The sequence below is a fragment of the Simochromis diagramma genome, unplaced genomic scaffold, assembly GCF_900408965.1.
Source record: "Simochromis diagramma unplaced genomic scaffold, fSimDia1.1 OVJJ01000753.1, whole genome shotgun sequence".
NCBI lineage: Eukaryota > Metazoa > Chordata > Actinopteri > Cichliformes > Cichlidae > Simochromis > Simochromis diagramma.
In genome coordinates, this window is record NW_024387523.1 from 7270594 (window position 1) to 7541831 (window position 271238).

General features: G+C 40.6%; 14 protein-coding genes, 3 long non-coding RNA genes and 1 other non-coding gene across 33 annotated transcripts; 11 read left to right on the top strand and 7 right to left on the bottom strand.

Annotated features, from left to right (window-relative positions):
- Positions 1–1836: 1836 nt before the first annotated feature.
- On the top strand, positions 1837–4104 carry hax1 (HCLS1 associated protein X-1). Of its 2 annotated transcripts, none has more exons than XM_040019955.1 (7): positions 1837–2034; positions 2311–2561; positions 2830–3029; positions 3121–3175; positions 3272–3405; positions 3500–3635; positions 3710–4104. In XM_040019955.1, the coding sequence occupies exons 1-7, from the start codon at positions 1970–1972 to the stop codon at positions 3781–3783; spliced, it is 915 nt and encodes a 304-aa protein (XP_039875889.1). In that variant the 5' UTR covers positions 1837–1969; the 3' UTR covers positions 3784–4104. The 2 variants fall into 2 exon arrangements, with proteins under 2 accessions (XP_039875889.1, XP_039875890.1); XM_040019956.1 differs by having other exon boundaries at positions 1839–2034; positions 3500–3620.
- A 1733-nt stretch (positions 4105–5837) lies between these two features.
- Positions 5838–10198, top strand: aqp10b (aquaporin 10b). The gene is given in 7 exon segments (XM_040019959.1): positions 5838–5905; positions 5907–6075; positions 6744–6870; positions 8396–8533; positions 8749–8867; positions 9126–9343; positions 9438–10198. Coding segments are annotated over 7 exon segments (1014 nt in total). The 5' UTR covers positions 5838–5864; the 3' UTR covers positions 9640–10198.
- Positions 10199–11084: 886 nt separating this feature from the next.
- Positions 11085–24789, bottom strand: znf687b (zinc finger protein 687b). Of its 4 annotated transcripts, none has more exons than XM_040019927.1 (10): positions 24666–24789; positions 21679–24030; positions 20579–20844; positions 20295–20479; positions 16438–16614; positions 16168–16330; positions 15500–15853; positions 15161–15261; positions 13136–13223; positions 11085–13055 (listed from the first exon to the last, which is right to left on the bottom strand). In XM_040019927.1, the coding sequence occupies exons 2-10, from the start codon at positions 24014–24016 to the stop codon at positions 12453–12455; spliced, it is 4275 nt and encodes a 1424-aa protein (XP_039875861.1). In that variant the 5' UTR covers positions 24017–24030; positions 24666–24789; the 3' UTR covers positions 11085–12452. The 4 variants fall into 4 exon arrangements, with proteins under 4 accessions (XP_039875861.1, XP_039875857.1, XP_039875858.1 ...); XM_040019923.1 differs by having other exon boundaries at positions 20579–20877; positions 24666–24788; XM_040019924.1 differs by lacking the exon at positions 24666–24789 and adding an exon at positions 24164–24637 and having other exon boundaries at positions 20579–20877.
- Positions 15989–16123, bottom strand: LOC120727299. Its single transcript, XR_005694484.1, has one exon. It is a non-coding gene; the product is annotated as a small nucleolar RNA SNORA13 (small nucleolar RNA).
- An 86-nt stretch (positions 24790–24875) lies between the features above and the next one.
- Positions 24876–30583, bottom strand: LOC120726399 (26S proteasome non-ATPase regulatory subunit 4). Its single transcript, XM_040019951.1, has 10 exons — positions 30451–30583; positions 29735–29875; positions 28545–28659; positions 28363–28449; positions 28161–28229; positions 27787–28002; positions 26915–27023; positions 26689–26820; positions 26552–26604; positions 24876–25467 (listed from the first exon to the last, which is right to left on the bottom strand). Exons 1-10 carry the CDS (start codon positions 30474–30476, stop codon positions 25297–25299), a joined length of 1119 nt encoding a protein of 372 aa, XP_039875885.1. The 5' UTR covers positions 30477–30583; the 3' UTR covers positions 24876–25296.
- A 786-nt stretch (positions 30584–31369) lies between these two features.
- Positions 31370–47049, bottom strand: LOC120726396 (phosphatidylinositol 4-phosphate 5-kinase type-1 alpha-like). The gene is made up of 16 exons (XM_040019944.1): positions 46893–47049; positions 46358–46512; positions 42970–43004; positions 42664–42747; positions 40570–40700; positions 40304–40421; positions 39393–39545; positions 38248–38547; positions 37923–38119; positions 37741–37824; positions 37054–37102; positions 36885–36969; positions 36628–36798; positions 36278–36464; positions 35301–35385; positions 31370–35206 (listed from the first exon to the last, which is right to left on the bottom strand). Exons 2-16 carry the CDS (start codon positions 46404–46406, stop codon positions 35201–35203), a joined length of 1734 nt encoding a protein of 577 aa, XP_039875878.1. The 5' UTR covers positions 46407–46512; positions 46893–47049; the 3' UTR covers positions 31370–35200.
- A 2432-nt stretch (positions 47050–49481) lies between these two features.
- LOC120726403 (extracellular matrix protein 1-like) lies at positions 49482–67131 on the bottom strand. The gene is made up of 4 exons (XM_040019958.1): positions 67064–67131; positions 51645–51851; positions 51276–51529; positions 49482–50050 (listed from the first exon to the last, which is right to left on the bottom strand). Exons 2-4 carry the CDS (start codon positions 51715–51717, stop codon positions 49862–49864), a joined length of 516 nt encoding a protein of 171 aa, XP_039875892.1. The 5' UTR covers positions 51718–51851; positions 67064–67131; the 3' UTR covers positions 49482–49861.
- hcn3 (hyperpolarization activated cyclic nucleotide-gated potassium channel 3) lies at positions 56442–75129 on the top strand. 2 transcript variants are annotated; one of them, XM_040019939.1, is made up of 12 exons: positions 56442–56623; positions 59905–60070; positions 60157–60464; positions 61051–61105; positions 61215–61326; positions 61433–63222; positions 68793–69222; positions 69315–69476; positions 70678–70896; positions 71355–71501; positions 72687–72927; positions 73111–75129. In XM_040019939.1, the coding sequence occupies exons 6-12, from the start codon at positions 62771–62773 to the stop codon at positions 73311–73313; spliced, it is 1854 nt and encodes a 617-aa protein (XP_039875873.1). In that variant the 5' UTR covers positions 56442–56623; positions 59905–60070; positions 60157–60464; positions 61051–61105; positions 61215–61326; positions 61433–62770; the 3' UTR covers positions 73314–75129. The 2 variants fall into 2 exon arrangements, with proteins under 2 accessions (XP_039875873.1, XP_039875874.1); XM_040019940.1 differs by lacking the exon at positions 56442–56623 and having other exon boundaries at positions 59293–60070; positions 60157–60321.
- ndufv1 (NADH:ubiquinone oxidoreductase core subunit V1) lies at positions 70892–81435 on the top strand. Of its 2 annotated transcripts, none has more exons than XM_040019947.1 (11): positions 70892–70896; positions 77228–77337; positions 77429–77511; positions 77605–77775; positions 78156–78339; positions 79489–79678; positions 79836–80048; positions 80260–80426; positions 80515–80596; positions 80697–80842; positions 81184–81435. In XM_040019947.1, the coding sequence occupies exons 2-11, from the start codon at positions 77233–77235 to the stop codon at positions 81259–81261; spliced, it is 1419 nt and encodes a 472-aa protein (XP_039875881.1). In that variant the 5' UTR covers positions 70892–70896; positions 77228–77232; the 3' UTR covers positions 81262–81435. The 2 variants fall into 2 exon arrangements, with proteins under 2 accessions (XP_039875881.1, XP_039875880.1); XM_040019946.1 differs by lacking the exon at positions 70892–70896 and adding an exon at positions 76021–76100.
- A 564-nt stretch (positions 81436–81999) lies between these two features.
- LOC120726400 (gastrula zinc finger protein XlCGF52.1-like) lies at positions 82000–86844 on the top strand. Of its 2 annotated transcripts, none has more exons than XM_040019952.1 (5): positions 82000–82084; positions 82478–82597; positions 82724–82839; positions 84756–84899; positions 84985–86492. In XM_040019952.1, exons 2-5 carry the CDS (start codon positions 82507–82509, stop codon positions 85639–85641), a joined length of 1008 nt encoding a protein of 335 aa, XP_039875886.1. In that variant the 5' UTR covers positions 82000–82084; positions 82478–82506; the 3' UTR covers positions 85642–86492. The 2 variants fall into 2 exon arrangements, with proteins under 2 accessions (XP_039875886.1, XP_039875887.1); XM_040019953.1 differs by lacking the exon at positions 82000–82084 and adding an exon at positions 82190–82294 and having other exon boundaries at positions 84985–86844.
- Positions 86845–89307: 2463 nt separating this feature from the next.
- LOC120726390 (histone-lysine N-methyltransferase 2B-like) lies at positions 89308–122484 on the top strand. 2 transcript variants are annotated; one of them, XM_040019921.1, is made up of 36 exons: positions 89308–89705; positions 93798–95340; positions 95564–95730; positions 97038–97124; positions 97239–97395; positions 101892–102162; positions 102882–102943; positions 103060–103308; positions 104243–104346; positions 106223–107062; positions 108073–108186; positions 108363–108509; positions 108708–108800; positions 108905–109022; positions 109111–109224; positions 109725–109915; positions 110065–110166; positions 110265–110375; positions 110781–110848; positions 111023–111180; positions 111294–111361; positions 111683–111817; positions 112741–112899; positions 113021–113138; positions 113266–113344; positions 114448–114608; positions 114750–114911; positions 114987–117288; positions 117588–117716; positions 118697–118815; positions 118986–119114; positions 119440–119692; positions 119803–119913; positions 120003–120086; positions 120183–120312; positions 120768–122484. In XM_040019921.1, the coding sequence occupies exons 1-36, from the start codon at positions 89403–89405 to the stop codon at positions 121041–121043; spliced, it is 9414 nt and encodes a 3137-aa protein (XP_039875855.1). In that variant the 5' UTR covers positions 89308–89402; the 3' UTR covers positions 121044–122484. The 2 variants fall into 2 exon arrangements, with proteins under 2 accessions (XP_039875855.1, XP_039875856.1); XM_040019922.1 differs by having other exon boundaries at positions 89309–89705; positions 106958–107062.
- Positions 122485–126472: 3988 nt separating this feature from the next.
- On the bottom strand, positions 126473–135984 carry LOC120726894 (40S ribosomal protein S19). 2 transcript variants are annotated; one of them, XM_040020916.1, is made up of 6 exons: positions 135879–135984; positions 133297–133367; positions 130623–130723; positions 129228–129411; positions 129079–129133; positions 126473–127463 (listed from the first exon to the last, which is right to left on the bottom strand). In XM_040020916.1, exons 2-6 carry the CDS (start codon positions 133365–133367, stop codon positions 127416–127418), a joined length of 459 nt encoding a protein of 152 aa, XP_039876850.1. In that variant the 5' UTR covers positions 135879–135984; the 3' UTR covers positions 126473–127415. The 2 variants fall into 2 exon arrangements, with proteins under 2 accessions (XP_039876850.1, XP_039876849.1); XM_040020915.1 differs by lacking the exon at positions 135879–135984 and adding an exon at positions 133582–133876 and having other exon boundaries at positions 126474–127463.
- A 244-nt stretch (positions 135985–136228) lies between these two features.
- LOC120726895 lies at positions 136229–149610 on the top strand. Its single transcript, XR_005694397.1, has 2 exons — positions 136229–137898; positions 140545–149610. It is a non-coding gene; the product is annotated as an uncharacterized LOC120726895 (long non-coding RNA).
- Positions 149611–163977: 14367 nt separating this feature from the next.
- LOC120727027 (origin recognition complex subunit 4-like) lies at positions 163978–171598 on the top strand. Its single transcript, XM_040021151.1, has 2 exons — positions 163978–164119; positions 167501–171598. The coding sequence occupies exon 2, from the start codon at positions 167541–167543 to the stop codon at positions 168945–168947; it is 1407 nt and encodes a 468-aa protein (XP_039877085.1). The 5' UTR covers positions 163978–164119; positions 167501–167540; the 3' UTR covers positions 168948–171598.
- A 4572-nt stretch (positions 171599–176170) lies between these two features.
- On the top strand, positions 176171–185668 carry LOC120727282 (transmembrane protein 79-like). The gene is made up of 5 exons (XM_040021538.1): positions 176171–176348; positions 179070–179843; positions 180724–180918; positions 181019–181241; positions 184450–185668. Exons 2-5 carry the CDS (start codon positions 179162–179164, stop codon positions 184640–184642), a joined length of 1293 nt encoding a protein of 430 aa, XP_039877472.1. The 5' UTR covers positions 176171–176348; positions 179070–179161; the 3' UTR covers positions 184643–185668.
- Positions 185535–228368, bottom strand: LOC120727281 (myocyte-specific enhancer factor 2D homolog). Of its 7 annotated transcripts, none has more exons than XM_040021533.1 (13): positions 228353–228368; positions 211368–211484; positions 207704–207907; positions 206924–207061; positions 204038–204254; positions 203048–203104; positions 202316–202497; positions 200607–200636; positions 197305–197425; positions 196979–197150; positions 194429–194497; positions 192973–193023; positions 185535–192460 (listed from the first exon to the last, which is right to left on the bottom strand). In XM_040021533.1, exons 2-13 carry the CDS (start codon positions 211419–211421, stop codon positions 191983–191985), a joined length of 1773 nt encoding a protein of 590 aa, XP_039877467.1. In that variant the 5' UTR covers positions 211422–211484; positions 228353–228368; the 3' UTR covers positions 185535–191982. The 7 variants fall into 7 exon arrangements, with proteins under 7 accessions (XP_039877467.1, XP_039877465.1, XP_039877464.1 ...); XM_040021531.1 differs by lacking the exon at positions 228353–228368 and adding an exon at positions 225391–225413 and having other exon boundaries at positions 211368–211718; XM_040021530.1 differs by lacking the exon at positions 228353–228368 and adding an exon at positions 219295–219949 and having other exon boundaries at positions 211368–211718.
- On the top strand, positions 217999–228368 carry LOC120727283. Its single transcript, XR_005694475.1, has 3 exons — positions 217999–218255; positions 223932–223941; positions 228355–228368. It is a non-coding gene; the product is annotated as an uncharacterized LOC120727283 (long non-coding RNA).
- A 5785-nt stretch (positions 228369–234153) lies between these two features.
- On the top strand, positions 234154–251737 carry LOC120727167. The gene is made up of 4 exons (XR_005694445.1): positions 234154–234163; positions 234194–234206; positions 244983–245094; positions 250676–251737. It is a non-coding gene; the product is annotated as an uncharacterized LOC120727167 (long non-coding RNA).
- The last annotated feature ends 19501 nt before the right edge of the window (positions 251738–271238 follow it).

The window sequence follows — 271238 nt, forward strand, 5'->3', positions numbered from 1 at the left end:
TTTTTTTTTTTTTTCTTTTTTTGTCAGTGATTTTTTTTTTTCTTTTTGTACTGTGCGTTTTAAAAAAAAAAAAAAAAAGTTTAAATGGATAAACTTGTCTTGTACATATATAAAAAAAAAACACAAGTACTGTAGTCCCTGTTTGTTCGATGGCTTTCTTCTTTTCCTTCTTAAATCCTTGCAGACTTGTTAGCTTTTTTGTTTTTGTTTTTTTTATTTTGTAAAAATATATAAATATTAAGTAAATAAACAAGAAAAAGACATTTTCATCATTTTGGATGTGAATGTCTTTTTAAGAAACTACATTTCTCATGTGGCATTTAAATACTGCAGCATCTCTTCACTGTCATTCAGTACAAGCAGTTCATGGATGAAGTGCTTTCCAGTTGGTTTCTGTTAGTGGGCTCAGTCACAACAATATCCAGGATGTCAAGAGTACCAAATGAAACTCCAAACTTATAACTACATCACACATTTTTTGGCCATGTAATGTGCGGTATTGGTTGGTATTGGTTCGGGGGTTTTCTTTTTGTACATTTTACCCTCCATCTGTCTTGGATACACTTTAGCATTTTATGTTTCTCCATGATATATTTTCTACCCCCTCTAGATATGCATCTTGGCACCTTTCTAGCAGGCACATCAGAGACAGAACTGTACTTTTAAATGCATCCCAAAGGTGCTCTGTTGAATTAAGGTCTTTTACTGTATTAAACGCAGCTAAATTTTACTTTACTGGCTCAGGCTTCAGACTGCTCTAAACACTTGGTCTCTATTAGGTTTCTTGTGCCAAGCTCATGTCAGCTTAGTATGATTTTTTTTTTTTTTTTTTTTTTTTTTTTTTTTCTTCCCAATATGTGATTACACCTTGCAAGCACTAGCTTATGTTTTTAGAAGCCAAGTCAGTTGCAGCCAGTCAGAAGACATTGGGCTCTCAATGAGTGGGCTTGAAAAGGGTCATTTCCGCCACTGGATGAAGTGAGACGTAGCAGAAATTGGATTTCTTAAACTCTGAATCATGCAAAGCTTCTGTATTGGAGCATCAGAAATAAAAATAAAAAAAAAAAACAAATACTAAAAGCTGTAAATGTTCTCTCTAAATGAGCTCTGATCCAATTTGGCATAATTGTATTATACTCTGATTTCATGAGATATATATGACCCATATACACTTACCAGTTACGCCTTGCTAGCAGCAGATTGTACTGTTATGAAGGGGGGCTTCATAACTGCTTAATTTTTTTTTCATGGCACTGGAAACATTCCTCAGAGATTTTGGTCCCCTTTGACATGATAGCATCACACAGCTGCAGAAGATATCCATGCTGCACCTCCATGATGTTCCACTGGATCCCAAAGGTGCTCCATCGGATTGAGATCTGGCGACCGTGGAGGCTGATTTTAAAAACTCATTGTCATGTTCAAGAAGCCAGTTTAAGGTGCATGAGCTGTGTGACTTGGCCTGTTATCCGGTTGGAAGCAGCAATACTCAAGAAGGCTGTGTTTAAATTGTACTAAGGGGACCAAAGTGTGCCAACCACCAGCAGCAGCCTGAACCACTGATATAAAATGGTTCCAAGCTTTCTGTTGTCAATACCAAATTCTCACCCTACCATCCAAATATGCAGTTGAAATGGAGACTTATCAGAAAGGCAACTTTTATACAATCTTCTGTTGTCCATTTTTGTTGACTCCATGCAAACTGTAGTGGTCTAATTCTGGTGTACCGTTCAAGGTGGTTGGTCGTACTGTTACCTGAATCTCAACAGTGCGCTTTTATTTCGAGTGCCCGTTTTATCTATTATTTACGGTAAAGTAACATCACGACAGATTGCGTCATGATAAATCGTCTAGAACGCTTTACGACACTGTTGACAGCTGTAGTACTTCTTGGCTAGTTTCTCTAGTTGGTGTCCGTTGCTTGCACATTTTAAGTTATGGTTTAAGTGTCCACCAAAGCTGCAGTTAAATGAGTGTTTTTGATTTATTTCGCGGGTTCTTCGGGGTACCCGGAGGCCATTATCGTGGCCGGAGGTGAGTTTATGGCGTCGGAGTACGTAGCTGTACACTTGGCTACGCTAGCTGAACTTAGTACACTTTCTCTGCGTGCAGCTATGTCAGGGACAAGATTAGTGTTTTCTGCCAGGAAAACCACAGGGGTCCTTCAGCTAGATTTTGGTGCTATTTATGCTCACGGAGTTAATACGATTGAGTACTTTGAGGTCTGTTTGCTGGTGGCATGTTGTAACGCAGTTTCTAAACCAAAGGGAGATTTCAAAGTTTGTACATTTGTGTTATTTCGTCTATCAGGGACCCTTTCTTCGATGCCATGACTCATGACGACGATGAAGATGAAGATGATGAAGATGGATTCCACTATGATGGGTTCAGTGGGGAGCAGCAGGACCCATTTGACAGCGCCTGGAGGTTTGGCTTCAGTTTTGGCCCGGACGGGATGCGGATTCAGGACCCCCCGATGTTTGGCCACGTCCTCAGGGAGATGGAGGAGATATTCTCCCAGCTGGGTCGTTGGGAGGGACATCCAGAGTCTGGACGCTTTGGTATGAAAACAGACCCACGAGCCCCGTTTTCATGTTGCTTGTTTTTAACGAAATGTAACAAAACAAACAAACAAACAAACAAAAGTATAAAAAGTGTCAGTAAAGATGTATGGTGTACAATTCTTTCACCCTGGAAAAAGAAATAATTAAAATCGCAAAGTTAACCATAACATCCATGCCCATGAAGACTCAAATTCTTACCACAACTCGACATGTTCCTCTCCTCTGTGTTTAACCTGTTTGCTCTTTTGCCCTCTTTGTGTTTTAGATGTTCCCCACATCATGCCACCACCACCGTCTCAGGACAGAGCAGAGAGAGGACGAGGAAGCTCCAGTGGAAACCCTCTGAGAGACTTTATGCTCAAATATCCTGACAGCGACACACAACAACGATCCAGAGAGCCCCGAGGTGATCACAGACCTTCTTATGAGTCACCTGAATTTCATGGCCGGACCCCTTTTTCCAGGGTAAAGGAGATATTCACTCCTCCTTCTTTGTTTCTGTTGCGACACAAGCGGTTGTATATTAACTGAGATTTTTGTATTGTGTGTTTAAAAGTTTAATGATATTTGGAGACACAAAACTCCACAGGAGGAGCACAAAGGTGACAGAGGTGGGTGGTGATATTTACATTTTATTTGATAATTTAGTGGAAGCTCTTTTAGATTGTGTCAAATTTATTTTCTATTCCCATCCTGATCCTCCCAAGATCTGGACTCGGCTGTGTCCTCTGATGGCTTGGATCAGCTTCTGACGCCACCTGCTGGTCAGGCACCCAACCAGCCCAGAACTCGGTCTTTCTTTCAGTCTGTCACTGTCACTAAGGTGGTGAAGCCTGATGGGGTGAGTGTTTCTTGATTCTGTAATAATACGTTCATAGTGATTCTTTTAATAGTTTTGTCTCCGTTTTGATGAGCATTTCGTTTGCGTGTGTCAGAGTGTAGAGGAGAGGCGTACGGTAAGAGACGGCCAAGGCAACGAGGAGACCACGGTGACTCGCTCGGGAGGTTCTGGGATTTCTGGGGGACCAGATCATTCGAATGGACCCGTGCTGCAAGGTCAGCCTGTCTCCAGTGTGTGTTCTTTGAATTGTTTATCTGACACACACACAAAAAAAATCATGTATTTATTTTTGCTTTTCTTCCAGGTGATCCCCACCGCTTCTCAGACTTGCGGGATGATGGCTCATTATTCTCCAGGTTCTTTGGAGGCTTTAAATAAAATGTGAAGGAGTTATTAGAGATGTGAGCTGGCATATTTATATTACATACCAATGTATGGACAAATAGTTTCACGGTCTTCCTTTGCCAAAACGAATATGTTGGATAAATTCTCGCTGGCTCATTTAAGATGAAACTGGAAGTCCAAATTGATCATGCAGGATCGAAGCTGCAGATCCTGAAAGCTATTGATGGTGACACACTGAGACGCATGAGACGCTGAACAATTCACGTTTCCATATTTTATTTTTGTATTGTCCTGTAGACAAGCCTGTGTGGATGTGAGTGAGTGAAGAATTAAATAAAGACTCTTAATATATGTGCAAAGTTGTTTGGCTCATATTTTTGTTAGTAACAGTCTTCAGATTTTACATGATCAAAAAACAAAACTGCACAATATACTTTTAAGCAGAACTTAAAAAAATGCTGGATGTATCAAATATGATACAATTTAAAATTCATATAATTTTTTAAAATTTGACACCAAGTTCCATAAATGCTTCATTTTCTGGCAAATATTTCATGGTTCAGGCTCTACAGGGTCACAATTTTAATCAAGAGGAAAAATGGACTGGCAAAACAAATGACAATAGTTTGTCTTTTTTCTAATCACACAGAATAAAACAACACATAAAGCAACTAACTTTATATTGAAAATTGATGCATATGTAAACAAATGAAATAAATGATTTTCTTTCAAACACACATTGTATACGAGGGTTAAATCACAGTGACAGTGGGCAAAGAATTAAGAAAACCAGTGAAAGAATAGAAGTTGAAACACTGATAAGCTGGGGTTTTTTCTACTTTAAGAAATAATTTGGGGATTGGTTGCGACATTTTGTGAAGAGCGGTGTAAAAGTCAGTATTTTGTGCTGCATAGAAAATACCTCGAGCGGAATGATGGGAAACCAAACATTTAGTTAGTTTTTAGCTCTGCATAGTTTTAGTTCCAATAACCTTGGAAGAGACACATGAACAAACAAATGTTCATTTTTGAGTCTAAAAGGGTTTTGACATGAATTCAAATTCTTCCAAGCCGATCAAGTCGTCCTCTGTTTAACTGTGTTTACGAGGGTTTATAAAACCTTTTCTCATTGGTCCATCCTAATCAGCTGATTCCACATAAAACTTTTCCTTCTGCTCTGCAAATGAATGTGTCAGGTTTTCAGTTTCTATGTTTACAGGATATTAATTTACGTTTAATCAACATTAAAAGGTGCTGGATACTCTTTGATGTGCGAGGTCTTGCTGCTGTGCTCAGTTATTAAGAGGAGCGAGGATAACGGGATCTTTCCTGTGGAAGTTGGCTTCATATATATCATAATCAAACTATTGTGATGCAGATGCAGAATTTATGTGATCTGATACTACATGGATGTTTGCATTCACTTAAATATAAGTTGTACTCTTTTTATTTTATGTGTTATATTTGTCAGAAAAAGAGATTTTAACCTCAATGAGTCTTTTTCCTGGATAAATAGAGGATATATATTGCGCGACAACAACTTTTATGAGGTAGTCATTTTTAATGGGTTAAAATGAAGTTTAAATTTTGGCTTAACCAAGCAGAGCTTCATCTTGTATCATGTTATCAATGATGTGAGGTCCTTTTGCTGCCCTTTGTCCACAGATCCCCTGTGATCTGTGAACCGTATCTGGAAACCACTACAAAAACCAGAGCCCCTCTCACAAATGTCCTTTGTTGGGTGGGGTGAGAACACAATCCAGTCTGTTTATATAGAAGTGCATTTCAATCTGATCATCTTTTGACATGTTTAATTGTTTTTATGTTTTGTAATGGTTTTCATCCTGTGGGAATACTAATGATCCATGTTGAGAAATACAGCAGTGGACGTAACACAACAGAGTTAATATCTTAAATTTCTTTTCCGATCAAACGGGAACAATCAGATCCAGTGCCAATCAAATGAGGAAACCCTCCACTGAGCCACTATCGAGCTTTTGGTGCACGGACTGTTTTTCATCGCGCATGCTGTGATTAAGATGTCCTGAGTCCACACACACTCATAATCACGTCAGCAATTCCATAAAGTGTGTGACGTAGCCTCCACCTCCAGCATGAAAGAGCAAACTCTGCTCAGCCAGGCAGACGGTGCAGTTCTGCGGGTCAGATCCACCCGATGACACCTGCCCGGCTCTGAAAACACACCTGCTCCCAGAGTGTGCAGAGGAAAGCTCGGGGATGGAGAGGCTGCTGAAGAAATGTCAGATCAGAAACCAGCTGATCAGGGAGTGCATGGCCGAATGTCTCGGCGTCTACGTCCTGATTGTAAGTGTCCTTTTCTTCTTCTTTTTTCATACATTTAAGATATAGTTAGCTGTGTAGGAACTTAGTAGAACTAAAAAAAACAAATAAAGTTCCCTCAGTTCAGCCAGTAAACTCAACATGAAGTGTGTCAGTCAGTGAGTTTCCTGTAAAATGCCCTGCTGGTTTGTTTAGAGCACCTCATAAATCTGCACGGTGTATAACTAAGGACTTTGGCCTGAATGAAACGGACAGAGGGTGACAGGGACTGCAGGGGAGGGGGGGTAAAATTGGACTCTCTTGTTAGTGATTTCCAAAGGTGATATTCCTTTGACTGCAGTGCTGTTGTTTTATCTCTAATGACTATCTGGGGCAATGAACATTTACAGCACAAATCATAAAGCAGCTCTTTAGTTAAATAATAAAAAAGGATATTGCACCAAGTGTGTCAGAACATGATGTCTCTACTGTACTGCATGGTGAAAACATTCAAACTGGACGTATGTTGAATGAATATAAGCAAGATAAAATGCTGCTATTGTGGATTAATCAGAAAATTAATTTGGGGAGGTTCTGAAGTTGGATGTGCCAGAAAGATTTTGAGAGTTTGGATCATTATCCACTGTTTTGATTGGGTACACTCGTGTATATATTCGACTGCTAATACTTCTCTTCATTTCATGTAATTGCAGCTGTTTGGATGTGGCTCTGTTGCCCAAGTGGTCACAACTGAAGACAAAAAGGGCCAGTACCTCTCAATTAATCTGGGTTTTGCTCTGGGAGTAACATTTGGGGTCTTCATGTCTCGTGGAGTATCGGGTAAGGGACTGAACGAAGTTACTGGGTATGCAGAACTGTGATTAGAAGTTTACATACACTAATCTTTGCCATTAATGTCATGGTAATTTGGGGAATTATTTCTTTGCACTGTTCTTTTTCCAGGGTGGAATGATTGTACAGCATACATCTTTACTGATTTTCTTTAATCCACACAGGTTCAAATATATACACACACTGACTTAAATCTTTTAATAAGCAGTGCTGAGGGGTTTTTAACTTGACAAGGCCAGAACCTTTTAACTTCTTGCTAGTGATCATGAATCAATACAGTTTGGTAGTTTTTCATTACCAGCATGAAGGAGATTTAATTGACAGCACTCAGTGGACTGAACAATGGGAAAGTCCAAGGAATTCAGTGAAAATCTAAGAAGGAAAATTGTAGATTTACAATGGGAACATCTCTTGAGACATTTCTAAACAAGTAGAAATTATTAAGAAGTGAGTTTCAAGTCGCAATGGACAGAGAGAATGCTGACAAAGAAATAAGGCCCTGCTCCAAAACCAAAACCAAATACCATCTGGAGAAAAGTTTGATGGTAACACAAGACAAGATTGAGCTATACGGCCACAATGACAAAGAGTATATTTGAAGGAGTAAACGCGAGCCTTTCAAACTTAAGAACTTTGTGCCAACTGTCAAACATGGTGGTGGTAGCATCATGGTCTGAGGTTGTTGTGCTGCTAACATCTAGCTGCTAAATCATTGGCTAGATGAACAAGCTAACATTACACTTCTGGAATGGCGTTCCCAAAGCTCTGACCTCAATCCTATTGAAAATTTGTGGATTGTGCTTAAAATCCAGGTCGGTGCCACTGACTGTGTATGTAAACTGTTAGTGTGAGTTAATGAACTTTACTTTTCACTGTGACGAGCACTGACGGAGCCAGACAATCTGTTCTTAATCTGAAGTCAGAGTTGTGTTTTTATACAGTAAACCACCAGTTTACAACAGTCACATCACTTTAATGGTGTAAGATAAAGACCCTGCAATATGAGAGAGAATTTCCAACGATTAGACAGCCCCCGATGAGGAAGCACTTGGTGATGTTTTTAGGAAGAAACTTCCTGTAACACCAGGCTTAGGGTAGGCTGGGAGGGGGTATCTTTTTTTTTAGGTAACTCTTATTTAATTATAAGAAACTAGAACATTCCTTTTTAATTGCTGATAAACCTCATAAGACTGTTAACATGTCTGTAAAGGAACATCAGCCACTGAGAAACTGAAAAAGAAGTGGTTAAATTAATATGTATGCAGATCTCTAACAAGAACAAGCGTGTTGATTGTTGTGTTGGCCACACTTGACTCCACACCTGGTGACAAGTCTTACCCTGATCAACAGTTTTGTCTGAATCCCAGTTTAGATCATAATACCTGGAAATGAACTCTTTGATGTGTTGTTTGGAACCGCCATTAATATTATACTAACCAAAAATGCAGAAAAAAACACCTTACATAATAGTTATAAACCGATTTGCATGTCATAACTGTGATTTCTTTTTAAGGTGCTCATTTAAACCCCGCTGTGTCTCTGAGCTTGTGTGTTTTGGGCCGCCACTCATGGGTGAAACTGCCTTTCTACATCTTCTTCCAAGTGTTGGGAGCCTTTCTGGCTGCGGCTACAGTTGCTCTGCAGTACTACGGTGAGTGTTTAACAGTGAGCCCAGGTACAGCAAGGGAGTTGATAATCATCAATTGAGGCTTTTCAAATCAAATAAATCATGTCGTTTGATAAGCTCTCGCTCTATATGTCATCTCATGTTGTAACATCATTTGTGTTCTGGAAACGTCGCGGCTCTGAACAATAAACTGTGTTTTGTGTCTGTTTGATGATGCGTGCGCGATGAGATGTTTGCAGACGCCATCCAGGCGTACAGTGGAGGCGATCTGACGGTGACGGGTCCCACAGCCACAGCAGGCATATTCTCCACTTACCCCGCTGACTACCTGAGTGTGTGGGGAGGTATCGTGGACCAGGTCAGCCCTTGTTGTTCTTATTAGTTAAGGATCATTAATCGTTATCAGGCTGACAGATAAAGATGGTATAACTGCTCAATAGTCGTGTGAACCTGTATAGTTATATCACCAAAATATACCAGGCTATTTCCTGAAACTTAGCTCCACATTGATAAATGGAGTAACTTGCCTTGACCCAGCCAGGAAACGCTGTTTTTCCATCAGATAAAATCATACTGTTCCTTCCTGCATATCTCTAACTACTTCCATGGCATCCAGGTGATCGGCACGGCCGCTCTGCTGCTGTGCGTCCTGGCTCTCGGGGACCAGAGGAACAGCTCCATCCCTCATTATCTTCAGCCTGTCTTAGTGGGAGCAGCAGTGCTGGTCATTGGCATCTCAATGGGCTCAAACAGCGGATATGCACTCAACCCGGCAAGAGATTTTGGACCTCGGTTGTTCACCTACATTGCCGGTTGGGGGGCGGATGTTTTCAAGTTAGTGGTTTCACTCCGGATGCTCTGCTAATTCCCATCTTATTTCCTCACATTGTTGACTGTCTTAAAGCAAACATGCTGTCTATTTTTGCAGGGCCGGAAGTAGCTGGTGGTGGGTGCCCATAGTGGCTCCTTGTGTTGGAGCGCTTCTGGGAACACTGATCTACGAGCTGATGGTTGAAGTCCACCATCCTTCAGAGCAGTCCCAATCCCAGGCCTCGTGTCCGGAGGATAGAAGTGACAAGATGGGTGTTGAGCTGGAGGGGGTGGAAGCGGACCTTGAAAAGCCAACTTAATGATTAAATCGTGTAAAAGAGAAACAACACTGTCTGTGTGTGGTAAATGCTTTTTAAGCTGTGATAGTAACTGAAATTATCTATGTAGAGATAAATGATTGATCCAAACAGGCAGCTTCTGATTGCCTCCAACTTATTTTGAGGCATAATTGCACCAACACCTACAAGTAAACTTTAGTTTCCTGGTTATAGTTTCTTCCACAAATTAGACAGACTGCCATAAGACAGTTGCTTTAGTTCAAACGGCCTTTGAGTTATTCAGAAAATATCTTAATATCTATTGTTACAGATGTTTTTACAAACATTGACATTTCGCCAGATACTCAGGTTATTGGTTCACTTTTCATTTAGCGTTACTGTCAAGTCAAATGAGTGAAAGCCAACCTCCTGCAAAAAAAAAATGATATCCCCATTAGCCTCATGTTTGCCTTTGTATTTAGTGCCAACTGGCAAATGTTTGCATAATACTGAGTAAACATCACAAAATGAGCATGATGTCCAGTCACTTAGTGCCTTAATGATTTGCTAATATTGACCAATGGAATATACGAGTCTATCTATATGTAGTCCTATATGCAACCTTTTTAATAGAACATGTGTAGCAAATCTATGCTGGACAAACTCTCCAGTGTTTCCAGTATTCTGAGCGCTCCCTGCAGCACATGAACAGACGCACGAAAAAGCTCCAAAGCTCTCACCACAGTATTTCATTCACGCTAAGCTCTGGAGTTTTGGGCATGGCAAAGCTTTAGCTGTTGGACTCACACATGACTGTACTTTGGTATCAGGAGTTCATGGTCAGCTCAATGACCGCAATATGACCAAATCGTCACCCCTCCACCACCGTGCTTCATAGTTGACATAAAGTGTTTTTGTCCAAAGGAACAAGTCCTGTGGTTTGTTCAGATGCAGCTTCAGTCTTTTTCTAATTTTGCCATCTTGAACCTTAATATGCTAACTGAGGCCTTTACAGTCTGAGATGTAGCTTACAGGGTTTTTTGCAGCTTCTGTGAGCATTGCACAGTCTGACCTTAGTGTGAATTTCCCGAGACGTTCCCTCCTGGGAAGAAATCCGCATTGTGTTTATAGAGGTGCTCGCACTTCCACACCAATTCCTATGGAAGTAGTAAAGTTGGACCCAGGTTTGCAGTCTTGTGAAAACTTGCTTTTTTATGACTGACTGTAGCTGCAAGGGATAAGATTAATTATTATATAACAACATTTGGCTGATTGTTTCTCGTGAAAATTACCTGGTCTGCTTCTAAACTACATAATCAGTCACCAAATCTTTCCAAATGTCAGCTCATCTGACCAGCTGAACACTAAGATTTGCTTTTCTCAGGGAATTTTTAGAGGATTCAAACCAACCAAGTGTGCAAACAGAAAAGCATCGCACTGAGCCCGATGCTGACCTCTGCAGATGAATCCGCGACACGAGCCGGTCGTCTCTTTTACACATTTATTTTGAAACAGCACAAAAGTGTATGGCATTTCAGCAAGCAGACCACGACCATGGAAAAGAAAATGACATGAAAGTTTCCACTACTGAGCTATATAAATATGATATGACATATAAAAAGATACAAACAGAAAACCAAAGAAATCCACTCATAGGCCTCCAATAAAGTGACAGTGAAGGCTGTTTTTTAAACATATAAAAGAAATGTGAGTACAGCAAGCACTGTTGATTTAAAAAAAAAAAAAAAAAAAGAGAAAAAAAAGATAAACATTTGTTTTCAAACACATTAAGACAACACGACCCCCACGTTCTCCCTCTGCTTTGTAATTACAATGTATAGCTAACTCTGAGAGGGGATTCTTGTTTTCTTTTGGACTTCAAATTGTTTTGAAAAAAAGGGAACAGTACAAGTACAAATACTATACGTATTCACATTATCATAGCAAGTTACTAAAACCAGAACCATTTCTTTTAGTGTAATTATATGTATTTACATGGCAAAACTCGTACACGTATACTACTGACAGGAAGCCTTACCTCTCTTCTTCTAGCTTAACGAGTAACAACATCACACATTAGTCACACTACACGGGTTACCACCTCCAGTAACCTCGCCTCCTAATGAAATGCCTCCAGAGATTCTCATCTCATGTCTCTGTTGCAGGTAAATCACACCATGTCTTGTAACATTTGATGCAATCGACTCACATACACCAACAGCAGTAATGTGTTTCATATAAATAAATATTATAGCAACATAAAACTCAGTGTCAAATTCCCCGTGCCCACAAACGATCCCCTTCATGCTTCAGGATGTCTCGGCACGATGAGTTTTTCCAGCTCCCACAGGCTGGTAAAACTGATCTAATTGCCAGAAAAACAAAAACAAACAAACAAACAAAAAAAACGAGGACATGAAAAACGATGTGAAGTACAAAATATCTGCAGTACAGCTGTGAGGAGTACAGTGGGAGGTGCTATGTATCTACGTATGTGCTACAGTAACAAACAGGCAGGTGGCTACAGTCGGTGAAGAGTGAGTGCTCGAAATGGACACAGTATGGCTGATATACAGTATAAATGCTTTACTCTGGGGGGGAATGGTCCACACAAGAGTCCATCACAGGTGACGAGTTCATTTTAAGTGATCAAACATGCAGATACAATCGCACAGAAGAGGTGCCACAGAGGGAAACTGTTTGTGGTGGCTTAAAAAAGAAAAGAAAAGAAGAATACGACGACTGCACAGGAGCAGCTGTGTTTCATCAACATTCATATTCTACAGTATCGCCCTCCTCAGCCGTGACCCCTCGGGAGATTATCCGTCAGCTTCAGTCGACCCCGCCCCCCTCTTCTACTGGGGCTTGTCCGTCTTGTGTGCCGTGAGGAAGGCCATGCCGTGGGTCCTGAAGTGGGTGTTGAGGTCCGTGGCCTTGTCGAATCGCCGGCCGCACACCTTGCAGCCCAGGTTTCCGTCTCCGTCCTCGCCCTGTGCCTGAGGAGAACCGGCGGCGGGAGAGCCATCTGGAGAGCCTTGGGCGCGGGGGGTGCCGCGGTCCGCGTCGCTCTGGGTGTCCCGCACTCGGTGAGTGATGAAACGGTGTCTGCTGAGAGAGCCGGCCGATGCAAAGCAGACTCCGCACTGCAGGCACTGGAAGGAGGCGGTGTCGCCCCGATGCTGGGGGATGTGGCGCTGAAACTCGGCCCCGTCTTCTGTAGTGAACCCGCAGGGGACACAGCGGAAAACGTTATCTTCCTCCTCTGCCTCACTGGGTCCCACTGATGTTGACGCCATGGACGCCCTGGTTCTCTTTGCGGGACCGCCGCCATCCTCTGTGTTGGTTTCGTCCTCGTCTCCCGCTCTGGCCGCAGGAGGACCGACCTCACCGTCTTGCTCCGAGGAGCTCCCCGGTCCTTCTCCCCCTGTGGCTGCACGCTTCCTGGTCATAGGGGGACCCTGAGAACAAGGGAGAGCAGAGGCTAAGCAGCTGTGGAGACGATACACAAACAGAGCCTGCCCCAAGAACCTTTACTCACCTGTCCATCTGTGTTTCTGTGATGGAGTCGAATGTGTTTGTCCATTAAGAACCGGCTGCCAAATGTACGTTTGCCTTCTGTACAATATCTGAGGAGTAATAATAAAGCAGCTCTATTAGTGACTGATAACAGATAAAGAAAAAAAAAAGACCATGATCTACACTGAAGACATTTTAAAAAGGCATCAAGTGTTCAGTGCCCTCTGCTGCACAAGCAGTGTAATGGTGCCATTCTTTTTTTAAACTTCTGCCAAGTTGATGTCAGCTTGGTATGGATTTCCATCTATGGTCACACCTTACAAGCACTGGCTTCAATCAGAAGACTTTAAATTACACACCTTTAACTGGGTTGTTTCAGACAGCGGATGAATTGAAAATAAGGATATTCCTAAACTTTGAATCATACAAAGCTACTCTATTGGTGCTCCAGGATAAAAACTATTGACTGACCATGGAGGTCATCTGTGTACAATGAACTCATTGTCATGTTCAAGAAACCAGTTCGAGTTAGTTAATTCCACATCCCTATGTGCCCGCCACTGTCTTTTACAATTTAAGGTTGTGCATAGGTTCCATCTCTCCAAAGTCAAGCTATCTCGCATGTATCCGAATGTGGACCCCTCTTATGATAAGTGTGGGAGTGCAGAGGCTTCCCTTATCCATATGTTCTGGACGTGCCCTAGCCTTGAAGGATTCTGGAGAGATATATTTCAAACCGTGTCCCTATTTCTTGGATACCACATGAATCTTAATCCATTAGTTGCGCTTTTTGGCACCACTGGGGAGGCTGATGCACGGCTGACCTCGTCACAGCATTGCACGCTCCCTTGTAGCTAGACGTGCGATCCTACTAAGATGGACGGGCGCCCCTTTGCCCAACCATGCTCAATGGCTGAGGGACCTTGTGTACTATCTGAACCTTGAAAAGAACCGTTATGCGATTAGTAATAACAACAGTAAATTTTACAAGGTGTGGGGGCAATTCCTGAAATACTTTTCCAGCCTTCAGGTTGTGAACCAGACTTCCAGCATTACTCAGTAAATCCTCCCCCCTGTTTTTTTTTTTTTAGTTATTTGTGTGTTTGTTTTATTTTCTTCTGCTTTGTCCTGTTGTATTTGTGATGGGTTTTTTTGTTTGTTTGTTTTTGGGGTTTTTTTCCTACCTGGCCAGAGGGATGGGGCTACTAAGTGGTATGGGTAGGGGGTAAACTGATAAAAGCAATTACAAGATAGGTGAGTGTGTCATTAATCTGCATTCTATTATTTCAGTTCAATCAATCATTGTTAAAGCTACTTGTTGTTTAACAATTCTGTGTGTATCTGTTTTTCTTTGTTGCTTCAATTTAATAAAAATATCTTTGAGAAAAAAGAAACCAGTTTGAGACGATTTGAGTTTTATGACATGGCACATGAATCCTGCTGGAAGCAGCCATCAGAAGACAATGCGGTCATAAAGGGATGGATATGGTCAGCAACAACACTCAGGTAGGCTGTGATGTTTAAATGATGCTCAGTTGGTACCAAGAGGTCCAAGTGTGTCACACCCTCACGCCATTAGCAGCCAGAACCACCGATCCAAAGGCATGTAGGATCAATACTTTTATGCCGACAATCAGGCAACAATTTTCTAATCTTTAACTGTCTAATTTTGGTGAGGATTTGGTGGGAACTGTAGTGTCAGTTGCCAGTTCTTAGCTGACAGGTGTGGTTTTCTGCTGCTGTAGATCATCTGCTTCAAGTTTTGACATGCTGCATGTTCAGACATGCTCTTCTGAATACCTTGATTGTAGAAGATGCTCAGGTCATCTTTACCATGTCTGCATTTTAAATGCAATGAGTTGCCATCATGACATTGGCTAATTAGCATTACCAAGCACTTGAACGGCTGTACCTAATAAAGTGGCCAGTGAGTGTGTATTACATTTAATCATACAAATTATAATTGCTGTAGGTTTATATTTGAGATTTACTCGTGTCTATATGCTACCCATAAACAGTGTCTGTACTGAAAGTGTAAGTTACTCACTGGCAATGGAAGACTCTTTTGTTGCCCTCATGAATGACACGCTCGTGACGTCTCAGGCTGGAGGATGTGCTGAATGTGCCTCCACAGATACGACAGGGAAACTTTGGAGATAACATCACACATAAAGACATTGAGAGAAGATTTAAAAAAAAAAAAAAAAAAAAAAAAAAAAAAAAAAAAAAAAAAAATACTGAAACTTGGTCTTCCTACCAAAAGGAGTGGCTCTTTCCCTACTTCACTATCCACAATATGCTAAGCTAACAGAAACTAGATTTCGTGCACTTCTGTGTTAATAACATCTCTTCCTTTCCTTCCTGTGATCAACATTATCTGTCACACCTTGCCGTGCTCCATCTTCACGTGACTCAGATAGTCTTCGTTGTCCGTGAATGTGTTCTGACACTGAGGGCAGGTCCACTCGGTTGGAGCGCTTGGATGACTGCTGCCTCCTGTGGTAGTGGAGTGACTCCCTGGAGCCTCGTAGTCCTCATCGGCATCATCGTCATCGTCCTCTTCTTCCTCTTCTTCCTCCTCCTCCTGCTCCCGACCCCAGTCCTCTCCATCAGAGTTATCAGGCTTTCCAGAGGATTTTGACTTGAGGCCAGAGGGACCAGATGCGTTGGCTGGAGCTGAGGTGGGGTTAGCGCCATCGGTCTGAGACTCCTGTTTGGCGGACGGGCCTCTGTGAGCGGTCTGAGCGGGATGACAGGAAATTGTATGAGAAGAGAACAGAAAGGCAAACAGAGAAAATCGCCATCTTGAATCTGTTCTTTGAATAAATACGATTATTTCAACTACAAACAAGTTCTAATGTCTCTATTGCTAAACTTTTGTACTTGGTATAGAACTTAGGACGAGGTCACCGGAGGGGTACCTCGCTAAGGCCGATCCAAGAATTACTGTCTGCCTTATTTGACGCCGCATTCATTGTAGAAAGCAACGAATGGGCAACACATAAAGGCAAAGGACTAACACATCATGTGCTGGGACATTCTGTATGTACCCACCTTAATATGCTCCATCATGGAGCCTTTTTGGGCGTAGAGCTTGGTGCAGTCAGGACACTTGAACACATGCACTTTTTGCTTAGCTAAATGAGTATCAAAATGCATGTACAGCAAAGGTTTTTGGGTAAAAACTGTATCACACATCACACATTTGTAGATCATTCTGCAAAAGGAGAAGAAGAATTCAATGGTTAGGGATCTACTTAGAGAATTTTCCTAAACAGTCTGAAAATATTTCTCTGTGGAAACGTTGAAAAGCAGCACACGTACTTGGCCTGTCCTCCGGTGAGCGTTGGGTGCTGGGTGCTGATGTGGCTCTGGGCGCTGGGGGAAGACTTGAAGGCCATGGGGCAGCTCGGGCACTTGTGGAAGACCTCGCAGTGAGCAGTCTGAATGTGGGACTTGATGGAGTTTAACCCTCCGAACACGACCTGGCAGCTCGAGCACCTTGGTTAAGAATAATGAGAATAATCAATAACAGGGATAAAATTAAAAAATAAATAAATAAATATTCCAAATGTTTATGCAAATTGTGTTTAAGTGTCATAAAGATTAAATACGTTGTTTTTCAATTAAACCCATGAATGGAATTGTGTCTCAGGACTCTTTGGATGATTGAAATCAATCTGGGACACCTATGATCATTAGTTTGCCAGGTGAGCCCAATTAAAGGAAAAACTACTAAAGAAGGATGTTCCACATTATTAAGCTGACCACCATTTTCAAGCAATATAGGAAGGAAAAATTATCTCTGTTGCTGAAAAACGTGAAATAGTTGAATGCCTTGGACACGTAATGAAAACCTTCGATATTTCACAAAAACTTAAGCGTGATCACCATAATGTTAAGAGATTTGTGGGTGAGTCAGAGCACACATGGGTCCGTGCAGATAAAAGCACAATGATGAAGGTTTCTGCCAGACAAATACATCAGATTAGGAGAACAGCTGCGAAAAGGCCATTACAAAGCAGCAAACAGATAATTGAAGCTGCTGGTGCCTCTGGAGCCCTGCGAACATCGAGGTGTAGGATCCTCCAGAGACTTGCAGTTGTGCATAAACCTTATATTTGGCCACCCCTAACCAATACTCACAAGCAGAAACGGCTGCAGTGGGACCAGAACTACAAGAAGACTAATTTTCAAACAGTCCTGTTCACTGATGAGTGCAACCCTGGATGGTCCAGATGGATGCAGTGGTGGATGGTTCTTGGACAGCCACCATGTTCCAACAAGGCTGCAACATCAGCAAGGACGTGGTGGAGTCATGTTTTGAGCCGGAATCACGGGGAGAGAGCTCGTTGGCCTCTTTAGGGTCCCTGAAAGTGTGAAAATGACCTCTGCAAAGTATGTTGAATTTCTGACTGACCACTTTCTTCCATGGTAGAAAGAGAAGAACTGTGCCTTCTGCTAGGGCTGCTCAATTAATCGAATTTTAATCTAAATTACGATCTGGGCTTTCAACGATCATTAAAAATGACTGAGCCGATTATTAGCACCTTCCTCGTGCTTTACTCTCGCGCTGCTCCGTGTGGTAAAACGAGCGCACCTCTCTGCGATTCAAACACGCGTCACAACAATTAAGAGGACCCGAGGGAAGCTCGGAAAGCTAAGCAGAAGTTATTTGGAGAGGATAATGGCTGCTGAAGAAAGAATGCCGTTGGTTGAAAAGAGAGCTAAAACGACTTCAGTGGTGTGGAAACATTATGGGTTCGCGGAGTCAGACGTGGATCAAGTAGACATAGTGTGTAAACCTTGCTACGGTGTCGTAGCTGCACCACAGAGCAACACTACAAATTTATTCAATCATCTGAAGACCGATCACAAAGTGACATACAATCAAACAATGAAGGAGCGGCAACTTTAGTTGACTTACCTCACTGTCAGTCTGATGCAATTGTGCATTGTGTGGCTACACAGCTTGCCTTGATATTTGGTTATTTGTATGCATAAATATTATGCAGTATTTTGAAGTTCACTAAACATTAATGTTTACATTTTTCATTTATTTTTTATATTGCAAACATTTGCAATGTTATCAGTATTTGCACACTATTTTATATTATTTTTTGACAATCTTTAAAGCCATTATTCAATACATTGTTACTGTTAAATAAATAATCGAGATCTCAATTTCAGTGAAAATAATCGTGATTATCATTTTTGCCATAATCGAGCAGCCCTACCTTCTGCAACAAAATCATCTTCATGCAAGGCAATGCACCATCTCATGCTACAAGGACTACCTCTGCATCATTGGCTGCTATAGCCATAAAAGGAGAGAAACTCATGGTGTGGCCCCCATTCTTCCCTGACCTCAATCCTATTGAGAACCTTTGGAGCATCCTCAAGCAAAAAAAAAATATCAGGGTGGGAGGCAGTTCACATCCAAACAGCAGCTCTGAGAGGCTATTCTGACATCCTGCGAAGACATTCAAGTAGAAACTTTCCAAAAACTCACAAGTTCCATGGATGCAAGAATTGTAAAACTGCTATCAAATAAAGGGTCCTATGCTAATATGTAACTTGACCTGTTAAGATGTTTTTGATTGAAATAGCTTTGATTTCAGTAAAATTAATCGACTAATGCTGCAAAATTAAACAAATTACCATTTTCAATTCTCTACAACCTATAAAATGTTTTGAAACTGTGTGTGTAATAATTTGGAACAGTGCATTTTAAGTTTTATATTTTTGAAAAACATACTGTTTTCATTGGGAGTTTTGTTGAGTAACATTTGAATTATACTGACTGTCATTTGAATCGACTATTTAGGAAAATCAGAGAAAAATATCATTTGCATAATAATTTGGTGTGCGGTGTATATATATCAAAATACGTTTCCTTTGTTTGCAGCAGTATGCGACTTAGCTAAAAGACAATAACCAAAAAGCTTCTTCACTTTCAACTTTCTGTTTTGTGTTGCTTTGCACATTGACTTCTAAAGCTTTTATTGCACTATAGTAACATCACAGCTTGAAATCAAACTGATTCAAAATATCTGCGCTTCACCTTTAATCATCTGCTCCACTCTGTGTGCACGCAGAGTGAAAATGAGAGCAGAGCAAGACGAGAAATGAGTGAAGCTATATATGATAGCAAAGACATCAAAGAGTACAATACAGTTGAGCTGTAATGAAACGCGTGCAATAAAACACAGTACATAAAATATAAATATTTTAATTTTTTGTCTCATTAATTTGTCTGTCTGCAATTTACCCTTAAATAAAAAAAAAACAAAACTGGCATGAAGGTGTCTATTTCGGCCTGAAGGTTCTTATCTATATCACATATTATGTTGCCTAGCAACCACTAAAATGCCCACTTGCAGTGTTTTGCTTCTGTAACACCTTAGAAAATCCTGGTTATAATTTTAATTTACAACAATACCATCCAATTTATATCAATAAAAGCTTAACTATACGTGCAATATTATGACACCTTTACAACACCTGGCAACCACCTAGCAACCGCTTGAAATAGCCTGTTTTTTTCTTGTCCTTTTGCACTTATAAAAGCTTATGAAAGCATGCTGTTGTTTTTCTTTCACAACAATAATAGCTCATTTAGATCCAAAATAGTTGGATTATACACAACATATTGTCATCGTGTTATCTATCTATAACATGCATCTGTAATGCACCTTATAAAAGCATCAGGCCTAACAATATTGTAGCCTGTGCTTAAAAAGCCAGGTAAAAGACAGTAAAAATAAATTATAGAACTGTATGAATCTTTTCTTTTTGCAACTCCTCACAGTGAGAAATATATCTTATTAATTTAACACTGGGATCGGATTGGCAGATCCGCAAAGTTTCAATATAGGGAGTGAGAAGTTGGAAAGTGCTGTCACTTCATTGCAAGACGTTCTTAGACTCCTGTTGTAGCTTCAGAAGCTTTTTCCGCTAGTCACTGCTCCAAACATCTGCTTTGAATCAGACAGACTGATTACGGGACTGATTTTACAGTTTATATTATTTTATTTTAATAATTCTTAGCTACATTTAAGCTGCCCATTATCAAAAGCCTCCCACAGAAGAAGTGGACATGATTTTCAAATACCTTTTGAACTGCCAGTTACTCTATTGGTCATGTCATATGTTAACCATGTTCGACAGCGTGTCCACACCTGTAGCCAATGCGTCTGGCAAAGTGCAAACAGGCCTCGTCCAGGTGGGTCTGGAAGCTGGCCTGCCGTGCGATTCCACCGCACTCGGGACAGACATGAGGCGCTCTGTGTTTATGGATCCTCTGGTGGGCGGACACGGCACACGAGTTAGGGAGCATCATGGGAGGCGAGCACTGTGTACATGTCTGAAAATGGGGAGAAAAAAGGAAAATGAAACAAAACAAAGTCATCAACTTCATAACCAGCAGCACGAAACATACTGTTCACTCATCCCCAAGACTCACTGAGTTAGGCGCAGCTCTGATCTGCTGGAAGTGGGTGACCAGCTCCGCTTTGCCAGAGAATTGTGTTTGGCACTCCGGACATTTGAAGTTATTGTACTGCAGCCCTTCAGCCTTCTTGCACGGCAGAGGCATCAGCGCTTGCGGGCCCTGAGGTGCTCGGCGGACGGATCGAGGCTGAGCTGCTGCTGCTGGAGATGAAGTGTCCTTCATTGGGCTGGAATTGGCAGAGATGTTGGGGCCTCCGGGTGTGGAGGAAGGAGAGGAGACTGGAGGAGAGGAGGACGAAGAGGAGAGCAGGCCTGGTCAGCCAAAAGGTGAAAAACAAGAGGAGATAAATGAAAAACGGTCAATGAGGATGAGTTACACATGAATGACATAGTTTTTAGTTCAAAATACATTTGCTTCTTTATTTTTTCTTTATTTTTTTTTTAAATAAAGAGATTAATATTTCAATGAGTGAATCATGGTTAGGTAACAAACAGCTCCTTTTTCTTTAATATTTGTTGTTTATTCATTTTTTAAAAATCAACAAATGAAAAATACCTCTGGACTTCCAGTGGACCTACTACGAGTTTTCTTACTTTCTGCCTGTTTCAGTGGTGGTGCTGGTTACACACGGCAAAAGGCTTCAAATAATGGAGGTCAGTGTATATGCGAGTAATCTATCAGCCAAAAGGTTCAGACTGCTCTAAACACTTTGCTTCAGATGCTTTTTTTCCTACTCGTGGCTCTGTATGATGTCAAAGAGAGAAGATATCCCTAATATGGTCATTTAAGGTACCCAGCTGTGGATGTGACATGCCTGCTTTTCAAACCTGTTTACGAGGGAGAGCATGAGCAGAAAGTAGGCTTACGGGGAGGAGAACTAAAAGAGCTCCTTCTAGACAGAAGATTAACTGATTGGCTGCAGGCTCAGCATGAGATAAGTAAGGATTGTTTCAAAATGTTAATCATGAAAAGCGACTCTCATAGATCTAGAAGATGAGTCTGATTGGTCCCCATTAATTTGAACAATTTTCTTTGAGATGATATCAACTAAATGATAAATAAAATATGATTAACTGATGATTAAAGTAAGTGTTGGCTGCACTTCTGCTTACCACCAATTGGTGTTATGTCTTGTTGTCCAATCATCTGCTCCACAGTGACAGGCCTCATGACCAGGTGCGAGCACTGCATGACCAGCCCTCGCTCCTTGTGCTCTCTGGCATGCAGCAGCAGGCTGCACTTATTGAAGAAGGCCAGCCTCTTTGCACAATGGTTGCAGGTCACTTCGATGCGGAGTGATCGTCTGTCATAGTGTCGTGCCAGGCTGCGCTCCAGCGCAAACGCGTCTCCGCACTCCAGGCAGCGGTAACCTGTTGCAGGGAGGGGAAGGCCCCACTCGGGCGGCGGCAGAGCAGAGAGGTCGGGCTTGTAGCTCGGCAAAAGGTTTTTACTGTTCAGAATTTTGTTAAAAGCCTCCACCAGGCTCGACTGGCTCCGGGAGATGACGGCCCCCGTGCTGTTGACGATGGAGGCGGGTTTGTTCGGCTGGAGGCCGCTGCCTATGATGGTGCCGCTTCCTCCATTTGCCGTTTTGTTAGTGGTCGTACGTACGCTGATCCCACTCGCAGCAACTGAGAACTTCGGGGAGGAGGCTGCAACGGGGGTGACAGGCAAGGCGGCCGATTTAGTGATGCTTACAGCGGTGGCAGAAACCTTGGCCTTGTCAGACGCAGCCATTTTGTTTTGGACCTTTGTGGCGGCAGCTAGCATGACGCTGCTGGCTGCGAGTGTAGACACAGGCAGAGCATTTAGAGCACTTACTTTCTGCGAAGGTGCTGTCATGTGACCAGGGGAAGACTCAGGTTTTTGGGCCTTGTTTCCTAAAACCTTACGTTCCCCAGCTTGAGCTTTAGGGTCCACACCTTTCCCTGCAGCACCACCTTTAGGCGCCACCCGTGTCACGGTTCTGGTGATTCCACCTGTGGAGGTTTTAATAGTTTTGATTCTGACTTTGAGGGGTCTGGATGGTGTTCCAGAAGCAGCAGGTGTTGCATCACCTGTGTCCCCCGCGTCAGTGGACACGGGTTTAGTTTTACCATCGTCCACCTCCATATTTTCCTCACCCGTTTTCGTGTTTTCTCCCTTGTCAGCTTTACCATCAACAACCCTGTCTATGCCGTTTCCCACCTCCATCTCTTCCTCCTCCTCTTTAGGTTCCCGCAGTTCAGAAGGAGGTGGGGTGGAGGCCACTGCAGGGCTGGAGCACCTTTTAGTTGTGACTTGAGCCGTTGATTTTGGCATCTCAGGTTCAGGACTCTCTGGTGAGTCTCTCTCTTCGATCACGTGTTCTGGATGCCTGTCCTCCACCTGGGGACTCTCTGTTGAGCCTGACGGGGGAGCTGATGAAGTCAAAGATGCCCCTGAAGGAGTGTCCCCAGGTTTGGGCTGAGATGCAGTAGAGGATGAGGGCTGTGCCGAGACTGAGTCAGACTTATAACGTCGGCTCAGCTGAGTGCAAGTCGGAGAGTCCGGGCTCTCCTGGATTACCAGGGGGCTTCCCAAATCGGGGTCAGAATCTTCCTCCTCCACCTGCTGGTGTTGAAATTCAGCAGGACCACCCTTGGGAGCTCCGTTAAAAGGCTGCGATGAGCGTAGAGGGTGTGATGAGGGTGCAGAAGGTGGAGTTGAAAGCAGGGGCTTGGAAGGTGGAAAGAAAGGCGAGGCTAGTCCCACGGGCCCACCAGCACCCAGAGGAGGGGACCCAGCTGACAGAGACGAAGATGAAGGTAATGAAGCTTTCACGCCGTCTGCTCTCTCTTGGCCCGTATCCTGCTGCTGCTGCTGCTGGTGCTGCTGCTGTAGCAGCTGCATCTTTCGGGCTCGACCCACAGGATCTCCAGACCCCTGTGCCACAAGTGGTTTAAGTCTGTTGAAAATGTTACCACCCTGCTTGTGAGACTTGGCCGTACTAGCTCCTGCTGATTCTGAAGACACTTTGGGTGTATTTACCGACCATGGTGCACCATTAGGCTGAGCCTGGCTGAGTGGAAGCGGCGTGGAGACGCCAGAAGTCCCAAAACCATTGTGGTTGAGAGCTTCAGATTCAGCCAATCCAGGAGCGCACGCGCCAAGTCTAGGGCCCACATCCACCCCTGTGATCACATCAATAGTGTCCTGGTCTGCATCTACCTCCCCTCCATCCACCGTCTCGATACGCACTTTATTCTTCACAATCACACTCACGATTGAGGTGTCTGCCTGGGGGTCCGCGGGGCTTGGCGCTCTCATGGATGACCCAACGCTTTCTGGCTTCCCCAGAGGTGCACCTGCAGCTCCGTGCGGTCCCTCTGCCTCATCTGGGGCAGACTGGATGGCCTCTTTGGCATCTATGTCAGGAATGTCAAACGCTGCCAACAGGTCATCAAAATCTGGGGTCTTCATGTCCCCCATACCGGGATTACCTCCTGTAAAAACAAGACACAAAGCATGACTCTACATCCTACTACATAACCCTACATGCAAAAACTTTACTATAAAATGACAGTTATATTGTGTTTATATTTCCATGATAACCTGAAACAACAGACATGCACCTCCCTGTGATACACAAACAGGCTCCACTCGCTAGCTAGCTCGGATGCTGCATTAGCCAGCTAGCACGCTAGCGGCGGCGCTTCTGCTCCCCAAACCGCTCTCTCCGGTGGCAGGTTCAAAAATATTCCACTATGAATGGGAAACACTCGTCACTCCATCGTGCTTTTACCGCATGCAGGGGCTTGCAATAGTGACCATTGAAGAGGCGGTACCACCGAGAGAGCGTTTTTGTAGCAGCGACCACGGTTATTTTTGAGCTACTACACTTGAGGCTGGCTAGCTGGCCGCTGAGCTCCAGCCAAGACGGAGAGAGACAGATAGAGAGAGAGGGGTCATTTAGCTAACGAGCTAGCGTTCGCCATTTAAAAGGCAACAGAGCGCTTCGCTGAGGTTTGGTGTGACAGCAGCGGCCACCAGGTGACAGCAGGCTCGACGAAATCACAGAAAACGGTGGCCGGGATGGGGATTTTCCTTTAATATTTCATGTATTTTTTGATTTGTTTACCTGGATGTGCGATTCCCGACTATCCTAGCTCGCTTTCAGCTGAAAATGCTGCGCTTCCCGTCACATGACCCAGCACATCCTATCAGCCTGTGATAGCGCTGGAAAAATGCACGGGAGGATGCTGCGAGCGACACGTATGTTTATTTCTGCTGGGAATTACCGCTTTTTAAATGCTGATGGGGCTGCAGGAGTGTCACCACACCACAAACACATGTTTAGACAGTTTTTATTGCAAAAGAAACCCACAAAGACATGACAGGAGTGTGGCTAACTGTTTGGTTTCAAAGCCTGCCACCACAAAAAAAAGAAAAAGAAAATCTGTGGCGAGAATTATCATTAATTGTTATAACCATGTAGAGAAATGTAGAGTGAAGGGTGCACAAGGCAATTTGAGAATGGACCATTATTATATTTTAATAGCATCAGTTTCTTTGTGGGCATATTAAACACTACATAGTTATTCAGTACTGCAGTATTTTCTTCTATATTGGTGCCTCTGAGTGTCTCGACAGAGAAGGATAGTAATAAATGTCTGAGTGCTGTCATGCAGGGCGATGCATCAGCAATCTTGTCATATATGTAGGAAATCCTGCATTAGTCTGCAATTGTTCATGTTTCTCTATTTCATTCCTCATTTCTTCTTCTCTTCATCCTTTTTGCCGTCTGGCTTGTTTCCCGTCTGGGAGGCCAGGGAGCCCATGGCGTTGCGGATGGCCTCGTTGTTTGGGTCGACACCCGGCAGGTTCTCCAAGACGCTCTGAAGGAACTCTGGGTCTTGCATCACGTCATAGTCATCTTCCTCCTGTTCAGTTAAGATACAGCATATATTATACACAGCTGCTATATGGAAGTTTGATTCTGCCACTAAAATTAAAAATGCACTGTCAATGTGATGTTTTGCAGGGAAACCACGGGTCCTGACATATATTCAGATGCTACTTTTACACATTCCACTTAAACACCTGAATGATGTCACAGGACCAAAAAGGACCCAAAAGGATTAATTACAAGCCCCACAGAATATCTACAGGGGTCCTGTGTTGTTTTGGTGGGATGAGAATGATTGGGCGTTGGTCCTTGGCAGAGCTTTGCAGACAGTTATCTACATGTTGTAGCTGTGCACTCTCACCAGGGGGCAGTGTCAATGATATGTATGACAGCTAGTCTGTGGGCCACTGTTTCACTATCTATTTCATAGCGTCATCACCACCAGGCTGCCCGCTGCTGGTTATTTGAAGCACTTTTGTGCAGTCACAGATCTACAGAAACTGACAGAAGCACAGGCATTTCACTTCACACACTGTCAGGATGTGGTTTTAATGTTGTGGCTCATCGGTGACCACTGTATGTATGATTTTAGCCCCATTTTGTCACCTAGAACTTTGCCAGCTCATCTAGTTTGCATGTTGTCTTATCATCTGAAGAATAGTTTGCCACGATGACACCATGCTCATACAAATGAACACAATTTAAAATAGCAAACTATTCAAAAAGACACAGGAAATACAATTTGATGCTTAAAGATGCTGAGTACATTCAGGTCCATCTCACTATTGTTAAACTTGATAGATGGATATTTATTACTGAAAGGCAAGTGCCTCCTTATATTTAATGTCTGCTAGATTGAACCCCGACTATTCAGAAACAAGCTACTTTCTTATGAAATCATTCCTCCTTCAGGTTATTAATTTAATAAGTTTTATTCGTATCGAGTCTTTGAAAGGGCTCCAGCTGTTACGTCAGTTCACATTATGTGCTGGAATAACTCGAAATATTTCCTTCCTTTATTACTTTATGAAAAGTCCCCAAAGCATGATGATTTCACATCCAACACTCAAAAATAACAGTTGCCTTAAAGCTCAATTTAAATCATTACGATGACTCACCTTGGCTGATTCAGCTGTGTCCATGGGGGCTCCTGTGTCCATTTCACCATACTCTGTTCACAAATAAGAGGATAGTTGTGCTTTATGTTCAAAAAATAAGAGTTAAAACAAATACACTGATCATAAGTGGAAGTTACCTCCTCCAGCAAGAGACATCTGCATGGCGTAGGCTATCTGCTCCTCCTCCGTCATGCTGCTGAAGTCAGGAAGCACTGCTGCACCACTCTCAGGCTGAGATACTGACATCTTCAGTAAAGCCTCCTCTGATTCTGTGTTTAAAAATAACACTTGGTTAAATCCTAATGTACTGTAATCATTTTTATCTCATAGGTAAAAATAACGATCTGTGAATCCTGCAGTCACCATCTGCGCTGGGTGTGGGCACGCCTGCCTCGGCCGCAGAAGCGGCAGCAGCTCTGCGGGCCTCTTCCTCCTGCCTCTGTCGCTGCTCCTCCATTGATACACGCAGGGCCTAAAGCAGGGGCAGCACGGTGAGATAAAAAGGCAAAGGATGGACTCAGTCCACAGGACAGGAACAAGAAAGTCACTTTTTTAAATTTGTGGCAAAGCCACAGAGTACTTGAAATATGACTGAAGTCGTGTAAAAGAATGAGTACTCTGTTTCATGTATCTGGCACAAGGGCAAGATATAGATATAAGAAAGGAAACTGTGGAGATAGTCGTCAAGTTGTCATGCAGGAAATAGTTTAAAACATCCTGCTTTTATTAACCTTAGACACGCAAGTTTCCAAAAGAGGCAGCATCGAAAATAACACCATTAATAATTTATTTCCTAAATAAACAAATGAACTAGTGTAGAAGAGCTGTCCTTTACATTTTTGGCCTCATGATTATCAGCTTTTATAAAGACGATGTCATTGATATTAAAAGTCACACATTCCTTTACTGCCATTTTAAAGACTGCTTTGGAGCGTCACACCCATTCTCTACACGTCCATCAGTTGTGCCAATAGCCACATCTGTTCTCTAGTTATGGAAGACCAAATATGAATAAGGTTCTCCTGCTGGTGTGTGTTATGGTCTTTGTCTTTACAGTGGTAGTGGGAAATAAACTCCCCAGTGTTGCTCACAAGCAGCAGTAGCTCTGTCAGCATAGGCAGGCTTTCAGTTGAGTATCTGAAAGGATTTTTAATTTTCTCCTTTTCCATGCAACTATTTTGGCACATAATATACCACCTTATCAGCTTCTCAACCCACCTCCCTATATTGCTTACCAAGGCTAGCTCTGGATCAGCACTGGGATCCACCCCAAACTCAAAGTCGCTTGCACCGAGACCCATCATAGAGCCTCCTTCCCCAGCCAGGATGGGAGAGGACAGCAGAGCATCCGCCAGACTGGGTCCTGGAGGGACTGTGACCAGGTGGGAGCCCGTCCCCTCCTTCCCATTTAGGGTATTTATAAAAGCAGTCAGCTTCTCTGTGTTCGCCTCCTGAACAAATAGTTGGAGACAGTTTGTTTAGATATAGAAGCACCAGATATGGAAATGAAAACAAAACAATACAAAAAAAAAAAAAGAAAAATGTTGGTAGGCTTTAATGCATCTCGTTTTATAGCTCTGATATGGAAGATTACCCAACAATGTCTCACCTCCTCTCCAAAGTTAATAATATCCACATTCACTTTCTCCTTTTTCAAGCGCTTTGCCATCTTCACAAGCTGAAGAATCGGTAGGTTAGGACAACAGCAGGCAGAGAAATATGCACAAACACATGAGTGCGCAGACAGCAGGAGACATTACACCTTTTGCATATAATGTGTAGTTAAAGAACACTTAACAAAAGGTCCTCACATCTTTTTCATTATCCTCCACAGGACTCCCAACAAAGGCAATGATCCTCATCTTGTGGTTTTTTCCTTGTCTGTGCTTTAGGGCCAGCTAAAGAGGGAAAGGATAAAATTATGGATCAAAAACTGCCATAAACTGGGTTTTTTTTGTTTTGAACCAGTTACTGCAGTTTACAGGTTACACACATGAGCGACTCGGATGCCTGTGCAGAAGCAAATCTTTCCTCTGGGCTGGACAGCGTGGAGTTTGGACAGGATACGGCCAGTATCCGGAGTCAGTGTGGTCAGGACTTCACAGTTACTGCAAGAAAACATACAAAAACCCAGGAGTCAACACCTTCAGTTGTTACCTTAACAGGTAATTAAATCTGACACACAATTTAATACACAACACTGTCAAATGAGTTTGTGCCAATTCCAAATAATCCCAGTAAAGTACACATTTAACAAATTAGCAGTTGGTTAATATTAATATTAAAATACTAAATATGAATTAGAATTAGCTCTGTCAAAGCAGTGTGGTGTACTAAAGAGCAGCTTTCATAAATGGCAGGTCAGACTGGTGGTTAAAGGAAGTGCTCCTCATTTAGAAACCATATGGTTTGATCGTTTTGATGTTGTGCAAATGTCTGTTTACATTAACCACGGGTTGGAAAAGAGCTAACACAGCTCACGTAACACCTGCTTATGTTTTGTATGGTTAACCAGCAAACAGTATTAAACCTCAAACCCAGCAGCAACAGGCCAGAGGTCTGAGCTATGAAGTAGGATTTTGTGTTATCCAGGTAACATCAGGGTTTTCAGTACTACAAAGACGGACCACTTACTTACTGGGTAACTTATACTGCAAATCTAACCTGCTCCGGACTAGGTCGGGTTCAAGATTAAAGAACAACAAGTATAAATCATCACCAGTACTCCAGAAAATAGCATCAGCATTCCTGGAAGATCGTTGGACTTCTTTACACAGATTGTATAAGGGCCTTAAGTTTTTTTTTTTAAATAGCATCTAAAGTCTAAATCAGCCAGTCTGTTGCCAGTACACTTATCAATAACTGTGATTGGTCAGACGCTGCCAAAAACCACTCTTGCGTTAACTTAGGGAGAGAATAACACTCTTCGTGTGACCTCTTATCCTGACTGTTAGGATAAGTGAATCCAGATAACGGAAATCTACCCTGGGTATGTTCAACTTGTTTTGTACAGGCCTTAGCTGTCACAGCCTCTACACAAAGACAACAAATGCACTTCTTTATTTAGAAGGAAGTCATTGCACTGCATCCTCTGAAGACAGCCATCATCAGTAACCATGTACGACTTAATGAAGTGTTAAGACTTTAGCCACATAATTGTTTAATGAAGAGAGAACGGCTTACTTTGCCATAGTGATGAGGCCCACGTTGTTTTCTGGATTGCTGCGTGTTTTGGAGTGGCAGACAATGTTGACAGCATCCTGCTGAGCCTGTAGCCTCGTTGGCAGGAAGTCTCCATTTCTCATGTACTCGCTGTTGTCCACACTGAAGAGGAAACATCACTTTAATGTGTACTCCATCACAAAGCTTAAGAGTTAGTAAGCGTTCACGTAATTCATTATCAGCCATAACCTACATTGGCCGAATGGGTAATATAATATATTCACCGGGAGAAGCAATAAACAAAAGTTTAGCCGCTATAAAGCGTAACAGGGTAAAAACAATCACAGCTAGCACGGCTTGCTAACGTTAGCGAGAGGTGACCCTACATATGCCGCTGGAAAACAATCAAGTAACCGCTGGTGTCAGTTAATAATTTAGGCAGAAAACACCAAACTGTAACCAGCGACATTCTGGAAATTAAGTCTCGTGGCTTGCAGGTAAATAAATACTTTAATAAGACCTCAAATCTAGGCTAACTTTAGCTACAATGACTCAGCCGGTCGATATTGCGTTAGCCGGCCCACAATCAACTGTGCATTATCAGCCTGGCTGGCAGCGACATTTACCCCATATTCAGCTCGGTGAGCCCCCTTATAAAGTAACTTACTGGTACACCTCCATATGAACCGCTAACGGGTTTATAAACACACATAAAAATACATTTGTAGAGTTCTTACCAGACCATAGTACTTTCAAGCACCATTTTGGAAACTTCTTGTTGCTTTCTGTCGTAATCCAACAAGCTCACAGATTATTGGACGACGGTTGAACAAAGCGAAATATGATTGGGCAAGTCTTGTCTCCTTCAGGTTGTAGAGAGCTAGAGAGTATAATTAGAGCTGGTCTTTACTATTTAGAAGTTCTTTGGGGAGGGGGAACTGGTTTAATAAGAATTAAACTAGTTCATACAGGCTTACCCCCGAAACATTTTCTTCGTCAAACCATTTATAGGCTTTGTCTTCAGTAATAACCTATAGATTAACTCATTTATCACCCCTGAATCATCTTTTCTTTTCGGCTGGTGCCTTTAGGGGTCGCCATCATCTATTCCTTGCATCCTCCTCTGTCACACCAGTCTTCTGCATGTCCTCATTCACTACATTTATGAATCTCTTCTGAGGTCTTCCTCTTTTCCTCCAAATTCAGCATCTTTTGTCCAGTATATCCGCTGTCCCTCCTCTACACATATCCGAAATATCACAGCCTTGCCTCTCTAACCTTGTCTCCAAATCGCTCGATCCAGCTGTCCCGCATATGTATTCATTTTTAATCTTGTCCCTTCTGGTCACTGCTAATGAAATTTTTAACATCTTTAGATATGTCAGCTCTAGTTTCAGCTCAATCTTTGCCAGCAACTCCAAATCATACATCATAGCAGGTCCCAGTACAATCTTGCAAACCTTCAAGTTCTTGCTGCTCTCCTTCTTTCACAAATCAGCCTTTATACTCAGTTCTACCCACGACACTCTGCCTGCACTCTCTTCATCTCTCTTGTGCACTCACTCATCTACCTTCACTGTAGCGTCCCTCTCATTCACAGTCACGTTTAATAATCTGAACGAATACAATTATTTCCCAACTGGCCACCACAGCAGATGAATCCAAATGTTTATTCTAAACAGTTCAGAGTAGGAAAAAAAATACAGGATGATTTAAAACAGTTACAGCAGGAGGCTTTAAAAAAAAAAAAACTGTTTCATGTCTTCAATTCAGGTTTGCCATGCTGGAGCAAGCAATTTTCAATCCACCACAATTACAAATAAACATTAGAGAGACCAGAGTAATACATACATTATATAACGCTGTAATAAATAGGGCTACGTGTGCATCTGTTTGGAACCATTAAGACTTTTATTGTCGGGACAGGGCATCACCTCAGAGTTTGGTTTAACAGTCAAGTGAATTAAATAATCTACAAATGCGGTTTGCCTTTATATAATTCCTCCTGGTGGGAAAATTGTCAACTGGTTTAAATTATTGCACAGTTTTTTCACTGAAATATGCGGTGTAAACAAAAAAGCATCCCTTAAGTTACAGTTTTCTTATATCCTTATATGCAGCTCAGCATTTTTAGACATCAAATACTTGGGAAGTATTTGCAGTTTAACATGAGCCAAACATAACGCCAAGTTAAGACATTGTACATGAGAGTAAAAACATTTTGTTTTGTGTTTTACAGTAAATATAAAGTCTACACATCCCTGTTAATATGCCAGATATTTGTGATATATAAAAATAAATAAATTAAAAAAAAATTAGATTGTTTTTCCATCTTCAGTACGACCTATAACTACACAGTTTAACTAAAACATAAACTGAAAACATAAGTGTTGACAACCTCGGATAACTGCAATCAAATTTATGTTAAGTAGTCTGCACACACCTGCCATCTTTTGATCAAAACCACATATAATTCAGATGTTCTAGTGAGATGTTCCTGATATTTACATAGCTGCATCTTAAAGTCATAGCCATTATTGTCAAATGAATGACATTGAAAGGTATCAATCAGGAGAGGGCATTAAATGTACCACAAAACACAGTGAAGACAGTCATGAACACGTGGAGAATATTTGGCAGTGGGACTGCAAAGACTGGACATCACTCTAAAATTTATGAAAAGACCAGAAGAAATGTGGTCATCTGGCAAGTAGTCTTCATGTGTCTGGGCTATGTGGTAGGGTAGGGTGGTAAAACAGAAGCCTTTTCTCACTTCCAAACATCCAAGCCTGGCTACATTTTTCAGCATTTTTCTACAGGTTGACCTAAAGGGGGCTGTGCAGAGGAGACACCCTCACAGTCTGTCAGATTTGGAGTGCTTTTTGCAAAGAAGAAAGTTGAGATGTACCCCCCCTAAAAGACTTCTGTATGCTCCAACAAACTATAAGTTTTAGTTCCACTGTACAGGTTATAGATCGCATTAAAGGTGGAAAAAAACCTGCAAATATCTTGGTATAATTTTACGTTAACATCAGCAAATCCTGGCATTTTAACAGAGGTGTGTAAGCTCTTTATCTCCACTGTAGCTTATGAAAAGGTAGGCTAGCGTCCACCTTGACACATCAGGCAGCCATCACCATTTAACTAATGAAAAAATAGCAGTTAAACCATAATAGGTACCCCTCAGTTTTCAGTCTCACTACTCTTAGCTTTACCTAACAAAATCAACACCACCGGCTCTGTTAACCCTGGATTTACAGGTCCTGCTGAGAGGTTTACAATCATAAGACAACATCAACAGATCAATATCAGAATTTAATAAGAGGTCGAGGGAAATGCTAAAGCCTGTGGGAAATTGCACCAACAAGTTATATTAAGATTGTAATAAATATAGACAAAAAATATTAGTAGCAATTAGGAAATGCTGAATGCATGAGTAAAAAGCGAATGGACAGGAATGCATAATGATAAAATAACCAAAGACAGCACATCATAAATCAGTTAGAAAGTTTATAGAAGTCGTCATATATAGTTGCAGTTTTATTTAGTTTGCTTCTGGCAGCAAATAAATGTAAATAGTGGAAAAGAAAATGCAGTACCACCAATGATTATAGTTCAGATATTCAGCAGCCAAAGCTCCTACCAACTCTATATTACTCACTTTCTTTTTTTTTGCACATCCTGCCCTTGTTTTCAGTGGCCACAAAGACCGAAAACAACAATAACACTTAAGTAGGTCCAACTATTCCACCACACATTTTGAAACGTTCATTTAGAAAAGTTTCCTGTGCTGTTAGATGTGAAAAATAAAATCACTTAAAAACTAACACAATCAATTAAAAACAAACACAAAAATCCCACACAAAGTACAGGTGACAGTCATGTCTGAATGTAGAAGTAGATGCTTTCTTTGCGCACGATGCACATCAGCAACTCGTAAACTGCTGCAGCTCCGCAACTCCATGACAACGAGGGTTCGTTTCAGGTGTTACGCTGCTCAGTGATGCTGTTCTTGTCACAAAAGCGCAACAGCATTATACCAACAGTGCACACTGTGCTGGTGTGCACTGTGTCCTGTGAAGCAGCACAAACACCCTCCAAACATATCACAAAGTTAAACACACACCTCTCTTAACACAGGATTTTCACAAAAGTTGAACTATATTGAGAGCTACTATTATAATCTAAATTGGAAAGGTCAGACTTACTGCAGGACAGTTAAAGGCCACATTAGCTTCAGCTAGGCGTAAACCACAGTGTTGAGAAAAAAAAAAGAAAAGAAAAATAGGAGTCTATTATTCTGGAGAAAAACAAAACAAGGCAAATTACATGCAACAGTAATTTTTCCATTTGTGCTGGCAGTATATATGTATATATATTAAAAAAAAACTAGTACAATATTAATTTCAATGTCCCAACTTATTACAAAAACATAGTGATTGTACCAGTTTGTACTAATGCCACAACATGCTCTTTGGTTACCTAAAGTGGTTAGGTTTAGTGTGATTCTCCTATTTCTGTTTTTCTTGCATATATAACACAAGCTTCTCTTTGCAGGTTTGGTCCGTGACACCGAAGCTGACTAACTCATTAGTTTTGCTACCGAGTACCAGTATCGGTCTCATTTGAATACAAGCCAGTCTATAGTCCACGAGCAAATACAAGTATAAAAAGAAAACATTTAAAATAACCTTCTGGCCTGAATATCACAGGTGATATTTAAGATTCACAGTCTGTAAAAGCACTCCAGGTCCACGGGAATACTTGGGTAAATAAAAAGCACAAGCTGAAGGTCTTTCGTCCAGCATGATTTGCATTCAGAGTAAGCTTTTAAAAATCAGAAGCTTACAATGCATGAATACAGTAATTTCTTTAAAAACTAAGACTTTATTTAAAACTGTGTTCTCAATCCTCATCATAAGGCTTTCCGTCAAAGCAGGTAGCACAAACACTACTCTAGACTTGGACCTTTGGGTGGGCGGCAGGCACACAGAAAAATCTGCATGAAGACGTGCTACAGCCATTTGGTCAAAAAAAAAAAAAAAAAGAAGAAGAAAGAAGCAATAAAAATAAAATAAAATAATAATAATCCCAAAAAGGACAATGACGTATATAGCCAGGCCTGAATGAAGAATCTCAGTTCTTCAATAAGGCAACATTTCCACACTAAATGCTTAACTGAGCCAAAAATGATCATTGGTTGTGACTACAGGCACTTCTCCTATGGGTTTAATAATAGTGTTCAATAACTACAGCATTACCGTGTCTGCAGTTACTAGTGTTGCGACACAACCGCCCAGTTACATTATCATATTGTGCAAAAAAAACAAAGACAACAAACAAACATTTCATATCCCTCTTGGTCCAGGAGATGCACTGCGTAATTTTTTTTTTTTTGTAAGTTCTGGTACCTCAAATCATACCAAGGGAGTTATAAGATTTCAGGAAGGCTCAGAACATCCTTCAAGTCATTCTTTTTCCTCATATCTACACCTGCAAACCAAGTGAAAGAGTATTAGTTTAAAAAAAAAGTTCAAATACGAGTAAATATTTTGATAGCAGAACCTGAGGTTTGAAATCAACTTACTGAGCAGTTGCTTGCACACGGGACTATGTCGCTGAGTGAGATTGCTTCCTCAGCACCACTTTCTTCAAGAGTCCTAGACTGAGCCCTGAAAACAACAGGAGAGTCATGAGGATGCATTTGAACCTTAACACAGTACGAGGCACTGGTTGTGGAGGTGAAAATATTAACAGAATATACACTGCATTTTTTTACAGAAAGCTTTATGAGCTAATTCGACGCTTTTTTCCATGCCTAGAATCCTGTGCTGCTTTGGGAAAATGTTGACTTTCCTGAAGTTCTGGTTAAGCCACATTTTTGTCTTCTGAGAAGGCCTCACTTCCAATCTGTGCATCAATGGGTCATTCATTTATTCCTAAGTTGATTTGCATTCCACTTTTCAAAGTGTTTCACAACTTGAACAAAAGCCACACATTAACCAAAGGATCACACGTTCATTCCAACATACACACTTCCATACACGCAAAAACAAAATACTGAAGAACACATCATGTGAAAGCTGACCTATCTAAAAAGGAGTTTAAAAATGTAGGCCTCTAATACAGCCTGAAAGAAGCACTGCATTTTGGATCACTTTAAATGGGAGAAGTAGAAGATTTCTTACTTCAGAGAAGGATATATAAAGTTCTGTTTTAGGTGAAACTAAGTGTTTCATCTTTAAAGACATTTTTGTTTGAATATGTTATTACTGTGTTGTTGAACTTTGTTTTGTTTCTGGTATTTTGTCCAGCTCTTGTGTATAAAGGTGATTCAAATACACCAGCAGGTGTGTGCACTTTATATCCAAAGCAGAACATTTAGTAGATGATTACAAGTTACTTCTGGTACTACCATATTCAGTTAGTGTAATTAGACATTAATCAATGCATTCAGATAACACTGGTGTGTTGTAGGAAAATGTGTGTGTCTGTGTGTACTGTCATAAAAGTGACAGGTGGATCGTTAATACACAAACTATTACACTATATGTCCCCTCTTACCCCTTGGGGGTGTTGTCTTCCTCGTTTTGCTTGTTCAAAGATTCTCCCCGAGTGTTAGACTGAAGACGACTTGATGGTAAAAATCTGGGGCTTCCCAAGGAGGAGATGGCAGTTTCAACAGCGCTAGCAACAGGGTTGCGTGGAGGAATGGTATCTGGGAGGAGGTCAGGACGACCTGCGAGCATAACTGGCGAGAGGGGACAAAAACGGTTTATTGCTGTGTTGAAAAAGAAGCATCTCCCATAGTGGTACATGTAAGAAGACTAAATGTTTGCAGCTGTCATGAAAAATATGAAACATAAATAGTTCCCCATAGAGAAGTTAAAGCTTCTGTGCTCTTTCATCCTCACTTTTGTCTGCTTCGCTGTCCTCTCTGGTGTCTGAACTGGCTTGATGTTGGAGCAAAGGACTCTGGGCGGTGCTGCTGCTGCTGGCTTGGGTCATCAGAGAAGGTCCAGAGCCAGCCGCTCTTTTCACAGGACCAGCTCCTGCACGGCGCTTCTTAGACGGGGAGGTCTTCACTAGATACGAGACAGAGAAACTTTGAGTCTGTGCAGTAACACTGGTGTGACAGAGTCATGTTCAGACGGAGACAACATAAACTTACATGCATTCTTTCTAAACACTGTGTTGCACATAAACTTCTGAAATCGCTCGGCATAGAAACTCGGTCTGTGCACTGATACAGTGTCCTGAAAAAAAGAAATAAAACAAGTTAAAATCTGTATTGTTAAATCATTGCAACCAAACTAGCTAGTACTAGTAAGGGTCCTTACCCCATCATGAACCAGAGCCTTCCAGGAGTGTTCAAGCTTCTTTGCCAATCTGAAAAAACACACACACACTCTGACTTGATGGTAAATGGTAACTAGACTGGTTCTTATATAGAACTTTTTCTACTCTAACTGCTCAATGCAGCTTGCCTCATTTACCCATTCGTCCAAGCACTACTTTTTCCCCCCTCTATGCTTTTCATAAAATTTAGATCCTCAAACAGAAGTATTTTCTTATCACACGCTCACTGTAGAAACATTTGAAAGTGCCCTTGTAGTTTTATCTGGATGCTGAGATCCTGTTTACTCATGTCATGTGAACTCTATTTTGGATGTTGGCCACACGCGTACACAGTGGAACAAAGAAGATCATATTTTAGTCACCACAGGTGGCGTCATGGTTACATGTTGGCAGAGATTTTCCGGTATAGATAACGTTTATTTGCACAGTTTCTAAATAAAGTAACAAAGATTCATTGCCTCACTGACCGACCGTAGTCATTCTCTACTGTCCGCTCTGACCTTTAGTGTAAAACGTCAGGTTAGCTAACGAGACAGTGTACCGGGGTTTAACACTTGATACGGTCCCTGAACGCATTCTGAACAGACAAAGACGGAAGCTGCTGCTTTCCTGTTCATGTGCTTCTTTTGTTACGTGAGCTCAATGAGGACAATAAAGTGAATTATTACCTATAAGACTGAAGAATGTCAATAATACCGATGTACACCAGCAGCCTCTCGCCTTTCAAGTTTCGTGCAGGGATTCCTCCCGTTCTGCAAACAAAAACACCTTTAGTCTTCTGTAATTCTTCTCAGACAGAAACTGGTGGGACAAGCCTGCTCGATACGATCACAGACACTCCGTCACTCACCTGTCCTCGGTTTCCATGGATCCCATGCGTCCCACCTCTGCTTGAATGGCCTCTATAGCCGTGCTGTACAGAGCCTTTTGAACTTGACCCTTTGCCCCAGCCCCCTCGTCCTCGTTGGCCTGCTCCTGACAGGCCTGATCTACGTTATGAATTCCCACCAGAAGGCTGTAATCCATAATCTTGAAACTCTGCAGGAGCTGGATGGAAATTAAGGAACATGAGTACTATAAGACCAGGAGGACATTTAGAGGGAAGACATTTTACTGATTCTATCTAAACCAACACTGTTATTATTCTGGTAGCCTCATGTTTTCACAGTTCTCACCAAGCAGTCTCTCTGGAGGGTCTTGCAAAGAGCATTGTACTTATCAGCGTCCAACGAGAGCCCTTCAGGCATGTCCTGGATGAAATCCAGGTCCTTATATGTGGGTACAGCCTTTTCTCTTTCTTTAGCCGAGGCTCGTCGCTTATAGGTAGAGCCCTTTAGATCATACTTGAGGTGCATTCGTACTGCACTAGGAAGCAGATTATTCATGACTGCAATGCGGATGTTTTTACCAGCTGATTGGACGCAATACAGCCCATAAAACTTTGGTAATAAGGTCCGCTTGTTCTGGTTCAGGTTCTAAGGCAGAAAGAAAAAGAGTAGGAGGAAGAAATATAGACAAAATGAAAAGAAACATCAGTATCAGCGTCACCAAAAGTTAAATGAATGGTTGACTTAAGTAAACTGATAAAAAAAGAAGGCAAAAGTAAACTCAGTCAGTAACAAGCATGTCGAGTGCTTTAAATGAAAACCAGACTAACTAGTTGAGAGAGACTTTAAAGACAAACAAAGCATTTTAGCAGCTCAAGAAAACAATGTAGGAACAATATTTGACTACAGAGTGTTACTTCAGTAACTGTAAATACGGCCTCATAGTTCCCGTCTTGCACCAACCCGTTTGGCTGCATTTTACATCCATGGCTATCCAGATGTGACCTTTGATATTTTGCCTCAAGACAAAATGACAGCTTCTGATTTTATTGTGTTAGTTGACATGTTTTGTAAAGTCACAGTACCAAATCTAATCATGTCGTCCTTCAATCCAAAGAAACATATCTGCAAAATTTCTCAGGACACTCCTATTGTGAAATTTTACTAGAATGCAACAATTAACACACGTGAGGTGAAAGCTGATCTTTGGCCGTTAAATTCTAATCAGTTCCTTGAGTTAAAGTTGATAATGAATAAAATTCCCAGAAGGAGTACCAAGGGATATCATGATAATAATCGTAGGTGGAGTACATGAGGACAACATAAAAACATAATGCCCACAGCTATGGCAGTTGCAGACTAACAAAACAACTGCAGATTAGTTTTAAGGGTAGCAAAGCGTCGCTGTAAAAGCGCCACTGATATCCAAGACCTTGCATTTGATAGTGATAACAGGATGATGATTAGGACATTTTGTGACCATCAAATCATACCATGAAGTATCCAGGCAGCAGTTTCTGCAGAAATTCTGCCTCTTTGTGCTGCACCGTCTTGATGATATACTCATCATCTCTAGAGACGTAGAACAAAGATCCACTCGCCCCGGAGTTGGACAGCTCGATCAGCGACTCGTTACACAGAGAATACTATAAACACAACATAAAAAACGGTCTTTACACATGTGATTAAAAGCAAAAAAAACACAGTCTTATTGCTACATTTTACACATGAATGCTGACTGAAGCCATGTTCTCACTACAAAGCATACAGAGTTTGGTTTGGGCGAGAGGCAGGACCTGGAGGGAGCATGCAGGAGGCAGAAAACATGAAATATCCAAATATCTCCAATATCTGTCAGTCTAAAAAAGTTTAAATATACATTTAATCAATGTGATATCTTAATAGAGGCCAAAGAAGTGCAATTTCAACAGCAGGTCTCCGTTTTTCTACATGATAATGAAATACTGCTGTAGTAAATTAAAGAAATCTGTCAGCATGCTTCTTTAGGCTTAAACTGTAAGAAGTAAATGTGTAAAATTACAGATATCTATAATTGAATTTTCTTTAGTGTAGTATGAATGATGATGGGAGAGGTCTTGATCAGTAGGAAAAGCTGTAAAACTTCTAAATATACAGTTGAAAATTATGCCCTCTTTCACATTTTTTCCAAAATCGGTGGTCCAAATTGGAATTGTCACCAGTCCAATTCTGGCCCCCAGCCTTACATTTGACACCCCTACTTTAAAACCGTAAGAACAGCATCTCCACTCCTCTCCTGTGTCAATACTCCATTATTCACACTTCCCTAGTCACAGTTACTCAAACACTCCTTTTTCCCCAAAAGTGAACTGCTCTCTTTCCTCAGAAATATTTTGGACAACAATTGCTGATTATACAAGAATACCATGTAGTCATCGGGCCGGATGCCAAACATCTCTCTGAAGTAACGGAAGGCCATCGGGGCGTATGTTTTGAACCTGAAGTCTCCATAGTGGTGTGCCGGTGTCAGGTTACTACCCTCACTGCAGGTCACAAACAGAGGAGCACAAGATTATTTTCCACACAGCTTCAAAGTAGGCTTGCAGAAGTAAAATATCCTGATCCTGTCTGCACACAGGGCAGACACACATTTCATTTCCTTTACAAACTAATTCATCGTTACAAACTGACCAGGGGAAGAAGATGCTCTCCACCACCTCAAAGTCCTGCAGCAGCACATCTCTTTCAGGTTTTTGACTTAAGCTGCCTATCGTGTGCGTGATGCCTAACTGGATAGCACCTTTCAGAGCTGATGACGTTGTCTGGAAGAAAGGAAACTTACATGTATCAAATGCAACAAATGCATTTCAAAGTGAATACTTCAAGAAATTAAGTGGCATAGGGACTTGCAAGCTTTGGCAGGTGGGAGACACTTTTTATTTCAGACATTTCACTAAAGATTAATAGATAGGTTAACTCAAAAGGTTCACCAAACAGAGCCCATGTTTACTGTTAGGTGGGGTGGTGGTGATGGTACAAACACACTCAACATTCAACATTCAGCTGAGAGGCAAATCTCTACTGGGACCAATGTTCAGTTTGCTTTCATTTTCACTTGCTATGTGGTCAGGTATAAATGTAAAGCCTACAATGGTTTAAAAAGGAGGAAAATATTCAGGTTTGGTTCAAATGTACTCTAAACAGTGTGAAGTACCACCACATCAAAAAGTGCCAGCACAAGTGCACATTTTACAAGTGCTTGTTCGCATGGCCATTAGTGGCTGCATTTTCAAGTCCACCATTTATGCTTTCTCATATGCATGGTTACAGTGGTTGTTACTTCTATTAAACATGTACAAAGCTTCAGCTTCCTTTAACCTGACATCCCTAATATGTTCATATCAAGCTTGTCTGTGAGCACAGTAGCCCACCCACCTGCCGTTCAAGCATGCTGTTTAGGAGAGGAGGCCAATAAGAAGGGAGTCGGCTAAAGGAAGAAAGAAGGAAGTTTAGGCATTAGTCACACAGGCCTTGACTGGTTAATGACCCATCTGGAAACCTCTAGTCACTTGGAAAACTGTGTATACCCCGACAGGTTGAAAAGCGGTTGCTGAATGTCGCATGGTGAACTCACTTGCAAAGAAGATGCTGCACCAAAAACCTCTTTGTGACTGCTTTGCTCACCTGGAGTTGGCACAGAGGAAACCAGCTTGTCTGCAAATACTCGCTATTTAGTTGAAAGAAGTGCAACACAAGCTGGAAACGGAGACCATTTGTCTTAAAAGTAAAAGTCGTCCAAACAAAGCAAGTCACGAATGGTCTCCGTTTCCATTTTGCACTTTTCGCAGTTTCACTCCCACTTAGCGAGCAGTTTGTAAGGGTTTGCGCACAAGATGGTGCCGTCCATGCAAAAATGACCAAAGCAATCTGAAAGATGCTTGTGTTGCAGCCCTGCATACATTTTTGCAACCAAAGTGACTTCAAGCAAATTCCAGCAACCGCCCACAGATTACACACACTTTCCTTGTGACCGGTAGTTGCCAGGGGTCACTGACCAGTGTCTTGGCCTATGCGAATTGGGAAACTTCACCTTCACACCAACTTCCCAGCAGCTGGCAGCAGCCTCCAGTAAACCGGTTGGGGAATACTCACAAACAGGTACTTCATTACCTTTTCTATTGGTCTAGGCCTGTCTGACTGGGGCCTTAAACAGTGTGTTTCAAACAGTGAATGAACAAACGGCTGTTCCAAGGTCCATTATAGGATAAAATAGGGTTATCTTAAAATATGGAACACTGTTTTGGTGGACTTCACAAATTGTAGGAAATGTAACTATAGCTCCCAACAGCCTGTAGAAACACCCTGTGGGTGTCAAGTTCAACTGAATAATCACAAAGAAGTCCCACAATGAGGTTTGAAGAGAGGGAAAAGACACAGAGCACTTGCGTTATAAGGATTTCCGCTTCTAGCAGTAAGCGGAGAGCACTTATTCAAGAAGGCAGGACAGATTAGATCATATGTGTGGGTGATGAAGGGTTAAGCTAATGGCAATAAAAAGAGAGTGCTGTGCGTTTCACAGGCCAGAATAGTGAGCGGCAGACAAACCAAGGCACAGATTTATAAATTTTGAGATTACACTACTATCACTATTTTACAAGCCAAATAATTCATTAACTCATCAAGAGAACAATTGGAAGAGGAAAAGATAATGAAAGTTTTTGTAAGATGCAGCTCTACAGAGAGAGTGAAAAAATGTGCATAAGTCTGCAGTGGCTGATCCCCAACCTTCTTGTACGTCGTCTCCCCAGTGGGATCGATTCCACGATGCCCGATTTTTTTCAAAGCCTGAGATGTGCTAGCACTTGGACCCTGTCAGTATAAACATGGCACAAAACAGAATTACAAGAGGAAAAGAACTCATTGTAAGTGCAGGAACATGTAATATTCTCACGATTCAAACAGGAAGGCACAAATGACCTGTCAGCAGAATACGGGCTAATCCCAAACTGCTTATGGGGAAAGAAATGTGCAATTGCTAACTGACCGAGACAGATTTTCAGTTTCTTCCCCACAAATTCCCTCATTTCTCACCTCAGCTGAAGCATTTTTTCGAGACCCATTCAAGTCTGGAATCAGAAAGAAAGACATAATGTTACACAGGAAATTACACACACACACACACACACACACACACGCACGCACAGGACAGGAAATGAGCAGATAAGGCAAACAGTTATTACAGTGGATGCAGTAATGTCAAACAACACAGACGGAAACAGCTTCTACCATTCCCTAACGCTGAAAATAGAGAGTGCAGCTGAACATGCAGACACACCTCAAACATTACCTCTGAAAGAAGACAGTTTCCTCCAGAACTGACTCTGCAGGTCTTTGTGTGCAATGGAAGGAATTAGATAAGGATGCTATTAAAGTGAGTTCATACAAAGCCGGTGAATTTCCTGATGTGTATTACACTGTAATATTACTGGTGTTTGAACTTAATGACACTTAGCTTCCGTTCATCTTTAAGGAAACACACTTGTGAAAGTGACACAACATCATGATGTCTGCAATTCACTTTCCTTAAAACATTTATTATGTATATTACAGCACCATTTCCAAAACAGCTGGGACACTGTGTTGACACAAAAATTTTTTGTTTTTTTTAACAAATATGTTTATTCTGAATTTGATTAACGCAACAAATATCAACAAGGTTCAGACAACATCACCAGACGACTGTAATAAGGAAGATGACTGGCCATTAATTTGCAGAACTAAAGCTGGGGAGGGGTTTGCCAATATTTCTAATCTACACAAGAAGCGATATTAAATGCCTGTCATCTTCAATGCTCAGACAGCAATGCAATAAAGGCAAGCACAATCCTGTTGTGAACAACCCTCATAAAATTCATTATCAGTGTACACAACTGCTGTATCCACAAATAAAACTAAGACAACAAACACATTTATTTTAAATCCAGAAAGGCTTTTGCTTGCTCTAGGCCTGAGCTCAAAACTGACTATTGAGAGTTTCTCCAGCATGTCAAACATTTTGGAGCTTTTTGGCTTTCAGTTAAAGGAAATTTGCCAGGACTGTGATAATAGAACCAATAAAAATAATAATAATGATGATGATTATGTCAAAGGTATGAAATCTATAATAAAACACACAAGATTGGAGACTTAAGCACCAACAAAACCAGACGGAGTTCCTCATGCAAGTCACTCCACCATCAAGAACCCCGAACAGCAAACACTCGATGACCTTTCATGTTTAAGCATGAGGTGGGGCCAGTTAACAGGCTTCTATACAGGGACAGCAGTTGCAGTATGTTTAAATGTAATGCACGTGACCTTGGTTATTAAAATGCATTTAAATACACTAACTTCGCTTGGGTTTATAAGTCTGGCTGCTGCATTTTGAACAATCTAAAGACTGTACAATGATTTGTGATTGATACCTGCTAAAATAATTACAATAATCCAAATGAGAGGAAATAAAAGCAAGAATGATAGTCTTAGTGCCACTAAAACTGAGTATCGATCTTGTGATATTTCAAAAATGGTAGAAGCACTGGGAGACACTTCTCAAAACTGAGGCTAGAATCAACTAAGAAAAGAGCTGATGCTTGGATCCACCTTATTTGACCAATAATAAACAACTTCTATTTTGTTTAATCTCAGCTTCATTTTTTTTTAATAGCACACATCTATTTTTGATTTCAGTTAAACAATTTGTAAGAATGGCAAAGTTTGTGGGTACTTTTTATAAGATTTAATTTACTCTAACTTTGTTTGTGAAATGGCCAAAACCAACAGGAAAATACTCAGACCTCTGTTGACAAAGATAACAAAGACTTTTTGCCTTCACTATATATGGACCGGTTATGTTTAGGTTCATAGCCCCATCCCCAAAGCCCATTGTAAGCCTCCTGCTGCCTGTGGTCTGGCAAATCAAAATGCGAAATCCTTTTTGGATAGCATGAATGCCTCATCCTCTGAGTTCAGGGAGGGAAAGACCATTCAGACTGCTATCAGTTCAAAAAGCCAAAATCGGTACTGGTATGGGAGGGCATTAGCTCACAAGGCAGGGTTAACTCACACATGTGTGAAAGCATCATTAATATACCAATTTTTCTCGCTACATACGCAGCTAGAAAGACAGCTAGTTTTGAAAGAGGTCCTTGTTTAATCCAGTAAGGACTTATTATTATTATTACTGCAGTTCCAACACCCACTAACAAAAATGTGGCATTAGAAAATGTAAAACTAGTCAAAGGAGGCCAAAATCTCTTGTTTCAACACTTTATTATTCACACTTCCCTAATTTCAGTTCCGGTTACTCATCGCTCCTTTCTTCTTACAGTCAACAACTGGTTTCCTTTCTTCAGAGTCTATGCTGTTCTTGTACATTTCCATAGAACGGATGCTGAGTAACAACATTTTTCTGGAGTAGTGACAGCAGTGACAGGGTGTATATAAAAGTGTTCAGAGGGATAGAAATAGTGTGAAACTGTTGTGCAGCTGAATTCCTGTGTTAAGCAATAAGGAGAAAACAGTATGTTTTCATAACTAGAGCAGTCAGTGTTAAACATCCTCCTGTCCCAAATGAGTTGATGGCATCAAATTCAAAATGATTATATATTTCTACGTTTACATTTAACACAATGGCACAAAACTTCTGGAAAAGCGCTCGTTTTAATCTTTAATAAAGTGAGGCAAGTACGTAAACTTTCTGTGAAGCATGAGATCCATGTACTTTGTCCTGCAAACCACTTTTTTTTTAAAGATCAAATCAAGGACAGCCAGAAACATCTGATTTAGGATGTAATTATGTACTCGGGCCAAGAAAAGTGGCCTTTGTACTCAGTTAAAGTTTTGTTTTGTTTTTTTTACCTCAGATGCTCTGATGAAAACTTTGTGTCATAAATCTACTGTGATGTGAGGTAAATAAACATATTTTTTCCATTTTCTTTCCTTTTTAGTACACATTAAAGGAACAGTTAAGACATTCTGGGAAGTACTTTTATTTGCTTTCTTCTTCTTTTATTTGAGATGCCCCAAATTTACTGAAGACAAAAAAAAAGGTTGTCTTTTAACCTATTAAGGACTCTGTTAAATGGCTTCAATTATACATCTATATTGATTGTAATGATTGAAGTATTTAAAATATGCCTGTGTACAACATGCATAAGTCAACATAATTAAGCATAGTTTACATGCGTGATGTCAGGTAAGCATTTTTGGCTACTCCTCTATTATCCCCAGGTGGTCCCATATGAATGGACCCCCACCTCTTTATCTTGAGTACACTACCATGTGAGACCTAACCGTGGGTCATGTCTCAGAAATAAGTCATTGCTTATTTCTGAGACATGCCTTGAGAAGTGAATCTGTATGAAGCAATTAAAGTTATTTCAGGCTATATGTTGTATGCACTGGCACGAAAGGTGGTGTATTACAACACAGTACTTACTGCCAGTCTGGCCCTGTAGCCCTGGAGGCTCTTCTGCAGCTGTGGCCATTCAGACAAGAAACTACACTCTGGACTTGCTTTGGAGGAAACTGGGGGTCTTTATTCACCCCTTAGCTTCAAATGTATCGGTGACGTCAGTTCAGCAAGGCGTGGACCTGTGTGGAAAAAATGCCCAGCTCAAGAACAGTAAACACTCTACATGATTTCATGCTAGAAATACCAACAACAGCCACGTTGAACAGCTCTGCTGATGGAGACAAAGGTGACATAAACAGGCGGCAGCTTCCTACCAAAAGCGACTAAGCATCGAGTAGGCTATTAAGTAAATTAACTTTTTTTTAAAAACACACACACACACACAACAACACAGAGAGGCTAATGCGTGTTGTGACATGTTAATGTGGGAGATACCGAAACGTCTGAGCAGCGCTATTCAACTGAACATAGGCGACAACGCTAGCTGCCGCTGCTTTAACTTTTCTAACTTTAACCACACAGATAAGTCTCGACAATACACACAAAACATTAAACTTACCAGAAAATCGTGTTTAGACGTTCTTATAGCTTCTAATTAAATTAAAAAAATACTTTTTATTCTTTTATAAAGGCGGTGTTTTCCTCAAAACAAATAAACAAGGAAGCAATGCGGAAGCGGCAGTTTTGTTTGGGCTGCTAGTCTGGGCAAGAACAGCATTTCCGGTGGGGAAATATTTCAGAATAACATAGGCACTTTCAAAATAAAATAACACCACCCCATGATTTAGGAACCTCCTAAAATTAATGTAAAAAAGGTGGGGAAAACAAGAAAAATAACTTAATCTAAAGAATTAGTTAAGAAACTTTGTAGTGGGAATAATAAGAAATGCAAAAGTAGCTATTTTTAAAAACGTAGAAGAGAGAAATAACTTATTTGTACTGCTAAACAGCATTTTAAAAAGGTAGAAGTAGCAATATTATCATGTAGTAAAATTGTTTTGTTCAAAATGTTATACATTAGGAATAAAATGTAGTTGAAGTATCAAAATTTAAGTTGAATGACGTATTAATGAAGGCTAATGACTTGATTTAGTGTTTCATGATCACACATACAGTGACATTTACTTTTGTGGTTAGTCATGCAGAAACCTTTGTCTCTGTTCTTTTATTGTGGAAAAAGTTCAATTTCATTGGTAGTTGAATTAAGATCTTAAAAAGGAACACAGCATGTCACAATCTATAGAAACAGCTATGAGACAAAGTCATTGACGTCTATGAGTCTGGAAAAGGTTACAAAGCAATTTCTAATTTCTTGGGACTCCAGCAAAATGCAGTGAGAGCCATTATCCACAAATCAGGAAAACTTAGAAAAGCAGGGAACTGTTCCAGGAGTGGCCGTCCCACCAAAATTACTCCAAGTACAGTGGTATGCACCTCAAGTTTGGGCACCCCTGAATTTTCATGTTTTTCCTTCATAAATCATTGGTTGTTTGGATCAGCAATTTAATTTAAGTATATCATATAGCAGACAAACACAATGATATTTGAGAAGTGAAATGAAGTTTATAGGATTTACAGAAAGTGTGCAATAGTGACTTAAACTAAATTAGGCACGTGCATAAATTTAGGCACCCCAACAGAAAAATTACATCAATATTTAGTAGATCCTCCTTTTGCAGAAATAACATCTCCAAACACTCCTTATAGCTACCAATGAGAGTCTGGATTCTGGTTGAAGGCATTTTGGACCTTTCGTCTTTACAAAACATCTCCAGTTCAGTCAGGTTTAATGGTTTCCCAGCATGGACAGCCCGCTTTAAGTCACACCATAGATTTTCAATAATATTCAGGTCTGGGGACTGAGATGGCCGTTCCAGAGCATCGTACTTGTTCCTCTGCATGAATGCCTTAGATTTTGAGCAGTGTTTTGGGTCATTGTCTTGTTGAAATATCCAGCCCTGGCGCAACTTCAACTTTGTCACCGATTCTTGAACATTGTTCTCAAGAATCTGCTGATATTGACTGGAATCCATGTGACCCTCAATATTAACAAGATTCCCAGTACGTCCACTGGCCACACAGCATGATGGAATCGCCACCACATTTTACTGTGGCTAGCAAGCGTTTCTCTTGGAATACTGTGTACTGTTTCCACCGTGCATACCTCCTCTTGTTATGCCCAAATAACTCAATTTTAGTTTCATCAGTCCACAGCACCTTATTCCAAAATGAAGCTGGCTTGTCCAAATATGCTTTAGAATACCTCAAGTGACTGTTTGTGGCATGTGCGCAGAAAAGGCTTCTTCTGCATTACTCTCCCATACAGCATCTCCTTGTGCAAAGTGCGCTGAATAGTTGAATGATGCACAGTGACACCATCTGCAGCAAGATGATGTTGCAGGTCTTTGGAGCTGGTGTGTGGGTTGACTATGACTGTTCTCACCATCATTTGCCTCTGCTTATCTAAGATTTTCCTTGACCTGTCACTTCCGGCCTAAATTAAAACTGTCCCTGTGGTCTTCCATTCTTTGGGATTTCTTTAAGTAAAATCAGTTTGGCTCCTTTTTAAAAGTTAATAACAGATGAAAAAAAAAAAAATCAGATTTGTGATTGTTTTGATCTTGCAAATTACTAAAAAACTGTTCCGAGTGATCACCTTGATCTGTGTCTTTTCAAGGATGACAACACCCCCATCCATATGAAACGGGGGTCACTGAATGGTTTGCTGAATCTCAAAATGTCAGTCAAATCATATGGGAGCTGGAGTCACCAGATTTTAACTCCTGTAATGCTTTCACCTTTTACTTTGGAGTCACACAGATGACCATTCCAGTGATTGTGGTCTGGATTATATTAGTGAAGATAACTCAATCAATGGTGGTTGTAAAGTTTTGATTTGAGATTTTTTTTTTTTTTACTGCACAAAGATGCTACACCACACTGAAACCTTTATTACCCATCAACAACATGTTACAGCCACACACGCTGATAATCCAGCCAACTGTGACCCCTGGTGGAGACCTTTACGTCATATGTATTTTTTCAAAAATAATTCTACAGATTTGTGACTGGATGTTAAAAAGATTGATTTTTGAAGGCGATATATCAACCTTATAACAGACCTTCATGGTAACAAAAACCACATCAGTCTCTTTGCGGAGTGCGTTTATTTTTCTCTCTAAAAACACTACATGTCAGAAATTACAACATTTAAGCCAGACACATTCTGTGAGCCTTATAAAATTAAGCACCGAGTTGCATTTTAAAAATGTGTTTCCTATTAATATGGCAAAGCTTGGTTAAAATGCTGAGCTGATAACAAGGCTAGATGGGACTCTAATTGTCCTTAGATAGTGTAATCCAAACCAGTATGTCCTGTCCGCATCAGGAAGCAGCTGTACGTGACAAAGACAAGATTCAGATAGCATTGTCTGATAGAGGTTTGCAAGTGTTTCTTCAATACCATCTCCCTATAGGAATGTGAAAGAGTGGAAAGTTATTATTTTCGATCTCTAGCAGGTATTTGGATCAAACGTGAATCCAGGACTCCTCGGGAATTTCAGGGGCATTGTAGCCTGGTTTTGAGGTGTAGTTTGGGTTTGGCAGCTCGCTGTCGAAGCATGACCAGCGGGCTTCTCCAGTGTTCTCACAGCACTCGTACGGGAGGGTCATGGTGGAGTACTCTTCTACACAGAACAGAGACAGGGCGTTTTTCCACTGTAAGAAAGAAGAGTCATGTCACACAGCATCGTCACATTAGCCAGATTTGGGGGGGGGAGGGGAGTATTTAGAACCACAAATTTATGTTAGGGGAATCAGATTTGTAAGTAGGTGCAGCTCACGGCGATTCACTCAGCATCAGTCAATATTTTCTTTTTATCTTCCATCTGCATATTTTGGAAAACTTTAAAAGTAAAAGTCAAGTAAAATTTTATTTGTATAGCACATTTCAAGATAAAAATAAGGTGCTTCACTCTAAAATGCTTGAACATAAAAGGTTTTAAAGCTTGTATTATAACTGAAAATCATCTTGTCATTTTTATTTTTGATCAAATTCATTTACATTATTGAGTTTACATTGATAAATAAAATGCAATTTGTCTTTATTTTCTGTTGTAGCTGTCGAAGCTGGATGCTTCTAACAATTACGGCCAAAGTTTAAAAGAAGTTGGCGAGGGAGGTTGTTGTACGTTTCTACTCCTGTCAGCAGCTTCACACACCCACTACTGAAGACATCCATTTGTGATGAGCTGCCAGCTTAGAAGAAGGCTGATCTAAAACACAGGTGGGCAATTCATTTTTCCAAGGGGCAAGATTAGAAACTCGCTCTCTTGAGGGTGCCCACATCAATAAGCTGAACTCAGTTCTGTTAAAAATAATTTTATGCTTTATTAGCCTGGCCCCACACAACAGTCCCTGCTTGTTTAAGTCAAAGGAGTAAATGAGAATTAAACTGGAAGTACAGATCGCTGAACACATTGCTGAAGTACCTGAAGCAGCCAAAGCTTTTTCAGGAGTGTAAACCCACTGCAGCTTCCAGATTAGCTTGCATGTCATCTGACCAAGTATTTCTTCAATAGTTTTGAAGTTAGATGAAGTATTTTCACACAGGACACACAACCAACTGTCACTCACCAATTTACATAAAAGTGATTGGAAACTGCTGGCTTCAGCAGTGAAGGGGACAAAAATACAGGTATAAAATGCTTTACTGTGTCGTGTTCTTTAAAATTATACTAATTTGTATGAATTTATAGTTTTGAAAACCAAAGCCTCTTGGACAGTCCATAAATTTTAAGACAATGAAGCTAAAAAAAAAATAAAAATATTATTAAATTCCCTACTAACTGTATAAATAGTAAATAATAGCAGAACTCTCCCTGATGATATGCTAAGTGTTTTCAGGTTTACTTCGGTCCCACACACTCAGTCAGAGACTCACCGCTTGTTGGGCGCAGCAGAGGATCTGGCTGCTCTGCTCGTCTAGGTGTCCACTGCAGCACACTCTGAACCACGACTCTAGGCGGTTCATGGCATGTCCACGGCGTCGGAAGTGGCTGGACCCGGATTTGGGGAAGAAACTGGGAGGGTACCTGGGGCGACCTCTACCCTGATGACAAATGGCAGCCAGATTGTGAGTGGTGGGACGGGCAGGGGGGAACGGGACGTCGGGCTCTTTGTGAGAGTTCTTGGTCTCTGAGGAAATCCAACAAGAAGAAATGGAAAGGTTCAAAGCACTACAGTTTGAAGAATGCATAATGTATATATTCTTTAAAAAAAAATAAAAAAATAAAAAAATAAATCTATTTACCTCCCAAATGTGCACCATAAAACAGCACAAGAGCAATTATGCAAAGTCCTGCAAGGCGCCCAGGTGAAGTCATGGCTGGATGGCGGTGTGATGGGAATCGAATACTGAAGAGGCTTCTGTGAATGTATTGAGAGAGGATGCTCAGCCAGCTTATATGGGAGAGCCAGGATTTGTGGGCGTGAAATGCTTGGAAGTGACCGGTGCACACTGGGGGGGGAGACGATATGAGGGAATGAGGTGGTGTAATAATACTGGAGGCTGCTGAGATAAAAACAAAATGAGTTTGAACTTTAGGGATATCTGCTGATGCGTGCAAGGTCGGGCTACACAGTCGGCATTCACTTAGGATGAAATCAGTCCAAACTGAGACATAATACCATCATTAGCAATAACAGAGTTTGGGGGGGGGGGGGGTTGTTTTTTTACGAGCAGATCCTTTGACCTTCAGACTTTCCTCCAAACATCAGCAATGGCTCTGTTCTATAAACAGAGCAGAACAGCATAAGAGACTGAAGAGGCTTTAAGGAATCGAGTTTGTATTCATATTACTTACAACTTTTATTTGTCTGCTATGACATGTCAAAAACAGATAAAGTGCTGTGCAGAGTCTTGAGCTACCCCTTATTTCTTTATATTTTGGTAGGAAAATGGGACATGGGTGCAGTGATTTATTGAAAGGTGCAAACATAAATGGAAATACAGAAATTTGTACAATTTTAGCAAGCATGAAAGTCAGTACTTGGAAAGGACATCTTTATTATTTAATGCAGCCAGGCACAATAGATGAAAGGGGGTACCAAGTCAGGTTTTTAACAAATAAGTTATTATAATAAGTAATTTTAACCAGTGTACAATTTCATGGTAAATACAGACTTTTATCATAAATACGCTGTACTTTTTGGTGCACAGATTAACTTTGTCTTTTTACACCTTTACTTAATATTTATAATGTTGATGTCATGACGTATGCTTTATTATTCAACTGTCCTTTTATTTTACCATAAATGTGACGAGGACTGTTCTCCTTTTACAGCTTAAAGAAAAAAATATCAATCCAATAAAACTCTGCAGGCTTTATGGAGCCAAGCCTAACCTTTTCCTTCTTTCGTAATCATTGTTCAAACACTACTTCTTGAAAGGAGTGTACAGAAAAGGAGTGTCTCCTTTACCTATAATTATGCCATTTTTTAAATTACTCTCACACTGCCAAAAATAACTTTCACATTAGGAAAAATGGATTTACTGCCATTTAAATAAACTTGCAGTACAAACAGTCTGCCTTGTTGTCGCCTTATTCTACTATATGTGCAGCTCAACAAAATAACAGTCCTGTGAAAATGATCAGGCACAAACACTGGACTGAAAACGGGTGAAAAAAGGAGTTAACGTCCAATAAAGAACATTTGGATCTTTAGAACCACAACAAAGAAATGAGGGCTGGCACATCTGTGATCCAACATAACTCTTTACTTTATTATTATTTAGCAGACGTACCCTCCCCTGTGTTTGTGGTATGCCTCCCTCTGTCTCAGACTCTGATTCCTCATCTCATGCGTGTTGTTTAGTTTTGGTACTCATGTCTCCCACAGGTTGTTGTTTTGGAGAAAGAGTCCTGTGTCAGTTTTGTTTCCTGCCCTCCTCTCCCTGATCAGCCCGCTTTGTATAAATAGTCGTCCCGTCTCTGTGTTTGACCTTGTTAGATTGTTTGTTGATGGTCTCCATTGGTGCTACTTATGTGCTTTATGTGGACTTATTTAACTTTATCCACCGTATTGTTCTGCATTTGGATCCTCGTCTGTACACCGCACGTCATAACATTTAGCATTAGTTATGGTGTTTTGTTTCATATGGGAAGTGGTGGTCAGATTTAAGAAGTGTGGAATAGATACTGCAACTTTGTGAAGGCAGTTCACTCATTGTTTTTTCCCCCCCCACACATACCATAGTTGTAATTTAGTTTCAGTAAACTGTAATAAACAGAGAAGAATGTAAACATTAAAAATGAGTGCTTAGTTTTCATGTCACCGAGCCACTTTTTAATTAACCATAAAGTAGAAAATGATATTTTTCCTCGCTTATCTTTGCTGACTGGTCAAAGCTGGGGAGTAACGTGGTTTATCAAAAGTTTTTCCAGACTGCACACGGCTTACGGTAAACTCCCCCAAACCTGTTTTCAAATACTGTTATCTGTCCCGGAGAATGCTGAACATTGTGTCCCACTTTTATTCACAGACTGCGGATAAAATTTAACTGTAGTGCATTCATTTGTTGTCTGCTGTTGACTGACAGCTAATGGGTGGTGGTTTCTTTCAACCAAATCAATAAGTGTCTGTCAGCATTTTATCGGTCTGTTCTGTGATCCTTAAACACTCTTAAAAATTAGTGTTTTTATGATTAATTTAGTGGATTTTTATATAATGTACTGTAAAAGAATTAATGTCATTTTAGTGTTTGTTTGGTACTCATATATTTTAAGCTTTTTTGAGAAACTCAAATTCTCTTAATGCTCTTGTCCTATGACAGCTGGGATAGGTTAATAATGCAAATGCCAAACAGCTTATTCTGTAACTGACGCTTGTTTGGTGTCATTTAACCATACACAGCCACAAGATGTCACGATCCTTGGTCGCTTTACCAAGCGTTTTGAGTTTTCATATATTTTGATGGTGTATGTTTAAGTTCATTTAGTTATCTTGAGCTCCAAGGTTGCCCAGTTGTATTAGATTAGAGACATTTAGAGGCATTTAGCTTTCAAAGTTAAGATTACCTGATTTCCTGAGTGGTACGCAGTACTTTCCTGGCTCCTGTGTCAGCCTCTGACATGAGGGCACAGTGAGGGCAGTGCTACTAAAGCTCATCACAAATTTACACCCAAAAGACAGACATCAAATTATGTGCTGTGTACAGAGAGAACTACGGAGAGAGCTTGACTTATGCTTCCTGATACAAAAAGTCTGCTCATTACGGTGTAGCGTTTTCAGTGGGAGAAACATTTCATCACTCATCCCAGTGACTCCCTCAGTCTCAGCTGAATACAGGTTTCCCCAATGATTGAGCATATATCAAGAAATGCTTCCTGATACTTTCTTTTTTAAAATCATATTTAGAGTCCACAAAAATATTCTGAAGTTGTATTCAGTCATCACCTGATCCGTTTGAGTCAGAAAAATTCAAATTAAAACCAGAGGTTTTGGTGAAGGATGCCAGTCTATCACTCTTGCCTCTTACACCACTCATCACCAGGGCAACCAAGAGCAGTGCAACAGCCATTGTTGAGCGCATTTCCAGCACGTGTGCCATGAACAGATGCAAGCAGTGCTTGTCTCAGGTCTTGTGGTGTTATGTCTACATTTTCAAATCTCCCACATGCTCAGCATATCACGTAGGCTACTTCTTCACGGACACTCATGGTCAGCTTATTCATTTATTTTTAACCGAAGGATAACTAGAAGAGCCGTTGATCATGAGTTCATCACAGAAACATTTCTGTTTATATTACAGTCTTCTCAGCAATTGCCTTTCCATCTATGTAAGAGCAAGTATGAAGTCAGTTTTAGAGAAGATTAAGGGTATTGTCATATTTTACTCACTCTGGTGTCATCACTCTTATCTACTTTGATCATCCACTGAGCACTGCTGAGTGTTAGAGACAGGATGTTTGTAATTTTAGTGACCTTGTGTAAATGCAAGAAAGCAGTCTGTCACATTGAAGGACATATCCTGGTCAAAAACAAGATTCCTCAAAGTGTTACTGGAGGCCAACATAATGCTTTCCAGATTAAGTATCTGATTAGACGCCATGTTTCTAGGATTTTTAGGACAGTACAATAACCTCTGTTACATGTGAATTTCGAATCAGAAAATTAGAGGCCATCCAGGTCTTTATATCTTTAAGATATTCCTGCAGTTTAACTAATTGGTGTGTGTGTGTTATCTGGTGAGCAGCTGGGTGTCATCTGCATAGCAGTGAAAACGTATACTATCCCTTCTAATGATGCTGCCTAATGGATTGTATAATGTAGACAGAAGTTGTCCCATCACACAACCCTGCGGAACTCCATAATTTATCTTAGTGTGTGAGGACAACTCTGCATTTACATGAGCAAGTTGGAGTTTGATATGTAGATACGATTCAAACCACTGCACTGCAGTACCTATAATTCCTACAGCATATTGCAATCTCTGTGATCTAACGAACACAGAAATGAGTCATCATATGTAACCTTTAGTGCTGTTTCCATACTTTTCCTGCCACCCAAAAGGTACCCAAATTTCATGCTAAAAAAGATGTTCCACTATTTTTTGGTACCATCCTATACCCAGAGTACAAATACTTTGTTACTGTACTTAAGTACAATTTTCAGGTATCTACTTTACTTGAGTATCTGTACTTTCTACTCTACATTTTTAAAACAGGCTTGTTACTTTCAGTTTAACAGCTTTGGGGAGAGGATGTTTCTATATTTCTAAAAATAGAAACATCCAAAGAGCTCCAAAGAGCTACTTTTCACTTTCTTACTTTGAGTAAATTTCAGAGCCTGCAATTTCTTTTACCTTTACATGAGTAAAGAAGTTGAATCAGTACTTCAACTTTTAATAGGATTTTTTTTAATAGTAGTTTTTATACTTCTACAGAATGTCTGTACTTTTGCCAACTCTCACTAAACCATACTGTTTGGTAAATTTTGTCTCTGCTGTCACTGTCACGGTTCGCGAGGCAAGCCGTATGGAATTGTGAAAGGATCCAAGATGCAGCACAACTGAAGTGAGGAAGCTTTATTGAGGGACCGTGCTTCATACAACAAAGGCAAGGGTGGTGAAAAACAGAACTGGGAGTAACCTAAACTGGGAAAAGCTAAATAAAAACAGACCTGAAACCTTGAGACATGAAACAGATGCAGGGAGACGTAGAAAGACACAGGGAAACCACTCTGGACGACGAAGGGGAAAAACGCAGACGAACCAGCAACGAGGACGAGGTAACACACACACTATAAATACACACACCAGGAGTCAGGGAATGGGAAACAGGAGGGGAACACACCTGGGAGACATCACCGCTGACGAGGCAGGGGAAACGTAAACAAAACGCACTGACATCAGACAGGGGCTTTCAAAGTAAAACAGGAACACAGACGCAAAGACAGACTAAGAAACGTGGACTTGACACAGGAATACACAGGCAGAAAAGACTAAACTGAGGGGAAACAGAACCAAAACCCAAAGAAATAGAAAACCAGGACCAAAATACATCACAACGATAGAAAACACAAAACGCTGGGTCAAAAGACCCAGGATCACAACACTGTCAGACAAACAAAGTTGACATTTCTTTCCATGTCAGTTTAACCAGAAACTCTGGTCAGACTGGAGCTGACAAGGGCAGGTTTAATGAAATATGTGGGCTGCAAACTGTAGGCTTCAAACTAACCTTGGTTCCCGACTATATGAAATATAAGCACAAAAAGGAGATTCGTGTTTAACATTTAATTTATATTTAAATAGCATTGGAGCCTGATTATTGCTACTCAAATGTTGCAGCAGTTTATGTGGGTCGTGATCATGGAAAACCAAATCTTCTCTACCAGCAGAGATGGGCAGTAACGCGTTACTTGTAACGCGTTACTGTAATCTGATTACTTTTTTCAAGTAACGAGTAAAGTAAGGGATTACTATTGCAAAAACGGTAATTAGATTACAGTTACTTTCCCGTAGTAACGCTGCGTTACTAAAACCGTGATTTTTTTGCGAGAATGTCTCACGACAGTGACATAAGCGAATGCGCCATTAGTGACAACAGCTGTGTGCAGATCAACAATGGATCACATATCGATTGTGGGAGAGAGTATGAGCATGCAGCGTTTAAAGTGTGGAAGTACTGACCTTACTTTGAGTTTGATTCCATAAAAAGTGACAAAAACATTAGCGTCCATCGTGCGTGAGAAGAAAACTTCTTTTTACAGCGAAAAAAACCCCTAAACTTCCAAGCAAGCACTGAGTGCGCTACGATGTAATGGGAAATTTACAGAGAAACTCGCGGATTCTTCAACTGACCACGGCACACCTGCACCAGGGTAAACCTCCGCCTACCCTGCTCCTGCTTTACAGGTGAAAATAGAGCAACAGGACCGCTGAGTCTTTGACTTTATTTATTTTCTGCTGTGTTTTACTTGCATCTATTTGAAAGAGTGAGTGTAAACACAAAAAATATTTTATTTTATGTGCTGGAATGTGTAGAAAATAGGTTTAAATGTTAAACTAATTTATTCAAGTCAGAGAATGTTGCATATAATTAAATTTTTGCTTGATGCATAAAGTTAAAAGATTAAAACTGATAAAACAAGTTAAAAAAAAAAGAGACTTTTCCATTTGATTACATTTTGTATGATTGATTATGTAGAAAAAGTAGAATTGGGCTGACAGATCTATCGCTTTATCACCTATTCAGGTTGTAAATCGTGTTTTTAAAAAGTAACTAAGTAATTAATTACTTTTGAAAATAAGTAATCAGTAAAGTAACGGGATTACTTTTTTGGGGACGTAATCAGTAATTAGTTACTGATTACTTTTTTCAAGTAACTTGACCAACACTGCTGGTGATGGCAAGCTACAGTGTAGCCACAGCCGCCCTGGGGCGCACTGACAGAGGCGAGGCTGCTGGACGCTGGTGCCACCGGGCCCTCTGACCCATTGTATGGTGAATACTTTCTGTGCTACCAGTTTGACTATTACACAAGCTGTTAGCAGAGATGGGCAGTAACGCGTTACTGTAATCAGATTACTTTTTTCAAGTAACGAGTAAAGTAAGGGATTACTATTGCAAAAACAGTAATTAGATTACCGTTACTTTCCCGCAGGAACGCTGTGTTACTAAAACCGTGATTTTTTGCGAGAATGTCTCATGACAGTGACGTAAGCAAGTGCAACGTTGGTGACAACAGCTGTGTGCAGATCAACAATGGATAATATATGGAGTGCGGGAGAGAATGTGAGCGTGCAGCGTTTAAAGTGTGGAAGTACTGACCTTAGTTTAATTCCATAAAAAGGTGACAAAAACATTAGTGTCCGTTGTGCGTGGGAAGAAGACTTCTTTTTACAGCGAAAAAAACCCCTAAACTTCCAAGCAAGCACCAAGTGCACTATGACCTAATGGGAAATTCACAGAGAAACTCACGGATTCTTCCACTGACCGCTGCGGCACACCTGCACCAGGGTAAACCTCCGCCTACCCTGCTCCTGCTTTACAGGTGAAAATAGAGCAAAAAGACCGCTAGTCTTTGACTTTATTTATTTTCTGCTGTGTTTTACTTGCACCTATTTGAAAGAGTGAGTGTTAACACAAAAAAAAAATATTTTATGTGCTGGAAGGTGCAGAAAATAGGTTTAAATATTAAACAAATTTCTTCCAGTCAGAGAATGTTGCATGTAATTAAATTTTTTGCTTGATGCATAAAGTTAAAAGATTAAAACTAATAAAACAAGTTTTAAAAAGAGACTTTTCCATTTGATTACATTTTGTATGATGGATTATGTAGAAAAAGTAGAATTGGGCTGAAAGATCTATCGCTTTATCACCTATTCAGGTTGTAAATCGTGTTTTTAAAAATTAACTAAGTAACTTATTTTCAAAAGTAATTAATTATTTAGTTACTAAGTAATCAGTAAACTGGATTACTTTTTTGGGGAAGTAATCAGTAATTAGTTACGGATTACTTTTTTCAAGTAACTTTACCAACACTGGCTGTTAGACAACCAAACAAAACAAGACAATCAGACGCATACAAAGCAGGCCTTTCTGTCTTTCCACCTCCCTAAAACCTGAAATACCAGTCTAACTGGAGCTGACAGTAGGAGAGTGACCCAGATCGAATTTGAGACGTTCACACTGTCATACCATGATCGGATATGGATCGCATAGGGTAAAAAAAAAAATCGGATTTGATTCGCTTTCGCCTGTAGTGTGAACGTAGCCTATATGAAAAAAAAAAAATATGTGGCCACTTTGCAAACCATATATGCTTGAAGTTAAGCTTAGATCCAAACCAGGAAGACGGGATGATCCATGACTAAGTGAATTACACATAGCATGCTAAAAGTACATACAAAAAAACCTCCAGTTCCTGAGATTCAAATAAAATGACATGTCTGACATTTTCCTGTCTCTTCTGTAGTAGTTTAACAGCAGCTGTTTAAACTCCTCACAAGCAAAGTTGAGCTTTGATTCATCAGCACACTGGCCCCCACCCTCTTTATCGCTCAGGTGAGAGCAAACGAGGAAGTGAAAATTAACACCATAAGTTCTTTCCGCCGTGAAGTAGCAGCGTGCGCTTTCTGTGCTGTGGTCTCCATTCAGGCAAGGTTTGTGTGGCAGGTTAGTGAGCAGAAGAGAACTGGAACTAAAGTTTAATATACTGGCTAAAAATAAGGTAAGAAGCAATAATAGGAAATGAAATGCCTTTTAATTGCACTGCTAATGTCTAAAGCATGACTATAGAAACCTGTCCTTCCCCAGAAGCAGCATCAATGCAGACTAATTGGATTGTGATTATTTTATCCGTCTTGTTGACCATGGGACTGCTGATGGTGGTCCAGAGCCAGTATCAATTGAAGAGCATTCTGGACAGCAAGATTGAAACAATGGAAGTGGCGTTAGAGAAATCTTCTGATGATTATCAAAGTAAGGTCCTCTTTAAAACCGCTGTGGAAAAACTGGTGGCTCAGGGACAGAAACATGTGGATGATATGGAAGCTGCACTCAATAAACTCAGTTCAGAAACTGAGCAGAAGAAAGCAGAAAACGATGCATGCCAAGAAAAAATGGTAACAAGTCTTCCTGTTTTCTTCTGGTTTTATATTAACTATGCAAACGCTAAACGTCAATAGAGACACATCTCTTATCAGCGCCAACGTTACTGCCTGCATAGGGAAACGCTACTTTCCCTTTGTGCTACCTCATATTTGTGCCGAACTACATCTGAGAGGGAAACAATTTATTTACTTTACATATGCTTAAGATTGAACCGCTTGTTTTCTACTCACCCTGTAATTAAAATCCTGAAATTTCCAGATATTTCAAATTATCCACTGTTTAAAAAAACAAACAAAAAAAACAAACATCTGGCCAGACTTTTTTGTTCATCCATTTACACCTGATTTCAGCACATTTTGATTTCAATACGAGCTTTTCACTTAAGATTGAGTATTTTTGCATTGTTGTGTTGGTACAAAAATGTCAAAATGATTGGTTAAAAATGAATACACTGTTGTATCGCTGGGCTTCCATACCGTTTCTGTTTATCTGAAATAGTTTTAGAGTATTACAAGTTTTGTTTTTTTTTTTGGTTTTTTTAAATGCGTAACATAAATCCAGCCAAACCTTAAAAACATTTCTGCAACATTTCCACAGAAAAACGCACAAGAAGAGCTGGAAAGTATCCAAAAGACACAAAGTGAAACTAAAGGTGAGGCACGCTTATCACACAGGTAATCCGCGCCCTGTTGCCCCCATGTGGTCAAACACTACCAAAACTCTTGAGGTCCAGCATGTTAATCCCTTTCTCTCTTATCCAGCTTCCTTGGATGCAGAGGTTGAGTCCTGGACTCAGGAGATTAACACTCTAAAAGAAAAACTGATACAACAGAGTCCAGTATGTGCGTATGTGAAGAGGAGCCAGTTAACTGAGTATGACCACATTTTTCTGTTCTTCTAGTTCCAAAACATACAAAACCTTTGCAAAAAGTAGGAGTTATAAGCGCTGGATTAATAATGATGCATCTATGTCTTTCAGCAACATATGTGGCATAAACCTCAACAAGGATACAGCTTAGCCGAATAAGACCAAAGAGCATAAAGTTAATGAATAAAATAAAATAATAAAATCAACTTAAAATCATTAAAAATGTGTAGTTCCTTTCTTCCTTGTTCTTTACAGAGATGATGTACCCTTCTTCTCATATGGTCTTTGTGTACCCCTTCATCTGCTTTTATAGTTGATGTACAAAGTTTTCCTTCTGTGAGTTTCCATATAAGCAGCTCAGCATGTGGTCGCAGGTGTGGGACTGCCTGGGTGCAGGCGTAGGACTAATGTAAAGAAACTCCAGAGGAAAGCAGTGAAGTGTGTGAAACTGATAGTTACGGGTAAATGGCTGTTTAATGAGTCACTTATTTTATCGGGGAAGAACTTGTTGTTTGGAAAATATAATTTTAGTTACTAATAAATTGAGGGCATTAGGTTTTACGGAAGAGGATTAGGGCCACTGGGAGGGGGGGGATTCTGAGAAAAAAGTCAGAATTCTGACTTCAATCTCAGAATTCTGAGATAATATGAGCATTGCGTAAAAGCAGTGATGTGTGTGGAAAACCTAGCCGGGTTTACCATGACTTCAGTAGCTGCTGGTGTTACCTCTGACACCGGTTGACCACGAATGAGTAATTCATTAAGTTTCGGTTTCTGCTGCCCCGCGCAACACGACCTGCAGCAGCCGCATCACCGCTCCGGGACTCGCCTCAGAGGGGGGGAGGGAGGGGAGGGCGGTGGAGGAGAGCGGAGAGAGGTGAGCGGAGTGGACTCAGTTATTACAACAAGCCGATTACTGAAGGCTACTGAGCCTTCTCTGTCAATATGCGTCTGTCCTCTCTCGGTCAGACGGGAGGAGGACACAGCAGCCCACAGCCGGACTTTCCTTTTTCCCTTTTTCCACATGAAAAAACTTTTTTTTCAAGGGAACTTTTTAATGGACCTACTCCACGAGAACGCACGTGAAGAAAGCCTGGATGTTTTATTTGATAAGATCTGATTTATTCTGTAAGATTTGTGTGTGTGTGTGTGGGGCACTCTGCGGAGCAAACTGTGACCTCCAGGTACTTAAAAGGTTGGAGTTTGTTTTTTTTTGTTTGTTTGTTTTAGCAGCTGCATTATACATTTTTTTTTAAAATATAATAGCGAATGCTGTTCATAATTTGATCTTTACGCATTTAATTTATGTAAAGGATGTTACATTTGGAAGCCAAATGAAATGCTTTGCGCACTAAACTTTATTAGTAAGTGAACTCCAAGAAGCCAAGTGAAGGGGGAAAGTAAAACCCCTCTCTGCTTCGCTCACCTGCACGTGCAAAGTGTAAAAAAATGAGCAGCCCCTCCAGGAGTTTAGACGGACAGAAAGGTGACGGCTCAGGCACCAAACCAGAGACGCCCAGGTACCGCAGCTGGAGCAGTCTCCGCTTCTCCAAATGGAGAAATGCGTCCCAGAGGGCAACCCCGCCTGCCACCCCTTCCCCGAAGACAGACAAGAGGAGCGACGTGAGCAACACGCTCTTCTCTCTGGTCAAGACTCACAATGACGACTACACAGCGGATCCGGATGGCCTCCTGGAGACCAACGGAGAGGGCGAAGGAGACAGCGCTAGCCAGTCTCAGGACCAGGCCACCTACTTCCAGAAGCAGTTTGGCTCCATGCTGCAGCCCGGGGTCAACAAGTTCTCCCTGCGCATGTTCGGCAGTCACAAAGGTGTTGCTGCTGAGCAGGAGAGGGTTAAAAGCTTTGGAGTGTGGATCATACACCCCTACAGTGACTTCAGGTAATTAGTAGAAAGCCCTTAAACTAATTTGCTCTCATTTTATTGCAATTTGTGTAACTTAACGCATTATAACCGTAAAAATTGGACAGAAATCTGACCAGTGACATTTTTCATTTCAAGGTGCTTCCAGTCGCTCAATATTGTTTAGAGTTCCCTTGAAAGCATTTACCCTTTATCCCACTAAGCACCCTGTGATTGAGGACTCGCATCCAGTTTTTCAAGGACAGACTGCAGGATAGCAGCTGATGTCATGGTTCCCAGCACATGATAAGGCGATGAAGGGATTTGATTAGTGATACAGTATATAGGACAAGATCATCTGGATTAATGATATCATTCCCGTGTGACTCCTTTTTTTAACCCCAGGAGGAGAGAGAAGTGCATTCATCAATACTCATGATTTAACCAATCTGACTGAAAATCATCCAAATAGTTTCCTAATCTAGTTTGGCCTCACTTTGGGGGGGGATCTGTCCAATAATTCAACTTTCAGGGTTAAACAACGACTCAGGAGTGATGCCCAAGCAATCTGTCGGTGAGGTCACTAATAGCCCAGCGAATTTAAAGAATTTTTAACATCAGGCCGATGCCAGACAGAGGGGATAAACCCATGCATGGGGATTATTACCCATAAGAATCCGTATAATTCCAATCTTACTCTATTATGCAATAATACACAGGCAGCTGAGGGAGGGATTAGCGCAGGCCTGCTCTTCTTAAACCTTATGCTCCCACTTCCTCTTAAAAATTAATGAATTGGGACAGTAGAGTTTTGGTCAGATTTCCTGTTTAGAGTTTAAGGTCACACAGTTGGTTGGTGCCTTTCTCTGTAAAATCTGCTTGTCCTCAATACGTCTCTGGATTTCTTTCTAGTGCTTCGTCCTCCTTGTTCCAAAGATGTCCATGTTTAGCTAATTATCAATTCTACATTGATTGTAATCTGTATGCGAGTGGTTTGTCTGTATCTCTATGTTGGAGCTGTGATTAGACTTAGTGACACTTCCGGGTGTATCCCACCTCTAACCCAATGTCCCTTGAGATAGCCTCCAGCTCCACTATGACCCTGAAAGGTGGAATTAGTTGTACTCTGGGTAAAAGTGACTGATTACCATAAGACCAACATCCCCAATCTTTATAAGTATATACATCTTTATATGAATATGCATCTGTGGTCTGCTTGTAGTCCGAATGCTGCTGACTTATGTTTGGATAAACTTTTGTTGCATGCAGATAAAAGATCTGTATGGAGAAAAGAGTAATTTCATTTCCAAAAATTATAAACTGTATACAAAAGATGGACATGGCCACAGTGACATCACTGATTGGTTTAAACTCTGCAGGCTTGAAGCCTCCACACTAGCACTTTGCTTTATTCAAATTCAACCTGAAATCCTATCAGAATACGCTCATGTTCCTGTCCTGCACTCACTGCTATTAAAGCTTGTCTAAAGGTTTTAGATACAGCAGATTTTATTCTGCTCCTCTCTCCCTCTCACTCAGACTCAATCTATAATGTCAACAGCTATAATGCCTTCCAGATTGGTGGCGTTAATAGCAGCAAGCAGCCACTAATCTGCTGCAACATGAGAAATAATGGTAAGCACTCATGTAAAGCAGAGAGTGGACAGAGAGGGCACGGACACGAGTGAAGAACACATCAATCACTTCTGTGTCTCTGCTCAGCTTTGTCACGGGTTCACGTTGCAATCACTGAAGGGTGACTGTAATCAAAATTTGTCTGCATCAAGTTCTCTTTCTCTGCCTTTGTAATCAAAGAGTCACTGAGAGCGAGAGAGACCCAGTGTGATTGACAGCTGATGGAAACAATCTGTAAGAAAATCCAAACCATGTCTTCCGACAGTGTACGAGACATTTGAGAGCTATAGGGAAATGGGACATGTATGACTTGAAGGAGACAGTGTATTTGTACAGCACGTGCAATCAAGATATCCAATCTGGATCTGGAACAATGAATGCAAGCTCTAACGCACACAGGTTGGACCGTTACCGGATCATCACATGGGGAGATTGATCAGATTGGGCCTGGATTTCAGCTGGGTATAAATGCTGTGCACACATGATCACATCCTTAAGAGAAACTTTACCCAGCAGGTTAAAAAGTCAATCTCCTCTCGATAGCATAAGCTGCCAGGGAACAGGAACAAGCAGCATTAGTAGCTAGCAACTCCTCCGTTATCGTGCTGTTTGACAACCATACTTCATGGGGCCAATTTGCTGACACTCTTGGACCCCTTGCCACCTCTCTTTCTGGCACTGTTAGCAACTTAGGTGTTCTCTTTGACAGCTCCTTTAAGTTTGACAAACAAGTATCCTCTGTAGTTAAATCTAGTTTCTACCAATTGCATCAAGTCTCCAAGGCCAAGCACTACATACCGCACAGGGACCTTGAGAAACTAATCCATGCTTTTGTGACCTCTAGATTAGACTACTGTAATTCCCTTTACTTTGGTCTCCACTCCACCCTTCTTCATAGATTGCAGGTTGTCCAGAATGCTGCAGCACGCCTTCTGACCAGAACCGCAAGGTTTGCCTCTATCATGATCTAAGATCATCAGGACAAATATTCTTAGGCTACATTCACACTGCACGCGAAAGCGCATCAAATCCAACTTTTTAGACCTTATGCGACCCATATCCAATCATGGTATGACAGTGTGAGCAGCACAAATCTGATATTTTTCAAATCCGACCTGGGTCACTTTCGTATGTGGTACTGAATCTGATACATATCTGATGTTTTAGAAAGCGACTGCTGTTTGAACGGTCATGTCGCATTAAATCCGTCTTTTACGTCACTGACACAAGACAGACGCCAATTATCAGTTCCGGAGAAGCGCCCGAGAAGACACTGAACGCTTCCTGGCCATCCAGTGAAACTGTTGGGAAGACAATGTTGGAGAAACGTGAATATTTTATTTGTACTGTATAATCTGCAGATTCTGACAGAAATCTGCAACTATCCTTTGAAGCACCGCTCCTCTCTAAAACAGCAATAAGGATCATTATTAGGCCATATGTAAATAACAAAATAACTTTATAACTTAAAGCAAAATTGGGAAACGTAAAGTCCCAATCAAGTCTTTATATTAAGGGCCAGTCAAACAATACTGTTTGCTCTGGGTCTAAACAGGAGCGTGTTTGCTGTCACATTTTATATGTAGTGTGAACAAGCAGACCAAAAAAAAAAAAAAAAAAAATCAGAATTGATCAAAAAATTGGAATTGAGCATTAACACCTGCAGTGTGAACGTAGCCTTAGTGCAGCCTAGATCCCGGCTAAAGACCAGAGGTGACCGTGCTTTTGCCCTGGCAGCCCCGAGCCTCTGGAAAAATCTTCCCTGTGACTCCATCTATTCATTTAAATCTCAGTTAAAAACGTACCTGTTTGACCGAGCATTTTCAGTTAGTTAGTGCACTTCCCCCTATATTTTACCCTTATGTTACTTATCTTCCTACTAATGTCCCACTGCATAAATACCCCCACCTTATATTTATGTGTTGCGGCTCCTCCAACCTATGGCCGCGGCAGGCTAAACATGAGGACACAGATGACGCGCAACAATATACACATAAAATACGCTTCTGTACCATTTGCTCCTTTTATTCCACATCCAATATACAAATCAGCACATGGGATTAACTATTAAACAAATGCACAGACTGCACAAACAAATAACTGCACTAATTACAATGCCAACTTACAACTTGGCCTATGGCATCAATTAGTGCATAAATATACATAAACCATGAAGTTACAGTCAAATACATGAAAATAACTCAAGCTGCAGTCAACAGAAAGTTTTGCCTCATGCTCACCCTACCTTTCTGCTCATCAACATCAGGTGCCGTGAACAGGTGAGTGCAACCACATTTATCATCTACCACACCCATGAGACACGACCCACACCCATGCACCAATACAGCGAGTCCATTTAAACCAACCCACTTAATCAAAAAAGGAACAACTCATATGGCTCCTACATTATGAATACCTTGTAATTGTATCTTCTAAACCATGCTATAATGTTTTACTTCTTATTCTGTCTGTACCTTTGGGGGGTTTGTTATAGCCTTTTATCTTTTATCTTATGTTTTAACCTTGTTGTGAAGCACTTTGGTGTACCTTTGGTTTTAAATGTGCTATATAAATAAAGTTGTACTGTATTGTATTGTACAGAAAGTGACTTAAAAACAAAAAGCTCGATTACGTGATATCTTTGCTACTAGGTGTCCAGTCTGCATACTCTGTGTATGATGGCATTAAAGTGGTATTGGGCAGGTGGGGGCACCCTAATGTGCATCAGAGCGTGGGGCAAAAACAATCACTTAGAAACAAGATTGTTTTTTTTTTAAATTGTATTGTGAGCTCCAGTAGATGTGTTTTCTTTGCATACTGGCTGTGATCCGCAAACACGTGTTGCTGCTGCTCTAAAGTTTACTACTCTTTGCGGATTTAACTAAATTTAGCAAGATATAAGCAGACAGATCAGCTTAAAAAACATCTGCTACCCTCAATGTAACGCAACACTGACTATTAACCAACCAGAGCCGTAAAGTTCACCACAGTACGGTAAGCTCTCAGTCCTCTATACCTTTAGCTTGTACAGTTTGGTGATATTTGCTAAGCTGTTTAAAACATTTAAAATCACCTGCCAGTTATAAATGTTACTCTGTTTATGCTCACACTTCTTCTGTAGTGCCAGCCAGAGCCATCAGCTAAATGCTAAAGTTCCACAGCAACAGCTTTATGGACATCTGCATGATGAATGAATCACAGGAAAGGATTCTGATGAGAGTGTAAAGGGGCCATGGGATGTTATTATTTTTCTTAAAATTGTAATAGTAATTCCAAACTGTCATCAGTAAGCAACACAAAAAGAGCACTCTTGGCAGTATTACGTCAAAGCTAACAGATTTGCTTACTCTTTAATTGAAGATGCTGGAGGGTGTTCCTAAATTTTCTGATGCACTTAGAAGAGCAAACGGAAACCTTACGGTTCATATGTTAGTACCAGGTATACATGTGACTGCCCTCATTAAAAATGTTGCAGATGTGCCAAACAACCATCAAATTCATTTGAGATTGTTAACATATATTTGTATTTGCTATAAAAAGCAATATAAATATATAAAACTCATGAAAAACCCAAAAACAGCAGTGGACCACATGATTCACTTCACTTCTTTGGTGTTCACAGTCAGCTCTTTTCTCTTGACAACACATGCGATTTTGTGTTTGTTGTGATATGGCCGCACTGACATACAGTACAGAAATAACTACGTGCACGCAGCAGTCAAGTTGTGATTAACACATAGATTTTCAGTTTTAATTCAAAAGGGTTCATTAAAATATTACTTGAAGTATATTTGAATAACCACCTTGTCATTTTGTTTTTTTACAGTTTGGCCCAGAATGAGCAGATGTGTTTGCAGTAAATCTGTAAATCATCTGTAAATCTGGAAACGGTCAAAGTACGAATAGGTCCATTTGAAGTTTGTGTAAAGGTTGTGATCCTAAACCGAGCTCTGCACTCATCCTCTTCTCTCCAGGTTTTACTGGGACATCGTAATGCTCCTGTTGATGATGAGCAATCTTGTCATTTTGCCCTGGGGTATCACCTTCTTCGAAGACCAGAACACCATGCCCTGGATCACCTTCAACGTCTTGTCAGACACACTCTTCCTCATGGATCTGGTTTTCAACTTCCGTACGGGCATTTTGGGAGAGGACAGCCACATCATCCTGGACCCCAAAGAGATCCGCATTCATTACCTCCGCACTTGGTTCCTGGTGGATTTCATCTCCTCCATCCCTGTCGACTACATCTTTCTCATCGTCGACCTCGAATCCCGACACGAGTCATCAGACGTGTACCGTACCGCTCGTGCACTTCGCATTGTGCGTTTCACAAAGATCCTCAGTCTGCTGCGTCTTCTCCGTCTGTCTCGCCTCATCCGATACATCCACCAATGGGAGGAGGTAATGCAAAGGCAGGGAAGCGGGCACGTGCTTAGAACAAAAGAAACAGAAATATCGTAATTTGATCGTCTCTGTGACTTTCTTTCTGACAGATTTTCCACATGACTTATGATCTGGCCAGTGCTGTGGTGCGTATAGTCAACTTGATTGGAATGATGTTGCTGTTGTGTCACTGGGATGGCTGCCTGACATTTATGGTACCTATGCTGCAAGACTTTCCTTCAGACTGCTGGGTATCCAAAAACAATATGGTGGTGAGTAGATGAAGAAAAGAAAGTAAAATTACATATTTAAAGTAGTATGTGAGTATATAGCTACAATTCAGTGTTAGTTGGCATTTTTTTGAAGGAGGCAAAGTAATTTTACTCAGTGGCATACAAACCACACCACAACAAACCAAACCACAAACTTGGCAAAGCCACACCTCCATCTATGGTCATGACATGCCAACTCACAGTGACATCGTCCACAGTGTGCATTGAGTGCAAGAGTAAAAATCAAAATTGAAATGAGATACTGTTATCACATTTGGAGATCATCTTAACTGAAACCAGGACCACGCGTCAAACACTGCACCTGCACATACATACTGTGCAAAAGTCATGAGCCACCCCAGCATGGTATGCAGTCACACGCACAAAAAATCGTATCTGAAAGACTTGTTCTTAAAAAAACGGGACAAAAATCCAGTCTGACACTGGACTTGAAAGATGCATCTGGCCCTTCAGTTAATCTACTGTTCACCGAAGCCTCATCAAAAACGGTCTCAGTAGAAGGGTGGCTGTCAAGATGCCATTAATAAAGAAAGGAAACAGGGAGAAGAGGCTGAGGTACGCCAAATTACACAAGAACTGGACTGAAAATCAAAAGCAACAGGTCTGATGGAGTGATGAATCCAAATTTGAAATGTTACTTCAAATTGTCATCAATATATATTAAGAATGACAGCAGCATCATCATCTGTAGCATGACATGATGATCCCAAACACATTACCAGTCCAGTAAAAGCACACCTGAATTAAAAAACACCCACGGAACACTATCAGTCACGGATGGGCTTCCCCGGAGCTCGGGACTCAACATCATCGAAGCGGTATGGGATCAGCTTGACAGAGAACGGAACAAAAGGCAGCCAACATCCAAGGAAGATCTTTGAGTGTCCTTCTAGAAGCCCGGAGAAATATTCCTGAAGACTCCTTAAACACTACATGTAATTAAACTTGTTTCCAACTGTTTTGCCGTGTTTTAGTCTTAACTTCTGGGGTTAGGTTTAACAGAGGTATGTGTGTCTCTGGTGTTTTCTCATTTAACACAGTATTCTTTACAAGATACAAAATCTTTACTTGGATGTGAAACGGCTGACAGCTGTCTGTATTTTCCCAAAGTTGCAGGCTCATAGATGACCTCATTTCATGCTCTGTCTCACCTCGCCTCATTGTTAACTACCTTTTTCAGAACTCTACATGGCACATCCAGTACTCCTACGCTCTGTTTATGGCCATGAGTCACATGCTGTGCATAGGATACGGTGCTCACCCTCCAGAGGGCCTGACCGATGTTTGGCTCACCATGGTCAGCATGGTAATCGGGGCCACGTGCTACGCCATGTTCCTCGGCCATGCCACTAACCTGGTCCAGTCCTTGGACGCCTCGCATCGGCAGTATCAAGAGAAGGTAATCATGCACACTTGTGACCTGCAGCTTCAGTTGCTTTGTGGACAATATGTTCCAGGAACCTCACGTGGATGCTAATGTGATTCGGGCTTTGAGCTTTAATATCCCAGCCATGTTTCATATCACAGACTGGCTTACTTGCTCGTACTTTATTCGTACAAACTGTGACAAATGCCTAGAGAATATGTGTATTATCTAATGGATTTTGCAGCCTTACCATGACCCATTCCAGGGGATTTTCACAAGATAAAGCAGAACAGATGATGGACAAATGGCGGCACCTTTGTTTTGGATAACTGTCTGCCAATGCCCATTACAAATGAGTTTGTAATCCACTTAAAACGGGAGAAACAGCCTGCAAAACAAATGGAATGAATATGTAATTATTGTTCTTGGGGATAATTCACAAAACACATGCTAGAACATGTGACTAATTGTGTGTTTTCTGTTGTTTCCAGTATAAACAAGTGGAGCAGTACATGTCATTTCATAAACTGCCAGCAGACTTAAGACAGAGGATCCACGATTACTATGAGCAGCGATTCCAAGGCAAGATGTTTGATGAGGACAACATCCTCGGAGAGCTCAGTGACCCACTCAAGGAGGTGTGTGACTTTACCTGCTGTTTCTTGCTTCCTCTCTCCAGTTTTTTATTAAGTGTTGAATAAGTTCATCTTTTATGTTAAAAAGGGTCCATGAAAATTTCTTTAAATGTGCCTTTATCTAAGCGACAGTTCAAAACCTAAATATATTTTGTTTATAATGAAATTGGAAAACATCAGATCAGCTGTTAGATATGCTAAGAGCTAGTTAACAATGCTTTTATTCCTGTTTATAGACTAACTGACATATTTTTTTTCCACAATAATATGCTATATATCACAATATGGTAAAACATAGATTATTTGATTTGTATGTTGATCTGTAAGCTTCTTCCTTGTTTTGGCTTTTGTCTCAGTAGATCATCTGCCTCCATTTCACTCTATCCCAGCATCCTCCTCCTCTGTCACACCAGCCTTCTGCATACCCTCCTTGACTATGTCCATAAATCTTTTATGTCGTCTTCCTCTTTTGCTCCCACCTGGCAGCTTCATCTTTAACATCATGACCAAAATCCTCCTGAGAACTGAGGAAATTTTTTTTAATGATTTCCTGCCTCTTTGGAGCTAAAAGAAGCCACCCAAACACATGAGATACCGATGGAAAGCCCAGGATGTCCTCTATTTAGCATTTAGGGTCTTAGTAAGGTAGCTCAAATAAGTCAAAAGATATAGACCATAAACAAATGTCCATTATAGAGGACATAAATTAATAGCCTGGTTCTCATGAGGATATATTCACTATCCCTCCAATCGCCTACCATACCATACCCCCACCTCTCTATGCTCTCACTTCTCTAGTGTTATCTGCGAACATCATAGTCCATAGAGACTCCTGTCTGACCTCATCTGTTAATCTGTCCATCACAACTGCAAACAAGAAGGGGCTCAGAACTGATCCCTGATGTATCCCACCTTGAACCCATCTGTCACTCCTGCTGCACACCTCACCACTGATAGACAGTAAACAATGGTTTTGATACTTGGGTGATGAGTTTACTTTATTTCATAAGAAAAAAAAGAGCTTCACATTCTCAGTTTCAAGCTGAAGAGTTGCTGTCTGAAAACACTGAAAACTTTACAAATGTTTTAAATCTACCAAATCTTTCATAAATGTGACTGTAGTTATCTCTCTGGCAGAGATATTTTATGACAACTTCTTGTATCGTACATTTTCTCCCCCTCATGCAGGAGATTGTCAGCTATAACTGTCGTGGACTCGTAGCCAATATGCCATTGTTTGCCAACACTGACCCTCATTTTGTGACGGTGATCCTGACCAAGCTGCGTTTCGAAGTCTTCCAGCCGGGAGATTTTATTATACGAGAGGGAACGCTGGGTCGGAAAATGTACTTCATCCAGCACGGCACCGTCACCATCATCCCACGTGGTAGTAAGGAGATTAAGCTCAGCGATGGAGCATATTTTGGAGGTAAATTGTGCTTTCTTTTTCCTGTTACTGTATTGCCAAACTTTTTCCATTTTTAGTCTTTATGATAACATAATCAGGTGGTATTTCTTCATATTTATGGTCCAGACATGCAGGTGGTTTAGATCCTCTCATTTAACAAGTGGGATGAACTACATATTTAAAATTATGTCTTCCTTGTTTCAGAGATTTGCTTGCTGACACAGGGACGACGCACAGCCAGCGTGAGGGCTGAGACCTACTGCCGTCTTTACTCGCTGAGCGCGGACAGTTTCAACGAGGTCCTGGAGGAGCATCCTCTGATGAGGAGGGCGTTTGAGAGTGTGGCCGTGAACCGACTGGACCGCGTTGCGCGCCGACCGAGTTATCAGCCAGTCCCAGATGAATGACTCCCTCAGCACCATGAGAAAAACATTCCAGCCAGACTCATCGAGCACATTTGTCACATTTAAACTGCACATGACAAAGATATCTTCTATTGAAGCACGCTGATGGACAATCAGATAGCGAGACCTACTTAAACTTTTTAGTACAGCATTACTGCGATGATGTGACAATAGTCTACCTTTAGTGGTTTTATTTTATTATTTGAACTTGAATCAGCTGTAATATGTGCTCATGTTTGTGTTAGAGCTTTGTATACTCTTCGTGTAAAATCACCTGTATAATTTTGAAACTGTATGGACATCAGCGATGATCTTTTGTTTCTCCTGTTCTGATGATATTACATTTTGATTTACATGAGCTTTTTTATTCATGTATTGATGTATTGATTTATTTTTTACCAACAGTCTGTCTAGATTGGTCTCTTTCCAGCCGTAAATACCTCTTTTAAAGCACATTTTAGTGGCCTGTAGTAGCCACTTTGATTATCTATCAGATCATCCGTCCAGGATATTGACAGCCTGCAGGAGCAGCAGCTGGTGTTACATCATTCAGCTTTCTGTGGCTCTGTTTTACATGATCCTTCTCATCTGTAGGTTGCCTGATGTCAAGATTTAATGCTGATGTTCACAGAAGATCAGTTGCAGTTATGTAATATCTCCAGCTGTACACAGACAGGTTTCACAGAGGTCATATAAAGAATAATTTATACCCAGTATTATTTGTTTCCATGCTATTTTTGTTTCATTTTTTTCTGGCATATTGTTTATTTATAATGTAAAACTAATGAATGAGAATAAAGTCTCTATAGGTTAACTAGTATGTAACCGTCAGACGATGCTGTTGTATAATATAAGTTCTATTTTTGTAAATATATCAGCTGAACTTTCTCAGTTTTTTTTTTTACTTCACTTTTTTAGTGGGGTTACATACAGGGTCTACATGCAGCATTTTTCACAGTTGAAGCCACAGCTGTATCTAAACATTAACAATGTAGTTATTAGAAGTTTATTTCTGTTCTGTTTTTGCTTCAAAGAAAGATTTTACAAATTGAAATTGACTGAACGCTGATTTACATTTAGATTAATACTGTGTACTTTTCTCAGGTGCATTTGAAACAGCATGATTTTGAAAATTTTCATCTGATGCACACAAAACAGTCATTTTTTGAATTTACAAGTTTAACTGAAATGTCTTTATTTTTTCTTATTTTTCTGATTATTACCTTTATATTGATGATGTCATGTGTATACCAATGTCTGTAACCTTGAAGCATAAATATCAAATATGTATTTTTTCCTATGCAGTGTGTTATTTGTGCTTATGTATAAAGAATGTGCAGACACGTTGATCAAAGAAATACTGTTTTACTTAAGAAAACGTTTTTGAAGCTCTTTTCCACAGCTTTGCCAATAAGTCACACGTCCAGAATGTATCTTATTGTGACTTATCATAATATTCACTCACTATTTCATAAATCTGAGAAGGATTCTTAAAGGTATGCCTTTTATCCTCATAATACTCTCTGCTCCTTATTTCTGTTCTCTTTCCCTCTCACCCTCCAACCAGTTACAGCAGATGGCTACCCTTCCCTGAACCTGGATATGCCAGAGGTTTCTTCTTGTTTGAAGGGAGTTTTCCCTCCTCACAGTCTCAAAGTGCTGCTCACAGGGGATCGCCTGATCATTGGGGTTTGAAGAGTCTCTACATTACAATATAAATCTCATTCAGGTAACTTTTGCTTTGACCTGATGCTATCTAGACAGATTTTAAATGAAATCTCATCAGAACTATGAGATATAAAGTCATGGCCTTGTTTTTCATAACAGTAAAGTCCATTCTCACAATGATATGATGAACATTCTCATTAATGTGAAACACTAAGTAATTATCCATAATTATGGTGGTATGAGCATGATCTGATTGTGTATTACAAGATCCTGTTATTATAAATAAGATGTTTTTGTATTTCCTATATACTTTGTGGCTTCATAATACTACAGTACCATATTGCTACATTGTTTAACAAACAATAAGTAATTATTATGATAAATAGTATCATATATAACGATATTTAATAAACTGCCATGATTATAAATGCTAATGAACTATAATAACTTGAAAACATATAATAAATTTAAGGTTACCATAGTTTTTATAATAAAATAAGATATGCTTTATTATCCCAAAATAACAGAATATCTGTACTGACTAGATTAGCTCAATAAAAATTATCATATGGTCAAAACTGAGAGAGAGAGAGAGAGAGAGAGAGAGAGAGAGAGAGAGAGAGCGATTATAAATATAATAAATTAATTAACAATAATGTAAACAAATTAATATTATAATTATTTTATATATTATTAAATATATAAAATAGAACAGTTCATTTTATAAAACCCTTAATATCTCAACATAGGTTAAATAAAGGTTACATAAATTAAATAGACTCTATGTAAAAAGCAGGATATAGTAAAAGTAGCTTTATAAAGTAAAACTGTTAAAATTCAACAGTATAAAATGTTTTTTTTTTTTTTTCCAAATGTAGGGAAACAAGCACGCTCGGTAAATATAAGACCATATTACAGCTGGTTATTTTGAGAGGGTTTTAAAATGCAATATAAAAGCCTACTTTGTGAACAATGAACATAAAAAATAAAATACGTGCATAACCTCGTAGTTCTCTGGCATTATGTGAGTGTGTTTTAAATAACCCTCCGCATTATGTATCCGGGCCGTGCGCTCTGCTTCCTGTCTCGCTTTATTTCATAAACTCGGGACGCAGAGAGAAGGTAAGGAGGATTGACTGTCTGCTGCCTTGCCTCAGCACGTTTGTGCCTGATTTGAGTTCAGTTTTTTTTAACGCATATTTACTTTTTTTTAATGTAATATCTGCACGTTGCACGGTGAAACCGGTGTTTTTATTCTGACATTACAAGGTTAACCGCTAGCCAGTTTAGCTTGGCGCTAGGCTAGCGGTGGCTATCTGAGTATGGAGGTCAGCGGTGTGTACTCCTGTCATCACACTGAAGCAAGGCAGACCTGATCAGTTTTGTCCAGTAATCACTCGCCCTTTTAGCGACCGTATGAGATAAAATAGCCCAGCTGCAGGATTAGGTTTGATAACATGGCTGGCAGTCGCCTTCACCTTCGTTACTTAACTCGGTTAGCTCTGACATAACATCACAAAAGAGTTAGCACTGGACTACCGTAAGAAATACATCATGCTAAAACTGACAGCTAATCTAAATGTATGGTGTTGAAATGAAATGTCAGCTCTCGTTTCGGTGCTCTGTGTTTGAAATGTATTTTATAAAACTCAGGCTGAGGTGTTTTTAGTCCGATTTGTTTTTAGCTGAGAGGGCCATTAAATAGCAAATTATGATGATCAGAAGATAGTGTTATGACGTTGTTGATGCAGTGACACTGAGTAACACCCGACCAATAGTACAAAAGATATTGGTACTGATATGTCAGTAAATATTGTGTGTGTGTGATCTGTGACAGAAAGGGAAACTCATTGTTTTTTACATTTACAGCAGCGTATTTCACAAACTAGTACAGACAGCTTTACTCTGCTCAGCATGGACTGGTAGTAGACTGGAAGTTCAAGTGCCTTGTCCGCCTTTTTGGACACACTCACACTTCGATTTCTTTATTGGGGGAGACTCAGGCTTCAGTATCTTGCTCAGAGTTACTTCGGTATGCAGACTGGAGTACCTCTACCCCCTCATTATGTCCACTCACTGTGTAAAATATGGATATAGGCATCGTCACATCAGCTCTTGGTTTTGGTTTCTTCAGTGTCACAGCAGGTTAAACAGCAGCTCTCTGTGCCTGTGCAGCTGCTTTCTTTTATTAGTGTTTGAAAATGAAAATGATTCAGGCTCAGTCTTGTTTTTTTTATTTTTTCATGCAGAAAGGATGCTGTCCTTTTCTCGAGCTGTGGTGAGCGGGGTGGCCCGTGCCCCAGCTGCTATCAGTCAGGGTGGCGTGACTGCTATCACACGATACAACAGCACAGCACAGGTATGACCCATGTTGTTAAAACCAGTATAAAACAAATTAAATCCTTACAACTGTAGTAACAGTTTGGTTTTTTTCTCTGCTTTTCTGGCAGAGTGCTCCTAAGAAAACTAAATTTGGACCGCTGGCAGATCAGGACAGAATCTTCACCAACCTTTATGGCCGACATGAATGGAGGTAACACCCCTGTGTTGTACTCTTGTGAATTTGATGCAAGGTGAGAGGTTTAACAAACAAAAACACAGTTGTGACCTCATATTTGTGCCACAGGCTGAATGGGGCTTTGAAGCGTGGCGACTGGTACAAAACTAAGGAGATTCTTTTGAAGGGAGTCGACTGGATTCTCAATGAGATCAAAGTTTCTGGCCTGCGTGGGAGAGGTGGAGCTGGCTTCCCTACTGGCATGAAGTGGAGCTTCATGAACAAGCCCAGTGATGGCCGGTCAGTGAGGACACAGATATCATTTTGCAATTTTAGTGCTAAGTTGTAACATTTTTACAAAAACGTAACTACATTTGGAGCAATAATAAACACATAAGTGCATTTTTTTAAGCAAATACAAGCACTTACAACACTCATTTTTTAAAAGGAATGCTTCTGGCGTTCTTATAGTTCAATCAGTTTGATGTTTATCATAGTTTTCATAAAACAGAGCAGATTTATTTTGATTCAGTTTGTTTTTTCTGTCAGCCAATTATCACCTCTTAATATTAGCGAAAGTCAGAAATTGCCACGTGTTGTGCAGCCTTTGTGCAAGATAAACTCCGCTACTTTGACAGTAATGTTTATTACACCGACTTGTTTCTGTTTTCGTATGTTAGCCCAAAGTATCTGGTGGTGAATGCAGATGAGGGAGAACCGGGCACCTGTAAGGACAGGGAGATCATGAGGAATGACCCACACAAGCTGGTCGAAGGCTGCCTGATCGCTGGGAGGGCCATGGGAGCCCGTGCTGCTTACATCTACATCAGAGGAGAGTTCTACAATGAGTCCTCCAACCTGCAGGTAGAGATGGATAGAGACAACTGAGATCAAGTCTTTAAAATTATCATACACCTCACTAGCATCTTCAGTTTATGGAGAAAATGCAAAGAGATCAAAACAAAACACTTAAACGTTACTGTAGTCGATGCATGTCTGAAGGACCCGGGTTAAAGTTGAGCTCATCTTTTTAAGCTTTCAGCATAATTACAAATGATTGTAAAACATGGTCCACAACTGATACAATTTTGGAATATCACTGCAAATATTTTCATACCAGTGAAGAACTTTATTATAACAAACATAAATAAGCGATGGAGCACAGCAACAAAACAAAGAGGTAAAAACTCTGGTTCAAATCATAAATCAGCTATATAGCTGATATAACAGTGACCATATTTAAAACGAGTTTTGTTTATTTCAAATATTTTGTTTGTAGTTGAGGCCAACCAGTGTGTGTGTGTGTGTGTGTGTGTGTGTGTGTGTGTGTGTGTACATATATATGTCCGTTCTGTACTGGTCGGACGTAACTAATTTTCAGCTAAGTCAAAAAGCCAGTCACAATCTTTTTCCAGACCTCCTGCTTGTCAGGCTTAAACATGTAATAAATAAACCTTTTGAACTGCTCTCATGAAAGCCACCTGTGTGCTAGCTTGTCTTCCCTGGATCCATAAATTTGGCTGATTAATATAAACTTTCTCCAGGCTGACAGGAGCTATCCTGTCTGCTTCTAGCAATGACTCCCGTACATTTCATTCTGAAGCTTTATGGATTACTTTCCTTTCCAGATTTAAAATATTAATATAACCTGTGAAATTTGATTTTTTTTTTTTAAAGGGCTTATAATATAATATTATTATAACCCATTATTATTTATTATACTGCCCTTCAGCCATATTTAAAGTAATTAAATTAGTCTTATTTTTCAAGGCCTGGGAAGGGGAAAGTAAGTGTTTATTTGTTTGTTGTTTAAATCTTATATTGGATACTGATAATAAGCTGCATACTTTCAGATTATATTAAAGTTGGTAATGTGACTAAATAAAAAAAAAAAAATCAGCTGTACAACTAATGTCTTTTAGTTGGAGGTGATTCAGACACAAAAGTAGCTGCACCTGCATCCAACTCAATTTCATACAGATTAAGCCTCATATTCTCTCTGCTGGCTCTTAGGTGGCCATCAATGAAGCCTACGCTGCTGGGCTAATTGGAAAGAACGCCTGTGGCTCTGGTTATGACTTTGATGTGTTTGTGATGCGTGGTGCCGGAGCCTACATCTGTGGAGAGGAGACCGCTCTTATCGAGTCCTTGGAAGGAAAGCAGGGGAAGCCCCGTCTGAAGCCCCCCTTCCCTGCAGATGTCGGTGAGTTCCTGTCTACAGAGTCGGGGTTAGAATAAAAAAAGTTTCTGTATTAATTACATTTTCCTCACTGCTGCTTCTTCTGCTGGGCCCTCATTATTCTCGCTAAAATAAAAGCACGTCTCAAATGTCAACACCACTCCCTCTAATGTGTTTGAAGGTGTGTTTGGATGCCCAACAACTGTCGCCAACGTGGAGACTGTAGCTGTGGCGCCCACCATCTGTCGTCGTGGAGGCTCGTGGTTTGTCTCCTTTGGCAGGGAGAGAAACTCGGGCACAAAGCTGTTCAACATCTCTGGGCATGTCAACCACCCCTGCACAGTAGAAGAGGAGATGTCTATTCCTCTGAAAGAGCTCATTGAGAGACACGCAGGTACATAATGCACTAAAAATGTCAAAATCACATCATTTTTGCCTGATAGGATTAAAAAAGAAAAAGGAAAAAAAAAAGGAGGTAGTGGAAGTCTTCCTGCGTGAAGGGGGTCACGGACTGAAAAGATTAAGACAGCTTAGCTTAAGCACAGCCTTAAGTGCTTCTTCTTTTTCTTTTTTTAACTTAATTGGAACAAACATCTGTCTGGTAGGTGGGGTGCGTGGTGGCTGGGATAACCTGCTGGCTGTAATTCCCGGTGGGTCCTCAACACCCCTCATCCCCAAGAATGTGTGTGAAGATGTGCTGATGGACTTTGATGGCCTTATTCAGGCACAGACTGGGCTGGGCACTGCTGCTCTCATCGTCATGGACAAATCGGTAAATATGTCAGCTCTATAGTATATTTAGCTCAATAAGAAATGCAGAATACTGCTGTTAAACGAGTGGATGGGTTTTACTTTTGCAGACTGACATTATTAGAGCCATCGCCCGTCTGATTGAATTCTACAAGCATGAGAGTTGTGGCCAGTGCACACCGTGCAGAGAGGGTAAATGCCTCTTCAGTTCAGTTCTGCACACCTTAATATTTCTCCACCACCTTCATTAAATTAAAACGTGTGAGTTTTTTCTTGTTGTGTTTTTCTGCAGGAGTGGACTGGATGAATAAGATGATGTGGCGTTTTGCGAGTGGTGATGCACGTTCAGCAGAGATAGACATGATTTGGGAGATCAGCAAGCAGATCGAGGGGCACAGTATCTGTGCACTGGGCGACGGTGCGGCGTGGCCTGTGCAGGTAAATGCATGTCTTCATGGAACTATTAATGGGAAACTCAATACTTCAAAATGCATTAGGTACACTTACTGTGTGTGACGTGTAACTAATGCAGGGACGATGATGTTACAGATTGAAGAATACAGCATTACACTCATAGGTGTTTTTAAAGCCTCACCCATGTGTAGAAACCCCATGGCGACCAGAGGTTGCCAAGGGGTTTGCGTTGCACTCTTCACAATTGATTAGCGAGTAGCTTGATTACATGTTGTATTATTTGTAAAGCTCCCTGTTTGTTTTTTGCCTCAAGTTCAGCAGGATAACTGACCAAAACCCCTCTCTTCTCTCATCTGTGTTCCCAGGGATTGATCAGGCACTTCAGGCCTGTCATGGAAAGCCGAATTGCTGAATTCCAGCAGCAGAAGCAGGCAAGAGTTTGAACGGCTTCTTCGAGTCCTTGATCTAATTTTCCTTCGCCCAGAACCCTGTGCTTGTCTTTCACAGATTATTTAAAGAAAAGAGAACGTGCCGTCTTATTAACTCTTCATCAAGCGTTGCATTGATGTGTCTGCCTTGTGAAACAATATTACCAATAAAGTTCTATGATACTTTAATAAAGACTTATTCTTTTTCTTGTGGTTCTTTTTTCTTGTTTTCAATCTCTTGTGTTTTTACTTGTAGGGAAAAAAGATCTTATTAATTACAATAATCAGCTGAAGTCTTAATTATTATTATTATTATCCATTTTTATTTTTACTAAGTCTGTTATTTAAACAGGTAGTCTCATTGAGACCAAGAGTTCTATTTACATGCAGTAAAAGTATTTGAACCCAGTTTTTTTTTAAGTTCAGTGTGAACAAGAGGTACAGCTAACATTTTAATATATTTTAGGATCAGTAGTCTCAGGTTTAAATATGTATAATTTTCAATTATCGATTCTCTTAATTGCAGCCTGGTGCTGCGTTGTGATTGGTTGATTGGTTAAATCATTTGAACGCCATAAACCTGGTGCACTGCAAGGATGCCACGATTCCTGTTCGTTTTCATTCTATTCAACATCATTACGGATGTATGTTGAAACTATCTTTTAAAATGTATAATAATGATAGTAATTAATAATAAAACACCTTCTGTAAATAGGCGGAGAAACCAACATTTGAGAAAAAGGTGTTCACAATCTCGCGATAGCGGACGGTCTCGTGTCACGTGACTTTGGCACGTTTCGCTCTGCTGCTTCGTTTCGCCCAGTGGATGCTTTGAACGGTAAAACGGCGTTTTTAAATTGTTTATGAACCTCTGCTTGCTCATTAAATGCATGTTTAAAGTGAAAAAGCGCAGCGTCACAGTAGGCGGAAGGCTACATAATAAAAATATAGTGCGGGTTGAATATATCAATGGAGTCATGTCGCTTTTAGTTGCAGCTCAGCATCCCTCACCTCCATCCTTCTGTTAAATAGTTAGCTCAGGCCTAACGTGAGCTGCTTTTATTTATACTAGCCGATTTGAATTATGTAGGATCCCCCTCCTCCCTGAAACATCCTGTTAACTCAGTGTGGGGGGGCTTGTTTGTTTTCTTTTTTATTATTATTATTTATTGCAGTTTCTTCTAACTGGTTGAGGTTTGCAGTTCTGAGTCACATGTCTCTCATGTTGCAGCTTTACGCGGCTGGGTGCTGTGTGAAAGCATGGAAATGATGAAGATCGAGCAGGTGGTTGTCGGAAACGACATGAGGTCCACCTCTGCGGAGATGAAGCCTGAGCCACTGGTCGCCCCCTGTAAGATGACATTTTACATTAATGTGACTCCTCTTTCTAACCGCCACAGTCACAGCAACATTAACAGCTTACATGTTTTGATGATAAGTCCACCCTTACTGAACAACTCTTCTCACTGTGACGCAGATCAGCATGAGAGTCTGCAGTGCTTCCAGTGCTTTATCACCTTCTGTAACTCCAAAGCTAAAGAGAGACACATGAGGAAGAGTCATCGGGACCAGTACAAGCAGCAACTGCAGCAGGTGGGAAAAACAGGCTAAATACGCCCAGCAGTTCATGCATGATGTGTAATGTTTTACTCTCCAGGATTATTTATTAATCTTTGAATTTGTTACGCATTAATAAAAATAATCATTTTGGTATCAAAACAAGAAGCAGCAAGTCTGAACATAGACTGTAGATAAATGATGGAAAATGTGTTCAGGTACGAAAACTGAAGCCTTGATCATACTGCATCCACAAGTCCACTGAGGTCCGACAGAAGTGTATTTCATCATCACACGGGGAGCATGACAATCCATGTCAATATCAGCATGCCTCCCTGTTTTTGTGATCATGTGATCGTTGTGAGATTTACCTTACAATGCAAAAACTACTACACGTCTGCAATGGATTATAATTAAGGCTTGAAGCTAAAGCAAAAGTGCCTCAAACCTGCACTCTTGTCAGTGGCCAGCAGGGGGAGATTCTTCTGATTACAGAAAGATTATATAGAGGTCCAAAAGAGAAAGCAGCTGTACTTCTCACATGATTTGTGGCTTTAGTAACTGCATTTCTCCTGAGTTTAAGTTCTCAATAGCTAGTTTACAAGATAATGTTCACGCTGTAAACTATGGTTCTTCTAAGAGTTAGAAATTAAATGCAAACAGGGTGGGCTTCAGGTCAACTCTTCTGTACCCTATGAATGTGTAGTGTCACTTGGCTTCACAACAAGGCTACATACCACCCTCTGCTCAAAGTCATATGCAAGAGGATTACATCTTTTATATACAGTCTATGTATTTAAAAAGCTGGAACTGTGAAATTGTGACAATATATGTTTGAATGATGAAGAACAACCCACACTGTTTTCTTGATGATTGCCCAGTAATCCAGAAAGTTGATTCTGTTCATCATCACAGTGACTTCTTCAGGCTCAGCTGACTGCAGATTTTCCCAACTTTATAAACAGTTTGGTTGCATAACGACTGAAAGTAGCACCACTGACTAATAATGAACCATGAGCTCAGTTTCATGATCGTTAATGTGCAAATGAGGGACATTTGAAAGTCAATGTGTGCCATGAACCAGCCCATACAGACAAACAAACGAAGTAATATAGTGAAAGTGTTTATGTGCCGAGAGGATCGCTGTTGAGGAAACCGAACAACCCTCTGGCTAAGTCAGGGGTGTCAAACTCAAATACACAGTGGGCCAAAATTCAAAACTGGAACAAAGTCACGGGCTAACATTAATATTTATTGAAAAAAAAAATCTTCCTCCAGATATAAGAATGAATCTTTTCTTATGGACTCAAATACGTTTTGCTGGAAAACTGAATATGGAACAAGCACAGCTTAATACTAAACAATATATATATATTAGCTGTATAATACCAGTAGGCCAGCTCTAATAGTAATTTGGTATGGCTTCGCGGACCAAATGTAATTAGGCTGCGGGGCCAAATTTGGCCCGCGGGCCAGAGTTTGACACCTATGGGCTAAGTGGATGGCACAACACAGCAGACCTACGAGAGAGTCCAGACCAAGAATATGCAGCATGTTTACAACTACAGGCCGGTGGCCACTTTTCCACTGATGAAGATGTATACATGTGGTTTGAGCAGGGAGTCAAGGAGTGCAATTATGTTAGAAGGGAACAGCCATCTCTGAACCAAAGAGGGGGCCTTACAGTACATCTTTCATCATATTACAGTGCTGTGATTAGCACTCATGATCAACAGTGGTCATAGAAATTTCAGTATTAGCAGTCTTGAAACTGGTGTTAGTCAGTGGTCCAACTTTCAATCATTGTGCAACTGTGATGAGATGAAACATTACATCAAGTTGTACAAAATCAACTTTCTGGAAATTCACATTGTTGCTGATTAAATTTCTTACTGTGAATATTTACAGAATGAATACAAACAAACAAACATATATTTCTTCTGATTTTTCAGAGTAACACTGTCTTCACATGCTACAAATGTGAAAAGTTCTTCTCCTCTTCCGAGGAGCTCAGCAAGCATCAGGCCACCCACAGCACAGAGGAGAAGGCCTTTGTCTGCTCTTACTGCCAGAAAAGCTTCTTTACCTTCACCGAGGTGAGGACATGGCAGGCATTTTAAAGCTTCTTTTCTGTGCTGGAGGCTTCCAGTGTACCATTTCTTACTGTTTAATATATTGCAGCTGAACCAACACAGACGTCACGAGTGTAAAGAACGGCGGTGTCCCTGCAGGGACTGTGGTGCTTCCTTCCCCAGCCCGTCACGACTTCGCAGCCATCGCATTGCGGTGCACCCCCAGCCCCCAGAACAAGCCGATGACCTGAACACCTTCCAGTGCTGCAAATGTCATCAGAGTTTCCAGACGGAGGAAGAGCTCCTGCAGCACCAGGAGAAATTTGCCAGGGAAATAAACTGTGACGCTAAGCTGCAAGGCAAAAAACGCGGGCGTAAACCCAAGCATGCAGCTCAAGGAGCGACTGGTGACAGCAAGAGGATAAAACAAGAGGGAGCAGATAACCACGAAGAATACAGTGACCCTCCAACAGACGGCTGCTCCTCCTCCGAGCTCCAGATTCCCTGTCCCGAAGCAGACTGCGATCTCATATTTCCTTCTGTCTTAGCCCTGCGGGCACACAAGCAAGTCGGGCACAACCCACATGCGTGCATACAGTGTGACGAGAGCTTTGCTCAACCCGAGCAGCTCAGCGCACACAAGGCTACGGCTCACAACTCTAGATACACCTGCCTCACCTGTGCAAAGAGCTTTACAAGAGAAAGCAGCCTAAAGGCTCATGAGAGCACCCACACCGAGCGGGAGGAGGGAGCAGAAAATACATAATATAAAGGGAAGAGACTGCAACTCGTCATTACGTGTTTAGATTAAATGATGGTCAAAATGAAGCCTGCACAGACCTGTACAGACCAGGTAGTACTCTAACTACATGATCACCTTGGCCTTTTCTTCTTACTAATCCTTCCAGTGTAAGCTATCCTGGAAAGCAATACCAGGGTTTGCACTGTGAGGAAGCAGGATGGTTTGGAGGCAGAAGGCAGAGACATACCTGACAGTCAACTGGGAAACTTTAGTTCGTGTCCACTCACTTTAATCTCATCACAGCTTTGTTAGGTTAACCCCACAGCTACTACTGCTTTAGCGTGAGTAAAACTGCACTTTTATAATGTTAAAGACGTGCTAGAAATCTCGTTTTTCTGTGTTTTTAGTGGGTTGACTTGATCTAAAACTAAAGGTGGCGACACCAGCACATGTGCACTTACTCACACGGCCACCAGAGGTCAGTTATCTTGAACTGTAACTATATAATTCACCTATTTTATCATTTTCTGATGGAGGATTGTGTCTGTTGTTTTATGTTCTACAGACTATCCTTAAGAGCTTGAAAAGAAGGTAGCTGGACTTCTTTAATTTTGTCCATATTACCTCCACATTACCTGTAACGTATTTTATTCACTGTAGACCAACAAGTTATTTCTTACAAGTGCAGTGAATGTTTTGTATTTAGCTGAAGTCAGACACTGTAAGTCCCAAACATGATACAATCTTAAATACTACAGTACAGCAGTATATAGGGTTCTCTGTCAAGAGACAGTCAGTCTCAAGGTTTCATTTCTTTTCTTTTCTTTTTTCTTTGTTTTTCAGAAGTTGTTGCATTAAACAGTACTCAAATTCCTGTGCTGTCTTTGTCCTTTTTATATTATTATATTTACTTAAATATTTATGATGTGGAAAACACTTCAGTTTGAATAAGTCTGAAAGTAAGTAATTTATGAAGAACCATTTTACTTGTTTTGAGGTGTTTTGGATCAAATTCTTATCTCTTTAAATCTCTGCATCTAGTTGAACTCACACCTTTTATACAGACTAGAATGGAACTTTATTTATTATTTTTTTATTAAGTGTACTACTAATAATGTGTGGATACTATCCCCCAAATACTTGATTGTACTTTAGAACAAATATTTGACCTAATGTGTGATCAAAATGTCCCTCTGGTCCATGTTTAGATGATGGCATCACACAGCAGCAATGCCCAGTTGGCACTAAGGGCCTCAAGGTGTGGTCTTCTGTTGCTGTAGCCCATCTGCTACAACGTTTCATGTGTTGTGCATTCAGAAGTGCTCTTCTGCATTCTTTGGTTGTAATTGGTGGTTATTTGAGTTACTGTTGCCTTCCTATTAGCTTATCCTTCATCAACCCCCACAAAATGGACATGATTGTTTGGGAAAATGCTAGCAGATCAGCAGTTTCTGAAATACTGAAATAAAGCAGCCAGCCTGACACCAACAACCATTCCACATTCAAAATCACTTTCTTCCTCTTTGTGATTCTCACTTTGAACTTCAGCGGGTCGTCAGATATTTGTGCGGAAGAGCAGTTGAAGTGGGAAAGGTATATGACTAAGTGGCTGTGTTTGGATAATTTTACACCACTACATTATTCAGTTAACTATATTCTGCAGTGTCTCAGATTTCAGTGCTCACTACGTGGTTCCCCAGTTACAACAGTGATAGGGGCAATTCTGCTAGATCAGTGTTGTTAGGTTTTATATCATTTTACTGATGATATTTACTTAATGATGATACTTTTGAGTGCCAGACTGACTTGTACTGACTTCCTTTTTATGTAAGGTATGAATATTTTACTGAGTAAATGGCCAGAGTACTGCATGAACTCTGCAGCTTTAAAATCAAAGTGAATAGATATCTGTACTTATTTGACATTTTAGAGAACTGAAACAACAACTTTGCTGTTTTAAATGATCTTAAAAGCTGACAAACATTCTGCCTTACATGCATGCGTACACACACACACACACACACACACATGCAGAGTTATTTAGGACAGAAAACACAACTTTAACTTATTAAGGTTAATATTTGACTATTTGTGTTTCCCAGAAGAAAGAAGCCAATCTCTAATAGTTGTCAATACATGACAGACCAGAGGACTATGACGACTGCTGGAAACATACCTTCTAAATTTTAACTTGATGTTTTATTGGTTCTAAATAGCTTTTATTTAATAACAAAATTAGAAATTAAATACTTAAGACATATTTTAGATGCTTTAAGAAAAAAAGAAACAAAACACTAGAGATCCAGAGTGTGCAAAGTAAGAAATTTTAGGTATTATAGAAATAATATTGCTAAGATTTACAAAACAAAAAAACAGAGTGATTTTGGTATGAAAGAACATTTTTCTTTAAACAAATCTGATACGTGTAACTGCTTGAATAAAGTTCATCGAGTTGTACCACTGTGGGCGGGGTTTACCAGTGGTAAGAAGCGGACAGTGCCACTGTTTTTATATTTATTACATCCTTTGTTTAAACTTATATTTCAAGAGTGACCTGGCCAGAGAGCACCAAACACAGTAGTTGATATTATTAAATGTATAACTGATCTTAGAGTGGATCTAAGAGGAGTGCCACTGACCTTGAGGAGATTATTTATTTATTTATTGGCAATGACTTTTGTGAGTTAATTTACTTCATGCTAACCAGCTCTAACAATTTTACCTCTTTCTACCTAGTCCACAGTTCTTATACTACTACTATTGTTGTTGAACTCATTTAATTACAATCTTCTTCCTCCTCTTCTCTCAGCTGCTCCCTCTAGGTGTCGCCACAGAGGATCATCTGCTTTCATTTAATCCTATCTTTAGTATCATCCCCTGTCACATGAACCCTCTGCATGTATATCCACTATCCCTCCTCTGCACATTGTCAAACCATCTCTCTCTTCCTCTCTAACTGCCTCCAAACCCCTCAACCTGATCTGTCCGTCTGACGTGCTCATTTTTAATCCTGACCTTCCTGGTCACTCCCAATGAAAATCTTAGCATCTTCAACTGTGCCACCTCCAGCTTGGCCTCTCCAAACTGTACATCATGGCAGGTTTCCATATTGTCTGTAAAGCATCCCTTTCAAACAATTATTTAGAATATAGACTTTGCAGATCATTGCATTGTGAGTTTATATTTTACACCATATTCAAACTTATTGCGTGAAGAAACATGTTTTTACAATTATTCAATTTAAATTTGCACATTTATAACATAAAGTAATTGACAGTTATATGGGGAGCCTTCATTGTCATTGTAATTGGGATACAGGAAGCTTGGGAGTGCCACTCCTGCTTGGTGTTGGGGTTAAAGCTACATAAGGACACTTTAAAGAAAAACTAAACATTAAGCACACCACCAAAAAACACATGCATGCAATAAGCAATATAAAAGAGGTTAGCTAGACCATCAAGTGTCTATTGACTTCCAGTCTGAAGTTATTGAACAACCAAAGTATAATAAAAAAAAAACATAAGATGAAAAGAATGTGAATATACTGATAGTACTGTTGTGAGAGTGTGTGTAAGTGTTTACTTTGCATCAGTAACATCTCATAGTTTCCAGTTTACTGGAGTGGGAGTACCGTGGCACCTCTGCGGGGCGGAAAGTTCGTTTTCCCATGATGCACTAGTGCCTCTTTCTATCTCGCGCCTTTGCGTCGCAGCAGTCATCTTGCCACTCATATCGCTGCAGCCACTCTCTGCTGGCGCGCCGTCCGTGTTGTTGTGTAGTAAATAATGGCGGCATCGGGAGGCGGATTATCTTCTCCCGCTGCTGTCGCGGGCTTGAGTAGCCAGACACCGGCCCGGGCTCGTTTTCCGGGCCGGCCGTGCACGCTTCGCAGCAGGCAGCGTTCGGAGAAACGTACCAGACGCGGAAGGTTGGGCTCGGAGGAGACGGAGCTGCCTACCGGAGGGCCGAGGCCCGTCAACATCGGCCTTGCGTTAAGCGAGGATCCGTCCCTCCTGCGCCTCCTCGGGCTGGAGGAGAAGCACAGGCGGCGGAGAGATGCGGGTTTCGAGTCCAGCAACAGCGAGGAGGTAAATAAGCTAAACATAGCGTGTCAGCTCTACGGGAAATAGTCGCCTTAAAAGACGAATAAAGGCAGTTATTCAAAAAGAGCTGCATTCAAAGGCTCTCTTTCCTTAGTAAGCGTATTTTAGCTGACGTACCGCTAGTTAGCGACAGTGTAGCTAGCAACAGAAGCTAGCCGCCTGCCTGTAGGGTAAGCTTCATTTAGTTTTAGCCAACAGTGATCCCACACTGTAAATGTAGCTGGCCGCTTGTGTTTGCAGTGTTTTAGTGAGGATTATAGATGTGTATTGTTAGTGTGATGACTTCTGTACATATTTGAAGTTCGTTGTTTGTTTTAAAATGATCATATCAAAGCTGTACGCTGTTTACATATATATAGATCAAGCCTGTGTCCCGCTGAGTTTGTTGGCATGAAAGAAAAACGATAATTAGATGGAAACTTCCGCAGAGGTGAGGGGGAGTTTTTGTTGTTGTTGTGGAAGCCTGTAGATGTCTTTGTTTCTTTTTCCCTCCCTCCCTCGACACGGTTTGTGAGTTGAAGTTCCCACCCTGTGCCGCTAATCTTGTCGTAGTTAACAGCCGCCGCCACCGCTCATGACTTTGGGGACGGTACTCTCCACGTCAGAGAGGTCAGCTGACCCGTTCGCTGTTTTGAACGTAAGACTAACGTGAGATGCTACAGGAAGAGAAATAAACGGAAACTCGGCAGTATAATTATATATTATACATAGGGAACCAGGCTTAAACAAAAAGAAAGCCCAGTACTAAATGTGAGCAGTCTTTGTTTACAAAACGCTCATTACGACCACCCTCAGCCTTCTTTCCATGTTCCCATGTAAGTTAATGATTAAACCGCCTGAAGTAGGTTTTCTCTACATGTTGCACCAGAGGATTTGCAAGCAAAATCACATTGCTTCGACAAAAGATGCTTTCTTTGTTTACTTGCATTTGACATTTCACGTGAGGTGATCTGACATTAAGAATTAACTTTAATAAAATGGTCTGTGAAGGTTCTCAGATGAGAGGTGAAACGTCTTCAAAAAAAGGAAAAAGGAGGTCCAGATGCTTTTCTTTCCAAGCTCCTTAGCCTTTAATAAAATGCATTCTTAAAGAAATTTTGATCGAAGATTGGATACATTTGTTTCTGATCATCTGTTTCACGTACTTCAGAGGTGCATGGACAGAATTGTAAAAATAATTTTCCTCACATACAAAATCTAGAATAATCAGATTCCTTCATATTTATGACCTCATGGTAAAAGTGCTTACTTGTGTTTCGTAGTTTTTAAAACTAGAAAGGGAGGCAGAGCATTAAGGTATCAGGCCCTTCTGCACCTCTCGCTACTTTCAAGATTTAAAACTTTGCTTTTGCATAAAGCATACAGTTATGACTGGCAAAAGTGACCCTGAAACGTCCATTAGGTATGCGGCACTAGGCTTATGCTGTGGGGGGTTTTCCACGATGACTGAGGGTTTCTTCTTCACTCAGCTCTTTTCACTCTGTGTATTTATACACCACTACTGCATTTAATCATTAGTAATTATTAAACTTGGCCCTCTCTTTCCCATAGCTTGTCCTTTGTCATGTCTCTCTCTGCTCTCTTCTCTTACCCATCACCCACAACTGTCTCAGTGGATTACTGCCCCTCAGTTAGTCTGGATCTGTTGGAGGATCTTGTTAAAAGGGAGTTTTTCCTTCCCATTGTCTCAGAGTGCTTGCTCATAAGGCATCATCTGATTTTTGGGGTTTCTTTATAACATTTTAGGGTCTTTAGCTTACAGTATAAAGCCCTTTGGGGTGATTGTTGTTGTGATTAAATTAAATGGTAAGAATGAAGTCTTGGTAGCATTTTCATTGTACTTTTTGCAGATCCATCCAGCTGATGGGTAATGTAAAGACTCTTACTCTACATAATGTGTTTATACTTCCACTGTTCTTATTAGTGGCCTCTTTTTAGCCCCTGTCAGGCTGGATTGTGATAATAATATAATCTCATATATCAGATCTAATCACGGGAGCTTTAATGTCTGTCAGACTTCACTGATGCAATCCCTTTAGGCTGGACTGTAACAGGGTCACATGGCTCATAATAAAGCTTGTGGGTGCTGGTGCTCAACTGGAGTATCTCTAACACTCATGTATACTGCAGTTATAGAATAGATATCGTTAGGGGAGTTTCAGTGGTGATAAATCTGTAGACTCTTATTCTGAGTGTAAAGATGGATGTAACTGCTTGTTTGAGGTTTCTTTCACTTTAATGCAACCTTTGCATCAGCGGTAGAAATGTGCATTAACTCCAAACTCTACTTAAGATGCTGTTGCAAAGAGAGTTTGCCTTTATGTTTTTAATAAGTGAATATAAATATTTTTTTTTCAGGGAAGAATAGGGTTCAAATTGCCCAGAACCTATTCCATTATTGAGATGATATTGCAGCATATCTAGCTACAGATTAGAATGTGCAAAGGGAGTGAATGGGCCCAAGTCATTATTTATGGTTGACTAACAGATTGACAGACTTTTCATTTGGCACATCCAATCTACAGCGCTCTGATGCAACGGAGGAGTAAGAGTAGAGAGCAGTGCTGGTCTTAGATTGTACTTTCAACAGAATACCTGAGCTTTAAATGGTGGAAACAGAAAGTGGTGAGAAGGTGATGCAGTCTTTTTCATCTCTGTCTCTGGATGTTGTGGACTGTGTGCAATTTAAGTTCTGAAACTTCAGTTGGGCTTAAACAGATAACACCCAGTCACATTCAGAGAAACCCAAATGCCTGCTGAAACCTGCTGATCACTGTTTGAAACTGAATACTGAAAGCTCTTTGAATGGTCTCATTTAATTATTTTCATATTATTATAGCCAAAGGCATTCTGTGATTGGTTTAATGTGTGTGGTTGTTGGCAGGATTAAAACAAATTGAAAGGTTATGAACAGAATATTATTATAGTTTTTTTTAAATTGTAGTATTGGAGAAATTTAAAATTTTGCGTCATATCTTAGAGGGAAGAAAAAGAATGCAATAAGAAATAAATGTCTGAAATTGTCTTGCTGCTAAAATATTAGAATCCAAGTATCTAGGGACTGATGCATAGCCTTTGCAGAGGTATGCAGTCTCAGGCACCTGTTGTTGTCTTTAGAAGTTCAAAGTCAAACTGAAACTCGAGTGTATTTATAAAGCACATTTAAAAACTGCTGACATTGACTAAAGTGCTGTACAAAGGCTAGAATGGTTAAAAAACATAAGAAATAAGTCAAATACATGTTAGTAGGTAAACATATACAGTCATGGCACACAAGATATCAGTGAGCGAATCAAACAGACTCAAATGCCAATAAATAAAAACAAGGTGCAAACACAGAGAGTGCACCTGTCCTCAAAGTTTAAATCCAGAGTGGGGAACAGTGAGAAGCACTTGATAAGCTGATGTAAATCAGATCTATTTTCAAAAAAACTCAAAATTAGGGGTTGTGTTATCCCTGTATTTTACACCACATTTTTTAAAATGAAAGGTTCTCAGGAAGTTCTTTTTTGTAAATGTAAATATTACATTACAGGTTCTTAAACTAATCTGTGGCCACTACAGATTACGTAGAGGTGTTGTGGGATTTCCACGTGATGAAGCGATTTGTTGTGACAGGTAAGTGACAGCTCTGACTGTCACTTTGGTAGTTTAGCTTAGCTTGCATAGCTTGTTATGGAAGCGGAGTGAGGTTGAGCACCCAGACTAAAATAAAATGCAACAAGATGCTTCTGCAGCAGTCTTTCCTGCTCCAAGTAAGATTCCACTTTAAGTCTGTTTACGCCATATTTAACTGTTTTATACACAGTGGCTACTGTTTTTGGAGCCAGCACAGTCACTGTGGGAAAATAAAAATCAGTTTCTCTCTTCATTTTTTCATTTCTTATTTAATATATATTGTTGGATATATTTTAACATATTATCATAAAAAATGAGAAATTGTAGGTAGCAAGTATGCATGCAATTTTTCTGTGCTGTCTGCCAAAGTCACAGAGATCAAGAAATTCTAACATGACTTCTTGTCCGAATGCTTTTTTTATACAACTCAAAAATTGCACTTTATCTGCTTTATTCCAGGAGGATGAGTTCACTGGATTTGGGATGACAACAGTTCGTCCACAAAAGGCTTCTGCTGCTGTTTCTCATTCATCACTCAGCCAAGAAAAGTCTCCTAATGTTTTGGACCAATCACAAGAAGCAAAGCCTTTTATTGGAAAAATTATACCCAAGACCTCAAAGCCAGGTCTGATTGGAAAAATTGTACCAAGAGTTCCTAAAGAAGACTTGGATGGTAAAGAGAGCGAAGAAAAAGAGAAGGAAATACCAAAGCATGTAATCAAACTACAGGGAAAGCAGGTAGCTCTCACTGCAAAAGCCAAACATGCAGACAAGCAGGCCTCAGGTACACAGAGTGGTACAAAATCACCTGATATTTTCAGAAAAGCAGGAGAAACGGCACATTCAGGCGTGTTAAATCAAGCAGCTGCTACCTCAGCTGGTGGCACCAAGCAAGGCAAGTCAGCAAATGCTGTGACGGCAGCAGTTAAAGGCACAGAAAGAGCTCGAAGGAGGATCAAAGAAGAAGGCGAGGTGTCAGAGGACTCTGATAGGGACCAGTCCCTGACGCGGAGGTCTGTGAAACGCGTCAAGGGTTTTGAAATTGGGCAGCCTCGACGCACATCTCATCTGATGCCTTTGCCGTTTGCATCTTTTCAGAAACGACAAAAGAAGAGGTTTGCTAAAGGTATGGGTGCCTCTCCTGAGGCTGGAGCTGAGGCTGGCGCCCAGAGCGGGGTAGAAGCGGCGATGCCCCTTGAGTGTGAGGCTGCAGATGTTGTTGAAAAAAGAGCACACAGAAGACATCAGCGCAAATCTGTGTTTGGCTACAGGAGGAAGACAAAAAGTCTTCCACTCATTAAGGGGCCAAAACTCGGTCGTCCTCGTACTAGGCGTGTTTTTTATACCTACGAGCCAGAACCCATTCCAGCCACAGACACACAGGATGGCAACGAGCTGCTGATCCAAGATCAGAATGTTACTCCATCGGAGAATAAGGCAAAGCCATTTTCAGAGGAACTAGGCCAGAGCTCCAGTAACTCCTGCACTCCATTAACGAGTGGACGGTCTTCCCGAGTGATTAAAGCTCCAAAGAGATTCTTGGATGAGGAAATGATTCCTTTTCCGAAGGGCCCTCTGTCAACATGGCTGAAAAGTCAACAGAAAGAGGACGGAAAACCAAGTGCATCCATTCTCGAGGCAGGTTATGAAGGCAAATCGCTACAGTCGGACAGTGACTCTAGATCTCTTTTTGACAGCCCGTCAGGCATGTCAAGAATCTCAAAGCCCGGCCCAGGCACGAGCCACCTGGAGTTCTACAAGAACCTCAAGAAACTGACGTTAAAACTGGCAGAGAAAAAGAAAGGACCATCTGACATTCATGGAGATTATGCACAAGATGGTGACAGTTTGACCTCTCATGTCAGGAAAAGACGGAGGTCCAAACTCATGATGGAGGAGTTGGACTCACCTGGTGTTGTGAGGAAGCTAGCTGTGGTGGTCAACACTGATGTGGAAGCGCCCTCGCAAGTGCCGTCAGAATATGGAGATAAAGGAAACAAGAGTAAGGATAAGTTGTATAATATATGAAAAACTTGTGGTGTATAATATTTAAAACGTTAGTATTTATTTATCAGTGCAATTTGGATTATATTCCATAAAGATATTTAAAAAAAAATAAATGTGATTGTTCCACTGTATAGTAGTAGTAGTAGTAGTAGTGTTTGCTTGTAAATCCTCTAATTGGAGTCAACTTTTTATCCTGTTTCAAATGGGGTTTGGCGCAGTCGAAGCACCAAAAGTAACAGTGGACAGTTGCGAGGGGCCAGAAGTCAGTGGGCCCAGCCATCGACTAGGTCTCAGTGGAGCCAATAAGAGGATGCTCCACCTGCTGAAAAAAGCCAAAGTCCAACTCATCAAGATTGATCAACAGAAGCAGCTGAAGTTGTCACAGGTAAGAAATGCTCTCTGTTTCTTTTAATGGGCCCTTCGTATGGTCTTTTTATGTTGCCCCTCATTTCATGTCTATGCTGCCTGCAGTTACTGTGATTCAACTGTTCAGGGTAACTGAGTCCTCCTATTCTATATATTGGTGAGAGAATAACTATCATCTCCTCAGTATAAAGAAGAATAATCATAGCATCAATATAAAGACTCAAGAATGTCAGAAAAGTCCTGAAGAGAGAGTGGACGCAGGGAAAGTACAGAGAATTAGAAAAAACTTGAGGTGTGAATATGTTTGGGGGAAAGTACCAGCATTTTATTTGTTTCTGTTGTGGCATGTAAAACACCAGGATACGGCCACAAGATAATTAACATATAACCATAAGCGCTAGCAACAACATCGACAAGTTACACTTAGGTTGTGCAGCAGAGGTCTAAATCAGTCGTCTGATGCCTGTTGGAGCACATTTTTCCTCTGCTTTTGCTTTTGCTTTGTTTTTTGTTTTAATGGTGACAGCAAAGAGGTTGTAGATGCATTACCCCCACCTTGTATCAGAGTTTTGCTTTATATCCTACCAGGAGAAGGTAAAAAAACAATACCTATACAGGATTTTTCCAGAAGCTGACAGCAGGCGTTGTGCATGTTTGCGTGATTGTGCCAAACAGTCTCGCTTAACAGAATTCCATGTATTTTACTGATTTAGCTTTACGAATGAATTACATTTGACTTAAAATAGTTCTGCTGTTTGTTTCATTTTGTTTGTTTGCTTGCTTTGCAAGTCCAAAACCTCTTTGGTAGGTGCTAATTTATTTGTATACAGTAACAAACGTGATATATACAAAACATATATAACTTAACCATCTTTTATTACTGACATGTTTGGTTTTTCAAGGCTCTAATTCTCTGATTATTTGTTTGTTATCTAGTCAAATTGAATATATTATTTGCATTGTTCAGATAAAGCACATTAAACAGATGTCAGTTGTAGAAAAACCTCTGGAAAATTTTAATGGGCACTTTTTACATTGTTTCTGTATTTATTGTATTATGAAAACAATTCACTGAAACAATCAACGTAAAAAATGAGAGGTAAAAACTCAAGTGTTCTCACCTAATTTTACATGTTTGCAGCACAGTTCAGGGACCTGTTCAGTAGACCGTCCTGATTACTGACCAATAGCAATAAAACTGATATGACATCTGCCAGAAGCTTAGGGCTTTTCAGTTGTGATGCTTGTGATTTAGCCATTTATTTGAGAAGCTAATGACGTAGTATCTTTTAAATGAGACCTTGATTTTCCTGTTTGTTTGAACAGTTGGGCTCTAGAGAAACACGAATGCCAGTGAGTGGAAGGAGGAGGAGGAGGAGAGTTGGCCTGCCTCCCAAAGATGTTGCTCGTCAGGTAATAAATGTGCATTTCTTTCTTCTTCTTTTCTGTTAATCGCCAATACTAGTATCATTTTTCATTAACTAAATATTACCTGAGTTCACTGAATTTGTATGTCTCTGTATGCAGGAGCAGCCTCTTGGTGGTCCGAGGATCAAACACGTGTGCCGGGCAGCAGCTGTGGCTTTGGGGCAGCCTCGTGCCATGGTGCCAGATGACATTCCCAGACTCAGCGCTCTGCCACTTCACGAGAGAGAGGGCATCACCTTTTCTCCCGCAGCTGAAGGTACAGTCCACCTCCATGTGTAGTTTTTAAGAATGGAGTTGTTAACGTTCCTTTAAAGATATCTCTGCACTGTGTATGTGCAGCAAATTTTATTTAAGGCTTGAAAAGAATGAGGGACTGACACTTCAGTTATTATTCAGTGTTTTTTAGTCCTATCCCTGTTAATGTATAAGAGACACAGTTTATATTTTAAGTGTCAAAACCATAGACTGTGTAAAAGCTGGACATGGCTACCATGAATGTCACTCACTGGTTTGAGGTGAGCCTTTTTTTAGGTGTTCTGTAACTGGATATAATGACCGAAGGGAGTACCTGACTTTGAAACCACAGACTTACTAGTGAGCTTATCCTGGATAACCCTTTTTTTTCGTAACGCTTACAATAACCAACATTTAAAAAGTGGGCTTAGCAATGTATTTTTTCCCCCCTTATTATGAAAGGAAATGAATGACTGAGCCAATAAAGTTGTAGCCACAAAGAATGCCCCCTGGTGGCTGTTATTAAAAAATACAGGCTTAAGGCACTTCCCCATTGGCTTACTTTTTTCTGAGCTGGAAGCTCTGTTTGGTTTTTCTGCTGTCTATGGTCAAAACAAATGCAAACTAAACTTACTTTGCATGAAAAAAAGGTGCGTGTCCTTTCCTTGAGAGATGCACAGCAATATATATATATATATATGAGTAAATACATGCCTTTGTTTTTTTACGGGCATGAGAAGAATAAACTGAAGCTGCTGATGTGCTTGATCAGAGTCTCAGTCTTTTTGGATGGTTGAAATGACAGAAACTAATAATAAACAAATAATAAAAAGTAGAGTTTCCTTAAGAATATCCACAGGTCATGAAAGAATAAGCTTTGAAATCAATTTCCAAAAAGCCATAGGAGGTATTAAGTCTCAAAGGCTTAAGTATTGACTGAATTCAAATGCATTTTATGGTATCTGCTGCGTGTTGTAGCAGTTATTTCAGTTCAAATGTTTTTGAATGTGCTCACTGTTAAGAGGACTGTTGCCACAGTCCTATTCAGTCCTTTTTATGGAGTTTCAGACAACTCCGTCACTCCTGCAGCAAACACTGCCACTACTGTGGCAGTGTTTGGGAGGAGGCAAGTGGCTCATGTTATTATTTTAGCATCCACTTACTCAGGTTAATTTAGCAGATTTTGGATGATATTGGCCCAGTATTAGCACAATGTGGATAAACTGGTGTCTGCACATCTGTCAGCTAATGCAAAAAAGGGGGAGTACAACACATTAAAGTAGGGTGATTCCACAGATAAGTTTTGAAACTTTGTCACCTTGTTGTTGTGCCACCAGTGAGCTGTTGTGATATCCCATCATATTTTATGGTTATGAAACATAACAAGAAAAAAAATAGAGAAAGAAATTTGAGGTACTTGAATCATGAATTTCTATTAAAGGTTATATGAAAATGTTGGATTTTATATCCTTCTTACGTTTTTTTTGCATCACAGTACCTATAGGGTTACACCACCAGCTACTGCTTATGTATAGTTGGTGTTACTACAACCATGCAGTAGTCAGGATTAGTATTTAATTCACAAACTGACTGTAGTAATATAGATTGACTCTACTGTATGTAACCCTGCTTTAAGGTTGGGTAGGGTAATTAGTGTTGTCTGCACGGATTTGGGAAAGGGTGCTCTGCTATTTTAGTAAAAATGAAATTATAATAACGAAATGAACTAAAATAATCGGATCCAATCTGACTAGCAAAGCTTCTGCACTTCTAAACAAAAAACCTAAATTAAAAAAAAAAAATTATGAAGCATAATTTTGATACATTTTGGCAAAAATTAACATGTAAGGCAAAAAAGTAAAACATGCTTTTTTTTCTTAGCTCAATGTAGTTGTAACTAAAATATTTTCCAGCAAAAATATCTCTTGTCACACACAGATTAGCCACCGCTGTTGGAAAGCTATACCCAACACTGGTCAAGTGAGCATCACTCAGTATGAGGTGAGGAAGTACTGTTTGACAAACGGACTCACTGAACACTACATCTAGACCAAAAAGTGATCCTTTCACAAGCTTCTTCATGCATTATTTATTTAAAATTTCAATAAGTTCGCACGTCTAAGTAATTTTTCCTTTTTTTTTTTTTTTTTTTCAAATGTGTGCAGTAGCATTGAAATAATACAACTGGGGGATTCAAGAGGATGCCTGTAAGTTTGAAACGGGTTACCGTACATAAGGGAGTTCCCACCCATAAAGGATTTTGTCTCCAGTTTTCATCCAGTCACCTCATTTTTATTGTAGAGCATCTTTAGATTTCCACCTCTTCAGACAAAAGGGAAGAAAGGTCTGTACTCTGTTTGGCTCCAAGTAATAATTAAATTCTTAAAAAATGTAATCCTCAGGAAGTTTGTTAAAGAGACAAAAGACCAGCACTAATCGATAAAAATCAGCGTCACCTGTCGACTAACATGTTACAAAAAACCAATCGCCACCAGATATGGGCTGCAACAATTCATTGAGTAATTCGAATGTTTCGATTATTTAAAAAAGAAAAAAAATCATTGACACACATTGTTTGCTTCAATGTTTTGTTCAACACGTGGCTCTGTAGCGTGCCGATGTGTCAAAAAGATTGACAACACAACAGCAGCAGTGATGATGAGGCTGGAGCCAGAGTCTGTTTACACACCGAGGAGAGCAAAGAAGTGAAGCCGGTACAGAGATGGTGAGCTCAGGTTACGTGAAAGAAAACCTGTTTCTAGTGTCCAAACACCATCACTGTTCCTGTGATCACCATTAAAACATTTACTGGGAAAAATCCACCAGTGTTTGTTTAACACAGAGAAAAATCTGCAGTAAGGCGACATCAAAATATGCAGATGAACAGGTTTTTTTTCACAAGCCAGTAAAAATGTACATGGGCCAGTAAAAGTCTGAGTAGCCAGTGGCTGACCTGTGGGCTGTTGCTTGTTTGACTTTGATCTCTGACCTTGGGATTATAAATATTTATTTTTGGTTTAAGACAGTGTTTTCTTTGGAAAAAAAATTCAGTTTTAATATGGCACATAGATACATTCAAAGGCTTTAATTGTTGTTGTTTTGTTTGTTTGGTTTTTACAGCTGTTGTATGCAGTTAAACTTTAAAATGCTGTAATTTCTAAAATGAACAAGAATGAGCAGCTCTGAAAAACCTGGATTTTGTTCTCTATTGAATATTTATAATTGCTCATTAATAAGAGAAAATTATTTTTATCCAATTAATCAATGCAGTCATCGATAGATTACTTGATTACTAAAACAACTGATAGCTGTCGCCCTACATGTGATTGCAAAAACAACAGAAGATGAGGGTTTCTCCATTAATGCAGTGGGTCTCATTCACTAATATGTACACTGAAATATGTCCAAAATTACTGTTTGACTTACAAAACATTCTCAACAATTCCCACAGCGGGCTCACTACGCCCTCATTTCTCCAAATAACAAAACCTGTTTCCCTCGAGGTGACGAAGAGAAAGAAGTGAAGCCTCTCTTGCAAAAACCCAGACGATGGTCCAGGTTTCTTGTAAGAGAGAGAGAAGCATGCACAGCTGGATGTGGTGTGAAAGAAAGTCTGATTGAAGAAATTGAAATAAGTTTCTGAAGAGGAAGCCAGATGTGTTCAAAGTCCTCCTCTGGGAGCAACAATGGCTAAAATAAACAAAGGATGATAATAATAATAAATACAGTTTTTTAATATAATTTCCTCTGAATAAAATACAATGTCACGCAAAGTTGATTGGAAGAAAACCCAAAACTAAATTAAATAGTCCATTTAAAAAATAAGTAAATAGGTCAGGAAGCACCGGCCTATCTCATGGTAGGATAATGACAAGAAATTAGATATCAGTTGGTGACATCCAGCAAGTGACTAATTTCTTAAAAGCAGGGATGCAATTGTCCAGTGGACTATTACCAAAGCAATATCCAAGGGATTCATTACAGAAAGATATACAAGACAGAATCCTGTACAAGATTTATATACATTTAAAAAAAGAAAAAAAAAGAAAAATGTTTGGATGTAACAGAAAAGGCGAATCCATGGAGGAAAAAAATCAAGTTATATGTAAGTATGTTTAAAACATGATTCATAATTTAGCATTCCTGCAAAAGAATCAGTCATCATAGGAATCAGAAATGGTGACATGGTACAAAATATGGAGCGAAATGGTGTGCAGACCTTGTTTTTCCCTTGTTTGCAACACTTTTTGGGGGGGGGGTTAGGAATTAGAAAAGTTTGCCTTGATGTGCACACACTTGGTCTATCAACTCTTCAGACAGTCGTTAAAGGAGAGTAGCTGTACAAGTGCAAACCAAACAACAGTCCATTAAGTGTAGAGTGGAAGACGTTAGATCTGCAGGCTGAATAGTGAGATATGGTGTCCAAAGATGTCACCGCCAGCACATCGCATGCACATAATGGTGACGCAAATGTGTCCTATGGCTCTTTTACCCGGCCTCTCTGTCTCTCGCCTTCAGATGTGGCAGATGATGACGATGACATCACTGATCAGGGCAGGACCCAGTGGGTTGTCTCTCAGGAAAGCATCCAGCGCAGGAGGAGAGGGAGGGGCAAGGGCCACAGGTTCAGGAAAAGGAAGATACTGAGTCAATATACTCGTGGAGGAGTGCGTTCAAGGCGCTGTGGACGCTGCAAAGGCTGCTTGGTGGAAGAGGACTGTGCCAAGTGCATCAACTGCCTGGATAAGCCCAAGTTCGGGGGGCCAAACACCAAGAGGCAGTGCTGCATGTGAGTGAAGCCCATCACAGATTTGCATTATTGTGCTTTACATGAAAATCATGACCTTTTTCATATACAGATAAGCCCTTAATGAAGTTTTACTGAATGCTTAAAAGGCATTTGAATTATTTGCCAACACTCACATTAAAGGAGCTGGCTATATAAATGTATATATAAAATATATTTTACTCAACTCTTGTATTTTCATTTATATGTATGTTCCAGCTCTGTAACCTGGAATAATGTTGCATGTCATCTTGAACAAAGCTAGATACGGCTGCTGTATAGGCCCTAATTTGATATACTGACTGAGTTTGACTGCAAGAAGATAATTTGATTTCCATTACATATTGATTTAATTTAAACTAAGCCAGCCTGAAAGCTGCATGTTCTCATCACAAACTGAATAAGTACAGCTCCAAACTATTGCTGTAAAGGCAAGTTATCCAGCTGTTTGCGGAAAATCATTCATATATTTGGTCCACAAATTAAAAATGAACCGCGCTACATGTTTTAATTGGTGCCTAAAATACTGTGTACCTTGTAGATTTAGAAATTTCTTGTACATGAAACATAAAAAAATACTTATTTCTTTTCAGTAACGCATATTAAAGAACTCAGTTAATGAAGGCAAGTTGACTCTTTGAGTTAAACACATTTATAGATGGGTACACTTGAACTTTGCCCTGGACACACACTTATGTTTTTCCATTTTTTTCCCCTTCTAGATATAAGAAGTGTGACCGGATTGAAAAAGCAAAGATGGCGCGGATTGTGAAACCATTTAAAGGTATGTTTTTATTTTTGGATATACATTTATTTTTTAGTTGAATCTAATAAGTTTGAATGACTACTCCGGTTTAAAAGCTTGTGTACATAATTAATCAAGGGGCTCCTTTTTCTCAGTCCAGGCGAAGGGGTTTTTGGGCTCCGTTACAAGCAGTGACGATACAAACTGGACTTCTGGAAAGCCGGCCGAGGGAACATCCTCGATGGCGCTTGGAGTCAGGAAGCATTCACTGCGTAACATCACACCGCGCTCTTACAGCAGTCTGCTTAAATCAGAATCTGAAGACGAGGAGGACGAGGAAGAAGGAGAGGACAGGACAGATAAATCGACAGTAAAGCCAAATGTAGCTGCTGCCAACAATCAAGGTAACTAAAGCTTTGGTTTTGGCACACAAGCAAATATTTATCCTGCATAAACGTTTCATGAAAGACTCGCACAGAAAAACAGGCGCAGCATGATGTAAATCATCACAACGCCTGATATTGTTTGTCAGCAGCTAATGATTGTGAAGCAATTTTGGTGATATTTTCTCCATAATTCCAGCTGTGGCTCTGAGCCACACGGAAACACCAAAATAATTCCTGAATTACTTTCATCGCAGTTTTGATCTACATGATAACTGGAACTTATCTATTTAAAAATATAATGACACTGAGATGTCTCAGAAATTGGCAATTTGATATTACACCACAGACTTAGTAAAAGAAAATCAAAACGCACGGCACAAAGTTGTGTAGCTTGTACTCCTTCCTCTGGCAGCATGCATGCATCAAGCAGGTTGAAAGGAGAGCAGATGCCAAATCTACTCGATTACTTTATCTCCAAGTCTCAGAGCCCCTGAAGTTGTAAGTTGATGTTTTTCCAGTTCAGATGTGTTATTTCTGATTTTCCAGCTAATTTTAAGGTAATGTTGACTGCCCTGTTGGTAACTTAGTTGAGGTAAACATGATTCGTAAAAATCATAACAGTACGCACATATGCAAGATATGTAGTGAATATACACAAACCTTTGAATATGAGCTGTTGAGTTCAAGGAGTTCATAAATAGATGGAAATAAATATGTCAGTTTACCACTAAAGCTCATCGGGGGCTCGGGTCCAAGTGCATCCTGGGCCGTTTCCCCAGTTAATTTTTAAGAATGATTTCTTTGTGCATCCTCCAATAATCTAAATATTAGAAGCACAGAATCCCTCCTTGCTCTGAGCCCTGATATTGTTTGAAACCTCTTTTGTGTCAGCAGTTTTTCTTAGATTTGTGTATCTGTGTTTGTTTTTTGTTTGTTTGTTTGTTTTTTTGAGATCTTGCTTCTCAAGATGGTGGATCAGTGGCAGACGACCCAGATGCAGGGAGGCATCGCCGGCTGCCTTCCAGAGGAGCTGGCAGCAGAACCAAAGCTTACAAGGTAAAAACATGTTTCCCTAATCCGCCTCTAATAGACCACCTAATGGAGCCTGGGACAAACAGTACTGTTTGGAAAAGTTTACCTTCATACCTGTCAGTATTTCTAGACAGGTGTTTAATTTTCTTTCTTTATTTTCTTATTTTAAATATTAATAAAGCTTATCTTATCTCAATTCATTTATTTGATTAATAAATGAATTTTCCTCTATAATTTAACTAAATATTTAACCCTCAAGTCACAATTGAAACACTTATTTCCAAGTGGTGCTTTTGTCCAGCTCTGAATTTCATTTTTCATTTTTTCCACTGTTTCTTAGTTAAACCACGTCTGTTGGGATAAAAAATTCCTTAAAGAAGTCTTGTAGCCCCGTTGATCTTCTGTTTCTCACTTCCAGCTTTTTATAAGACCCTTTGCATGTATGCCGTCTGTTTCATAAATTATGGATCAATCAAGCTACGTTCGGGATAATCTACAGCATGCTTCTTTTTTTTTCTTTTTTTTTTTGGTAGCACCGTGAGTGATATTCTGTTTGAGAACAACATCATTGTCTCATTTAGCACCATTAGTGAACTTGTTATCCAAGTATGATGTTGGTATGGGGAAGGAAAGTCATGCCCCTCCTGTTATGCGTGTTATACTCTCTGGAGTCTTAATGGTGGTGTTTTAAAAAAAAAAAAAAAAAAAAATCTGCAGGAAGACGCTGAAGAAGATTCTTTTGTCCAAAGTCAAATATTTTCTTCAACGTAGAGGTGCTTCTTTAAAATTGGTAATAACTAATATTCAGGAGTCAGTACAGCAGTTTGTAAATAGTGACGGAAGCCTCTTTGTGTCAAGCGTTTAGTTTAACTGGGACTGCGATTGCCTTAATCAACACAGCAGATGTGTAAAAAGTCAGCATTGCCTCCTCCCACCCCTGACTTCACAGCTAAAAGGCTGTTTGCTTTGTCTTTATTCGGGCTGAGATGATTCTTGGTTATGCCGCTTGCTTCTTCTTACTAGCATTTGACATTTTCAAACTAGAGCTGTCAGTTTCAAAATTGTTCCTCTCAAATCTTGTTTTGCTGGCTTGAAAGAATGGTCTATTGTCAGTAAAAAAAATATTTGTTTTTGCTTCTGCATTGCTTCAAACTTCTGCATTTTTTTGTAATCGCTCACTTCCCCCATAAAGCTGAGAACAGATATTCTTAAAGTGTAGTCCTGTCTTGTCTGCATTTGATGTTTTGCAAATTAGTAGCCCTATTTTTAGCAGATTATATGCACAGAGATGCACTGTGTGGGTGGGGGGAACACGGCAGCACACGGCAGCACTTGTAGACATTACAGCAGGAGTATTTGCTGTGCTATCACTAATCTGCCAGATTATGCTGCTGTGGCTCGTTGCATGAACCATTTTTTGGTAGTGGGTTGGTTTTTGCATGTGACACAACAGGTGCATTATCTCTTTAATTTCATAGAATTCCCAAGTGTAGAGATGGAACTATGCAAATCCATAATTTATGAAATGACCTTTATTTATTCTGCATTCCAGCTTACACACCTGATTTGTTAGATAAATTATTAGTTTGTGTGCATTCTATAGCAGATTAATTTAAATTTCACCAAAATATTTGTTTAGTTTTGTGTTTATGATTTTTCTAGCTCTTAAAATAGTGTGTATTAATACTCAGTTAACGCTTCTGTGTGTGTTTCTGTACTGCTACTGAATGCATACACTTTTAACGCTGCTTCCCGGCTAACCGTCTTCTGAAAGTCGCAGTGCTCCTTCAGTTTTCTGTCATTTTGGCTGTTGCCGGTTGCCGCCGCTGCATGTCACTACTATCAGTGTAACTTTGGTACATCTCTTGCTGGTTGGCTTAGGCAGTCCCCTCCTCCACAGGCACAGGAGAGCGCAGAAGAGATGGAGCCCAGAGAAACTTTCCCTGAGCCCAGACCACCCTGGACCCCAATGCGGCAGCTACAAATACACTTATGCCGTCTGCCTGACTTTGTCCTGCAGTCTCCTGCTGTGTATTTGCTGCGGCAGTCGCCCCAACATGATGATGTGGATCGGTGTATTGCACAGTCGCATCCACAGTTGTCTCATCTTGCAACACAGCCTGCTTTTTCCCATTTGTCATGTCCCATTACAAACTGTCCCCCAGAAATGTCCCATCCTGAAACACAGCCTGCTTCTCCACTTTCACCTCATCCCATTAGAGACTCGCCACAGAAATCTTTGTTGTTATGTTTGCAGCGTTTGCCCCAGTCCGTGGTGCAGTCAGCCATGCATTCGAACAAATATGTGTCATCACCACCTCAGCAGCATCCACAGTCCACGCTGCACTCAGCTCTGATTCAGGTTTCATCACAGCAGTGCTCTCATGGGCGTCCAGGGTCTGAGGTGGAGCACACAGAGACGCACAGAGCTAAGACAGATAAAACTCTGAGCAGAGTTGTGCCTGGCCCCCCTCAGACTGTCAGTGCAGGCGCAGAATTACAGGAGGACGCACAAGACGAGCAGGAGGAGCGACGACTGGAGCAGGCTGAAGAGGACAAGCCGGATTCTTCTGTAAAAGAGACAGTGCTGCAAAACTGTCCAACAACTGACCCACACTCTGTCCTTCGTTCCCAGAATCCTGCAGAGTGTACGTCAGTGAACACCCCGACAGGGTTAACTAACGGATTTCCCCAAAAGGGCCTGTCGCAGAACACGTACAAGATCCGTGTAGACTTCAAGGTGAGTCTCAGCAGCCTGTTTGCTTTACAACTCATTGGGGTGTGTATTTACTCTACAGTGTTACCTTTCAGCACCACCATTATCGCTTTCTCTCAGGAGAGCTCATTCCACCTTAAGATCCCCACATAGCTGTAAAATATAACTGATCTCAGACTGAATGCATCAGGAGGTTCTTCATAACAGCTGCTATACAACTGCTTAATGCACAATAATATGATTTTATCCACATTTATTAAGAACTTTATGATAAATTAATGTTGCTTTGAGGTTTCAGATTTGTGCTGTTATCTGTGTCGAAGCTGCCGTGCCGATATAATTTCCTGCAAAGGAATAATAAAAGCATCCATCTATCTTCATCTGTCTGCATAAACTGCAGGTTATTAAGTTTGTGTAGCTTCAAGTAAGGTGGTTGTTACATCTGTGGGCTTTGGTCACACACTGGAAAGTCATTTTTTATAGAAAGCATCATCTTTGGGAAAATGACCTTAGTGCTGACTTCATGTATGACATCAGCAAACACATTTGTAGTTAATAGTCTGAGTTACTGATTTCAGATTTTCTTTAATTTTCATTTTGTAGGTTATGGCTCAATTTAGAACAGTGTATATGAAAAAACAGTATGAGGCATATTCAGTTTACAAAAATAAAAAAAGGTCAAATGTCAAACTAAATTTTCCTTGCCATGTTTTATATACAGTTTATGGGTCTGAGAAAATATCTCTGAGAGAAAAAGTTCATTTTCACTATGACAAACACTCTTTTCAGTTTGCTTTCAAACAAACATCAGTATTTTCATGCTGTGTAAATTACCATAATGGGAGGAGAAGGCAGCGGGGAATGTTTGTTATTTCAGCATATGGATGATCAGCCATGCTCTCATTCAGTTGTTACAAACCGGCATATGTTCATAACCTTGATACAGGTTAGTGAACTAATGTAGCATCTGGAAACCTCTGGAGAAGAGGCTCTGATTGCTTTGTTTGTGCTGTTATTGGGTGTCTGTCCACTAGGAGGACTGTGCGGTCCAGAATGTGTGGCTAATGGGCGGCCTCAGCGTTCTCACGTCTGTCCCAATTACGCCTCAGCCCGTCTGTCTGCTCTGCGCCAGTAAAGGGCGACACGAGGTAAGCTGAGCTTGACTAGTTTGGCAAAGTATGCAAGTTGCTTATTTGGGTGCTCACGCAAATGGCTTGTTTTACATTTCAGTTATGTGACAAAAAACAAAATAGAAACATTTCATATACATTCTGAATGTTGTTATTGTTATTTTTTTAACTCTTCTACCTCCCACTTCCATCAGATGATCTTCTGTCAGATCTGCTGTGAGCCTTTCCACAGTTTCTGCCTGTCACCTGAGGAGCGCCCCCTCGAGGAGAACAAGGAAAACTGGTTCTGCAGGCGCTGCAAATTCTGCCACGTGTGCGGACGTCGAAGCAAGAGCACAAAGGTATGTATGAGGCGTAGCGAGACTTATTAATATCCCAAGAAGAAGAAGAAACAAGTTTGCAAACATTATCCACGCTTCTTAACTATTTTACACACGAGATCTGAATTAAATTACATATTTATCAATTTTTGGTGTACATCATAGTCGAGTATTTACCCATAATTATTATACCTTTGTTTTTTTTTTGTCCCTTCACAGCCTGTGCTGCAGTGCAGGAGATGCCAAACGTCATACCACCCTTCATGCTTGGGACCAACATACCCTAAACCTATGAACTCCAGTGTCCCCTGGGTAAATGCATTAACAGCTTTAAAGTAATTAGGAATATGTTCAGTTTATTTGAGGATAAATGTGACGATTTCATGACACCGTACATCACATATGTCTTTGTGCAGGTGTGTATGTCGTGCATTCGGTGTAAAAGTTGCGGCGTGACTCCTGGAAAGACCTGGGACTTGACGTGGAACCACGAGCAGGACCTCTGCCCTGACTGCACTTCACTCCACAAAAAAGGTAAGACTTCTGAGAGTTGAACTTGTATGTAAATATGCTTGAAATGGATGATGTGACTCGTCTGTGATTTCTGTTTACTTTTCGTCAGGTAATTTCTGCACTATCTGCCACAAGTGCTATGAAGACAGTATCCAACCATCACAGATGCTTCAGTGTTCGCAGTGCAGCCACTGGATTCATTACAGATGTGAAGGGATCTCAGGTGAGTTGCGCTCATAAAGTTTTCAGTTCAGTCAGTTTTTGTTCACTGTTTGTTGGATTTCATGTTTTCTCAGGCTGTTAAAAGTAGACCCCCACCCCCTCCACCCCTCTTATTGTTGTAATGCATCGATCAGTTACAAGGGTGAATACTCATACTTTAATAAGGCCACAATTTCAAATAATGACATCACATTACAGACAACTAATCCCTGTGAGATGAAAGCTCTGGTTTCTGGCTCTAAAGGCTTGATTTGAGACTTTTCTAACCCAAAGAGTGGATATAGAGACAGAGAATAAACTTGGGTGGCTTCACCAAAATAAATATGAATACATTTTAACAGTGAATTAATCAAAACTGAAAGTTTTCTAAATATATAAAGGCTGTTATGAGCTTGTTTTCTGAATGAGTGACTTATAAAACAGGACCAAACTATGGAGATAAAATGTGATTGCTGTTAACTTGCTGTGTAGAAACGAAGCTCTCCTTCTCTGTCTTTGCAGAGGAGCTTTTTGGGCTGCTCTCGAGTCAGCAAGGCAGAGTGGATTTTACATGTTCGCCCTGCAGTCAGCACCAAACCAGTCACAGCATCCTGAAGGAGGAGCTGCAGAGGAGGCTCACAGCCAGAGTGGAGGAGGTTCTCACTGACCTCCTCTCCTCCAACAGCACTCAGCACCTTATCACGTGTAAAGCGGTAAGAGCTGCCCACAAGACTCTGAGAGGATGCACCAGGAAGCCTTTTTATCCTTTAAAATGCCGCATTTTAGTATTTCTCCTTTAACGTCAAAGCCTGATTATGTTCCAGATGTGTCGCTGAAGTAGTTGTCCCTTACTGTCTTTCAGTGTCAGGAACCAAACATCACAGCATTTATCAGGGAGCAGCAACCAGTCTGTGATCTACAAGCGGTGGAGAGGAGGTTTAAAGGGGGCGGATACACCTCAATAGTGAGCATATATATCCTATGCATTTACACTTAGGCTCTTTTTGTAGAACCCACACTGAATTAATGGCCTTTTTTTCTTTTTTCCTGTCTCCCAATCAGAAAGCCTTTCATAGCGATATTGCTTCTGTGATAAGGCAAAGGCTGCAGGAAGAGGAAGCTCTGCTGGAAGATCAGAGACCGACCCTTCAGGCAATGTCACACTACGTTGAAGTAAGCACTCCCTTTACCATTCTCTAATTGCTTTTAATGTATTTTTTAGAGACCCAGACCTTAATTCATTTTGTAGGGAAACCTGTTTTTCCTCAGGATAAATCACGAGTAGACTAATATAGCGCCTTTCTCCCCAAGTTAAGCACTCGTAGCACATTCATACAGCGCTTTAGTCTATGCCTGAGCGCTTTTTCTAACATTCACACTTTTACTTTGATGGATACATCAGGGCCAGTCTGGGTTCAATATCTTGCCCAAGGATACTTGCGAAGAAAATGCCCATCCGTTTCATCTACCACCTGAGCTACAGCTGCCCCCTGTCTGTTCTCGTTGTCACATCCAAATGAACACTGTCCTTCAACATTCCTTAATTGTGGTCTTACTTCATTGTTTCCTGCCTGACAGGTCATGGAAAAAGTATTCAGTTGGTGCAATGTCAAAAAGTGGAACTCGTTCTCAGAAGAACTTCCAAGGTAAGTAAACGCAGCTAAAAATAATTTACTTAACCAATTTCATAAACGTCGTCATTTACAAGGTTGGCACTAAATTAAATCTTAATTATAATTAAAACGTCTGAAGACCTTGTAGTAGATGGACAGGTGCCTAAAATGGCTCTCTTCAGTTTGTTTTTATCCCCTCCTCTTTAGTGGCATGCTCCCCGAGGCAGTTCTCCCACCATCTAAAGAGCACAGCTATGCACAATGGCTGGAGAGAACATACCAGCTCAAAAACTCCAGGGACCCACAGACGGGGAAAACCGACTCGTCAGTGACTTCACAGCAAACTCCTTCTCTGAAATTACTTGGTATGGACGCTATTACAATCTGTTTTGCAGCACACTGAAGACAAAGCTAAAGGCACTTTCTTGCAATAGATCGATCACATTCTCAAGTTTAAAATGTTTACATGATCCTCCAGAGACCACCAAGACTGAAGATGTGAGGCAATGTGCCCTGTGCCAGCAATGTGGAGACTCTGCTCCCAGTGTGAGTTTTTATGTCAAGGCTTTTGGCTCATAGATCTTTTTTCCCCACTTAATTTTGGTGCTCTTTCATGCATTGTTTGCTCTGAAGGCATCAGGATAGATAGAAGTCCTCAAAATATTCAGCAAGTTTAAGTTAATCATTTTTTTAAGTTCAGGATAAGGGGAAAGTATCTCATTTTCACTGTTTTTGTTAAAGAAATGACTGATTATGTGAGGATGTATAGAATTTTTATTAAATTGTTGACCATTTTTTGTTTTCTTGGCACTATAATAACAGCTCCCTGATACTTCTTAAGTGATATAACTGCTCTTTTCTCAACAGGAAGCAGGACGGCTCCTGTACTTGGGTCAGAACGAGTGGGCCCATGTTAACTGCTGTCTTTGGTCTGCAGAGGTGTACGAGGAAAACAGCGCTCTTCTTCAGGTGCACAGTGCTGTCTCAAGGGGGCGCCACCTGGTAAGATTAAATTAAATGGTAACTAAGGCTGTGCGTGACAGCTAGGTGTTCAGACGTCGCTGCTTTTGGTCGCAGTACGATCACAAAAAGGAATTCGAGACAGATGTTTCCACATAGAATAACGATCTGGTCAAACTTAACAAATGTGAAGAGACAGCTGCACCTTTATCCACACACAGACTTAACAAATTTAACAAATATAAATCTGAATTTGGGCACTTTTTTTTTTTTTTTTTTTTACCTTTTTCTGTCCTTCGATGTCAGCGTTATAACTCTGCAGACAACTTGGCGTAAAGTCAATTAACTCCTTGGATGAGAAATGGTCCCACGAGGCAAAAGACCATTGAGATGCATGAATTCTTTCTCAAAATAATTTTGTTTGTTCAAATCGATAAACGGATATACAGTATTCCCCTTCAAGAAACTCTTAACAAGGAAATCCAGGAAATGTTTGCAAATCACCTAAACCTGACATTTAGGCCAATTATGTATCTTTAATTTGGAGGATTTCTTTTTTTTATCATGGATTAAAAGTTGAGAAAAGACCGCCAGCTGACAGCCATTAAACACTAAATGTTTGCTGAGAAGGAAGGAGGGCTACTTTTACCTATATTTCTGTAACATTTTATCCAATACAAAGTGTCACCTTGGTGGAATAAAAGCACATTTTGGCTATTGAAAAATATGATTAATGGTTTCTTATGTGAAATCTTATGTTATTTGTATTGCCGATGTTTAACCTCGTCCATTTTTATTATTTATTTATTTATTTTTCTTCCTGTCTTCCATTTAAAGATCTTGTAAATTATTTGATCATCTCTAATCCTAATGGCCTGACTTTAGGATCAGTCATTCATTTTGTGAGGTTGACAAGTACCCTTTGGTCCTAAAACTATGTGTGTACATATTCAATTTTCCTCCAGCGCTGTGATCGTTGCGGGCAGTCAGGAGCCACCGTGGGCTGTTGCCTCCCCACCTGTCAGAGTAACTTCCACTTCATGTGTGCACGTGCCCAGAGCTGCGCGTTCCAGCAGGACAGGAAGGTTTACTGCTACAAACACAGAGACCTGGTGACTGCAAAGGTGTGAATTTATATGTTGTCAGATTATAAATATATATTTTTGTTGAAAGCAGTATACATATTTAATATTATATTCTGATTTTGTGTTCGTTATGCTGACTATTGTTTGTGATTCTTCACAGATCGTCTCTGGTAAAGGGTTTGAAGTCCCGCGACGGGTGTATGTGGACTTCAATGGGATCAATCTCAGAAGGAAGTTCCTCACAGGTCTTGAGCCAGAATCCATAAATATGACCATAGGTAAGATTATCTTGATGTTTCATGTTTTTGACTCTTGTAATGGGATAGATTCAGATTGAATTAAAATACAGCTGCTTTATGTCTTGATGCAATGAACCTCATTATCTGTTTCTTTTTTACCTTCCAGGCTCGCTGCAGATTCAGAAACTTGGTGTTCTGTCAGAGCTGTCGTCAAATGGGAGGATGCTGTATCCTGTAGGCTATCAGTAAGTGATATTTGTATTCAAGCGTTTTTTGTTTTTTTTTGGTTGGGGTTTTTTTGCGAAGCATCTACTGCTTCGCAAACAGCAACTTTTGAATTATAGATATGAGTAGAAATTAACATGCCTGTTTCGTATTCTATAATTTATAAATAGCTAAAAACAGCTACAACACATAGTCTGCAAAGCTGTCCACAGGCCTAGCGCAGAACCATGTTTTCCTCTTTATGTATAAGGCGCAGCGGTACTTTTGTCCACAGTTGTATTATTAAAGAAAAATAAAAAGTACCCACAGGGAAATTAGTTTTAAAGTCAGACTGTTTTCTCTATCAGGCTGTAAACCCTTTCATTTCTACTTTAGAGTAGAAGCACATTTAAATAGAAGTCTCTATTAGCCCTCTTCCACTGCTGCCTACTCAGCTGGACTGAACTCGGTTTATGTCGTTTTCCATTACAGTCGACCTAATGTGCATGTGGTCATTATAGCAACAAGGCCGAAAGTCCAGTGAGGTCATTTGTATGCGACGTGAACAACACAACAAAGGAGTCGAGACAGTGTCATACCTGCTGTTTGGTGTATGGCTTATTCTCAGACTCAGGGACCAGAGTGTTGTTTTTTGTGTAGTTTTCTATGGGCTCAAATTGTGGTCATAAATATTTTGTACTTGTAATTGTAACTTATGTAAAAATATTTACACAAGTTAAAAAAATTTTTTTGTTAAGATCTGGTTACAGATAGAAAGCAAAAAACGATGTGTAAAACTCTGTGCTCAAGTTCCCTGGCTGTGTGTGGACTTCAACTTACAAGTACTAATTTTGACCCAATTTTTCTTCCTTTCACCTGATTGGTCAATGTCATGTCAATCACAAATGTAACAATCCAGTCAGTCTATTTATGCCAAGTAGATTAAAAAAGAAGCACCTGGTAACAGGTACTACCACCTAATGGAAACCCCTGAAAACCATGCCAAGCTGTACTAATGGGAAAGGGTTACATGTGATTGGCTTAGTTCTTGGCTGCTGTTACTGACATTACTGATTTATCCATAGTTCATTGTCTCTTCATTAACAAGCTTGAAACGTATTTTCTTCCTCCTTTTATTTTCTAGGTGTTCACGGTTGTACTGGAGCACCGTGGACCCACGCCGGCGCTGTAAGTACACCTGCAAGGTGACAGAAGTGAGCACTCCTCTCCCTGGTGAGGAACAGAATTTGAAGTGGGAGGATGAAGAGAACCACACCATAGTCCACAGTCCGAACCACCACAGAGGTGAGCAGGATCTCAACGGCTGTGAGGAGGGCGCTGAAGCTGAAGCAGTGGACAAGAAATTGAAAATATGGGTATTTTTTTTACTGTGCTAAAAACTTTTTTCTTTTTTCTTTTTTTTAAAAAAAAAAAAATCTTTTCTAGATATTGAGTCTCCAGATATTTTAAGTCCCACATCCAGCCCAATAAAATCCACTTCCATATCACCCAACTCTAAACTGCACAACACACCCGGGTCTAAAAGCCCTGCTTACACACACACCAGGAGACCAGCAGGAGGATCATCTCGACCACTACCATCTCCAGGTACGTGGAGTTTTAGGAGAAGATGGGTACCTGTTGTAGTAAACCCCCTTTCACACTCCCTTTTCTTGCTGTCAGGGTGTGCTCCACCCAAATCCCATCACATCCTGACTCTGAGGGACCTGGAGGAAACCCGGCGGCCTCGAAGGCTCTCGTCCAGAAGCCGGTGCAGCTCCTCGCCATCAGAGAGCGACCCGTCCGTACCGATGACACTCCGCTCTGGCGGCACGGTCCACTCCCGATGTGCCCTATTCAGCTCCCCTCCGAGAGCATCGAACTTTGGATCGGCTTCACCTCCTCTCTCACGACAGAACTCTGCATCTCCAGTCTGGAGCTCCCCACCTAGATCCAGCTCCAGCATTTCTACAGGGCTGTCGCCTCGGCAAGGAGCCATCACTCACTCCCCCAGAGGGAGGCATAGCTTTAAAATTACCACTCCAGTCTCTGCCGAGGTTCCCCAAGACTTTTTGGCATCCTCTGAGGCAGAAGATGCAGCTGTGGCCACTACAAATGGGATCTCACTGGCACCTGATAACCTGGAGGAGGAAGTGGCCCACCTGATGTCTCAGGAGCTTCCTTACACTGTGTTTGACACTGACACTGAGGTAGCAGTGGACTCCATGCTGAATGCTAAGCTTGAGTTTGATGAGGCTTTGCTCACAGAGAATGTGTCGCTTCATTGCGGGGCACAAGGCAGCAGAGAGGTGGAAATGCAGGGAAACGATCAGGAGATTGATTCTGAAGAAGACGACTCGAGTCGTTATTTTAAGTTTTCACGCACGGTGGTGTGCGATCACACAGCAAGTGGCTCGGATGCCTCAGGTCAGCTTAATTCAGCTCAGTCTATCCCGCAGTTAGATGGTGCAGACGGCGGGTCAGAAACTGAAAGCGAGGCAGCCGATGAAGATGCTCAGGATGCAGAGGGAGGGAATGAAGAAGCTAAAATTCAAACCAACCACACTACACCCACTAAACAACTAACGGTGGCGCTAAAGAGGCTTGAGTCAATCTACACGGTCCCAAAGTCACCAGTTGAAGAACAACCTGAACCAGTGCTTCAGGAAAGTCTTTCACCTTCTGCTCTCCTGGAGTCAGCTTACACAAATAACGAACTGTCCGTTCAGGAGGAAGAGGTCCCGATGACCTCAGAAACATCACCGTCTCAAAATGAGGTGTTCTTGGATTCATCTACAGGCCACTTTGTTCCTGCTGAACATGGCTCTGCAGAGTATCCAAATAAACACATCGTTGGCGACAGAGATGACAGCGCTTCGTCAGCTGACTCAGATGAAGGATTTAAAGATGATTTGAATGATCCTGATTATTCTCCAGAGCCTAAAACCAAAAAACCTCCCACAGCACAGATGAAAACGGTCTTTGTGAAGACAAAACATCCTGCGCCAAACCTCAAGCGCTTGGCGATGAAACCTTCACTTCCCCTGATGCAAGCCAAACTGCCTTTACCCCCTCACCCTGGACAAACTGCGTCCGTTTCCTCTGCTGCAGTTACTTTTCATGCAGTACCACGCCCGGTCGCACCCCCTGCCATTATCAATGGTTTAAATGCTTTAAACATTCAGCCAGGTGCTTCACTGGGGAAAACCATCGCTATAAACTTGATCAGCTCCAAGCCAGAAAGTCAGCAGCAGGCAGCGACGGAGAACCCAGCTGGGTCAACTAGCTCGCCCCCAGTGCAGGCTTCTACCCATCAGGTCCTGCTGGTCAACCGGCACGGTCAGATTATGATCAAAGACCCAAAGTTGAACACGTATCAGCCTCTCAGTACAGATTCACCAACCTACAATAAGATAAGCCAGATTGCCAAGATTCTCCACAGTGGTAATGCTTTACAGCGCTCCATGCCTCATGTCATAATAAAGCCTCGGCCCAGCCCTTCAGCTGCAAACGCCCCTCCTGCCCCTAACCTCCAGGCGGCCGAGAGGAAGATCATCATCAAAATGGTGCCCATGAAAAGCAACAGCACAGCTGCTGCTCCCACAACTGTCAGCATGTACAGCTCTCCTGAATCTAGTTTCTCCAACATTGAAGAAAGCACAGCCCAAGCGATTATCGATAGAGCCATGGCTACTCACCGCGACGCACCCAAAACAAAACCCATCATCCTCAGCAGTACTCGACAGCCAAAGGCCAAGCATCGGAAACCATTGCCATTTCCCAACGTCGAAGACTCGGATCAGTCATCAGCTGGTCGTTCGGAGTCTCCCAGTGTTTTCGGTAATGAATCAATACCTGCTGCATCGCGCCACCAGGTGAGAGTTAAGAGAGTGTCGTCGGTGTCTGAGAGACCTTCCAGGAAGAAATCCAAGATGGACTTCTTGAAGGATCCATCGAGTGAGCCGGAGGACACTGATGAAGCCAGGTAACAGATGATTTTAAAATGTACTTACTGCAACATGCAGAACACGAGTAATATTTAAAAAACTAATATTTCCATTGATCTTAATGGTTAACATTTAAAAAAACAAAAAACAAAAACTGATCTCCAGCTTCATTTTGTATGAAGCACCGAGCATCACATACAGACTGACATTTTATAAATTGGTCCTCTGATCTGCAGAATTTCAGCAATGAGAGAAATTTGCACTCTCAGCAGCTGAAAGAGTTTTAAAGTAAAAGATGGCAAAAGAGAAAATAAAGCATGTTGATGTCTTTCAACAGGCCGAGTGGTGTGAGAATGAAAGCTCCAACAATGAAAGATGTTCTTGATCTGGATCGCCAGCTTGAGCCACAGCCAGAGCCTGAGCCACTGAGGATCGTTGCCCCACCACCACCTCCTACACCCAAAAGGTTAGCCTCATGTATGGACTTATTACTGCGCTACAAAGGCAAAAGGAGGCAAATACTTAATGTCAGGCTGTATTTAAAGATTTGAAAGAGCTGAAAGGGCACATGAAAACTAATTATTTAGGTCCTCGAGCCTGAAGTAGTTTTTGTGTATGTGCTGTTTTTTGTTTTTTTTGTTCAAAAAAGCAAGATGCTGTACACATTAAATTGACTTAATAGTTAATTAAAAGAAATTCAAAGAAAAGGAGGGGAATGTGGGGGATGTGAAAATGTTTTCCAGACAAGGCAGTCTGTTTTAGGTCAGTGGTTTACCAAAGATAAAATGAAATGAGGTTCAAAATTCTGCTTCCAAGTAAGCATAGTAAGACAGATATGAATTAAACTAGTTGGGGGATCAAAGTGACTACAAATATTTACAAAATAAGTGAACTAATTCAGACAAAGCTGGATAAAAAGATTTTACTTTGGGGGAAAATGAATAGTGCTGCCTTTGACTGTGAAATAAACCCCACCTTCCTAATTTAAGAAATGACATCATGTCTTTGAGCCACAGGAAAATGGATCAAAGGTTAGGTTAAGTAATCAGGTCAAAACGTGTGCCGTTTATGGCAGGAATAAACTGTTGGGATCATTCAGGACTTTAGTATTTTTAACTCTGTTAGTTGCAGCCTAGTGCAGAGTGTACCATGAACGTACACTAAAGACAGCTTTATCCCAACATTGATCGCCCAGTCCCATTCCAGTCCAGGCTCCTGCTCCCAGGCTGTTTTGTTTTGACTGCAGTGTTCAGGGCCATCAGGGTGTCATATTTCGAATACTTGAAGTGATTTTTGATCGGGTCCAAGGACCGTTAGACCGTCCTGTAGTAGTTAAGAAGAAGAGAAAATCAAGGGAAAAGAGAAGAGACAGAATGTTTAACCTGTGAAAAAATGAAGGAGAAAAAAAAGTATTTTTGACAAATATGTTTTTTCCCTTGTGTGCAGGTGTTTTCATGATGACAGTCCACCATTTCCCACCAAAACCAACAGTCAGATTCAGGGTATGACGCACAAATGGGTGAGCGCTCGGCACGGAGACCTCTCTGAGTGGGGCCCTTATTCAGGTTTGTGACTATAAGTTTAGTCATTTGTGTCTAATTTAGGCTAAAAACCTTTGTTTTTACATTTAACATTTATCGTTAATCTCATTTATATAGTTTTGATTGTCTTTAAGTGTCATTGCTTTGCGAGAGAGAATATGTGGTTAGGTGTGAGACTCTTTCACTTTTTGCAGGTTTTAGCTCAGAAGAAGAAGCACCACCTCCACCTAAACCCACAGCGAGGACGTACATGAACCAGCCCCACCTGCGCTTTGAAATCACCAGTGATGACGGCTTTAGCGTTAAGGCTAACAGCATAGAAGGTAGGAATCACTCCTCTGCTTCTTATTTAATTCTTATGCTGGTATTTTCTACTCTTTGTCATTAAAAAATATAAGAAATAGAAGTTTATATCTCATTGGATAATAGCCTCGACTTTTATCAGCAAATAAGAGGATTTTCATTTATGTCAGTGGCTGATGTTTGTCTGTTGCCAGCCATTTCTTTTCTTATTATAATATGAGAATAAAAAGGAGAATGAATACAACATAAAAGAATCATCCCAGGTGTTCTCTTAAACATTTGTCCGTGTTCTCTTGCTTTTTGGCTGCGTGTTCATCTTTGCCTCCCTTTCTCACCTACCGTCAGTTGCCTGGCGCGCTGTGATAGACGGCGTCCTCGAAGCTCGGGCAGGGTTCCACCTAAGGCAGCTGCCTCTAGGTGGGATGAGCGGGCCGCGGGTGCTCGGCGTCGTCCACGATGCCGTCATCTTCCTGCTGGAGCAGCTGCAGGGCGCCGCATACTGCAAACGCCACCGCTTCCGCTTCCACCGATGTGATGACATCGAGGAAGAACTCCCCCTCAACCCGAGTGGCTGCGCCCGAGCTGAAGTCTGCACACGGTACAGACACCCTAGTTCACGGGTTTTGCTTTTAAAACCTTCTGCGCTTTGTCTGTATGTGTCTTGTTATGACGCACATCACAAATGATTTTCCCTGATTCTTTAACCAGGAAAGCAACGTTTGACATGTTCAACTTCCTGGCGTCGCAGCACAGAGAGCTTCCCGACATATTGGGCCCCTTTGATGAAGAGGAGGATGAATTCCCGCTCAAATCTTCTAGGTTAGTCATTCAGTTTGCTTCACTTTTGTCTGTGAAGTTGAGCAGTTTTCACATCAGTACTGACAGCTGCTCTGTTGCGTCTCTGCCAGGCGAGCCACCAGCAGTGAGCTTCCCATGGCAATGAGATTCAGACACCTGGAGAAAATCTCAAAAGAAGCAGTAGGAGTCTACAGGTAACGACAAATGACCATAAAACCCTTCAGGGTTTCATTGATGTCCAAAAATAAATCAGTTAAACTTTCGAATCTTCTCCCCCTGTGGCGCCTTAGATCGCCGATTCATGGTCGTGGACTCTTCTGCAAAAGGAACATCGATGCTGGGGAGATGGTGATCGAGTATGCCGGTACTGTCATTCGCGCAGTCCTGACTGATAAGCGGGAGAAGTATTACGACAGCAAGGTTGGTTACACTCGGCATTCATCATCACAGAGCATCTGTGTTTAATAAGTTTAATGTGAAGCAGCAGTAACTAGTTACAACTACAGAGAAATCACTGAATACCACAGCATGCAAAGACACGGTCTGCTTCCAACAATTACATTAATCATTAGTACTTCAAACAAGAACAAACAGGCACGTCGGATGAACCTGGAACAAGTCAACTGATTAAAATAAAACTATTTTTTAAAGGGTTTTTTCTTTTATTCTTTGATCACCAGCTAAACGCTCTTCAACATCTTCCTTTTGCTTTCACTTCCTTAAGGCACACTCTCACTAGACTCGGGGGGCATACCATTAAAATTTAAGGCGGTCAAATTCCTTTTACATCGTGGGCAACATTCATAAGGGGCGAGAACAATGAAACACCTTTAATCCTAAAATGTGAAAGTAATGTGTGTGTTTCTGTACTCCAGGGCATCGGCTGCTACATGTTCCGCATCGACGACTTCGACGTGGTCGACGCCACGATGCAGGGCAATGCGGCTCGTTTCATCAACCACTCGTGCGAGCCAAACTGCTACTCGCGCGTCATCAATGTGGACGGACGCAAGCACATCGTTATCTTCGCATTGAGGAAGATCTACCGGGGAGAAGAGCTCACCTACGACTACAAGTTCCCCATCGAGGACGAGAGCAACAAGCTCTCCTGCAACTGTGGGGCGAGGCGCTGCCGCCGCTATCTGAATTAACCCCCCCCCCTCACCGCTAACCCTAATAAGCCGTCGTACTTGATGCAGCTCAGGCGGCAAATGAAATCATGAAGGCAACTGTAGCCATATGATGGAGGTCAATAACGCACACAGACCTGAGCCAGTGTTCAGAAGATCAACCTACAGACCCGTGAAGGACGTACACAAGATAAGAGCCATATGTGAAAGCTTGGGATGAAGTCTACACATGCACGCACATACACGATGGATTTATGTACTGTTTCTCATCTACTTCACACTTTGTTTTACATCGCTGACTTTGCTGTCAGCGCCCTCTGCTGGGACTGGGGAAAAAAAGAAGTGCAAACTGAAGTGACCTAACTTCAGCTGTCTGTCTCTGTAAATAAGAAGTCAGAGAGCGACGAAGAGGAGAATTTCTACAGCACCTTAGCATGACCCAGCCTTCTCTGGCAGCAGACAGGACTCACTTTTACTATAAAGCAGCAGTGCAGCTCTTTTTACTCTGCATACCACATCTCTCGGAAGCAGGGACTTGAATTAAGTGAATTACAAATTCCCGTTCACTTAATATTTTAGGTGCTGATGACATTTATCCCACAGGTTAGTTTTAATAGCGTCAATCGAACCTTTGTGCTCCTCCAGTCAGCCGAAAGCTTCTGTTTTTATTTGTAACGGCGCAGATGCTGTGACCCGAATGCTTTTACCCACTGTTACACTCTTTCTTTGTTCTCTTTGTTTGTGCAGTTTGTATGTTTTAAGGCCTACGAGGAAGCGTTTCCTTGGTGCAGCATTCAAAAGGAAAACTGTGATCTTTCCCCGGCACGGTCCCTTACAGCTCTTTTTGTACATTTGAACAATAAATGTATGCTCATCAGACTAATGGAAGTAAATGTGTTTGAGCTTTTAACCTTCTCTTTGTAGGCTGAGCAACAGTGAAGCTTATTCCCTTCAATTGATGTCTGGTTAATCATTGTTTTGTGCCCCCCCACACAAATCTCCCTCAGGTGTTCTACCTCAAAGAAAGAAGTGAGATTTAATTTAATTACACAACACGCAATGGAAAAACTGCTTTCTTGCTCTTTAAGCTTTCTAATTATTGAATTTCGATATTAAGAAACAGGTAACATCACTGCTGTTGGACACTTAGAATAGGTGGTCACCTTTTTTGTGGTTTTTCTTTCTTCCTCTTTTTTTTTTTTTTTTTTGGTTAGGAAACTCCATTGTGTAATTGTGCCCCCGCTACTGGATGTACACAAGGATCTGGGACTTTAGGCTGACTGCTGTGGACTTTTTGTTTTGTAGGATTCATGACTGAATTTGACACAAATCTTTGTTACTGTATCAGCTCACATGGATCCTGTCCTGTACATAGTTGTAAAGAATTTCTAAGCCTGTTGAATATTTTTTTACCTCCAATTTTTTTTTTAATTTATGTTCAATAAAATTTGTTCAAAGTTTGCTTTCCTGCTGCTGATTTTCTTAATGCACAAACAGAACCTGAAGGCATTCACAGTGAAATATACAGGAAAAATCACACAGCTGAAGATGTTTGATTAAAAGTGGAAAAAAAATCAGACCTGTGGAAAAAAAAAAAAACAGATTATCTATCAGACTGGATTGATCTTGTAGAAACATGCCAGAATGTTATGAACTCATAAAACTGATTATCATTATTATTATTATTATTATTATATAAATTATCAGTCAAAGCTGGAACCAGCTTTTTGCATTACTGGAAAAAGGGGGCGTGATGTCTATCTGTCCATTTGCCTAACTGCTTAGGCACATTCACTTCAGTGCAAAAGTCTTGAACCATATCCACCATAAAATAGGATCTGGAAAGCATCTGACTGACAAAGGCCTCATTTTTCAGCACGATAATGAGAAAGACGCACAAGGGAACACTCCCAGAAGTCATGGATTGGCCTCCCCAGAACCACAGCAGTGTGAGGTCATCTTGATGGAGAACAGAACAAAAGTTAGCCAACACCCTGAGTGTCCTTCTAGAAGCCTGGAGAACAATTCCTGAAGACTTTAAAGAAAACACAAGAGAGCTGCCTAAAAGTGTTCACACTATGTTGAAGAATAAAGTATAATATCAAAATATTTACTTTCAAGCTTGCCTTATATGCTGAACTATCATGTACGTTTGCATGTTTCAATAAATCACTATGCCTATTTCCCATTTTTCTAACACAATATAAAGAAATGAGGGGTGGCTCAAGAGTTTTGCACAATACTGCATATTATGTTAAGTTAATTGGTGATTCTACATTAGCCGTAGGTGTGACTGTGTGTGATTGGTTGTCTGTCTCTCCTGTCCAGGATGTACCCCATCTCCTGCCCAGTGACAGGCAAGAAAAGAACAATAATTGTACATTTTATTTGAATTAAAAGAGTCGAAAAGTGCATGAATGAATTGAGCCTCTGAATACAGGTTAGTTTGTGATGTTGTCTTGAGAACCTCGACACACGGTCTACCATAATGTTATGCCAGTGCACACAAAGGGACTGAGGTGGTACACAAGTATGCGCATGAAATCTGAGACTGAGTGCACTTCTTATTAAACTTCACTGGTGCAGGTTTACACTCTAATGGCATCTAATTGAGCATCAGAAAGATGCTCTCACTCTAATATTGACTGTAAGAGGGAGATCCAGCAGTATTGTTGGAGAGAAAACCTAGTCAAAGTGTGTTAGAATGTAACTAAGTACATTTACTTAAGTACTCTGTGATATTTTATACCTCACTTCCGCTACAGTTCAGAGGGAAAGAGAGGAGAGAGGCTTGCAGGGATGAGAGGTGAGGGTGCTTGCCTGTTATCAGGAGCCACCTTGGTACAAAAGGACCAATTGATTGCCTTTTTCTGTTATTCCTGATTGTAGAGACTGAAGAGGATTTTTAATTACAGAAATATAGCACTCAAACAAAGACATCATAAGGACAAGTGACCAAATGTAGCAAATATCTGTCAGCATGGTGGTTTCATCACAATCACATGGGTAACATTATGACATCTGCCATCATCGTGGTTTGTTTGGGATTTAATTTACTCAATGCATGTCAAGAATGTTTTTTTTCCAGAAAAGATGTCATCAGTTACATTCAGAAGAATCTTTTATCCATAACTAACTTACCTGATCCCACGTTTAACAACTTCATGCTGTGATGCTTTGAAGAGAAATGTTACAGGTGTTGTCTTGCTCAGCTCAGACAGGGTATCTACTAGTCCTTATACTTTTTAAATACACATTTACAGATAAAATCAAGTGATTCATGTGTCCTTGGTTCAGTTTGGATAGATCTTGAGTGTTTTTAGCCAATTCACTGTGAGAATTATGTGCTCGCAGTGCTGCTATTTTCAGCCGCTCTGCACATTTACATCATATACTGGTTTGTTTACCATGTGTTCCTGTGACCTCACCCTGTCATTGACATGTTGCTTCTATTCCTCTCGAACCCAGTCCTCATAAAACCTTATCTTATGAGCCAGTTGCTCCATAACTCATATTTCACTCGCTTTTTTCAGCCATTTGTCTTGTGTTAGAGCAGGTATGATGCACTCATTTTACATGGAGAGTCACGTTACAGCCCATTTTGATCCTAAGCAGGCAGCACCAGTGAAACTAAAGAAGTTTAACTACATATTTAGAAAAAAGAAAAAGAAGGCCATTTGTAACAGCTTTTCTTAGTTTTTGACGTGGTAAAGAAATGCTGCTGTAGTAAATGAGAAAAATGTGTCAGCATGATTTAAATTGTAATAAATGTATAAAATTATAGAAAAAGGGGAAGTTTCTGTTAGTACATGGAACATATCCTGTTTTGTTTTTTACAATTCAAATTCTTTGAATTGTTGTGTTATTGTGCTTCTAATTGTCACTTATCTCACACAGTGCTGTTATTCTGTTTGAGATCCATTGTTTGGATCTCTGGGCCAAAGTATTTGGAGTAAAATGCTTGTCTTAAGCTACCAAATTTGATCATCAGCCTGTTAATCTGAATGTTATGGCTTTTATAGATTAAACCTTTCATAAAATAGGTGAAAGTATGCCAATAAGATACATTAGATTAAAGCCTATATCTAAAGAATGTACGGGTCTTAGCCTGGTGTTCAGGTCTGGCAGGGCTTGCAGTACACTGGTGCAAACCCTGAAGATGATGAAGAAGAAAGCCTTGCTGATCAGCCTTCTGTGAAATGAATATTTAAGTTTACTGAATATGTATGTCTGTGAAGGTTCTCAGTCATCCAGGTCATCGTAGTCAAAGGAGCTTGCAAAGAAAAGCGTCTGGACTTCTTTAAGTTGCTTGAAGACGTTTCACCTCTCATCCGAGAAGCTTCTTCAGTTCTAAGGTCAAATGGTGGGGAGTCCCAGATTTAAACCTAGTGGGAGTATCCCCCCGCAGAGGGACAAAAGGACCTCCTGATGATCCTCTAATCGCCTGAGCCAAGGTGTGAAAGCAGGTGTGGGTCCCAATCAGCCAGGGTTTCGGGTGAGCTCATTGTGAAACCTGGCCCCACCTTATCATGCGAATTCCTGAGGTCAGATGGCCCAGGATGTGAGTGGGCGTTAAGGCGTCTGGGCAGGGAACTCAAAACTGGATTATAGATGGCAGACAGTTGGTGTCGTAAACCACCGCCTCTGTTCAAAGATGGTCGCTCACAGTGGACATAGATGGCTTCTTTCACTCCTCTTTCAAACCATCTGTCCTCTCTGTCCAAAATGTGAACATTGGCATCCTCGAAAGAGTGTACTTTGTCCTTTAGATGCAGATGGACTGCTGAGTCTTGTCCTGTGGAGGTGGCTCTTCTGTGTTGTGCCATGCGCTTGTGAAGTGGCTGTTTGGTCTCTCCAATGTAGAGGTCTGGGCATTCCTCGCTGCACTGTACAGCATACACCACGTTGTTAAGTCTGTGTTTTGGAGTTTTGTCTTTCGGGTGAACCAGTTTTTGTCTGAGCGTGTTGCTGGGTCTGAAATGCACCGGGATGTCATGCTTGGAGAAAACTCCTGAGTTTTTCTGATACACCGGCTACATAGGGGATGACAATGTTGTTGCGTCTGTCCTTCTTATCCTCCCTCGCTGGTGTCTGATCTTCTTTTCTGTGCCTCTTTGCTGACTTTAAGAACGCACATTTAGGATAACCGCACGTTTTGAGTGCTTCCTTTACATGTGTGTGTTCCTTCCTTTTTCCCTTCAGGCTTAGAGGGAACATGTTCTGCCCGGTGGGTGTAGGGTCCTAATCACTCCAAGTTTGTGTTCCAGAGGGTGATGGGAGTCAAACAGGAGGTACTGGTCCGTGTGTGTTGGCTTCCGGTAAACTTCGATGTTGAGGTTGCCATTCTCTTCAATGTGCACAACACACCGAGAAGAATCCGAGAAGCTTCTTCAGACCTTAGAACTGAAGAAGCTTCTCGTATGAGAGGTGAAACGTCTTCAAGCAACTTAAAGAAGTCCAGACGCTTTTCTTTGCAAGCTCCTTTGACTACTGAATATGTATTGTACTTGCCTAATACCTTAAACTCAACCAAATGTTTTCTTTCCACCATAATGATCATTTCTACTTTTCTTTGAAGTTTTAAAGCACTTAAAGTAACTTGCTCACACCTGTGAACTGCCAAGTGGTTACAGGTGGCACAAAGCACACTGCAACCACAGAAAGCTGGAACTATCAGTGAGTTAGTATTTTGTGATGAGAGAGTCTACTGTGTATTTCCTGTCTTTGTCTGCAGGCAGATGCTGGCGGACCTCTGGTGTGTAACGGCGAGCTGCAGGGAGTCATGTCCATTTCTTCCGACTGCATCATGAATGGAAACCCCACTCTTTATGCCCGCGTGTGCAGCTACATCAGCTGGATCAGCAGCGTCATGAGCAGCAACTAAACTGAGCAAGAGTCACCACAGGCCCATATAAAAACTGACATTCAGTCAGTGCTCATACTCATTTTATTCAGAGCATCCTGTATAACGTATATGTGCTCAGTAATACCATTCTGCAAACACAAAGTTAGAAAATGAATAAAAATGTGCATGAGAATTCTTTGCATTTCTTTCCTTTCTACATCTGCTCTCACATTTCTTTTTCTCTCCATTGCTTCACATTTGTAAGCAAAAATACGAACATGCTTTTGCTTTGTAACACTGCATTCGGAGTGCTTTTGTTTCCACTCTGCGCCTTAATGTTACAAGGCCACCGCCAACCTTTGACTGCTGCAAAACATTCATGTATGATATTTGCACTCGCTGTATTTTAGACACATGCATCGCTATGAAGTGCCTCTTTGTGCTCGGTTACTGTCGGCACTGGATTGATATGGGAGGAGGGTGAACTTGAGTAAATAAGCGGTAAGGCATAACTGCATTCCTTTTCTCAGGATTCTTATATAACGTCCTCAGATGGCGCTCTGTAAACTCCGCTGTTTCTTGTTTGCTGAGGCAACCTGAGCACACAAAAGACAATAAAAAGAGAGGAGAGAGGACAGTCGTGCTGATGTAACAAACTGAGAAGCTATACTCTGCACACAAGGCATGCAGTATTTATTTAGAGATCCCAAGAAATATCTCACATATGATTATATGTTTTACATTGTTGCCATAACTGAGACACAACACTAGATGGAGCCACTTCAACTGTATGCTGCACATCTGGTGCTGTAAAGGGTTGAGCAATAATGACATTTAATTTCTGATGTCTTTGAAGCCCTCTGCAAGTGTCAAATGTGTCTACAGTCATGATAAAAAAAAAGGAAGCGCACACTCTTTCAGTTCTAGAGTTTTACGAATGAGATCATGAAAAATAAATCATCTGGCCCTTAGCAGGTCTTAAAATTATGCAAATACGAACACCTCTATAAAAGGAGATGATGGATTGTATGGTAATAATCTCATAACCCTTCCCATACTGATGCTCTGGAGCGTTCGGGTGCATTAACACAATGCCAAGAAAGAAAGACATCACCTTGGAGAAGCAATTCTTGCTGCCCGTCAATCTGCGAGGGGCTATGAGATCATTTCAAAACAATCTCAAGTCCATTTTGCAGTGAGAAAGATTACTCACAAGTGGAAAACATTCATGGCAGCTGTGGAAAACCCAACAAATTCACCGCAAGGTCATCCGTACAAAGCTTGGATAAACTCTCAGTTAGCGCGTTAAGTGTTAAAGTTCCCGACAGCAGAGACCTTCTTTCGGCTGCATATTCACAAGGGATCACCACAGAGGATGAAGCCACATATTTGATTTGGCACAGATTTTTGTCCTTCCTGACGCCACCCTCCTAGGGATTTGTGTCTTCTGCTGGTCTTGAACTGGGGATATTTCGCTTGTTAGCTGAATGTGTAAACCACTGAACACTACAATTAGAAAAACACTAAACACATACCAGCACAGCTCAGGTTTGCAAAGCTACATCTGAACAAACTAGACCTTAGAATTAACAGATGCTGTGCTTTCTTTTTACTATGACAGCAAAAAATAAATGTAATGAGCTTCCATTTATTCTTACCTTTTAAGAGTAGCATCTCATACTGAATAAAAAACAAAAATCATTTTTATTTGTCTTAAACTGGGTCTGAGACACAGCCTTTAAACCAGCTTTTATCCAATTGATTTCTTCATAAACAAAAGGCTTGAGCAGTAGGTGGGTGGGGCTGCTGCGTGTCTGAGATGACCACATTAGGGAATTCCCTACTCTGTGATATCGTACAGATCCAAGACTAGAAAAAGACTGAAACTCTAAGCCTGAGCGTTTGGCTCAAAGGAATTACTTTTACATACATGGACCTCAAAGACCATAATGGGTCCACTGTAAAGAGTTATTTAACAACATTATGACAATTAGATATGATCCCCTGCTCACTGTCACTATAGTTCTGCTACAAAAAAGTATTATTTTTATCCTCTACACCATAAAAATAATACAAATTCTGATTAATCCCTCTCAATTACAGTCTTTAACTAACTGCAGGAATAATATGCACATTACAGAGAATGAAACTATAACATTTTTATGCACAGATAAATCCACATATGCATGTACTGCAAGTCTAACAACTCACCTGCCCAGCGATCCTATCCAGGTCTCTCTGACCCTGAGAGGTCAGTCTACGACCGCTGTAAGCACAAATATTTTAAAACATTTAAAAATAACAGTTGTTGTGAAGTCACCACCTCAGAATCACATCGTCTCAGCATTCACCCTTCTCACCCATTGGGATCCTTCTCCACCATCTTGAGGCCCTCCAGAGCTTGCAGGACCTTCCTCGCCACGTTCCTGGATCCTATGCTGAAGTGGGCGGGGCATACGCCGTTCCTCTGGCGGCCACCATAGATTTTGATCATGGAGCCCACGCCGACCCCTCCTCGCAGGTACAGGTGGCGGGCCGTGGATGCTGGTGGCACGTATCATATACAGTGCAGTATGTTTCAGTATGAACTTATTTTATCATTCAAAATACAAGAAGTCAACATATTTTAGAGCTAATATAAGTCAGTACAGGACATCCACAGGTAAAGGAACAGTGTGCAGTGCATGCGTTTCTATTGAATTTAGCGAATATGCTTTATTCATAAAACAAATTTTTATTCCAGGCAGAAGCACAATGTGCAGCATGCTACTATCTCAATAATGGAAAACGAAGTTAACAAACAGGAGAAAGTGTCAGGATTGCAGACCCAGACATGGGACACAGGAGTAAAGCATAAAGTAGAGCCCTTAAATATAAGCATAATAAAGTCTGAAAGTAATCCAAAGCAAAGCAAAACTCCAGGCAATCCAATACACAGCTGAGAAGGAAAACACAACACAAATCAGGGATAATGGGACAAAAGATGTTGCACTAAATAGAAACCATCAGGGACAAAAGACCACAAACATAAAACAGGAAATGAACTACACAGAAAATGACCACAGAGACAAGACTGGGGCAAACAGAGAAGGATCACAAAAGGAAGTAACAAACTTATTACCATCAAAGCAAATAACTAAGGGCAAAAATGACAAAGAGATTCCAATGGACCAGGGAACATAAAACATTATAAACAGAAGACCAAACAACATAAATCAAAACTCAAAAGAAATCATGAAGAATAGGAGAATTAATAAAATGACATAATTAAGACAATGTTCCCTAAATCAGGGGCTCAGAAACAAAGAACAGATTTGACTGTACTGCACCTAGGTTCATGGTAGCCACAGTGAAAGGCCTGCCTGTGTTACTCAGCTGTTTGTGTATGATCATAAATCACAAGGATGCCTAAAAAAGGTACAAATAACTCCAAGACCGAATTGTTTTTCCATCTTAAGATGAGATTTCCAGAACCCAAACTTTATCAAATAAAATATATCTTCTGGTAAAACATTTCAGTTCACTGAGTCAATTCAGCTAATGATTGCTTTTCATGTTGACTGTAATCAACTCTGTTTGGGTAATTGTTCGGTGTGTAATTGTTTATTTTGTCTGAACGATAATTAAAACAGCTTGAGACAGAGAGAAACTGCACATCCACACACTAGAGAGGACTGAGCCTGACATGTTCATGACTTTCATTTACTTTTTATGATTATTTGTCACTCCAGCTGCACGTGGAAACGAAAACCAACCTGCTCTGGTGTAAAACCAGTTGTCGTCACAGGGGGCAAGCTCCTTGTGCCTGGCAAGCTTCACGGTATCAACCCACTCTGGGACCTTCAGTTTGCCAGACCTGAAAAATCAATTAGTAGGTGATGTGATGAATAAAAACAGCGTGATACATATTAAATTGTTTGCTTTTCCAACTCATATATATGATAATAAAGGTAAAGACTTCATCGTGTAGAGTAAGGCAGATTTTTTTGGTCATAAAAAGCTTTGATTACAATTTGGATGAGAGTCAAAGTAAGAACTTCATATTTTATTGCTCTTTGTAGGATGTTTCCACTTAAGTGCACTAACAGTGTACATATTTAAAGTAGTTCTACGTTAGAAATTTCCATCATGAGAAATATGAAAATACAGCCTCTATTAATCCCATGCAGGCAAAAGTATGGCAGTAGAGGTACAGCAGATGTGCAGAAAGACCAGTGGGGTATCTATTGTAAAATAAAGCACAATAAAGAAAATGAAACAAGCTGGAATTTTGCTTTCTTTTTTCAGCATTCAGGGGGTGTATTATTGTTGTTGCATGAGTCTGCGCTCCCTCTGGAGTACAGGCTGACCTATATAGGATTTTTAAGACTGATACTGATACCAATATTTAGCATAGTTAAAAAAAAACTAAGAACCTGATACATCAGCCAATAGTTTTTCTTTCAGACACACAAAACATAAAGAAAATTATTATATTTGTTATATATATTCAAATTACTAAGCTAATATGAAAATGCAGTTTAATCTAGTTTTCTTGTCACAGCAAGTCACAGATTACTCACTGCCACTCAGTTCGGATCAGCTGGTTATCACATTTGTGTTGCCAACATGGAAGTTAGAGAGCGCCCTTTTGTAGACATACTATACAACATCAACACTCAGTGTTTAAGGGCATCTCGCCCCTCTCTTCTTTACATTTTCACTTTAATTTATCGGCTATTGCAACTGTAGCCGATATATCGGCAAACAGTTAATATCAGCCGTCAGTCGGGCTGTACTCTGAAGGTTCACTGGTTGTAAATGTGATTTATCAGCCAGTAAAAACCACACAATAAACACTGACACACACACGGTGGTGAGTGAAAGGGAAACATATGTGAAACTGTTTATACGTGTGAACAAGACAGCAGTGATATACATAGAAAATCAGCAATACTCAACTGAGAATGGCCACATACCACAAGAGAGAGAACATCTGTGATGTGTCAGAAGCCGCACTGAAATACAGCATCATGTCATCATGGCTGCTACTGTGGTTTACTACATTCTGGAGCCCATGTGTGTTTCATTCCTTTACTCTGCTAAGGAGACTGAGACCCTTTAAAATAGTTATTTCAAATCACTTTTTAACTATGAACTGGATTTTCCTGAGTGACTTACATTTTACAAAAAATTTTAATCTAAATACAGAAGACGTAACTGGCCACGAGACTGGTTGTTTCTTTAGTACTATTAAAGTTATACAAATATAATTGTCTATGCATGCATATACATTTTAAGAAATCATCTGTGTGTGTGTTTTACTGAAACCTAGCTGTGAAAACTATGCAATCAAAACTTCAGGTTCTGATTGTAACCAAATTAGATCTCTCATGTATATTATTTTGGTTTTACTTCCAGTTTTTCTTGTTTTTTTCCTTCATTGTTTTCACCTCTATTTAGTTGTCTGTGCCTGAGCTCTGCTCCCACCTGTGTCTTGTTTGAAATTAGCCCTCTGTGTAAATACACTCCTGTATTTGTGGTCTGCTTTTCTTCCTGAGTTTCTTCCATTCTTTGTCTCCTCGGTATGCCAATCTCTTATTACTTTGCATGGGTCTCTCTAGGAAGTTAAAAAAAAAACCCTCAGTCTTCAAGATTAATGTAATCGCTGAAAAACAAAACTTGTAAAATTATTGCATGTTAGGAAGACTTGTAGCTTTTTAAAAAAAATTATAAATTTGATTTATAAATAAATAAGGTCTGACCCAAATTCAATTTAAAAAATTGGAATATAGTTCAATATAGTAAATTTAGCAGCTTTCCCTCTCAGATCTACAGTTTTAATCATTTCTTTTCACAATCCCACCCAATATGTGCCAGTTTTTTTTCCACAAAAAAGTGTCAATTCTTCTTCTGCATTTACCTTTTTTATCCCTCATAAATCTGCCAGTTTATTCTAATTTGCGCTACTTTGACGTAAAATTAGCTAAACACTCACAATTTTACACTCTCCGATTAACTTCATCTCTCAAATTGAATTTTTATTTTCTAGGACGCATAGTTTTGGGTTGGTTTTTTTTTTTTTGTTTGTTTGTTTGTTTATTTTTTAGCTTTTTTTTTTTTCCTTCGAAGCATTTCTTCTCCAAATTTACAATTTTAATCTCTGAAGTTTAATTTTCAAGTGTTTATTCTGTTTTCCTCCTCTCTTCCCTCTATCGCCCGTCCTTTAATTAAAATAAATAAATAAATAAATAAAAAGTATAATCTTAGGTGGCCCTCAGTTCGGTGTCTGCATTAATAAACTGTCCTTTCCCTGTGATTCACCGCGTATTGCAGCTGTCTGAGCCTCTGCCCAGCCTTCACACATCCCCCATCATCCCGCTTGATTGACAGGTGGACATCAGCCCGTCATCAGATAAGCGCAGAGGCAGGTTGTGGTGCATTACTTACTTTTTGAGGAAAGCTGACAGTGCTTTGACAAACTCTTGCTGGTTGACATCTTTCACCGTGACGCTGGGCATCTAGAAGGACAGTTGGAGACAGGGGTGAGCTGAAAATGATACACTGTTTGCGGCTTTACGAGCAGAAAATCAGCGCTGATGTACCGTCCGTGCTAACGTTAGCTAAAACTCTAAGCTAGCCTAGCTAAAGTAACTGAAAGCGGGGCAGACACTTCGCCTCTTTCTGTTACTCAAACGTACACCTGTCATTATCATATATTACCAAATATCTTACTTTGTATAGGCCCCACAGAGACGACAGGCAGGCGGTTATGGACTCCCAGCTTAGTGACTGCAGCAAAAAAGGATGCTGAAGAGGGATGGAGGGAGACTGCCCTCGTTTGGAAAAGATGATACCTTATCCCAAACTAACCTCGCTTGCCGCTTAATATCCCAGCTTAATTCACCCTTTAAACCTAAGTAACACTGACGGCAATATTCTCCACTTGTATTGTAATCCTACGGGTCAAAAAAGGTGGCGAAACAATATTAAAAAGCGAGTTTTTGAATATGAGGATGCAGTTTATGAAGTACTCCTGCTGAATCCCAGCAGGGGGGACTGTTGTGGCACCTTTCTTTACACCCTGGCCCACTTCGTGTTTATCAGGATCCTTTTCAGAAAGTGCTCTGCAGTCAGGGAGGGGGGGGAGGAAAGCACCAGAGGGCTGGTATCGTCTTAATTTTTCACCTGCAGTGAACTCTAGTTTATGCAAATACAGTCAACGTAGCTTTTATTTGGCTGTCAAACGCTAAATGGAGCTCATTCTGCGGCTGCAGAGCCTGTGCTCCGTGTTTGAAGGAAACACAAGAGTGCATTTCAACGGTTGATCATGACACAACGCATTAGATTTGGAGCTACCCAAGCAGTCAGCATCTGTCACCATCCCCCAAACTAAACGCTTTGGCCTTGTTCAGAAATATAACAAAGATCAGAACCCATATAAGTCTTTATCAGATACATAACAAACTATTTTATTTGATGGATATTACATTAGGCTTAATTTTATATTGTAATGTTAAAAAAGTCCATCAAATACACTTCAAGGGAAATGACGATTATAGGCTTGTACTCAAGTTTAAAATAAAAATGACTAAAATTGGTTTTGAGCTGAAAGCCACTTAATTGATTAGCAATAAAAACAAATGGCTTGTTAAATGTGAGGATTTGAAGCTTTCTCTTAACTTTAAGTCCAGGCTCTTAGGGGGTTTTATTGTCAGTTCAAAAGCATGTACAGGTTGAAGGCATCTCATCAATACCTTTCTCTGAGGGCATAAAACTTGGGTTTTTAGCGTGGCGTTTAACATTTTGCCATCTAAAATTGTCACGTTTAAAAGGCAAAGTGAAATCTTACTAGGCCACATAGTCTCAAGTAGAAAAAAAGATTTTTAAGCAGACGTGCAGTTGCTTCAAAAAATGCATTATGTAATCCCAACAAAATGACCAGACCACGTACTTTTCTATGCATACAATGGTGTTACAGAACAATGTAAATGCATTTTTAAAGATGCTTTATAGTTGTGTTAATGAAATATCAAGGTTATTATCACTGTATAAATTAAGTGAAACATTACTTCTATTGCCTCATAATTTGCAATATTTCAAAGAAATGTGTAATATTTGATGACATTGGGGGAAAAAAATAACATTTTATGTAATTGCTGCTTACAGGCAGCATTATTTTAGTTTTTATGCAATGAAGGGCACTTTCAATCCTTTTCCAATGAACTTTATAATTTAAAGTGCCAGCAGCATTACAGTGCAGTAGTAGTGATGCAGAATAAGTCAAATGTCAGAACAAAAGAAACCTAGGTAGTTTGTTCAACGGGAGTCTTAAGTGCAAGTATAACATAAGTGTAATTTCCATCCACCTTTTGCTGATCCTGTTTAACTAGTGAGTGCTCCTAGCTCCATACTAAGTGGAGTCATTTGTTTACTTTTGGGTTGCACGTCATCTCTTACTTTCATAGCCTTGTTGTATTCAATGATATTTGCCTCAAGTGGTTTTCACCTGTAGCTGGAACAATTTCCTTGCGTATTTTTGCACAGTACTGTACCGTTGTGGATATCAAAGTATCTCCGTACTCCCCAGGCTGACATGCAGCTCTCACTTGGATGTGGCTGGGTTTCTGTTACTGTGCAGTGTGTTAGCCTACCATAGATCACAGGTAAATTGATTTTATATGTATTTCAATTAAGACAAACTATATGACAGGATCTAAACTAAAATACAATAACAATGTAAATGTCCTCATTTTTAGGTTTTGTCAACCTAACAGGGTTCTTAAAGGTTTGGTGCAACTGAAGTTTTAGGTTCTTGTTGTACAGTTTCTAAACCTAAATCTTGTCCCTGACATACATTCATATTGTAGAGAAAGGCTTAACAAACTAAACACTTGCAAATTCACTACCTAAAATACATGAAACTACGATGCATTAAAAATGAATTCAGAATAATTAATTAATAGTACAATGTCTCAAATAAACGAACCCAGTGATACAGTGTACCCTGTCCTTTTCAGGTTGTCACTCACTTTACGACACCAAAAGGTTGTTTGTGTTCTTCTGGACGTAGCGTTTTCAGTGAGGAAGAAACGTTTCGTCACTCATCCAAGTGACTTCTTTAGTCTCAGCTGACTGCAGGTTTCCCCCAACCTTATAAACAGTACACTTGCACAATGACTGAAACTAGCCCACTGTCACTTTAGGACAGCAGGGAAAGACGCTAACCACCTCTATGGCTATGCAAGTGGAAGCGGGTGGCTGGATGATCTATTGCAGGCTACGTGCAGTTTTTACAGGCTTTACAAAAAACGGCTCTGTAACAGTTTATTTTAAGGTCCACTTCTTTCTGCATTAATCTCCACTGAGACAAATTAAATAACTAGCCTGACATTGAAAGGGATAAAAGTTGGGTAACCAAACTATAAGAATTTGTATACTTTTAGAGAGAGGAGGCGGGGCTAAGTGGCCACTGCAGTGTATGTGTGAACTGTCGAAGAGGAGAGTGAGGAAGCACAGCTGGTATCGGTGTATCAATACTGCGGAAAACACGTATTGAATCCTCTTTCAGCTGTTCAGAACCAATGCATATTTGGACGATGCTCGTTTAAGTTTTATGTGGCAAAGTGCTGAAAATGCAGAACGTTGTGGCTTTCCTTGTCCGTAAAGTCGCATCTTATGTGGCATTTGAGCTAATGTCTTGCACCAGCGTGTGGAAGCACTGTATCTAAATCAAAGCTAGCTAAATGTGTTTACAAATGTGCAGACATGTTCATACACACATACACAGCAGCTCTGCTCTCTGTGTCAGCCTGTCTAAGCGCCTTCCCCTCCCCCCCTCTCAACATCTCTCTCCCCTTTTTGTCCCCCTCTCCTTTTCCCTCCCCTCGCTGCTCTCCTGCCTGCGAGCACTATTTCAAGCCTGTGCTGAGGACAGAGGGAGGGAGAGAGGCAGACGCGCACAGATGCGCAGTTAGAGAGCGAGGGGAGGGGAAGGCAGACAGGATTTGGAGTTCAAGTGCACGTGCAGAAAATGGGCTGAATAGAGGAGAGTCGAAGCAGAAAGGAAACCAGGAAAGGGAACGGCAGGAGCTGGAGACAAAAGATACAGTAGCTTTCTTTCTTCCTTTTCTCTTCAGAGAAAAGAGAAGGTATTAGCCCCATGAAAAAATGAGAACCACAAAATTTGAATATAGCAAGCATAAGACAAAAATGTATTCCAATTCTTGCCCCCTCCTCTTTCCCCACCGCCACACTCCTCCTCCTATCCCTCCCTCCATTAACCTCCAGTCTCTCGCTTTCTCTCCTCTCTCTGGTTGGCTTTTTCTCCCCTCCCACCTCTTCACACACACATGCACACGCCCCGGACTCCTTCCCACTCATTTCCCTCATGCTGTTCACTTTCACTGGAGACCGACCGCAGTAAGCTCAGTTTTTGCCTTCTTTTTCTTTTGCTCGCCATTCTGCTTTTTATACCCTCATATACAGCAGCGGCGCCACCGCCTCACTATGCGTGGCAGCCCTGAAAAACGCAGGCCGTGGATTGTCCCTGCATTAGACTGCATGCCATGTCCTTTCCTGTAAACAGTTTTTTTTTTTCTTCTTCCCTTCTGCAGTATATATTTTTTTTCTCCTTTCAACTCCATAGTTGCGTTCTCTGTAGAAAATCTTATCTGCATTTTGAAGTTGAAGCTGAGGGGTTGAAGATTATGTCTGAATGGACACATGAAGGAGACTGAGGCAAAAGAATGAGGGGAAAATGGAGAGCATGGCCTTAGAGAGAGAGAAGGCAAGAAAGAGAGCAAAAGAGACGTAGGAGAGTACCGGTACTGGCAAGAAAAACGGGAGGGGGAAGAGAGGACCAGTAAGGGGATAGACTTGGGAAGGAGGGACAGCTGCATAGGAATTGACAAAAATCGCGGGAAAAAGGGGGGAAAAAAAACTCCAGAACGAGAAGAAACTGGACTTCTCTCCAAACTCAGACTCGCACTATGTGGCCGCCTTTGATTTTGTTTTCAGACATGATTTTTCATCAGTTCTGATCATTCATCTGTGAGTATACTGTGTACATGTCCTTTTTCTCATATTCTGTCTTTCCTTTCTTCCTCTTCCCCCTCACCTCACTTCATTTTTTCCCCCCCAACTCTTTTCCTTTTTCTTTTGAAAAACGTGTTCCCTAGGTTGCTAATCCCCCCCCTCCAAAAAAAAAATCCTGCTCCTCTATCCCATCTCTCGCTCCACCTCTCACCTTCTTTCGCCGTCTTTCTTTCCCCCCCTTCTGCCCCTTATCGTGGGTTATCGCTGTTCTCCTTGCCTCTCCTTCAAGGATTACCTCTGCTCACATTTAGATGAGGGCTTTGGAAAGGGATCACTGAGTGCATCCAGTTTTAGGGGGGCCCCTGAATGGGAGGCCAGCACTCGAAAGGAGGCATGTGTGAGACTCTGTTCATGTGTGTCTGTGCATGTGTGTTGTAATATGTTGGAGTGTGATTTAGAGTTAAGGGAGCCGGCAGTACTTACGCATGCGTGGAGTTGCTCGATGATCACGTTTCGTATTCAGGGATTGTGCCATGCTGCTAGTTATAAAAATGTATAGAAATGAAAGCGGAGGTAGTTGGATGAGAAATGAGGAGAATTAAAGTATTGCTGTTTTGTTTTTCATTAGATGTTTCTCTCCTCCCATACGGCTCCCTTTTTCTTTCTTCTTCTTTTTTTTTTCTTTCCCCCCTCCTTCATCCGGGTATCCCCAATCTCTCTGGCTGCTTGTAAAGACAAAACCCAGTCCAAGATGTGATTTTTAGTATAAAGATGTCAGTTAAATGGCAAACAGGTTTTTAAACTTTTGTATCTGAACCATGACTTTTGAAGTGCTTAACTTTATGTAAGAGCAGTGAGGTAAGTACAGTCAGACAATTGAGAGACTCAGGATATATAACAAGTCCCCTATCGTCCATTTGCAGTCCATCCAGCCCTGACTACTTTTTTTGCCTGCGGTATTAGCCTTGGATATCTTCTGGCATCTCCTTTCTTTTCCTTAGTTATACATGTGTCTGCTGTTTTTTCTTTTATTTACATATCCTTCTGTTATGTCACATTCTGTACCACAGTTGCTATCTTAATCCAAGGTATTGCTCCAAGGGGTGCGTATATGTGTGTTCCTGCGTCGTCGTTCTTTATAGATGTGAATGTGCAAACGATAATCCCAGAAATGCTTGATCGTGCAAGTTTATGCTTTTTCTTTTTTCTCCCCCCTTAAGTTTAAAATCCTAATCACCTTTTTGCGCATTAAGACTGCGTAGTTTTGTAAAGTGAATTCAAAACTGTCATCTTGTAGACTTGTTTAATTGTGTAGCCGAGAGCGTTGGATAACACTCTCTATCCTAGTTTGGTAATAATAGTCTGTGACTAAATGTGTGCTCAATTTGTGTGCAATGAGATGACAGCATCACTGCATCCTGCGATCAGCCAAATAGGGAGGGTGCTTTTTGTTTAGCATCATTTCAGGGTCAACCTTTCCATGACCTCCACTGTACTGTAGCTCTTAAGAAAATGAAAGGGAAAAGCCTTTGATGTCAGAATTTTGCTGGAACCGCATATCTGCTCTGGTTAGCAAAAACACAGAACAGGATAGGCTGGCTAGAGCTGCCCAGAGCCCTCAACCTGCTCTTATTTATTTTAAATTCATTTTTCCCCCTTCAACTTTGGCTAAAATCTGCCAAGCATGTTTTGATTCCACTTCTGAGCGGATTTGGTGTCTATTGCCCTGTGTAGTGGGACCCCCAGGTTATGAAATATTACTCAGACAGACCTGGTGTTATGTAATCTTACGTAACTGAGGCGGCAGCTCAGCAGGCTCGTGATCAGGGGCTCTGGAGGAGAAGCTATATGGGTCTGCTTATGGTATGAACTCGCTGGCAGGGTCAACACACTCCTGACTACCTGGGACTTAAAGGAGAAGTAACCCCAGCTGCACAAAGGATGCTACAGCAACCATACATAGTGCATCAAACTGAGGACGATGACCCAATTTGTAGCAGGTTGTTTTTGTGCTTCTCTTTTAATCTGAAAATTTATAATATAGAAGCCAGTTAATGTTAAATGATTTACTAATCTCTGAATTTAACTTTAAATAATCTACTATCAGACCTTCATTTGTAATATTGAAAATATCCAGATTATTGCGGTCCCTCTGCTTTCCCCACGATCCTGTACCAGCTCTCCGTGAATCTCATGTGTTTCTCATTCATAATTGATGGCATTCAACCGCAGCATACATTACTGGATCAGAACAGACCTCAGGAATTCCCATGCAAGCTGCCGTTGTAGCAGGTTTGAATTTTGGTGCTGACGGTTTTCCTTTTAACCTGGAAACTGTAGTGCTAGTGCAAAAGAATCAGGCTTAGTGTGAAATGTAAACTATACAATGAAAAGAGACAAAGTGTGCTCTGTAGCAGAGGACTAAAGACCTTGAAATAGCGGCACAGTTGGGGGGGGGGGGGGGGGGTAATTTTACTTTGATATTTTAGCTCTTATAATAAATAACCTATAATAAAATGGTGTGAAATTCTAAGCTGTAGATTCAGATTAGCTTTAAAGGTGAATAACCCACAATCTTTTTATTCACTCACATTTTCCAAATTTCACTACATACTGATTGAAAGTTGTTTCAAGTGATTTACTCTGATTTGTCTCTTTCAGACTGAACCTGAAACAGCCAGATCATCAGGACGGGATTTTAAAAGGTAAGGAAATTTCTTGCTATAAAGGGAGATGAAAGAAGCAAAAAATTCTGTAGTTTGTGCTTTACTGATCAGAGTTTTGCTTAATGGCACTCAGTAGTCAGGAACACTTGGTCAGCCATTTTAGTCTGTGGTCCGATCGAAAAGCCGATGCACCATCACAATAATTGAATTACTCTTCCCTGAGTCATCCTGTTGTGACACAGATATCTGCTAACCATGGGCCTGCGTGAAAGCGGCAAATGTGCAGTCTTTAACTGCACATCTTTTTTTTTTTTTTTTTTTTTTAAACCAGTTTAGTGCAACTCTTGTCAGCTGGGCTTGATCTTAGTAAGCAACAAGTGGAAGGGTCATCAGTTGGTCATGTCCTGAATATCAGATGCTGTTGAAAAGTGAGAGAGCATGGGTATAAAGACAGGCCTGTGGTCTAGCCTTGAAGCTAGCTTTGGAGATGCCTCACATTACATTTGTGTCTTTGTGCTGATGTCACCCCATGCCCCCAGACCAGCACGAGGATAAGAGCTACATTCTGCCTCTGTGACACAATAGAGCCCTTCTTGCCCTGATATTTTCACAATGTTTTTGCAGGGCCCTCGGTGTGCACACACATGCGCACAGTCCTCTGCAGGCAGCACAGGCTGTTGATTCAGAGCTGGTATCGCTGCTGTGCACTTTACCTGATATTAAAATTCTCGTGGAAGGTGTTTGCTCAGATTTGTAGCACTCTGCTTCCACGGTGCGTTGTAAATAACACGCTCTCAAAATGACAAATGTTAACGCTGCTTTATGAACTGCGTGCTTTCTGTAGGATGTGTCGATTCAGTGGTGCTCTGGTTCCCTTTTACAGTCCGTACAGTCTGGAGGTGTGACATGGGTTAACGTCTGAGGCCTGGAGGAATGTGTCCGGGTCAGCGCTGAGAATTCCTCAGTCCTTCGAGACTAGGTCACTGCACTGGCAAGAGTCTGCCACCTATTTTAGCATGCGCACTGCTAACTCTCCCTCCCCTCTTTATCTCTTCCAAGTCTGCCCTTCTCTTTCCTTTCATTTCATCCTTTCATCTTTTGTTCTACCTTCTTACTCTCTCTGCTGTCTTTTAGTTAATCTGTCTGCTTGTCTTTCAGTCACACCATCTATTTTGTTGTCCTACTTTGCCTACTGATTTTCTCGCTCTTTGTTCTGCCTTTTATTTGTCCCCATGCACTCGTGCTCGTATTTCTTCAGTTTATTCATGCCTGTAGGTATTTACACTTCAGCCGTCATTATTCTGTCACTGTCTGGTTTATCCATTCTCAAACCACTCGCCCTCCTTTTGTTTTTCTCACTTTGTCCTTTCTTTCTTGTGTTTTTTTTCTTTCCTGTGGCACATTGAGTTCAGTGCTGCAGGTGCTTTCAACAGGGCATATAAAGCAAGAAAGCACAGGCTCAACTTGCTTGCTTATTAATGCAGTGCAGTAACATGCATGTGGTGCCTGGTGCTGGTCATGTATGATTTATATGGTGTTCTTACACACAGGCTGAGGGCTTTCATACCAGCTATCAGTATTCCTGAGTGAAGGAGTTTGCAGGCTCACCTCTTCATTGGCTAACAGCAGGGGTGACAGACAAACCCCCGGGTACTGAAGTGTACCCACTGATGGCAGATGTGGTGATTTGACAGTCTGATCCTCACACGCTGGCCGGATGGAAGCACGCACTTCAGACGTGCAGTTTTTAGACATCATGCAGAGTGCAAGGCACATCTTCTAGACTAGGAATGATAATGAGGTTGGGGGTGATTTAAATTTGAGAAAGAATTGATGGTTTTTTTGTTGTTGTTTTTTTAAAGCAGGTTTTTGATTTGATAGGAAAATAGTTTCCCTAAACTGTTAGCAACAGCTCATAGTTGATAACGACTGATCAGTAATTGATCATTTTTAAGTAAAATAAGGATATCTGCCTAAAATAGTTGACAATCAATACAAGAATTTCATTTATTGCACATTAATGTATAACTTTTTAGCTCCTTGTCAAAGTGTTTCAATATTTGGCAAACAAGATTTGCTGTCTGTGTTTAGCATCCATTTTGTGCCAGTCAATATGTTGGTGGGTCGCTAAAAAATATCTGCAGTTCATTTTAGTTTAGACATTTAGTTTTCTCCTATTTTGATTTGTATGACTTGAATACAGCAAATACAATATATAAGCAATTTCAAGCATCTTGGGCTTTAACAGTGTTCCATTTTAGTATTTCAACCATTTATAGATAGAATGGGAAGTAAACCAGTTTGTGAAATAAAAAATTACCTGCAAAAAATAAATCCTTATTTTAGTAACTTTATTTGCATGTTAATTTTTGCACTTTCATTTCAGGAGCCTGCATTAAAACCACTGTACTAAATTAAATAAATCCAGCATGTTGGAATTTGACACCAGATTGTGTGACGCACAGTAAAATTGTATTTACTAATCTGACAGCATAGGTGTAAATCTGTTTGTGTGCACTCTTTGGACTAAAGCTTTGGTGGTTTCAGACAGTGAGGAGAGGTGAGACGTGAGTAATAGCAGTGACTGATGTCACAGACAGCAATGCGCCGCTTTAGCTGCCCCCCTGACCCGGCTTTAGGATTGCTGCAGCAGCGTGCAAGCACCCGTGGGTAACGCACGCCAAAGCACATTAGAGAAAGGGACACGGAGAGAGGCAGCGAGGGAACAAACAGAACACACCTCAGGGGGACTGAGAGACAGGGAGACAGACGGGTTGGGTGGGGGGTGTCGGATTAAAGAGGACAGAGAAAAGCTGAGAGACGTGGTGAAGTCTGGCTCGCCATGCTGCTTTTTTTTGTTTTCTTTCTTTCTTCCTTCAGCAGACTGTCTGGTTTGAGTTGATGTACTACATCACAGCCTCGGGTTTCACTGTCAACCTCTCTTTGCTGGATTCACTCTGTCACATGTGTTTATTGCAGACGAGTCTCTGGATGTAAAAGGAAATGAGCTGAACAACAAATGTATAATGGTTAAGTAGTCCGATGGGAAAAGGTCAAACATTTGGTCTCTGAGGATTTGCCGCTTTTTTAAATATGACAATTCTAAGAACAGTGAAGACACCATTACACTTTACATTCACAGATGTTTCACTTAGAGCTCACAGGGTAAAAATATTAGAGGCTGCTATCATCCCCTTCATGCACTGGTGTGGTGTTTCTTTGTTTTAGGAGGGGAAAAATTGGGAGAATTGGAAAATTTCTTCTGACAAAAGGGCTTATCATTGGGTAAAACCTCAATCAACAGAGGGGTCTGGTGTAATGGTTATGGTGCATACTACATAACTACAACATTAAGTTTAAAATTTTAATTCCTGTCTGTGGGACTTTTGTAGCATATATCATCACTTTTAAGGTCTAAAAGTAAAGCAATAAAAAAGCAAATCAATTCAAAAATAATTGTAATGTCTCACCCTTTTTTTTTTTTTTTTTTTTTGTGTCTCACTTTATCTTGTTTATATCCATGGTCACTGTCTGTCAGCTCCCCTCATGGTGTGAAATTGCTAAAGGTGAAAATGCTAGTGCGAGTTCAACAAGGGGATAAATGAGCGACAGTGATGTAGCTGAGGGACTGCTGAGCTGGCTGCCTCAGACATTATTTCCCATGCAAGTCTGATAGATTGACTCCCTCCTGTGCTCCACTGGGTCCATTGAGCACTACGAAATATGCAATTTGTGATGATTCATGTGAGGCAGTAGAAACATTTCTGTAGCTCAGATGCACCGAGAGACAATAAGATGTTTGATCTACAACCTGAATGATGCAGAAAAATTTGCACTGATGCAAATGTAGGAGAGAGAATTTGGTGTCATTACAGTCACACCTACAAACCATTGTTTAACATGACTAACCTCACTCTTCTACTGGGTCAGTACATTACTTTCCCGTCTCCTCCTTATATTTATGAGCCACAAGAAACAGTTTTATTTACACACCTACATTAATGTATAAGAATATAGCAAATCTATAATTTGTATATTAAACCTCTGAAAATGGTAACAAAGGCCTAAATGCAGTAGAATGAAAGCTGTGCCCTTCTTTATACTTCCTTGTATGCTGCAGGTGTCACTGCTAGAAATTAAGGTTTGCTGCTCTCTGCTTCCAGAAGTGTAGAAGAAATTTAGAGATTATGATGATCTAGAGTGCACATACTTTTTTGTGTTGTTTTTTTGTTTCTAGTAGATTGGAACAGATAAAACAACCACTTTTCCTCATTTAAGCAAAGAACACAGGTGGCTTGCTTGCACCCTGCATCAAACAGTCCGGCAGCTGGACGGTCAACTTGACCTGGGTACTTAATAGCCCATCGCAACGATTTTACTCAGTTGTGTAAAATGTGTTCATGTCAAGCTTTGCAAAAATTAATTATCACCAAAAATCACACTTTATATTCTGCAGCCAGATGTTTAGGTTTAGTTTCACCAAATTCTGTCCTCAGCACAGGTTAATTTGACAGAAATACACATCAAAACACAGCAGTACTGTCATTATTGAAGTCAGTAGTAATAATTTTATCAATCTGGCTGCCAGCTGATCCAACAAATACATGATTTTTAACTTGTTTTGCCCCATTTCAATGAAAGTTATTTATTACTCCATTTGCTAATAAGCCAGTGGCAGTCAAAGGGTATCTGGGCTATCCTAAATGAAATATGTAATGTCAAATATGTAATGTTAATGCTGGCGCTCACTATTGTCCATCAGGCTTGCCTTACAAAGCCAAACAGTGAATTTCGTAAAAGGCATTGCTATAGGTAGCTGTATGATTAAACAATATCTATACAGCATACAGTATCGTCTCTAAGGCATCATAAATACTACACTCAAAGCTAATTGATGCATTTATCATTGAAATCCATCTCTAGAGCTGAGGAACCTTGAGCTGAAAGCGCAGAGTGCTCATTCGCAGGCACTCAGCACCCATGTGTTTGTTTTTTCGCCACTATCACTTGAAAGTCACATTGAGCTCCGAATCCCAAATGGCTCTTGATGTTTTGATCTCACAGCCAAGAGATGAGCTGATGCACAAAATGGAGCAATCCTGTTTGCGGTTTCAAGGTGATACTTCAAAGTGAGAGGATGTCAAACATGTTTTCAGCACAGGTTAAAATCACTGATGATGCAGTACGTGTCGCAAGTAAATACATTACTGGTTTAAATGCCAGAAGGTATTTGCACACACAATGGCCTCGAAAGACCTTGAAATTCTAATTAATTAAATCTGGTTGCTTTCTCCATTGTCTAGACAAATGAAGTTGGCCAGTATACAACTTAAGAGTACCCTGTCCTTGAGAATGAACACATTAGATTAGGAGCATCTGTCCATATTAAGTATTTAAGTGATGCAAGCTAAAACTTTACATTCAAAGCTGAAACGATATCTTGGACTTACTGTTTACAGAATTATTCTTGGAAAATTGCCACTCTGATTTAATTTGCCATTTTCTAATAATTTTGGGTAAAAAACTACTGATCAGAGTAGGAATTGACACCAAGCAAAGTTTTAGGATTCTTCATACTAAAAATCACTAAAATGAGAAATTGGGCAGAAGTTTAGCTCTTTTCCAATCTGAACATGTTGGGTCCTTGCTGATGTCGCTGAGCAAATGTCAAGCTCCAGCTGGGAGTTTAAGTTGAAAGGTCAGAATTAAATCCTTCCTTTATCGAGATTTCTTATTGCGCCTGGTGAGACAAATTCATTATTTAGACACAGAATTTAAGTGAGGGGAAAAAGTCAAAGTTCATTTCAGCTACAGCTGGAGGGTTCAGCCTTGTTTATTTGCAGCCATGACCTTCTCGCCCTGGTTATCAACAAATCGGATCTTGCCAAAAAGAAACTAACACGGGGAAAACTGTTGCATAAAATATAAGTAAAGCAGAAATCATAGTCCTACTTACTACTGCTGCAGAGAGGGAGAGAGACAGATGGATGTATATCCATCTGTATCTTTTCATATATAGAGAGATGTATGTACATTTGGAGATTGTGGTGTGTCAAGGGTTTTGTAACCTTGACAGGGCTTTCCTTTAAAAAAAAATTACAACAAAGAGAATCCCTTTTTAAATTTCACTTTCTGCTTGAAATCATCACTGATGCAGAAATGCTGTATATTTTTTCTAATTTTCCTTCTACCTTGCTTAACAATTGGTGATGTAAAAGCGCTGAGGGTTGTAGAAGGCTGTAGAAATGAGTGGTCTTTCCCAAGTGGACAGTTAGTAGCTGTGCTGCTGGTAACACATCACCCTTCAACCCACCATCACACATCCTCCCCCCTCCTCTGCTGTGGCGCATCACCCCACTCACTTGCTTTCAATCTCTCCTTCTCTCTCCTTCACTCCCTGGCTTAATATTGATCTTCATTTGTTTCCTATTGATCTGCCACTCCACCCTCTGCCGCATTGAGCAAACACAAGGACATACCGTGCACGCAGAAGCTTACAGACGCAGCACATGCATGTGCGCATACACGTGCGCAAACCTCTCGGATGCAGATGCAAAGAACAAAAGGATAAACACGACTATTTGCAAACCTATAAGACATAAACTGCTTCAAAGGTTGTGCACACACTTACAATCACACTCTCCTGATATGAGAGCTTTTAGGCTGAGAACACGGTGGTTTGGAGAGGTCTCAGCTCAAGCATCAGGCAAGCTAATGGCTTACAAAGGAACCTGGATTCTATATTGATCCAACACTTTCAGAGTAAGATGAAAACATAGTGAGTCTAGGGCTGCTGGTGGCAGGCGACACAAGTACAGCTGCAGTTCATTTCTCAGGTTTGCTGAATTACACTCAGAATCATTAGAACAACAAATGAGAGGCATTCATTTTGGTGGTAATTGTGTAGCGAGGTAAATGAGCCGAGGTGACATTTGTGGCAGTAATTGCATATTTCTTGAAAACTATTCAGTGAGTTCAGAGTAAAATTCTACAATTAAGTCAGTCAAGGTTAGAGCTACATGCTGATGGGCTTTCCCAAAATGGTTTCATAGCAAATACTGAAATGTAATAATGGCCTATCATCTGTTAGGGGGAAAAGGAGCTAAAGCACACAATGGGATTAAGGAATTGATGATCAAACACTTCCAAACATCTCAGCCTACCTTTTCCAGTATCAGCAGTTGCGTAGAAAGGAATTTGCATAACTAAAATTTTAACATTAACACTTGCTGTATTTGAGCATTGGTTTGTAATATACTGTTTCTGCCGCTTCTCTTGCAAACAATGTCTTTGCTAGATATTTGAGATTGTATGCCCTTATTCTCATGTTTGAACAATATTGTACCCCTCCCTCTCCGTGTTGACGGACAGCTTTTCACTCGTTGTATGATGTGTCCTCAAACTACTCTGCAAATCAAGAGCAAACAAACTAGTTCAAGCATAACCCCAACCCTTACTGTGGAAAGACCAAAACCAACAAGGCGCTAGTCCATCTCTTGTGCAATCTTTGGGTGGCTATTAGTTTCTGCTTAAAACTTAATTCTTTGTAAAAACCTGGAATGAATACAGGCCATTTCCAGTTTCAAAAAGGCTTCCCTAAAGAAGCTTGGATTGTGATACATACAGTTTTAGTGGTTCCTGTGTTTACATCAGGCAGGATTAACATAACTACACTGTCCTTGTCAATCATAAAGGAATGGTGCCATTGGCATGTTTTGGCATGTTCCTAACTGATTTCTTAATGAGTTTTTTTTTTATTTTTTATTATTATTATTTTTTTATAATAACCAGGTGCCGAGAGTTTGTCCACTGATAGGTGGACTGTTTCTGCAGACCAACCAGCCACACCAAATTTTTGGTTGGCGGCATCAAGTTGCCATGACACCAGACTGTTTGTCATGCCCTCTGACCTCCTTTCAGGACATGCTGTGCTCAGTCGGACTGCATCTCCAGCAGCGGCTTGAGTTCAAAGGGCCAGAGGAGGGGAGTGAGAAGCAAGGGGAGGGGAGGCTGTGTCTGCACTCAGTTATATTAGATAAGATGCACCACAGGCAGTACTCTGCTTAAGCCTTAAGTGCATACAGACAGGAACACAGAAGCCCATATATACATCCACATGTGGGAATCTTGGTGAACACCAACAAAAAAGCCATGCATTTGTCTCTTTCATTGTATTGCAGTGTCATAATTATTGCATTTGTTTGGGTGAATGCTGTTTAATTTATGACGTTGGATTCTATTTTCCAGCGTTATTAATGTATTATTCATTGCCATTGTCTTCAACTGTCTCCGCTGTACATGAATTTTTGTACCACCCTCTCATTCATGCTTTGTTGATGGCACAGTGTTCGTTCTCACCATTATCTTCCACTTCATCCATTTCATACTCTGCAACACAGTGTTTGAGGCTTCCTGTGTCATAAATGCATAAATTGCTATACATTTTTGTGCTACCAAAGGCAGGGCCATTACGGTTTACTTGGTCATGAACAAATACTTTGGGATGAGTCCAGAATGACTTCTGCTTTAAACATCACTGTTTATTTACATACCCAAACTGGATGTTTAAATTTGTTTACTGATTCTCCCTATTCTATCCTGCGGTATGCTAATAATCTACACAACGCTCTGCAGTTTTCAGGAATGCCTAGGTCAACCATCCAGCAGCTCCATGTAGCGCCATGGAAAAATAAAGCTCCATGTAATTCCTGGTTGTGACGTTAAATACTTCAATGTCTTTCCTTATTGATATCCAGAGGTGTGACTCAAAGGTAAATGGCGCAATAGATCAAGGGTAATGATGGCTAAATGCCTTTTAGCCTGACTTTTTATGAAAATGATCCCAAATTTGAATTTCCGTCATTTAAAAACACTATTAACACATTAGGACCTTTTGGAAGAAGACTGAAACGCATGGATCATTGCTGCATATGTTACTCAACATAATCGAATACGGGGCCTCATGTAACTGCCTGCAGGCTTAATCTTTCCTTTTGTCTGTTAGCCAACAAAAGCGGCCTTGCATCATTTGTCAGCCACAGTCAAACCATTAATAAAAAAATAAATAAAAAAAATTTAAATGGCCCATATTATTTAAAATAATTACACACTGGATGCATATAAAAGCCCCTATTATGGAACTGGAACACTACCATGTTGGTCTACATTTATTTAATGCCTAGATATTGTGTGTAATCTACAAACTTGTGTATTTGTGTGAGAGTGTTCAATCTCTCCTACTCACACACTGGCCCACACAACCCAATAGCCATTGACAACAGTGCCCTAGCAACCATTGGGCATCATGCCAAGCCACTGAGGTTGCCTGGTAGTGTGTTCCCATGGTTACATTTTCTGCCTTTGTAAATAAGGTACGATGAGAGCGAGGGGTGGTGGTGGCAGTGGGGTTGGAGAAATTGTACTACAGAGTCTCATTTTATCTTGGGAGCTAATAATTTATGGTTTGTGACTCGCAGATACTAAATCTGGTGCTTCAGCCAGCTGTATTCCTACTGAAGGGGTGCTTCAGCATCAGCGGGGATCTGGGGTCAGTCCTCTTCACACACAGTCCAATCTGATTTTTAAGGAGGGCTGCACAGATGCATGTCATTTTCATTTTTTTTTTTTTTTTTTAAATACACACCCATTCCAGAGATCTTGTTAAAATGTGGATTAGAGAATAACATGGATTCGTATAGTTTAATTCCTCTGCGATTTCTAACAAATATTTTTGGGATTTTTTTTTTGTTTTGTTTTGTTTGTTTTTTGCTCTGATGACGTGCATTTGTTTTGTTTTGTTTTGTTTTGGGGTTTTTTGTTTAAAAAGAAAAATCAAAAAATCAAATAGGCCGGCATTGCTCCCTCACCTTGAAGTTGAGAACCACCGTCTGAGGCCTGCATTCCTGTTGAGCTAGCACTTGCCAGTTTATTTGCTGTCACTGGGCAGATTTCGCTAGACTCTGCCCCTACATTGTTTGGGTGGTGCCGTACTCTGTGCATCACTTCTCAAAGCCAAGGAGTGGCTGAGAGCCACCTGAAGTCTTTGTTCTGTCTTCGAAGGCAGTGTAAATGTTTTGATCATTTGTATGAAAAGTGGTGGGCTTGATTTTTAGTTGACTGGATAACTCGTCTATTTCTCTATTGCTCAGTTTTGTTATATATATATATATATATAGATAGATAGATAGATAGAGATAGATAGATAGATAGATAGATAGATAGATAGATATTTTTTTAAATCCTACTGGACATTTGTACTTGTATAAAACTACTCCTAGTACTAATCTCGGGTTACTTTAGCAGGTGTAGAAACATTAAAGTAGGAAATGAGTACTAAAGTATCAGATTGCAAGCTAAGATTTGCTTTATTTTGAAGAGTGGAGGTTGGCTGCCTTAAAGCAAACAACTTAAACCATCCAAGGAACTGGGTTCAGGGAGTTTGTTACTCCTAGCAGCAAAAAAAGGAGAAAACGACCAACTTGGCAGCAAATGCTAGAGAAGCAAAAAAACAAAAACAAAAACCAGACGCTCAAACCCAGTGCAGTGAACTGCACTCTGGATTTGGTCATTGTGGAAAATCCAACAGCTTTTTGTAGGGCATTTTAGTCTTGACTGATTTACATGATCCTGTGCATGCATTTAACACCATGTGAGCTTTTTAGATTTGTCTCATCCCTTAACCAACAATATTTTTTGAATATGTACAAGAATATTGCAGCATTTATAGCCTTTTCAGGTACAGTGTCACATAAACAAATCTTTAAATTTGAGAAATCGTTTAGTACTGTTTTGGGGCTACATTGTTGTGTTGAAAGCTTGGATGCGAATCTAATGTGTTTTTTTTGTTGTTGTTTTTTTCTTTTTCTTTTAAATTGGCGCAATACCAATCCAGAGTAACTGATTAGCTTCATTAATGACAGATTTTAATTAATGCTCTCTGCACAGATATCTTTGTTATAACAGCTGGGCTCTTTGGTGCATTTTCTTCAATTTGATGACCTTTTTGTGGCAACTTGCATCTAACTTTATACGTCTGCTCAATATAATTTCACTTTCTCTCGCGCTCCCAAAGGGGCGACTGTTCTCGCAAAGCTTCACCTAACCCAACACCAGCTGGGGTTCGGGCTTATAAGCCACCCCTGGCCTCCAGTGCAGGGGCTTCCCACCAGAATCTCACTGGCACACAAACACACCCAAGCAGATTGGCAAAGAGCTGGCATTGGCACAACCATGCCGCATGCATGCGTGATCCGACTGCGAATGAGGTGAGAGGTTTAAAAAGGGGAGGAGAGGAATCAAGGGGATGGAGGGCGGAGAGAGAAGGGGGGGCGGTGGAGTTGTTATGAACAGAGATTGTCTGGAAAAAAGTTGTAAAGAGTTTGTTCTGTGAAATGTTCAGTGATGAGGGACAAATAAGAGGCACTTAGAGGTGGGAGGATGGCCAAAGGAAGAAAATGAAGGATGGGCAGCGTGGGGGCCTTTCAGTATGGCAGAGGGCAGGGCAGAGGGGTGAGGTGAATGAGTTTATATTTGGAAGCTGGCCCAAAACAAGTCTCTCTGAAGTTTGAAGTTTCCTGAACACAGGCTCGTTTTTCTTTTAAGTCTTTTTGAATCTTTAGTACAGTCATAAGACAGTTTACAAACTACTTTTAGTCCTGCTAATGTAATTGAATAGGGCCCTTCACAGCCATGTATCATCCTAATAGACCTGTGCTGGGCAATGTATACTAATACACCCTTAATGGTTGTGGCAGGCAGCAGTGAGTTACCCTTTAAGGAATCTGTGATTTCCACTTATGTGTTTGCATCCAGCTCTGTGAGAGACTAAGACTTGTGCATTTAATGTTTTGTTTTGTTGTTTTTTTGTGCAGTGGCCAAGCTGAATGGAAGGCCTAGCAACTCAGCTGTGCAGCAGCTATCAAGTAATCAATGAGTCCTTGAGGCACACAGGAGCAGTGTCAAAACACAGCCATTGACTGCTAACAACAGCCAATTTGCTGCTTTTGCAGGAGATCACCTCAGCTAGATGTCGAATGTGTGGGTGCGCCCCATTATTTATGGAGTATAATGAGGCAGATTGACTGGATAGTGCTGTTACTCCAAATTGTCATCCAATTATTCACCCATTAGATCCTGTTTGCTACACTGAAAACTCCTCTACAATGCACCAATTTTTGCATTACACTGAATAATACCCTATTAAATAGCATAAATCGGCATATCCTCTTACAGTGTACAGAGGTGTCTGACACCTTCCTGAGATTCAGATGAGGAAGAAAGTCATGCATAAACCAGCAAACGACAATTGGACAGAATGTACATCAAATGTGGCTTTTATCTGTATTTACAGACTCAGTCTCTCATTCTTCCATTCATGTATGCACTCAAATTTGCCCCTTCTATTGCTCTTGGGAGGCATTGTCCTCTGTTCTCAACAGTCATCTTTCAGCATTACAAGCCTCTCTGCAGCATTGCTCAACTCCACAGGGTGCTTCACATTTGTGTTTCGGTTTGCCCTTGTTAGTATAAAGACCTAAGGCCAGTGATGTGTTCACTACTGCTGCAATTCTGTTAGGTAACACTTGACAATAATTCACCGCCGCAAGGTCAGTTTTGCCTTTTTAGAAACTTCTCAGAGAATAATTTATCTTTATGTGATAACAATAGAGAGCAGGGATGTGCATAAAGAGTTTAGTCTGATTGCTTTAAAGGGATGAGAAATGATTGCAGTAATTCACAGGCTGGCGACAAGTGGGATTTTTGTTTCTTAATGGAAAGTACCAAGATGTTGTAAATTTGAAGATTCTATAGCAGTCGGTGTTAAATCTAAGCGATGGCTCCTCCAAATGGCCACACGCAACAGTGGAGCAAATTGCCAGATCTCAGAGGAGTAAGATAATGAAGCACATTTGCAGTCAGTCTGTCCTTGAATTCACGTGGCTCTCGTGTTGTGCTTGGTTGTACACAAGCAAACAATGAATAAAGGGTGAAAACGCTGCCCACTAACACATTTCTGACTGCCTGGCAACAAGACCGCCATGTCTTTTTCAGGAAATTACAAAAGACTTTAGATGCAACCCTGCACCCAAACAACCTATTCATTTAAGGATGGACAAGGCAATCTAAGACATGGCTTAAGTCTCCTAGTAGAAACACGGTTTAATGTCAATTTTAAAAATGAGCTAAAATGATGCAGGTAAAACACAGCTGGAAATTTATTTCTACGTAATTCTATTTGCACAGCTCTATGCTGCTGCATTTTTTTTAGAGCATTGTAAAACGTAAGGAAACCTACAGGTTTGGGGGTTTTTTTGTTTTGTTTTTTTTTTAGGAGGGAGCCTTGGATGTAGAGTTTAACAAAGGCAGTTTTCTTCTCTGTGCAAATTGAGACGTGCAGGAATCAACTCCAGTGTTGGCTTAGGGCAGTTACTAAATGGGCTTCCATGCAGGAAGGAATTTGCTCCAGTGGCCTACGTAAATCCCTGATGTCCTTGCCACCAATTGAGGTGACTGCTCTCATTGGCATCTATTCCAAAGGATACTGCTATTCAACTCAGGACCCACCCACTTAACGTCTCCAGTCAATATTTGGCCCGTGGCTGCTTGATGTTGCTGAATGTCCTCAAATTTGTGGTATCCGGTCGTCACTGAGTTTCGTGTGTGGGTGCTCCTTATCTCAGGCTCGGCAGCAATCACTGCTCATCTCAGTGCCAGGCCATTTCAGCTGATGGCTCAACTGATGCCCCTCTATTGTTTTGAGACTGCACATCTGCAAGTTGCTTTGCAGTCCACCTCCACTTTAGCTTCTCTTTTTCACCATTCTGTCTCCAACTTTATCTGTAGGCATCGATTCCTCCTCCTGTTCTATGCTGGGGTCTTGCTGCCTTCCCTGCCACCTGCTTTCCATGTTTGCACACTGAAAGGGCAAGGAAGTCCCACAACACACCCATGCTGCCAAATATAAATTACTACAGATGGAGATCAGTCTTTTATTGACTGCAGTTCTGAAAGATGCCTTTTAAAGTAAACTGAAGTACAATCTTTAACATAAGTAAAAGTGAAGAGCGGCTGAGATGAAGGCAGGTGATCTGCTATGACAATCTCTTATGGGACCAGGCAAAAGATTATATTTAACTGAAACAGCTGGCAATTTCCTTTTGACAATCAAGTCGATACCCTTTTAGTCGAGCTCAACCTGTCTCTGTATTTCCTGTTTTTAACCCAGTTAACAAAACCGCTTGAATAACATCATTTTCTGCAGGAAACTTCCGTTTCAGCTTTTCCAACGTTCCCCTTTGGGCTTTTGTCAATGATGCCCCAACTATGCAAATTTTATAGGCAAAATGCTTAAATATAATCGGGGGGTCGCAATCTTATTGTGTGCATGTATATACTAAAGGCTTAAGAATGCTTATGGATTTATGTCTCAACATCCCACCATAGAAGTGAACAAAGAAACGTTCCTTCGATCAGCTTTGGAGGTCATATGTTATAACCTTCAAAGCTGATTGCAGTGCTGGAATACAAGTATGGCTTCAGCAACAATAAAAACAGCAGCACAGGATTATTAGACTTTAACCTCTGAGAAATGGTGGAATAGTGCTCTGTAGTGCTGAATTGAATCTTTGAGGATGTGGAAGATTCTAGCAGCTCCACTTGCAGAAGTAGGTCAGGCAGACGCCTACAGTGAGCAACTGCAGGTTAAGTGCTTGTCTTTGTATTCATAGATGGTGAAAGTCTGCCTCCACCTCTGGTGGGGGGAGGTGGTTGTCGACATACTGCGTCTACCCACAAGAGGGAGACAAGTCCACAAAAATGCAGAATGCGTTATTTCAATTCAACCACTTTGGTGTTAAACTTTGATCTTGTAATGAGACTGGGAGGGGAAAAAAATCTTCAAGAAGCTTATTTGATTCCTCGCAATAGAGAAGTCACTAAAAATATTGTACAGTAAAACATTTGAAGCTTTCATGGCTTTGAGATCATAAATGAAGCAAAAGATGAGAAGACTGTGTGGAAGAAGACTCCAGTGCTGACCCGCTCCTGTGCTCTGCAGTGTGAGGTAGTTGGTTGTATGGTTTCGCATAATAAAAAGCCTGGAGATAACTGTACAACCTTCTAGCTTTCCCTGCGGAGTCACCCAGACTTCACCTGAATGCATCCACATCGTGCCTCTTGATGTGGTAAGTATGAAGAAGAGCACAAAAAATAAGTGACTTCCTTTTTTAAAGTGGTAATGAGTTTTCAGGGCTGTAGTTATATATTTATATTCAACACTTTCAACATTTTTAAAATCTCTTTCAAGGTCTTTTGGACGAAACTTCTATTGGCTTTTCAGTCAACGACAAAAAGATGCACCAATGCTCCATGCTGTAAAGATGGCGTCCGTTATCAGATCTAAAATAATTTCTCCTTCAGCAAATTCAATTTCACACCAATAATTATAATGAAACATGGAGGGGGGTGGAGGAAAAAAAAAAGCTACAAAACCGCTTTAAATCTAATACATCTGAAATACTAATCTGGTTTTGCTGTCGAGACCCACCTAATCCAGACATCAATATATCCACCTTGCTCTGCAGTGCTCTTTGGTTTATTTGGTGCAGTCCAACGGGGTATAGAGCCAACTATCAATAACGGTTTGTTTCTGGGCTTTTGTTAGCACGCCATGCACAGGAACGCAGAATATTTCCTGATGTCTTTGGGCTGGAATGTGAGGAGCCTAAAATGCAGGAAAAGTGGAAATTTAATATTTCGTTGAGAGTCAGGGACATTTTATGGTCTGGTAGTGACGATGTAATTCAAGTTTGCCTTAAGTCCCCTATTGTAACAGTTTGAGTATATGAACAGTTTGTGAATATGGCAGAGCTGTGGCTGTGTGTATCCGGCTGACACAAGTCTCCAAAATGAACTGTGCCCGCTGCTCTCTGTAGTCATGGCAGATAATGACAGTGTGCCCAGACGTTCCTATCAGCGTGTCCTCGAGCACAAGGCTGTATGTGAACTTGCTTACTGCCTCCGCCTCCTTCCTACTGCTCCCTCACACCCCCACCCCCTTCCCCCACCCTGCTCTGTCCCCCAGTGTGTCTGGCTAGTGGCTCAGACACCCAGTATCCGCATTGCGTTGCAGTGCTCAAACGAGGAAGGGGGGGAGAGGAGGGGAAGAGCACATATCAGCAATCTCTGCCGATCGTTGCTCTTTTCTACGAGCACACAAAGAAACTACTCCCCAGCATCTTCTGACTCCAAATTCAGCTGTTTGCCACCTGCTGTTTTACAAAAAGGGCGGCTCAAGTCTCCATTTGTCTTTAATTTTTAGCACATTTCACACCGTGACTGTTTTCCCCGTTAACACATCTGTTTTCTGGTTACTTTATTAGTCTGCCACTTCAAATTCTCACTCGTTTTCTAATTTCGGAGATTCTTCTGTCAAAGGAGTTTACTGACACTTTTTTTTAATAATAATAATAATTATTATTATATATATTCAGGAGTTGTGGAATAAAAGCTGCTGAATTGATGCGTAGATGGTTCAGGCAGGTTGTGTTGATGAAAGACTGAAGAAGAGAAGCAGCAGTGTTGTGGTCAGAGCGGCTGGGAGGTTAATCACCTTTGGGCTTGCTGTGGCTTTGATCCTCGCGCTGTGTAAAATCCACAGCCTTGGTCTGAGCTCCCTACGCTGCCTCTTCCACCCCCACACCTTCATTCCCCTCTATCCTGCACACACTCTGACATGGATGCATGCGTGCACGAGGACAAAAGTGCGCACACACCTCAAACACACGCCCCTCCCTCTGAACACATTGACTCTCTTCCAGATGCACCGAGCACAGCAGCCCAAGTTCAAACGCACACGAAGTTAGACACCCACGTAGAGACACACTGCATCATGTGAACGTAGAGTTGGGGTTTTTTTGGGGGGGAGGGGGGTTGTTGTTTGTTTTTTTTGTTGTTTTTTTTCCCTTTTCAGGCGAGACGGGACGTCAGGCCTGGAAAAAATGAAAGGGGGGGTTGGAAAGCGAGGAAGCAAGGGTGCAGAGATGAGGAGGGAAGGATGAAAATGAGGGGTAGGGCTGAGATGAAGCAGGGGGAGGCGGGGACAGAGTGATAGAGGGTGTTCAAGCAGGAGAAGAGAGCGATAGCTGGAGATACTGCATGCTTGCATAAGTGTCTGCCTGTGTGTGTGTGTGAGAGAGTGAATGTTTGTATGTAGGTGACACAGATTTATGAAGGGGAGGGGGGGGGGGGTCATAGCGCTGTTGGTGGTTACTGGGTGGTGGTGGTGGTGGGAAGTGGGGTTATTGGTACAGCACCAGATAATGGAATCAATGCAATCGTCTGTTTTTTTACTGTGGTGTACCTGCCTCATAGTCTGTTCGGACTCTAATCGCCTGGAGAATTAATGATGTGACTTGGCAGAGGGAAACGGGTACAGAGCAGAGCCAGGGACAGCGCCTGAGAGAGGGATAGAGGAAGAGGAGAGACAAAAAAAGAGCAGAGCGAGAGATGGAGGGGTAGCGAGAGGGGAATAGCTTTTCTGTTCGCCGTCGCCGCTGTGTACTGCACTCAGAGGAAAAGGAAGACTGAAGATGAGGCAGGATAGGTTTTATCAAGCGCTGTTCTTTACCGCTGGATTAATTGGCTTTTTTTTTTCTGTAAGAGGCAAGAATGGATCAATAACTCATCGTAAGAGTGTGTGCGCTTATACCTGTTCTGTGTACATGCACTTGTTGTATGCGTGTTCACAGGGAATGAGTGTGTTCATGTAGGGACCACCAGGCAAACAAATGGTGAGTTCGAAATGACTCAAGCGGGCCGTCTAACAAATCGAGCGATTTGACTGACCACATCCACCCGCCATATTCCTTCATTATGTCCACCTTCATGTCCATTCTGTTATAGGGTCTTTTTTTTTTTTCTTTTTTCCTCGAATATTTCACTTCATTTCCCCTCCAGCCTCTGGTTCACATCCTCCGCTCTTTGTCTGTCATGCGATGTTTGAGAGCAGCAGAGAAGCTCATAAAACTGGGGCAGAGGAAAATATCTCCAAGCACAGAGACAAAGAGGAAATGGGGAGAGGCAGTGTAAACTCTCACACAGACTGCAAAAAGGCTTTATATTGTGAGCACCTCACTGTCGCATGTTTGTCTGCATGCGTGCACCTGTCCACAGGCTGGTTTTTGGTATATTAAGGACATGCTCTGGATTGTTGGCAGGTGACAGCTTAGTCATCTGGACACAACATGCGTGTGATGCAAATGGAGCTTCTCAGCTGTGCATGAGTTGTTTGAACTCTGCCCGATTCTTTGTGTGGTATCTGCCGTGTCAGGCTTGTGTGACTTTTTGTCTGGCTAAGAGTAAATCAGTGCTACTCCCTCAAGGCTGAACATCTTTGTCATGGGGGAGTGATTGCATAATCCTGTGAGATCACAAGGCCTGTAGGAAATGTAAGACGACAGTGTCTGCGGTTGCAGGCACAGCTGTCCGTGGATGTTACATATATGTGCACAAAGATTCGTTGCGTGTGTGAAATGCACGACCGCTCTAGAGTTTAACTCGTCCGTATAAGGCCTGACTTGTACGATAAATTTGCGGGGTTTTCTTTGCGTACTTGTCTACTAATGCTGTCTGCCAGCAGGGGGCGTTTTTATTTCAACGACTTGCTGCACAGACCTGCACTGAATAGCAGGCGCTGGCTACATCAGGAGGAAAAGCAGCCAGACGGGGCCCTGAAAACAAAATGTAGATGTGTAACATTCCGATAACGGATGTTTATATGCGGACTCGTGTCCTAATCAAATCCGTCTCTCTTCACAGGATTTGATCCAGTTCTGTCGGACGAGACGATCGGACTGCATCGGAATCGGTAACCAACAATGGTAACGTCTCATGTGACGCATCAATTGTCATTTTAAAGTATTTTTTCTTTCCCCATAATGTAAGATGGCATGTATCTAACATAATTGCATAATAGTGGCGTAAACATGACATGCTTATGAATTAACCACAAAAAGATGGCACACGTCACTGCAGTCCATTACGTAGAATTGACGGACACCTGACTGCGAGCAGCTCTCGGTGTGCTTCGTTGTCCCTGAGACCCTTAACCTGTGATGATATGAAAGGTCACAGGTGAGGTCCTTGGGAACAAAGCTGCATGCATTTGCTTCTGGATGCCAAAAACAATGTTCTTTAATAAAGACCAGCAAAAGTAAAAGCTCCAGAGTGTGCAGAATGATCTCCAGAGAGTTTCCTAACCTTCCCACTCATCCTGGAAAAGCTGAGAAGAGACAGCATGGTTCTCTCCAGGGGGCAGAACCTTTTGGCCGGCTTTGTGCTCTGAGTATCAGCCATCTTTTAATAAAGACAGCCAATGGTCGTGACCCCGATATGATTCGCACAGGACTTCTTTAACTCCAGAGATGGAAAACTACAACATTGGAACCTTTAGGGAGAGTTTTAAGCTCCTCATGGCAGCTGAAAATTTGTGCGAGTTCCCTTTTAACACATTCCTGAAAACGATAGGGAATTATTCATGTTTCTTTTCTACACTTTAAGACTAAATTAGCTCTTTAGGTTAACAGAAAACTGGCAAATTTTAAGTTAGATGTTGGTACATCCAGTATTTTTATGGATGTGATGTGTTATTGTATTTAAATGCCTTGTGAATCCAATAAATATAAGAGCACTTGAAAGCATTTCAAACTAATAAGCTGTGTTCCTTTATCTTGTGGGATACTTTTTCAACATTTCATACCTGTGTAAGAAAGATCGACATGTGACTCGAGGCTTCTGCAGATAATGCAAGTAAAACTTTCCAGGTGACTAAAAATGAAAGCGATGCAGCCTTCTTTCAGCCTCTGACGCTCAGCCAGGGTGGCTCTGTGTTCCCTGGCTCGCAGCCCTCCATGTGTTTGTGCATCCCAGGACAGTTGACATTGATTGTGCAGGAGACAGACTGAGACACATTAGTACGCAGCTCGCTCCTGCTGCTGAAAAACGCATTAACTGGCTGCATTGGGAGCCCTGTCTGGTAACCATGGCAAAGCACACAGGCGGGGAGGAGGAGGAGGGCTGAGACGGGGCAGTGGGTTCACCGTGCAGCCTCCCAGGGGTTGTCTTTCTCAAACGCGCCTTTCCTTTCCTCGGGCCACGTCTGTCATTTTCTCTCAGCCTCTCTCCCTCTTTTGAACTGACAGCTCCCCTCCTCACACATAAACACATTTGCATATTTCTTTTTCTCCTCACATTCTTCTGATTGATGGTGACCTCACCGATCTGCCCTTACTTCATACTCCACCCCCTTATCCAACTTCCCAGCACAACATAATCTGCCTCCAATTTACTTTTTTTCCCCACCAAATGCCTTTTTCTTTGTCTATGTGGTTCCTGCTCGTAGAACAATTACCCCCCCCCCCCCCCCCTCCTCTCATTTTCAACCAAAGTAGCTGATCATTGTCCATGTAGCAGGTAATTTTTCTGTTCTGCTTCAGCTCTAACACTTCTTCCTGCATGGGATCAAAGTTTATCTAAAGTGAGTCACACCCTCCTCAAATCACAGTTCAGCCTTTCTTTTGTGGGCCTTGAATCTTTTTGTGGAAACTTCTGTAAGTACATAAAGAGTCCACTTTGTTACTTCTGAATAAAACTTTGTACATTTAAGAGGAGTCTTTTCTTTATTTCATACACGCGTGAGCGCTTCTATAAGAGCAGCGGTTTTATTGTTCTGGAGCATGCAGGTGAGTGTTAACATGCCCTATTCTTTCCAGGAGTGGGCATCTTAGCAAATTTACCTCGAGGTTAGACAGCAAAGCTTTGAAATGTAGCGTGCTGGGGTTTCTGTGTGAAGTGTTTGTTTTATATTTTTTCTTTTGAAGACTACAGGCCACTGCATGTTAAAGTTCATAACAGTTCGCTTGGAAAAGGACCGACTTGTTTGGAAATGCTTCAAGAGACTTCTCTCTAAAAAAGAACATGGCAGCATGGCTTGAACAAACCACCCGACCTCTGGAGCAATGTCCTTTGGCCAGATGAGACCAAAGTAGAGATGTTTGTCCATGAAGAACAGAGAGAACCATACGTGGCATATCAACTCACCACCTCATACCAGCTGTCAAGCACAGTGGTGGAGGGGTCATGATTTTAGCTTGTTTTGCAGCAACAGGACATGTGCACGTTGCAGTCACTGAGTTGGCCGTGCACTCAGATGGCTTCACATCGTCTATAAAAAGCTAAAAGATGACTGAAATTGGTTCATTTAATATGATGATGTTCCCAAGAACTGGAGCAAATCTACAGAATGCCTTAAAAACGAAAATCAAGGTGTTGCAATCCAAAGTAAAGTAATGCAAAGAGTAAAAAATAAAATGTGAGACTAACTCTTTTAGCTGAAGAAGCTTGTAAAGCTACAGAGTCCTGGTTTAAAAAAAAAAAAAAAACTTGGTAAAAGAAATTAAACATTTTGTGCAAACTAAAAACATTTAGATATCATTGTGTTGTTGAATAAAGTGTCAAACGTTAAGCTCCAGTGAAAAGGTGTTTTATTATAGTGATCTTGTTTTGAGGCACAAAAAATAAAGGACTTTGTTCTAAACCTCTTACTCGAGTTGCTGGATGCAGAGATTTTGCTACATTGATTAAATGCATTGCACATGCTTAATGCTTGGCACGATGAATAATAGTAAGTGACTTGTCTTACACTATAATATGTGAAAGCATTTTAGTCCTTCTTTAACATGTTTTATGCCTGTGTGCACCATTACCAGCTAACATTTTCTAAAATCTGCAAATGAGCCTCTGGAGGGCAGAGCTGAGTTAGTCACTCTTCACCGGGATCCATCTGGTGAAGTACTCTTATACTTTAATTAAAACTGAGACAACACACTCGTACCCATCATTTACTAATGAAGATAATGAAAACAGCACTTGTGAATATTTATGAAATGTATAGAACTAAAATATGAAACGCAAAACTAGGCGTTGAATAAAGTAGCCCTTCTTTATACTTTAGTTACGGGGAAAAAACAACTTGGTTAACTGGTACGAAAAATTTTAAAAAAAAAATAGACTTCGAAAGGGTGAAAAATAGGGTTTAGACAACTGACCAGACGAAAGTTTTATTTTTATGGAAATACTTTCTGAATCTTCCCACCTATGCTAAACTAACAGTGAAACTAAAACTTCAACAATAGGGATGAGATAGCGTATTGAATATTTATGTGGTGATGCATTAAAAAAAATAATTGTGTGTAATGTAAAAAGCAATACTTCTGGAAATATGAAATATGGTGGTTAAATAATTGTAGAATTTATATATAAAATGTATTTAAGTACAACATGAATCTGTGTGTTAGGCATATTTATTTATAGCATATATTATATTTTAGATTGTATAATTAAAACCGAGATAAAATATGGGTTAGGAATTCATAAGCATTTGTTTTCGCCGCCTCCTTTTCAAACAGCAAATGTCAACATTTTTATTTTTTCCACGTGAAAATGATGACTTTGATTTCACGTTTAATGTATGAACACTTGTTTTGTGTTTGAGATAAAGACTTGATTGATTGAGCACTGTCAGAGTTGGCTCTTCTTTGGCACCACAAATGTAAACCTGGGGATGCTTCCTGCAGGATCAGTTATGACACTCTCACCTCCTGTGTCACTTCACACTATATTTTCCAATGTGCCAAACTGAAATATGACTCTAACAAAAGAGACAAAACCTCCTGAGAATCACCTTCTGCCAGCTTCACCCGGTTATAGGTAGTTTCTCAATATTTCCACTGTTTCACTTTCTTTTCTTCATGTTAGTTTCCATCATATTTGGCCAGAATCTTCACAGCTTATCCCTTTGTGGTGATTTTCATATTTCCACAGATAAACCCGCACTAGACATTGATAAAGGGCTTCATTATGCAAGGGGGAAAAACCAAAAGCCAGGCAGAGCTAAGTCATAATTTCAAGCTAAAAGATTTGACTTAATAGCTTGAAATTTCCAGTTATTTTCTCTGAAGTGTGGGTTAATAAATTGTTAATAAATAACGTAAAAAAAAAAATCAACTTTTTGAGATAATCAAAAATTTTGACTTACACATAAAAATATTGTTTTCAGTGGTTAAAAATTCGCTGCTGCTATCTTTACATCAATTTAAAATTTTGGCAAGCATACAATAAAAATTCTTTATTTTTACTGTCTATGTACTTCATCCATATATAAGGTAAAATTAAAATAAAACATCTTTTTTATTGTCTGTGTAATTTATCCATATATGAAATAAAGTGCATGATAAGATACAATATAAACCTTTTATACTGTCTATGGATTTTACTCAATTATTAATGTTAAATAAAAGACAGACTTTAAGATAATGTATATCTTGCAGTAACAACAAAATCAAATCAAAAAGTGGGATCCTGGTCCCCCCGAGGACCCTAGGAATTGCTGGGGCGGAACTGAAATTCTCCGCTGTAGTTTCCTCCGGAGCCGCGTGGATGTCACGTACGGCCGGAAGCGGTCGCAAATTTGAACAGCCATCACAGCAACAATAAACGCGCACTTTCACTTTACGGTATGTCTGCTGAATCAATATTTTATGAAAAATTAAACTAAAATCATACAGAATATTTATGTAAGGTGAGTTACGCAGCCCGTTGACGGCATTGTTTCGTGCGCTTCACAGCGTTAGCTACTCTTTTCAGCGCCGTCGATTTTGAAACAGGCTATTACCTGAAAAACAGTCTGCTCCACAGTTATAGCATCTGCTAAAGGCCCTTAAATGCAATTAAATGTATTGCCCTGTAGTTATTGCTGAGAATGCACGGGGTCTGTGTGATTTTTTTCGATAAGTTGCACAAGTTTTAATCTGTAGAAATTGCACCATTAAAGCACAAAATAACAGATTTTTGCATGCAGGGATATTAATTGTGCACGTCATTAATGGGACACCTAAACACCAGCAGACCAGGGCTACACTTTCCCGCCGTTGCAAGGTTGTAACCCAGAAAATAGACGTAGCCGTGCAGACCCCATCTCTTAAATAAGACGCTGAGCATGGCATCCTATTTTCCCCGTCAGTCCACCTTAAAAGTGCTAAATCGCCTGCAGAGGGACTCGTTCAGTCATTTTAAATTGATGCACGAGTTAAGTGAATCTATTCAAATTCACTGTAATGATTACTTTAGTTGGCTTTTTTTGTTATTAAAAATATAAAGCATTTTAAATCATTTTTCTGTATTTTTAAGCTATTTCCTTGAAATAGTTAATTCCTGTTAATCTTGTTGATTATTTTACATGTTTATAATGCTTCATTATAAACAGAGTTTTTATGGTCTAAGCTGGATTTTTCAGGGGTTGCAAATAGACAAGCCTTTTTAAAATGTAACATTTTAGTTAATCCTAGTTTATGCTACTTCCTGTGTTTTTGTTTGCTTGTTTGTTCGTTGATAATAAAACATTTATCACAGTCCTGGTGATTTTCCTTGCTTGGAAGCCCCAAACCTCTTTGGTGCGCACTTTTTTTTCTTTTTCACTTTCTGTTTCTTCTTTATTCGGATCTTTGTCTTGTGGGCCGAATGTGTAAACCACTGCGCTGTTTTTATTCTAAGCCCAGTAGAAGATATGGCAGGAGACGTTAGAGGCCACCTTTGTTCAGAATTTTTCTCGTTATCACAAGCTGGTTTAACTCACATTTATTGATAGGCTGCTTATTTGTATTTCTATTAATTTGTTGGAGTTCTGAGGACTTCCAGCCTGTGGTCTTGTGGTGGTTGTTATTTAAGACTCAGACTAAAAGGAATGTCATTCTCTGCTCATATTATTTAAATCCATGTCCATCAACTATGCAGTCATATAGTTATTACATAATGTTACATATAATTAAGTAATTACATGGTTATATATTATTTGTGTTTTTGAGTTAGTACATGGTAAATGCGAGAGGACCCAAAATGGAGCCTTGGGGAACTCCAAGAAAGTTTTGTAGACTTAAACATGTCATTTCTGATCAGCATGTGTAGTAATACATTGTAAGGTTGGGTGATATGAAAAATTTTCCAACCGACATTCATCAGTCCAATAAATGCCTGTAGGAGATATATTCACACAGGTGACTTTTTGGTGGGCGGTGTAATCATGCACAGACTGATTTGCACATTTAGAACACAGAAGTCCAAACATGGAATAACTAGTTGCCCAAAAAAAAAAAAAGTAAGTCGCCAATTTGGGATTTCTTTGGTTTTAAACCAGATGAAAGAGGTAAACCTGAGGATGTAACCAAAGGGATGTGCCGCTTGTGCAGACGTATATTTAAATAAAATGTTTTTGTTGTTTTCTGAACATAGGCTACTGCCTGTCCTTGTTTGAGTAAACAAGTCGCTGCATTTGCTCGCAGCTGGAAGAGGATGCCGTTAAGACAGCCCTATTATTTTTTCCCGTTGACTGCTTCTTTTAGTTTTAACCAACACAATTAGCAAACTTACTCATGGGCAAATACATCAATAAATCGTTCCTGTAAAAACGACCATTGAAAGGCTCAGCCTATTGTTCATGGTTGATAAATACGTCCAATCTTAATACATTGCAGGTGTAGAGCATTAAGATCCAATAAAAACACGACTGTGACTCTGACAACCTCACATCACTTAGACTGCTCTCATTAAAATGGGAAAAGTCCTGACTGAAAGGCATCGGAACTGCTGTTTTACAGGGATAAGCACTTTGATGGTTAGCTGAGGCAAATAGAATCGGCCAGTTGTGTTAAATCTGTATAAATGTGCAAATCTGGGTGGTCTCTAAGATCTCTGTAATTTGATGATTATGATGATTAAAGAGGACCTCAACAGTCTTCAGTATTAACATATCACAGTATGTAAAGTTTTGATGAAAACATGTCCCCCTGACTCAACATGAAAATGACTGAATACTGCCCTCTATAGGTGTTATGTCCCTTTTAAGGTGGACTTGAAAATCCCCATAAGAAGTCAGTGTCAGAGCAGTGTGAGTTAAATAACAAAAAATAAGCAAACTACATTATTAGCTTCATAATGATATTATAAAAATATAATCAATGTTCATATATGCTGTCTTACAATGCAGACCAAATTTCTTTGTGTAATCATAAGTTATATGAGTATAATCACGCTTTTCGGTGATGATGGGAAATGTTTTGAAGCTACGATGTAAATTAAAAAAAAATAATAAAAGGCTCAGTACTTATTAAACGTAAGTAATGTGCAGTTTTATGAACAGAGTCAGCATTTTTATTGCTTTTGTCACATGTGTCAGTACAAGAAAGTAATCGTAAAAGTAGCCAGTAACTCATAATAGCTGAATTTCAGCTTGAGAGGTTATCAGTCATTGACAAGAAAGGCATTTATTTACATTTATAACTATAACTGCATTTTAAGAGCTTAAGGTAGGCCCACTTGTCAGGGACACAAATTTTTAATATTAATTTCATCTATACATCAATTTTATCTGCTGCTTATCCAGTTCAGAATAATGGGGGTAGAGCCTATATGCGGGCTTCACAGTGGACACAGGGTTGTCATAGCGATAGGCATAACCATTAACACCTATTGTCAATTTAGCATCACTAACTGACAGACAAACATGTCCTTGGACTGTGGGAGTAAGCTGGAGTACTTGGAGAGAACCCGTGTAGGTACAGGGAGAACAGGCAAACTCCACGCAGAAAGGCCTCAGCTGCTTAAGTCACTCCACCTCTGAGACATTTACTATGGATTTATCCCTCCAAAAAATTGATTAGAAAAATTAAAAGATTAAATAGTGGTAGGGGTTATCATCTTCCATACACAATCTGTGGTCTGTCTGGACTCCACGTAGCTACACGTAGTTATTATGTTATTACGTCCAGTTATGTAATGAATAATAATGAGTAAAATGAAAACAATATTAAATAATAACTGTAATTTCTTTGTTAAATATGCAGGTGCACACCAACAGAAGTAGTCCACGCTGAAGCCGGCAGTATGGAAGAAGAAATTAAAGAACAAGGAGATCCTGTGAGCAATGAAAGGCAGGCCAGTGTAGACAGTCCAGTGAAGAGGGGAAGAGGGAGGCCGCAAGGCTCCAAGAAGCTGAACGTTTCCAACAGCGAGTCCACACAACCACAGAGGGGAAGAGGGCGTCCGAAGCTCTCTGGCACAAAACAGACAGAGCAGCGGGGCTCAGGAGACGACCATGCTGACAGTTTGGTCCAAATTCACAGGGGTCGAGGCCGGCCCAAAGGGTCCAAGAGTCAGGCCAGCGATGAAGACAGGACAGAGCATTCGCCTAAGAAAAGAGGGAGGCCACGAAAGTCTGTAACAGATGAGGAGGCTCCTGCTGAGGACTTACCGAACGGTGGCTCAGATACGCCAAAAAGGGGACGTCCAAAAGGATCGGTAAAGCGCAAGTCAGAGAGTTTAACAAGTGGGGAAGATGATGAAGGCAGCTCTGTAACGCCCAGGAAAAGAGGTCGACCGAAGGGCTCGCTTAATAAGAAATCAAGGCTGGAGAGCGAGCTTGGCATTGTGGGGATCTTAGATCTAAATGAGAGCCTAAACTCAGACAGAAGAGGACGACTCAGGAAAGCGGTGGTGAATAACACCTCGGCAGATATGTCGAATGGCATCTCAAATACACCTCAGAGAGGAAGGGGAAGGCCAAGAAAAAGTATTGAACAAAATAAACTGGGCACAGATGGCTCCCAGCCTGTAAAGAGGGGGCGAGGCCGGCCTAAAGGGTCTTTAAACAAGAAACCCCCAGCATATAGGGTCCATGGTAAAGTGGGCCGGCCTCGGAAAGTACACATCCTGCCTGTGAGTGGAAGAAAACGTGGTCAACCGCGACAAAAGCCACCAAACAAAAGGGGGAGGCCGAGGAAGTACCCTCTGCCGTCGCCCGAGGAGAAGAAAAAGCCAAAAGTGTGGAAGCCGCTGGGAAGACCGAGGAAATACCCTCGTGTGGATCCCCCAGAGGGATCTCTGCCCCCCCCTCGCAGAGCCCGTGGTCGGCCTCGCAAGTCAGAATCTAAGAAAGGCGCTCATTTACGCAAGAGTCTGCCTGCCACTCCATTCACACCGCAAGACCCCATCGATGAACCTGCGAGAAAAAGGGGCCGTCCTCCAAGTACTGCAAAAAGCCAAGGCGAGGTCCCGCGGAAAAGGGGTCGCCCTAAAGGTTCGGTCAACAAAAATAAATCGAGAAGCGAAACCTTCCCCAACCACTCGAAAGCGTTGAGCGGTTCGCCTGCGGTTAGGATGGAAAGTGAAGCGGAGCTGGCAGAGGAGGAGATGGAGCACAACACGGAGACGCCGGCCATCGAGCACGCAAGCGATGAAGAAGCAACTCTGATTGATCAGGATGTAAACTTCAATGTTAGCAGCCAGGCTTGATGAACGATCCTGGTGTGACCAAAAAGAAATGTTGCTGTAGTAATTGCTGTTTAAAACATAGAATCCATTCATATCGACAGAAACATGTTTTTAACATTTTGCCATCAGCTAGGCTAGATATCCAGCAGCTCCTCTGTTTTTCTGACTAACGTGTCCATCTTGTTTTTATCGTGCTACTTTTTTTTTCTTCAATACCTTTATTTCCGTCATCCAAGTAAACAAAAGTACTAATAATCTTTTACTAAAGCCGACATGTGGAAGTGATTCTTATAGACCGATTGTTCCAGTTTACATTCAGCTTTCAGATGTAGTGTTTGTTTTGTTGTTACTGTAAGAAGGACGCCTGGGGAATAACTTAGAGGCAGGATGAAAGTCTAAATAAATGTTAGGACGATGAAAGGGAGGAGAAGAAGAACTATAAACAGCTTTTGTACGACAATGCAGTCTCTCATTAAGCCTTTCATCCTAAAGAAAAGAAATGTTTTCAAGGGATTTGTTTTCCATGTTTATGCCATAAACTGACACAAAAATGCAGAGGTAAGCGTGCTCGCTCACACCTCCTACACTGATACTGCTCTGCTGTCCAAGTCCCACAAATGACTGACCAAGTGTGATTGTAAGACGGGCAGATTTCAGTTTGTTTCCCCAAATCTCATTTAACTGGATAAATGTATGCAGTAAGATCAATATAAATCTGATAACAGTGAGCTATTTGCCAAACATTTTAAACTTATTTATATACATATTTCCCCCCCTATTGTGTGCTTGAAGTTGCTGTGACGGATATTTTTGTAAAAAGCAGTTTGAAGATGTGAAAACAGAAATGTTTATAGGTGAAAAATCACCTGAATCTGCAGCCGTACTCGACTTATAAAGTCTTGCGTTTAACCAATGTTGTTAACTTTGGCCCAGTCTCACTGCCTGCACCAACGTTAGCAACTAACTTAATGCAAAGATGGGTGACAAATTAAAGACGAGACCCACACAAAGGGTGATGGGACCAGTAGACTCAAAACCAGTAGGTCCTGGGTTTGATTCCATCATCTGGCTGGGTTTACATGTTCTCCCAGAGTACTCTTGTTTCTTCCCACAGTCCAAGCTGAGTCTTTTGTCCACATACAAAAGGCGTGTCAGCTCCCTGAAAACAGGTTTTAAAAAACCTTCCGGGTAAATTTTCATGACTTCATGTGGAAAACATTTTTTTTCTTGCAAATTCAAAGGTGTTGCACCCTTATCACCTGTTTTTTTTTTTTTTTTAATTATTATTTTTTGTGCTCCGTGTTATTATTTGCTCAGGATGGTTATTAGCCAACATTTCCATATGTTTGTGGTTGTATTTCCACCTGTGGGGATGTTGTTAGCAGATTATACAACAATCTTTTAAAGGGTCTGCACTTAATTTCTGCTCAAGGTCAGCGTGTCATTTCACGCTCATCTGTGAGCTACTGTGTCATGATGTTTTTAAACGATGCTCGTGTGGATGGGATTTAAAACAAAAAACGGAAAGTTCCTGATTTAAAAAAGTATCCGAGTACCTCTGGACATAGCAATAGCGCACATCTGTGAAAACACTTGTTTCTGCACTTTATTTGGGTTTTTTTCCTTTAATTTGTCACCCAGGCACTTGTAGCAGCTAACAGGTAAAAGAAAGCACGTCATGGGTTTATATTTGCAAGGTGGTTATAAATCCAGCTCAGAATGTGCTTGATGATTAAAAGTTATTTGGTAATGAGTTTAAATTAAAATGATCTTTTTTACTTTTTTGTCCTTTTTTTGGTCAAACCTATGAGCTGTAGCAGGTTTCAGCCACACTGTCTTGTACTCTATATGAAATTATTCAAACAGAAATGCTTAATAAAGCAGAAACTATTAGGTAAGATTGAATTATTAGCCATATGTCTCATTGCAAAAAAGCAAATGTTGATGTTGTTTTAAAGATTTCTTTATTTTCTTGTTATTTATTTTAAGTTTTATTAAACCAGGAAAACCTTACTGAAAAGTTCTCAAACATGGCCCTGTGTATCCGAGAGGAGAGTTTACAGCCTCTGGAGGTTACTAACGTTTGAAATGATGTCATGATTTGTCCTCTACGCAGGTCCACGGTCGACGGTAGCTTCATCTTTCTTTTGCCTTAATCGCTAAAGCTTTGAATGTACCATCCCGTGCATTCCTCCTCTACATGTACCATTTTAAGCCTTTTTTACTTTCCTCTTGTTGCAGATATCATTTCACTAATTTTTCAAAATGTTAGTGTAGCTGTGAAGCCTTTCGTTTGTTTGTTTAATCTTTGTAACTGTCGTGAGATCAAAATCCAGCTGTTGGGTTGGTTTCACGAACACTGCCTGACTTATTTTGGACGACCTTGTATAAAGCTGTGTGACATGTACGCCGTTCATACTGATTCTGTTTGGGTCAAATAAGAATTTAAGTTTCTAAATGCTGGATTGTGCTTTTCGTGAACGAAGGAGGTTAAAAACAAACAAAAAAAGACACATCCCAGTAATATTTGACCTGCCTTTGTGAAGTCGAATCATTTCAAGTGGAAATTTGCATTTTGTGTGTGTGTGTGTTTTAAACAAGAAGCCAATAATTTGTGAGATTATGGTCGAGTTTAAAATAAAAATGTTGATCTTGCCGTTTTATTTCCCAAAGCGTGGTGTGATGTTTTGGTCTGTTTTCTGTCCATCAGCATTATTTTATTTATTTATTTGTTTTGGGGCTGTTCATCGCCTTCAGACAGTTTACGTGACTAAAGGAAGGTTCATCAGTTATCCGTTCATTACAAAATGCTGCTGCTCCACTCTCACCAGTCCTGTTTATGACTGCACTGGTGCACTATGCACCCGAGTCATGCCGGAGCAAAGGTGGTATGTGTAGTGACAGATGAGTCATTCCAAACTATGGAAGCAATACCAGCAGACATTAGAATGTTCAGCTTGGCACAAAGCAATGGGCGCTACATTTAAAGGGACAGTTCACCCCAAAATAAAACTTGTTTATTGAGTTGCCCAATTCTGGTAATGTTGCATTGCGTTGCTGAAAAATCAATTTGAATGTGACCTGGTTACTAAGAAAAAATATCAGCGAGCTTATTTTGATCTGTTTGTTGTAGCAATTAGTTTCCCCCTACCAAACTACACCTGCAAACTATATACAGGGGATGTAAAAATTAATGGTCTTCCCCCTTGCTGAGCTCTTTTGTTAGCCAGCTGTCAGCAGATGTAGACGGAAAGAAAATAGTTCCTGTGTGAAACTGACAACAACAGGCTTTGAATGTTTTGGGGGAAGGAACGCTTCCTGGATGCAAATTGTTTTGCTTCATCTCTGAAAGGGAAGATCTCCATGGCGCTTTTATTATTTTTGTGTTTGACCTTAAAAATCACAACTTTTAAACAAGTTGGGAAGCTGTGTAAATGTAAATACAAACAGAATGGTTTGGTAATCTCATAAACTCATATTTTGTTCACCAGAAAACATGAAATGTTTAAACTAAGAAAATTTACCTTTTTAAGAAAACATGAGGTAGTTTTGAGGTAATCTCAAAAAATTGGCCCACAGCTTCTTTTTTTTTTTTTTTTTTTTTTTTACCATTTTGTAGCATCCTCTCTTCTTTTAACTACAGTCTGTAAAAACCTGGGAACTGACTGATTGGTGTAGGAGTCTAGAAGCTCGACTGTCCTGGGTCTTCTTTGTTGTATTTCTTATTTCATGGTGTGTCAAATGTTTCCAGTTGGTGAAGGTGAAAGGTCTGGACTGCAGGCTTCTACTATAAAGCTATGCTGTTAAAATAGATGCAGTATGAGGTTTATACAATCAGAAATGCAGCTTTTGAACTAAACACTGATTCATGTTTTCTGAAAAGGAATCCAAAATTTCGACTCTCCCAACCATAGAACAGACCAGTTTGCCTCAGTCTAGTTTAAATTATCTTTGGCTCACAGAAGGCGACAGCATTTCTGGATCATGTTCATATTTGGCTTCTTCTTTACACGATAGAGCTATAACCTGCATTTGTAGATGGTGAGGAGAACTGAGTTCACAGACATGCCTGCTTTTTAATGCAATACCGCCCAACGGCCTGAATATTATAGACATCCTAAGCTGATTTTCAGCCTTGTGCACACAGAGACTTTTTGTGCTATTATGTCTTTACAGTTTTACACTGGGGGACATTATTCTAACTTGTAGGTGCAGTTTAGTGCAGACTGGTGAAGCTCTGCCCATCTATACTTCTGAGAAACTGCCTCTCTCAGATGCTCTGCGTATACCCAGTGTTACTGACAACTGGGTATAGTTTAGTTAATATTAGTCTTACTTTTTTAGCCTTTCGTTGCCCTGTCCAAACTTTTTTGAGATGTGCTGCTGGCATCAATTCAAAAATTAAAAAAAAAAAAAGTTTTCTACGTTCTATTGTGAATGTTAACAGAAAGCCCACAATATTTATCAAATTTAAATCAAAATTACAAAAGCAACACACGACAGGACCAATCACAAATAACAGGAATGCCTCTCTAGAAAGAGGTTTGTTTCTTTTTAAAAATAATAGTAAATAGTTAATTGTGTGTTCTTCTATTTTGCAAACACCTTTTTGTTCTCCCAGTGGAAAATCTTCCCATAGAAACTTTAGCTTATAAAGTGATTGCACTGGAATTATGACCTCATTGTGTTTTGGGGTGTCTGGTTGAAGATGACTGCACAGGAGTGGAGAACCTCAGAAAACTGATTAATGGTGGTTCAAGAAGAGTCTGCCTCAGTACACCATCACTCACAATGATACTCCAGTTTCTACTAGTTATTTATTTATGATTGTATGAATGAGTGGATGAGTCCAAACCTTTGACTTTCATAAGAGTAATCCTTTGTCTGTCATCTCTCCGTACACACAGACAAACAGGTGACACGACAAAGGCGTGTTAACCAAAGGGAAGCTTTTATGTTTATAAATTACAGACCTAGACAGACTCCTACACCTGGTCCAGGTTTTAAAAATTCCTACTTTAGGAGAATCACTGGTGGAATTTTCCACTCTCACCCGAGGTGGGAGATTCCTGTTGGTGAAAGGACAACCAAAAGAGCCATTGTTTAAGCTGAAAGGTGCTTGAGGTTTTTTTTTTTTGTTTTTTTTTTAAGGTAAACTTAAAAAAACAAAAGTGCCTTGGAATTCTTTGATCGTACAACAAGGATTTTTGGATTAAGCAGGTAGCTATCCATATATATAGTTGTGTAGATCCATTAAATTCAAGAAAAGGCATATTTCCACAGTCGATATCTCAAAAAATGGACCATCTGAAGGTAAAAAAAAAAAAAGAACTACAGGTGAAAAATACGTGAGCATTATTTATGCCTTTTTTACTGTCATTTTAAGAATAAAATCTTAGCTTAGAGAACAGATTTATTTGTGACATACAGCCTTTTTAACAGAAAGTACAGGGTTTAAAAATAATTGTTTTTCGTTTCCATCTGTGTGCCATTGCAACATTAGATTACACACACACACACACACACACACACACACACACACACACACACACACACACACACACACACACACACACAGAAATGCTGTTAAGATAGCAGTGGAGTCTGTTAATATGAGGAGCAAAGGGATGAGCGTGCATTTGGATACAGTAATAATGAACAGGTGGGGCTATTATGAAAAAACAGCTGTGATTTTAAACTAGAAAATGCAAAACAACCTGATGACTTCATGGCTGTGGGATGAGGTAATTCACTGCAAGACTCACGAATAGAAACCAGGCTGTAGTTCACAAAAACACCCAAACAGAGGATTTTTGGGACAATCTTCCATAGTGTAAAGCATCACAGAGGTCCTAAACCTTTGACCAAAGCAACCAAAAAACCTTTTCAGACTGAAGAAGTTGGATACATTTCTGAAACATTAGCTAGAGGCTGATTTATCAGGACTACAACTTTATTGAGATATGCACCATGAACACGATGAGGATGAGTTGTTAAGGGTGTGTAGCAGGACAGGGAGGATACTTTTTTGTTTCTGAGCAAATATCTCCATACTGTCAGCTGGAAGCAACATCAGACTGCAGCACATGAAAAATTGACTCAGTGAGTATTATGCAGTCATAATTATTCAGTTCAATTGTGCATATATTATGCATAATTGAAGGTGCTGGAACAGTGAGGTGCCTTATGAGAGAGAGTAGAAAGCAGAGGAGAGCTAGTGAATAAGGAAGTGCAGCGGATTACTATGGAGAAGGAGAGGGCAGCTATGAAGAGGAAGGAGAGTGGAACAGCGCTCGGTTGAGATGACATACCTGTAGAGATGTCTAGGAGAGAGGGCAGTGGACTTTTTAACTAGTCTGTTTAATAGTCTTGGAGAGTGAGAGGATGCATGCGGAAAGAAAACCCATGCCATGAAGAGATGAGAAAGAGTTAAGAAAAGTGGTGATGATCAATGAGGAGCAGTATGACTTAATGCTGAAAAAGAGCGCTGAGTGTGTTGGTATTTGAGGACTGTGGAGAAAGCATATATTAGGATGCCAAGACAGGAACTGTGGTACTGCATGAGGAAGGTGGGAGAGAGCCCGGAGAGATGGAGGTATGAAGTTAGTAGAAGCAAGATAGAATATGTGTGTGTGCATGAAAAAGCGACAGATGGAAAGCTGAAGCTGCGAGGAGCAGAAGTAGTGAAGGTGGATCAGTTTAAATATCTGGGTTTAATGCAATGCAATGGACAGCTTGCAAGAGAGGTGAAGGGTCGAGTGCTAGGGTGGAGTGCATGGAGACGAGTGTCAGTGGTGATTTGTGACAGAAGAATAGTTACAACAATGAAGGTGAAAGTTTCTAGGATGGTAGCAAGACCTGCTATGATGTATGGCATGGAGAGGAGGCTCCTGGCCTTCTGTTTCTGTACAGGCCACGCCTCTGTATTCAGGTGAATAAATTAGCCTGTGAAGGGAAATGCGTTTGTTATGAAAAAGGAAATTTTTTGTTGTAAATTTGAGGCTGTAAACATGCTTTTTATGCTGTAAAATTGGGCATGTTAACATTTAGAGATTGAACTATTCTGAAGACAGCTCCTCGAGTGTTCACTAGAGGAACTGCAGCTTTTCAGCTCTGGAATAAAAGTTGATTAGCTGAACACGTGACTTTTTAGTAGAGACCGTAAAGATTAATAATAAAGATAAATACTCTAACTTTGATCAGAACCCCGATACAATAACGCTTTGAGAGAGGGCGGGGATGTTGACGTTTCTCGGGCGGAGTGATACTTCTGCACTGTTTCCGTTTCCCTGTTTAAACAGTGGAAGAGCACCTGGCCTCACCTGTCTGGAATTTTGTTTCCGCTTGCGGGAAACGGCGAAACTGGCGACTTTTAAACGAAGTTACGGATTGTCTCAGTGATGTGACCGGATTTAAAAACAGGTAAATCAACCGTTAACTTTTTTTAAAAGATATATTTTAAAACCCGGTGCGGCGAAGAATCAACGGGCTGAGTCGTACTAAATATAGAGTTGCTAAACAAGTTCTGGCTGAAGCTACTTTTTCTTTCACGGGCTTCTAAAGTTACTCTACAATGTATTTAAAGGCCCAGAAACGTCTCTGTGACACCTTAAGCCTTCACAGCAAACTCTAGACAATAAACTTGATCAACAGTGACCTGTTTTTTTTTTTTATTTATTAAAGTGAAATACCGATAATGTGGACCGGTCGTCCAGAAGCAGAAGTATTTCCTGAGAAATCGCAGCGGCTGCCTCACATATTTTAATGCGTGTACAGCTTTGAGCACTCCTATCTCATTTTCTTAAATGTTTAAGAAAACAAAACATTTGATAACACATTAGATTTTTTTTCTTCTAACGACTCTGCACGATATTTTCAATCCTGAACAGCTCAAATCAGATTAATGGACTGTGCAGCTGATTCTTGGTTGAGGCCTCAAAGTGGTGAAATGCCATCAGAACTGCTTTAGTTCTCAATGTCATAGATTCAAAGAGGTGCTGGAAACGTTCTTCAGAGATGTTGCTTCATGTTGATATGATTGCATCACACAGTTGCTGCAGATTTTGTGAGCTGCGCATCCATGATGGGTCTGCTGTTCCACCACATGTCAGAGGTGCTCTGTTAGGTTGAGATCTAGTAACTGAGAGTGCAGTGAATTCATTATCATGTTCAAGAAACCAGTTTGAGATGATTTCAACTTTGTGACATGGCACGTTATCCTACTAGAAGCAACTATCAGCAGATGGGTACACTGGTCTCAAAGAGAGATGGTTAGCAACAGTACTAAGGGGTCCAAAATATACCACAAGAATGTCCCCTAAATTGTTACATCACAAGCAGCCTGAAATGCTGATACAAGGCAGGATGGAGCCATGCTTTCACATTTCTGCCAAATTCTGATCGTACAATCAGAATGTTGCAGTAGAAATTGAGCCTCAAAATAAAATGTTATTTGTATAGGACATTTTCAGAAAAATCTCAAGCAACAATAAAATGAATCAAATACAAGTTTAAAAAGAAGCATTTTTAGCTGCTTGTTAAAAGGGATCAAATCCATTGATCAGAGGCTCAGAAGGATGTAATTGCAGATCTGGGGGCCACTGTTATAAAAGCTCTCAGCCTTGTGTGATGCGGGCCCTGATCACTTGACCTCCAGGACCTTGCTGGGAATGCAAGGATGTAAAAGTTCACTGATGTAACCTGAAGTATGTCTGTGCAGAGCTCTAAAAGTCAAAGCCAGAGCCTTAAAGTAGACTCTGAAGATAATGGGGAGTCAAGGCGAATGAATTAACAATGTTGTGAAGTGGGAGCACTCAGGAGATTTAGAAGATAACCTATAGAAGTTTCAAGGAAGCTTTCTTAAGACAAGTGAACAATGAATTGCAGTAATCCAAATGTGATGAAATAAAGGTGTGAATAACGATTTTCCCTTCAGAGTGTGACACAATGAAACTGAACTTGGTAATATTTCTCAAGTAGAATCCAAGAGTGAACCAGAGATTTAACGTAAGCATTCAAAGTAAAGGCCGAGTCAGAAGTTACACCTGAGAGAAGATTTAGCTAACGTGGCAGAGGATCAAAAAATTTCCATAACCTTAGACACAAATCTTTTCAAAGCACAAAAAAAGGCTTCTGTTTTTGCTTCATTAAGTAGAAGAAAATTGTCAAACATCAAACTTTTAATATTTTCTAAATCCAAGAGTAACTATACAACTTAGAAAAATCTTGGGGCTTAAAGGAGACACACAAATGAACGTCATCTGCATAGAATGATCCAAAAAAGTACTTGATATTGCTCAAACTGTGCTGAAGAGGGACGGAAACAGCCTTCTGGTACACCGTAGGCAGGAGAATAGGACCTAGACTTGGAAGCAGTCATGGGAAAGGACCATTCAGGCAGAAGTGATGAGAGTCATTTCAAACCAGGCCACGATACGCCCACCCAGTATCTCAGTTAACTGAGCAAAAAGTGATCGTCAACATTTCTGAAGGTAGACATCAGCAGAACAGATCAATCTCCTGCATGATTGATCCGGGGCCGGGTGGCGGGGGCAGCACCTCCCTCTACCCTGCCACCTCCTCCTGCTTGTCCTTGGGAACACCAAGACATTCCCAGCAGTGGAACCTGGTGTGGTCTTCTGCTGCTGTAGCCAATCTGCTTCAAGTGTTGTGCTGTGTATTCAAAGTTCCCCTTCTGCATGTCTTGGTTGTAACAAGTGGTTGTTTGAGTTACTGTTACCTTCCTATCAGCTCAAAGCAGTGCGGTAGTTGCTGGTGAAGTTGCTGCCATGTGATTAGCTGATTAAATATTTGCATTAAAGATAAATTCAACAAGCGTACCTAACAAAGTGGCCTTTGAGTGTACATCGTGATCTCCTAATAATTTTCCCGTTCACCCTCTGGATTAGTCGTTTATTGCATTTGCGACTCAGACACGTAGTGATTCATGTATTAATCCTGTCACATAAATCAGAGCTGCAGTAACATGTTGTATGCACAGTGCTGGTATGTGTGACGACAGAGTGAGCCGTATCTGGTAACACGCCCATGATAAACGGTGAACTTTGATGTTTTTATGAAGCTCAAGTTGAAGCAGGCTGCTGCTTCAAGCATCGTTATAATGTTTTGTTCCCTCTCTCACAGAGAAATGCGAACAAAGAGGACTTTTAGGAGCTGGTAACAACAGATTCTCAGCAGTGCAGCTGGTATTGACTGGAAGTAAAGAAACACCAAGAATGGCTGACCTAATCAACAACACAAGTGAGGAGCTGGCATTTTCACCTGCTGCTTCAACTGCAGAGCCACAAACACCAGTAAGTAAAAAGCCACAAGAACACAACGGCTTGGAGGACAAAAGAAAGCTTACAGATGAGGAGGAGGAGGAGGAGGAGGAAGAAGAAGATGATGATGCGACCAGCTCTGCTTTTCTGGAGCCAAGCACTTTACCGTGGTCGGCAGACAGAAACAGCAGAGCCCTTACAGAGCAGGATGAGGGAATCTCGTCAGAAAAAGGAGGATCAGAGCTTGACGAGAGGGACACGGGAATCAGCAGAGGGAGCCAGGACCTGTCAGAGGAGCAGAGCCAGGAAGAGAGCGATGTGAAGAGCAAGACCAAATGGAGGGAGAGCATGCCCGAGGGGGAGAGGTGGAGGGACGATGAGATTAAGGTGAAGCAGGGTGATAAAGAGGACGGCTCCCTCGCAGATGATGAGGAAGAGGAAGACGAAGGGGGATTAACATGGGTCTCGGAAAAATCATCTCCAGGTTTCACGCCACAAGTCACGATTTTGAATCACTCCACGAAAGAGGTTCCCGAGGTGAGCAGGCCACTCGGAGAGAAGGAGGTGGAGCCGGAGATGGAGCACGACTCCGTTGTAGAGTTTTACCCGGAGTGGACAACCAATGACGAAAAGTACTGTGAGTATCCCGACCAACCCAGACTCTGCTACACCCAGCCCACTTTTTTTATTAGCATTAATAAGGACCGCTGAAATCTTAGTGCTTAGTGCTCTTATTCTGAAAAGTTGTTTCATTTTTGTTTTCAAAGTATTTAAAACTCCATCACAGTCATGAGGTGAGCAGCCAAAGTTGGCACACAGGCACATCTTAGGCGCCTTGATATCATTGATATCAGGTATTACGATGTCATCGCATTCCTTAACAACCTACTAACTGGCTGAAACAGCCTATTTGTGGCTTTTACGCACCTAGCACACCTTACAAAAAGAACAGTATTTTAATTTCACACCAATAAAATCTTGAATTGTGCTATATAGTACTCTTGGATCTGTCTTTATATGGTTACCTGAGACTCGAGGCTCTACTTGATAGCACAGAAGCTCCACCTCCTCTATTCATGAGGGGCTGCCAATCAGACGAGGAGCTTGTTTCACACAGTGGGTGAACTGAGGAGCTGCATCAAGACTAAGTATGAGAGAAATCAGGAAGTGTGAATCATGCAAAGTTACTCTATTAAAGTCAAAGAATAAAAATATGGAGTAGTAATTCAGGATAATAGGTCCGCTTTAATTTGATGATCTAATCACATGTTGGTTCTGTTCCAAGTAGGTTAACGTGTTTTCTGGAGCACATTTTCCCCCAGTGAGAAAGTCATTGGTGACCCGGCCTAGATCTCCCTTTTTTTGGTGCTTAACTGGAATTAATGACACGTAATTATGTCTTTAGGTGAATCATGCTGTGGCTTCAGGATATGTTGTGTCATCTTTTTTGGCACAGTCTCCTTCCTGCAGAGTTACTTTGGCTAATCATAAACCGTAACTGTGTTCTTCCTCCTCAGACCTGTGTGAGCATATCTGCAAGGAGAAACTGAGGGTGGTTTTGGCGATGGTAGCTGCAGCAATACTTTTCCCCTTCCTGGTGTGGGGTGGTTACGCCCTAATACCTTTTGATTCGCCAAAGCTTGAAAGCGCCCCCCTCAGGGTGGTGTACACACTGCGCTGCGCCTTTTTTGCCAGCGTGCCCATCCTGCTCGGTGAGACTTTAGTGTTTTCCTGTGTTTAAATTGTAATGCACCAAAGCAAATCTGTCATGCAAATAAGAAAATGAGGTGACGATGATCTTTCTCTCTGCAGGCGTGGTGGTGCAGGGCCTCGCCCGGCTGCGTTACAGCGCGGTCAAGCCCCTCGTTCAGAGTAACCTGTTGAACATGCAAGTGGCCGTGCACTGGCACTACGTCAGTGAATCGCTCGGCCTCTTCCTCTTCTACTTCCTGCAGCTTGCTGTCATGGCAACCTACATCAGCCAGGACCTCATCAAACTGGTGCCGCTGCTCACCATCGTGTTTGTTTTTGGCAGGTATGTGTTTGTGTACGTGTTGTCAGCAACTGGTAGTTCAGTGATGAAAATATTATGTTCTGTTTCTGGTCTATACTTACATCGCTGTACCAGTGCTGCAGCAGAGGTATAGTTGAGATAAATTATACGTTCGTGGTGATGTCACTGTTTGCGTGCAACATGGTCACTCCTGTGTGACCTCATCAGAAGCTCGAATGTCCTCAGCAACACTAATATCAGGAGGGACTAGGACCTCTGGTATAATAAGCTGACATGGTGTCACACCTCTTCCCTGCTTCTATAGCAAGGAGGCTGTCTGGTGAAAGGCTCACTCATGGTACTCAGTGAACCGGGGTTATATACATAACCTTAAAGTTCTGGTCTTCTACATGTGTTGATGGGCAGGTTTTGTCTGAGTCACAAAAGGAAATTAGTGCAAGTTTTGCATGTCCTCAGTACCAGTATAGGTGGTCACATCATTGTGCTTGACACAACCAGTGTGTCGATCATAATAGGCTCGTATGATTGGAGTTTAACCATGCATTGCATTAACTTTTGTAATTGGTGCCAAGTAAGGGGATCATCAGCAGTTTTTGAAGGATTGTTTAAAAAAAAAAAAAACTAAAAAAAAAAAAAAAACTAAACTAAAAGTTTGTCCAGATGTCCGCACGTCATAATGACCAAACCTATTACTGTTCATGCTAAGGGGGAGGGTTGATGACAACACTGTTGCAGTTACTACTAAAATCCAGGAGCTGTTGTACGTCAGTACGATTTATCCTCCATTAGCTATGATTGTCCCTATACAATGATCTGAATCCATGAAAGTTTTGTCTGTGATAAAAGTTTTAAACCTCTTCGACTGTCACAGTCGTCTCTGTGAAACCTGGGAAAGGTGCTGAGCAGACAAAAGTCCGACTAAAGCTGCAAAGTCAGCGTGCTCAGACTCCATCATTACTACGACTTCCCTAGACTGACTAAGTCACATTTCTGTGAGACAGAAAGCGAGGCTGTAGTGAGTGTTTTTTAAAAAGCTTTTAATGTGATTACTCCTCTGGTCTTTAGGTCTACAACAGTGAACTCTAATCCCTTTAAAATGCTGCTTGATGCTTTAATTGGTTTTTATTTGGTTGCACATTAGCTCCACAAGTATGAGGTAAAGACTGTGAAACCATTACTTTCAAATTGTACTGTTCAAGAACAGATAATCATCTTCACTTGTAAAAAAACAAACTATTTGTTTTTGTGCCCCAGTTAAATGAATAAATGAGGAGAAGCTAAAGAACAAAGTTCCTTTTCAAACTTTAAAGAATCATCAGACAAAAAAGCCTTTTTAACAGCCTTTTAAATAAAGTTTCACTCTTTGTTCAGTCAGTGGCTGAACAAACAAACATGACCCCCTCGATCAGTTTTACTAAATTGAATACAGTGAAACTATTTGCATGCTCGAGCACGATTAAAACAAGATATATTATCTAAACCACAGAGAGGGTGAATAACTTGTTATATAACCTGTTACTTCCTGCTGTTTCTCTGTTGGACTCGTCATGCATCTAACTGCTTTCCTGCCTTTCATCATCTGGTTCAACTGGGGATTTGCCCTAAACCTGTCTGATCACCTGTACTGCTGCAGTTACTTTATCCACAGTTTAAAGCTTGCATGCAAAAGAAAAACATCTGCAGTGGGGACATCACTGCTTACAAAAAACAGTGAGCCAATCGTATTGATCCCTAGTTCAAAGAGTGTGCTGTGGGACTCTGAAAACTACTGATAAGCCAAGGGTAGCTCAGGGTTTATTTCTCAAAAATTGCAGTCTGAAATTGCACTCAAAGATTATGTTTTTAGTTTTTAACATTTGTGCACGTCATTATCTTTTGGGTAATCTACATAAACCAGTGGTGGGCAACTCCTGGCCTCAAGGACCGGTGACCTGCAGGTTTTAGATGTGTCCTTGAGCCAAATGTGATTTAAATGGCTAAATTACTTCCTCAACATGTCTTGAAGTTCTCCAGAGGCCTGGTAATGAACTTATCATTCGATTCAGTTGTGTTGACCCAGGGTGAAATCTAAAACCTGTATGACCACCGGCCCTTAAGGCCTGGAGTTCCCCACCCCTGGTATAACCAATTAGGAGCAACATACAGTGGCTTGCAAAAGTATTTGGCCCCCTTGAACTTTCCCACATTTTGTCACATTACAGCCACAAACATTCCCATTCTTCTTTGCAAAACAGCTCCAGCTCAATAAAATTGATTCATGTTTGTGGCTGTAATGTGACAAAACGTGGGAAAGTTCAAGGGGGCCGAATACTTTTGCAAGCCACTGTATTTGACATCAGAAGCTCTCTGGTTCCCATTTGTAGCCAATGTTCTGTTAACCTGTTACATCTGAGCATTCATAAATGGACTGTGTGGAATAAAAGCCAGGGAACACCTTTACATTTCTTTTATAACCATGCACAGTTATAAGCAGGTGGTGAAAAGATCAGGAAGTCTTTGCCCTGGTATCCACTGATGATACTGGAAACTTGTCCCAAGAAGCTAGGTCAGCAAAGTAGCCAAAAGATTTCTAGATTGTATTCAGCAAATGTAAGTTTATTATATACTTTTTAAAAAAAGACAGAGTGCAATGTCTTTGTAGTTGCCATTTTAGCATTTTATAAACCAGATTTAATAGGTAACAGCTGATTTAGACTTCTGCAGAGAGTCTTCGTTGAGCTGACGATGTCACCTACACACGTGGACAAGCTACGAGGCTGCTGCCTCCACCGCAGCTGATTTTAAAAACTGCTGTAATAATGAATACATTTAATTTCCAACTCGGGCTGAGAGCTCTGAGACGATAATTAATTCTTCCTATACCACAGCACTTTGAGCTACATACTGAAAAATAAGGCCTCAAATCTCCAGTACTCCATCACATTGTGCCCTGAAAAAGATCTCAGACAGTCTCGAAAACACGATGACAGAAAATTAGGACACTTTAAAAAAAAAAAAGAAAAAAAAAAAGCCTCTATTAAGCCATTAGTGCAGCTTTGAGTCATCAAGCACTCGATACAAAAACAGATGAAAAGCATAAAGGAGCTGCGCTGTCTAATGTTCCTGCTGAAAGGAGAGAGTGGGTGTGTGGGCTGATGCGGGCAGTGATCAGATCTTCTCTCAGTATTGTGTCCAGCTGCTGGTGACTGTGCTTCAAACAGAAATGAGTCTCATCCCCCTGTCGTTGCAGGCTGATCTACTGGCTCTGCCTCTCCCTGGGCAGCAGCGCCAGAGGCTTCGGCTTCGGCTTCTCCTTCTTCCCCATACTGGTCATGCTGGGCACCAACCTCTACTTCGTGTGCTCGTCGATGGGACAAGACAGCGTCTTTGACGTGGCGCCGCCCACCTCGGCTCCTCCACCCAGGCAGCGCTGGTGGGGTTAAAAGGGCATGGAGCAGAAAGAGACAATGAAACCTGTAATATAATACTTGGAGTATAACGATACAGTTTTTGCTCACAGACAGCTCGTTATGTCCTGGTGGGTCCAAGTTTTAATAAAGAAGTCATCTGCTGATGAATTAAATATGCTTTATGATCATTGATCAGCAGTGTTGTGTAAAAATATATATATTTTTGTATAATTTAGCCCTGATGCAGTTCATCATACGGGGCTGTTAATCAGTGACTTCATGAAAAGCTAAAGGATCACGACTTAGTGCGAAATGTTTCCTCGGACCTTTTTCTGTTTACAAAGAATTCAAACGTACGAGCTCGTTATGTTGTGGGTGAAGAAAGTGACTTTAAAAACCGGAGTGTCAAAATCATCAAAATCAGAAACATTTAATCAACCGTCCAATCATAAAACATATGACTCTGTACAGATGTCTTTTTTTTCTTGTTTTTGAACTTCGCTTTGAGCAGACTGACGTAGACGATCCGGTTTATATGGATTTAACATTTTGGACGGCCTCATGAGACGATCCGTTCTTAGTGAGCTACAACTCTGTGGTCTCATGTTTTGTGCTGATGTAGTACTTTTTTGTATGTTTGTATATCTACTTGTTATTTTTTCACTTTAGGTCATATTTAGTGATTTAAACTTTAAAATACACAAACTAAAACAAAATATCTGAACTCTCGACATAAGAGAATTAAAAGATTTTCAAATCATTGTCTTTCACTTATTTGTTTATTTTCACACTGCTGCTGCCAGCTGTGTGGCTTCTTAAACTTAATATTTATAACTGTGCCTGTTAAATGCACCTTTGTTGTTTTGATCAAAGGCTTTTCTTTGTTGATAGCAGCACAAAGTGAAATGCTATTTTTGGATTGTCCTTTTTTTTTTTTGTGTCCAAAGGATGTTTTGTGTTCCCCCCCCTCCCCTCCTGCTGTGAGTGGTAAATATGTAAAGAAAATGTCAATATTTGGGCCCCTGAATGAGTTCAATAAATCTTCATTATGAAACATGATAACAGTGCAGCTGATGATTCAGATTAAAATGCCTCATTTCATCAATTCTGTCCGGGAAAGGGTGAGTCAATGTTCTGAGTTTTGGCAACATCAGAATGTAAAGCTGAAAAATGCCCCCAGTCCTGAAAAGCAGACTGCAGAGCCACGATCGCGGTGACCCGACGAAGCTCGAGGAGCGCCGTATCGAAACCAGCAAACGACGGACGTGAATGAACTCTGAGTCACTGCCACAGGGTTGAAGTCCATTACTGCGTCTGCTATCAGAGGGATCGTGAACCCTCCACTTGCCCATCCAATATCAATCATTAACATTATCAGTGTAACGATGTGTTCAAATCAATAGATTCAGTCCTGGTCTAACAGAGTCCCTCAAACATCCCAGAACTGTGGTGCCAACACAAAGCTGCTTTACATCTGTGTAACTTTATTTAAGCAGTCATTTATGGATTCATTTTCGAGCTAAAATTTGTGAGTTGCAATAAAATTGCACAATGTACTTTTCCTTAATCACAATACAAGGCTTGTCAGCATTGAAGGGTGGACATGAGCTGCTTGAATGTTCTCCCACACACACACACACCTTTGCCTCTTTAGACATGTGTCTTGGTTGGTATGTTTGCTTTAGTTTCCCCAGCCTTTGTCATGCCATGCGTGTACACACCCATCATTCCATATCAAACTTTTCCATGTTGGGCTTGTTGTGATCTGTCCAGGAATCCCAGTAAACTCACAATCTGATCGGGAACTACCCTTGAAGGGAGTTCAGAGCCACCTTCATTTGCCGACTTGTTTTCTCTCTCTGCATTTTATTTATTTTCTTTTGTAAATTATTAGAACCGACAAAAGTTACTAAGGCTGTAGTCTGGTCAGGCGGTTACTTTGAGGATTGATCCAGCAGCAACAGCCTGCAGTGAAAAACATGTTTGTTTGTTTGAAAGTGTGGCTGCGTTTTGTTTAAACTGATGACCAAGAAGTCGAGTGTAAATTATAGTCTGGATCTAAAGTCCTGCAACAGTAATTCAATTTTTATCGAATGCCACACTTGTTTGCATTAAAAACAGCTTTTATTTCTCTGCTTTTACCAGTTTCCCCCCTGTGAAACATCAATGCAAACCCTTTAAATCACAATGAGTGAAGTCCATATACAATAACAGCGCCTTAAAAGATAATATTGGCTTTTTAGAAAAACTACAATTATTCATTCTTAAATCTCAGATGTTGTTGATGCACAGCTGCTGCTCACCTCCTCAGAGGTTGTGAGAGATGAGCTAAATTTGGCCGTCTGGTTATTGTCGAATGTGCGAATCGAACCTCCGTCTCACGTGTTTGTAACTGTGACAATAAGCAGAGGATGAAGAGGTGAAGGAAAAAAGGAAAGAGAGACACGTGAATGCACTAATGGACTGAATTCACAAAGATTTCTGGGTATTTCGCACCTCTTGCTGTGCCGCCACATGTTCCGGATGAGTCATTATAAAAGCACTTTTGCCCCCACCTCGACGCAGGAACAACAAAAAAATGAATCACAGATCCAAATTCATTTCACTCAGTTTGTCTATTTAATATATAAAATACGGTAAAACATACGCAAAAAGGATAAGGTTTCAAGGGACTTGGATACTTTGGTACAACAAACACTTTTTTGTAAAAGCGGTATAGAATTTCAATAACATATCAGTGCATACTTTGTATATGAAAATATACACAAACTGTATATCATTCTCAAAAAAAACAACAAAAAAAAGAAATATTTTCTTTACAACAAAACCCAAAGCAGACCAGCTCAACACAATATATTAGCTATAAATTTCATCTTTAGTATTTCATATGCTACATTATTCTGAGTTGTTTTAAAACTCATCTCTGATGCATGTCCTTATCATTACTGTACGTAACATATGTCGTTGTTACCTGTATCCCATGCATTTACATGTTTCAAATTTCAGGATTTTACTAATTTCAGTTGTTTCCCGTTTTTATAAATATATTCTGTATCTTAATTAAAACTGCAGCATTTAACTGGTATTTCCTTCATTGCATTTGCTAATACCACAATAACTGATCGTGCAATTGTCAGCAAAGTTGCCTCAAAAAAGGAAACCAGTACTATATGTTTATGATACGGAAGAGAAAAATAAGAAAGAGGAAATTAAAAACAGTTGGCTATCCTACACAAAAAATAGCAATAAAATAAAAGCTCCATAATAATATCATTATAATAATAATAATAATAATAATAATAGACAATGGAACTGTCACCAGCACAAATTAATCCAAAAATAGTGAGATTCTAAAAAACATTGTACACAACAAGTAACAGGGGTGCAGGTTTTCATTTCTCATATAGATTGTCTTGTGACTACACTGCTAGATTGGACAGAGAACCTTTTTTTTTTTCCTTTTGTACATGAACAAAGCCAATCGGTGTGGTGTCACATTTCAGTCAAACATCAGCGCCCACAGAAACGAAGAGATGCCACTGAAGGTGAGTTTTTCTAAAAGTGGAAATGAGCGGGTGGTACGAGAGGAGATCGTTAGCTCTGTCTGCAGGAAGGCGAACACGCATCCCGAGTGTTCAAAAGGAATAGTTTGACATCTTGAAATTTCTTGATGGGCCGGAGAAGAGGCTCGATACGACGGTCCAGCGGTCACACTCTGCCTGCCAGCACCTCTAAAGCTCACTCTGTCATTTTAACTAAAAAAAAAAAAAAAAAAAAAAAAGTGCTGCATTAATTTTGAGATCTTACATCTCAACTCTGAGATGTGCCGCGGCTTGTAGTTGTGTAATGTAAATGCCTGAGCTCGATACTTTTATAGTATTGTGAAAATGGATGCAGACGACGCATAACTGAGCTCGAGCTGGCTTTATGGTCGTTAACACCAAAACGTGTCAGGTGGAGACATCCAAATTTATTTATGTACATTTTATACAAGCGGGGGATAAAAACGACAAATTGAATTGAATTGATTTTAAGTGTAAAAATTATCCAAATGGTGACACAGGCCTGCAAACGGTTCAAGATTCTCACTTGGAATTTTTCTCTCTGACATCGGAATTTGCCACAGCTGGTCACATTTAGTCGTTTCAGCATGGAAATGTGATATTGCATACATATTAGGATTCTAAATGAATAACTATCATGCCTTTGGAGAGCCTCAAAGTTCATCTGGAAACCAAACCTTTCATTGTAAGGTGTCGCCACGGCGGATGGATCTGTATCATTCCTGATCTCCTCCGGGTCCTGATGCAGGGATTTACTGCACTTTAGGCCGATGCTTAAATAATACACGTAAAATGCTTTGATTGGTGACATATCTAATTGTCCCCAAACAATCGAATCTAGACTCATATTGTGTATAAGGAGAAAAATGGGCACCCTTTTTTAAACCCTGTAAGACCCAACCCATCAAAAAACAGCCAGAAAATTCTGATTTTTTTCAAACTGAGATGTTCATTAACCCTTAAAGCAAAATCCACAAAAAATGTTTTTGCTATATCATATTGTGTATGATATATTTTGATTATATACTTGCTATATATTTCTTTGTATCGCATTTGACACACTGGGTGTTTTTGGCAATTTTTTGTTAACAACAATGTTAATTTTAGACCAAAAAAAAAGAGTTTTGTCCATAAGTTTTAAAATTATGGCAAGTATTGATCATGTTAATGAGACAGAGGTCTCAGAAACTCCTGTATTAAGGGCATTATAAGGTTAAGAGACACTAAAGATAACTGACAACTTTCATGCTTGCATCACTTCCCAACTCTGACAAACTCTGGAGGGAATCACACATTATTCACTTTCTTTAGTGATTTTTGGGAAATTTGTATTTTAACGTTTGAATCTGCAGCTGTAAATAATGTAAATAATTCGCTTTCATAAATGCAGCATTAGAGGTAAGCATCAGGCGTGTTGGCTGGTGTTTTGTGTACATACTGACCACATAAGTAAAAGCACAGATCTCCTCGTTCCCACTCACTGTATAAGTATTCCTTTAAAAAAAAAACTTCTCCAATAAGCGCTCTTTGAAAGTGTTGGCTGTTAAATTGCTAACCGTGGCTGACTGAGAGGGGAAAGCAGCGCTAACCTGAAATCAGTGGAGTGAAAAACTACCCTCCACACATACTAGGAAAGATGATGACGATGAAATACCTCAGCAACGCCGCCGCTAGACGCGTCAGTCTTTTGGAGAAAATCCCACGCGGCCCCAATGTCTTTTTCCGACTCGCGGCATGAACCCAGAGTCGGCGTCAAACGCTGCTCACCTACACTGACGGAAAGGTGTAGGATTGTTTAAATAACAGCCGGTCTGCACTTTGAGCATCGTCTCCAGGGGACAAAAAAAGGTAAAGTAATCGAGAGCGATAAACAGCCTGGGTTCACACACCAATACACACACTTGAAATGGTTCAACAAAAAACAGATTTGTTCAAGAAAAGCTACACTTAAACGTCAAACTTGGTTTTCCCGATGGGAAAAAAAAGAACTTGTCAGCTTACCGTGACGTGGAAAAGATTTTACACGAGTCCGTCAAAGTGTATTTTACCTCTCTACGCTAGAAGTGAACGGCAGTGTCCTGATAATAAGTTTATGTCACGGTGTAGGATTCTTTCTTTGATCGTGGGTTCTTTTCTTCAAAAGAAAGAAAGAAGAAGAACTGTGGCAAGCGAATATGATGACACCACAACCAAGCAGGCCTCTGTGAGTGAGAGACGGAAAGTGCACACACCATCGACACTAGAATAAAATAGGTTTACTTGAAACACGTCCGATCCGCCGGCACCACCCAGCGCGGCGTAACCCCTGCACCTGTATCTCAAAACATATCAAATGCACACTCATATATGCAAACAGATCCACTGAGAATCAACACATTGCTTGTTTTTAGGGATACCTAGCAAAGTCTATGCAAATATATTCATATGTACATACACGTCGTTGAAGCCGAAAAGCTATTTTTACTTTGTCGCCAACTGAAGCGGTAGAAATATAGAAAAATGTCTTTTTCCTTTCACTTTTTCGAAACACGGCAAAGAGCTAAGGAGAGCTATAGAGAGCTAAAGAGGACATCAAAGCTTTTTTTTGTATAAGGAGTGATTTTTATACAAAGTCGGAATTCCTACTTCTGGACGACTAACAGAGTTTTAAAATACCAACAGATAGAGAACACTTGGACTTAGAGAACCAAATACTTCCCTACTCCAAAAAATCAAATCAAATCAAATTAAAAAAAAAAAAAAAAGAGCCAACAGAGGCTCAAAAAACTCTTACTATTGAATTTCACTTGGATGGCATCTACTCCTGCTAATAAGCTGAGTAACCGGCTGGATTTCCATCCGAGTTCCAGAGGAGATGAGGTGAGAGGACGGGAGGAGCACCCCAGTCTGTGAACAAAGTGACCGCCAATACAATTCAATGTTTCACGACAGTGCGAGCGATAGCATGTCCCTATAGAGAACAGGGGCATTTGGCATTTTGTTTGTTTCTCTTCTTTTTATTTAAATCTCAAAGAGAAGTTGATATTGGCACTCTGGCGAGGTGCTCGACTCACACAGCCGCAGAGTGCCACCTGAGGGGCTCGGGGCCTGCCTGGTTGCATGAGGTCGTGGCAGCAGAGGCAAAAAAAAAAAAAAAAAAAATCCTTTGACGCAGAAATATTGTTACCTAGAAAGACCTTTGCTTGAGTCTGTTTTGGTCAGTGCCAAAAATTGCTCAGTCTTTGTCCAGATAAAGTTATTTCCTTTAGTGCAGTTTGGAAGTGCCTTACAGGAGAATCGACAGCACGCAGCCTAAATAAACGCTGGATTCTGGAGAGCAGGAAGTGGCGAGTCGTGCGGCATTAGTCCCGTAATGTCGACAGGCCACGAGTCACATTGTATTAAAATGAAAGGAGGTCGATGTAAATACATGGAGGCGATACGGAAACCGTGTGAAAGAGAAATGTTTGTTTCGTGGTTTCACTTTAAACAACATATTTCTACCAAAGAAGAAAAAGAAAAATATCAATATGTGGGAGTCCATTCAAGCAAGAAGGCTTTAAAAATCTACTGTCCCTCCATCCGAGGGGCTAAAATATCCAGCTGAGCTCGGAGCCGTCCATCAGGATTTTTATGCTTGTTTTTAATGGGGTTTTTGGCAAAGCCTCTGAAGTCTGGGTGACGCAGCTGAGTAATATAACTGTGTGTGATGATAGTGTCACATGACAGTGGGGTCGGGGCAGTGGTGGTGGGACTAAGAATGAGTGTGGGTGCGTGTTGTGGGAGTCACCAAAACCTCACTGTGGGTGCAGAGAGGAGGTGTTGGTGCCTTTATGTGACCCAGGCATCCAATCTCATGCGCTTGATGTTTCCTCCCTCCTGGTCTTGTTCGTTCGACGCCCTGAGGAGCTCAGCCGACGGGCTGAAGTCGGGCGGCACGGACCGGCTGGTGGGACCTGCCGAGCTGCCACCTCCACCGCCGGCCCCACCGCCTCCTCCTCCCGCACCTGCAGTGCCACCTCCGGCCGCTCCAGCGTCGTCGCGGTCGCTGCCTTCGAAGGAGCTGGCGTTGCTGCTTACGCTGTCTGCGGGCGAGCGGCCGGTCGGGGGCTCCAGGCATAGCAGGGAGCCGGGGTATTGAGGCGGAGCAGTCAGGATGGTACCTCCGGAGGTCGAGGATGGCGTGGTAGACGGAGGAGGGCAAGGGGTGCTGCGATCCCGGCCGGGCGAGATGGGCTCCGATTTGATGCTCACGCCGGAGTTTGTGTTGACGGTCAGCATGGCGCCTTGAGGGATGTTGGTCACCGGCCTGAGAATGGGGTCACAGAGGCAGAGGAAGAAAAATGGAAGGAAGATAAAGGGCAGAACAAAGAGGAAAAGCAAGAGACAATTTACAAATAATTAGCCACTTGACAAAAGGGAATATGGAAAAATTGGAAGACCACTCATGTGAAGACATAACCCACATTACGAAGCACAGCACCAACAGGGAAAAGCAACACTCCATTATTCCATAAAAACAATCAAATCTGAGCCTTTTAAAAGCAGGAGTTAAGATCCCAACTGCTCCCAAAAGATCAACAGAACAGCCGAAGAAGCGTGAAATGATTCGAGTGACAGGGTGGTTTGCAATGAGTCAGCTGTGACGGTGTAGAAACTCCAGAATGAGAAAACACAAAGTAATCTCGGGTTAGAGAACATGGCGGAAGCCGGAACTAAGTCTCTTTTCCTGTTTGACTGCAGACGGCACCAGACATGCTAAGAGAGCGAGGCAGCCAAAAGCGCACAGACACACAGGAAAAAGGAAGTGTGATACAGTACCGGCCCAACCACTCATCTCTACCCAAGAGCAGGTTGGACGGAGAGCCAACACTGTGGGAAGAAAACAAAATGTTGGAGCCCAAACCAAAGGGAACAGGTGGACGAGAAGGCATGTGTGGAGAGAGGTGTGAAACATTATTGCGGGCAACGTTTTCTTTTCAACAACAGCAATAATGTTCATAATGTTTTGGAAGCAAGAGCACAACAAAACCCATAAGAAAATCTTGTTTTCTGATCTACAAATACACAATACACAACGTGTGGAGCGTTTATGCAGGAATTCACGTGTTAATCGGAAAACCTGAGTGTGGACGGTGGCCCTAAAGAAGTAACAGAGTACAAGATCGAATGCAAAAACATGGACAAAGTTCTTTTCTTCAAAGCTTGAGAGTGGCGAACATGATGGCATGTAAATCACGTGGTCCAAATGATTACTTTTAATGTTTGTGCCTTTTGTCCAATTGCTGTTTCAGTTTTTGCAGCTTTTTGCGATTTTTGTTTGATCCTTAAGGGCCACCGTATCCACGTATGTTTAAATTAAAAAAAGAAAAGAAGATAAATTGATCATTATAATGATCAATTTAAGTAAATACCTATTGGCCTAATTTGGAAATACACTGTGAAAACAATTAGGTAAAATACCTCCAAAGTCTTATGTCACCCCTCATTTCTTTATATTTTGCTTCTAAGAAGAAAGACATTAAAGACTTTTTCCAGGATTTCTGAAGGTCCTTCAAAGTGTTTCTTTGGAAATTGTTTTTTTCTTTTGTTTCTTCACTCATTTCAGTTTTTGTTTGGTTTGTTAAACCACTTAACACTGACCTGTGAATCATTCAAGCATAAGAAAGCCCCTAAATGTTTTCTATGCATGACAGACAACTAAGCAAAGAACCAATTAGAAGTGTATTTTTTTAGAAACGTCGTTACCAGCTGCCTGTCACAAAAACAGAGTTTGTTCCGATTTCTTAAGTGAAACACTGAGGATGCTCTGTCATGGTTTGGGCCTTCTTTGATGTTGAGGATCATGTCAAAATTGATGATGAACACACAAAACATGCAGTTTTTTGCCTTATGTACTCTTTTCCCATTCGGGTGTCAATAAACTGCTGCATGTATTTCCAAATTTCCTAGAAAACATAAAGAAATGAGGAGTAGCTTCAAGGCCTTTATTATAGACGGAGCAATCCTTTCTTTTACAGTCTAAATATTCTTGAAAGCTCTTATTGAAGAGTTCTTCCTGCTCTGTCTTCCCAAAATTAATAATAAGCTCAAAAAGTTTATTTTTAAGGCCGGGTGTTAGTAAAAAGAATAAAAGAAACTTTGTCTACGGCAGCACGCACTGAGTGTTGTTTGTGTTTTAGACAGAATCCCATTCAAGTGCAAAGTGGACTACAGCCCCCCCTACAGACAAGGTCATGACATTTCACACACGCACACACTATTAGTGGCTTTTCACCTCAGATTGGCAGCCAGACTGGACACCTGGCTAGACAGCTCGCTGCTCTGTTTGTCCACGCCCCACATGCTGTGGACGAGAGGAGAGAACACACTTCAAGGCTCTGGTGTTCACGCTACCAAACCCCAACCCAGCTCACACAGCTCTTCAGTCACACCCACACCGCACTGATATAATCCAGTCCAGATGCTGCTTATTAAGGGAGAAAAACAGTGAAACCATCTGCTTAACTTGATAACAGTTTCTCTAAATCACACTGCATTTCCTCCATATTGAAAATAGCATCATACTGTGCATGCAAGTCCCGAATTGCATCGAAATTACATTTAATTATTCTTCCTACGTTCCTACGCAGAAGATCTAACATCTTCACATGAGGCAAAGTCTGACTGAATGTTTTCATGAAGGACGAGCCAAAGTTGTGCTGACAAACAAATGTGGGCAGGTTTGTTTCCTAAAATGAGGAACCATTCACATCAGGACCGAGGAACTGTGGCGATTCTTTAAAACCGTTTCTCACTTCCTATAAATTTTCAGGTTGACTGACAAAATAGTTTACCGAGGATCGAAATCCTTTTTGTGTTTCCCCCCTGAGCTGAGGGAAACCAAAGCTGAATTAAACCTATAGAGACAGAGTGCATTTAGGTCCTACCCTCACACAGCTAACCTGTGAATTTGTATTTAGTGAAGGTGCCTCCACCAAGAAGAGTTCAGTGACCCAGACTAAGACTGTAAAAACCGCATAACATCAACAGTCAACCTTCATTTAGCCTACGTATGTGACATCAGAGTGACGTGTAGTTATATTTTTTAGGGAAGCTACTACGGAGGGTATCAGAAAGGTTTGGAGTTACAATGTTGCCACAGCTCAGATTTAACGCAGCTCTAACCCACTGTCAGTACACCGACACCACTTTGTCGCTGATTGGTTAAATATCTAAACATCACTTTGTCATCGCTATGATTTTTAAATGAAGCTAAAGGATTCTGACAGTTTGTAAACTGTGGGTAACTCAGAAGGCTGTAACATTATGTCTGCAATGAAATGCCTACACACACTCGACAGTTTTAGCATCTTTATAAGGTGAATATAGCCTCGCTATGAATCCTGGATTTAATCAATTTGGGTAGAACAAGTCTGATGAATGTAGACTCTACAAGGTTAATGCTGAACTGGGATGAAGACAAATGGCTGTTGGCTCTGATAACAGCTGGATGATAGATCATACAAACAACTTTCTGCTGCCAAACTTCAAATAGATTTCATTTTTAACCTTTTTTTTTTCTGTTCCAAGTTTGGTGCAAATCATCTGACGTTGTGTCATTTTGCTTCTGAGGCAATTAAGTTTTACTTCCATATATTCGATTTAAGTTTGTTTGGTGCTGTCTGGTTGATAAGCATGTGAGTAGATAAACGCTGTGGCAGCAGGGTCATCCTAAGTTTGTCCCACGCTATCTTTGCTTACAAAACTGTTGAACTTTTACCCCTGTACAACGCACAATCACAGTTTTGTAGCCACGATTGAGGATCTTATCCTGATTCTTTCACACTGATCAGCTTTCATCTTGGACAGCATAAAATGTCACAGAAGTTTGCTAACAATAACTCGCCACAGCTAACTAGACAATAGCCTAAAAGATTCCTTTGACATAATGAAATTCTATATTTTTGGCCTTTATAACGATATTTTGCAGAATGAAAGGTTGCACTCTGTCTCTGTAGGAAGTAAAACACACAATCCCATTTATAATTATTTACGTAAGACATTGTACTACATTTCACTGTGCACACAGTTTAAAGATGCAGTGACCTGTATTCTTCTTCCAATATAAGGAATTTGTGTAGCTCTCAGTGTAGCTGGAAGCAGCTTCATCATATTTGTTTTTGATGCTGTGGTATTTTTTTCTTTATTTGTGTCTCAGCATGGCTCAGGGAAAGTTGTATGCAACAGGAGCAAACAAAGAGACTTATTCAGTGGTCTACAGCCAATAACAGCCAATGACAGGAGCATGACTTCCAGTAAAAGATTCACTTTAACAGGAAAAGTAGTGCCTTTTCAGCCAAGCGAGCCACCTGATGTTTACTAGTCAGTTGAGCGTACATAAACACGATGCCTAACAAGGTTATTCAGGGGAGCTTTAGTTGACTGAGAATCGTGTGGGTGATAAAGGGTTTCGATAATAATAATTATCTGATAATTGTGTCATTTTGTTTCCACTGTGAGGCAATAAAACCACTTCTTCATTCCACGTAATGTTTTTTTTTTAATCAACCCAGAAAAAGCCGAACAGTGTTCAGACTGATGTTATGAGAAGGCTGAGATGGTGAGATGCTGGTGAGAGACCAGATCGCTAAAAAAAAGGATGTGGATTGCTTGCATATAAAGGTCATGGTATGGATATCATGCAAGCTAAATGGGAGAGTCTGTAGATTCAGTACATCAGCATTAAAAGGGTTAGAGAGGCATTACAGGAACGTCTCAGCTGCCACCGTCTCTGGACCTGAGTGCAGGTTCAACTGCTGAAGATGAAGATGAAGAGCACACTTACACCAAGTTGCTGAGTGATGCTAAGTTAAGCTGCTGCTGTGTTTGCTGTTGCTGCTGCTGACTTGGCTGGGAAACCGTCTGCTGCTGCCATGTGGACACGCCGGTGGGCAGCAAGCCTCCTGGTGACGCCAGAGCGTGTAGAGCAGTGATGTCCGCGCTGGTCAGCTGGTACTCTGAGAGGGGGCAAAGGTCACAGCAGGAATTCAAAATAGATTTCTTCTTTAAGCTATCAGGGTGAATAATTACATAAACTTGTTATTTAATTATTAAACTCTGTTTCATCTAAAAAGGATATTGCTGCTGCCAAAGCTCTCGTGTTGAGTTCACCTGTGTTGTACGCTGTAGGCATGGCGGAGAAGGGCAGCCCCTGTGCCAGGAGGCTCGGTGTGGCTACAGAGACCACTGGCGTGGTGAGAGTTTGAGCTCCAGCTGCCAGCCGCTGGGCGTTCTGCCAAAGAGGACCACAGCATGTTAGTGAGAGCAGGACAGAAAGGATCAAAACTTCCACATGTGACCCAAAGGAGTCAAGACTTATTTTTTGTTTAATGTACACTCTGACATGCTGGGAATGACGATGTGCACATGGCTGGATTCATAATGGCGTTCCACATGGAGTAAATCTCAGAGTTAAATGTGGATTTACTGTCGGGACGTTCTTGATGACATGCATCAAAAACACTTTCATTGTTCTCGGTGATTTATAGAATTACATTAAAGGCACATTGTTCAACCCTCAGTTGCCACATTTTATTCAAATTAAGCTTCCACGAATATTAATGATAATTACCAAAATGTAAATCAGATCAATTAACTAGATAAAAGATTATGTGAAAGTAAATCCTCCCAAGCAGATCGACTCTGACGAGACACAGACTCTGTAGAAATTCAATACTTTATCAATGCATTTTTAAAAAACATCAACAGATTTAAAATATTTTAGCAAAATTTGGATCCATCTCGTCTCATTTTTTTTCTTTACTGTTCTATTTGGTGCTCTTTGTTTTTATGTAAAAACCTACACAAATATGTTCAATAAAAATTATACAATCACTGTTTAAGTTTAATATGGCTTATCTGGATATAAACATCCACAGTGATGTGAAAAAGTTTAAATAGGAGTCAATACAGCTCTGTGATAAAATAAGTACACCCCATGGTTCAGTCGCTTCTAGCAGGAATAGCTTGAACTAATAGTTTTCTGTATGACTTTATCAGTCTCTCAAATCATCGTGGAGGAATTTTGGCCCACTCTCCATTACAAGACTGCTTCAGTTCACTGAAGTTTGCAGGCATCCAGAATATTTTGGTATACAGAGGATTTCACTGGGCTCAATGACTGCAAGGTGCCCAGGTCCTGTGGCTGCGTAAAGAGCCCAAATCATCACCCCTCCACCGCCGTGCTTGACAGCTGGTATGGGGTGTTTGTGCTGATATTCTGTTTTGCAGTCTTGCAGTTTGTTCAGATGCAGCTTTGCAAACCTAAGCTGTGCTGCCACGTTCTTCCTGGAGAGAAGAAGATGTCTTATGTTAACCCTCCCAAACAAGCCATGCTCATTCTGTCTTTTTCTTATTCTAATGTCATGAACTTTAACATGTAACATGCTAACTAAGGAAGCATTGAGGGTGTACTTAGTTTTTCACATGGCAGAAACTCCTCCCAGTCTGTATCATCTGCACTTATTTGCCATATTTTCTTGATAAATCAAGATTTTGTTTGATTTAAAAAGGTCAAAAGCGATAAAAGTACATCACAGGGTCTTGCAGCCAAAATGGCTCTTTGATTTCTTCATTCAGTTTACCATCGTATTCATACATTCAGTTGCTCACTGTGTTTTTGGCCTTTCGATTTAAAAATGGCATAAACATTTAATAGGAAATAAAATCTCCCATTTCAATTTTAATATCATCTACTGTGCATACAGTGTGTTGTAATTTTAAATGGTAAATTTCAGAATAAACTCTCCAGTCTCACTATAATAAACCACAAACGGGTGACGTTATCTGCAGCTATCGTGAAGCTGATCCTGTTTGCCTCAATGCAGAGCTCATCTCATGATTCTCCAGTGGATGTCAGTAAAGGTTTGCAGTGCGCTGCGAGAGTGGTAAAGCATCCTGTTTATGTTTCTATCACTCAGTTTTATAGGAGCCACGGAGATGAGTGTTTGCACATCCAGTCACCCATTTACATGACAAGATATTCAGCGTTTCTCCAACACAGGTGCCACAGTCACACTGCTAAATCTGTGGAACTGCTGCCCTGAGGTTTTATTATTATGTACACTCGCTGAAAGACACAAATCTGTGAAGAAACACAACCCTCCAGAGTCAGGTTGAGCTGAATTATATCACAGATAAAAGCAGATGGAGGTTTTTTAACAGAAGGAAATAATAAAAGGTTTGCGAATAAAAGGCCAAAGACGCAGTAATTCAGGTCTGGAATTACTCTTCTCGATGCTGAGGCTCATCATCCGGAGAGGAAACATTCGGACAGAGTTATGACTGCAACGCTGAATTTACACAGAGAGAGAGAAGAGACAGACCGGAGAGAGGAGCCGGATTCAATTATCTGCCTTTGTGAAGAAGTGAGGAGGAGCGGCGAGGTGAGAGCGATGAAAATTAATCACTCTTCTCTGGAAAATGAGAATCTTGCCTGTCAACTTTGGGAGGAATTGTGAAAGAGGGGGAACGGCAGCAGCCACCACCACCATCAGCAGCAACCATCATCTCTCTCTGTGTAAACTCAGCTTAAATCAAAGGCAGATTTTTTAGAATAACAAGAAAATTCAATGTTTTCTTCCCCCCAGTATTATTAAAAGTGGGATAAGTATTTTTTCTGTCTCACAAATATTCAATGAAAGTAAAATGTTGCTATAACATTTTTTTTTGTCTCAAATAATAATCCTGCCCATGAATAGTCAGAAAACAGTGGAATAATAGCTTGTTTTCAACAAATCTCAACACAAAATTGTCCTATTTAAAAAGCTGAAGCCATCGCCTCACAAAAACATAGCTAATTAGCTTTATTTCATCTTAACCATTAATCAATTTGTTATAGTAACACCATTAATACAGAGGTGCACAATCCTAAAATGTTTAAATCCTAGTGTTTTAGAGCTAAATATGCATACGTGACAGAGGAAATGCCTTTAATGTAATGCCAGTTAGTTCTTAAACATCTGTACTTCACACAGTTTTTGGAGGATGGTGGAATGAGTTGGTGTGAGTGTCAGTGAGCAGGGAGCATGCTCCGTGGTGCCTCGAGAAGACATCCATGCTTTTAAAGTGGCGTCGTATGATGAAGTAAATGGACCTGGTTCAAAAACTTACAGGAGCACATTACAGTATGACACTTCTGCTGAAACAAAACTGATTCATGTGAAGGTCTGAATCACTTGAGTATTTCTAGATCACTGACAGGTTTATGAGCCCACGACTAAAGAAATGCTGGAACAACACATCCATGAGCCCTGAACCACATGCAGTCAGGTGGGAACCACAAACTGAAAGACCATCCCAAGAAATGTGAGTGGAGCAAGACCAGAACAATGTGAAACTCCTATAAGAGAACTGCATCCATGCTATTAATGTTTCCATCGACTCATGCGAGTGACTGACGTGGGGGAAATCACCTCGTTTACCAATTCCAGCTCATCCTCTGTCTGCAAAGGGTGGTAACAGAGAGGGTTACAACTCTGGGGTAATTAAAAAAGATATATGGAACAACAATAAAACTACTTACTGTAGTCTGGCAGCTACTTCACTGGTGGCTCTTGCTTAACAATGACATACTTGCAGTCTGATTATGAAATGTGCGGCGGTGCCATCACTCTGCCTGCCTACAGTCATTAGAAATGTAATGACTGGTCTCACTAATCTGGAGCTTTCGTTCACACAATCGTCCTCAGCCGTTACCGTGTCAACATATTTATCACTTTGTACCGAGCTAAGAAAAAACAGGAAAAGCTGCAGGAAATGTGAAGTAGTACAGCAGCAAAACATCTTTAATACTGCTGGGTAGCAGAGGCTGCTTTCTGCTCTTAAAACACCAGCAGTTCGTGCATGTTTATCTTGTGGCTGTGTAGGTTTTCAGTCATCCAGGGCAGGGTAGTCTTAAAGCTTGAAAACAAGGCAATTGTACTGATTTAAGTTTTTTTTTGAAGATGTTGTACCTCTCAACCAAGAGGCTTCTTCAGTTCAGTTCAACACTTTGGACGGAGAACCGATCGGTCTCACGGTGGATTCACCTGAAATCTCTGGTGGTAATGACCCATGCCTTTTTTCCATACCCTGGGTCATGTGGTGACGCTCTTGATCAATAGTGGGTCAATGACCACCTGAGGGACAAGCACGCAAGGGTTTAAAATGTCTGAGACTCTCCACTTTTTTGGTTTTAGATCTGAAGAAGGTGAAATGTTTTTAAAAACTTATAGAAGTACAGTCCCCTTATTTTTAAGTTCTTAAGACCACGTTTATGTTACTTTACTCTAATTATACAATGCCTAGTTGAGCCACGAGGGTACTCATGGGAAAAGTAACCAATACAGAACCACCATGATATACTGCCCATCACATTCATTATATTACTGTAATTCTCTGATACCCAATATATTTTAATACATCTTATTCTGAGCCAAAGTCGTCCTTTTTCCTCAGATTTGACCTGGTGGTTCAAGTGTTAAAAAAAATGAAAACGTGTACATCTTAATTATGTGGCGGGTCCACTGTGCAGAGGAATATTGTGTGATCGGAGGGAAAGCTCAAGGACAGCTAATAAATGGACCTCGCTGTTGAAATGAACTTTAAGTCCTCGATGAAACCAAGACTGTTTTTTGTTAGCACAGACACTGCTGAACATGCCTCCAAGAAACGTGGGTGCACGCTTGGTTCAGGAAAAGAGAGGAGAGAAATCTCATCGGTGTGTCGGTGGGAGTAGGCTGATTCAACACGACTTTACTCACTTTCCTAGACTAAATAATGAGAAGAGTTGAGCACAAAAACTCTTCCCCCAGGTCTTTACTAAAGCACAAAACTGATGGCAAGCATTCCTCTATAACAGACTGTTTATCTTCAGTGTAATTCTTGAATTTCATTCAACACATCAATATGAATTCCCAGAGTTTTGTATGGTTTTCCATCTCACTCACAAAACTTTCCTGAGATAAGAAATGAAAATAATCCTCCCGTGGTCCTGAAATAATCCTTCAGATTCATCGTTTGTCTTTGCTTCAACATCGCGGGTAACTTTAGTGAAGACAGGAGGCGTTATGCTGCTCGTTAAAGGATCGAAGCGTTAAAGAAACCGACCCAGACAACACAAGTTCGGCTTAGTTAAGCTCACCATCTGCATGAGGCTCTTTCCGCCCTGTGAGGTGATGACTCGGAGGTCTGGCTTGCGGCTGTTGACCATCTGGGGGCTCGGAGGTGGGGGTGGAGACTTGGCCGGAACTACTTTCCCCAGACTGTTGCCGTTGGAAACGGTGAGGAGGCCTGGGGAGGCCCTGGCACTGGTGTATCCATTAGCTGCGGGGAGACGGAGGTGTGAATGGACAGAAATCAATAGGAAAATCAAACAGGTGAAAGCAGACGGCGGGGTACAGACGGTGTGCCCCCTCAACGATGGCTTACATAATCCTCCCAAAGGTTTCTTTGTTAAACAGCTTTTCAAAGACGTGCAAACAGAACCAAGGAGTAAAAGCCCTCTAATGTTACAGATTATTGGATATGTTGAGGCAAATGTGCTCTAGTACTAATAAATAAAAGATTGGACATTTTTAATCTAGAAAGCCAATATAAAGTAAGTAAATGAAAACGTTTTCCTGGTGCAGGCTTGAAATAAAGAACTAAGGCATGTGCCAGGCTGACTGCATTCCCCGCAGGAAGTGCTGGGAATCCCATGCATTTCTGTTGTTACTGGTGGCTTCCCCTGATCCCTGTGAGATACAATCACAGACGGTGCAGAGGAGGAGAGCAGGAACGAATACTCCCAATACAGACCGGATAACAGAAGGACGATCTGTGGTGAAAAACAACAAATAAGTGGAAGATAGCGCTCAGATATTTTAATACTCACGGACTGGACTTGGACATCCTCCATTTGAATTATTCAGGTCGCCTCCAAGAAGAGCGCCTATTGATAAAAGCTTAAATTAATAGAAATGTTGGGACTTAAGAACAAGAACATCACTTTAAGGTTTGGCAGTGGAAGAAAAGGTAATACATGGAGTTCTCAGTGATTTCTAATGCAACAAAAGCCTCAAAATATGAGAGAACTGCCTTTTGTTCTCACATAACATTTTACCACAGTGGACATTTTAATCTTTTGTACTTTGAAAAAGACCCCAGCTCATGGATACACTGTATACTATATTATATATACTATTTGTTTCTTTGTTTTATCTTAAATATTGACTTATACACAGTTGTTCATTCCCTCCTCAGGTTTCAGCTCCAACCAGTGCTGCACATGCATTATGTCACCATGCATTTCATTACACAAACTGTATGAGTATATCCAAAAAAGGACTTTAAATAGAGTATAATCTAAATAAATATTAACTCCAGGTCTCCCCTGCATGCATCAACTAATCAACTAAAATTTAATATAAACGTGAAAAAAAAAAGTGTAAGTGAAGTGTAGCGAATGTCACACAGAGCAAATTAGTCCAGAGGAGAGCGGCATGCATTTCTCCCCGAGGAATGAAGCAGCTTATTATGCATAATGATATGGAGCTGCATGCTTCCAGTGTCTGCTATAGTCTCTGATTACCTGACAGTGTCGCCTTGCTTGATTTTGTAATTATCTCTGCTATTAACTAATAAAGGCCAACGTTTACTTGTGTTTACAAAGAATTCAAAATGCATCCTATGGGGGTACAAACATGGATAATTTTTTGTCATCTTTCTTTTTTTAAACAACTTCTTTTGTTTTAGATCAAACACACTGTGAAAAAACACGAGCACCTTAAAAAAAGTCATGTTCATGTAAAAGCAGAAAAATCCCTGCGCTGAAGACTGTTTACTGTCTTCTGCTGGTCTACAGGCCATTCCTCATCTCGCTCACCTGCACTGGCTGGTCGCTGTGGCAACCCAGGAGACACCGTATTTCTCTGAAGAGCTGGTTGCTGTGGCGACAGGAGGTGGGTATCCGTGAGCGACGATGATGTTACATAGGAGGTAGTTACCAGTGCGCTGCCAGGGTTGCTGAACTGCAGTGTGCTTTGATTGGACGCCTGGACGGTGACCGGCATGGAGAACGTCTGAGGCGGAGCTGTTGACTGCTGCGAAATTAAGAAAACGTCACTTTTAGTCCCACTGCGCGACATTACCGCACTACTTTATAACAATCAGAACATTACCTATATTTAGCCTCACGCTACTTTTTTGGAATAAAAAAAAAGTGGTAAAACTGGCAGGTTGTGTACTTCACAGCTTCAACTAACAAACTACACGATCGTTTACAAATATAAAAGCATGTAATGGAAAAAACTGTCTCCAGAGTTTTAGTCATCTCATTTGTAAAAGATCAAATCTAATTTCAAAGAAAAATTAGGCACTGTAATACCTAATTTTTATTATAATACGGTAAAATTAAGACGTATTGTCATGCTCCAAATAGGTGCACATAATATATGAATATGGGTCTACAGGCATTTCCTTATTTCACCATTGTGGAAGAAAGACGACTGAAAACAAAGTGTTTGTGAGTAGTCTTGTACCAAGTGTAGATGCAAAAGTGCTGCATCATTTAGGAATATATACAATGACTTGCAATAATCTAATCAGCAGAAAATCAGAGAGTGGATAAGGTGTTCAGCTGTATTATTCAAAAGTCCTGATCTGACCTTTGTAATATACTAACCCATATAAAGACTGGGCTGAGAGATTTGAAATAACAGGTGAAACTGAGAAGCTACAAAAAAAAAAAAAAAAAAAAAAAAAAAAAAAAAAAAAAAAAAGATTCTAGCAGTTTGCTTTGGGTCAGTTATTAGTTGTCCAAAACGGGGAATGACACTATTAGTAAGATGTTCAGTACCAATAACAGTTTGGTTTTAAGGAATTAGAAGTCATCCAGTCCTTAATGGCACCAAGGCAGGAATGCAGGCAAGCTACATGTTTGTGTTTTTCTACTAAATAAGACAAGCGAATGTCAATAATCAGCATTACAGAGGTAAGACAGACACAAACTAAAGAAAATAGGTCCAACGATTGAGCCCTGTGGGACCCCATATGGCATGAGGGTGCAGTAAATGAGGTAAAACTGTCCACAGTGACTCTAGCTGTACCAAATGTAAAATACAAACTGTAATGTTGCTTGAATCTGTACTCATTAAAATGTCCTTAAAAACTTTACGTAAAGTGGTTTCTGTACTTTTTTTCTAAGACCAGACTGAAATTATTGCCTTTTATTACCCCTAAGAGCTGCCTACTAACCACTTTTTCAAGAATTTTTGAAAGCAGAAGTCATTTGGAAATAGGAAGGTATTTATGCAGTTATGGTGGGTATTAATCAGTTTTCTTTAACTCTTTACCCCTTGAAAGCTGACTAGGAGTAACCTTTGAAGCTCTTTTCTGAACTGAGTGGTTTCATATCTGAGGGCTTCTTATAGAACGAAATGACTGTGTTTGCATCAGAAGTTATAGTGAGAGTGAGCTCTGCCTATACAGCTACCACTGGAAACTATTCTAATGTCATCAAACCACATGTTCATTGATAAATACTGAGCTGTCAAACACATTATTACGGGTACAGGGGAGCTCATCAAATGTCATCTTTATGGGGAGAAAGCATTAACGATCCATGAGGCTATAACATCAAAACCCTGCCTGAACAGCTTATGAAACAACACGTGAACTTCCACCTTACACGGTGTTGTATTTATGTCTGACACAAATTTGTTCAAATCCAGTAGAGTAATGGGGGTAAATGCAGTAAGGTGAATGGTGGGTGCCAAGGTAGAGAAAGAAAGGAACAAGTGGCACCCAGTGAAGCCTTAAAGTTTATTTTAAGAACTCTCACAAAGTTTACTACTGATGGTAATAAACAGACGCCTCAGTTTATAGATAGCAGTGTTATGCCACTCTCTCAGTTTTTAGCAGATTATTCAGTGAACACCATCAACTCCCTCATATGAAGCTGGTGGACCTGAAAATATGCAACGACACAAAGTTCCTGAATGATTTACAGTTATTACTGCAACTTTTCATTACCTGTTTTGCTTCCACTGATGCATCTGTGGTAAATTAAAAATCATACAACAATAGCAGCCATGTTGATGTACTTCAGTGTTTCATTTACAGCTAAGTAAGTAATCTTTTGTCATTTAAATAAAAGACATGAAGTGCTATCTGCTTTCTTTTGTCTTCAAAATGCCCTTTGTGTGCAAATTTCATAGCGTGCAGCTGATACAGTGTACAAATGTTATGATCTTAACTCCGATCTATTGACTATAAATGAATATGGTATTATTGTAAAAAGCACAATTATTTAATTGGAGTCTTTAAGCACAAAATATAGGTGAGTATCATCGGCATACAACAGAAAAATAAAGAGAACTGAAGGCATGCATGGCCAGAAAAACCAAAAAGCAATGGTTTTACAGATGTGTTGAGTTTTAGTCCTCGCTTGTGAATAATATGAGTTAGACTAACTCATTTACTGCCTTCAAAACAATGACCAAAAAACCCCCCCCCCAAACAAAAGCTCTTAATAATACCACCATCTCTAACACCAATCAAGCAATCTGCATTTTTTTATAAAGGTCACAGTAAAGTGTAACACAACTCGTTAGAGGAAGTTCCTACCAGTAGCAGTTTCCTGTCAGTACTTAAGACAAAGCAGAACAACAACAACAGACAAGTGTTTGACCAATAAGCAGAACAAACTGCAATATAAAAAAGTGCTGCATGAATTAAGAGAAGACTTAAGTGTGAAGTTTACAAAACTTACTCCGTAGCGTTTGAAGAGAACATCCAGGTCCTCTGTGGTTTTCCGGTATTTGTCATCATTAAGGGGACTTTGGTCGATTGAGTCTTCGCCGTCTGGCTCTGGGCTGTCACAGCCGTTGAAGCCTTTCTTTCTCAAAGTCTGTAAATGTAAAAACTGGGCTTTAGAAGTGAGAAGACATGATACTGCAATCATAGTATGAATCATGAGTTTATCATTTAAAGTGTTTCAGAAAATGTAGGTGGAAGAGAATCAGCTGCCACTGAAAATTATTTGATCACGGTTGTGAAGTCAGAAACACAATTCCCATTAATTATAACTACTTTCTCTATAACACCCCTGAATGAAGGCAGTGACGTGAGACAATGACACTGAGGTGCGCCGGTTACATTGCCTCTGATCACACAAAGATAAGATAACACTTCAAATTCTTTCTTCAGAGACTGCATTAAAAAAAACAGTCACAAAGCCTTTTTCAAGAAGCCTAAGCTTTTAATCTTGTTGGTTTTGTCACATCAAAAACACAAAAGCAAACAGCAAATAAATCAAAATCTGGTGAAATGATGACAATACAGCTAAAAGACCAAAAAAAACCAAATCGCTTGTGCAGCATATGGCTACATATTTAACAGATTAAATGGGATATTGCCAGTATTATACAGCTCTTTATGTTTTAAGAGTTGGTGCAACAGTTCAGCCCTGACAGTTTCCATATTATTTAAAATCTAATCAAGGCCTTAGCTTACTCACTTCTGCACAAATGGTGAGGATGCATCGACTAACCTCAATGATATCGGCATTGGTCCGGCTCTCATGCGGCTCATTGTACTCTGTGTATTTGAGCAGGACCTTGTCCATGTCAGTACTGGCATACTGGAACAGTTTGTTCGCATGGTTGAAGATGATCAGGGCAATCTCGCAGTCACACAATACACTCAGCTCGTAGGCTTTCTTCATCAAACCAAACTTTCGCTTTGTGAATGTCACCTGAAAGTAAACAGAAGAAAGGATTTGTAAAAACAGCAGAGGGCAGGGTAAAAAAATCCCAGCGGTTTCTCAGGGTTAAAGCACTACTAACGCTGTAACTCCTATAAAAGACCTTTACACAGGTCTTCTGTGCACCACACGCAAACAGGTCTAGGCCTGCAAAATAAAATGAAATCTTTACAAAGACAAAGTAAGTCTGTGACTATTTCAACTGCCTGTAACACAAACACATATTTCACACAGCAGATAGACACATTAGGTAAAAGCACACACAAATAACAGTGTACAAGTGACAACAATAGCAATAACATCATAAATAAAGAGGCATCAATGAAGCACAGTGAGTCAGTTTTCAGCATCGATACTGAAGCATCCTTGTTTTTGTGGCCCTTTATTATTCATAATTATTATCATCACAATAAATAGCCTTCAGACACTCTGGTTGCTAACAATAAACAGTCAATAATCATTTTTCCCTGACGTATATATATATAGATATGAATATGTTTACAAACAGTTTTGATATTTGTTGATATTTTTAGCCTAACATTTATTCACTGCTTCTGCTATAATTAGATGTGGTCTAAGTTGAACTAGAGATGCACACTTTGGCATAAATACTGCAGGTCATAAACTTTTTCCTATATTGTGTTATTTTTTTATTTGTTTCCCAACTGACTGTGAATCAGTCGGTCAGTGTTGAGATGCATAGATTGTGCAACTGAATGCTCGGTCATTTTTGTGCTTCATGGTGACCTGTTTTATATTTATATATATTTATATAATATCTATATTTAGAAAGGTCACTAATTCAACTCCAGCACGAGACAAAAAAAAAAAAAAAAATCCCCTTTTGCATCAGGAAGGGCATCTGGATCAAACTCTGCTAAAAAAGAGATGTGAAGAGATGTGGTGTTTAAATGTGACAAGGGAGCAGGTGAAAGTAGCTTTACCTAACCAGGAGGTAACCTACAGAGCTGAAGTTAAGTACTAATAACTACAGTTCCTCTAGTGGCCCCTTTAGAAAGGCTCCAAAAGCAGGACAATCCCTACAGACGCCTGTTTTAAAACTATAAAGCTTGTTTGTAATTTATTACATTATATTAACAGATTTTCTTTCTTTTTGGACCCCCCCCCCCCCTCCCATCCTTTTAGATTTTGTTATGACCTAAAGTTAAAGGCGTGGCCATTTTGACTGACAGGTTTGCCGACGCAGGCAACAGTAGCCGGCAGCTGCAACACCAACAGACAGCAGGAAGTGACAAGCAAGGGGTGGATCAGACTGACATTCTGGATAACTCCGATATTAACCAGAATTAACAAAAACAGCTCTATGTTCTTTTTAACATGACCCGAAAACAGCGTCTTAGGCCATAAAGTCATCTCAGAGCAACGGGAAACTAAACCTATTTTCCCATCTTTTTCCAACCAGGAGTCACCCCCCCTGCTGGCCGCTAAAAAGAATCCAGGTTTAAGGCACTTGGGTTTTGCCTTCACATTTCAGATCAGTCCATCGTTTTTACACTCTATGGCTAGCCCTGGCCTTGGCCAATTCCAGCCTCTGAAATTGGCCTCTCCATTGTCACACATTATCTGAAAAGGTTTCAGGGTCTGTTATGTCCACAAAGTCTGGGCTGGAGGGCATGAGAACTTCAAACATTTTTGTAGATTAAAGAGAGAAGAAATTAAAAGAACAGAATTCAAATTACAGCTACCGTCCGACCTGGCAGAAACGATCTTCTGAAAAGACAAATCAATGCAGCGATTTTCAAATTTGGTCTTCGAGCAAAATGTCTCAGAGGAATCAGTTGTGGAAAAAATGAGCGTGCTTGAAGATTGCCAAAGGAGCCTGAGAGCATGAGGCAAAATATTCTGTGGTGTGATGAAAACAAAACTGAAGTTTTCAGTTGTCATACAAAGCATTCTGTTTGGCAGGAATCACCTCATCACTCATCCAGCACCATCATTACTGTGAAGTGGAGTGGCAGCCTCATGCAGTGAGAAGAGAAAGGAAGCAAATGGAGCTGAAAAGGCAGATTTTGGGGTACAGCCTGATTTAGTACTTGAGACCTTTCATTGCAGGACTTGAATGTGGATGCCAAACAACATCACAAAGCTGTGTGGGGCCAGCACAAAATCATGACCTTACTGCCATTTGAAATCTGTGACATCTAGACAGCTATGTTGACCCTGTAAAACTGTCCCAGCGCCTACTAGCAGTAAACAGCCCTAATCATGTTATAATATGCATGTTTTTGGTTTCTTTTTGTTTCGCATGCTGAACCTTTCTATGACCACACAACGTTCACCACTTCTGGCAATAAAACATGGAGTTTTTTTGTTTAAGATCAGATCAGTCCTCACAAAGTACTGCCCGGAGAACACCATTTTTGGATTAAACAGCTCACAGAATAAAACACTATTATAAAACAGTATTGTATAATACCTAAAACAGCTGGATTTCTAAATAAAGCCTCACTGGGCTCTCGTCTTTTGATTCAACCATTAAAATTAATATTGGCTGTATTTTAGAACACTTCACAAGTGATTTTTCAAAGGAAACAAAAATGGGGTGACCCGGTGCGTTTGCTTTACCTATAATAAAAAAAATGTAGTAATCTGCAACCATGTGCACACTTTACTTGTAAGTGAGCTTATCACTGGTTACACTATGTTTTATTAACTCATTGATTAAACTATGTTTGGTTTTTTTTATCTGAACTTTTAAGCAAATTTGGCTGAGATGTCACGTTATGATTACAAGAAAAACTGCCTCAGCTGATAAAAGTCACGTCATGTGATCAAAAGCTCCAGAACAGCTTTTGAAGAGACTTTTAATAAACAAATTTTTCAGAAATTGCTCATTTTTTCCCTTCCTCTTTTCATACAGATCTCCCTTTTTACATGTTTTACATATCATCATACTAACCAAAGCAGGGGCAGGCAACAAGCGCCAAATGTCACTGATAAAGTGCACTGAAGCGTACGAAGCAAACACGATGTGTTGCTGAGAAAAAACAAAGGACGCAAGTAAGAAAAGCAGTCACAATTAGAACCATGAGAACTAAGAAACTTGCACATAACTCCTGACCAGACGGGTGATTAAAGCTCTTAATTAACTGGCTGACAGCTCTGCTCCATTTATATGGAAAAAAGTGTCCTCCTTCTTAGTGGATTTAGCAGAAAAGTAAGCTTTTAATATGACATTTGAATTTGTAGATCAGGCGCAAATCTCAGCACATGCAGAGTCAGAGCCAAAAGTAACAAAAACGAGAACCTTATTTTGAAATAACGCCTTAACTCTGGAGGTTAATGCTCAAGCTGGAGCTGCGCGCTTTAAAAATCAGATATGTATCACAGTGTTACATACAGACAAATGCACCGAGGTTCAATCTGCAGTCTCTTCAATGACTCATTTCAGCAGATTAAACGAGCAACCAAATAAATAATTAAGCCTCACCTGCTTGTTCCTTTCATCGGTGATCCTTTGGATCTGAATCTTTTTCCTACCCATGATGCTTTGTTGTGATGAAGACAAATGTTGCAGTCAGTCAAGTGCAGAAGTGCCTCTCGGAAGGTGAGAGAGGAAGTGCAGCCACAAAACACTGAGATGCGGTCATGCACTCGAGGACACGCACAGACACATTTCTCTGTCCAGTGTGGCGAGGCAACGCGGTCGACTCCTTCAACGAGCGGGTGCTGCGGAGACGCTTGAGGTTGAGATGGTTCTCAGTTCGTCATTTGTTCAACGGGGACTAAAGTGACAAACTTCCCCCCCAGCTGCTGTGGTGAGGATGACGACACTCCTCTCCTGTGAAAAGTAAAGAGACAAAGACGTTACTGGAAGGTTCTTTATGTATGACACAAACAGAGGAAAGGAAAACAATGGATATCTAATGGTGGGAATCATGCATTCAGAAATCAGTAAGTTATCATTCACTTGTGTGAAAAAAATAATGACTAACCTCACTTGTTCAACTGTAGTTAACCTGAAAACAACTGAGGAAACAATGCTGTCTGATTATGAGGTCAGGGGGCACCAAGCGACACACGACACCACCGCGATGGGTTAAATTCATCGGCTGCCATTGTCTCAGTCTCTTCAGGCAAAGCATTAAAAAATATGAAAAGGCGTTCAAGCTCAGAAAATGTTCCCAGAGATTGAATTTGATGATGAGATTTGGATTTTTTGTCATCCTTAGTGTTAAGTAACAGCTAACAGATCAGGTCTAAGATAGGCCGGATGTTTTTGTGTTTTGTTTACACTCACTTCAGCAGGTCAAAATGAGAAAGGGATTTATTTTAGTCATTGAAATCAAAATTTGTGAATATAAGCAAGCACTAAAGCAAAAAATATGTCCATCCCCCAGTTCCAAAGCAGAAAGAGCTCATTTGTAAATAATTTAAACTTCATATTTTATCAATGACATATTAAACGTGTTAGTACTATCTTAAAGGTTACAAATTTCACGCTGTTATTTTGAAGGCAAAATTGTGCTACATATAGGCTTTGTTCTATTTTTGGTTCTTTATAATTCAACTAATGTTTTCTATGGTCTGAATTAAAGTCACTTTGGCAATCACATTATTTTGCTAATATAGGCAAGGTCCTCCCTGAAAAATGGATGCTCTCTGCAGCAGTTCAAGTGTTCAAGTTACCCATGCAATATGCACTAAAACCTCCAGCCACAATGGATGCCGGCTTTTGAGCTGTGCGCTGATTAATAATAAGCTGGATGGTCCTTCTTCCCTTGGACCTCGAGGCAGAGCTCACGATTTCCCCCAAAAAATAAATAAATAAAATTTTGACTGATTAGACCAAATCACAGATTTTCTACTTCCAAAGAGTTAACCCAAGTCACACAGGCCTATAGACTGATCAGTGACCCCTTGGTGACCTCTAGTTATTAGGGCCAAAAAATGATTATTCCTCAACCAGTTAGAGAGTGTTGCTGGCAGACTCATTGTGAAATTGGTTGCAAAGAGGTATATAGTGTTGCACCAAAACTTCCTTGTGGTTGCTTTGGTCAATAGCACGTTGCCATGGTCACCCTTAGTTTGCAAACTTGTCCAAAAACATTTGTTAACTACTCACGGAGCGGTAGTGAAACTTGAAAAACAGCGGCGCAAGCCCAAAATGATAAGCATTAGCCTTCAAAGTAAAAGCTGACGAGTAAGCATTTCCCACGCAAACTACAGGTGATCAAAGCATTTGCAAGGAGGTTTTTGGTGCAGCACTGTATACCTCTTTGCAACCAATTCAACATTATGACTACCAGCAGCCTGCAAATGGCTTTTAATTTCCACTGAAACCACTGAAAGCCTCAAAATCCATGAAGTTATTACTGTTACATTTGTCAAAAGGTCACCCGTAGTGACTCGTGGTTTATAAGTGCATAACAAAACAGAACACTAAGGAACCTGTGGTTAATATTTTAAAATCTATTAAACTGTGGTTAATAGAATAAATTCATTCATTCTTAAAACAAATTTAATGCAGTCCTCCAAAGGACTAAAAACGTAAACGTGACGTCAGTCAAGATAATTGTCAGTATGATTTTCTCCAGGATTCAGCCCTTCAGGGTTACTCAGTGACACCATGGAAATAATCAAAGTAATTTTAGTTTGAAGAGCAGGCCTTTGGGCTTATTATCGGCTAATGAAGACATTTACTGGATGGTTTACAAGCCTCTGAAAACTTTATTTTAGTTTTTCTTTCACACACACGTTTAAAAACACATTTTTGGCAGAAATCCTTAACAACTCCACTGTAGCTCTAATCTGCTACTTGGGAAAAACATAGATTTGAGAATGAAGTGACTTGGCACTTTGTGATTGTACCCGGGACACCCGGGGTAATCAGCTTTATTAAAGGTTCAATCTTATAACAGCTGCAGTACTTACAAATATTTAACTGCTTATGTATTTACAAATACATAAGCAGTTGGCCACTTTTACTTTGCATGATAATGAGTTAAAAGTCATTAACAGTCACATACTGCACAGGTGCACTTATCCTATCTGCAGCGAGAGCTTTTAATTAATCTATATTACATTCGGGATGCACAATTAATCATTCATTAATCACAGTTTTAGCAAGAACATTTCATTAAACTCAGTCAGGTGCAATGCTGATGCTTTGCATTTATGGGAGCTGCCTGGTGTGGTACATTAAATCAAGCGCTACCTTGAGCTGAAAGGAAAATCTTTTTGTCTATTAATTAGTGGAAGGACAGAAAATCCTGGTATTTCAGAAAGTGCTGCTTTTCTTTGTGATCTTACTGACAACAACAGACAGTCAATGGACCGAGTTCCAGCAATCTCTGTTATTTTAAAATCTATGTTTTTATGTAATAAAAAAATATGTTAAACAGATTTCATCACACCTGTGAAATGGACCCCAAAACTAACCTGTTCTAATCTCCTTACTGGCCTGAAAATTCACAACAAAACTACTTTTCTTTCCTCAACCAATTTTATCTTCAGCTCACATTTTACTAAACACATTACCTAAACCCCATTCTCTTTCCTACATGTGGGCTCGGCTCTGTGGCAATTGTGTTAAGTTTTCCCTCCAGTCTTGACCCTCCGCATCCGAGCTTTCCTGTGGGACTGTTGTTAGGCCAGACGGAAAAAATGAAAACGCCACTGGAGTGCACATGGGGCTTCCCAAAAAAAATAACCCACATTTTAACAAATGTCCAGACTGAGAATTAACTGGTGAAAACTCAAACCAGAGCTGCACCTATGAATTCATACAAGACGTCCTGATCGTGTAAATGTTTAAACTGGTCTTTTTTTTTTTCTTTTTTTTTTTTACTTTGTTCGGTCAACTTTGAATTTCTTCTACCGCCACCTGAACCCACAGCAGCTGCTATCATTTTTTTTCCTCAATTTATCCATTATGACTTTTCTGCTCGCCAGCCAACCAATTTTCTCTGGAGATGAAAATAATAATCTCACTGAGCGGGTCAGGTGTGGCCATACAGTGTATTTTCACTATCACTTACATTCATTTAGTCACAGCGGGCTGTGACGTGCCCCCGTACCCGTGTCAGCTCGCATAAAAACGATTCCAATCACTTTTAAATTCTGGCTTATACAGAAGTGTAAGGGTTTTTTTGTTACTCGATATAATGCAGATTCCTCATAGATAAAGATATCAGAAACAGCATCCTTGGTTTTAACACACTCTCAGCTACAAAATTTCAGATGTTTGACTTTTGTGCTTTGTTTTCACTTGATGATCATCTTGTTTGCGCTCGCTTTTTACTTTCGCTTTCACTCACTGGTTAGGTTTAGACAGCAAAAACTATGCTGTCTGGTTGTGTTACAGATTGTGGTCTGAGTTAAAATACAACCCCCTTCACAACACTAGCATTACCAACTGAATAATGATGGTTTGTTTAAGTGTATCGCTCAATAGATTCTATGGTTCGTTATGCACTAATACTAAAAAAGACCCGTAGTGACAAAAAAAAAAAAAAAAGTAATTATTTGATGCAATGGAAATGATAACAGCAACTTACAGCAATATATGGAAAATCCACATATAAAAACAGGAAATTAACACTTCTATAACAATCAAACCAATGTGACACATCAGCCTCCAATGTGACATCTTCATATCATCATGCTTTGCGTGACCATCTGAGCTTTTAAAGTCTTTTACAGCAACACCAAAAATCTGCAGCTTTGTGAAGCTGGGAAAACACAGAGTAATTACCAATCAATTAATGGGCTGATTGATTAAGCTGCTAATGAGCTAAATCTTTCCAAGTACCTTATGTGTATAAACAGCAGTAGTGGCTGCCATATCGACACACAGGTTCATCTTATTAGCTGTGAATCCGTTCATGAGCGTACCTACTAGTCTTTAATAGCATCAGCATCATCATCGTTGTCAAGTCATAAAAAGTGCTCAAAATGTTATGTTTTTGCACGAGTCCTCTGCTCACAAAGCCTGCAGTAATAATAATATTACTATTACTGCTAATATTGGTGTCCTTTATTAAACAACATTTTATGAAGGACCTTTTTAAATACATGCTAACAACTAATCCAATAACCCTCGAGCCCAAAAAGCTACTTGACACATACAGATGCATGAGCATTAGGTGCTTTGAGTTGTGCTTAGACCGAGCTTTCCGTATATTAAATCTATATCCACAGCAGTGTTAATGGATCACTCAGCGGCTCTAACAATTACCACAACACGACACGTAGAAATATCCCACAGCTAGAGGGGAAAATGATTTTAAAAAATGCTCTTCCCTACTGACTCTGCTAACTTTGGCACTGTCAGGCTACAATATTATCTTTGATTAGTCGTGAATTGACCATAACGGGGCGACGCTGCAAGGCTTCTGTCTAGCCTTCCTCTCCCCGACTGCCCTCTGCATGGCTGCCCCCTCATTATTGTAATTGACACGTTCATCCCTCCTCTTCCCCCTTAAGGCGCGATGGCTCAATTAGGAGGTGGCCGGAGGACTGATTGGACACTGAGATAACGAGATCACCGCTGGGCTAAAACTGAGCCCTGCAGCCAGTCGAACCAATCTCGCTCAGACGCAGGAAGCCAATCAGCCAGAAAAGGCGCAAGTCGATCTAAAAGACACTATTTAAAAAGTCTGTGACAGTGGCAAATGAATGACTTTCAGCTGGACCAGGTGTGCCTCATCATCGTAGGAGGAAAGGCATTTGGTCACTCTGGTTAGGAAAAAGAAAAAGAGCCACACATATGTTATTCGAATCATGCAAGTGATGCTTATGCAACCCTTGAATAGTCTCCTAATGAAGGGTGGCGCAATCAAGCTCAGGGTAGGCATCTGCCTGTTTTGGAGTAGTGTAATTAGTGACAGTGACCTTTAGCGGATTACGCACTGCCCAATGAAATGTGCCAAACCCCTGAGATAAATGGTCGGAGCCTCAAACGTGACTAGCAATGGGGTTTGCCCAGCTCCCAGACAAGGATTCAGGACTTGATGGCCTTAATGGCTCAATCTCCCACAGCCAAAAGGTGGATAGAATTGATTTACACTCACAGTTTGTGACTTTGCATCCACCTGACAACATAAGGCAACAACACATTGATTATTAAGGTGCTGCATAGAAAATCTCAGGCAATGGAGAAAAATCTCTTTGTAATTTCTAAAGTAGCATCTTTAGGTTTCATATAGGACCAAGAAAAAAAAGCACCATTTAGGGAGCTGAATTCAGGGAGTGTTTCGCATATCTGTCTCCATTTTTTCGTAACTCAACTCCTCAATTAACCACCTAATTGCTTTAGGGCTCCAAGCTTTCCAATTTAAATAAAGCTGTTTTTTTTTTAAACAAGATTTAACTAGACACTGTCATTTTAAAAGCAAAAAAATATTACTAAGGATTCGCATATGTTGCCAGTTTAAACCCTTGTGCATTAGGACAGTGTTACACTGTGTCTTCCTATTAAATGAACTTTACCAAACAAGTCAATGTCTGACCTTCCAAAACCTTCCAACTAATATTACTGTTTAAGAGCAAAAAGCATTAGACATGTAAGTAATAAAGTCGTAAGAAGATATAAAGAAATGTCATTACTCTAGCAAATTATGCTTCTAAAGCAAAAACATCCAAATTTCTTAGACCTGCCTCAAGCCTTAATAAATTCAATGTGATGAGGTGTTATTTGAGTGGAAAATTATTGCAATTTTAATGAGCTTTCAGTTCAAGGAACACTTAACACAAAGGGAAACAAATTAAAACTATCCTTATATGGATGGACTATTTCAGCCAGGTCAGAAGGACAAAACTTGGCATGCAATCACTGTGTATTATTATTAAAACTGGAAAATTCCTAGATTTGGATGGATATTGCCTAATTTTATGTGCCACCGTTACCTGTTTGTTTGGTCACATCTTTACCACATCTAGGAGACAAAAGCTTACATTCTGACAGCCCAAAGGGTGCTCATAACCTAAGAGCACGATGCTATCTTAATGATTTGTTGTTGTGAAGAAACTATTTCATTCCGTTCAACTTGGCAACCATTACCAGCTTTGTCAGCTTAAATCCTAACCCCGAGGTGGCAACACGCTTCTATATCAATGTTGTTTTCCTCATTTTAATCAGATATTTCACTTGAAGATAGCAAAGTTTTTGGCCTGCCAGCATGTTGATCCTGCTGCCAGGCCAGCAGAGGACCAGGACTGGGAAGCATTTGCAATCCAAATAATAATGTGACATTTTGAAACATTTAAACATGAGGATTTTATGCTCAATCCACAGCATACAGTACACATCACGATAAACGAGAAATTATGTGTAAAATCTGTGCTGATGGTCAGTGGGGCTGCACTACCGAGGGATGTTGATATGAATCCATCTGCAGGGACGCCTCACAGCGGTGGATCACCCTGTCAAAGTGGCCTACTTATAGCCCAGCAGCACTGGCATCTACCATAGGAGGGCACAAAAAAAAAATCGTGGCTGCACGGGCCAGCCTCTCTGCTAAACCACATCAGAGCCCCAATTTCACTGGAATTACTTTTAAGTATTAATAAACAACGCAACAAAAAAGACCACACAAATATGGACATTGTAGTGTGACCACTGATTGTTAGCGCTTTTAAATATTATGTGCATTGTTCTGCACACACGTAAACCAGTGCAGGAAAGTGAAATATATTTTCCCTCGGGCTCCTGTGAAGAGCTAAAAAAATTATTTAAAAAATAATAATAAAAAAATGCAGCAGCAGCGTGAACAGCTTTGAACAATAGCTCTCCTTTATGTGCACTTGGACTGTTTTCTCCTTAATGGCGTTAAACTAATAACCGTGTGAGATCTGGTATGTGAAGACCACATTAGGTTAAAGTGGATTTTTTTTTTCCTTTTTTGTTAACAAAGTGGGAGCAGGAGTCCAAACTGTCTAACCATGATGACAGATGGGAGTCTGGATACTGAGGAGGCCCACTGACGGCAGACAGGTACCCTACAGGATCTAATCTGACATGTTGGAGGCAAAACCTAGTGTCAGATCCTCGGTTCGTGATTTTTAAAAGCCTAACGCAGCCGTTTAGGACACCATAACTACCGGAGCCGACATGGAAAGCAAAGGACGAGCTAACGTTACTCTACACAGGCCATTTCACAATTTTCTAGTTACGAGTCCGACCGACAGCCATTACCTTCCTCACTCTCTCCATATAGCTCGGCAGGGCGAGCTGGAGTACGCACTACTTTTAATCATATCACGGATATTTCATGTTCACGTGAAGACTGGGTATCTGTGTGATATAACACAGTAGTCTCGCTTATTACTTTTTTGTATTTAAATAATAAAGCAAGCAGGTCTGCACCCGTGTGAAGGAAAAAAGACGCAGGAAGGAAATGTATCACTCCACTTACCCTGAAATATTGCTGATAAACACCGAAAATAGGCCTGCCACTACCGGCTCCAGAGGTGACCCGTGTTAATTAAGAAACATTAATTATCAGCGCTGAAGCGAAGTCTCTATTTACATGAATCCGCGGCATTTTATTCCCTTTAATGTTGATGTAACTATACTATCCACCCAGGCGACACAGCGTACCCAGTGTACGATCGACGTCATTGACATTAGCACGTGATCGACGTGACGCTCGTCCAATTGGGAGCTGACGTGCAAACTTCTCGTCCAATCGCAGACGAGTGGGTCGGTCTGCGGGAGAGGACATGACGGAGGTGACGGCCATGTTCTGCAATAGTGTTGGTATCCCTCCGCCTCAGTATTTACCTTTTGCATGATTTTGCATGTGGGGAAAATGTCACTGTAGCCCCACTGTGCCCTGCCTGCTTTCCATAAGAGAGCCCGCTAGCCCATTTGTTTTTCACGTCTGCAATCAACACAGCCCTGTTAGCGGCGAATAACTGCCTGCTGCGGCATGTGAAGGCTGTCAAAGTGGGAAATGTTGAATGTTGTGAGGCAATTACCGCTTAAATTGTTTTCACCTCAAGTGCTTCTTTTCTAGCGGTATACCAGATGCTATGATATCAGACTGGTGAAATGTCCACGTATTGTTTAAGAGTAAATAAAGGGACACGTGAAATCGGTGAGATATATACATATATAAAACAGACCACTTCATAAGGTACACCTGTTCAACTGATTTTTAACACATCTAATTGGGCAGTTACGTGGCAGCAAATGAGTGCATTTAAACATGTACACATGGTCAAGATGACCTGGTGAAGCTGAAATTGAATCAGAATGGTGAAAAAATGTGATTTAAGTGACTTTTTCAATGTGGGGTGGCTGTTGGTGCTAGATGGGCTGTTCTGATTATTTCAAAAGCTGATGAAATGCTGGAATACTACATCCTGATTTTACAGAGAAAGGTCAGAAAACATAAAACAGGCTACAATCTGCGCTGCAATTCACAGTTAGACAATTTTCTGCTGCAACATTCAGACAGTAGGTTCAGAATTTGCTATGAACGTATGGATCCATCCTACCTGTTCAGGCAGCTGATTGTGGTGTAAAGGTGTGGGGGAATATTTTCTTGCCACATTAAGCATCATTTATACACCTCAGCGTGAGTAATGTGGCTGACTGTCAATCCATGTCCATTGCCACAATGTACCCATCTTCTGAAAGCTGCTTCTAGTAAGATAGCGCACTATGTCACAAAACTCAGATCATCTTAAAGTGGCGTCTTGAACAGTACTGTGCATAATTATTAGGCAACTTAACAAAAAACAAATATATACCCATTTCAATTATTTATTTTTACCAGTGAAACCAATATAAGATCTCTACATTCACAAATATACATTTCTGACATTCAAAAACAAATCAGCGACCAATATAGCCACCTTTCTTTGCAAGGACACTCAAAAGCCTGCCATCCATGGATTCTGTCAGTGTTTTGATCTGTTCACCATCAACATTGCGTGCAGCAGCAACCACAGCCTCCCAGACACTGTTCAGAGAGGTGTACTGTTTTCCCTCCTTGTAAATCTCACATTTGATGATGGACCACAGGTTCTCAATGGGGTTCAGATCAGGTGAACAAGGTGGCCATGTCATTAGTTTTTCTTCTTTTATACCCTTTCTTGCCAGCCACGCTGTGGAGTACTTGGACGCGTGTGATGGAGCATTGTCCTGCATGAAAATCGTGTTTTTCTTGAAGGATGCAGACTTCTTCCTGTACCACTGCTTGAAGAAGGTGTCTTCCAGAAACTGGCAGTAGGACTGGGAGTTGAGCTTGACTCCATCCTCAACCCGAAAAGGCCCCACAAGCTCATCTTTGATGATACCAGCCCAAACCAGTACTCCACCTCCACCTTGCTGGCGTCTGAGTCGGACTGGAGCTCTCTGCCCTTTACCAATCCAGCCGCGGGCCCATCCATCTGGCCCATCAAGACTCACTCTCATTTCATCAGTCCATAAAACCTTAGAAAAACCAGTCTTGAGATATTTCTTGGCCCAGTCTTGACGTTTCAGCTTGTGTGTCTTGTTCAGTGGTGGTCGTCTTTCAGCCTTTCTTACCTTGGCCATGTCTCTGAGTATTGCACACCTTGTGCTTTTGGGCACTCCAGTGATGTTGCAGCTCTGAAATATGGCCAAACTGGTGGCAAGTGGCATCTTGGCAGCTGCACGCTTGACTTTTCTCAGTTCATGGGCAGTTATTTTGCGCCTTGGTTTTTCCACATGCTTCTTGCGACCCTGTTGACTATTTTGAATGAAACACTTGATTGTTCGATGATCACGCTTCAGAAGCTTTGCAATTTTGAGACTGCTGCATCCCTCTGCAAGATATCTCACTATTTTTGACTTTTCTGAGCCTGTCAAGTCCTTCTTTTGACCCATTTTGCCAAAGGAAAGGACGTTGCCTAATAATTATGCACACCTGATATAAGGTGTTGATGTCATTAGACCACACCCCTTCTCATTACAGAGATGCACATCACCTAATATGCTTAATTGGTAGTAGGCTTTCGAGCCTATACAGCTTGGAGTAAGACAACATGCATGAAGAGGATGATGTGGACAAAATACTCATTTGCCTAATAATTCTGCACTCCCTGTATAGCCCAGCACACATGCACTAGTGCATATATTTATAATGTGTAAGAAGTGTACACATAATAAATTATCCATGGGAAAGAAAGGACTTCTGTGTGCAGAGTAATTTCTGGTGTACAGTATTACAGGGAAAAAGCTGACACGTTAGCGGGCCGAGGGGCCTCATCACCTTTGAGTACCTATGTCAGTCCCCCAGCCAATCTCCACACTTCTTCACAACATAAGCATGGCATTGAATGTTTTCATACTGAGTTCTAACAAAAGACAGTATAAGATGTGGACATAGCCACTGTGATTCACCTGTTGGTTTGTGAAGTCCAGTTATTAAGCCTCCACAGTGGATCTGCAAAGTCATTGGCTAATGACTTGTGATTGACAAGGCATTAGCCAGTGGGCATATCCTGGATAATCCCCTATAATTTACAAAATGGACTTCATGTTTTATTCAAAATGATTCAAAACTGACTGCGTTCTGTGTTACTAAGATCACAGAGGAAGGGAACTAAGAGGACCTCTGCATAAGTATTTTTGCAACCACAAGTGTCGCCCCCTGGGAGCAACTTAAAAGAATGCAGGTCTAAGGCACTTCAGCATTGGCTTTATTTTCAGAGCCAGGAGTCATACATCTTTTATACTGTCACAGGGCCCCTCAATAATACTCAGCGCTCTTGCTATTTCAGTTCTTTAGAGATGCATATTTCTGAATTAAATGTCAGTTAATCAAATTACCACAAAGTCATTGCTAAGCAATGCAAGCCTCCTGGGCTCCCTGCGCAGCAGCTGTCCACTTTCCATTTAAAGCCCTGAATACTTATTAGAGCATTCTTTGCACTGCAAAGGACTCTCGCATTCCCTGCACAGATACTATATGGTCTACAGACCTTTGAATGTATACGCGTTGCTTGAATTTTGCTTATATTTTTTTTAAATTTTAGTTGTTTTACTGTGGCACCTTCAAAGAGAAAGCCTCTGTTACACATGGGGTTTGAATCATAATGACTAAGCACTTTGTTACATAAAAGTAAAAATCCTCTGTGCTGTCTTTGACAGGTGTAAAACAGCTTACTACCATGCCCAGCTTCATTTAAATGAGTTCTGCAGGCAGCAAGCAACAGCAGCTTGTTAGCTTGCTGGCAGCCGTATCCATCCTGTTCTTGTCAATGAAAAATCCTGACAGGCTCTTTAAGTAAGTCTTTCAGAACAGATAAGGAGAAACCTACTATTCTTGACATGTTACTGCTGTTGAGCCTTTTAAAAGAGGACTACATTTGAAAATATATAACAGAAGTGCCGCTGCATTATAACTTTACACAAGCACTGGTGTCTGGTTGGATGATGATGAAGCTGTCTTGGTCTCTACCTTTGCTCTCAAGGAAGAACTGAAAACACGAAAGCTAGCACTGTAAGAGAATCTGTAACGTTTTTACTGGCGGAGCGATTCAGAGGTGACATAAACAGCACATAAACATCGAACAGAGGTAGGAGGAGGTCAGCAGAAGCTCATTTGCAAATTTTCGCCCTGGGGCCTACAAATGTGTTAACCCAGTCATGGCAGTTGGCAAATATATATGCTGCCAGTGGCAAACCAGTGGGTGAGGTTCATCCTGTAAGTCAGATCACATTGATGTGCATGCGGATCTCTAGAGAGTAAAAAAAATCTGCATTTCTACTAATGTGCTGCCCACATCTTTCTTCTTCTTCTTTCCTCTGCCTTTCTAGGCAAACTCATGTCCTAGTTTAAGAACATATGCTGTATCAGACCCAGTGCTGAGGCACTACAGGGAATAGAGGATGACAGAGATAAAACAACTGACATCTTGGAAAAATGCCTCATAAACGACATTTTGGATTAGAAACACAGTATCAAAGGCTGAGATAAATTGTTCAACTCAAAGCCATAAACTTCAAACAAGCATCACGCTCAGATCTAACAAGAACCAGTACAGACCTGACCATCACTATGGACAAGGAGAAAAGCAGAAGAGCTGTGCCGCAGGAGGATGAGAGAGCCCAAGTCGAATGGAGAAAAGACAGCATGTTAATGGACTTAAATCCACCAAGAAAAGCAGAAAGGGGGTTGCAGGAATCCTGTGATGACCTGCAGCTTTTGAGGAGCACATAGAAGCTACCTGGATAATGCAGAAGCTCAAGGTCTGCAGCATAACAGTGTCCAGAGACAGATGTAAGAAATGAAATGCAGTGCACAGGGCAGAGAGATCTGGCTGCATGAGAAGGAAAGATTCAGAAGTAGAAAGGCTTTGGACTCCAAAAGAAGTTAAAAAAAAACCCCAAACATGTAGGCATCCGTTAAATATCCAATAGTAGCTAAGGAAAGCTTAGATTAACTGTTTGAACTTTTTGTTACAGTGGCTGCACATTCACTGGTAGAGCAGGTTAATTGTTTGGATGCTTGTTTGATCCTCCAGCTTCTGCTCTGCAAGTGTCCTTGAGCCTAAATCGAATGTGTGGTTATAAATCCACGAGTTTTCAGCAAATATTTGAGCGTGCGCACAGTGCAGTACACGCTGTAAACAAGCCATAGTGTTCACATGTGCAACCTGAGCAAAGGCCACCATAACAAGCCAGCCTATTGTTTGACAAGCGTGTCTCCATATATATATCTTTACCGGAGGGGGTCATCTTATCCCATCAGCATGCCTGGAAATGTGCTTTACTCTCACCGCGGTAATGACAAAAACAAGCCAAAGTGCTCTCCATGCAGGTCTGCCCCACTCCGCCGCCCACACGCACACATACACACACCTCTCTCCCTCCCACACACACTCCACTCTGCCATCATGTTACTCTTTCATGATCTCATTTCAGCATGGAGGCTATTCACAAGGGTATTCTCTAGTACTCGCTATAATTTAGATTGAATTGCTGTGATGAGAAATAGGTGCAATTCTTGGTTCTGTTGCATAGAAATATGAGGTGCCTGTTTTTATGGAAAACAAGACCAATGTAAATATCAACACGCAACCACACCAAGGTTGTTATAGATGACAAAACTTAACCTAGGGGTGAAAACATTTTAGTCACCTGACACAAAAAAAGATGTCGTTTTAAAAATAGTGTTGTGAAATAAAATAAAATAAAACCACGGTGTAGGTGTCTTTAGATTTATTTTCCATCAGTTTGATCAATTTTGTCAGTACAAAGAAAAATAAAGATTAAAGTCTTGAGCCACCTTTTATTCCTTTATATTTTCCTAGGAAAATGGAAAATGTGCAAACATACATGGACGTACTGAATGTACTGCTGTGAAAAAGTATTTGCTTTCCTGATTTCTTAGTGTTTCGCATATTTGTCAGACTTAAATGTTTTACATCACCAAACAATTTTCAATATTAGATCAAGATAACACGAGTAAATACAAAATGCAGCTTTTAAATGATTATTTCATTTATCAAGGAGAAAAAATATCCAAGCCTACCTGGCCCTGTTTGAAAAAGTAGCTGGTCCCCTTGTTAAACTATGAATTAAATGTGACTAACCACATTTGTGGAAAGCAAGGCTCAATTTCTTAGCCACACCCAGACCTGATTACTGCCAGACCTACTGAATCAATAAGACACTAAAATAGAACCGGTCTGACAATTGAGGAAGGATCTCAGAAAGAAACACATCATACCATGATCTTAAGAAACAGCTGAGAAACAAAATCATTGACATCTATCAGCCTTGAAAGGGTCACATTTCTAAGGCTTTGGGACTCCAGTGAACCACAGTGAGAGCCATTATCCACAAATGGAGAAAACTTGGAACAACCCACACAGGAGTGGCCGGCTTACCAAATTAGTCCAAGAGCACCAAGAAGAAAAAAAGAAAACCACTGCTGACCAAAAAGATCCCTAAGACTTTGGTGAAAATATTCTTTGGACTTATGAGACAAAAGTTAAACTTTTTGCAAAGTTTGACTCCCCTTACACCTGGCATGACGCTAACGCTAATATCAAGAGTGAAACATGGTGGTGGTAGTGTGACGGTCTTGGGCTGCTTTGCTGTTTCAGGACCTGGATGACTTTCTGTAATTGCTGGAACTGTGAATTCTGCTCTCTACCAGGAAAATCTGAAGGAGATAGTGCAGCCATCAGTTCATGCCTTAAAGATCAAGCTCACTTTGGTTTTCCAGCAGGACAATGATCTAAACACACAAGCAAGTCCACCTGTGAATGGCTCAAAAAAGAAAAACAAAGGTTTTGGAGTTGCCTAGTCAAAGTCTGGACTTAAATCTGATTGAGAGGCTTTGGCATGACCTTAAACATGATCTTCATGCTTGAAAACTCTCCAATGTGGCTGAATTAAAACAGGAAGAGTGGGCCAAAATTCCTCCGCAGAGATGTGAAAGACTCATTGTCAGTCATTACAAACACTTGATTGCAGTTTTTTTTGCCAAGGGTGGCACAGCCAGTCATTAGGTTTCAGGGGCAATTACTTTTGACACAGGCTTTGATAGTTTTTTTTTCCCTTAATAAATAAAATCATCATTTAAAAACTAAATTTTCTTTTTACTTGGGTTATCTTTATCAACTATTAAAAATTGTTTGGTGGTGTGAAACATTTAAGTGCCACAAATATGCAAAAAAAGCTAAGAAATCAGGAACCAGGCAATTACTTTTTAACTGTACTTAAGGTATCTGCTGTGATTAGTATTGAGCTAAATCAGCTAGGATTGAAGTTAAACATTACTATCACACGTCGACATGTGAAAAATGATCATACCTACTTATTAAAACAGTAAGAATTTTTTTTATTTCATCATTACATAAATATATTGTTAATAAACATCTGGTACGAGCCCAGTGCTACTCCATGATATTCATTTCCCCTTCAGGATGAACCGACTTCAGCGATCCTTTCATTTCCCCTAACTACCACTATCCTGTTAAATATACTCGCCTGACAGTTTAATAGGCACACCATCTTCATCAAACACAAACATCACTAAATTCATTATACTGCTGCCATGTGGCTGATTAGACATTTGGATTAATAACGCAGTTAGTCAGGTGTTTCGAACAAAGAGGCAGGTAAGTGCATATTTTAATTTAATAGTTTGAAAAACAGTAAAAAGTAATTTACTCAAGATGTCAGGAGACAAAAGTATTAAGACAAAATCCTGAAAACCAGTTTTACTGGAAAATGGTCTCAGACAAAGAAAGAGACAGCCCGGCACATTTCAGATTTTCTTTTTCTGCCTGCATGCTCTTTCTCCTCACGGTGGACTGTTCCCTGCTCTGAGTAATGAGGCCCAAACAAATGACACCATTAGGTAACTCTGAACACAATATGCTCCTCCAGCCTGCCCTCACTATATTACTGCAGGGAGTTTGTGTTTTTCATAAATGTATTTTCGCTGATAAATGCACCCATAAATGTGCCACTCTACAAAAAGAAAAATCTCATAGCTCAGAAGTGATTTCACAAGATAAAAACCACAGCATTAGGACTCAGCTGTCAACAAATAAACAAAAACAAATGAACATAAACCAAAATAAAGCAAAAGCATCTGACAGGACAGCCAGAATAAATCTTCATTATCTTTTAATAATTCATAACTTTTATACCTCGATTATTTCACATGCTTTTAGAAGGCCAAAAACATTATGTTTGCACTAAAATGTTAGAATGACAGTCTGTATGTACAATATAGTGCTCTGCTGTATGCATTTTTTTTTACTATTAATCTTTTCTCCAAAAGAAGACCTGAGACTTTAGTTTTCGGCTGCAGTGTTCCAGATATTCCTTTTAAGCCATCATAGATAAACTGGTTAAAAAAAAATCTGATTTATAAAAAAGAGAGTGAAGGAAGTGCTGCATGACTCCAGTGGCTCTTCAGAGGATCAGACAGGAGCATAGCGAATGAAATCCAGGAAAACCTGCTGAATATTATAAGTGATGTAACCACAGAAAAGTAGTGAGCTCCTCTGACATCTGGTAGAATATTTACATTTACTCTTTGATCAGATTGGTGGAAAAAAAAAAACCCAGACCAACATATATGTCTTGATCAGAGTCTTGATGATAACAAATTGTCTTAGCAATCTTCTATGGTTATACTTACAACATAATATCTTAATGCAAAGGTCACAGTTAAGGGTGACCACCACAACCATCAGATGGGTCAAGTCATTTCTGACAGATAGACCACAGTGTGTTAAGTGTTGCAGTATTATTTACTTTTACTGCTAACGCTTGGGCAGTGTTACATCTCGTGTTTTATGTAGTCTATATACTAATGAATGTATAGCGCTGTGCAAAGGTTTTGAGCCATCCCTCATTTTTTTATTAAATGGGAAATAGGTGCAAACATACATGGAACTAAAGTATATAAGGCAAAAAAACTCAGTTAATAGTTTAAAATCCAGTATTTGGTGTGACCATCTTTCTTCTTCAGCACAGTCTGAACTCTGTTAGGCAAGCTTTCTTGTAATTTATCTGTTTTCAGGAATCGTTCTCCAGGCTCCTTGAAGGACATTCGCAGCTCTTCCTTGGATGTTGGCTTTAAAAATTACAAGAAAGTCTGGCTCCTTGGAAGCAAAATGTAAGGAAATAGAGGGTTGCTCAAGATTTTTGCACAGTACTGTTTCACTGTCTGTAGTTAATAAGAACAAACTAAATAAAATTGTAAATATGGGCGGTAAGATTGCAGGTCACCAGCAAAACAGTATGACACAACTTTGTGAGTCCTGCTGGGGAAATGGACGACAAATCCTAAGTGATGCAACACATCCTCTTTGTAGTGAATACATACTACCATCAGGATGGAGGTAGAAGATGCCAGCTTTGCAAGCTTCTTCTACAGATTTGTTATACTTTGAAGCATAACTCTGTAATAAAAAATCCAAGCAATTATAACACGTGTTGCTTGTATGAAATTGTGTTTCAAGCTTTGATTTTCTTTTCTCATTTTTGCTCATTTTCATAGTGGCTGCATTTGTCTGACAGCTGACACAAGGCACAAAAATACTGCTACACACAAATTTCCCAAGTTTTCAGAAAAATGTAAAAATAGTCTATGTTGAAACCCAAAATTTTAAAAATCTTCATTTGGTGTTTTTATGATGGTGTTGCTGAGGACTGGTGTTTATAACACTCTAAGAGCTTTCAGATGGGTTGACATCTTGTAACACAGGGCATTGCGAGGGCACTGGATTTGCATCATTTTCATACTCGTTGAACCACTCAGTGACACCTCGAGCTATGCAGGTTGGATCACTGTCACCCTGATGGAGAAAACTCCCGTTAGTAAAGACATTTTTCATCACAGGATCAAAAGTGATCACTCATAACAACTTTGCAGTCATTTGCAGTGACCCTCCCGAGTGAGGGGGCAAGTGAACCTAAACTATGTCGGCATAACACGGCACCAGGGAGAGCCAAACAGTGACTCAAATAGTGAATAACAAACAAAGCCAAGAAAAAGGGAAAAAAACAGCTGAGGGCCTCCATCCTTAGATGACAGGAAAAATCTCACAAAGATGGAGAAAACTAAGAGTGTAGGAGAAATGCCTGCCTTCTTTTCTAGCCTCCTCTCTATATATTTGACTAAAACACATGCAGCAGTCTCCTGAGAGCAAGAGATGTTGTCTATACTGTCAGCCTGTTTATTTTCTCTGTTTACGTGTGTAGTGGACTAGAAATGTGGAGGATTTTTATTTTTCTTATCTAAACTGAAGGTCCAAAGATAGAAGTTCTATAGACTGTAAAGACTGTGGCCTATATAAATAAACTGATCTTAGTGCATGCATTGTGGTAATGTGCTGTAACAAAGATTGTAGAGCAGCACGAGCAGCCCAAACTAGGAATCCCAACAGGAAGCCTGTTGACTGATAAGGAGCATTAGTATCCAGATTAGCCTCTGTGATAACCAGCTTTTATCTCCCCAAAGTGAATAAGAAGTACACTTAAGGAAGATACTGTGTTTATGAGTGTCTACATTACAAATTCGATAAAGTGTTCAACGGCTCAGGAGCCCCTTAAGCCCCCAGACCATCATTTACTCACTTCCTCCAACAGAAAATCACATCAGTGAATCATTAATCCATAGCAGCAGGTCATAGACCTACGTGCTGTGACCCTGATCTTAAAGAAGTAATTGAATTCAGTTCTTTTTGTTTGTCTGGTAACAATCAGCTCAAGGTAATGCTTGTTATTCACAGCAGTAAGTCTGAACATTCTTCTTTATTTGCTTTTCGCTATTTTCTGGCATGTAGACTGTTGCAGTGGTGGTGCTCAGCATTGAACAGCTTCAAACAACAAGTTTAATGCATGTACAGGTGACCCCTGACTGCGCTAAAGGTTTGGTTTTTTCTACTCTTGTACCTGTCAGATGTATGGGACTTCCCTATATGCTCGTATTAAGCACACAGCTGTAGCTGTGAGCATAGAAGCTCCTCCACATGCTGTTTGTGAGAGACAGGCAATCAGAGGAAAGTTAGCTGAAAGGGGAAGGAGCTAATACTTTCAAACAGTGAAATAAATAACTGAAGAGGTGCACTGAGGCCCGGTATAGGAAAAACAAGGATTATTTTGAACTGAGAATCATACAAAGCCACCCAGGACCAGTTCAAAAAATAAAACCATGGCGCTTTAAATGTGTGTAGTAAGTTCTATTTTGAGCCCAAGTTAGTTTCTGCTCATTTTAGTGTTGCCGGATCACCTGTCAGAGTACAAAAGTACTGGATTTGCTGTCACAGAAAACTATGGACAGCAGTAAAAAGCACACTGAAAAGAAAATGACTTAAACAATAAATGTGAGCCTGCAACAGTCTATGTGCTAGCGTGATACGTGGCTGCAACAACAAAAGTTTGCCTAGGAGCCCCCCAGGTGGTTAATCCAGGCATATGAGTGTATGACAGAAGTACAAGATGTGTTAGCATTAAAAACTGCAGTGCTTCAGATTAGGGATGGGTACCGGTGTCCGGTGCCATGATGGCACCGGTTCTGACATAAACGGTAGTAACCAGACCGAAAAGCAGCGCACATTTCGGTGCTTTATTTCGGTGCTTTTTTTTCCTGAGCTGTGATACACTTCTAGCCAATCATTTTACGTTTCCGAGGATAGTAGGCGGGGCCAGGTACGTACGTTCTGTTAGAGCAGAGCTACAGATTAAAAATGTCCAAGGCGAAGCGGTCAAAAGTCTGGCTGTACTTCACAGCAAAATATGCAAACTCAGCAGCCTGCAACAAGTGCTTTAAGCTGATACTGTGATACTGTCAAAGGAGGTAACACCAAGAATCCAATTAAACAGCTGGCGACGCATAGCGTTTTTTTTAAAAGCCCAGAAATGCGCCGTATTTGATAGCTTGCTGCGAGACCTCACACCGTGCATGTCGGGTGGGTTGCCAGTTATCGGACCCGGAGCAACATCCCCCAAAACCCCGAAGAATAGAGTCCTGGCCCCTAGCCCTGTCAGTGTAGCAGAAATGATGACGGATGATGATGCAGCAGCAGCCGTTCTTCTCTGCATGAGTAGCTTCATGTTGTTCGTGTGTAATTTACGTTGAGTAGGCTAACCACGTTATTACATTAATGCATGTAAGGTGAACTAGCAAACATCATCATAGCTACATGCGGCTGTCTTCTTGTTTGATGGCAGATACTCCCTTCACCCTGGCCAAAAAGGCTAAAATGACCAAAGAAAAAGTGGGAAACAGCTAAACATGAGAGGTTTTGGACAAAGTTTGTGTTTTTTCCATTGTTTAAGCACTGCTTCCAGCCAAGAGTGATGCCATATATGCCACATAGCTGCAGAAAAGGCTAACATTGTTATCTTTTTACAAAAAAAACCAGCTGAACATGAGAGGTTTTTGGACCAATTTTGTGTTCTCCATTCTTTAAGCACCGGTTCGAGCACCGTTTAAGCACCGGCACCGTTTCAAAAGTACCGATTTGGCACCGGTATCGGATAAAACCTAAACGATACCCATCCCTACTTCAGATGTTGAGGGAATTGAAGATTGCTTTAAACAGTTAGTTTCAGACAGTTTTTTCTTTTAAAAAATCTACTAAATCTACTCTTGGCTCTATGTGATGTCAGTGAGAGTGAATATCCCCACTATGGCCAGTAGGGATATAAACATGCTATATAGATAAAAATTGTATTGTATTGTATTTCAGACACACAGCTTTGTTGTGAGTGCAGAAGCTCCTCCCACATGCTGCTCAAACCTCCTATTTGTGAGGGGCAGCCAATCAGAAGAAGTTAAAGTTTGCTTGTTTCAAACAGAGGATAAAGCTATAAGCAGTACCAAGACCCACAACAAGATGGATTAGATGATTTTGGACTGTGAATAATGAAAAAAGACAATAGTAAAGTCCAAGAACAGAAATATGAAGATGGAAATGAGCTTAATATTGTGATTGGGATAATAATGAAGGGAGTAATAAGATATAAATGGGCAATATTTACAGTACAATACTGTATACTCACTAAATTAAGGACATTTCATTCTGTGAAAATGTGTGCTTTGTTTTACACTCAAATCTTCTGATTGTGTTTTCAAACGCCACAACAAACATACCACATGATGTTCTGCTAACGAGAGCGGTGGAGAAGTTTTAGACGGCGGCTGTGAATTTGATTATAATCTGCAGGAAGAATTCTGCTCCTGAGGCCACAGACACCCTCTCATTAATGCCGTCACATAGTTCGAAAATGAAGACAGGCTGCTTTTGTTTGTTCTCAGCAATCACAAAAGACATCTATAAATCTGCGGTGGTGATGCGGGGTGGGGGCGCTACAAAAAGAGCTGAGGTACTGATGTCCTGTAGCTACTGTTACAACATCTGGAAGAAAAGCTGACTTCCAAATTCCTCCAGCTTTGCTTAAAAAATCTCAACAGCTATCAAAAAACAGGGTTTTTTCTTCTTCCATGTTATTGATGGTGAAAAGGGGCTGTTTCAAAGCCTCCTCTGGACTTCCCTTACTACTTCCATAAGCATTAAGAGGATTATAATCAAATGCCCTCAATTAACTGATCATTTGCAAGCAACAGCACCTCTATGAAACAGAGGTTTTGGCAGTTTGCTGGTCTGAAGCATGCAGGTGTGTGGTAACACACTATGGATCTCCCAACATCAGAGTTCACCCAGACCGTGCAACCCCAAGAGCTACATCTTAAGACTCCACAGGCCTCAGTTATAGGGTGACCAACCATCCTCTTTTTTTTTTTTTTAACTTGTTGACTTGTAAAAGCCTATATGACATTTTTTATTTCACCATTCATTAACCGCACAGATAAGGTATCGTTTAAATATGTTAAAGTTCTCTTTAAACAAACAGTATTATTAAAGTTCTTCATGACTGGGCCAAGTGTCCTCTTTTTTTGGAAATCAAAATATGGTCACCCAAATCAGTTACCATGTTAAATGCTCAAGTTCATGACAGCACGATTAAAACGAGACTGAGCAAATATAGCTTCGTTTGGAAGGGTTGCAGTAAAAAGCCTCTTTTCTCTGAAAGAACTTGGAAGCACAGATTAAGTTTGAACAAACCACAAGACTGTAACAATCTCCTATGGAAGCCTGAGACCAAAGTGCAGATGTTTAGCCGTAATGCCTAGGATATCACCTCATACCAGCTGTGCAAACGATTTCATAACATCATAACAAATGCAGTGGAAATAAAATGAAAGAAATACGTATTCGTGTAGTTATTACTTTTACCCCCCCCCTCCGAGTCCTCATCCAGTGAAAAGCCCCGTATGTACATTCTTTATCCTGTTGGGGCAGCAGAGGATCAGAAGTCAAATATTCAGACGGCATTTAGCTGTAATACACAAAACGTCCGCATGATGGCAGAAGCGGAAAAGAAAACAAAACCACCTGGTTTCAAGACAAGAACGCAGGTAAATTAACGCTTCAGTTTTTAAGTGCTCATAGTTTGTTTCTTAGTGTTCACTCAGCAGGAAAATGCATTTATATTAAATGTGTTTACAGCCTCGTAGAACCAGAGATTGTGGCCTCACAGACTGTGACCACATGTTCATGTGACCAGCAGCGCTTTTTAAAAAGACATAATAATAATAATAATAATGATAATAATAATAATAATAATAATAATAATGAGGTGAGGAAGTTTCTATCAACGTTCAAATATGTACTGAGGCTAAATAAGAGAGGGCAGAAGGCTGTCTGTACGTTTTCTGAGCATTTTCCAAAGATGAGTGTGATCAATAAGTGATTAAATATGACTGGAGAGTAAAGGAAACAATGGAAAGATTAAAAAAGTCAGACGTGAGCTGTAAACCACAGTTTCGGTGAGACAACAGGACAGGTAAGTGACCGCTTTGGAGGTGCAGTTCACCTGATTTGTGGCTTGTTTTCTGTGGCGAGCTCGTGAAGATTTAAAGATCAGAGATCAGTTAGAGCGATTCAAAATCAAATTAAAAAATAATATCCAGGCAATCTGTCCCAAACTAGAAGCTGTTTTAAACACTTCAGAAATAAAGATAAAAGATCAAAAGCAGGTTTGAAAATTGTTTTAAGAGCGAGTTTCTTTTTTTTTTTTTCTTCAAAAATCTTCAGAGGAGGAATTAAAATGTTGTTTCTAACTCTGGAATAAAATTGATTTGATTTGTTTATACGTGCATTACTTCGCAAGGTCTCACTAAACTGAAGAGCATCCACATTAAGCGTGACAGGCGTGGTTCTGCTACACAGTCTGAATGCGGAGTGGACACAGGAATAATCTGCTGGATCACCTTTAAGCATGACTTTCACTGGGTACAGCACGGAATCCAGGCAACTTCGATTATTATATTTCTCTAAGTTTTCCACTTAATACGTGTAAAAATAAATGTTTAAAAAAGAAACGTTTATTTATCAAACACAGACAAGTGCCCACAAAGAGCTGCACACAAAACAGATTAAAATAAATACGAAAAAATGCTACAAAAACAAGACAAACCCGAGTTAAGATGGAGGCTGTATGAATTGATCTCATGTTCTACATTATTTTCTCACGACTCGTGTACTCTATATTTCCTTTGAGGTAAAAAGCCTGTTGAATTCCTGAGAAGCTGAAAGTCTGAAATAATTCAGTGCTTGTTCGCTTTTTTTCGTTCTTCTTTTGGTTTTACAAAGACGTGATCTGTTTGTCTCTGTGTCTACATTATAATGAGTCCAATCCAATCCTGGTGCCACTTACACTATCTTTAGAAGACTGTGGGGTTTTTTTATTTATTGCAATCCCCTTTTTCAGCAGGTCACTCTTAAAAAACATTTTAATGTCAATGATACTTTTTAGCTGGACAAATAAAAGATATAGAAAAGTCACTTTTCCATAAAATCTGATTGCAGCTTCTACTTTGTGACAGAAACGTCGCTTGTGGCTCACAGTGACTCGATATCGTTCATAAAAAACATGTTTGACATATTATAGGCCAACAAGTCATTTACAGGAGTTTAAATACGGGCCATTTTTTTTTTTTTTTTTGCACAAATACCGAAAATCACTTTTGGCAAAACACCGGTGATGAGTTATATCAGCACTGATAATAAATATTAAATAGTTATTGCAGTTTTAACAAACGATAGAATTAGAATATTAGTAGTATCGTGATCGATTTATTATTTGGTTTGAGTATTATAAAATCATTATTTGATTATAGATTATTATGGATTGTATAGAATTGTGGTCTCATAGTCGATAAGAGGCGTCTTGAAGTAAAGATTTAATTTCTCGTTAGTTTTCATGCACAGGACGTCAAATATGGCTGTTTAGCCAGCAATGAGTTGCTGCAGGCGGCTCAGAGTGACGCACAAGCCTGGCTCCTTTAGTGCAAATCCATGAGTGAAGCATGTGCGGGGGCAACAGTTAGGCTGGTCTCACTCCAGACTCCAAACCTCGACCTTTGCGTAAACCTAAGCAATTATTTTAGGTTCCTAAACTTCATCAAGCAGCCAGGAAAGGGAAGATAAACAAGACAAGTTAATGAATAAATAAATAAATAAATGAGTGACTAAAGCAGGACACAAAGCTCAGACTCTTTAACAATCCTGTTATTTCCACCAACCAACCTGCCTTCTTATAGGTTCATTATGAGAAGAATTACATCCAGATCCACTTCCAGATAATGTTTATATATAATTTACAAACTGTTATTTACAGTTTATGATGTTAATAACAGTTTGTAAATTAGAGCCATCATTATATTGTTCATTAACACTAAAACCTATCAACATTAGTGTAATTAACTATTTACAGTTCATTCATAATGCCCCCCATGAAATTTTATTGCAATTTTATTTAAAAATGCAGTTTTAAAAAAACCTAAATATAGCTTATCAGTAGAAAAGATCCTGTTATAAAAATACAGATATATCAAAAAATATTTTTATTGAATTTGTTATAGTGTAGCCAACTTTAACCTTCATCAACAACTCAAAAATATCCAACTGTCTTTTATTAATTCATTTTATTTATAACACCAATCCTCAGAATATCTTACATTCAAATATATCTTACATTTTAAATTAAATTCAAATGTTCTGTTTTTTTCTGGAGCACCCACCTCAATGTTTAAATCAGCTACAGCAATAAATACAAGTGTTGGAGTCAGAGAGAGTTTGCCACCGTCTTTCATTACCACTATTCACGAGCACAGGCCAGCACGGCTTCTCAGGCAACTAAAAGTCCATAGCAAAGTTCATTTCTAACAAATAGGACGGGTCATTCATGCAGGGAGAGCCACATAATGAGGGGATGAAAATCTACTTCCAGACCAGAGAATGTCAGTAAAACCTTATAATTACAGATAATTGATCTGTTAGTTTTTGGTAGAACTTGGATTATTGGCTGATTATTGCCCCATGTGCTCCTGTTGGTTCCAAGAGGATGAAAGGACTATGTATGGGGTTTGTCTTACACAGTGTAAAACTGACTTTTGGTTGGCAGCAATAAGGAGAAGCTGAACGTGTTCAGTACTTGAGACACTGATGTCTACAGGAAGAAAAATATCTAGTTTTACTTTCTCTTAAGGAACTGCAGCAACATGGGAAAATACACTAGAGGCTGCACACAACAGTGAACTGTGACCACCCCTGAGCTACAATTCACGGCTGAGGGAATTCAACAACTGGAAAAAATAAAATGCTTGGGTTATTTTGGTCTGTAAGATGTAACATGGTGCAGAGCTAATTTTCTAGAGATGTTATTTTAATTTAGAAAAAAAAACTCAACAACTGTAGTTTTTTGTTAATTGAAGCATGCAGAGCCAGACTTCTACATCTTTGTATAGTCACAAATTCTGGTTCCAGTGGTCGCACCCCGAGAGAAAGTGCAGTCTTTACTCAGTTGCCTGAATTATTGTGCAACACAAAAGAGCCTTCTGTAAAAGTCTCTGCAGTATATGTGACAAGTGCTCTGACCCCAGAAGGTGATGGAGAGCTGGTGCTCCCTCTTACAGAGCACCGGTTAAATTCATGCAAGCATCCAAACTGCCTTCCACTGTGAAGAAAGAAGAATGTCTCCTGTCAGATAATATATTGGATCTTCACAGTGACCTGCAGACACCAGCACAGACATTCACCTACACATCTATGTTCAAATGTAAAACACATTTCTTAAATAACTCCACTAAATCTGCAGCAGGATTTCAGCTTCATGAGGTACCTCACCCCCCTTCATTTAATATACACCACCACATCTCATTAAGCTCCTATTCAAATCGCAGGATCCCAATTTGAATATTGGCGCGACGTGGGGTGAGAGGGTGCCAGCTCCGAGTCAGCGCATACACGGGCACAAATGCACACACTGAATCCTTGTGGTGGCGAAAATGTATTACAGTTCATATTTACATGTTTACCGACAGGTGAAGCGTCCTTTGCGCGCGCTCGACAATGTGCGTAAAAACCGCCTCCTCTCTGTTCAGTGAAGCGCTGCTGCGAAACTATCCGGCGTCTGGACTGGCAGCAGTAAAAACAATGGGGTGATGGTGAGGATGGTTTACTGTTGTCGGAAGGTTTGAGACAGACTTTGACCCAGCAGCCAAAAGACTGTCTGCTTCCCACGGCCTGGAGAAAGAAGACTGAAGACGATTATTTTTCACCAGTTTCTAACGAACCAAATAAAGTTTGGGAAGGCAGCCCGCAAGGGCCACATGAACTGGATCCAGAGGCGAGAACATGGAAGCAGAGAATAATATCTAATAATAAACCTGTAAACTCTCGACCTCCTTATCACCTGACAGGAAAATGTGCAATCTGCCCCTCATCTTGGAAGTGCGCCATTATTTGGGCATATGAGGCTTATTGGGGCAACTACACAACGTACTGCAACAAATGAGTGGTGAAATTACCTTCTTCTCAGTCAATCGCTGGACTAAAATACTGCACAGCCTACTGCAGCAGGCTCAAATTGAAATTACAATCTAGATGACACTCAGACTTTGTACATTTAGCCTAATTTGTTTTGCATTTTTCCTCGGGAGTGATTAGTAATAAGGTTTTCTTCTGAAAGCGTCTTTTAGCTCTGTAGACTTAAGGGGTAAATAGAGGCTTTAACTTCTACACAGGTCTGTAGCTGTAGGCTAACTACTACATTTTGTTCAGACTACACTGTCCACTCAGATATTTTGCAACTCTTCCAGCTGTGCTATTCAGCGCTATCTTCTAGTTGTCGGATGCGTCGCACTGTGCCGTGTGATGGAAAAGTACCTCTATCTGTGGTGCTATGTTCTGCGGCTCATGTCTGGTCTGTAATTCGCAGCTAATTATAACAGGCAACACCTGCGCCACGCAGTGCATGCTGGAGGAGAGATGACTTCCCTCTCCTTCTTATGATTTTTTGTGTCTTTTTTGCAGCTTGTTCCTTCGCCTTCTTTCAATCAGCTGTTGAACAGTAGACACACGTGTCCTCTTTTAATGTTCTCTAAGGAGAATTGAATCTGACTTGACTTGGACTAAGTCACATCCCAGTTGCCAGGATTCACATTAGTAAGCAACTGGTGAGCTCACTGGTGTTGACGGTGTTGACTTTCGGGACAGTAAAATATCCGCGTTTCTGCCTTTTCGGGGTTCAGAGCGCGTCGGCGCTTACACTGGTTTCCTGGCAACGAGGCGCGCGCAGGTGCGTCTGTGAGCGCGCCTCTCCTCGCTGCAGAGAACTTGTTGGTTGCTGGAGGATAAACCTGAATTCTGTTTTATTCTCAGTTTAGTAAACGTGTCTGGATTTGCTCTGGATCCCTCAACTCTTCACCGGGTAACCGGGTAACCTGAAGCCCTTCTGACCCTCCAGTGATGAAACTACAAATCTAACAGTGTGTTCAGAGTATCTGCAGCATGCAAGGAGAGGAGCTTCAAGTGGGCTTCTCATCAAAATGTCCCACAAAGCACAAAAATAAATTTAATTGTATCCTTTAATTAAACATGAATGGAAGCACTTTGTTGTGTAGAGTAGAGCTAGAATCGTTATCAGCGATTCATTAAGGACTTGGTAGATGGAGTTTACACACTGGTGTGTTCTAGACAGACCAACATGGCTGGGTTAGCTTCATTTATGCAAATGTCGAGCACGTCTAGGCTGTGCATACAGACATATTGAGATCCTATACAATTACGTTTGAGAGGATTCTCGTCTTTCACGGATTCAAAAGACTTCTGGCGTGATTATCATGGTAATTAGCCAAGCCGAAGCGCCTCTCAAGTCTGTCTACAAGTTTCAGCTGCAGACAGCATCACCTTTGAAACATTTCAACACTAAGCAACAAGGCAGGCTCAAATGATGTCCATATTCAGCCGTGCAGGAGAGTATGTTTTTGCTTCTGCTACAGGCTGCACTATTGAGAAGTAGATACAAGCTTCTGTTTAGGCCCATTGACTCAAATAATATATTAAATATAGTGGGAATATCCTCAGGATGCTGAACATAAAAATACAGGGACACACGGGGACTGCATTCCTTTGACTGTCAGCTGTGGTGCTGCTATAATTTATAGCAGTTATTTATAAGGCTATTGCAAAGATACAGAGAGATGCTACAAGAATAAGAATCAACACACACACACACACACACACACACACACACACACACACACACACACACACACACACACACACACACACACACTATAGGAATTAGAGGGATGTTTGGTTGATGGATGAGTGATGTGCCACCATGCACTTCTGCATGCGTCTGTTGGGGGGCGTGAGAGTCGCTCCTATAGGTTCGCATGATAATTACATCGTCCGTCTTGCATAATATCAAAAATCTCAGAGGGTGGGAACAGTGTTACCTCACTGATTCACAAGGGGGTGGGCCTTGGACAGCGTATATGATTTTGGACAAATGAGATGTTAAACCACTTGGAGACAACGGTGGTGGAGATGTAGCCATCCTGGCGGACAGCCCCAACTCCCCCGTGTGCCGCGGGGAGGACCGGGGCTGTGGATGTAGAGGGAAGCCGTCTGACGACATGTGAGTGAAGAGAAAAAAATAAAGAGGACCCGTAAAATTTTTAAAAATGGACGGGGCCGGTGGGACGTCACGATGCGTCGTCGCCACAAAGCTCTGTACGCCGCTCATGAACGCGCTCATTTGGCTCCCAGCATGCCGCACGTCCGGAGAGACCAGCGCTTTCCAGGAGCTCAGCTGAACCCAGTGCAGCACACCCTGCTGCACCCGTGGAGGAGAAAGTAAGAACCGTGTTTTGTATAATAAGTGATTTGTGTGTGTGCGTGTGTGTGGCGGCACGACTCGGGATTAAAAAAAAACAGAAAGCTGCAGGAGCCGAGCAGCACTGAGGGCTTTAAGGGTACAACATGCTGATGTGTTTGTCCCCATTGTGCATGAAGTGAGGACTCGTAAGGCGCAGCAAAGCTTTGAGATTTTCTTCAAGTGAGGCTTGTTTTTGATAGATAAAAGATAAAAGATGCGCGGACGATGCGCACCATCAGCATCTGAGATAAAGGCTCCAACATGGTACGATGGCAGCAGCGCAGACGTGTAGTTTCACTTGTGGCTGCAAACACTTTTGTTTGGCACCAGAAAGCACATGTGTGCACAAATCTGACCGCAGGAGTGAGTTTAGCGGGTTTTTTTTCTTGACTTACGGTTGGTCACAGGTGATCTGTTTTCGATAAGTTTTCTCTCTCGTTTGTTGGTATAAATTTTTATGTTGCACGCTCGGGATTAATGGTCACTGAGATCCCCTTTTCCCTCTCCCCTCCCTCTGTTTAGCCCACCTTTGTCTAAAAGGTGACACTTTGGTAGCAGTGGGTTGGTGTTTACTGACGCAAACGAAGCAACACTGAATTTACTTTTTGGACTATTCCGTTTTTCCGTTGATGCTGACCTTGGATCAACCATATGCTGTGTTGTTATTGTGCATAAGTTCACGTTGCGTCATTTTCAAGAGTTCACAGACTGGAGGGACATAAGTTCTCCTCTAACTGATCTAATATGTAATCATAATGTGGTAGTGAGAGTCTAACACCGGCCTGTGTTGGTGATGGTGTTGGAGTGGCCTCGGGCGCCATAGCCTTTTGCAGCCTTGTGTTGTTTGGCCTGTTTGCTGTCAGCCGATTACGCACTGGAAAGGCTAAGCAGTGAAGCAAGCATGAAAAAAGGCCAAGGTGATTACTGTACGTGAACCCAGCAGCGCTCCTGCCGGGCTTCATGTAGCCCGGGATTATACACCCCGGTGCCAGCATAGCGCTCTGCCCGGAGAGCTCTTACACAAGGCCCGCTTAATCTGTGTGAGAGGGAATCAGACTTCATGTGTGTGTTTGGACTTTTTAACATCTGACTGACATTGAAATGTTACGCGCTGCCCCTCCAAAAAGATGCTCCCTCATTTGGAGCTCATTCTAGATCCTCTCTTCAATAAAAACTGTTTTAATTGCAAAAGAAACACGTGCAAAGGATCCATTTGCTGTCTTCTTCATTACTGAACCCCAGAACAGCACAATCCACATGTGCACATGTACAGCAAAGGACCAGGTGGTAGTGATGGTGGTCCTGCAACATAAGAAACAGGAACCGGTATATAGGTGTCAATATGACTCAGCAGTTAAACTGAACAGGTGAATCCAGGTGCACGATCAAGCGTTCACTGACCTCCTCCCACACGTTACATTCACGCCGTGTCCCGGAGACGGAAGTGCATCACAAGTGAGAAGTCAGCTGATGCACAAGTGGATAAGTTGCTAATTTGAAGTGGGACCGCTGCAACACCTCAGGAGCGTCGCCGGTGCAGAGTCAGTTAAGCTGCAGGTGCGGCTGTACGACTGCGCACCACACACACACACACACACACACACACACTGGCCCAGTTTGTAGCTGTCAGGAGCCGAGTAGGCAGATTTCCCACCTAGGGTGCTTTCCAGGGATTTTCCAACGACAGAGTGAGGAGAGGGATCCCATTCACGTGGTGGAATTGAGTTCAAAGTCAGCCCGTTATTATTACATTTGTCGTAGTTTTATTCAAATAACTGATTTTCTTTAACATTTTTTTCTGCAGAAACTCACATTTAAAAGCAACAGAAAGGAACTCCAGGCTCTTCTCCAACCTCCAGGTGAATATAAATGATTCCACCATCTTCACTTCCCGATGACTCTGCAGGTGATTGAAACTGGATTGCAGTTTAAGAAAAACGTTAAAAAACCCGTCTGTTTATCTTCTTCACCAACACCTAAACGAAAGATCCGCAGCAGCAGCAACGCGGTGACTCTTGGAAATAACCCCCCCCCCCCCAAAACAAACAAACAAACAACAACAACAACAACAACAAAAAAACAATCTTTAGGGAAGCACAAATTTTCATCATTTACAGCCTTTTATGGTCCCAGAAATCTGTTAAAGCAGAACATTTTATACAGCATCGCCGCCAAGTTACCTCTAACAGAAACTTCAGTGTAATTTCCCTTCAGGGACAGAAAACCTATTTGAATGAAACTATCTCTTTTTGCCTCTTTAAACGATGCATCAGCCCATGCGCTGCCTACATAAACAATAAATGAATACATATAGCCGATTAAAATATTTAATTAAAATAATAAAAAAAAAAGTTAATTATTGTCCAGCTATTAAAATCATAAACCCTGTGTGGATATCTTTAATTAACACCTAACATAGAAATCTAAACAATACACTTAAAAAGAGAATATTAACATTTTAAAATAGAGTTATTTATCAAAAAAATAAATAATAAAAATAATTTTTCCTCTCTGTCAGGTGACGGGTAAATGATTTTGTCACAGGTGACTACAGACAGAAATCCGACATACACACAGTGCAACAAGGAAGTGGAATATTACGATTATTCAGACACACACACACACACACACACAGCAGATGGGGGAGAAAATGAATCACAATCACAAAACCACGCTGTTTAGGTGTGAGAACCTCGAAGTAATGTTAACACGTCACGGCCTCCACACTATGATCTCCACCAGTGGATGCCTCTGGAAAAAAAAAAAAATAAATCCAAAACTTCTCTTCATTTACCGGAAATCTCTTGGAGCAGGGGCAAAATAAAACGTAAAGCACGTTTATTTTTATTTTAATAAAAAACCCCGGCAAACAAACACCGTGTTTGCTCTGCTCTTTGTGTGTTTTGCGGACACTGATGTGAGGACGGGAGCTGTGGCCTATTTTCACGATGTTGCATCAAAGAACATCTTCCCCATAATAGCGTGTCTGAGTGTGTACGCGCGTGTGTGTTAATTAGGCATCACACCTCGCTGCGAACGCATTAATTGAAAGCCAGCGATGCCTGTGACGTCATCCTCGCTTTCTCGCTAAAAGCCAATTAAAAAAAACCCACACGCAACAAAGACTTCATGAAAAAATATTGAAAACCTTTTTTTCTTTTTTTAATTTACAGTGTAATGTTAAAAAGAGATGCGATGTTATGCATTTGGATAATTATGTGACTATTCTGTTATTTCACAAAATGATCTAGAAATATAGGAATGAGTAATTATTAAAATGAAGACAGCAAAACTCCATAAATAAATGAGGTGGAGGATGTCACACACAGGCTGTATCTTCTATTATTTTAAATAATAAAAAACGTGGAGTCTGATGTTAATGGTTCTAAATAATAATTAAATAAAAACCACACATTCAACAGTGCCTTTAGATTTTTTTTCCCTTATATTTTTTAAGCCTTTAACCTTCTTGTAAAGCTTTTGTTTGTTTGTTCTATAGCTGGTAGATTGTAGATATTTACATAAGACTGAAGTGATTTTTCACTTCTTTTAAACAAAGGTCACCAGGAAATATTTTAAGGCTGTGGAAGTTTGCTTTAGTAATATTTTAGTAATGTTCAGCCACAGTTTTCGATTTTAACACCAGCTTGAAAATGCTTTCTTTCACAATAATGAATACCAATTTAAGGATTACAATAATTCCATGTAAGACTTTACACACCTTTGTGTTTACCTGCTGTAAGACAAACAAATATGCTTATTTTTCTCTGGATTTCCCTTTAGGACCCTATGAAAGATATTTGTGTGTATGACTCTCCTCAGGGCTATTTTTACATCCTGCTTCCGTCCCCCTCGTAAAGACTTTTACTGTTGTTGTCTTTAGCTCACTGGATGGCCGGCTGTAACGCTTTGTGTTGAATTCCTCAAAGAATATGCTCACATTTCAGTCATATAAAAAGCACTTAATAGCTCGGAAAATGTGCTTTCCCAGCAGAATCCCCTGTGAATCTTTAGTCATGCTTTGTTTTTCATATCGTTTTACTGAGGTGTTTTTAACACCATGTGATCAATTAACACTCCAGATATATGACTATTATTATCATTATTTCCACCTCTGGAATGTGTGCGGTGCAGCAGGCGGAGGAAATTAGCTTTGTCTTGCTGAATTAGCTCTTTAATGCATTTTCCCCTGTCGCTGTTTGTCCTCACAGGTGTATCAGAGGTTGTGTGTGTGTGTGTCTGCGCGTTGCTGGAGGAGAGCGGTGTCCGCAGGCCTGAGGGGTTGTCTGTTATCTTTGGTTATCTAGCTGTATGAGTGACGTACATTCTTCATAAAGCTAGATAACCGAAAGTAACAAGAATCCCATTACACGCCTGCACGGGAAAAAGGAAACAACAGAAATGAGACATAAAGAAGCAGCACGGGAGGACGGGAGGTGGACAAAAGATCCTGCTAAGCGATGACGTGAAGGTATGATGCTGTGTTACATAAGGGCTAACGAGAAGGGGGGGTGAGGGGGGTGTTGTGTCTCATGGAGGATCTGGAGGCAAAAAAGACAATAAGTGTTTGATTTGCACAAAATGCCTGAGATCTGCTTGTTGTCAATACAAACCATTGCAATAGTACAGTGGTGGGTGTAGCCTGTGCTGCTGCAGTTGTGCAGTTGAGTGCGTGGATATTCTCGTTCTGTAGCTCCGACTGACATTCAGGAGTGAGTGCAACATTTAGGTTTCTCTTGTCCTTGCCAAATGTGAACTTGAATTCACAGTGAACTGTAAAATGACTCATTAGCCCCAAAATTGGCAAAACGATCTTACAGATTTACATCCATAACGAACTTTTCCTCTAGGAAAGTAAAAGATCTTAGTTGGTGTTCCTCAATTTTAGGAAGTCCAAAGCGATTGAGATCAATTTAAATGTATTCAGAGTCTCTGCAAGAAATTGTTTTGCAAACTCTTTCCAAACAGCTGATGCTGACGCTTCAGGACAAGCCACTTTTCAGGGTTAGTTTCACCTTTTCAGATAGCTTCATTATCTCAAATCTTTTTGTGGCCAATCCCAAACTGCTAATTACGGGTCCGCAGTAATATAGCAGCATTTTTGTCTTCTTTTCTCCACTCAATCAGAAGTCAGATCCAGTCGAGTTTCTTGCGAAATCAAGTTTCTTTGTCAGGTGCTGTAAGGGGTTTTTGGCTGTGAGAATAAAATCAGCAATTTAGCTCAATAATCTAGTCATTTAAAAAAAAATAAGCACATTTTAGACCATGAGTCTTTTTAAAAACCCTAAAACAAAAACAATTGTTCAGTTCGGGTAGCTGAGTTTGCTCAGCTGTACCAGATAATCTGCACAAATGTGGTGTTTCTGTCGCAGTGGTCATAGTAGAGGTGTTTGATTCACACACCTGCCAGGCTGGGTTAGATCCCTGCAGCACCAGCTGCATGTGACACCCTGGGAGGAGAACATGTTGGTATCTCCCAATCACCCTCCCATAATGGCCTTTTTCATTTATTCAGCGTGTATTTTTTGAACATGAATACAGAAACTAATCTCCAGCCGAGAGATTCAGACTCATCAGTGTTTGGCTTCATTTCTCTTTTTTAATAGTTTGGATGATTCATTTCATAAAGGCTGATAATGTAATTGCAGCCCTTCTGGGGTTTTAGAGAGCTCGTCCTATAGAGGCAGCGGCTGTGGCGAGAGAGGTGAAACAAAACAAAGACCACCTTGAGAGGCAATTAGCGGCACTTTGCCATCATTTGGATCATTTCCACTCCAGTTGATGCCACTCTGCAGCTGATCTTCTGCTAAAGGAAAGAAATGGTCACAAACAAGGCAGCAGTGAGGGGCAGTGAGGAAAGATGATGTGTGTGTATGTGTGCGCATGCCTCATCCCACCTTTGGTGTAACTCTGTCGAAATACTTAATAGAAATCTTTAAAGCCACATGTACAGCATCTCCTCTCAAACCTCTTACGCTCCATCGCGACTTCATTAATGTAACAAAGCACAAAGCATGTTTATCTGGGCCTCGTCAGCAGTCATGAGGCTGCTGGGGAAGATCCTCTTTACTGAGCCGATCCTGAAATGTACGAGTTCGTTGGCATCTGCACACAGAAAACCGACTTTTATCCAGCTTTGGGTATCTGTGGCCTAATGAAGCAGCTTATATTGTCTATTTTTGGTTGACCGCACTGTACTTTCTCCACTTTCACCACCACGCTCCGTCTTACTTTTGTAACCCCCCCCACCCAAAACAGCACCCCTCCACTCCCCCCCTCTTCATTTAATTTTATTCTTTGTGGTTTTTCCCAGCTTCGATTCTCAGATGGTTGGTTCTGATTTGTATGCATTTGCATAATGAATGTCATTTGCATGCTCAGGGGCAGACCATACCATGAGAACGGCTGTGTTGTTTGTGTGTGTGTGTGTGTGTGTTCATGCATGGGCACATGTGTGCTGTGTATATTAAGCACATGTAAATGACACGTTTTTTTTTTTTTTCTTTAACGAGCAGACCAACACAGGGTGTTGTGTTTGGCGTCCACACTGTACAAACACTTTATTCTTCCTCTGTGATGTGAGTGTGCGTCTTTGTGCGTCCATGTGTGGGAGAATTGCTCCTCTATGTGCGGTGCGTGTAGGGCAGCTATCTGCCGATCATGCCTCTTTCTCCCTCCCTACCTCTCTTGGTAACCGTTCAGCAATGCACCGACTACAAGAGTGAAAATAAGAGACTCCCTCTTCAATCCCATAATCCTCCTCTTCTCCGACCCCTCCCGTGCCAGTTTGTCCTCCTCTTCCACACGGCAAGTCACAGTCCTGCCACCATCTTAGGTGTTAAGACTGGCACAAAATGGCAGCTGAGCGGTGAACAGCCAGCGCTGCACCTTCCCCCCACTTCATGTTGGTCCCGATCGTTTCCGCGCCATTGGTCGCCTCAAGACAGTGTTAATTACTGCCAGTGTGTTAATTGTAGAGATCGCCCCAAGAGACATGCAGGAAGGGATGAGATAGGAGGAAAGCGCGCTGCCCGTGGCTTTTGAGTGTCGACAAGATGGCATTTTTAGGGGCAGCTGCGGTTCCCGCGTCGCTTTTTCGCTGTGCCCGTCGTCACGCTGCAGACCGACCATTTTGCGGAAAACTCTTAGGATTGCTTTGCTTCGGCAACATTAAATTATACCAGCGCCATTTTTTTTTTGTGATTACAAAGAGTTATCATTTGCACCAGTGGTGGTATTTCTGCATGTGGAACATCCACGTGGTTTTTGTGCCGCGTGCACGTGCAGACAGCTTCATTTGATGATGTGAAGAAGAAGAAAAAAAACCAAAAACACCTACATGCTCCCTCACACCCTCGAGGAGCCATAATTAGCAACACAGCATTCTTCATAAATCTCACACTTAACAGTTTTCACACATGTGCAGCACATTTCCTATTTGGCTCGCAGACGAAAGCACGCTCCTTGTGGAAATTAAGACCTCAAACCCTTAAACGACACGTCACGTCGCAATTTGTCCGGATTTGATGAAAGGTCATGCTGTCTTTTCTGGCTTCACGAAGATGCATTATGATGCCAACCATTGGGTTTTGACAGGATCTGAGAAATATCTCAACCTTCAGACAAGCAGTTAACCCCTGTGGTGTGAAAGCCTGACAAAGAAATGGTGTTGCTGCACCGATTTTTTGAAGAAACATAACCTAAATAACGGACATAAATAACCCAAAATATCACCTCTGTTTTGTTCATTTGTTGCTCGCAAATGAAGCTCTCAGATTACGTTCATATTAGCTCCTCTGGCTTGTTATTTATTTTTAGCATTACGAGCATACAATCCATGAGCTGGTGTGTAGCTACATGAATTATCTGACAATTTAATTAACTTACACTGATTTCTAAAAAGGAAGGGAGCTCTAGCATTTGAGATTTTATTAAAAAACACACTTAATTACCTCAAATTTGCATCAAAATGTGGTGCTTTTCAGTAAGATTATGCAATGTTAGTCTTATGTTTTACTTTTTTGGGGGGCTTTGCAAATATGCTTTGATCACCAGTATTTGCGTCTAAAGAGGTCACATACTGAAGTGTGAACATGTGAACAATCCCTTAATTTGGAGTCAAGAGGAGTTCACAGGACAGTGTAAATTCATTCAAATAGTTTAACAGGAATTTAAATCATTGCCTCCCATGTGGTTTTTCTACCTGATCACTGAGCCCACAACTCTAAAGCTAAAGCTGGCAGGAAAGAATAAAGCTCCTATATGTTGAAAACTGTAGTGGGTGAGAAAAAAAATCAGAGGAGGGGGGAGTGAAGTCGGATTGGGTGTGGGGGGGCAGACAGACAGGGAGAGGGGAGCCTGCGACAGTGAGATCTCAATAGTGAGAGGCCTTCTTTGTGTTTCTATGTAAGGTTTATTTTGGGGGGCGCAGGGGGCACGAAGAAAGGAGGGGAAGAGAAGAGGGTGGGGATCCTATCCTGGGCCCTCAGACAAGCGACACATTGTCCTCCCCAATGTGTGGCGGCACTTGTGGCGTAACGCCATTATTTAGGCCAGTGGAGGGAACGGGGGTCTGGAGACCAGCTTAACCAAAACGCCAATTAGAGCCGGATCGTCCTGATTAATGGACGAGGGAGATTGGTAAACAATGCCGGCCATTGTTACCGTAACCCCCCTCCTACAAACCCATACCCTTTTGGTTTCTTTCACACAGCAAACCCTCCATCCCCATTGCCTCTGACACACACACACACACACACACACACATATATACTGCGCCTGCCATGCCAGCGCTCAAAGGGCCATTAGCATGCTGTTCTTGTTTGTTTGTTTGTTTCAGCCTCAATGTAAAGTTTGGCTTGATCATCACATCATACACAAGTATTAACCTTCCCGTGCATTTGTTTAGATGCCGCTATCCAATAAGATGAAGAAGGGTCACCAAAGTTAACGATTAAATGACTGCAGATGTGATTTTTTTTTAACATAAACTGAAAAAAAAATTAAACATACGGATCAAATGTTACTAAAAACATCACCACTGCGTCACTAAAATCACATGTTGGCTATACACTAAGTGCTGGAAATGAGGCTCCTCTCTTCAAAAGCGGCGCTGGGCTCATATGTTAATCACACACAACACGATGCTCGGCTCTGCATTTCAATACGTCCTACTTTATTGTTTTTTTTTAAGCATATGCACTGAATAATTAGCCACCACATACTCCAATCAGGGGCATGCCAATGTGGGGTTGCCATGACGACCTCATCAGTCCCCCCCACCCCCCATATACACACACACACACACACACTCCACCACTACCCCCATCATTCTCCACCTTCTCAAGCCACCACCACTCCTCCTCCTCTCTGGCTACAAACAGGACAGAGAAAAATAAAGCGTGGGAAAAAAAACACTTTGTGGGGTGAAACAAAGATGGTGGGATGATGGAGGAAAGGAAAGGAAAGGAAAGGAAATGAAGGGAGATGTTGTGTTCATGATTGGAACAGCAGCTTGTGTTTAGCTTGATTGTTTTGCAGTTTGGGTGTTTTGGGGGTTGCAGGGAATTTTTCTTGTCTGTCAGGGGTTGATTATGTGTGTGTGTGTGTGTGTGTGTGTTCCTTCTGCTATCATTGTACCATCTATGAGCAGCATGATTGGGAGCTTACAGTATAGCGTAGAAGGCAATACAGTAACGCTGAGCTCTGTGATAATTAATGTCAGGCTTAGCTCAGAGCCCTACGAATGCTCGAGTCTCTGCACATGATCTGATCCTGAAAATCTGCCTTCAGCTCCTCCAGATCAACAACATCTCCAGCATCACAAAATGTGTAGAAAAATGGACATATACCCTTGCAGGAAACCAAACTGTATATGCACTAAACTAGAACACAGTTAAATCTGAGCAATTGGTGGTAAAAATATTCAGTTTCTCCTGTTATAACAACAGAAACTTATGAACACCTATATATATTTATTTTTGTCTTTACGTATACTGATGTGTTTACATTACTGGGCTATTTCTAACGTCCTCTCCATCTCTTCTTTTAAGGCTTCAAATCTGCCTCGTGGTGGGAGACACCGACTAAAAGACTCTGAGTCAGTGATGACGCCCGTTTCACACAGGACTACAACATCATCAACCACCGTTGTTAGAAAGCAAACACAGTAACAACTTCTGTCAGTGGACAACCTGACAGTGGACGGTTAAAACTGCCTGGACTTGTTAAAGGACGCAGAGGTCCCTGTGCGCCCGAGAACGTCATTATCAGTCTGACGACTGAGAGAAACAAGAAGACAGATGACTCTGAATGAAGTAAACAAACAGACTCTTGAATACTGTGAAGCGGAAACTCAGATTGAAGGATGCTACAGTGGACTGTGTGTGTGTGTGTGTGTGTTTAGAGGGGTTCTGCGCATCTGTTCAGGAAACATCTGCGCTAGATTTTAATGTAGGTCACAGCTTAGATTATTCCCTCACACACCCACAAACACACCAAAATAAATCCATCGCCTCATCACTGAGATTTATGTATATTTCTGGAAATTAGAGAAAAAGGAAAAATACAAACAAAAACTAGTAAATATGAAATAGTATAATTATTAGTAGTAATGCTAGCAATTTATCCCTCTTTAGATGAGGATTTTAACATTAGAATAGAATTGACATTTCTTTCTTCTCATTATTTTCTTATTTTTTTAACCTTAAAATAAATTTGTCTCATGTAAAACTTTGTTTCAATCAAACTGTCGACAATCAGTTTGGCTGGATTACTTGAAACAAGCTAAATTTGATATTTTAGTGCAATGACAAATGTTTTTAATTTTACCTGCGCTGCAAGCATCAAGTAAGTTCTTTGACATTTATGTCCATCAACATTACGTCTAATAAGTAAGCGCGTAATGTTTATTTAAAAAGCGCAGATATGTGGGTACGAAGCGTTGAACACAAATTAGAGTAAAATAAACAACAGTCACAACAACAGTGTGCAACGCATTTTTAACAGTATCATTTGGTGAGTGTATGTGAGTGTTTTTTATGCTTCTGTTTATGACAGGGTTTCTCAAAAATGTTTAAAACACACTAAATAATTTGGATTAAAGCTCTGGTTCACTGTACACTTCTTATATGTTAGCATAAAAAAAAAGTGTTTTTTGTTAATGTACAAAAAGGTACTGTGGGGTTGGCGCTACCTCAGTAATCTATTATTAATCTTTAAATTGCACTCTGATTGTGATGCACACTTTAAAAATCAAGGTAGTTATTATCGCAGCAGGAGGTATTTTGTCCAATCAAAACGACTTAATGTTTACTTTTTATCTATGCAAAAGAAAGCGAGTAGGAGGCGTTAGATTTGCATTATTTGTGGAAGTGTTGTGCACACGAGTACTGATGCTATATTTGCACAATAGCACATAATGTACGCGTTTAGTTTGAGTGAGATGAGGGCTATATGAGCACAGGTGCAATGTGTGTTGCCGGATGTTGCTGAAAAGCATTTTTTTGTTCTTTTTGTCAGTCGGGGTAGAAACAATTAGTGGGAGATGTGTGGCGTTCGGTAATTGCACTGTCAGTCTCAAGACACTGAAATCTGCGTTTGTTCCACATTTCATTTGAGTCAAATCAGCTTTTATGACAATCTGATACGACTGCTCGACTGCACTGGATTCTGTTTTGTTTTAATGTGGAGAATTTGAGTGAATTTGTGCAATATGCTGTGTGGATGCAGCAAAAAACTGTATTAGAAGGAGTAATGTGGACGACTGTAACATTATGCACTATAAACTACTGTCTCGGGAGTTTTGGAAGCTTCTTTTGCACTTGATCTACTTTGTACTATGCAACTGTTTCTAAATATAATCAATAAAAGTATTCATGTTTACAGTGAGACAAAAACGTGGACTATATGTGGATTTTCTTTAGCTACGTTGCAATTAATGTGTGCTAGAATGTAGAGATGGACCGATCCGATATTACGTATCGGTCCGATACTGACCTAAATTACTGGATCGGATATCGGAGAGAAATAAAAAATGTAATCCGATCCATTAAATATCAAAAAAGCACCTCACAAAACTTGCGACATGGCACGTCGGAGCAGTATGCATCACGTGATAGAGCGGCTGTGGCGTGCGAGACCTGTCGGTGGTCTGGTTGAGTATTTCATCTCCGAGAAAGTTATCCCAGAGAGAAGTAAAGCAAGTGTGTAAGTTCATCTCTGAATGTTTGTAAAGCATTCCAGCATTAAGCTTAACAACTGATATATGGAGCGACTGCCTCTTCTCTCTCCCTCCCTCTCCTGCTGCTACTTCAATCATGAAACTGATCAATGATCAGCTGATCGGCTTTTCTGTCGTCGCTGACCGTCTCTCTTACTTGTTTTTGGCCCACTTCGCGCCAGAAAGAGGAAACCAGCGGTTGAACAACAGCAGCACGTTTAAGCTTGATCAGCTGTTGTTAGAATTTATTTAATATTACTTTCTAGACCAGGATCCTTTTCTACGTAGCTGACGGCTGGTAACTGTGCAGGGGCGGATCTAGCAAAGTTTAGCCAGGGGGGCCGTTAGGGCATGAACAGGGAAAAGGGGGCACAAAGACATACTTTTCTTTCTTATTCTCATTTAAAATGTCTAGTTTTAAATAATTAATTATCTGAATCTTACACCCAATTTTAATCTGATGGAAAATGTATAGAAGTCCTTTACTGTATATAGTAACTATTAAGTCTAATATACCTTAGTAAGCTATAGTACTTTTTCCTTTGGGAAGGTACCATCTGTGCAGTCTGCAGTTCTGTTGAAGAAAGATGTTGAATCTATTTAATTATTCTTGAAAAATAATTTATTTCTGTTCATTTTGTTTCACACACTGCATCAAATGAAAGTTGATTACGTCGATTAAGCATCACGAGGTGGAGGGTGGTTCCCTATTTTCTTTTTTTTTGCTGGGAGTTTGCAACCCTATTAGTTAGGTTGCTTAATATTTCTGCTAAGTACTCTTTAAAATACCAGAATAGGGAGGATGGAGCAGGTTTAAGTTTATTAGATTGAACTATGAAATATTTTGGGTGCAGTGTATTTTTTGCATACAGGTGTAACAGAATAGCTTTAGTGTTTGTTTTTTTAACTTGAGTTTGAACTTATACAAAATGCAGCAAGATATTTAAAAAAACAGTTTTATTTATTAAAAAACACACTATATCGGATTCATATCGGTATGGGCCGATATCCAAATTTATGATATCGGTATCGGACATAAAAAAGTGGTATCGTGCCATCTCTACTAGAATGTGAATGGCAATCATAAAGCAATAATGATCAATATTAACAGTGTCTATAACTTATATAAACTCATGCAAACACTAATCTTTCAATCCCACAACATTTTAAATGGTGTTTTCTGAGATGATTTGATATCAGGGAGGTACCTAATAAGACTCAACAGTATGACTGAGACTCGTCTCAAAAGTGTAAATTAAATGTAAATTTACAGTTTTTATTTATGCATCTTAAAATTTCAAAACTTCTAGATAATGACATAAAAAACCAAAATTATCTATCTTCATTTATTTCTTTATTAATTTTTAATTTGAAGATTCAAAGTGTCTCTGCTTTTTGAATTATTGGGGTTTAGAAATGATGCAACTGAATAAATACTACTATTATTGCTAAACTGTAGCAAGTTTGTGAATGCTTAAACTTACGGTAAAAAAAACTACGTTTTCAAGAATTTGTCAATTGATCGCAAACATGTTAACACTGTGAATCAAAGATAACAAGCACTGAAAATAATTCACAATCTGCAACTGATTGCATCATTGCTCAGCTGTTTTTGTATAGTCGCCTTAAAGGGATTTACATTGTAAGGTAAAGACCCTACAATAACAGAGAGAACCCCATCGATCCAGTGACCCCATGACCAAGGCCTTGGCAGGAGTGGGAAGGAAAATTCCCGGTTTACAGGAAGAAACCTCCAGTAGAACAAGGCTCAGGGAGGGGCACCTATCTGTTGCTGTGGTTAGGGTGGAGGGTAGGCAGACAGGACAAAAGACACACTGCAGAAGAGAAACTAATGATTAAATGTGGAGTGGTGTATAAACACACAGCGAGTGAAAAAGGGGAGTGAAGAAGAAATGTCCAATGCATCGTGTACACTTGAACATTTGGATTGAAGAAGCCTCAAACTGCTAACCTTCTGCTTAGATGACCAGCTTGACTCCCAGTAGTCCTGATAACCCTGAGCTGTTTCCTATTTACTTTTTATATGAAACACAGCCAGATGAGCTTGTTTCTACCTCTACCTGTCCTTCAGTTCTGTCCTTCAGCTCCACAGCTCATGGCTGCCTGCAGTTTTTCCAACGACAGTCAAAAAGACAACCTGTTTTTTCCCTCTATTACCCAGGTGTTCTCAGCAGATCTCCAAGTCAAAGATTAATTAGTCTCTTTGATTATTGTGTGGAAATGAGGAAGCTGCTTTTTTTTTTTTTTTTTTTAGCATTCATACATTTAACATTTTGTTTATTTTGCACAAATTTAATCAGAAAAATGTTACACCAGAAGTTTGATATGTTTTATAATGAGTCCATGCTCTATAGATCTGTTAAACCAACTTTTAGAGGAAATTTTTGTTTTTAAATTGAAGACTATAAATATTAAAAATCATGGCTATTAGTAGTTCAGTATATAATAAAATATTGTGTAAAATGTTGGAATTTAAACTGGCTCCAGTGGCACTTACTGGCTACTAATAAAGACAGCATAAATATGACACTGTACAGTATACTCAAAAAATATAAATGCATTGGTAAAACACAAACAGCCCTCTTAAAAATGACTGGAGATTCAGAAATGTCTGGAAAACTCCTGAACACATCCACTGATCAATGTTTACACGCAATGCACAATTGCCGATAATCTGAGTCACATCTGGATGATGTGTTGTGTCTGGGACAGGATGGCACAGCTGCTTTAAAAGACATGCAGGCCAGTGGATCCAGCTGCTTCTGTGATGGATGCAACATCTAAAAAAAACATCTGGTTTGACAACCTCCTTACACAAACACTTTAGGGTTAAAGGTCACAATAAGAAAAGAGGTTCCAGAGTGTTGGATTTGGGTGTTAAAAACACGACAAATATAAAAATATCTACAGTATTAAAGTGGCCTTCAGCTCTGATACAGGGCGGCATGAGTGATGGAGATCAGTCATCTGTGTGTTTTTTATAATTGTTTTGCTTGGTCTTATAGGCATGTAAACTTCTTATCAGTGAAAAGAAAAAGACACATTTCTAATTTTAACCCTGTAACACCAAGTGAAATGTATTTGATACACGAGGTTTTTGCCAGTTTTTGAGACAGCTACGTCATTTTATGTTTGTTTTTTTTCCTGAATAACTTACACAAAAATGCCAGGTGTAGCAAAAAAATGGTCAGAAAGTTCAATAAACACTCCAGTTTTTGGCAATTGTATCATGGTTCAGGCTTTACACATTGTTAAAAGATTAATAAAAATGATGATTGTTTCTTTTTTCCCTTCTTTTCATTTTTTTAAGCTGAGTGTTTGAACTTAAAACAGACAACTATCATCCAGCGAGGGTTTCTTTGTGTCAGCTGGCTGGGATTTCTGCTTCAGGCTAAAAAACAAAGAGGGCGTTTCACAGGCTACCTGACTCTTCTTCCACACAAAATGATCCCTGTGAGCGCCACCTACTCTAATCAGAAACAATATCAGATGATGATAAAATGGTGACTAAAAATAAAGACCATAAAAAATATAAGCCAATGCTGTTGTAAATAAGAGATTAATGCTGCAGTTAATATGTTTATTTTAATGCTGAGCGCTCTCTCTGTGCCTCGCTGCACATTAGAGCTCTGAAACATTAATGATGACCAGACTTTAACAAACCATCAGGAAGCATTAAAAACAAAGCTGTATCTAAAACACCTGTTATATTACTTCCGAATTTGAGAAATGACTTTTGGTAACAGATGCTGACGAACTAATGTGTCTACATGGTGCATTTTGACATTTTAGGTTTAATAACAATACGTGTGATTTGTTCTAAATAAAACTAAAAGTCCAAAGTGGTTACTTCATAATGCTATTGATTAAATTTCACATGCAACCCCACATACGTGTAAGTGAAAAATCACAATCAGCAGAAGTACTAGACTGTCTTACAAATGATTCCAGCACATGTGCTTCACTGACTGACCTCTCACCTGCCTTTAGCAAGCTACAATCCAATACCTTAATTAATAGGCTCTAAAAGCTGAGCAGTCATCACGAGAGCCAAATGTCAGCTCAATTATAACTCAAATATACTGGATAACTTGGTCTTAAAGAGACAAAAAAGCCTACCATACATGGAAAAATAACAAATGCAGGGGACATCAGCCACACAGAATAATTTACAATGTCAGAAAGAAATGAAAAGTGTTTTTAAGACCATTTGCATCATTTGTCATTTCTGGAAACGATCTAGTTTCGCTTGTTCTGCTAACATGAAAATTAACACAACTTTGCGTTGCAGGAGATGGATGGTCACCCAACTCAGTGTACCCGCACATTAAATGTGAGCAATGTTGCAGCAAACTACACGGCGAAACCACTGATCGTAAAGCATCAGTCCAGCCTCCTCGTGTGAAAATTACAGTACTTGAAGTCAGCTGTAAGCCCAATTACAGAGTGTGCTGTCTTTTACAGGAGCCTAATTACAGAGCGATCAAGATCAAGGCCGTTTCTAGTCTGATGTAGGTCACTTTCAACACGATTAAAATATTATTAACATTTCTCAGTTCGTGCATTTGTCTAAATTCGATGTCTTTTTGGGGAATTTAGCTGCTAAAAGTGCCAACTTAAATGTATTTGAACATGCCACCGCTACTGTAAGCCTAGGCGCCACAATTGCTGTGGTAAACGTGAGAATTAATAGTGCGCACACTCACTTTAAAGAAAAAGATAAATCCTGAATGAATGTGCCATATGACAGGTAGGCCCTCTGCTGCAGTCAGCGCTGCAGCTCGGCCTCCAGACAGCAGGAAAGTTACGGGAACCGTCTGATTACGATGGAATCAATAACAAAACAAAAGACCATGTCTGGGAGGAAAATCGTGGGAAGTGCCGCCGAGGGCCTGATTAGCATTCTGTATTGCGAGTCCCCATAGGCCGTCTCCTAGAGCCCCCAGACCCACAAGTGAAGAATGGCTGCGCGGGAGGGGAGGGGGCGCTGAGAAGAGGCTGCAGAGGGCCAGACGGGGGATGTGGAAAGTCAAGGAAGACAGCTTCACAAAGGAAGGCATGGTGCTGAGGAGGGGGAGACAAGGGGAGGTGTCGGGGGGGCTCGAGGCTGCCACCGTGAAATCAGGCAGCGCGAGGGAACTGGGTTCAAGTTCAACAGCAAATCCCCATCTGCGTGCTGAGGTGATGAAGACGAAGCGTAGAAGAAGACTTTAATGAAGAATCCTGATTGACTCAAACTGTGACTTCATCTCGTCTGAGTGCGCCTGGTGTTCAAATGAAACTGAACAGAGAGGAACCTTCTCCTTCACCAGAACTCCATTTACCACTAACGAGTACGTGTCAAAGAAGGACATCACTAGTTGAAGCCAATACCAAAGCAAAGAAGAAAATATAAACATGCGAAGATTAAACATTTACACAAGTGTTTGGTTCACAAGTACATCGAAATACTCTGAATCTCAGCATCAAGCTGGCATCAAATATTTCTATTTGTTTAAATCACTGTGCAGCTGGGAGTAATAACCTTTAAAGAGTGGATTAGATGGCAAGCAGCTGATGACAAAACACTGTAAATTTCCTGCAGATCAGAACTGACAATGCCAAAAACCTTCTCACAGATTTCTAAGATTCCCGATCACTCACTGATCAACGCACAAACCACACAACAGCAATGGTTTAATTCCCAGTAAAGCACATATCCTACAGATTACTTGTTTTTTTCTTGGATTGTGAAATGAAAATAAAGTTTCTCAGACTAAAATCCTCCAGGATTATATAAAATACAGGCAAAAATACAGGCCAGTTCCACCCTCGGCCTCCTAGTAGATCCACCTATGGTATCAATTTCAAAATTCCACGTTACCTCATTCTCAGGTTATCACATTTATAAGATTTTCAGAAAACCTGACCTCTGACGTTGGCCTTGAGGTTGAGTTCACTAATATTTGAACTCCGAGATCTTTAATAGATTCACCTATGGTATCAATTTCAAAATGCTACATGCTCTAGTTCTGAAATGATCGCATTTACAAACTTAGGTGTCCAAGCTACACACCCGCCCCTCGTGAATACCCCAACAATACCCCTCAGATATAAAAGACTGATGGGGTACAATACACTGTTTGCACTCTTCTGTGCTTATTCTAACTACCAACTGAATCACCAGGTTTAGACAAAGTTCTTCACTTCAGAGAGGCAACATCTTTAACATAATAAATCGAATGATTTGGAAGAACACCATCTAAAAGTGTTGTCATGGAATATCAAGTATACATAATATTGTAATATTAAGCTGATTTTATGCTAAATGTCAGCCAACAGATCTACCAATGAATGGTACTGACTGTCCTTCCTTTATTTTTTTTCATGTGGAATTTGTAAGTACCTTTAGTTATATTAACATGTTAAATATATGTTAGGTAAAGGTTTAAATCACCATGATGGACAGATTTCTCCACACCACTAGGTATTCACCTGCAGAAATACGCAGATATAAATGGAAGCTGTTTATAAAGATTATGCAAAACAAACTCTGAATATATCAACGTCCTCACCCTGCTTGAGGTCAGAAATTAAGTGTGACATCAAGAGGTCTGACCTTAGGGCACAAGGACAATGGTCACTTCCTCCTTACTTCATCACCTTTCTACACACGTTTAAGTGTTTGCATTCATGCATGTGTGTGCGTGTTTGTGAGTCATGGGAGAGTGTGACGGGAGGAGGCTGCTCTGCATGACCCTTGTTGATGGCCTTTTAAATCCACAAGTTGTTTGACCTTTGATCCCTGTGATTGTTGTTCTGCTTCCTTGCAGGTCTTTTGGGATTTCCCATAAAGACACCTGTGAAATCCTGCTGGTTGGTTTTTATGCTGACTCACACGCTTGATTTAGTATTATTAATTCTTGCTGAAATGGACAGTGAGCAGGGGATGAAACAGTCAAGTTAGTGTAGCAGCATTACAAGCAGTGATCCACTCCTATTAACTGCTCAAACATTAAAAATCTACATTTTTATAAAGGCTTAAAGAACCTTTTTTAAATCATTGAGCTGTTAAAGTTAAAAGTTATAGGAGTTTCCTGTGAAACTAATAATGAAAAAGGTTCAAAATAAACAGCAGTTGCCTGTGCTTGGTCAAAAAGTTCAAACTTCTCTTTAAAGACTAACGGGGAAATTATGGTTCAGCCGAGGCAGCACATGAGCGGCCCCTTGGCAGCTTTGAGTGCTCGTGTACCTGCAGAGAGTCAAAAATATGAGGCGAAACCTCTCTGTGGGCCACTCATGCTTGTGCTGCTCTTGGTCCAACCAGCAAAGTTATAACACAAAGAGCTGACGTGAAACCAAGTGTTAAAAATGATGAACAATGTCCACTATAGCCAGTCTGTGCTTTTAATACTGCATTTTTTTTCAATCTCTGATCTTTTTTCACATTTTTCCTATTTCCGATGAACTTCACTGTCGATCCCATCCCTATTCTGGCTCATTAGCCAACCAATCAGCATTCTACCAACACGCTGTATCATCTATCTCAAATGGTAGCATGTTTGCAATGGTCTTCATAGGCTCTCTGTAGAAAAATATCTTGGTAAATGGACGCAACCTTGGTACCATATATGGTAATGAAACAAAAATCAAGTAAATTGAAATGTATAACATCTTGATGGGAGTGCGTTTTGATGAAATAATAGACAGATATCAGGTTGACACATCCTGTCCGTGGCTGGGGTGGGGGTCAGGGGGGTCAGTGCTGGATAAAGAGGTTGTTGACCTGCTGGTTTCCTGGAGTTTAACCTCTTGCCCCCCTTTGTGATGAAAGCTCAGAGGTTGGGACTCAGTTAGGAGGGGTCAAAGGGGAAGTCTTCCCCGGACGGTGGGCAGGAGGACGAAGCGTGTCGTCGGTCCTCAGCGGACGGTGGCAGTCGACTTAAAACACGTGCGTGCTCAGGCTCACCAGAATCTAACGGTTAATTTCTAAATGTATGCAAATATGTTCAGGCTGGTGCAGAAACAATAAACACACATGTTAAAAAGAATGTCTTGACTTTAGTTTCTGTTGCCACGTTTTGCTAGAGATCATGCATGGGAATGCTCGGCTCAGTCTTTCCCCACAAATGAAAGCTGTCTGAATTTTATTTTCCACCCAGAAGTCATTCACTTGCTAGTTTTCCATTAAAAAAAACAAACCCATGTCTAGTGAACACTGGTGAACACTTTGTGAATTATCCTTCAGACCATTGACAGGGGGGCGGCGAGCTCGATGGGGAAACAATATCTCATAGATTGCAATGAAAAAACAAAACAAAAACCGATCCATCCAGGCGAAGACACCGGCACAAAACATGGCTAGAAATCAGCCATGAGTATGTCATGGCACGCTGGAGGGTCTGACTACTTAATTAGACATATAAAAAGGCTGGGTCAGACAGAGCAGACAGGGAAAGAAAGGCTGGCGAGATGAGGCCCTTCAAATTGTCTGCGTCACACTGTGGGAGTGTGTGTGTCTGGATGGCGCTGTGAGAAAGTGTGCGCCGTGTCGTTTGCATGTCTGAGTCTCGCCTGTGCGGGTCTGCGTCCGACTGCGTGCAGGAATGTGTCTGTCTGGTGCATCCGTGTGAGTTATTGAATAACATGTTTAAGGCGCGCTGTGGTGGCTTTTTTTGTTTGGTGTAACGGAGTCTGATTGTGTAAATCTGCTTTAAACCAGACGTGTACGGCACACACACACACACAGAAACACATGCAGCAGTTTAAGAGCACACAAAAAGCATCAGAATGGGAATCTTAAAGATGAAAACATTAAACTACTTTTGTGGTATGAAGCAATAACACATGCTAAAAATACGTGCTCATGAATACAGAGCTCGGTTGGTTGAATCGCGCCGTTGTCGGCCAGCAGATTCAACCCTCGCGGGGGTCGAGATTATTAAGATGCATGACTGATTAACAGAGCAGCAAAGAAGGTAAATACTACATCATATTACATTTTTCTGTCAGGCCTCCCCCTGCTCTTTATTTTTTATTCTCAGAGATTAAATTATCAGCATCACTGAATCATTTTTCTCTAAAAGTTATTTATATACCACAAGGTCAAACTATGAGAAATCAGCGACAAGGAGTCACCAAGAACTTTGCACTTCGAGGTCTGTTTGAGGGTGACGAGGAGCCTCACTGCTTACATGAAGTGTTTGTAGCTTCAGGTTGTAGCTTTGTTTAAAACTGAAGTTGGAGTGTATGTTGCAAGGTTGAGCTAAAAACTCTTAACTGGAAAACGTCATGAGGTGAAAGAGAGCCGTGGTGCTCAGATGCAGGACTAACCAGCTGGCGTTGTTAACGTGTTCTGCTGTGGTCAAACTACAATATTATGAAATGTACTTCATTCATCTAGCCTGATGTAAACATGGCTGAGGTTGAAATTTAACCTCCTGCCACCCTGCGCCCTCATAACGGGACTATTTTTGGCTTTCCTGGACTTTACAGTTTATTGTGTTTAATCCTTTCTTAAACAACGGCGACTTTATTGTTTATGCTGTAAAATAAACCCTTTTCCCCCATATGTAGATCATAGCTCATCTGAGATCTTTAGTTGAAACACCTATGGTATCAATTTTAAACTTCTACATCGCTTTGTTCTCAAGTCGCCCGCCTGCCCAGCACAATGACGAAAATACTCCATCAATCTTTAATGGCTGAGGGGTAAAAAAAACCCAAAAAACCTACTGCTGGCTGCTCCCTGTGGCCACCACAGCAGGTATCTCTGTTTGATCAGACAGAATTTATGCCGGATACTCTTCCTGACACAAACCCAACAGAAATCAGTGTGTCTGACTTGAATCAACCCAGCAACTTTCACTTGTCAACCAAATGTGTTAATCACTACATCAGCTCTCCAACTCTGTTTATCCATTAAAAATTCCTCAATGTGCTCACAAGTATTATCTTGTGTGCTGACATAAAACTGATTGACTGTTTGACTGAAAACCTTGACGGAGAAATAAAACACATGGGAAAGTGGATACTTGAGGCTGGCTCCAACAGCGAGTCAATCTCCAGACTCACATGGTAAAGAACCCAGTTTGCAGAAGAAATAAATATATTTGCATCCTTAAACATATCATTCATAACAGCTGTATAGGAGTTTGATTAGTTTATTAGCGTACAATAGTCAAATGCAATGCATATTTAACATGGTGAATGTGTTTTTAAGTGTCTCTAAGGCACCCATGTTTTGGTAAACTTAGCTTTTTCTATCTGTTTTGGCCTTTTATCCACACAAACATGAAGCATTTTAAAAACCAGGGTGCAAATGTGAAGTTGAAAAACTCCTTTGAACAAGATATCTGGAAAGTTTGCCTCACAATATTGAAAGGTGCACGCCTCTATCGCCTGTGTTATTGTTTATGACCTTTAGGAAAGGTAAGGAAAGGAGTTATCGCATTCACAAGATTTTCAGAAAACTTGACCATGAGCTTAAGGTCAGAGGAGCAGAAATGAAGACTGATGAGAGACCAGACATGGTTTTTCCAACTCTCTGTTGTCAAATTTTGATGGTCCAGTGTGAACTACAGCCTCAGTTTCCTGTTCTTAGCTGACAGGAGTAGCACCTAGTGTGGTCTTCTGCTGCTGTAGCCCATCTGCTTCCTGCTTTGACACGTTTTGTGTTCAGAGATGCTCTTCTGCATACCTTGGCTGTAACGAGTGATTATTTGACTGACTGATGCATTTCTATCATTTCCAAGCAGTCTGATCGTTCTCCTCTGACCACTGGTATCAACAAGGTATTTTCACCCACAGAATCGGCGCTCACTGGATTTTCTCTCTCTTTATTATTTTTTTATTTTCTGTTGGTGGTGTGGGAAAATGGGAAAATCCAGCACCAACAACCATGTCCAAAATCACCTTTTTTCCTCATTCTGATGCCCAGTTTGGACTTCAGCATGCTGTCTTGATTATATATAAATATGACTAAATGTATTACCCTGCTGCCATGTGATTGGCTGACTGGATAATGGAGTTAACGGGCAGTTGAACGATGTCCCTCATGAAGTGTCTACTGTGTATTTGTCCTCTCATTTCAACACAGCACCCTCTTTAGGACATTAAATACTACATATCTGAGCAGGTTTTGATATTAACCCTAGTTTAACTGTTTGAATTTTAGCCTCCACCGTGTCTCTTTAGACTGACCCGGCCTCCAACATGTTTAAACTACATTAAGTGAATCAGGGACTACAAAGAATGTGTCCCAAGAAGTCGTTAACGGTCGAAACAACCACTTATAATAATCACTTATTCTTACTCACTCAGTGTTGCTTGGAGCAGACATCTCTAAGTCAGCCCGTGGGTGAGAACCAACTGGGAACCCTCCATCCCAGCTGCAGCTATTTGTTGTCTGTGAAACATAGAGGGGAGGTCAGAGGTCAAATAAGTTCACAGGAACATGGTGCTTTCACATGTTAATGTTCCAGCGCGGCACAAGAAAAACACAGTGGTGATTATAATGTTTTTAGGACACTGTTTAGTGAAATGTGTCGTAATCTCACGTTTGATGGATGCATCTGCTTAACTGGCGAGTAGAAATGAGACCGGGGTGTTAACTGTTTAAAATCAACACAAGAAAATACAGAGAAACAGGGTAGGGTGGTAGAGAAAATTATGATGATCCAGCTGCATTTAGAGAGTCATAGCCAGTCAGTTATTAGCATGTTATGCACAGTGGTGGAAAGAGGAATATATTAATTATGGTGTAAAACCTTTAATTGAGTGATTCATGTTCAATTCAGTGTTTTCAGATAGGCATTTTGCACTTTAATGCCACGCCATCTGACACTACTTGTTACTTTACAAAATAAAACACTCTAAAATCTTTTCAAACACTGGTATATTTGAATCCACCCAACATTAAGTGAAGTTAGGACACATCTCAACCCCCAACAACAAAAACCTTTGTTTAAATAAGAGGATAAATCCTAAATCTTCTTTTTTTCTGTGAGTGTGTCCTGGGCTTAGATAGACAGGCTTACAAACATACTGCACCACAGTGGAGGCAGTCTTGTCGTACGGGCACGTATGGCTGCCAGTGGAACCGGCTCACTAGTGTTTGTTGGTGATGTGACTGCTGTTAGAAGCAGCAGAATGAACTGTGAAGTGTACAGGGCTATAATCGCTGCTCAGATTCAGCCAAGTGCTGCTTCACAGTGCAAAAGGATAATGACCCAATAGATAATGCAAAATGAGTCTAAGAGGTTCTCAAGGCAAAGAAATTGTGATGTTCTTCGATAGCAAAGCCGGTCAGCTGATCTCAACCTAACAGAGCACCCAGCTTTTCAGTTATTAAATACAAAACTGAAGAAGGAAGGACCCACAAACAAGCAGCCAGGGAAGGTGGCTGCAACAAGGGCCCAGCTGAGCATTTCAAGGGAGAAAAAATGGTATTTGGTGATGATTATGGGTTCTAGACATCAGGTAGTCACCGACTGTAAATGATTTTTATCCAAGTAATAAAAACAACCCTTAAATCTAAAAGTATGAAATTATGCCTCTGAAAATAGTGGTTTATGTATAGAAACGGTTAAAGCAACATATTTGTAGCCTTCCTTGAATTAAAGCTGAAAGTCTAACCTTTCAACAACATACAGATTTTTTTGTGTTTAATCTAAAATCCTCAGTGACGGTGTGCCTACTGCAGCAAAAACTGCAGCAAAATGTGTCTTTGTCAAGCAAATTAAGGACCTAACTGTACACAACCAGCACTGAGGAGGTCTTAAGACCTCAAAATGCCACTGTTGACCGAAACCCAAGAGTGTCATAAAAAAAGGAAAAAATCAGGGGGGTGTGGTGTGAGTTTTAACCAGCTAATGCGTTTAAAGACTCACTTTGGTCATGCAGCAACAACATGAGAGCTGATGGTGTAATCACGGCATCGCTGGCTTGAGAATGCAAGGACCTTTTGTTGCTGTTTCTCTTTCCCCCACCAAGTCTTTACTGTCATCTACATAAAAAAGTAAATAACCCTCCCTCCCAACACCCCCAAAATACACTAAATATTACACAAAATAGAACAATGTTACACTATCTCACTAAAAATGGGGTTTGACGCTCACAAAACTGTTATGAAGGCTATTGTAGAGGAATAGCTGTGAGAACAGACGTGTATGATGCTGATGTGAGCACTGACAATCACCCTCAGGACATTTTCACACAAACAGAGGATGAATATTCAAAAAGAATGACTCTCATGCAGTCATCTAGGAGGTACAACTTCAGCTCCTGGTGCCTCCTGCTGGAGCTCTGCAGCAACTGCAGCTACTGAGCAGCACAGTGAGGTCCGAACACTCAGAAAATAGGACCAAAAAATATATATATAATGACTTCCAATGTGTCTGAACTTTTCTTCTAATAACTTTCTGATTTTTAACACAGATGGCGATTATGTTGATCTTGAAATTTAAAAATGTGGTTTTTTTCCCCTTTCTAAATGACTAAAAACACCCAGTTTGAGCTTTTTTAAAAAAAATGATTTTAATTATTTTTACTGCACTAGAAATAATTAGAAATTCTGCTTTATCTTATTTTTTTTATTATAGCTTCAGCATTTCAAGATTTCTTCTCATCCTGTAGCCAAGATAAACCTGAGAGGGAGCAGAATTCATTTTAAATGACTGAAGAAATAAAGATCAAAATCATTTTGCTGCTATTGTGGAGATACCTGTTTAGCTCTTTGCAGCTCATAAACATGTTCAAACAAAGATGGGGAGTTTGGTTTATGGGGTTGCAACTCCAAAGAAACGGGGACGGAGGGTTTCAGATAATAATGAACATCAACATGCAAACAACTCTTCCAACATGGAAGATAAACTGATGAAATAAAGTCGTTTTCAGAAAGTACCTCACCGGTGCAAATATTTCATTTAACCAAAAACCCCTGAACGTGGTCAAAGTTTAGACCCCAGTAAATTATACTCCCACGTGAAGTGTTTCCCACGCAGGCTGCCTCCTCCTCCTTGTTGCACCTCCACAGGTTCAAATTATAACCTATTTGTCTCCGTGTTCACACGGCTGCCTGTCAATCAGCTCTCCCACCCCCAGCGCAAATTGGTGCAGTGTGAAAACAGCCACTCCCTGATCCCCGTGGGGTCTAATTGGCTCGGATTTAAGAAGCCATTATATCAGTGGAGCTGATCTGAAAGCTGCAGTCTGCAGGCGGCCCGCACTTTTCATCGCGCTGAGAAACCGATACAGCTGCATCCAGCTGCTGCAGCCTCAGCCTGCACTCGCCTTACACTACACAGAAGCTAACGACTCCTTCTGATATTTGTCACTGGCTGTTTGCAACGAATGATTAATTTTAAAAAGAATACTAGCTGACATATAATTCTAATCTTTAGTAATCAATACTGGAGGCAGGCCTAATTGTGTGTTTGGCTGTGACAGCGAGAAACAGTAAGGAGTGAAAATTTAAAAAAAAGAGAGCGAGAGAGAGAAATGCTTGTGTTAGATATGTATTCATGAAACAGTGTATAGTGTTACAAACAAAAGAAAAAGCAGCACAGATGCTTCCTTATTTTATGTTTTATGAGAAATAACTGAACAAGAGCTTAGCCTTTAATGGCCATCACTGGCAGTCGTATGGTTTGCAGCATTGCACATTTAGAGCATGAAAAGTGCTTAACCAGTGACATTTTAGTCAAGAGCCGTGGTCTCAAACTGCTTTAAGCTCTAGTTTGAAGCAGTAAAACCAATGCATAATAACCTACAATAAAAACACCCAAATAATTTTACTTTCTAGATTTTTTTGTGATATCATCCATTTACATTAGAGACAATGAATGGATTAAGATCTCTTTTTAAAAAAGTGTAATTTACCATCTCAGTTTTCATTACTGGAAATGCTATTATCCTAACGCCATCATAAGGCTTAATGTGGTACATCATGCTGAGAGTAGTCTTTCTCAGTAACAGGCTGCAAAACTGGTGAGGATTCAGACCTGTGGATCACGTTAAATTAAATCTCATCCATTCCAATGATTCTGCTGCAAAATACACACGAACGTTCAAAAAAAGGTCATTGCCTCCTTCTCCGCAGTTCTGATCAGCTCACCGATTACTGTAAAATAAGCCTGAAATTCTTCAGTCTGTTTACTGAGGTCTATGTTCATTACTGTCTCTTAAGCACCTTTGAAAATGTAAATATGATTTTCTTTTTTTAAATGCAAAATTAAGAAAATGAAATTTGTAGACACACACACGCAATTACACGTCAGTTACATCCCTGAATATTGTAGTATTAAGTCCAGAAATCAGACACCCAAAACAAACAAATAAACAAACAAACAGAAAGCTTCTGCATTTTTCCAAATTGGAATTCAGAAGCACGAGCAGCAACAAAGGCTGTTTGTATCCCAGCGAGCTGTGATGGTGGGGTGAAGGAAGGGCTGTGGGTACAGCTCAGTGCCGAGGTTCCCAGCCAACTTGGCACGCCTTTTCAACTTCGCCCCCCCACCCCCCTCTTTCTTTCTCTTACTTGTGCAGACGAACGCAATCGTGTTAAGTCTTGAAAGGATTGCCCGATCATTAGCGATATCTTCGGGGGTAAATCATCCTCCGTTTCTCCTGAAACTCTCAGCCGTCATCGCACATCGAATCGTGTAAAATCTGCCACACGTGATGTGGAGAAATCTTTTCATTGAGAAAATTTGAAGAGCAATAATTCTTTATTTTGATATTTATGGTCTCATTTTTAACATAAATGTGGTTTTTTTATTATTACATTTTATTTGCCTGTGGAAATAGTTTCACTCCGACTAGTAGCTGATTGGCTGATGGAAAGAAACCATTAATTTTGGGGGTTAATTTCAGTACAAACGTTTTCTATTTTTAGCTTTTAAAAATGTGGAGATTTCCCAAATTTCTGAGCTTTATAATCATTTAGGAAACACATATATTTAGTTCATACTGAGTTTTCAAGACTCAACTTACATGTATATATTTTAAAGGTTAAAATATTACCTATAAATGCCAAAAAAAACCAATAATTGTAAAAAAATAGTAACGGAGCTGAGCAAAACTGCCACAAAAAGGACTCTTCACTCAATTTTTGTCCCTTTGTTTCACTCCTCTCCCTGCGCTTCTCTGCAGCAGTCACTTTTGGGCGTCAAGCGCCTCACACTTGAGGTTTGAGGAGGTGGTTCCTCAATTAGCGAGCCACGCGTCCCGTGGAAGAAAGAGGAACTCCATAAGCAGTCCTTAAAGCCTGGCCTCTGTTCACTCTCCCCTCACCCCATGACCTCGGGGGTCACAGGCCACAATGCGCTCCCGTCCGGAACGGTGTTATCGGCTCCACGACAAAGGGGACGGATACCGACCTCCCGCTTTCAGGCCGAGCTGTGTGAGGCTATTCAGGGCCTGAGAACTGTGGTCCTGCTCTGGCAGGGACACCACTCTCATCAGCTCTGCTCTGTGAATTCAGCTTCACCCCTCGATCGCTTCAGATAGTACAGACCTGAACTGCACACACATATAGTGCACAGCAGGGAAGCTGCCTGGGGCAACTACAGACCTGTACGTGTGATCAGTGAGCAGCACTAATGAGGAACTGTTTCAAGCAGAAGTAAATCAATGGAAGTACTGGGAAAGAAAAGCAATTCCTGTTTTTCTTCACACAAAACTACTCTTTCAAAGTTACGTCAGTTGTGGCTGAAACCTCTACTTTTATCTTACTTTATTATTATCTAACTTTCTACTTTCTACTTTTAATTATTGTACTTTAACTGCAAATCTAAACTCCAAATAAATTATGATTTATTATAAATGGTTACGCTGGGATTTTACTGATTCCTTGAGGGCAAGCTATCCAATATAAATAGATAGATAGATAGATAGTTTATTGATCCCACAGGGGAAATTATTGCGTTACAGCAGCGGAATAAACATTAAAACTAGTACAGTTTAAAATAAATAAGTGCCACAAGTGCATAGTGAGGGGCTTATAATGTGAGACGTGCAGTTTTTATATATACACAGCAGTGATAAAAAAGACAAAGAAAATAAAAAACAAATATAAAGTTGAAGATGAGGAAAAAGTAAGACTGACAACGTGCAAGAGAGTAGTGCAAATCTAAAAAACACAACTGCAAGAAAGTTAAATACAACATGTGTGTTTCACGTGTTACAGAAAGAAAATTCAACACTTGGAAGAGGTGGAGCAGACATATCCAAGTCTGTGCTTAGACATGTTTGCTTTTAAATAATCCCAAGATGTAACAAATATACTGAAACACACAAAGGTGTTGACATTAATAAAGCAGGTGAGTATCGTTGTGTTGAACAGCACACCAAGACAATTCTATACTTTTATACTTTCCTGCTAAACATCCTAAATGAACTGATTAATTTTTATTAGTAAAGGTTTTTAGCATAAATCAGAGTTCAGGCTTACACTGAAGATTAATTGGAAGTTTCAGCTTCCTTCTATCAGTAAATTAAAGGAAATACAAGAATAAGGACATAAAACAGATTTTTAAACTGAACGCATTATAATCCACAGCAGTCTGAGGTATGACCTCGGTAGGTTGCAGATTAGAAATTCCCAAATGGATTATTCTCTATAGCTGCAAACGATTTTATTCCTTTTATTTCAAGAAACTTACTTGAAAGAAAGTGGTGGAAAATTCAAGGTAGAAGAAGATTTAACAAATACTGAGACTGCAGTGCCTGAGTCTCATAGCAGCTGTGTTTATTTGAGCCTCTCTGGTTATTAGTATGGCAGTCAGCGACACGTTTTTTGTTGTTGTAAGTGCTCAGCTGTGACATTAAACACTCCATCGTCGTCTCCTGGCAGTTTGCCATTTAGTCTCTCACGTGCAACAAATCGTGGAACAATGCTGCCACCTGGTGGCAGAAAAAAACTGTAACGTGCAGCATGTGAGCTATGATTGATCGCTTTGAAAAATACCGCTTGGTTAAAATTCTTTATTATTATTAATTACAAATCGAAAAATAGAAACTTGGTGTATCTGCAATAATACTTACGGTAAATAATAATTAATTAATTACAATTATGTCTGTTTGCCCGTTTAAATGTCTCTCTCGACGCTTTTCACCTTTTACTTTGAAACGCTGCACATGCTAGCGTCCGAAAACACTCAGTTTCTCTTTCTCAATTATCACTGCACATTTGATTCACTGACACTTTAATCCGCTATAAAACAAAAAATTAAAAAAAATAAATTAAAAATGCATTAAAACTTACTTTCTCGCTGTTATTTGTCCTCAATTTTCCTTACTTTCCCACCCGAAACCACGACACACATTTTGGTAGCCAATGAGCATTTAGATTGATCACTCGATTACCAATAGGAACGTCTATACAATCACCCCCC

What these genes read in the sequence shown, in the direction of transcription:
- znf687b (XM_040019923.1), bottom strand. Translation starts at nt 24,016, where the DNA reads ATGGGGGACATGAAGACCCCAGATTTTGATGACCTGTTGGCAGCGTTT. An exon ending in AAAAGAGTCTTCCATTGCCA is followed by an intron (nt 13,224 to 15,160) that starts GTGAGTAACTTA and finishes ATTACTCCTCAG; the next exon opens with ATATTGTACAGAAGGCAAAC. An exon ending in ACAGAAACACAGATGGACAG is followed by an intron (nt 13,056 to 13,135) that starts GTGAGTAAAGGT and finishes CCTTGTTCTCAG; the next exon opens with GGTCCCCCTATGACCAGGAA.
- LOC120726400 (XM_040019952.1), top strand. Translation starts at nt 82,507, where the DNA reads ATGGAAATGATGAAGATCGAGCAGGTGGTTGTCGGAAACGACATGAGG. An exon ending in TGAGCCACTGGTCGCCCCCT is followed by an intron (nt 82,598 to 82,723) that starts GTAAGATGACAT and finishes ACTGTGACGCAG; the next exon opens with ATCAGCATGAGAGTCTGCAG. An exon ending in GCTTCTTTACCTTCACCGAG is followed by an intron (nt 84,900 to 84,984) that starts GTGAGGACATGG and finishes AATATATTGCAG; the next exon opens with CTGAACCAACACAGACGTCA.
- LOC120727027 (XM_040021151.1), top strand. Translation starts at nt 167,541, where the DNA reads ATGGAAGAAGAAATTAAAGAACAAGGAGATCCTGTGAGCAATGAAAGG.
- hcn3 (XM_040019939.1), top strand. Translation starts at nt 62,771, where the DNA reads ATGAGCAGCCCCTCCAGGAGTTTAGACGGACAGAAAGGTGACGGCTCA. An exon ending in ACATCCACCAATGGGAGGAG is followed by an intron (nt 69,223 to 69,314) that starts GTAATGCAAAGG and finishes TCTTTCTGACAG; the next exon opens with ATTTTCCACATGACTTATGA. An exon ending in CGATGGAGCATATTTTGGAG is followed by an intron (nt 72,928 to 73,110) that starts GTAAATTGTGCT and finishes TCCTTGTTTCAG; the next exon opens with AGATTTGCTTGCTGACACAG.
- LOC120726894 (XM_040020916.1), bottom strand. Translation starts at nt 133,367, where the DNA reads ATGCCCAGCGTCACGGTGAAAGATGTCAACCAGCAAGAGTTTGTCAAA. An exon ending in GTGGAGAAGGATCCCAATGG is followed by an intron (nt 129,134 to 129,227) that starts GTGAGAAGGGTG and finishes TTGTGCTTACAG; the next exon opens with CGGTCGTAGACTGACCTCTC. An exon ending in TGGATAGGATCGCTGGGCAG is followed by an intron (nt 127,464 to 129,078) that starts GTGAGTTGTTAG and finishes TTGTGTGCTCAG; the next exon opens with GTTGCCTCAGCAAACAAGAA.
- LOC120726390 (XM_040019921.1), top strand. Translation starts at nt 89,403, where the DNA reads ATGGCGGCATCGGGAGGCGGATTATCTTCTCCCGCTGCTGTCGCGGGC. An exon ending in TCGACCACTACCATCTCCAG is followed by an intron (nt 114,912 to 114,986) that starts GTACGTGGAGTT and finishes TCTTGCTGTCAG; the next exon opens with GGTGTGCTCCACCCAAATCC. An exon ending in TTCCCGCTCAAATCTTCTAG is followed by an intron (nt 119,914 to 120,002) that starts GTTAGTCATTCA and finishes CGTCTCTGCCAG; the next exon opens with GCGAGCCACCAGCAGTGAGC.
- LOC120727282 (XM_040021538.1), top strand. Translation starts at nt 179,162, where the DNA reads ATGGCTGACCTAATCAACAACACAAGTGAGGAGCTGGCATTTTCACCT. An exon ending in AACCAATGACGAAAAGTACT is followed by an intron (nt 179,844 to 180,723) that starts GTGAGTATCCCG and finishes CTTCCTCCTCAG; the next exon opens with ACCTGTGTGAGCATATCTGC. An exon ending in ATCGTGTTTGTTTTTGGCAG is followed by an intron (nt 181,242 to 184,449) that starts GTATGTGTTTGT and finishes CTGTCGTTGCAG; the next exon opens with GCTGATCTACTGGCTCTGCC.
- ndufv1 (XM_040019947.1), top strand. Translation starts at nt 77,233, where the DNA reads ATGCTGTCCTTTTCTCGAGCTGTGGTGAGCGGGGTGGCCCGTGCCCCA. An exon ending in GATACAACAGCACAGCACAG is followed by an intron (nt 77,338 to 77,428) that starts GTATGACCCATG and finishes CTTTTCTGGCAG; the next exon opens with AGTGCTCCTAAGAAAACTAA. An exon ending in GTGCACACCGTGCAGAGAGG is followed by an intron (nt 80,597 to 80,696) that starts GTAAATGCCTCT and finishes GTTTTTCTGCAG; the next exon opens with GAGTGGACTGGATGAATAAG.
- LOC120727281 (XM_040021533.1), bottom strand. Translation starts at nt 211,421, where the DNA reads ATGGGTAGGAAAAAGATTCAGATCCAAAGGATCACCGATGAAAGGAAC. An exon ending in AGGATGTCCAAGTCCAGTCC is followed by an intron (nt 202,498 to 203,047) that starts GTGAGTATTAAA and finishes GTCTCCCCGCAG; the next exon opens with CTAATGGATACACCAGTGCC. An exon ending in GCATCACTCAGCAACTTGGT is followed by an intron (nt 194,498 to 196,978) that starts GTAAGTGTGCTC and finishes TCTCGTCCACAG; the next exon opens with CATGTGGGGCGTGGACAAAC.
- hax1 (XM_040019955.1), top strand. Translation starts at nt 1,970, where the DNA reads ATGAGTGTTTTTGATTTATTTCGCGGGTTCTTCGGGGTACCCGGAGGC. An exon ending in GGAGCACAAAGGTGACAGAG is followed by an intron (nt 3,176 to 3,271) that starts GTGGGTGGTGAT and finishes GATCCTCCCAAG; the next exon opens with ATCTGGACTCGGCTGTGTCC. An exon ending in GCAAGGTCAGCCTGTCTCCA is followed by an intron (nt 3,636 to 3,709) that starts GTGTGTGTTCTT and finishes CTTTTCTTCCAG; the next exon opens with GTGATCCCCACCGCTTCTCA.
- LOC120726403 (XM_040019958.1), bottom strand. Translation starts at nt 51,717, where the DNA reads ATGACTTCACCTGGGCGCCTTGCAGGACTTTGCATAATTGCTCTTGTG. An exon ending in TTATGGTGCACATTTGGGAG is followed by an intron (nt 51,530 to 51,644) that starts GTAAATAGATTT and finishes GGATTTCCTCAG; the next exon opens with AGACCAAGAACTCTCACAAA. An exon ending in TCTGCTGCGCCCAACAAGCG is followed by an intron (nt 50,051 to 51,275) that starts GTGAGTCTCTGA and finishes TCTTTCTTACAG; the next exon opens with TGGAAAAACGCCCTGTCTCT.
- LOC120726396 (XM_040019944.1), bottom strand. Translation starts at nt 46,406, where the DNA reads ATGGCCACAGCTGCAGAAGAGCCTCCAGGGCTACAGGGCCAGACTGGC. An exon ending in TGCTGCCTGGATACTTCATG is followed by an intron (nt 38,548 to 39,392) that starts GTATGATTTGAT and finishes TTTCTGCCTTAG; the next exon opens with AACCTGAACCAGAACAAGCG. An exon ending in AGGCTCTGGTTCATGATGGG is followed by an intron (nt 36,970 to 37,053) that starts GTAAGGACCCTT and finishes TCTTTTTTTCAG; the next exon opens with GACACTGTATCAGTGCACAG.
- LOC120726399 (XM_040019951.1), bottom strand. Translation starts at nt 30,476, where the DNA reads ATGGTGCTTGAAAGTACTATGGTCTG. An exon ending in GGCCTCATCACTATGGCAAA is followed by an intron (nt 28,660 to 29,734) that starts GTAAGCCGTTCT and finishes GTTTTCTTGCAG; the next exon opens with TAACTGTGAAGTCCTGACCA. An exon ending in GATGTCTCTTGCTGGAGGAG is followed by an intron (nt 26,605 to 26,688) that starts GTAACTTCCACT and finishes ATTTGTGAACAG; the next exon opens with AGTATGGTGAAATGGACACA.